The following is a 288,358-nucleotide window of genomic DNA, read 5'->3' on the forward strand; positions in this document are numbered from 1 at the left end:
ATTTTCTTTTTTGAAAAGCTACAGACACTGAATGAAAGAGGGCAGAGAACAAAGGCACCATCACTACAGGTAACAGACCTGCAAAGATATTGCTAACCTAACATGTCAAAGTGTATAGGATTCCATCAGAAGCCTGAGACTCCAGTAGTGTGCAAATTTGGTCTCTGTATATCTTTTCTCTGGTCTTTCTTTCTCTTTTACCCTTTGGAACTGGAATGCTTATTCTGTGCCATTTGATGTTATAAATATCTAGTTTATGATTTGATCTTGTAAAGTCTCACAGTTAATTTCAGCTTTGGAATAATGATAGAATTGTTTGGACTATAAGAAATTCTGGAGCTTAAATATATTTTGCACAATGAAATTATCTTGAGACACATTCAGAATATTATGGTTATAAACTGATCTCCACAGACTCATATTCCAAGTGCTGGTGCATATATTGAAAAATTGTAGAATATTTTGGGAGGAGGTGCCTGGCACAGAGCATGTCACTGGGAGGTGAGAACTGTGATTTATACTTGGCCCTGCTTCTGACCCTGTACTGTATCTTATATCTGCCGAGAAGTGAGTAATCTTTGGTAACTACTGCCTGCTGTCCCAGGAAGCATTTTACCCTCAAGCTTTCTCTACCAGGATGGGTTGTACTAAGTCGAAGTATGAGCTGAAATAAGCATATACATCCTTAAGTCTTTTTTTATCAGGGCTTTTGACAAATGGATGAAAAATTAACTAATATGGCTGGAGAGATGGCTTAGTGGTTAAGGCATTTGTCTGCAAAGCCAAAGGACACAAGTTTGATTCCCCAGTGCCCACACAAGCCAGATGTAGAAGGGAACGCATGCATGTGGAGTTCATTTGCAGTGGCTGGAGGCCCTGGCATGCCCATTCTCTCTTTCTCTTTTTGTCTCTTTCTCTCTCTCTCTCTCTCTCTCTCTCTCTCTCTCTCTCTCTCTCTCTTGGATTTTAATTGCTATAACAATAAATTGAGCAGGGCATAGACTTAATATTTTGACAATATTGCCTGACAATTATTCTAAAAAATACTTCTCCACCCAAGATTCAATTGTAATTCTTATTGAAGTCTGTTTCTTCTTGATACTTCCCCAATGTTTATGAATTTTGAATCCATAATTGAAAAAATTTCTTCATGAACCTTGAAGCTTATTTAAGTATAATTACTCAATGATCAATATTCACGCTATAATGCTAGTTCCTCTTGCCACCTTATATAAAACTTGTTCTCTTTATATTTTGTAAAATTCAGCAAACACTGTAAGTGCTACTGAAGAACAATCAAAATAAATGTGGTAGTTTAAATACTGCCTGGCCACCAGCCCATAGCCATGTGAATGAAACTGATGCTATCCCACTTTCACTGCAATAAAATCTTTTATCCTATCAAAAACACAGAGGAACTATTATTTCATCATCAACCTAGTTCAGCAACATTAAACTAATCAGATATGGGCAAATGAGGTTATAATCTCTGCTCACAATAGACAACATGTTAACATAGAACATATGTGGTGGTTTGATTCAGGTGTCCCCCATAAACGTAGGTGTTGTGAATGCTAGCTCCCCAGCTGATGGATATTTGGGAATTAATGCCTCCTGGAGGGAGTGTATTGTTGGAGGCGGGCTTAAGGGCTTTATAGCCATGTTCCTCATGCCAGTGTTTGGCACACCCTCCTGTTGCTGTAGTCCACCTTATGTTGGCCAGGGGGTGATGTCCACCCTCTGCTCATGCCATCGTTTTCCCTTGCCATCGTGGAGCTTCCCCTCAAGCCTGTAAGCCAAATAAAACTCTTTTTTCCCGGAAGCTGCTCTTGGTTGGGTGATTTCTACCAGCAATACGGACTGGACTGCAACAACATATGAGTACAAAAAGTTAAAAAAATGCACTTATGCTCTATAAATTTAGTTTAACTTTCTGCAGTGATGTTTCTTATTCGTTTTTTCATATCAACATTATTCACAATGACTAAAAACTGGCAACAATCCAAATATTCATCAACACTGAATGGATAAAAAGGGTTATAATCAAACTATGAACAGACTATGACACAGAAGTAAAAAAAAAAAAAAAAAAATGTACTGCTACAACCCACAACACAGATTTTTCCAGTAGACATTTAGACCAAAGATACTAAAAGAGTGAATACAAATATTCCACTTCATATAGTTTTAAAACAGGCAAAAATAGGTGATGGTGATAAGTGAGATCAGCAATTTTCTGTGTGTAAGAGTGGTATGATGACACCTACTATGTCACAGGATTAGTTTTGACCTTCGTCTGTGGGGTGCATTCACAGGCATCTATCAAAATCCATTCTTAAAATCCAGAAGTGCCAGAAACTGCCTCCATTGTGTGTATATGATGTTCCTTTCACATGCTTATGAATGTGCTGTGCGTTTCTGCAAATTGACTCCAGTATACATTTAAGAATTGGGTAATTTTAAACTCTGCATCAGAATTTTTATACTTTGTTAAAATCAGAGCTAAAGTTTTTAGACATTTATCTTCAGAACATCTTAAAACCAGACTTCTAATTCAACTCACATTACCAATGCTAAGCTTGTTGAAAATCAGTTATATAAAAAACATACAATGACTACCTCATTAAACCAAGTCTTTTAAGAGGTATTTTTGTTTCAGGCCCATATTTCCAAATGAGATGGAAAAAAAAAAAAGGCAACTGTCAGAAAGATTTGAATTGTGATCAATTTGGACATCCTGTAATAAACTCAATGCTCTCCCACAATCCAAAATTAGTAAATTTGAACAAAAAATCAAAGCAACTTAAAAAAAATGAATTCTTGCTTCAGTGCTGTACCACAAAGACTTATGAATCATGTCTTTCTCTCACAAGATCATCCCAGTCGTGATCCACTTAAGTTGTGGCAACCCAAAGTAGATTTTGCAGATGCTCATCCATCAGTGGCTGGCTCAAAATATGTTGATTGTGAGTCAAATATGAAAAACCCTTTTCACAGATTTGGTTACTATTAAGTAGGGATGCCACCTTGTAGATAACCACTTTGATAACTGGGTAGAATTCATCAGACAGTCCAGCAAAAATGGTCCCAAGTCTTTGTTTCTTTATTCATTCCAAAGCTCAGTGCTGACCTGAAGTTTTGTTAGCTCCACCCTCACTGACATGGGCCCATATTCAGGTTTAAAGTTAAATGGATTTCAAAAAATAATTCTAATTCCTTTTTGATGAACCTGAGGTCCTTAAAATATCTCTCAAAATCCTTTGGGAAATGAGTGAACACCACTTGATGGGGTGTAATATTTTTTGATCTTCCTTATGCAGTAGGTTGAGTTCATCAACAATTTAGCTGAAGTCCAGAAACTCCATTAGATTGACTTCCTCCATATGTCACTGAAGTACATTCAGCTTGCCCTCAAAAGCTCAAATAAGCTCTAAGCCAGCAGCAGTGAAGATTTTAATAATCTGCAAATCTTTGCTGAGTTCATGTCAAGTAATCCATGATATCCACCAAGAAGCCAAAATCACAAAGACACTGCTTGTCTGTGAAATGGACTGTTGTTGGCCCCACTGATACGAAGAATGCTTCTATATCCTTTCTGTGTACAAATATAACTTTTAGAGATTTCCTTCTCCTGAGCCAGTTGTTCAGTCATGATCCATTAACCCTCTCCCTGTGCTCTGATCCGATTTGGTGAGTAAAATTTGGAACACAGGCCACCAGATGCCTCTTGTCTTAATCATGACCACCCATTCTGAGATGGTATTTATTATCTGGTTAATATCTACTTCATAAGAACTCAACAGTTCCAGCTACGGAAACCTGGTGGATGACATTCCAGCAGTTGGGGCTGACTACTTTCTCTCTTGGAGTTCTCACCAATCATTCCCAAAGTGTGGGTCATGATCAGTCATACCATTCACTGTAAGCTGAGGCCAGCCATCTGCAGAGGCTCTAGAATGGCCAACATGAAGGCACTGACACTGAACTGATGAGTCAGGTTGATGATGGTCAGAAGATTTCCTGCACCTCAAGGTCTCAGCCCATACAATAGATGTATAGCAGGAGGTTGCTCTCATAGGCCACAAATTCCTGGTCATCCAAGGTGAGGGAATAGACTTTAAAGTCTCTGACTCAGCTATAAAGCTGACTATGTAGTTTGGTGTTGATGCTCAGGATCCTCTGCCTAGTTATCTCCAGGGAAATATGGATGCTTTCCAGGATGCTAATGTGATGGGGCATGACCTTATGGAGCAACACCTCCATGTAATGGTGAACAAAGTCTCCCTTAGCCCAGCTGTGACCCTTCAAGGTCAAGAACTGGAAGAGCCCAAGACCTGCTCACATCACCCTCTCCTACAGAGTGACAATGGAAACCAATTACTTATTATTATTATTGATGGTATTCACCTAACCATTCTTCAGCTCCTGTGATAATACCAGGCAAGATCTGTGTGGTTCTAAGGTCAGGGGTAGCTGACCTCCAGTGGGAGGGTGTGGAGGACCACAGTAGGGGATCTGTTGATTCCCACACTTGGGTAGCACACTAACCCCCTAGACACCTCAAGCAACTGTCCCAACTGCCACAGTCCAGGTCAGACTTTCTCCTGCACTACCTGTGCACTATGAAGATCTGGGCCAGGCACCTCTCACCATTCATCTGGCCTACTTGATCTCATTCCTCACTGTTGTACCTTTCCTTGCTTCTAACTCCCTTTTCCTGACACCAAGACCCTACCCTAACGTCAACCATTGGGTCCAAATCAACCCATTCCACCATCCTACTACCTTCCTCCAGTACCACACTGGCTGTCCATTCCACTATCACACCACCTGCCGCTGGGACTATGCAGTCTCCTCCCCCATCTCATCACACACCTCAGGGATTGTGCCATCCTCTCACCAAGTTTCACCACCTGCCATCTGGTCTGTGCCTTCCTATCGTCCAGTCCCACCATCCATCACCCAGTCAGCACCATCCTCTCTCCCTGCCCTGCCATGGCAGGGTATATGTGTATTCTCCCCACACTGTCACCAGGGTCTTTGTGTCTCCACCAGACAGGAATTCTTCTCACCTGGGCCTCTTCACACCTGAGCATACAAGCCCCTTCCTCCCCACTGCCATACAAACCTAATCTAGTCACACATAAAAGGAGGAAATAACTAAAGATATTTCAAAGGCAAATTCAAACCTCCTCCAAAATTAAATCAGAGCCCTACACTATATGGACAGACCACATCAAAATGAGCAACATAAAATATCAAATGGAAGAAACTCCAGCAAGGTTGCTTAGTTCCATAATTGAAATATCTAATCAAAACATAAAAGAGACAATAGGATCCAAAACCCAAAATGAAGACACAAGATATGTGACCTTGAGCAAGCAATTGACAGAGCTTGCAGAAAATCAAAAAAAGACCAACAGTTGTGTAAATGCTGTCCTTCTTAGGTTGGACCTAATGGGGAAAAAAAAAAAATGACTTCAGAAGAGAGTTAAGAAATCTGAAGGACAACCAAAAACTAGAGGGCCTAAATAATAAGCTGGATAAGTTCAATTAAGACATAAATAAATGCAAGAATGAATTCCAAGAAACAGTAAGAAAATCAGAAAATTACCTGAAAAGTGAGCTTGACAGAGGAATGAATACTATACAGATAAAAGCAATAGGAAATACAAACTGAATTGAATAAGGCCAAACCTCCCTAGAAGCCCTCAAGAACAGAGTCAGTCATGTGGAGGACAGAACCTAAGAGTTGGAAGACAGGACAGGAGAAACAGTTCATGAGTCCAAAAACTTGAATAAGTTCAAAAGTTTGTGAATAAAAATTTTTGAACAACATATGAGGAAACTGTGGGATACACTTACACAACCCAATGGTTGGGTTGGGTCATGAACTACCAGAAGAAGAAATTCAGACCAAAGGCATGGAGAATTTATCCAACAACAATTATTGATGTAAACTTCCCTACACCTTCAAAAGAGAGTCCCATCAAGATACAAGAAGCTACAGAACTTCAAACAAACTGGAACAAAGGAGAACCTATTCAAAACAAATTATCATTAAGACCCTAAACATTGATAACAAAGAGAAAGTCTTAAAAGCTGCAAGAGAGAAACAATACATTACATATAAAGGTGACCCCACCAAAATTGCCTCAGACTTCTCAGTGGAAACCCTGAAAGCCAGAAGGGCCTGGAGTGGAACACTGCAAAGTCGAAAAAACTTATGGCTTCCAACCCAAACTACTGTACCCAGCAAAAGTATCCCTCAAAAGAGATGGCAAAAGAAAATCTTTTCACAATAAATGTCAGCTTTACAACTATATGAACACAAAGCCAAACCTACAGAGAGTACCTCATGAAATTCTCCACAGAAGGGTCAAACAACGAATCTCAAGAGCCTACAAGAAGCATATCACAATAATAAAACCCAGAGAAGGCTTAAAAAACTACAAAGTTGAAGAAAACAATAAACCACATAAAGCATCACAATATGGCAGGGATTAAGTCAAACCTCACAGTTATTACCCTAAACATTAATGGCTTTAATTCAACCATCAAGAGACACAAGTTAACTGGTGGATCAGAAAAATGGACCCCTCAATTTCATGTCTTCAAGAAATCCATCCCACTAAAGATGGGCAGTTCCTCAGGGAGAAAGGGTGGGAAATGATATTTCAATTCAATGGAAATAAGAAACAAGCAAGTGTTGCTCTGCTAATATTAGATAAAATTGACTTCAATCCCAAAGTAATCAAAAAAGACAAAGAAGGGCACTTACTTGTCAAGGGTATGATCCAACACGAGGATATCACAACTATCAATCTTAATGTACCAAACACAGGTGCATCACAATTAGTAAAACAAACTTACTTGACAATAAAACAGAAATAAACACCAATACCATCATAGCTTGCAACTTTAATACTCTATTATCAATAGACAGATCATCCAAACAGAAAAACAACAGGGAAGTAAGAGAGCTCAAAACACCACAGATCAACTAGACATAACAGACAACTACAGAACATACTATCCAAAATCTTCAGAATACATATTCTTCTCAGCAGACCATGGAAACTTATCTAAAATATATCAAATACCATAATGCTTTCCTCCATATACTTAGAAAAATTGACATAATTTCCTGCATGATATCAGACCACAATGCTGTAAATCTAGAAATCAAGAAGAGAAGTACCAGGAATTCCATAAGCTCGTGGAGACTGAAACACACACATTTAAATAATAAATTGGTAGTAGAAGAAATAAAAAAGAAAATTGTAAAATTTCTAGAATTGGATGACAATGAGAACACATCATACCAGTACTTACGGGACATAATGAGGGCAGTCCTTGGGGGAAAATTCATAGCACTAAATGCCTTTATAACAAAAATAGAGAGATACTAAATCAATAACCTAACCATCCATCTAAAGACTTTGGGAAAACAAGAAGAATCCTACCCAAAAAGCTCCAGGTAAAAAGAAATAAGATCTGAGCATAAATGAGTGAATTGGAAACTAAAAAAATTAAGAAAATAAATGAAATAGGAGTTGGGTCTTTGAAAAAAATAATCAAGATAGATGAACCCCTGGTGAATTTGGTCAAGTGAAAATAAAGAGACGTTTCAACTTAACAAAATTAGAAATGGAAAAGAGAGACCAAAACAGACATAAGTGAAATTGGAAGAATCATCAGAACTTACTTCCAAAATTTGTACTCCAATAAAACTAAATAATCTGGAAGTAATGGATAAGTTCTTGGACACATACCACCTATGAAAACTAGATATAGAGCAGATTAATCTCCTAAACAAACATTCCACACATTGAGTTTGAAAAGGCAATAAAAACCTCCCTAAAAGGAAGAGTCCAAGTCCAGATAGCTTCTCAGCTGATCTGATCTTCACTTAAGAACTGAAACCAATTTTCTCAAACTGTTTTGCACACTCAGAGAATAGGGTAAGCTCCCCAACTCCTTTTATGAAGCTAGTATTACCCTCATACCAAAACCAGACAGAGATACAACAAGAAAAGAAAACCATAGACCTATATTCCCAATGAACAGATAAAAGATCCTGAACAAAATCCTCACAAACCACATTCAACAACATATCAAAAGCATTATCCATCTTGATCAAGTAAGCTTTAATCCCAGGAATTCAGGGTTGGTTCAACATATACAAATTTATGAATGTAATATACCATGTAAATAAACTTAATCACAAAAACCAAATGATCATTTCAACAGATGCAGAAAAGGCCTTCAACAAAATACAATATCCCTTCATGATCAAAATGTTGGAGAGAATATACGTGGATGGTTTATATCTCAACATAATAAAGTCTATATATAAAGCACTTAAATCACAAATAATACTTAACTGGGAAAGACTCAAGGAATTCTATTGAGATTAGGATCAAGACATGGGTGCCTACTCTCACCTCTGCTTTTCAATATTGTACTATAAATATGAGCTCAAGAAATAAGACAGGAGGAAGATATAAAGGGATACAAATTGGAAAAGAAGAAGGCAAGCTAGCTCTATATGCACACAGCATGATACTATATAAATAAGTGACCCAAGAGCCTCCATCTCAAAATTTCTAAAGGTGAATAATTCATTTAGTAAAGTAGCAAGATACAAAATAAATATAAAAAATGAATATTCTTTCTGTATGCAAAGTACAAAGATACAGAGAAAGAAGTTAGTGACACTCACCCATATTCAATAACAACAAAAAATAAACTATCTTGGAATAACACTAACCAATAATGTGAAAGACATATATAATTAAATATATAAAATCACTCAACAGGGCTGGAGAGATGGCTTAGCGGTTAAGCGCTTGCCTGTGAAGCCTAAGGACCCCGGTTCGAGGCTCAGTTCCCCAGGTCCCACGTTAGCCAGATGCACAAGGGGGCGCACGCATCTGGAGTTCGTTTGCAGAGGCTGGAAGCCCTGGCGCGCCCATTCTCTCTCTCTCCCTCTATCTGTCTTTCTCTCTGTGTCTGTCGCTCTCAAATAAATAAATAAAAAAATTTAAAAAAAAATCACTCAACAAATAAATTAGGAGGACTGGAGAAGATGGAAAAATCTCCCATCCTTCTAAATAGGCAGAACTAACATTATGAAAAGAGCATCTTCAACAAATGGTGCTGGACCATGAGAATAACCACATGCAGAAAATGAAACTAGACCCACACATATCACCAAGCACAAAAGTCGAGTCCAAGTTGATCAAAGACCTGAATGTAAAACCTGAAACTCTTCTGCTGCTGGAAGAACAAATAGGATGAACCCTTCATAATAGAGGAGTGGTAAACTTTCTGAACAAAACCTCAGTAGCTCCGGAACACTCAAACAATGGGATCTCATGAAGCTGAAAAGTTTTTTCACACCAAACATACCATAAACAGAGCCAATTGATTACACACAGAAATGAAGAAAATTTTTGCTGGCTATACAACTGACAGAGGCCCAATTTCTAGGATTTATAAATAACTCAAAAACCTAAACAATTAAATCAAACAATCAAACCACCCACTCACAAAGTAGGACAGAGGAGTTCTCAAAGGAATAAATACAGATGGCAAATGCACACTTAAAATGTTCAACATCCCTAACCATCAGAAAAATGTAAATTATAACAACTATGAGATTCCACTCTACCCCAGTAAGGACAGCAAACATAAATAAATCTAATGAAAACAAATATTGGTGAGGATATGGAGAAATAGAACCCTCATTCACTGTTGGTGGGAATGTAAGCTGGTACAACTTATATACCATACTCAGAAAACTCACATAATCATAGAAAGACAATCACTGCATGATATGACTCATGTGCTGCTCCTAACCTGGATCAGCCTGAGATGTTGAAAACCTCATAGACATCTAGAGGCCTGGACAATAGGAAGGGTAAGGCTTCAGGGGATGGAAGGGGTAGGGGTAGGGAAACATAAACCTGAACCCAAATGAAACTGGTGGCATTAAATCTTATATCGTGGAAAATGGACCAAAAGTTTAAACCCTCCACAAGACCTTAGGGAGAACATCTGAATCAAAGAGACCTTTAGAGGTTGAAATGAAGCCTAAATTTAAATTTCTCCTGTTTCTTTATTTTCCTTTCTTTCTTTTTTTTTTCTATTTTCTTCCCCCCCACCCCTTCTTTTTCCTTGGCACTGGCCTGTAACTCCCAGTACCATCATGTGGTTAACACCCACAATCAGCTTTTGATAAGATAGACCCACAAGGTTTGTCAAAACAAGACAGACTTCTATCAAAGCACAACAGAGGTTAATGGTAAGACTGTACTGCTGAAGACACATTATGCTGGCAGTATGGAACATGGAGAGAGCTGGCTGGAATCTGGAAGAGAGCTAGTCCATAGACAGCCCATCTAGTGCTAGAGGGCACTACATGAGCTACTGGGGGAAAGTGGACAAAATCTGTCCAAGCAACTCAAAGTCTAAGCTACTCAGAAGCAAACTCCCTGATGTGATGCTCACAAAAGGGCCATACTGACACACAGCCATGGTGGGTAACCAACTGCTCTTGGATTCGCTAACAGATCTGCTCAGTGGAAAGGTACCCATATCTGAAACTGAGAAAAAAGTCAGATTCATATCCAGGTAATGAATTTGCTTTCCAATATCAAACTCCCACTAATCTAGGGCTACAAAAGCATCTACACTCATTATATTTTCTCTCAACTAATAATGGGCATCCCATTTAGCCTGTGTTGACTTTATTCTACATTTGAGAACCTTCTTCTCTTTTTCAGATGGAAGTATGATCTGAGGAGAGAAACAACCCATTGCATATCACCAGGGCCCCAGCTGAAACCATAGAAGAATTGGGGAAATGTGCAAGAGTGTTGCTTTATCAGTGAACCTGATTCAGCACAAGAGTGGAGGTTATAGACACCGAGGACACCCAACACCTTCAAAACCAGAGATCCAAAGGCTCCTAAGAGCACATCACTGAAGTAGACTTAAAATATACCCAACATGGCTCAGGAAATTTCACTGAAGAGTGGGCAGAAAGATTTTGAGAGCCACAGATTGGGACATTGTGCACAGAGACATTGCCTCTTCCCCATAACAGACAGCTGCCCCTACAATACACAGCCCACAATCCCCTTGGGGATGACCTGAATCCCCAAAAAGGAGGGTCCCTTTGGTGGGGAGTCAGAGTTGAGGGAAATAATTGTTCCAAAATGTTCTGTTTACATATTAAGTATGTTAAAACTAGTAAAAATAAAATAAAATCTAGTTCACAGATTGTTCTTTCTTTTTTGTTATTAGGTAAAAATTTGTATGGGCAGATCATGTGTTGGTACACTCATTACTCTCCTTCCAGACCCCATTCCACTGAGGGACCTCCTCAGTAGTATTTCTGCCTTGAATTTGGTGGGTTAAGAATTTTGAGAGAAATAGTCAATCATCATGGTAAAGTGGGGAGGGGGAGAAGCAATGCCTTTGGTTATTCCCTTCCTCTCTGTGGCTTCTAAAATCCTCCTCTTCTTCCACAAATTTCCCTGAGCAGTGGTATGTATGCATTTTATGTACACTGCAATATATGAATAAATCCTGACTTAATCTTATGTTTTACCATTTTTAAATATGAATATGAATATAAATATTCATTATTTATATATTTATCTCTCACTACAGAACAGAGAATAAAGTGGTATTTAACTCTTAGATTATCAAAGGAAATAAAATATGACTAAATTACAATAATAATATAACAAAAAAAAACCCAGTTATTCATCTGTGCAATACTGTGATGTATATACAGGGAAGAACCAACAACTCTATTTGAGAAATAGAGTGCAGGGGGAGAATAGAATGCATCTGTATTCATAAAAAAAAAGTTACTGTACTATCTCTGGAAGGTAAAATGCAACTCTTATTAACAGCATATGTAAAGAGACACAGATAATGAAGACATGGATTCACAATTGTGTGTTGCATGCTATTGTATTTACAATGGTCAGTATACATAACAAAAATGGGACACCATGAAGAGTGAGTATAGAAACAGTTAAGAACACAAGTCAAACAGCAATGTAACAGTGTGGAAATTTGATTCATGAATCCCCCATAAATTTAGGTGTTCTAAATGCTGGGTTACCAGCTGATGGATATTTAGGAATTAAAGCCTCCTGGAGGCACATATTGTTAGGGGTGGGTTTATGGGTATTATAGCCAGTTTCCCCTTTCCAGTGTGTGGCACACTCTCCTGTCACTGTTGTTCACCTGAACTTGGTCAGGAGGTGATGTCCACCCTCTATTCATTCCATTATTTCTCACTGCCATCACTTAGCTTCCCCACAAATCTGTCAGCCAAAACTAACATTGTTTTTAAATCCCACAAGCTGTTCTTGCTTGGGTGCTTTCTGCCATCAATGTGAAACTAACTGCAACAGTAAAGTTGGTACAGAGCATGGTGTCATTGTTGCTTGAAATGTGACTGTGTGGATTTGGCCTTCTGGGGCTGGTTTTCAAGAGGAATGTGGAAGGATATGAAATATTGGTCGAAGAGTTGCCTTGAAGTGATGTAAGTGAAGCTTGATGGACTATTCTAGTCAGAGTTGAAAGACCTGAATGCATAAAGAATAATGCATAAGGAATGTGAGGTTTGGTTTATGAGGGTGAGAAAGAGCTTTGCCAGGACTGGGATAGAAGCAGTTAGGGTGAGAGTACTGCTGTTATGGCCATCTCCTGAGAACTTATACAGGGTTTCTTTGTGAAGAAATGGAATGATGTGTACAGAGGGATATGGCACAGAAATTAAATCTTTGGGCTGAAGCTTCTGCCCATTCAGCTGCAATTACATGAAAGTTTACAACCTTTGGGATTAGAGCAACAGGAAGAATGTAGACTCTTTTGAAGGGGTCTGAATGCTCAAAGAGAATCCTGTTTTTCTAAGTCTGCTTGATTTTCCCCCTCCCCAGATTAACAAATTGGTGCCCCACCTGGTATCATGTAGTTCAAGAATGCAAGAAAGAGAAGGCAATTGAATTTGCAACATGGTCTTGTGTTTTGGAAATGGCCATGTGCAGTATGAAGCAGGTTTGCTGGATTGCTTGCATAGAGACCCAGTGGAGCCATGAGGATAGACTGTGGGTTGCAGTGGAGACCCAGTGGAGATGCTGGGACCATGAGCTAAAAAGAGCTGCTGGCCCCAATAAAGTTTTCCAGGACTATGAGTAGAGTAGCTGGAGGGGTAGACTTGGAACTCCAGAGTCTTGTTGCTGATTGGAGTTATTGGACTTGGAGATTTATCACTGAGTACATTTGTTGTACTTGGAGCTTCAGAGTTTGATGTATGCCCTGTTTAAATCTTGTATTGGTTGAATATGTCTTTGCTATCCCCAGTAGCATCTTTTGTAGTGTGAATGTTTATTCTGTGCCCTTATGTTTTTGTGGGGGCGGGGGGCTTGGTCTTATGACAAGGTTAAAAGATCTCAGACTTTGGAATGTTTGAACATCATTAAGATTGGTAAAAAAACTATGGGGACTTTTAAAGTTGGATTAATGCATTGCATTATACATCATGTATAGTTATCATTTTATGAGGGCCAGGGATGGAATGTGGGGTGTGATTCAAGCATCCCCCATAAGCTTAGGTATTCTGAATGATGGATTCCCAGCTGATGGAGATTTGGGAATTAATGCCTCCTGGAGGCAGTGTATTGTTGTGTGGGGCAGACTTCTTGGTATTATACCCAGTTTCTCCTAGCCATTTTATCACATTCTCCTATCATTGCTTTCCACTTGAAGTTGGCCAGGAAGTGATACCTGACCTCTGCTCATGCCATCGTTTTCCCCTGCTATCATGGAACTTCCCCTTGGGTCTGTAAGCCAAAATAAACTTCTTTTCTTGTTCAAGTGATTTCTGCCAGCAATGTAAACCTGGCAGCAACAAACAATGAATGTCTTATAGACATTTGAAATGATATCTTGGTCCTTCCTGTATATTTCCTTTATGTGAGAATATCCTTTCTTCCCAAAATGGAACATATTCATGAGTGTCATATTTCATTTGAAACTTAAAATTAAATGTCTATGTTTTTTGGAAATCCCAAGGGAATCATGGGATTAAAAATTATGACCCATAAATGTATATCCTTCTCACTTATGAGGATTTGCTCAAAAATGAACAAACCTATAGAAAATTCTGAAGAAGTGGTCATTTGTAAACATGCTGATCAAAATGAGTATATGTATATTATTGTAAACTTTGCAATTGTAAATTTTCTTAAGACATAGGACTACATAAGGCAATGTGTGTGGCTATAATATGCAACATAAACTAAGCTATTCATGGGATAAGTTTGGAAATAGACCATAGCTAAAATGTCAAGTATTTGAAATAGTCTTCATATAAATGACTTGGTAAATACTTTGTACATTTAACTCTAAACAAAAGGCATGCTAACATAGAAGAACAGAACAGGGTCCAGCCCACTCAGAAAGATATAATCCCCTATTTCTGATTTTTTATCAACAAAAATGATTTCATGAATTACATAATTCTAAACTTGCTACTGAAATTTCTACTTGAAAATATACCAGCTTTGTAGTCTTATTTAAGAATGAGTCTATTGCTTAAACATTTTATTTTTCTGCTTGGTCATACAATTTAGGATATTTTGTGACATTATATGTCACTATCTTGTTTATGTACATATCTTGCATACTATAGCCTACATCCTTGGTACTTTTATAGTAAAAGAAAAGGGTAGCAAAAATAATTACAATTACAGTTGGTCCCCATGAAAATTTCATGTGGTGGCTAATGCTTTGAATGTTGTCTTACGTTATATGGGAAGTTTGTCAACAACAAATTGTTGCACAGATAGAAAAGAAAATAAAGAATTTATCCCCGAAGACCTCATACATGAGAAGAAATAAACAGATATAAGTTAAATTGAGAGGGGAATGCATCAAATTCAAGATTTATCCCAATAGTAACATTAGCATGAAAGAAAAATTACCTTCATCCTTATTTGTGTGCACAATTCTGACATTTTTACTTGTTGTTAAATTTTGCTGTTATATCAATAAACTTCATTAATTTAACATACATCAAAAAACTATTATTTTAAGGTTTGTGCAAGGAAAGATGACTTGTACATGAATGGGTAATGCAGAGATTAATAATAAGAAACATGCCAACAACAACAAAGAGATCACCCATCCATGTATCTATTTATTTGTGTATCTATCTGTGGTGGTTTCATTCAGGTGCCCCCCTGTAAACTTGGGTGTTCTGAATGGTAGGTTCCCAGCTGATGGTGATATGGGAATTAACACATCCTGGAGGCAGTGTATTGTAGGAGGCAGGCTTGTGGGCATTATAGTAAGTTTCTCCTCGCCAGTGTTTGGCACACTCTCCTGCTGATGTTGTTCATTTGATGTTGGCCAAGAGGTGATACCATTGTTTTCCCCTGCCATAATAGATCTTCCCTGTAGTCTGTAAGCCAAAATAAAGTCCTTTTTACCCCCACAAGCTAATCTTGGTCAGGTGATGTCTGCCAGCAATACAAACCTGACTGCAACAGTAAAGGTGGTACCAAAGAAGTGATTGCTGCTAGACACTTGACTGTGTGGCTTTGGTCTTTTGGAACTGATTTTCAAGAGGAATGTGGAAATATTTAAAACCTTTGTCTAAGAGATGCCTTGTAGTACTGTAAGTACAGATTGATGAACTATTCTTGTCAGAGTTGAAAGAAGTAGTTTTAAGAGAAACAGAATTGTAACAATGGATTTCTCTAGCGGGCTTGGTGCTCTCTGGGGTTGGCTCTGCAACTTCAGTCCTACTAAAGGTGCTTTTACTGGAAATAAGGAGGGTACCACTAATCCATGAAAGAAGTTCATGAGATATAGGTATTTGGTGATTCTGAGTCATGTCTTGTGAAGAGCAAGGAATTTAGTGACTCTGTATTTAAAATGTTTGAATATTTAAGGAAGAGCAAGACAAATTATGATGAAGGTTAGTTGTTTCTAGCATGTCTGGACAAACTACTGAGGGGACAAAAGGAGCCCAAAAAGGAAAATTCCAAGCTTAAGACCCACATACATAATCTGAAGATTTCTAAGGGTACCATGGAGGAGTCTCCTCTATATCCAGAACAGAGCTCAAATTTCAGAAAACCAAGCCCAAGCTCAACATAAACTCAAATCCCAGCTTCAACAGTCAACAGTTATCAGAAGTTAAAGTGAGGACCCTAATTGTAAAAGAGTGGGATCCTATGACTTGGGATGGTGATATGAGGGAAGACCCTGAAGAATCTGGGGACACTGAACTCTCAGATTCTAAAGAAGTTGTTTTGCATGAGAATGTGACCTCCCCTCCTTTAGCAGCATTTGCAATCCCATCCCCACACCCTGATGTGTTACCCTCCTCACCCTTGCTTGAGGCAATTAATCCTTCTTTGTCTCCAGAATCAGTAAGAGTTGCTGATGCTCCTCAGTAGCCACCCAGCTTTGCCTCTAAGCCTACATTCAAAAGTAGTGCTAGGCAGGTCCCTAAAGTAAGATAGAAAGTGTTACACAAGAAGAGTTGAGGTATACCCCTAAAGAATGTCAGGAGTTTCTAACTTGTACAGGCAAAAGGAATATGTGTGGGAGTGAGTTTTAAGGGTGTGAGACGATGGAGGAAGGAACATAAGATTAGATCAGGCTGAATTTATGGAAATAGGTCCATTGAGTGAAGATGTTATATTTAACACTGCAGTTCATGTAGTTGGAAGAGGTGCCAAGGTTTATTTGATTATTGGCTAAAGTATGGATCCAAAGATGCTCTACTGTGAATGAGCTAGAACTGCCTGATATACCTTGGCATAATGCTGATGAAGGGATTAAAATACTCAGAGAAGTTGGAATTCTGGTGAAAATTTGTAATATAAACTTGTCTTTCCCTCCACAATAGGAGCTTACAGAAGATGTGCCCTTCAGTAAGAGTATAAGAAACAGATTTGTGAGAGGAGCAACAACATACTTAAAGTATCCAATCATTGGTGTTTTATGTAAAGAAGACATTATAGTGGGAGCACAGTTGTTGCATTACATGACTTAGATGTAATGGGTCTAACTGGATCTCCAGATAACAAGGGCCAAGTGGCAGTGCTAAATTGCCAAAGGCTATATGAGTGTGTTTATCATAATAGACAGTGTAGGCAAAACAATGCACATAAAAGTATGATTCCAATGGATGTTTGGCACTGGATGATTAATCATGGTATTCCCTGAAGTCAAATAGGTAAGCAGTCCACTGAGTTCTTGTTTAATCTTTATAAATAGAAAAGTTCCAGAGCAAAGGAACAAAAGGCCATTTAGCATTATAGCAACAAAGAATCAAGGCCTCTTAATCAGTTTTCAGACTTGAACCAGATTACAAAACCTGAGACTCTTGACTGAAGGGGTGGCCTGGTCCCTTTGAGGAAGGACCCTCCTATAATCCCCAAAAGTTTTAATATTATGCTCACTCCTATCCTTCCTTAGAGAGACCTACAGACTGTTGCTAAGGCAACTGTACACTGGGGAAAGGGAAATAGTCAGACCTTTCACGGTGTATTGGACCCTTGGCTCTGAATAGACATTGATTCTAGGAGATCCCAAACAGCATCATGGCCTGACTGTTAAAGTAGGTGCTTCAGGAAGTCAGGTGATCAATGGAGTTTTGGCAAATGTTAGACAGACAGTGGGTCCAGTCTGTCCCTGAACTCACCCTGTGGTTATTTCCCCAGTCCTCAAATGCATAATTGGGATAGATATACTTAGGAATTGGCAGAACCCACACATTGGTTCCCTTACTTGTGGAATTAGGGCTAGCATGGTTGGAAAGGCCAGGTGGAAGTCACTGAGGCTCCCACCACCAAGTATCACATCCCTAGAGGGACTGCAGAAATTAATGCCACTATGAAGGACTTGAAGGATGCATGGGTTTTGGTTTCCACCACATCTCCCTTTACCTCTCCTATTTGGCCTTCTTAGAAGCCAGACAGATCCTGGAGAATGATAGTGGATTATCAGAAACTTAATCAGGTGATTACTCCAGTTGTAGATTCTGTACCAGATGTGATTTCTTTACTTGAGCAGATTAACACATCTGGTACCTGGTATGCAGCTATTGATCTTGCAAATGCTTTATTCTCCAAACGTGTCCAAAGGACCAGCAGAAGCAATTTGACTTCAGTGGCCAAGGTCAGCAGTACACCTTTACTCTTTTGCCTCAAGGTTATATTAACTCTTTGGCCCTTTTCTATAGCTTATTTTGCAGGGATCTTGATCGCCTGTCCCTTCCACAAGGTGTCACATTGGTCCACTATATTGATGACATAATTCTGATTGGCTCAAATGAACAGGAGGTAGCAACCACTTTGGAATTGATGGTACATCATATGCACATAAGGGGATAGGAAATAAATCTATCCAAAATTCAATATGTATATATATATATATATAAATCAGGCCACTCCTACCACTAAAAAAGAAGCACAACATCTAGTGGGCCTATTTGGGTTTTGGAAACAGCACATTCCTCATTTGGGTGTCTTACTTCACCCATATACCAAGTGACTTGAAAGCTACTAGTTTTCAGTGGGGCCCAGAACAAGAGAAAATTCTTCAACAGGTCCAGGCTGCTATATAGGATAATTTTCCCTTTGGGCCATATGATCCAGCAGATTCAATGGTGCTTGAGGTTTTGGTGGAAGATAAGGGTGGTGTTTGGAGCCTTTAGCAGATCCCCATAGGAGAATCACAGCTCTTGGGATTTTGGAGCAAAGCCTTGCCATCATTTGTAAACAATTTTTCTCCCTTTGAGAGAGAGCTCTTGGCCTGCTATTGGGCCTTAGTAGAAACTGAACATTTGACAATGGGACATCAAGTTACTATGTGACCTGAGCTGTACATTAAGAGCTGACTGTTATCTGAATCACCAGGCCTTAAAGCTGGACATGTACAGCAGTAGTCCATTATCAAGTGGAACTGGTATACATGTGATCAGGCTCAAGCAGTCCTTAAAGGCAAGAGTAAGTTACATGAGGAAGTTGCCCAAATGCCTATGGTTTCAACTTCTGTTACAATGCCTTCTGTCCCCAAGAATGCACCTATGGAATCATGGGGTGTACTCTATGGTGAATTGACTGAGGAGGGGATGACAAGTGCATAATTTACAGATGGTTCAGCATGTTATGCAGGCACCTCCCAGAAGTGGGCAGCTGCAACATTACAGCCCCTTTCTGGGACTACTCTGAAAGACTGTGGTGAGGGAAATCTTCACAATGGGCAGAACTTAAGGCAGTGCTCATGGTTGTGCATTTTTCTTGGAAGGAAAAGTGCCAGATGTGTGGTTATACACTGATTCATGGGCTGTGGTTAATGGTTTGGTTGGTTAGTCTGGAACTTGAAAGAAGCACAATTGGAAAATTGGTGAGAAGGACATTTAGGGAAGCTGTTTGTGGACAGAACTCTCTGAATGGGCAAAGGATATAAAGATACTTGTGTCTCATGTTGATGCTCATTGTAAGATGACCCCATCAGAGGATGACTTTAATAATCAATTAGACAAAATGACCCATTCTGTGGATAGTGGTCAATCCCTTTCCTCAGTCATCCCTGTCATTGTCCAATGGACTCATGAACCAAGTGGCTATGGTGGCAGGGATGCAGGTTATGTATGGGCCCAACAACGTGGACTTCCACTAAGGTTGACTAGGCTATGCTGCTGCTGATTGCCAACTGGCCTGAAGCAGAAACCGACTCTAAGTCCCCAATATCGTAGCATTCCTCCAGGTAACCAGCTGGCAAGCTGGTGGCAAGTTGACAACATTGGACCACTTCCAGCATGGAAAAGGCTATCTTTTGCTTATTTGGTTAAGAAGGAACTTTGTAGAGACTGGGCTAGAAGCAGTTTGTGTGAGAGGCTTGCTATTATGCTTGTGTCCTGAGAATTTGTGCAGGGTTGCATTATGTAGAAATGTTCTGATGTGAGCAGAGGGATATGGCAAAGAAATGAAATCTTGGGGCTGAAACTGTTTCTTGTTTAGCTGCAATTATATGAAAGATTACAACCATTGAGATTGGGCTAGTGGACCGGCATTGGGACAACAGAAAGCATGCAGTCTTTTGAAGGGGACTGAATGATAAAGGAGTGTTCTGTTCTTCAAAGTCTGTTTTATTCCCCCCGGATTAACAAATTGTCATCACACCTAGTAACATGGAGTATAGAAATGCAGGAGAGGGTCATTGAATTTGCAACATGGTCTTGTGTTTTGGAAATGGCCATGGGCAGTGTGAAGCAGGTTTACTGGATTGCCTGCATGGAGCCAAAAGGATGGATCATGGGTTGCAGTAGAGATCCAGTAGAGAGGCGAGGACCACAAGATGGTTGCTAAGGAGATCTACTGGCCCCAGATGAAGTTTACCAGGACTGTGAGCAGTATAGTGGGACAAAATTCAAACTTCAGAGACTTGGTGCTATTTGAATTATTGGACTTGCAATTGTCTCTAGGAATGAATAAGACCTAAACCTGTTTATATTAGTTAAGAAGTGTAGGGTGTCAGCAATTAAGAAGCAGACAGATCTCCTGTCCTACAATGGATCCTAAAGTAAATTGCTTCAAAGAATTAGATGTCAGAGATCTCACATTTGTCATTCAACTAGAGAGAAGCTTAGAAAATTGTGGTTTAGGTCTAATTGCTCAACTGGATCAGTTCTTGCAAGGAGTTCATTAAGATTCAGCAGAACTAAGGTGACTGGAATGGACAATGAAGGAATAGGAAACCTCTTACATAATATTTTATTGGTTTTTCACATATTTACAGTTTGCGGGAAGTCAGCATGTATTTCGGGCTTGAAGTGTTGCCAGCATTTTCCATGGAAAGAGGGACTAAAAGCTAAATTTAGGTCATTAAAAAAAAATTATTGAACTTGAAGATTGTCACCAACTATAGAGTTGCTGGACTTGGAGTTACAGAGTTGATGTTTGCCCTGTTATTTTTTTCCCTTATTTTTTTTTATTAACATTTTCCATGATAATAAAAAAAAATATCCCATGGTAATAAACTTCCTCCTTCTTCCTTTCCCCTTTGAAATTCCATTGTCCATAATATACTCTCCCCATCTCAATCAAACTGTATTTTATTTTGATGTCATGATCTTTTCCTCCTCTTACGATGGTCTTGTGCAGGGAGTGTTAAGCATTATGAGGTTATGGATATCCATAGTCCATTTTTAATTGGCTTGTTTGATTTCTTACTATTTAACATTTTGAGTTCTTTGTATATCCTAGATATTAACCCTCTAACAGACATATAGCTGGGAAAGATTTTTTTCCCATTCTGTAGGTTGCCTCTTTGCTTTATTCACAGTGTTCTTTGCAATACAAAGTCTTTATAATTTCATGAGGTCACAGTGGTTAATCTGCGGTTTCATAGCCTGAGCAATTGGGGTTACTCAGAAAATCTTTGCCAAGTCCAGTAAGTTGAAAGGTTTCTCCTACTTTTTCCTCTAGCACTTTTAGAGATTCTATTCCGATGTTAAGGTCTTTAATTCATTTGGAATTAATTCTTGTGCATGGAGAGAGAGAAGAATCTATTTTCATTCTTCTACAGATACATATCCAGTTTTCTCAGCACCATTCGCTGAGGAGGCTGTCTTTTCTCCAATGAGTATTTTTGGCATTTTTGTCGAATATCGGGTGGCTATAGCTACCTGGGCTTAAATCTGGGTCCTCTATTCTGTTCCACTGATCCACATGTCTGTTTTTGTGCCAGTACCACACTGTTTTTGTTACTATGGCTCTGTAGTATAACTTAAAATCAGGTATGGTGATACCACCAGCCTTATTTTTGTTGCTTAGTATTATTTTAGATATTTGAGAGTTTTGGAGATTCCAAATGAATTTTTGGATTGATTTTTCCATTTCCATGAAGAATACCATTGGAATTTTGATGGGAATTGCATTAAATGTGTTGATTGTTTTTGGTAAGATTGCCATTTTCACAATATTGTTTCTTCTAATCCAGGAACAAGGGATGTTTTTCCATTTCCTAGTGTCTTCTGCAATTTCTTGCTTGAGTGTTTTATAGTATTCATTGTAAAGATCCTTTACTTCCTTGGTTAGGTTTATTCCAAGATACTTTATTTTCTTTGATGCAATTGTGAATGGGAGTGGTTCTCTGATTTCATCCTCTGCGTGTTTGTTGTTAGCACATAGGAATGCTACTGATTTCTGTGTATTTATTTTGTATCCTGCTACATGGCTGTAGGTGTTTATCAGCTCTAATAGTTTGCTGGTAGAGTCTTTAGGGTCCTTTACATACAGAATCATGTCATCTGCAAATAATGATAACCTGATCTCTTCCTTTCCAATTGGTATCCATTTATGTGTGTCTCTTGCCTTATTGCTATGGCTAAGACTTCCAGTACTATATTAAATAAAATTGGAGACAGTGGTCACCCTTGCCTTCTTCCTAATTTTAGTGGAAAAGCTTCCAGTTTTTCCCCATTTAGTAATATATTGGCTATAGGCTTGTCATAAATAGCCTTTATTATATTGACATATGTTCCTTTTATTTTCAGTCTCTGCAGGACTTTTAACATGAAGAGATGATGGATTTTGCCTAATGCTTTCTCTGCGTCTAATGAGATGATAATGTGATTTTTGTCCTTCAATCCATTTATATAATGTATTACATTTATCAATTTGCCTATGTTGAACCATCCCTGCATCTCTGGGTTAAAGCCTACTTGGTCAGGGTGAATGATCTTTCTGATATATTCTTGTATTCTGTTTGCCAATATTTTGTTGAGAATTTTTGCATGTATGTTCATGAAGGAGATTGGTCTGTAATTTTCATTTTTTGTTCTATCTTTGCCTAGTTTTGGTATCAGGGTGATGCTGTCTTCATAGAAGGAATTTGGTAGGATTCCTTCTTTTTCTATTTTATGGAAAAATTAAGAAGCCATGGCATTAGTTCTTCCCTGAAGGTCTGGTAAAATTCAGCGGTGTATCCATCTGGGCCTGGACTTTTTTTTTTTTCATTTCGCAAGGTGTATTTGGAGCAGAACAGTTGACTTAGCATATTCAAATGGGAGAGAAGGTTTTCTTCCTTCCTTTCTTGTATTTCTGACCCGCCTGCTTCCACATTCCTAGAGCCGGATTTCAGTCATGCCCCCTCTGCATCTACTTTTTAAAAAACTTTTTTTAAACTTTATTTAATTTTTATTAACATTTTCCATGGTTATAAAAAAAATATCCCATGGTAATACTCCCCCCGCCACTTTCCCCTTTGAAATTCCATTCTCCATCATATTACCTCCCCATCTCAATCATTGTACTTACATATATAAAATAACAACCTATTTAGTGCCCTTCTACCTTCCTTTCTCTTCCCTTTATATCTCCTTTTTAACTTACTGGCCTCTGCTGCTAAGTATTTTCCTTCTCACCAGAAGCCCAATCATCTGTAGCTAGGATTCACATATGAGAAAGAACATGTGATGCTTGGCTTTCTGGGGCTGGGTTACGTCACTTAGTATAATCCTTTCCAGATCCATCCATTTTTCTGCAAATTTCATAACTTCATTTTTCTTTACCACTGAGTAGAACTCCATTGTATAAATGTACCACATCTTCATTATCCACTCATCTGTTGAGGGACATCTAGGCTGGTTCTATTTACCAGCTATTATAAATTAAGCAGCAATAAACATGGTTGAGCATGTACTTCTCAGGAAATGAGATGAGTCCTTAGGATATATGCCTAGGAGTGCTATAGCTGGATCATATGGTAGATCAATCTTTAGCTGTTTTAGGAACCTTCACATTGATTTCCACAATGGCTGGATCAGATTGCATTACCACCAGCAGTGTAGAAGGGTTCCTCTTTTTCCACATCCCCACCAACATTTATGATCATTTGTTTTCATGATGGTGGCCAATCTGACAGGGGTGAGATGGAACCTCAATGTAGTTTTAATCTGCATTTCCCTGATGACTAGTGATGTAGAACATTTTTTTAGATGCTTATATGCCTTTCATATTTCTTCCTTTGAGAATGCTCTATTGAGCTCCAAAGCCCATTTTTTGATTGGCTTGTTTGATTCCTTCTTATTTAACTTTTTGAGTTCTTTGTATATCCTAGATATTAATGCTCTATCAGATATATAGCTGGCAAAGAATTTTCCCATTCTGTAGGTTGCCTCTGCTTTTTTCACTGTGTCCTTTGCAGTGCAAAATCTTTATAATTTCATGAGGTCACAGTGGTTAATCTGTGATTCTGTTGCCTGAGCAATTGGGGTTGGATTCAGAGAGTCTTTGCCAAGACCAATACGTTGAAAGATTTCCCCTACTTTTTCCTCTGGCAGTTTCAGAGTTTCAGGTCTGATGTTAAGGTATTTAATCCATTTGGACTTAATTCTTGTGCATGGTGAGAGAGAAGAATCTATTTTCATCCTTCTACAGATATATATCCAGTTTTCCCAACACCATTTGCTGAAGAGGCTATCTTTTCTCCAATGAGTATTTTTGGCATTTTTATCGAATATCAGGTGGCTATAGCTACCTGGACTTAAATCTGGGTCCTCTATTCTGTTCTACTTATCTACATGTCTGTTTTTGTGCCAGTACCATGCTGTTTTTGTTACTATGACTCTATAGTATAAGTTAAAATCAGGTATATTGATACCACCAGCCTTATTTTTGTTGCTCAGTATTATTTTAGATATTCGAGGTTTGTTTGTGATTCCAAATGAATTTTTGGATTCTTTTTTCTATTTCCATGTAGAAAGCTTTTGGAATTTTGATAGGGATTGCATTAAATGTGTAGATTGCTTTTGATAAGATTTTCATTTTCACAATATTGATTCTTCCAATCCAGGAACAATGGTTGTTTCTCCACTTTCTAGTGTCTTCTGCAATTTCTTGCTTGAGTGTTTTAAAGTTCTCATTATACAGATTCTCTACTTCCTTGGTTAGGTTTATTCCAAGGTGCTTTATTACTATTATTTTTTTTGACGCAATTGTGAATGGGAGTGATTCTCTGATTTCATCCTCTGTGTGTGTGTTTTTAGCATATATGAAGGCTACTGATTTCTGTGTATTTATTTTGTATCTTGCTACATGGCTTAGGTTTTTATCAGCTCTAACAGTTTGCTACTATAGTCTTTAGTGTCCTTTATGTATAGAATCATGCATCTGAATATACTGATAACTTGATCTCTTCCTTTCCAATTTGTATCCCTCCTATAGGTGTCTCTTGTCTTATTGCTATGGCTAAGACTTCCAAAACTATGTTAAATAAAAGTGGGGACAGTGGACACCCTTGTCTTGTTCCTGATTTTAGTGGAAAGGCTTCCAGTTTTTCCTTATTTAGTAATATGTTGGCTATAGGCTTATCATAAATAGCTTTTATTATATTGAGATATGTTCCTTCTATTCCCAGTCTCTATAGGACTTTTATCATGAAGGGATGTTGGACTTTGTCAAATGCATTCTCTGCATCTAATGAGATGATCATGTGATTTTTGTCCTTCAACCCATTTATATAATGTATTACATTTATAGATTTGCATATATTGAACCATCCCTGCATCTCTGGGATGAAGCCTATTTGATCAGGATGAATGATCTTTCTGATGTATTCTTGTATTCTGTTTGCCAATATTTTGTTGAGAATTTTTGCATCTATGCTCATGAGGGAGATTGGTCTGTAATTTTCTTTTTTTGTTCTATCTTTGCCTGGGTTTTCTATCAGGGTGATGCTAGCCTCATAGAAGGAGTTTGGTAGTATTCCTTTTTTTTCTATTTCCTGGAAAATCTTAAGAAGCAATGGTGTTAGCTCTTCCTTAAAGGTCTGGTAAAATTCAGCAGTGAATCCATCTGGGCCTGGGCTTTTTGTAGTTGGGAGATTATTGATAACTGTTCGGATCTCCATGTTTGTTATAGGTCTTTTTAAGTGATTAATCTCCTTTTGATTTAATTTAGGTAGGTCATATAAATCAAGGAAATCAACCATTTCTTTCAGATTTTCATACTTTGTGGAGTATATGCTTTTATAGTATGTCCCTATGATTTTTTGAATTTCTCTGCCATCTGTTGTGATGTTACCTTGTTCATCTCTGATTTTATTAATTTATGTCTCTTCTCTTTTTCTTTTGGTCAGATTTGGTAAGGATTTATCAATCTTGTTTATCCTTTCAAAGAACCAAGTCTTTGTTTCATTAATCTTTAGATTTTTTTTTGTTTCTATTTAATAAATTTCTGCCCTTATCTTTATTATTTCTTCCCATCTACGGATTTTTGGTTTGCCTTGGTCTTCTTTTCCCAAGGCTTTAAGGTGAAGTTTTAGGTCATTTACCTGCGACCTTTCTAATTTCTTTTTTTTTTTTTTTTTTTGGTGTTTTGAGGTAGGGTCTCACTCTAGCCCAGGCTGACCTGGAATTCACTATGTAGTCTCAGGGTGGCCTCGAACTCATGGTGATCCTCCTACCTCTGCCTCCCAAGTGCTGGGATTAAAGGAGTGCGCCACGACGCCCAGCTTTCTAATTTCTTAATATAGGCACTTAAGGCTATAAATTTACCTCTTAGAACTGCCTTCATTGTGTCCCAGAGATTTTGGCATGTTGTATTCTCATTATTGCTTGACTATAAATTTTCAGATTTCCTTCTTGGTTTCTTCATTGACACATTCATCATTTAGTAGTGTATTGTTTAGTTTCCATGATTTTGTGTATGCGCTATAGCCTTTCTTGCTACTGATTTGTAATTTAGTTCCATTGTGGTCAGATAGAAGGCACGGAATTATTTCAATTTTTCTGAATTTGTTAAGATCTGCTTTGTATCCTAATATATGGTCTATTTTAGAGAATGTTCCATGTGCTGCTGAAAAGAATGTATTTTCTGCAGCCTTTGGATGAAATGTCCTGTATATATCTGTTAGGCCCATTCCTTGTATGACCTCATTTAGTCCATATGACTCTCTGTTTATTTTTTCCAGGATGATCTGTCAATTGATGAGAGTGGGGTGTTAAAGTCACCCACCACCACTGTGTTTGGTGTTATCTGTGACCTTAGTTCTAATAGTGTTTGTTTGATGAATTTGGGAGCCCCCATGTTAGGTGCATATATGTTTAGGATTATAATGCCCTCCTGTTGGATTGTGCCTTTAATGAATATAAAGTGATCTTCCTTATCTTTCTTGACCAACGTTGGGCCGAAATCTACCTTGTCCGATATAAGGATAGCAACCCCTGCTTGTTTTCTAGGCCCATTTGCTTGAAATACCGTTTTCCAACCCTTCACCCTAAGGTAATGTCTATCCTTTGTATATAGGTGAGTTTGTTGGAGCTAACAAATTGTAGGATCCTGCTTTTTAACCCAGTCTGCAAACCTATGTCTTTTCGTTGGGGCATTGAGGCCATTGATATTAAGAGATATTATTGAAATATGTGTATTTATGTTTCCCAGGGTTTTTTTTTTTTTTTTTTGGTGTGGTTCTTTTTCTCCCTTTGCTTTCTTGTGTTAACTAGTATTTGAGTATTGCTTTTTGTTTTTTCTAAGTTCCCTATATGTGTACTTTTCCTTTTCTTAAGCATGGAGGATCATATCATGTATTTTCTGTAGAGCTGGTTTTGTCTCCAAATACTCCTTTAACCTGCTTTTGTCATGGAATGTCCTTATTTCTCTGTCTATTTGAATGGATAGCTTTGCAGGATAAAGTAACCTGGTTGACAGTTGTTATCTCTCAGAACTTGGAACATCTCTCCAAGCCCTTCTGGCTTTTAAAGTTTGACTTAAGTAATCTGCTGTAATCCTGATGGGCTTGCCTTTGTAGGTAACTTAGTTTTTCTCTCTGTTTTCAATATTTTTTCCTTGGTTTGTGTGTTTGGTAGTTTGATTATAATATGACAAGGAGAAGTTCCTTCCAAGTTTTGATTGGCTAGGGTTCTAAAGGCTTCCTTTAGCTGATTTGGCACCTCTTTCCCCATTTGGGGGAAGTTGTCTTCTATGATTTTTTTGAAGAAGCCTACTATGCCTTTGGAGTGGATTTCTCCTACTATGCCCTGAATTCTTATATTGGATCTTTTCATAGTGTCCCGAATATCTTGAAATTCCCACTCATACTTTTCTATAAGTTTGTCTTTCTCTTTGTTGGACTGTATTAGATCTGCCACCTGGTTTTCTAGCTTAGATATTCTGTCCTCTCCTTCATCCATTCTACTGGAGAGATTTTCTACAGATTTTTTTTTTTATTTCATTAACTGTGTTCTTCATTGCTAGTAATTCTGATTGTTTTTTCTTTATTATTTCTATTTCCTTATTTATGTCTTGTATTGCCTTCTTTATTTCATTAAATTGGTGTCCTGTGTCTTCTTTGCTTTCTTTGATTTCCTCTTTGATTTCTTCTTTGATTCTTTTGATTTGTTCTTTGACCTCTTTGAACATATTTATAATCATTCTTTTGAACTCCTTCTCAGGCATTTCCTCTAGCTCATTCTCACTGGAGGATATTTCTGATGCATTAATACTTTTAGGTGGATTTATATCATCTTGCTTTTAATGTTTTTGTGTTATAAGCTATATACTTTTGCATCTTGGATTAAGTTAATGCTTGGATTTTCTAGATAACTTGGTATTCTTAGCTGTATGAATTGATTTGATGTTATATATTTTCAGGGAAGGAGCTTAAGGTGTTAGGTGTGGCTCTTAAGACTCTCAGAGTATCTACAAAGGTGCTCCTAGGGGTTGAGTTTCCCTGCTATGGGAGTATTCCTGTAGGCTGAGTGGAATAAAATACAGGTAGATTCTAAAAGTTAACTAAACACTGTACCCATTCAATCAAAAACAGCCCCAAGTATGAATGCAAGAGTAGTTATTATAACAACCAGATCCTCTATCACCATAGAGGTTAATATTTCTTGTCTGTTGAGGGATCCAAATCAGCTGTGACCAAGTGAGACCCTTCCCTGGTGCAATCCCAGTTACCTTGGATGATTTTTTTCTCAGTCAAGTTGCTGCTTGGTCGTCTGGCTGCAGTTTTGTTTTCTGGAGCTGGGCACTGGCTTTTCCTGTGGGGCAAACTGAGCCTGGCAACTGTGGCCCTGCAGATCAGCACCCCTGCTGCTGGAACTGCTGCTGCTAAAGCTGCTGCTGCTGGGTCTGTCAGCAACTGAAGCTTCTGCTGCTGGGCCCACCGCTGCTGCTGCCCCTGCTGCTGCTGCTGCTGTAGCTGCCACTTCTGGAGCCACTGCTGCTGCTTAAGCTGCTGCTGCTGGGTCCACTGGCGCTGCTGCCACTGAAGCTGCTGCTGCTGGGTCTGCCACTGATGCCACTCCTGGGTGTGTTGCTGCTGGGTCTGCCTCTGCTGCTGTTACTGGATCTGCTGCTGCTGGGGCCTCTGTTACTGGTGCCGGAGCCATTGATATAACTTCCAAACCCTGCTCCTGCTTGGGTCCCGCTGTCAGCCCAAGTTGGCATGGCCAGGTCCCGGGACTGCTGCTCTGTTCACTTCAGCTGGGCTCAGGCTGTAGGGGAGGGGAGGGAGCTGCAGCTGCTCTGGATCTCTCACTGTTCAATGTGTTCTTCTACCTTGTGGTCTGCTCCTCCGTTGCTCATTGCTGCTCTCCCTCCACATTTCCTGAGTTGCGAAGAGCACCGGTGTGAGTGGAAGCTCCCCGCACCTGGCTTTTCCTGCTGCTGGAGCTGAGCCTGGCCACTTTCTGGTGTGTCACCAACACCACTGCCATGGTTGGCAGAGCTGTCGGGGCCGCTTTTGCTGGCTTGTGTGGGCTCTGGATGCTCTGGCTCTCTTCTACTTCCCCACTGCTGCTTCAGTTTCCTATACACCTCACTTTTTAGTTGCTTGTTTGATTTATTATTTAATTTTTTGAGTTCTTTGTATATCCTAGATATTAATACTCTATCAGATGTATAGCTGGCAAAGCCTTTTTCCCATTCTATAGGTTGCCTTTTTGCTTTATTCATAGTGTCCTTTGCTGTACATGGTCTGTGTAATTTCATGAGATCCCAGTGGTTAATCTGTGGCTTTATTGCTTGAGCAATTGGGGATATATTCAGAAAGTCCTTGCCAAGACCAATATGTTGAAAGGTTTCCCCTAAGTTTTCTCTAGCAGTTTCAGAGTTTCTGGATTGATGTTAAGTTCTTTGACCCATTTGGACTTAGTTCTTTTGCATGGAGAGAAAGAAGAATCTATTTTCATCTTTCTACATAAAAATATCATGTTTACCCAGCACCATTTGCTGAAGAGGCTATCTTTTCTCCAATGAATATTTTTGGTATTTGTATTGAACACAAGGTGGCTATAACTACCTGGAATTAAATCTGGGTCCTCTATTCTGTTCCATTGATGTACTTGTCTGCTTTTGTGCCAGTACCATGCTGTTTTTGTTACTATGGCTATGTAGAATAGGTTAAAATCATGTGTGGTGATACCACCAGCCTTATTTTTGTTGTTCAATATATTTTAGATATTCGAGGGTTTTTCTGATTCCAAATAAATTTTTAGATTGTTTCTTCTATTTCCATGAAGAATGCCATTGGTATTTTGATGGTGATTGCATTAAATGTGCAGATTGCTTTTGGTAAGACTGCCATTCTCACAATATTGAGTTGCTTGGACAGATATTGGTCAATTTCCGAGTAACCCATGTAGCACCTTCTGGCACTAGACGTGCTGACTGTGTGGGGACTGACTCTCTTCCAGCTTCCAGCCGTATCTTTCCATTTTACGTGTTGACTGCATATGGTGTCTTCATCAATAGGGTCTTACCACTAGCCTTTGGTGGATCATCAAGTACTCTGACAGAAATCTGTCTTTCTTTTAGGATTTGATATTATATATCTTCAGGTTAGTAGCTTAAGGTGTTATGTTTCACTCTTAAGGCTCACAGAGTGTCTGCAAAGTGTTCCTAGGGGATGAGTTTCCCTGCTATGGGAATATTCAAGCAGGCTGAGTGGAATAAAATACAGGGGGATTCTAAAATTTAACTAAGCACTGTACACATTCAATCAAAAACAGCATTGAATATTTGTGTAAGAGTAGTTATTGTAACAACTAAATATGCCATATCTTCATTATCCATTCATCAGTTCAGGGACATCTAGGCTGATTCCATTTCACAGCTATTGTGAATTGAGCAGCAATAAACATAGTAGAGTATGTACTTTGAAGGAAATGAGATGAGTCCTTAGGATATATGCCTAGGAGTGTAATAGCTGGGTCATATGGTAGATCAATTTTAGCTCTTGCATGTTTAGTACCAATCATCTCAAAATTTGTGGTATGCTATTGGCCCTTACATGTCATCCCATCCTAAAATCCCCACCCTTATTCTCAAAGCTGTATAAGCATCTGCCTGTTACAATAAAGTGAGTACCTAGCCATCAATACTCACCCTTCTCCTCAACTTCTTGGGAAGAACCAGCGGGCCTGGTCCTTCCTCAGCACTACCTGCCAGGGAGCCCGACAGTCTGATGCCCAATGTGATGCTACAGGAACCTGGCAGACTGGTGCCCCATGTGAGGCATTCTCGTTGAGGAGGTCAATCGGTGTGTAGGTTAGTGTTTCCTCATAAGTTATGAGGCAGTCTTCATACTTAATGTGCTAAACTTTTCTTCTATAACCTGTACTTGCTTGTCAACATCTTGTCATTCCCTTTCCCTTTCCTTTCACTTTCAGTTTGCTGGCAAGCTGCATCTGTGGCTTTTGTATTTCTGAATGGGTCATATGTCCTTAGTGGACACACCATGTGGGCAGACCTGGAGGAGACTTAATGCGTATTGCCACCTCATTTGAGAGAGGGCTCCATCCCAGAAGACAAAGCAAAGCTGGGGAGACCTGCTCCCATCCGTACCATGTTTGGTATCATTGAGCTGTCCCCTAAGGACACAGACTCATCTGGCCATCAAGGATCTAAATCTCAACTTAATTCTACAGCATGTTTACCTATCTTTTGGGTCCTTGTGTTTGTGGTGTACTCGTGTGTCTGTGGGTTGCTATTTCCCTAATTTTATGGACATTTCTCTCTTGACTTTATAATATGGGACAGTCCACCTCTAAATCCAATCCTTCCTTAGAATCTCTCAGGACACTCCTGAAGAGTAGAGGGCTTGATTTGAAAATCAGGCTCAACAGACCTGGGATTGCCTTCTTAACGTGGCACCATGGCTGCTGGAAGGAAATCTCTTTGATTGGGACACTTGGGACAGGGTGGAGGCCATTGTTCATCAGGCACATGTGGAGAAGGGTCAGATACCCCCCTTAGGGATCCTCCCTACAATCTCGGCCCTTAAGGGCTGCTTCCCTCCAAGGCCAACCAAACAAAAACAAGACAGAGGATAAAGGAAAAGATAGTATACAGCCTGATCTGGCTACTCCTCCTGGAGATTTTTTCCATGATTTAAGGAGGAACAATGAACACATGATCCCCTTTGGAACCCCCCAGTGGGGACTCCCATGGATCCCAGCTATTCCTAATATATACCATCTTACTATCATTGACATTAAAGATTGCTTCATCTCTATCCCTCTCCATCCAGGAGACATGGAAAAATTTGCATTGTCTGTACCCGCTGTTAATTTCTGTGGCTCAGATAGAAGATTTGAGTGGACTGTCTTACCTGAGGGCATGGCTAATAGCCCACCCATTTGCCAATGTTACCTGTTATCCATTTTCTCCTTTCTTATCAATCTCCCCAATATTCTGTTTTATATTTATGTGGATGATATTATTCTTGGGTACCTAGATTCCTCCACACTCCATGACCTTACCCACCAATGTCTAAGTATCCTTCATACTCACAGCTTTAAAGTAGCTCCTGAGAAAGTTCAAACTGTGCTTCCCTTTAAGATCTTGGGCTCAATCCTTATCCTAGATACAATTTCACCTGTTAAACCACAACTTTACATTCAGAATTCTTACACCTTGCCTCAACTCCAGAAACTCTTGGAAGAAATTAACTGGATGAGGTCCTGGATACCTATAACCACTGAGGAATTATCCCCTGTTTGACCTTCTAAGGGGCCTTGATCTTTCATCCCCAGTAACCCTAAAGTCTGGGCAGAGACAAATCCTCCATAGAGTCCAGGAGGCCATAGATAACTTCAATCTCAAATGATTTGGCCCTGATCTCACTCTTTCCCTCTGCCTTTTCCCTGGGGAGACTGTGATAACTTCCCTGCTGGCTCAAAAGGGCAAGCCTATTCAGTAGATTCACCTCTTGATCGGTGGGGCCCCTAGGGTCTATTCTTTAAGTAACTAAGTAGCTGATTGTATCATTAAAGGAAGGAAAGCTGCCATTAGACTCTTTGGTATTGAGCCTCACTCAATCATTACCCCATATAAGATAACTGATTTCACTTGGCTCCAAAGAAATAATATGAGTCGTTATGGCACTTGAAGGGTTTCTGTGCTCCATAGACTGCCATTATGGCCCTCATAAGTGGATGAGCTCCTTCTCTAGGTTGGAGTGGAGACCCCCAAGGCTTTTCCTGCCTCAACCCAACCTTGACTTCCTCATTGCCTTTACAGATGGGGGAATCCTGAGGGCTTCCCTGGTTGTGTATCCCCCCTTTAAATTGGGGGTCAAACCTGAGACCATCAAGTCTATCTCTTAGGAAACAGAGTGATTCGCACAGTACCAAGAGCATTTTGTAGTTGTTCTGGCCAAGGATACCATTCAAGAGCCGTTCAACTTATTTTCTGACAGCCTCTATGTGGTAAATCTATTGCCCAATCTCATTGAAGCTCACATTAGACTTGATTCCAACCCTATATCCCCATTAATGATCCAGGCTTGCACCTTACTCAAACGAGTCCACCCTATCTTCATACATCATCTTCGAGGCCGTCCAAATTTACCAGGTTTCCTGTCCAAAGGAAGCACCTTGGCCAATCAATTGTCCTCTGCAGCTCACTGTCACACTGTCTCAGAGGCTATCCACTTTCATTCACTAACACACCCCAACTGGAGAGGCCTTAAACAAAGATTCCCCCAACTAGCAAATATAGATCTTTAAAAAATATTATTAGAACATGCAAGTCTTGCCAACACTTCCTCCAGGTTCCCCCTTCCAACCTTCCAGGAGTAACTCTCAAGGCATTTGCCCCAACCATCTTTGGCAAATAGATGTTACTCAATATTCCCCCTTTGGAAAACTTAAATATAGTTTCTCATCAGTTGATACTTTCTCCCATGCCTGTTGGACATCTATACATTCTGGGGAGAAATCTAAACATGCCCCTAGTCATATGCTTCAATGCTTTGCCACCGTTCGAATACCTGAACAATTTAAGACAGATAATGGGCTCTGCTTCATAAGCAAGGCCGTTATAGATTTTCTCCAGACCTGAAAAAAGTCTCACATTCCACACATCCCATACAACCCCCAGAGCCAGGCTATTGTTGAAAGATATAATCAGACTCTCAAATCTCAATTACAAAAACAAAAGAGGGAATCCTTACTCCCACACGACCAACTAAAAAAGGCATTATTTACCCTAAATATTTTAAATTTTTCTAAAGAAGATAAACACTTATTCCCTTTTCAAAAACACTGGTCCTCATCTGTTACCTACAGTTCTATGTGGGTAAGATGGAAGGACCCATTGACTGGCTCTGGAGAGGACCAGACCCGCTACTCAGATCATTAGAGGGTTTGGATGTGTCTTCCCTCAAGATGAAAAAAGACCCATTTGGTACCAGTGAGAGACCTAAAATATTTGTCCCAACAAGGGGACACTGACAATCACTTCTCCAGGGAGTGTCCCACCCCTGACGAATGTTCCTAAAATGGTCTTCACCCCACTAAACCAAACAACTCCCTCCCTCCCTTGTGGAGGATTTCTGGCTTTGCTTCTGATCTGGGCCTCCCTGGCTGCTTGCAGTAATTTGATACAACTACAGTTGCCCATACGACCCTAAAAAATTGCTCAGCCACCTTCCCCATCCCTATCCAGCTTTTCCCAATGTCTCCTTATGGAACTTGCATTTGGGCTCTGCCTTCCCCTAATAATCCCAGAACATATGTGGGATACATTCATCCTTCTTTCTGTACTTTTAACACAACTGAGCACAGTGCTCAATGCTGCCCACCTTCTGGAATGGTTTATGTTTGTGGAGGTGGCATGGCCTATGACTTTCTGCCCACCAATGGGATGGGCCTTTGTGCCCCAGCCACCTTAGTCCCAGATGTACATATCATTCCTGGAAATGAGGCTGTCCTTATGCCCTCTTTTGATTATATCAGAGGAGGACCTAAGAGAGCTGTACAAATGATATCTTTATTCTTGGGATGGGAATAACCATAGGTGTGGCCACTGGAACAGCTGGGATGGGTATGGCAGTCCATCTCCACAGAAAGCTCTGTCTCCAGTTGATCAGGGAAATAAAAGACATGCCCAACACTATCCTTGATCTCCAACAACAGCTAGATTCCCTGACTGAGGTAGTCCTACAAAACAGGAGGGGACTAGACCTATTAACAGCTGAAAAGGGAGGCATATGCTTGTTTTTACAGGAAAAATACAGTTTTTATGCCAATAGATTAGGAATTGTTCAAGACAAGATCAAAAGACTTCAAGAGGACCTGGAGAAGAGATGTCAGGACCTCCAGGACAACTCATTGTGGACAGGCCTGCATGGCTTCTTACCCTACCTCCTCCCTCTACTTGGACCTCTTCTTCACCTTTACCTTAAATTCACTGTTGGGCCTTGTGTAATTAACAAAATTACACAATTCATTCACCAGCAGCTAGAGACAATAAAACTCCATCAGGTTGAGATACATTACCCCAGGCTAGCAACTCAGGAATTAAGTTCCTCAAATGACCCACTGCCACCTCCTCTGCCCTCCATGTGACTGATGATGGGTAAGATCTCAGACTGACTGAGACAACCTAAGACAGGCCATGGATTGGGTTCTTAGCAAGCTAAACACATGGTACCCAGTGACAGGTAAGATCTCCAGAGGGGGACAACCTAAGACAGGGGCCATGGTGACTAATGCTCTTACAAAAACAAAAGGGGGAGATGTTGTGCCTTGAGAGGCCTGCACATGAGGTCTAGTGAAATTTCCTGAGCCTAGCTAAAGTTTGGCGACCTGTCTCTGGCCAGCTATGACTCAGCAGGATACCTAATGGCCTCAGGTCTGCTACTTCTGTGTAGGAAGTTGGAGTTCTCTCATGCATGCTTAGAACCAATCATCTCAAAAGTCACGGTATGCTATTGGCCCTTACATGTCACCCCATCCTAAAATCCCCACCCTCATTCTCAAAGCTGTATAAGCACCTTCCTGTTACAATCAATTGAGTTCCTGCTTCGACAAGACTCCTGGCCTGGTGGTTTGTTCCTGGCCATCAACCCTCCTCCTCAATCCCTTGGGGGGAACCAGCAGGCCTGATCCTTCCTCAGCACTACCTGCCTGGGAAGCCTGGCACAGTACTATATTAAATGAAATTGGGGACAGTGGAAACCCTTGTCTTGTTCCTGAATTTAGTGGAGAAGCTTCTAGTCTTTCCCCATTTTGTAATATGTTGGCTGTAGGCTTGTCATAAATAGCCTTTATTATGCTGAGATATGATCTTTCTATTCCTAGTCTCTGTAGGATTTTTATCATGAAGGGATGTTGGACTTTGTCAAATGCTTTTTCTGCATCTAATGAGATGATCATATGATTTTTTTCCTTCAGTCCATTTATGTAATGTATTAAAATTATCAATTTGTGTATGTTGAACCATCTCTGCATCTCTGGTCTGGGTGAACAATCTTTCTGATATATTCTTGTATTCTGTTTGCCAATATTTTGTTGAGAATTTTTGCATCTATGTTCATGAAGGAGATTTGTCTATAATTTTCTTTTGTTGTTCTATCTTTGCCTGGTTTTGCTATCAGGGTGATGCTGGCTGGCTTCATAGAAAAAGTTTGGTAGTATTCATTCTTTTATTTTTTTTATGGTATGGAAAAGCTTAAGAAGCAGTGGTGTTAGTTCATTCCTGAAGGTCTGGTAAAATTCAGCAGTGTATCCATCTGGCCTGGACTATTTTTATTAGGGAGATTGTTGATAACTGTTTGGATCTCCATACTTGTTATAGGTCTATTTACGTTATTTACCTCATCGTTATTTAATTTAGGTAAGTCATATAAATCAAGGAAATCATCCATTTCTTTCAGATTTTCATACTTAGTGGAATATATGTTTTTATAGTATGTCCCTATGATTTTTTGAATTTCTCTGGCATCTGCCTTTTTCATCTCTAATTTTATTAATTTGTGTCTCTTCTCTCTTTTTTTTTGGTAAGATTTGCTAAGGGTTTATCAATCTTGTTTATTCTTTCAAAGAACCAGTTCTTTATTTCATGGATTCTTTGGATTGTTCTTTTTTTTTTTTTTCAATATTTTCTGCCCTAATCTTTATTATTTCTTCCCATCTACTGATTTTCAGTTTGCCTTGTTTTACTTTTTCCAAGATTTTAAGATGAAGCATTAGGTCATTTACTTGTGACCTTTCTAATTTCTTAATATAGAAATTTAAAGCTATAAATTTACCTCTAACAGCTTCCTTCATTGTGTCCCATAGATTTTGGTATGTTGTGTTCTCATTATCATTTTTGGCTATGGATTTTTTGATTTCCTTCTTGATTTCTTCATTGACTCATTCATCATTTATAGTGTACTGGTTAGAATCCATGATTTTGTTTATGCTCTATAGCTTTTCTTTCTATTGATTTGTAGTTTGATTCTATTGTGGTCAGATAGAATGCAAGGAATTATTTCAATTTTCCTTTATTTTGTAAGATTTGCTTTGTGTCCTAATATATGGTCAATTTTAGAGAATGTTCCATGTGCTGCTGAAAAGAATGTATATTCTGCAGCATTTGGATGAAATGTCCTGCATATATATGTTAGGTCCATTCCTTGTATGACCTCATTTAGTCCAGATGCTTCTCTGTTTATTTTTTCCCAGAATGATGTGTCAAATGATGAGAGTAGGGTGTTGAAGTCACCCACTACCACTGTGTTTGGTGTTATCTGTGACTTTATTTCTAATAGCTTTTGTTTGATGAATTTGGGTGCCCCCATGTTAGGTGCATATATGTTTAGGATTGCAATGTTGTCATGTTGGAGTGTGCCCTTAATCAATATAAAGTGACTTTCCTTATTTTTCTTGACTAACGTTGGACTGAAGTCTACCTTGTTAGATATTCGGATAGCAACCACTGCTTGTGTTCTAGGCCCATTTGCTTGAAACATTGTTTTCCCTCCTTTTACCCTAAGATAGTATCCATCCTTTGTAGAAAGGTGAGTTTCTTGAAGACAACAAATTATAGTATCCTGTGCTGGAGAGATGGCTTAGTGGTTAAGTGCCTGCCTGTGAAGCCTAAGGACCCCGGTTCGAGGCTCGGTTCCCCAGGTCTCACGTTAGCCAGATGCACCAGGGGGCATATGCATGTGGAGTTTTTTTGCAGAGGCTGGAATCCCTGGTGCGCCCATTCTCTTTCTCCCTCTATCTGTCTTTCTCTCTGTGTCTGTTGCTCTCAAATAAATAAATTTAAAAAAAATTATAATATCCTGCTTTTTAACCCAGTCTGCAAACCTATGTCTTTTGGTTGGGGAATTGAGGTCATTAACATTAATAGATATTATGAAGGTAAATATTTATGTTTGCCTTTTTTTTTTTTTTTTTTTTGTGGTTCCGGTTCTACCTTTGCTCACTTATGTTAAGTAGTATTTGAGTATTGTTTGATTTCTCCAGGTTCCTTATATTTGTGCTTTTCCTACTTGTTGGCATGGAGGATTCTTTCAAGAATTTTCTGTAGAGCTGATTTTGTCTTCAAATACTCCTTTAGCCTACTTTTGTGAGGAAATATCCTTAATTATCTGTCTATTTGAATGGATAGCTTTGGAGGATAAAGTAACCTTGGTTGACAGTTGTTATCTTTCAGAACTTGGAATACAGCACTCCAAGACCTTCTGGCTTTTAAAGTTTGTGTTGAGTAATCTGCTGTAATCCTGATGTGCTTGCCTTTGTAGGTAACTTGACTGTTCTCTCTAACTACTTTCAAAATATTTTCCTTGGTTTGTGTGTTTGGTAGTTTGATTATAATATGGCAAGAAGAGGTTCTTTCCAGGTTTTGTCTGGCTGGGGTTCTAAAGGCTTCCTGTATCTGCATTGGCACCGCTTTCACAATTTGGGGGAAGTTTTTTTCTATCATTTTGTTGAAGATACCTACTATGCCTTTAGAGTGAAATTCTTCTCCTTCTAATATGACTTGAATTCTTTTTTTTCTCTTCACCCGTCTTTTAAAAAATAATGTTTTATTTTTATTTATTTATGAGAGAGAGGGAGAGAGAGAGAGAGAGAGAGAGAGAGAGAGAGAGAGAGAGAAAGAGAGAGAGAGAGAGAGAGAGAGAGAATTGGCTAGCCACAGCCTCCAGTCACTGAAAAAAAAACTCCAGACACATGTACCATCTTGGGCATCTGGCTGATGTGGGTCCTGGGGAATTTAACCCGGGTCCTGTGGCTTGGCATGCAAACACTTTAACTGATAAGCCATCTCTTCAGCCCCATCTACCCAGGTCTTTAGATCTCACAGAGGTGTGCAGTAATGAGAGTGAGTGGTCAAGTCACAAGTTAGTCTGTCATAGGTGGCAGTCATGTGAAGCTGGGCACTTTCAGCAGTATTTATTGTACATTTGCTGATTCAAAGCCAAGATCACATCTCTGTGTTTCCTGGGGCTGCATTTAGAGTTCCAAAGATACATAGCAACATTGCACAGAAACTTGGTAACCATCTATTCTTTTTTTTCTTTATTTTCACAATTTTTTTAAATACTTTTGTTCATTATTTATTTATTTATTTGAGAGTGACAGACACAGGGAGAAAGACAGATAGAGGGAGAGAGAGAGAATGGGCATGCCAGGGCTTCCAGCCACTGAAAACAAACTCCAGACATGTGCTCCCCCTTGTGCATCTGGCTAACGTGGGACCTGGGGAACTGAGCCTCGAACCAGTATCCTTAGGCTTCACAGGCAAGTGCTTAACCTCTAAGCCATCTCTCCAGCCCTATTTTCACAATTTTTATTAACATTTTCCATAATTATAAAAAAAAATATCCCATGGCAATACCTCCCACCCCCCCCAGCACTTTCCCCTTTGAAATTCTTGTATATATGTAAGAATGCCTTGAATTCTTATGCTCAATTTTTTCATAGTGTCCTGAATATCTTGAAATTCACATTCATACTTTTCGATTAGTTTGTCTTTCTCTTTGATGGACTGTATTAGATCTGCCACCTGATCTTCTAGCTTAGATATTCGGTCCTCTCCTTCATCCATTCTACTGGTTAGATTTTCTACAGTGTTTTTTATTTCATTAACTGTGTTCTTCATTGCTAGTAATTCTGACTGGTTGTACTTTATTGTTTCTATTTCCTTATTTATGTCTTGTATTGACGTCTTTATTTTATTACATTGTTGTCCTGTGTCTTTTTTGGTTCCTTTGATTTCCTCTTTCATTCCTTTGATTTCTTCTTTGATTTCTTTAAACCTATTTATAATCATTCATTTGAAATCTTTCTCAGGCATTTCCTCTAACTTGTTCTCACTGGAGGTCATTTCTGATGCATTCATACTTTTTGGTGGATTTATATTGTCTTGATTTTTGGTGTTTCTTGTCTTATAATGTATATAGTTTTGCATCCTGGATTATTTAATGATTGAATTTTCTACTTAGCTGGGTATTATTAGATATATCAATCAATCGGATGTTATATATCTTCAGGGTAGAAGCCTAAGATGCTAGGTGTGGCTTTCAAGACTCTCAGAGTATCTACAAAAGTGACTCCTGGTGTTGTGTTTGCTTGCTATGAAAGTATCCAACTAGGCTGAGTGGAACCAAATCAGGTAGTTTCTGAAATTTAACTAAAAAATGTACACTTTCAATGAAAAACAGCATAGAGTATTTATCAAAGAGATGGTATTATGACAACCACATCCTCTGTCTGTCCCTTAGGCTGTGTGGTGCCTCACCCACTCCCTTAATCCTGACAACAAGGCCTGATAAGATTTCTGTTCTGTAGAGCGTTCCAAGTCAGCTTGTGACCAAGTGAGACCCTTCCCTAATGTATAACAGAAGAGGAAACAAAGCCACTATAAATCAAGAAGCAACAAATAACAATCCCAAAATACAGCTTATTTAAGAAGGGTAAATCTGACCATCCATCATATTTGACATATAATTTATCCTGATATGGAAGATGCAACTAGCACTTTTGGTTCAGTCCTATATACCAGGCTTATTATGCAGTTACTGACCTGGTGTAATTCCAGTTACCTTTGGGGATGATTTTGATCTCTGCTCCTGCTTGACCTCCGTAGGTTCAAGTAGACATGGCCAGGTCCCTTGACTGATGCCCTGTTCACTGGAGCTGAGCACTGGTGGTGGGGGAGGGGAGGCTGCCAATGTTGCTCTAGTTCGCTTGCTGTTCCATGTGTTCTTCTACCTTGTGATCTCCTCCTCCGTTGTTCACTGCTGTTCTCCCTTCACATTTCTTGAGTTTTTGGAGAGCTCTGGTGTGTGCACAAAATCCCCTCCCCCCGCTTTACCTGTGGCTCAAGCTGTGCCTGGCGGCTGGCTGCTGCGCTGCTGTGGTGTTCCTGCAGACCTGCTGGAGCTGCTTCTGCTGGCATGTGTGGGCTCTGGATAGTCTTGATCTCTCCTGCTTCTCTGCTGCTGTTTCAATTTCCTATTTACCTCACTTTTTATTAAAAGTGTGTGTTTTGCTGGGATTGTTTTTGGCTCCCCCACCCCCAGGATGCTTTTGCATGGTACCATCTTAACTGGAAGCCTGCCCTGGTTGTTTTAAGTCTTGTATTGGCTGAGTATTTCTTTGCTATACCATTTGCAGGGTGAATGTTTATTCTGTGGCATTATGGGTTTTGTGGGGATTTTTTTGTATTATGGATCAGTTAAACGATCTTGGACTATGGGAATGTTTGAATATCATTAGGATCGATGAAAACTATGGGGACTTTTAAAGTTGGAATGAATGCATTGCATTTTACATCATGAATGATTATAAGTTTATGGGAGTCAGGGGCAGAATATTGTGGTTTGATTCAGGTGTCCCTCATAAAATTAGGTGTTCTGAATGCTAGGTTCCCAGCTGATGGAGATTTGGGAATTCCTTGAGGCAGTGTATTGTTGCTGGTAGGGTTATAGACATTACACTCAGTTTCCCCTTGCCAGTGTTTGGAACACTCTCCTACTGATGTTGTCAATCTGATGTTGGCCAGGAGGTGACATCCACCCTCTGGTCATGCTATTGTTTTCCCCTGCCATCATGGAGCTTACACTTGAGTCTCTAAGCCAAAATAAACTTTTTACTCCACAGGCTGCTTTTTGTTGGGTGATTTCTTGCGGGGCTCCTTCCCGCTCAGGTAGTGCCAAGAGAAGGACCAGGCCTGCTGGTTCCTCCCTAGGGGTTGAGGGGATGATGAGCATCAGATGACTCAGAAACCTCTCCTGACCACCGGAGAAAAACCATATTGAGCCGGGAGTCTTTTTGATGCAGGAACTCGCAGAAACAACTCGCTTTATTACTCTGAGCAGTTGCCTTTATCATGTTGGGGATGAAGGTGGGGATTTTAGTATGGGAGAAGAGGTAAGGGCCAATAGTAAACTTTAACTATTGAAATGGTAATTACAATTGCCACATGGAAGTGGCAGGCCAGAAGTCATTAGGCGTCTTGCTGAGTCATAGCTGGCCAGAGACAGGTCGCCAAACTTTAGCTAGGCTCAGGAAGTTCCACTAGGCCTCACGCCTAGGCCTTTTAGGGCCCCACATCTCCCCCTTTTGTTTTTGTAAGAGCATTAGTCACTGTGGCCCCTGTCTTAGGTTGCCCCCTCTGGGGATCTTACCCATCATTGAGTACCAGGTGTTTAGCTCACTGAGAAGGCACTCCATGGCCTGACTTAAGTTGTACCCCTCTGGGGACTTACCCATCATTGGTCACATGGAGGGCAGGGGAGGTGGCAGTGGGTCATCTGAGGAACTTAATTCCTGAGTTGCCAGCCTGTGATATCTTGACCTGATGAAGTTTTATTGCCTCTGGTGAATAAATTGTGTAATTTTGTTAATTATACAAGGCCCAACCGTGAGGATAAGGAGAAGGGGAAGGAGGGGGAGGGGTCCAGGTAGAGGGAGGAGGTAGGGTAAGAAGTCATGTAGGCCCATCCGCAGCAGGTTGTCCTGGGGGTCTTGTTGCCTCCTCTCCATGTCTTCCTGGAGCCTCTTAATCTTGTTCTGGATGATTCCTGATTTATTGGCATAAAAGTGGCAATTTTCCTGTAAAAACAAACATACGCCTCCCTTTTTGGCTGTTAGTAGGTCTAGTCCTCTCCTGTTTTGCAGGTCTACCTCAGCCAGGGAATGTAGCTTCCAGAAATGATATCTACATCTTGGATTAAGGTGGCTGGCACACAAAGCCTGTCCAATTGCTGGGCAGAAAGTTATAGGCCATCTCGCCTCCGCAAACGTAAACCATTCCAGAAGGCGGGCAGCATTGAGCCCTGTGCTCAGTTGTGTTAAAAGTACAGAAGGAAGGATGAATGTATCTCACATCTATACTGGAATTATTAGGGGAGGGTGGGGCCCAAATGCCCAGAGGAAACATTGGGAAAAGCTAGACTGGGATGGTGAAGGTGCCTGAGCAGTTTTTTAAGGTTGTATGGACAACTGTACTGTAATTAGCCAGAGAGGCCCAGATCGGAGGCAAAGCCAGCAATCCTCTGCAAGGGAGGGAGTTATTTAATTTAGCAAGGTAAAGGACCATTTTAGGAACAGTCATCAGGGGTGGTACAATCCATAGAGAAGTGATAGTTAGTGTCCCCTTGTTGGGACAAATATTTTAGGTCTCTCGCTGGTACCCAAATGGGTCTTTTACTTTTTACAAAGTTTTCCCATGGACAAAAAATTTATGAGCTTTACACAAGTTTCTATCAAAAAATTCCTTTCTGTTATAGAGTTTTTGTATTTTAATTACTTCTCAGTACAAAAGACTATTAAGGCCAGCCAAATGGCTTTGACTCTGAATATTCATAATCTTGCTTACATGTAGTTGCTAATGTCTTGCTGCTGGAAGGACTTTCTGACACTGAATATACATAATCTTCCTTACTGTAGGTGCTATAGTTTTTCTAAAACCTTGCTATTGTTTTGCTAAAGTGTTGCTGCGGAGAGCCCAGAGCTATGCATACAAGTCCAGCCAAAATGGCTCCCGACAATTCCCCCTTTTTTGTTTATTATTTTTAATGAACCAGGCTCCTCCAGGCCTCGGTGCAGAAAGACTGTTTCTGTCTTAGGTTGTTCTCTATGATATTGAGGCCTTACCCATCATCGGTACATGAATTCCATCATTCATGCCCTATCTTAGGTTGACCTAACTCGAGAGAATCTTATGTGTCTTTGACTACCAGCCTCTGCAGGGGCTTTAAGATAATGTCTCAGGAAGCCGGGGTCAGGTCCATAGCTGTATTCCATGTATTTCTGTACAAATATCCATAAAGGATCTTAAAAGGCATTTAATGAGTATGGGCAGCAGACACAGAATGAGCAAAAGACAAATACCTGTAGCAGTAAAGCTTCCTATCCAAGAAGTGAAAGAATTTCATCTAGGCAAGGCAGACTTAAAAGCAAATATTAAGTCATCAGTAGCTTTAGCTGCATCAAAAGTAAGATGATTATTTTGTAAAGACAAAATCTCTGAATATAACTGAATCAGATCTAAGGAAATATTATCATTGTGCCAAATATCTCTTAAATGTATTTTCCCAATGCTGTTAACTGTTATTATATTTTTTAGAAGTAACACAAATCCATTGAAAATCTACATGACACTCCAAACGAGTTTTAACTTTTAACACTAGTATATAGAGCATCAGGTATCTATGTATGTATCTATGGTAAAGATCAAGCCCAAGATCTTAAAGGGAGGTACAGTTTGAACTTTCTCAGGAACTACTTTAAACTGTGAGTATGATGGATAGGTAGACATTAAAAGTATAAACCTAAAGCCAAAAGCCACATCATACTTTAGGAACTCCTGTTAGGCACACTTTCTATATCTTTAGATTGAAATCTGAAACCCACCATCACACATTAAGATAAACAATTGAATATATTGGGGGCCATTTATTTAAATTATCATATTCTACCCCTGGAGCCCAATAGATTTATAACCATCACACATTATAAATTGTTAGAAAAAATTAAAATATTTAGGGTAAATAAGGCCCTTTATAGTTGGTCGTGTGGGGGTAAGGATTCCCCCTTTTGTCTTTGTAATTGAGACTTGAGAGTTTGATTATATCTTTTTTAAAATTATTTATTTATTTATTTGAGAGTGACAGAGGAAGAGGCAGATAGAGAGAGGGAGAGAGAATGGGTGTGTAGGGCCTTTAGCTACTGAAAAAATTCCAGACACATGTGCCCCTCATGCATCTGGCTAACTTGGGTCCTGGGGAGTCAAGCCTTGAATCTGGGTCCTTAGGCTCTACAGGCAAGCACTTAACCGCTAAGCCATCTCTCCAGCCCATGATTATATCTTTTAATAATAGCCTGGCCCCAGGGGTTATATGGGATGCCTGTGGAATGTGAGATTTTCCAGGTCTGGAGAAAATTTACAAAGGCCTTGCTTACGTTGTAGGGGCCATTATTTGTTTTAATTTGATCAGGCTGCCCAAGAGTGGTGAAACATTGAAGCATATAACTAATGACATGTTTAGATTTTTTTTTTTTTTTCGGCATGTGCCAATGCCCAGTAGGCATGGGAAAAGTCAGGGAGCCCAGTCACCACAAGATGGTGGACGTCTCCCCTGTCCCCACCTGGGTCAGTACAAGGGGCCACATGGCAGTCTCCTAGAAGGTGGATTGCCTGCCATTTCCCAGCCATTTCCCAGTAGGGGAAGGTCAGGCACAAGCTGCCAGGAGAGGGACCATCTACTTAAATTACCAAATTTTGTCCCTGGCTCCCAATAGATTTATAACTATCATATATTATAAATTGTACTCAGTTTAATTTTAAAGGTCTCCACAGTCTTGACTAATTTAAGATAGTAAGATTTGTAAAATTAAACAGGTTAAACAATTCTAGTATATAAAGGCACGGAGTAAACATTTTTAACTGGTATAAGGCATAGCAAGGAGAGACTAAAACAATGTAAACTGAACCATCATAAACTAAAATTAGTCTCAGTGCCTGTAACTTGCTTGAGGTGTTTTAGATTAAAATCATAAGTCTCAGCCAGGTGTGGTGGTGTACGCCTTTAATCCCAGCAGTTGGGGGGCAGAGGTAGGAGGATTACTATGAGTTTTAGGCCACCCTGAGGCTTCATAGGGAATTTCAGGGTAGCCTGGGTTAGAGTGAAATCCTTTCTTGAAAAACCAAAAGAAAGAAACAACAAATCTTAAAATTTTTAATCCAGTATCTCTAGCTAAGCATATCAGTCTATTACAAATTTAAATTTGATTAAACTCTTTTTAGACCTGGGCAGCAGGACATAGTCAGCCCTTATGCCAGTCTCCCAGTTCCAACGAAGTTACCTGTATGTTAAATTTCGACTTGCAGTCCCTAGCCCAATGAAACCCCTTATTGCATTTAGGGTAGCATGTGTGAGGGGCGTTGGTCATCCCCCCAGAGGGCAGGGGAGGCTTTGTCTTGTTGGGATACTCCTTTTTAAAGTGACCCATGTCCCCACACCTGAAACATGTTGAGTTTTTAGGATTTAACTGTAATGCGCAAGTCTTATCACTAAATCTCCCTGTTTATTTTCCTGAAGGGCAGCAGCCATGGCCCTAGCCTGATGGGAGATAGTGCCAACATCCTTGGTGGCTACAATCCATCTACTCATGGAGTTGTCCTTGAGACCCGCACAGGCGAGGCGGGGATCAGCCATCATCCCTTCCCAGACCAACATTTTAGTACATTGATCTTGTAATGCCCCTGGAGGAAATTTTCTTTGGAGACTTTTTTCCACCCTATCCATAAATGTGGCCAAGTCCTCAGATGACTTTTGAGTAATACTCATAAGGAGGGTTTCAGAGGTCCCTCATCAAGCCTTTTCCTTGCCACCAAGCCCAGTGCCTTGACCTGGTCCCTATACGGGTCAGGTATAGCTGCCTGTTGAGTGCCTGTAGCATATTGATCAGAGATACCAGAGAGCATCCCAAAAGTTATTGGCACAGGGGGCTGTTGATTTTGGTTTCGTTCTACCTGTGCATGGCACTCATCTTTAAATTTTTTTTTTTTGGTTTATTTTTATTTATTTATTTGAAAGTGACAGAGACAGAAAGAGGAAGAGACAGAGAGAGAGAGAATGGGCGCGCCAGGGCTTCCAGCCACTGCAAACGAACTCCAGACGCGTGCGCCCCCTTGTGCATCTGGCTAACGTGGGACCTGGGGAACCGAGCCTTGAACCGGGGTCCTTAGGCTTCACAGGCAAGCGCTTAACCGCTAAGCCATCTCTCCAGCCCGGCACTCATCTTTAAAATAGGCACACCACTTAAGGTATAGGGGACCCGACAAGACAGCCCTGACTATATTTTTCCAATCTTGGGTTGTACAAGGTTGATGGGCAAGTCCCTGTAATAGGGTCTCAGCCCAAGGAGAGTTGGGTCCATCCTCAGAGACTGCTTTTTTAAGCTCCTTAAGGTCCTGAGCTTCCCACAGATACCAAGCAGCAGGGTGATTGCCCCCAGGATTTATATTGACAGGAAATAAAAAAGTAGCTTTATTTTCTGGCAGCTTGGCAGCTGAATATGAAGGAGGAGCCGAGGGGGTCTTGGCAGCTGAATATGAAGGCGGGGCCGAGGGGGTCCAGAAAGGGCTAGTCAATGGAGGAGGTGGGGGAGGTCCCACAGAAGGCCAGGGAGCACTCTCAAAGGGATAGAGTGAGGAGTATAAAGATGTATCCTCTTTCGGAGTTTTTATAGCTGTATCTCTAGGAGGAGTAGCCGGATCAGGCTGTATATTATCTTTTCCTTCTGTCTTTTGCTTATGTTTGGTTGGTCTTGGAGGGAAGCAGTCCTTGAGGGCCGAGATTGTAGGGAGAACCCCTGAGGGGAGTATTTGACCCTTCTCCACATGTGCCTGACAAACAAGGGCCTCTACCCTATCCCACGAGTTCCAATCAAAGAGATTTCTTTCTGGCAGCCATGGCGCCAGTTTGAAAAGGCAATCCCAGGTCTGTTGAGCCTTATTATCAGTCAAATTAAGCCCTCTACTATTTAGGAGTGCCCTGAGAGATTCTAAGGCAGGATTGGATTTAGAGGTAGACAGTCCCTTATTATAAAGTTGACAGAGAGATGTCCATAAAACTAGGAAAATAGCAACCCACATACACACGAGTATAATAAAACTGCAAGGATCCAAAAGATAGGTAAACATGTTGTACAAAAGCTGCAGATGCAGCTTGTCTGCGAAATGAAAGTGAAGGGAAGGAGAAAGAGAATGAAGAGATGTTGACAAGTAAGTATAGGTTGTAGAAGCAAAGTTTAGTGCACTAAATATGAAGACTGCCTCATAACTCGTGAGGGTATGCTCACCCACACACACCGATTACCTCCTCAACAACTGCCTCTCACAGGGTGCACTAGTTTGTCAGGGTCCCAGAGCCACACATTAGGTGCCAGAAGTGGGGCTCCTTCATGCTCAGGTAGTGCCGAGGGAAGGACCAGGCCTGCTGGTTCCTCCTTAGGAGTTGAGGGGATGATGAGCGTTGGACGACTCAGTAACCTCTCCTGGCCACTGGAGCAAAATCAAACTGAGTCGGGGGTCTTTTCGATGCAGGAACTTACAGAAACAACTCGCTTTATTACTCTGAGCAGTTGCCTATATCATGTTGGGGACGAAGGCGGGGATTTTAGGATGGCAGAAGAGGTAAGGGCCAATAGTAAACTTTAACTATTGAAATGGTAATTACAATTGCCACGTGAAAGTGGCAGGCCAAAAGCCATTAGGTGTCTTGCTGAGTCCTAGCTGGCCAGAGACAGGTCACCAAACATTAGCTAGGCTCAGGAAGTTCCACTAGGCCTCATGCCAGGGCCTTTTAGGGCCCAACAATTTCTACCAGCAATACAACCTGACTGCAACATATTTATCCATCAATCTATCATCTACCTGTATGTTTGTCATTGATCTTCCTATAGAAAGATGAAGTGGAACAGTCTTCTTTTCATGTGAGCTGTTTCTCCCACATTTACTTCAACAAAGTTTTTGGATGTCACACTCCATGAGTAACAGAAGCCACATTGGAAATGCCGTGAAGTACACAAAATGATAAATTTTGCATGCATATTCTTGAGTTTGTGGTATTTTTTATATAAGGTTCCCTTGATCGATTTGTCAAAAATCCTGTGACATTGTCAAGTCATCCTGTAACTCAAAAGTTTGTGAAATCAGATTCCTCATGTGAGGATATCTATTTTTGTACTGTTTTATGGTTGATGTAAATGTTTAAAAAATAAAGTTTGGAAATTTTCATGTCATTTTAAGCATCTTATGTTAAATTTGAATTGCTTGCCTGATCATATGTGGAAGGTTATTTACTGTTAAATGGGCAAGTTTCCAGTGGCAATACCAATAATTAACTTTCCCTCTTCTACCATCAACTTTCACTAGGTAAAATGGGAGTTCTGAGTTTCATGCATGATAGGCTTGTGTTGGAAACCATAGCTATTGTGGATTCATGAGTGCAATGATCATGTCATAGACCAATCAAAGGCTTCTGCAGACCTCTTTTCCATCCTTCTACTCTTAGATTATTTTCCACTTACTTTTACTCATGGCTATTGGAGCCTCAGATGGGGTATTTTAGATGTTCTGTTTGAGGCTGAGCACAAAGTAGTCACTTTTCTTACCAATTTGACCAATTATGAATTGATCTTTACAGTAAGGAAATTTTGTGATTGAATATTTGTGCAATTTTAGTCTGTGTGAAAAAAAAATCAAGTAAACATAGTAGCAGATTGATATATTGTCCAGTTAGCATAACCATAGTTGAAGGATCTTTAGAGCATCCAACAACTCAGGTAGCTTATTTCTGGCACTGGAATTCTTGGTTAATAATTAATGCCTTCAGGGAGCAGTTTTACTCACTCATATAGGGAACCTTTGCTCTAACAATTTAAGAATCATAGTTTTGGGCTGGAGAGATAGTTTGGTGGTGAATTCTCTTGCCTGCAGAGCCTAAGTACCCATGTCTGATTCCCTAGCACTCAAGTAAAGCCAGATATGCACAATGGTGCATACATCTGGAGTTAATTTTCAGTGGCTCGAGGTCCCAGAACACCATTTCTCTCTCCTTCTCTTTTGCTATATCTCTCTCTGTCTGTCACTGTTTGCAAATAAATTAATTAATAAAAATGGAAAATCATATCTTAATTGCCTTAGCAAGAACTAGTCTTCCACATGGATAATTCACTTATCTTTTCATTAAATTCATCCTTTTATTTTAAAATTATATATATATGTATATAATACACTCATTTGCAATTGATAAAATATTATTTTTTTGCATACCCTTAGTGTTTTATGAAAAAATAATCTGCTATGGTGACATTTAATTGTCAAGATACAGGATACTGTTATATGTGAGAAAATTCTTTCTTTCTTTCTTTTGGTTTTTGAGATAGGGTCTCATTGTAGCCCAGGCTGACCTGGACTTTACTATGTAATCTCAGGGTGGTCTCAAATTTATTGCCATCTTCCTCCCTCTGCCTCCCAAGTGCTGGGATTAAAGGCATGTACCACCATGTCTGGCTCCCCCCCGCCTTTTTTTCTTTCTTTCTTTTATTTTTCTTCAAGGTAGGGTCTTACTCTAGCTCAGGATGACCTGGAATTCACTACATAGTGTCAGGGTGCCCTCACAGCGACATTCCCAAGTCCTGTAATTAAAAGGATACATTACAAGCTATGACAACACTTCTATTTCAAATTCACAAAGTAGGGCACCAGAACCAATGATCACCATCTGCCCATGTACCAATGAATTATGTTTCTGAAATCTCTTGATGTCAATTCTGCACATAGAACAACTGAATTGCCCTATATGTGCCACTCATGACAGAAGCCCTTTTTTGAGAAAATCCTTTATTTTGATCTTTCATAAATATATGTTTGCCTCCCACCATTATATTCTCCTTCTTGTACATGATTCCTAATATTCTGTGCTTATTAGTCTACAGTGGTATCATTTCAAGAACAATATAAAATGGGATCCAATATTACATGCACTTTTCAATCCATAAGTAGCTCTATTTCTCCTCTTGTATCATCAGTAATATTCAATAATAACCATGTCCCACAATGTTTATAATCATTCACATATTTTAAAGGCATGTGGATAACTGTTGCTTTCACTATTACAAATAAAGTTATTCTCAATACAATAACAATAATGGATTTCCTTTCATAGTGGCATCTAATAGGACACCAAAAGCAATAAATGACCTGACTAAAGAATTGCTTAAATGCATTTGAAAGTGCTTTTGAGTACATACCATGTTCATGTTCAAAAATGCATAAGAAAATGCAAAGGTATTTATAGCTTCAGATAGAAGTATTAGAAACTAAAAAACACACAACAAAGTTCATTTAGTTAAATTAAGGAAAACCTTCAAGATATACCATGGTGCTGATTGAAAATCAGATAAATATAAATACATAGTATAGCAAAATAAAGTTGGTTAATTGTGCTATACATTAAGACATTCCAACCTCATTTAAATATTTTAATTGAAATCCAAGACATAAATGTTTGTATTATGAAAATTTAATGTTTTAATTAAGAAAATTATATAAGCTGGTATAAGTTTGAAATGCTCTTCATATGTAAGACCATGTATAATTTCTTACCTGTTTAGGGTTTTATGAAGAATGACCAAGGAAATTAGATTTGCAGAGTAAGAATGAGAACTTCAGAGCTGGAGAGATGACTTAGTGACTAAGGCATTTCTTGTGAAGCCTAAGGAACCAGATTTAGTTCCCCAGTACCCACATAAAGCCAGATGCATTAGGTGGCACATGTAGTTGGAGTTCATTTGCAGTGGCTAGAGTCACTGACATATCCATTCTCTCTCTATCTGCCTCTCTCTCTCATAAATAAATTGATAAATATAAAAAAGAAAAGAAAACTCAATAAAACAAAGGGATAAATCATATGATTATGATGTAAAAATATGTAACTATACAAATTAGTTTAGATATTAACTTTATATACCAACTAAGTAAAAAATGATAGTAACTACATTATCCTGAATTTAAACAGATTTGTTAATGAAATTCAGATATGTGGACCATGAGAATTTTAACTTTTAAATTACCCCCTTGATTAATATATACCAAGGCTGTAGAGATGGCTTAGGAGTTGAAGGCACTTGCTTGCAAAGCCTAATCCTAGGTAAAGCCAGATCAGAAATTGACACATGCATCTGGAGAATATTTGCAGTGGCAAAAGTCCCTGACCTACTGATTCTCTCCCCTTCTCCCTTTCCCTATCTCTCTCCTTGTAAATAAATAACTTCTTCTCAAAAATACCAAAGATGATAAAGACCTTAAATTCAAACATTAATTACATAGTATTACTTTGGATATTAACTTATATACAATAATACTTTATTTTAGTGGCTGGCTATCATTGATTTATACCTCATTTAATTTGTTTTTTTAAATTTTACAATGAAAATAAATACTATGGTATATATTATTTTCTCTAAAGAAATTAAAACATGTCATTTCAATAACATAATATTGTAGATTTCACAGACACTGAAGAAGATTATCAGGTCAAGTTGGTGCAGATGATTCTCTTTTACTACCTTCTTTCATGCAGGAAGGCTTCCAATTGCTGTCACAATGGAAGTCTCTCCTTGGCTCCTCAAATACTTCTCAGAAATGTTGTGCAGAAACACAAGCAACTAACATAACTGAAAGCAAAAAAAAAGTACATAGTATTTTGCTTATAAATTATCTTTTACCACATAATAACGGATTACAAACATAAGCAGCTTAACAAACATTACTTACCTCACATTGTTTCCCAAAGGCAGGAATCTAATGCCAACTCAACTCAATTCTTTTGGTTATGAGGTTTCAGTCCATTGTTACAAAGGATTGTTGTCACTAGAAGGTTTCACTGGATTGGATGATCCCCTTGTACACTCCCACAAATGTCTGTTGGAATGTAATTTTGGAGACAAGCTTGCAAGGTGTGAATGCAAAGTGTCAGGATTCAAACAGGGTGGCCAATTAGAAACTGGCTGCTGGCAGTGTGGTTCTGACAACAGTGATGCAGAATTAGCTCAGACGTCCCAGGGTAAATAGTTCTCTCTTGAATTCTGACAGGAGCTGAAAGGTCCAGGCTTCTGGCATCTCCTACTCTTGGACCAGCCAAATGTCCATGCTCTGTGTAACAGACTTTAAGTTGGTATTGTTCTAGCTGGACTCACAGAAACCCAAAAAGACTCATACTTGTGATTAAAGTTTTATTATAAAGTGTGATAGTCAAGTCCAGCTAAATGAAGTATCATATGCTATCACAATCATGAGGCTGTCACACATGAAGCTTTCATATCCTCAGAAGGTGTCACTGTCCCAGAAAACCAAGGTATGATTGATTAAAAATAAACTCACTGATTTTAGATATGGAGAGATGGTTTATCATGTAGTCAGTTTATATCATTTCACACATGGCTAAACTCAGTTTCCAATCTCTTCTCCTTCACAGGGGTTGGAATGATGTTACTTAAAGGTTTTATCTTCTGATCACATTGTTGGCCTTCCTGGCATGCTCAGATACTATTTTATAACAGTGTACAAACTCAAGCAGCAGGAGTCAAGTCATGTGCCTAAATTATGGGTTGCCTAATCTTCTTATCAAGAAAACTCAGGATATTGAAATGAAGGGATCCCAAGGTATTATCTCCCAGTAGGCCAAGACAAAGATCTAGTAAATGAATTACAGAGAAATAATAAATTATGCCCATATTTTTCTTTTTTAAATTTTATTAACATATTCCATGATTATAAAAAAATATCCCATGGTAATTCCCTCCTTCCCCACCCCCACACTTTCCCCTTTGAAATACCATTCTCCATCATATTACCTCCCCATTACAATCATAATTACATATATACAATATCAACCTATTAAGAGTCCCCCTCCCTTCCTTTCTCTTCCCTTTATGTCTCCTTTTTAACTTACTGGCCTCTGCTACCAAGTATTTTCCTTCTCACACAGAAGCCCAATCATCTGTAGCTAGGATCCACATATGAGAGAGAACATGTGGCGCTTGGCTTTCTGGGCCTGAGTTACCTCACTTAGTATAATCCTTTCCAAGTCCATCCATTTTTCTGCAAATTTCATAACTTTATTTTTCTTTACCACTGAGTAGAACTCCATTGTATAAATGTGCCACATCTTCATTGTCCAATCATCAGTTGAGGCACATCTAGGCTGGTTCCATTTACCAGCTATTATAATTTGAGCAGCAATAAACATGGTAGAGCATGTAATTCTAAGGAAATGAGATGAGTCCTTTGGATATATTCCTAGGAGTGCTATAGCTGGATCATATGGTAGATCAATCTTTAGCTGTTTTAGGAACCATCACACTGATTTCCACAATGGCTGGATCAGATTGCATTCCCACCAGCAGTGTAGAAGGGTTCCTCTTTTTCCACATCCCCGCCAACATTTACGAACATTTGTTTTCATGATGGTGGAAAATCTGACAGGAGTGAGATGGAATCTCAATGTAGTTGTAATCAGCATTTCCCTGATGACTAGTGACATAGAACATTTTTTTAGATGCTTATATGCCATTTGTATTTCTTCCTTTGAGAATGCTCTATTGAGCTCCATAGCCCATTTTTTGATTGGCTTGTTTGATTCCTTCTTATTTAACTTTTTGAGTTCTTTGTATATCCTAGATGTTAATCCTCTATCAGATATATAGCTGGGGAAGATTTTTTCCCATTCTGTAGGTTGCCTCTTTGCTTTTTTCACTGTGTCCTTTGCAGTGCAAAATCTTTATAATTTCATGAGGTCCCAATGATTAATCTGTGGTTTTATTGCCTGAGCAAGTGGGGTTGTATTCAGAAAGTCTTTGCCAAGACCAACATTTTGAAGGCTTTCCCCTAATTTTTCCTCTAGCAGTTTCAGAGTTTTCGGTCTGATGTTAAGGTCTTTAATCCATTTGGACTTAATTCTTGTGCGTGGCGAGAGAGAAGAATCTATTTTCATCCTTCTGCAGATATATATCCAGTTTTCCCAACACCATTTGCTGAAGAGGCTGTCTCTTCTCCAATGAGTATTTTTGGCATTTTCATCAAATATCAGGTGGCTATAGCTACTTGGGCTTACATCTGGGTCCTCTATTCTGTTCCACTGATCTACATGTCTGTTTTTGTGCCAGTACCGTGCTGTTTTTGTTACTATGGCTCTGTAGTATAGGTTAAAATCAGGTTTGGTGATACCACCAGCCATATTTTTGTTGTTCAGTATTATTTGAATATTTGAGGTTTTTTTGTGATTCCAAATGAATTTTTGGATTGTTTTTTCTATTTCCATGAAGAAAGCCTTTGGAATTTTGATAAGGATTGCATTAAATGTGTAGATTGCTTTAGGTCAGATTGCCATTTTCACAATATTGATTCTTCCAATCCAGGAACAAGGGATGTTTCTCCACTTTCTAGTGTCTTCTGTAATTTCTCTCATGAATGTTTTAAAGTTCTCATTGTAGAGATTCTTTACTTCCTTGGTTAGGTTTATTCCAAGATACTTTATTTTCTTTGATGCAACTGTGAATGGGAGTGATTCTCTGATTTCATCCTCTGTGTGTTTGTGGTTAGCATATATGAAGGCTACTGATTTCTGTGTATTTATTTTGTATCCTGCTACATTGCTGTAGGTTTTGATCAGCTCTATCAGTTTGCTAGTAGAGTCTTTAGGGTCCTTTATGTATAGAATCATGTCATCTGCAAATAATGATAACTTGATCTCTTCCTTTCCAATTTGTATCCCGTTTATGTGTGTCTCTTGCCTTGTTGCTATGGCTAAGACTTCCAGAACTATAATAAATTAAAGTGGGGACAGTGGACACCCTTGTCTTGTTCCTGATTTTAGTGGAAAAGCTTCCAGTTTTTCCCCATTTAGTAATATGTTGCCTGTAGGCTTGTCATAAATACCCTTTATTATATTGAGGATTGTTCCTTCTATTCCCAGTCTCTGTAGGACTTTTATCATGAAGGGATGTTGGATTTGTCAAATGCTTTCTCTGCGTCTAATGAGATGATCATGTGATTTTTGTCCTTCAACCCGTTTATGTAATGTGTTAAATTTGTAGATTTGCGTATTTTGAGCCATCCCTGCATCTCTGGAATAAAGCCTACTTGGTCAGGGTGAATGATCTTTTTGATATACTCTTGTATTCTGTTTGCCAATATTTTGTTGAGAATTATTGCATCTATGTTCATGAGGGAGATTGGTATGTAATTTTCTTTTCTTGTTCTATCTTTTCCTGGTTTTGGTATCAGGGTGATGCTGGCCTCATAGAAGGAATTTGGTAGTATTCCTTCTTTTTCTCTTTCCTGGAAAAGTTTAAGAAGCAATAGTGTTAGCTCTTCCTTAAAGGTCTGGTAAAATTCAGCAGTGAATCCATCTGGGCCTGGGCTTTTTGTAGTTGGGAGATTATTGATAACTGTTCGGATCTCCATGTCTGTTATAGGTCTATTTAAGTGTTTAATCTCCTTCTGATTTAATTTAGGTAGGTCATATAAATCAAGGAAATCATCCATTTCTTTCAGATTTTCATACTTCGTGGAGTATATGCTTTTATAGTATGTCCCTATGATATTTTGAATTTCTCTGGAATCTGTTGTGATGTTACCTTGTTCATCTCTGAGTTTATTAATTTGTGTCTCTTCTTTCTTTTGGTCAGATTTGCTAAGGGTTTATCAATCTTGTTTATCCTTTCAAAGAACCAACTCTTTGTTTCATAAATTCTTTGGATTATTTTTAGTTTGTTTGTTTGTTTCCATTTCATTAATTTCTGCCCTCATTTTTATTATTTCTTCCCGTCTACTGATTTTTGGTTTGTCTTGTTCTTCTTTTTCCAAGGATTTAAGGTGAAGCATTATGTCATTGACTTGCGACCTTTCTAATTTCTTAATATAGGCACTTAAGGCTATAAACTTACCTCTTAGAACTGCCTTCATTGTGTCTAAGAGATTTTGGTATGTTGTGTTCTCTTTATCATTTGACTCTATACATTTTTTGATTTCCTTCTTGATTTCTTCATTGACCCATTCATCATTTAGTACTGTTTTGTTTAGTTTCCATGATTTTGTGTATGCTCTACAGCCTTTCTTGCTACTGATTTGTCATTCAATTCCATTGTGGTCTGATAGAATGCAAGGAATTATTTCAATTTTCCTGAATTTGTTAAGATTTGCTTTGTGTCCTAATATATGGTCTATTTTAGATAATGTTCCATGTGCCGCTGAAAAGAATGTATTTTCTGCAGCCTTTGGATGAAATGTCCTGTATGTATCTGTTAGGTCCATTCCTTCTATGACCTCATTTAGTCCAGATGCCTCTCTGTTTATTTTTTCCCAGGATTACCTGTCAATTGATAAGAGTGGGGTGTTAAAGCCACCCACCACCACTGTGTTTGGTGTTATCTGTGACCTTAGTTCTAATAGTGTTTGTTTGATGAATTTGGGAGCCCCCATGTTAGGTGCCTATATGTTTAGGATTGTAATGTCCTCCTGTTGGAGTGTGCCCTTAATCAATATATAGTGACCTTCCTTATCTTTCTTGAGTAACGTTGGACTAAAGTCTACCTTGTCCGATATTAGGATAGCAACCCCTGCTTGTTTTCTAGGCCCATTTGCTTGAAAGACTGTCTTCCAACCTTTCACCCTAAGATAATGTCTATCCTTTGTAGAAAGGTGAGTTTCTTGGAGACAACAAATTGTAGGATCCTGCTTTTTAACCCAGTCTGCAAACCTATGTTTTTTTGTTGGGGTATTGAGGCCATTGATATTAAGAGATATTATTGAAAGGTGTGTATTTATATTTGCCTTTTTTTTTTTGTTTGGTGGTTCCGGTTCTACCTGTGCTCTCTTGTGTTAACTAGTATTTGAGTATTGCTTGTTTTTCTAGCTTCCTTATATGTGTGCTTTTCCTTTTCTTCAGCATGGAGGATTCTATCAAGTATTTTCTGTAGAGCTGGTTTTGTCTTCAAATACTCCTTTAACCTGCTTTTGTCATGGAATGTCCTTATTTATCCGTCTATTTGAATGGATTCTTTGCACGATAAAGTAAGCTTGGTTGACAGTTGTTATCTTTCAGAACTTGGAATATATCACTCCAAGCCCTTCGGGCTTTTAAAGTTTGACTTAAGTAATCTGCTGTAATCCTGATGGGCTTGCTTTTGTAGGTAACTTGATTTTTCTCTCTAACTACTTTCAATATTTTTTCTTTGGTGTGTGTGTTTGGAAGTTTGATTATAATATGGCGAGGAGAGTTTCTTTCCAGGTTTTGTCTGGCTGGGGTTCTAAAGGCTTCCTGTATCTGCATTGGCACCTCTTTCCCAATTTGGGGGAAGTTGTCTTCTATGTTTTTGTTGAAGATGCCTACTATGCCTTTGGAATGGAATTCTTCTCCTTCTACTATGCCCTGAATTCTTATATTGGATCTTTTCATAGTGTCCCGAATAACTTGAAATTCCCACTCATACTTTTCTATAAGTTTGTCTTTCTCTTTGTTGGCCTGTATTAGATCTGCCACCTGGTCTTCTACCTTAGATATTCTGTCCTCTCCCTCATCCATCCTACTGGTGAGATTTTCTACAGAGTTTTTTATTTCATTAACTGTGTTCTTCATTGCTAGTAATTCTGACTGGTTTTTCTTTATTATTTGTATTTTCTTATTTATGTCTTTATTGCCTTCCTTATTTCATTAAATTGGTGTCCTGCATCTTCTTTGATTCCTTTGATTTCCTCTTCGATTCCTTCTTTGATTCTTTTGATTTGTTCTTTGACCTCTTTGAACATATTTATAATCATTCTTTTGAACTCTTTCTCAGGCATTTCCTCTAACTCGTTCTCACTGGAGGATATTTCTGATGCATTAATACTTTTAGGTGGATTTATATCATCTTGCTTTTTCGTGTTTCTTGTATTATAATGTATATATTTTTGCATCTTGGATTAAGTTAATGCTTCGATTTTCTAGCTAGCTGGGTATTCTTAGCTGTATCAATTGATTTGATGTTCTATATTTTCAGGGAAGGAGCTTAAGGTGTTAGCTGTGGCTCTGAAGACTCTCAAAGTATCTACAAAGATGTTCCTAGGGGTTGAGTTTCCCTGCCTGGGAGTATTTAAGCAGCCTGAGTGGAATAAAATACAGGTAGGTTCTAAAGTTTAACTAAACACTGTACACATTCAATCAAAAACAGCCCCAAGTATGTATACAAGAGTAGTTATTACAATGACCAGATCCTCTATCAACAAAGAGGTTCAGATTTCTGGTCTGTTGAGGGATCCACGTCAGCCTGCAACCAATTTGGACCCTTCCCTGGTGCAATCCCAGTTACCTTGGATGATTTTGGTCTCAGTCAAGTTGCTGCCTGGGTCGTTGGGCTGCTGTTCTGATTTCTGGAGCTGGGCACTGGCTTTTCCTGTTGTGCAAACCGAGCCTGGCAAGTGTGGCCCTGCAGATCAGCACCCCTGCTGCTGGAACTGCTGCTGCTAAAGCTGCCGATGCTGGGTTTTTGCCCGCTGCTGCTGAAGCTGCTGCTGCTGGGCCCACCACTGCTGCTGCCTCTGCTGCTGCTGTAGCTGCCACTGCTGGATCCACCACTGCTGCTGAAGCTGCTGCTGCTGTGTCCACTGCCACTGCTGCCACTAAAGCTGCTGCTGCAGAATCTGCCGTTGCTGACGCTCCTGGGTCTGCTGCTGCTGTGTCTGCCGCTGCTGCAGCTCCTGGGGCTGTTGCTGCTGCCGTGACTGGAGCTGCTACTACTGGGGCCACTGTTACTGTTGCTGGAGCCATTGATGTTGCTGCCAAACTCTGCTCCTGCTTGGGTCCCGCTGTTGGCTCAAGTTGGCTTTGCCGGGTCCAGGACCACTGCTCTGTTCGCTGGAGCTGGGCTCAGGCAGTGGGGGAGGGGAGGGAGCTGCAGCTTCTCTGGTTCTCTTGTTGTTCCACATGTTCTTCTACCTAGCAGTCTGCTCCTCCGTTGCTCACTGCCACTCTCCCTTCCCATTTCCTGAGTTGTGGTGAGCTCCAGTGTGAGGGGAAGCTCCTGCACCTGGCTTTTCCTGTGGCTGGAGCCGAGCCTGGCCGCTTTCTGTTGCGCTGCTGCCACCGCGGTTGGCAGAGCTGCCAGATGAGCTTTTGCCGGCCTGTACGGGCTCTGGATGCTCTGGATCTCTTCTACTTCTCCGCTGCTGCTTCAATTTCTTATACACCTCACTTTTTAGTAAAAGTGTGCATTTTGCTGAGTTTTTTTGGTCTTTTATTCCCCCCTAGGCTTCTTTGGCGTGGTACCTATGCTGCCATCTTAACTGGAAGAGCTTCCATATTTTTCTTGATGGTGAAAAAATAAAACTTGCTTTGGTGGAAAAATAGTAGCATAATCTATTTTATTACCTTTAATTCAGGGCTGTTCAATTTTGGTTGGCTAAGTCTAAAGTTGCATGTAATATGCTTTGACAAATATTACTGATAATCTGGCAAAACTAAAAATAATGTATTGGCTTGAGTAACTATGGAACTATTTAAATTGTCAAGTTTGTCACTGTTATACTTTCATAACTTATCCTTATACCATCTGAGGTTAGCTCATTTAGATTTTGTTCTTGATTATGATATAAGGAAATTTTACTTATCAAGGTTTATCATCATTTTCTCCATGCCACCTCTCTCTCTCCCCTAGGTACTGAATCCAAGATTTCATTTATACTTGGTAGTAGTAAAAAACTGGTTTAAACTCTATTTTGTATTTTTAATTTTATTTTGGTAATTCTTAATTAGTTTAGTAAAATTAGAGTATATGGGTTTAATTTCCATTTTCTGTCTCAAGTTTAATGTAAGTAAAATATTGAAAATTTAATATGATACTAATTAACGAATTATTGAAATTTTCTTAGAATCATTGACTTTTCTCCTCTGCTATGTGTTCTCCCTGCTCCAAATACCTGAGAATCAAATTTCTTCTGACTCTGAAACAACTCCAACAGAACCTGCTTCTTTGTTGTTTTCTTGACCAGTCAGAGATGTTTCCCAGGGCTCAACATTTCCTCTCATGCTCCTGTGATGGAAATTCAGTCCTATGTGTTTGATAGTGCATGCTGCCCTGAGTAGACATTTACAGAAGAGATGCATAATTTCTAATTGGCGTTCAACCTTGTAAGTGTGCTTTGATTTTTTTTTTCAGAGCTTAGAGAATATATAATTTAATATTTATTTACAAACTTTTTCACTTAAGATTTAAAAATTTATGCAGAAAATTAGGCCAAAAATGTATTTAATTAAAAATCCTAATATTATGCCCATATTACTTCTCTCTTAATATTACAAATTTACAGTTAACTAGCTCCATCAATTTTGGTTCTATCTTACATAAAGATTGGTTTTCCATCAGGACTTTCACAAAATAAAATACTGTCTTTATTTTAAGTATTTTAGTAAAATCCATTCAGACAAGAATCCTTATTGACTCTCCACCAGTCTACTCCGATCTTCTAGACTCACTGATAGATATTCTCAGACACAGGTTATAGATAATATGTATTTATGTGTATATATAATGGATATTACTAGTATGCCTGTGATCAGGTTATACAATTAGATGCTTATCCTTTATCCTTATCCATATTTTACATGTGAGATTCCCTCTGAAGTTACATCATAACTCTTCTTATCTTCAAGATTCCTGGGTTTATAAGTAGTATACTGCAGTGTACTAATGTCATATCTTTTCAATCAGGAAGAATTATTTTTGTGATAATGTGCACTTTGAATATGATCATTACTATCATGAAAACATATGTTTTGTGATATTTTTTCTTAACCACAATATGAAGCACACTATTCCTACCATATTTAATTACAAATTGAATTAGATGATGAATACAGATTAGCAGATGCTCTATATAGAATGATTAACAATCAGAAACTATAATATAATTGAGCCACAAATCTCATCAACTTTTCCTTTTTTTTTTTTTTTGTATGTAAAGGTAGGATCTTATCCTAATCCAGGCTCAACTGAAAATCACTATGTAGTCTCAGGTGGGCCTCAAGCTCACAGCAAGCCTCCTACCTCTGTCTCCTGAGTGCTGGGATTAAAGCTGTGCACCACCACTCCCATCTCCCAATTCATTTTTTTTAATGACTAGAATACCATTTATTCACACTTATACTTCTATAGAGCTGAACAAATATATAAATATATCCATTGTTAATTACTAGGAAATTTCATATGCTCACATTCTAGGTGGTGGGAATAGAAAAATTTTAAAAAAGTCAAAGACATGAAAAATTGAGTATTAGCTAGAGAATACGTAATCCATAGTAGAAGAAAAATAAATAACAACTGTAAAATCAGGGCATCTTTCTTCTACTCTGTTTCACTTTGAACTGCTCTCAAAAAAAAAAAAAAAAGAGCTGATCTCAGGTGGCTGAAAGTGAATTGAGAGACAGATATTGTTTATTACAGAAGCATGCATGGGGGAATTGCAAGAGAAATTTGAATTTGTGCTAAAGATTCTAGACTTTGAAATTGTGCTATTGTTTAACTAGGATAAACATCATGGAACCAAAGGGTGCGGGGTGAACAGAATTAGTTCACATTAAATCCAATACAAAAAAAGTGTTTTTTGTCCTACTTCATGCTGTACTACTATATTACTAAAAATTTTATATATATATATATATATATATATATATATATATATATATATATATATATATATATATATACATAGTCTTCTTTTCTCTCAGCTCTGGGAGATAAAAACACCAATATCAAGGTATCACCTAATCGAATATCTTATGAGTACCCCAAGTTTGTCTAGCTGTCTTCTTACTCAAACCTCCCATTACAGACAGTGCTAAGCATATCTCTGGGGTCCTTCTTATGAAAATGGTGATCCCATTTAATCACCTCAAAAGTCTTCCCCTCCTACTATGACTATTTTCTGGAATAGACTTCAACATAGGAATTTGGGAAGGACTAAAATATAGACTAATTTATTAGTTGGAATTTAGTTAATTAAGAAGAGAGCTGCCCCAACATACCTCAGAAGGGGCCCAACTGAAACTAAGGACAACTGGCGAAATAAGCAAGGGTGATGTTTTCCTGTGAACCGGATACCAGCACAAAGGGGAAGGAGACCAACACAGAGAAAAATCAACTCCTACCAAATCAGAGAGCCAGAGCCTCAGAGGCCCCCAACACCTCAGCACTGAAGCAGACCAAAAATGAACCCAACATGGCTCAGGGAAATCTTGCGGAAGAGGGGGCGGAAAGAATGTCAGAGTTACATGTTGGGTCATGATTTTCAGAGACATTTATCATACTAATAACTGGGGGCTAACTCCACAATGCACGACCCATTTTCAATAATAAGGAGGGTCTAATGGGAGGGGGTAGATCACAGATGAGCCTAAATAATGGTACCAAACTGCCTGTATTTACTGAAAAGAAAACTAATAAATTAAATTTAAAAAAAAATTGTTTTACATAACTCAGCTCATTTTTTTCCTTTTTATTTTATTTTATTTTTTCTATGCATGAATACTTGAATATTGGGGGACTAATGCCTATCAATTGTTACATATTTATAGAATGCATTCATTTAACCATAGCCATCTAAAGAAAATATACATTATGAGGCATGAGCTAAGGAAGCACAAGAATACTAACTTGACATGCCCCTGGTCATTCTCTGATGAGAAAGGCCATGTTTCAGGTATAAACCTAATGCTCTGGTATAATCAAGATGTTACATTATATCTCTAAAATCATGTTATAATCACATGCACAACTCTGGCCATCTTAGCTTCTTTTTTTAAAATTTTTTATTTATTTATTTGAGAGCGACAGACACAGACAGAAAGACAGGTAGAGGGAGAGAGAGAGAATGGGCACGCCAGGGCTTCCAGCCTCTGAAAATGAACTCCAGATGCGTGTGCCCCCTTGTGCATCTGGCTAACGTGGGACCTGGGGAACCGAGCCTCGAACTGGGGTCCTTAGGCTTCACAGGCAAGCACTTATCCGCTGCACCATCTCTCCAGCCCATCTTAACTTCTTTTTCTAAGAGTAAAAACTGAAATCATCAAAGCACCTACCAAATTTAAGTAAAACTTAATTATTTTGTTTTTCTTAGTAATATTTAGCAGCATTCCATTCATTGTCTGTATACTATTAACAACTAAAATGCACAAGACATCTTGTATATATTTATATAAAGTTTATATAAGATGATCCTGGTTGTGGTGGTTTGATTCAGGTATCCCCCATAACTTAGATGTTCTGAATGCTAGGCTCCCAGTGGATAGAGATTTGGGAATTGATGTCTCCTGGATGTAGTGTACTGTTGGGGACAGGCTTATGGATATTATATCCAGTTTCCCATTGCCAGTGTTTGTCACACTCTCCTGTTGCTGTTTTCCACCTGATGTTGGCCAGGGGTGAGGTCTGCCCTCTGCTCATATCATTGTTTCCCCCTGCCATCATGGAGCTTCTCTTCGAGACTGTAAGCCAAAGTACACTTCTTTTTTTTCCCCACAAGTTGTTCATGGTCAGGTGATTTTTCCCAACAATGCAAACCTGACTGCAACAGTATAGTTGGTACCAGAAGAGTGGGATTGCTTCTAGACACCTGACTGTGGCTTTGGCGTTTTAGAGCTGATTTTCACAAGCAAAGTGGAAGTATTTGAAATCTTGGCCTAAGAGACACCTTATAGTGCTGTAAGTACAGCTTGATGGGCTATTCTGATCATAGTTGAAAGACATGAATGCAGTAAGAACTATGGACTGTAAGGTTTGGCTTAGGAAGGTGAGATATAGCTTTACTTGGACTGGGCTAGAAGCAGTTTTTGTGTGTGGCTTGCTGTTATGCCCATGTCCTGAGAATTTGTGTAGGATTTCTTTGTGTAGAAATGGACTGGTATGAGTAGAGGCATATGGCATATAAATAAAATCTTTGGGTGGAAACTGATGCCACTTCAGTTGCAATTATATGAGGTTACAACCTTTGAGATTGGACCTGCTGACCTGCACTGGGCAACAAGAATAATGTAGAGTCTTTTGAAAGGTCCTGAGTGCTCAAGTAGTGTCCTATTGCTCAAAGTCTGCTTTGTTCCCCCATGGACTAACAAACTGGCATGCTACCTGATATTGTGGAGTAAAATAAATGCATGAAAGAGAGGGTCATAGAATGTGCAACATGGTCATGTGTTTTAGAAATATCCATGCGCAGTGTGAAACAAGTTTGCTGGATGCCTGCATGGAGACCCAGTAAAGGCAAGTGGGTGAACTGTGGATTTCAGTGGAGATGCAGGGAACATGAGCTGGCTGCTAAGGCAAGCTGCTGGCCCCAGATGAAGTTTACCAGGACTGTGAGTAGCCTGGCTGGAGGGGTAGAAGTAGAACTCTAGAGATTTATTGCTAGTTGGAATTATCAGACTTGGTGATTTGTCACTGACTAGAGTTGTTGGATTTGGAGTTACAGAGTTTGATGTTTTCCCTGGTTGTTTTAAGTCTTGTATTGTTTGAGTATTTCTTTGTTATTCCCAATGTTACCTTCTTCAATGTGAGTGTTTATTCTGTGCTTTTTTCTTTCTTTCTTTTCTTTTTTGTATTATGGCTCAGTTAAAAGGCCTTTGAATATGGGTATGTTTGGGCATCACTAGGATTCATAAACCTATGGGGACATTTAAAGTTGGACTGAATAAATTGTATTTTATATCATGTATAGTTAACAGCTTATGGGGGGTTAGGGGGGATGTGTTGGTCTGACTCAGGTGCCCACCAATTAACTTAGGTATTCTGAATGCTAGGTTCACAGCTGATAGAGTATATTTATGGGGGTGGGCTTATGGGTATTATAGCCAGTTTCCCCTTGCCAGTGTTTGGCACACTCTCCTGTTGCTGTTGTCCACCTGATGCTGGCCAGGGAGTGATGTCCACCCTTTGCACATGTCATTGATTTTCCCTGCCATCATGGAGCTTCCCCTCTAGTTTGTAAAAAAAAAAAATACTCTTTTTTTTTTCCCTCAAGCTGCTCTTGGTTGGGTGATTTCTGCCAGTAATATGAACCTGACTACAACACTGGCACAGTGGAAATAGTGCTTTAAATTCTTACCATGGTTTCTGCTTTGAGTTTTCTATTTAATGTTTATTCCCTTATCCAATGCACTTGGAATACTACTAATGTATACACACAAGGCTTAGTCAGCAGGAAAATAAGCTATGATTTTAGAAAATATAATATTTTTTGACATCTTTCCCCACAATAGTAATGCTGTGCTCAGCATGTAACCTTGTATAACATGGCAGATTTATTATGTTTAGCAGTAATAAATTAAAGGTTTATGTTCTTTATTTGAATAATTTATGTAATAAATATATGGCTGAAATCTAGATTTATGTTGAAATCTATGAGGTAGTTGCAAAGGTGTTTGGATGGGAATTTTTGCTGCAGTTCAGAATACAAAACAGAATTAAGAAATACACAAGTATGTTTCTAAACTGTATATCATTTTGGCTATGTGACAGCACATGCATGCGAGCATACACACACACACACACACACACACACACTCACACACAGAAAGAAAAACACACTAAAGAATTTATATCCTTAACCCATAATCTTTTCATTTTGACACAGGTACTCATGTGCACTTCATGACTAAGGAAAGGAGTTATTTCTTGAACTTTTCTTTGTATAGTGATCCATTTCATACAAGAATGAATTCAACTCCACAAAATAGAAACATTAATGTGCTAAAAAAGGGGAACACTAATATTCCCCAAAACTCAAGTTTGATAAGATTTATACACTTTTGTTGAAAAATATATTTTAAATAAACTTCAAATAATATATAATTTACCAAAATTTTCTCAATATTTAATAAATATCAAAAGTAAAAGTAATATTCTAATTATTTCCAGGTTTCATGAGTCCACAGAAATATCATTAGTGCTTAATTCAAGAACTAAAATAACAACTGAAAAAAAAGAAAGCAAGTATTAGTAGACGTGCCAGAAATCAGCCTGACTAATAATAGACATTTTTTGACAGCCAATTATAGCATTCCACAAGATAATTTTTTTTTCATTTATTAAAAAAGAACCAAAGTCTTGTTAATACATTTTGATGTTGCATTGTGCCCCAGCCAGAGGGAGTCAAACAAGGACTCAAGAAGCTAACCTGAATGGGGGAAGGCAAACAGACACAAGAAGGAGACCAAGCTAGGTATTTGTCAAGGTCTCAAATTTATTTTTACACATAGGTTTTTATAGGGCTTTAGGGGGAAGGAGTCATAATCAGGCCAGAGATCACAGGGTTACTGGCTAAATGCAATTTCTTTATTTCTTCATCAATTACCAGCAACACCAGGAGAGGCTATCACCCAGGTGTAATGGCTCCTTCATTTCTGGTAATAGATCATTAGATGAGGAAATAGAAACTTAACTTGCTATATGGCGGTTTCTGTCAACATGGCCCAGGTTTGGTTCATAGCTCCCAACAGCTCCTCCCTTCTTTTATACAAAAAAAGGGGGAGGCCCGCTTTGCAGCAGTGGGCATTAACCAACTGGGAGAGTAGGGACCCGACTCATCCCATGGGATGTCTTTTTCCCACAATCTTTGGCCCTTGGTACCTTTTGGGGAGAGGAGGCAGGGTCTATGTGGCCAGAGAGTGAGGCACGGCCTTAGTGATAACAGTTATGGTACCAAGCTCCACATAAGTCAGGTTTTTCTCTCAGGGAATTCAGAAGCAGTCAGAAAGGGAACTTCCCTTGAGGTGCTTTGCCTCGCACCCACGTTGGTGCCCGTATCACACTCACTTAATTGTGTGCTGATATGTATAGGTCTGAATCCTATGCAGCTCCCATAAGAGGGGTAGCTATTTTGCCATGACAGGTAGACTGCAGCAATAGCAGAGGTGTAGAGGACAGCAGTATAGTAAATGAGTACAGAATGTATATAGTATAGTAAATGAGTACAGAAAGTAAGATCAAGGGAGAGTGACAGCTGCAGGTGGTAGGTCTTCAGTGGCAACACCTCGATCCGCCAGCTCCAGTCTGTGATAATGAATCTGAAAAGGCTGCATCTTAATAGCATCAATCTGTTGATGTATAAAAGACATGATTTTATTTATAATAACAGGTCCAATTGTGAGTAGAAGGATTAAAATAAGTAGAGGTCCTGTAACTGATGGCAACCAGGAGAGGAAGGAGGAATTGGTCCAAAATTGACAGGAGGAGGGACCATATCGAGAATGCAACTCTCAACTAAGTTTTTGCAAATTTTTTATGTTTTCTTCAATGACTCCGGATTCATTGACATAAAAACAGAACTCCTCTTGGAGAGCCATATTTGTTCCTTCTTTTTCTGCTATAAGGAGGTCAAGAGCACGTCGATTCTGTAGGGTGACCTTGGCTAGGGAGGTGATCTGTCTCTGGAGGGATTCAAGACTATTAGTGGTGGAATCAATCATCTGTTGTAGTTTTTCAGAAGATTCGCTGACAGACTATAAGGAGTGCCCCAATGCTCTGCCTGCCACCCCTGAAGAAATAATTGATGTGGTCAGGCTTACATCTACCACTAGTGGAAGGAAGGCTACTCTCTTATGAGTGGTGTGGAAGAGCCAGGCAAATTCATCGGGGCTGTACATGGTGAGTTGGGGGACCACAGCTACCAGAATACAGGGTCCTGGGGTGGTGCTATTAATGTGAGTAAACAGGGTTTCATTGCACCAGAAATAAGTCAGTGGGGGGGGGGGTGATATAAGTTCCATAGTTACAGAGGTGTTTTGTGTGCAAGTTAATTCAGTATATAGTGAATCATTAGTAAGGAAGCAGCACAATGTGAAAATGTTATTTATATGGTGAGAGAGTAGTGGGACTGGGGAGATAGGAGGAGTGGTCTTATAGTAAGATTGATTAAAGGAAAGGCTGAGGGTAGAGGAGGCATTTAGGGGAGTTGCAGCAAGGATTGAACGTGAAAGGGAGCCACAAAGCAAGCAAGAAGAGGCATTTACCTGGGAGGCATTAAGTAGATTGACAGCATATTGGAGATATATTGGCCAAGAGTCCCATTTTACCTTGTCATGATTTTGGAGGGCAGAGTGGAGGTTTGGTTCATTTTCTAAAATTATTTGATTTACTTGATCCTTAGAGTCTACAGGGACTAATTGTCTGGATATATATATGTGTGTGTGTGTGTGTGTGTGTGTGTGTGTGTGTGTGTGTATGTATATGTATATTTCCCATAGGGTAGGAGGACCAGCCATCATTATAGAGTTTGCCTGTGACTCCCTTTTCCCAGTGCTCATGCCAAAAGTCAGAGATAACAAGGATGAGCTCTTTTCCTTGGAGGCAGAGAATACCCTTTTTACCATAGACTTTATGCATTCTGCAGCTCCAATATCTACAACCTCCATAGGTAGATACACAATCTAAACAACTGCCCTTATTGTCATAAGAAAAGCAGACGTAAGAACTATATGTAGCAGTAATTGTTTTGGGAGTGATTTTAAAGGTGAGGGCTGACCAGCATCCTGTAAGAGGGCAGCACCCTGAACCAATAAGGGTGGTGGAATCCTGTTTGATGGGGCCCTCCTTTACTTGAAATTCCCATTGAAAGATGGTAGCAGTAGTTAAGGGACGATGGACAACAAGGAGCAGAGGAGCAGTAGATGTTGGGGGGCTCAACTGTTTTCATCTTGAATCTTGAGTACTGGAAACCTGGAAGAGAAAAGAGGAAGTTGCCTCAGGAACAGGCTGTTCTTGGATGTGTTTTATTGAGAACTTATAGGTTTGTTGACATGTTTTGGAAGTTGTTGAAAAACCTGCAAAACAGCAAAAAGTTCAACCAATTGAGCAGAGTGGAATGGGGATTGTAGGAAAGTGGCTTGATTATTTACAGTGAAGGTTGCCACTCCATTAGAGGAGCCATCAGTGAAAACTAGGGGGACATGGGGAAGGGGTCGGGGAGAAGTTAATGTAGGAAAAACAAATGGCTGAATTCTCAGAAAGTGGAGAAGTTTGTTAGCGAGGTAGTGGTTATCAAGAGATCCCTGAAAAGAGGTGCAAGATATTGCCCATTCATCATCATTTTGTATTAACCATTGTATTTGGGAAGTGGAGTAGGGTAGAATGATTTTATCAAGGTTCTTACCAAATATTTTTCTGCTTTGATAACATCCAATTTTTATTAACTCTGCCACCCATGAGGTGTAAGGAGTAAGGATTCTGGGTGGTGAAGCGGGTAAATGGACCAAGAAGAGGGGCCCCTCCTGCCAGAATGCCCCAGTGAGTGTAAAGTCAGTGGCACAAATGACCAGGAGAAGAGGCTTTTCATAAGAGATAAAAGTGACCCTTTGGCTCAGAATTGCAGCCTCCACTATCTTCAGGGCCTCTAGGGTGGGGGCTGTCAATGAGCGGCCTGAAGCAGGATCTGGGTCTCCTTTTAGGATGTCAAACAAGGGTTTAAGCTCTCCAGTAGTTAACTTAAGACAAGGCCTGAGCCAATTGATATCTCTTATGAGTTTTTGAAAATCATTTAAAGTTTTTAGATGATTAGTTTTAAGTTGAATCTTTTGTGAAAGAATTTTGTTATGAAAGAGTTCAAAGCCTAAGAATAACTAAGGAGGTTTTAATTGAATTTTATCAGGAGCTATCTGAACACCAGCTCCGGTAAGGGCCCTAGAAAGCTCTTGAGAGCAAGTAAGGAGTTCAGTGGGATCAGGACTGACCAAGAGGATGTCATCTATATAATGAATGATATACAAAGAAGGCCATTTATGTCTAAATAGATCTATAATTTGGGCCACAAATTTTTGACACAGTGTAGATCTATTAGCCATCCCCTGGGGTAATACTTTCTATTGGAATCTTGGCATAGGGCCTCTAAAATTTACCACAGGTAAACTGAATGCAAAATGTTGATGATCTTCAGGGTGCAGGGGAATTGTGGAAAAGCAATCCTTTAGGTCAATAATGATTTTACAATATCCTGCAGGAATTGCTACTGGAGTGGGGAGGCCTGGTTGCAGGGCTCCCATAGGTACCATGGCCTTATTAATTTCTCTAAGGTCCTGGAGCAGCCTCCATTTTCCAGACTTTTTCTTTATAACAATGATAGGACTATTCCAAGGAGAGGTGGTAGGTTCAATGTGGCTTGCAGCAAGTTGTTCCTGCACTAACATTGTGGCTGCAGTTAATTTTTCAGAGGCCAGAGGCCATTGAGCAACCCATACAGGCTCTGTTGTTTTCCAAGATATTTTATCTGCATGGGGTACAGGCATGTCAATAGCCATTAGGATAAATTTTCATAGCCTATTCCAGCACGATCAGTCTTTATAGTAACTGGGATTGGATCTTTCATTCCCTGTGAGTATTTGCCCAATCCTTGTCCCAGGTGGAAGCCTTGGTTAAGCATCTGGTGAGATACCAACTCACTAGGGCTGCACATATGAGTTTCATTTGAGAGAAGATGTCTCGGCCCCAGAGATTAATGGGCAGGCCTGGGACCACATAAGGTTGAACGGTGCCTTGATTGCCCTCTTCGTCCTCCCACTGAATAACTTTGGAACTTTGTAAGGGGTTAGAGGCCTGTCCAATTCCTTTGAGATGAGTTATGGAAGCAGTGAGAGGCCAAGATGCAGGCCAATTCTTACTGGAAATAGTTGTGGCATCTGCACCAGTGTCTATAAGACCTTCAAAGGTTTTTCCTTTTAACTTTAATTTAAGAAGGGGTCTTGCTTGAGTGACCTCTTGTGCCCAGTAAATGTCTGATGACCCAAACCATGGGGGCCTCTCTTTTGTTTCTGGCAGGGTGTTTTATCATTAAGGGGCAATAATATTAACTGAGCAATCCATTGGCCAGGATGAATGGTAATAGGCCCCTGAAGGGTGGTGGCCATAAGTTTAATTTCCCCAGTATAATCATTATCAATGACTCCTGGAGAAATGGCGAGGCCTTGAATGCTTGAACTGGCACATCCCAAGATAAGGCCAAAAGTGTTTTCTGGCAAGGGACCAAAAACTCCCTTGGCCAGAACCTGAGTCCCCACCTCTGGCATTAGTATTGTTCTGGAGGTGGAACAGAGGTCCAGTCCTGCACTGCTAGTGGTTGCCTGGGAGAGGGCAGAGATGTTACATTTTGGGTAGACTGGGGGACAAACCTGATAGCCCCAGGGTTCTGTCCAGGGATCATCCTGGGACTCTGGCGTAGGCCCCGTGTTAAGTTTCCCTGCTTTTGTGGTAAGGGGATTCCCTGGCTATCTGTTTTAGAATGGCACTCAGAGGCCCAATGTTTGCCACGCTTACAACATGGACACAGGAAGGAAGGAGGTGGGGGTGTAGCCTTAAGGATGGTACATTCTCTAGAAAAATGACCTGGCATTTTACAATTAAAGCAAGTTTTATTTTTATTTCCCTGTGTGAAGCCCTTCAGGGCGGCTCCAATGGCTAGCCCAATGCTACAAGAGGTGGGTTCCACATCTGCACGTAATTGGATAAAGTCAGAATACTTTTACCATGGTGGGAGGGGCGTGGATGGCTGCCTGGCAGGCTGAATTGGCATTCTCAAAGGCTAGATGTTTTATGAATTCATTATCTGTTTCTTCCCTTCCTATAAGCTGTTCTTCAGCCTCAGTGAGCCTCCCAATGAAGTCACTGTATGGCTCGTTAGGCCCTTGCCTTACTTTGGTTAAGGAAGTCACAGCTGATTCTTTAGATGGAAGATTTTGCCAAGCCTTAAGGGCAGCATGTTGGATTTGTGAAAGTGACCCAGGGTAGAATTTTGCCTGGTCCTGATTAGTATCATAAGGAGCACTGCCCAAAAGTTTATCTAGTGTTCAGGACTTAGAAGAGGATCCAGTGGACATGTTTCAGCAGGCAGCGTCCCTACATCTCTCAGTATAATCAGCCTGCCACAGAAAGAAGTCACCTCATGTCAGGACGGCCTTTGCTAGCATTTTCCAATCATTTACTGAAAGCCAGTTATCACTAAGACCTCTAGTAGGGTCATGGTAAAGGGAGCAGTAGGTCCATAAGAGGAAACAGCACTTTTTAATTCCTTGATATGTTTAAATTTTCAATGGTAATACTGTTGGGGCTTAATAATAATACTTTTGTTCCTGTCTGGCTTGCTATCATCATCTGAATCAGTGGATTGTTTAGAGTGCTTATCTCCTTCAGAGCCTTCCTCCCCTGAATCTGTTTTTGCCCCACTCGACTCAGGTGGTGAATGGGTTAAAGAATTTGCTCCTTCTTTCACTTGGGCATGTGTTATTGGAAACACATGAACAGTCTTGGGTTGTTTGATTTTAGCTTTGATGTGCTGCAAGGTGGCAGGAGAGGGAGAGCAGATTTCTAGGTTTAAGTCATGGAGTTGTTTAAGTAAAGTGGCCTTTTCTTTTAACTGCAAGGAGAGTTTTTAATGATTGGGCTTCCTGGGAAAGTTGGCGGGTTGCCTGTCGAGTCACTGCTTCTAAATCATAATCGAGAGTTACAGGGACACAGAAGTGACATGACTTAGGTATGTAAAGATAAGGTGGAGGGTCTGCTATGGGGCTGTGGGAGGTGACCAGTCAGGGTTGTGATATCTGGCAGCCTCACCCTCTAGCTCTGATTCCTCATCTAGGGAAAGAGGGGTATTAGGGGGAGGGGTAACTGAAGAGTTGGAGAGAATAGGATAAATGGATTTAAGGGCAGGTGGGTCATCCTCAGGCATAGGAATAATGACAGAAGGGCACTTTGAAGGGGGGGTCATTTTTCTTGCCTAGTGTCTTTGCCTGGGAGCCACCGCTGTTGTGCCTGCCCAGACGGCAGGGCAGCTCGGGGGAAGGAACTGCTGCAGCAGCAGCAGTAGCTGCTCAGGGGTCCTGATGGCTGGAAGTTAGTTCATGAATGGGAGGGATTTGGCTAGGTTTAAGGTTATTTTTAAGAAAGAATTCTCCATCCCTAACAACTTTTGAAACATCTGGTTGACACCGGTGAACTTGAAGTATGTCATTTATTAAATTCCAATATGAGAAGATTTGAACCGGGACTTTTTCATGGCCAAAAGTCCTATAATAATCTTTTAAACAATCTCCCACTCTCCCCCATCTGTTTTCTTCAATGGTACCTTCCTGGGGAAGCCATGGACATAAATCTTCTAAGAAGAGGAAAAAATGAACAAGATCTTTTTTCTTAACTTTTGTTCCACGAGTCTTGAGGGAGTCTTTAAGTCCCTGGATAAAATGTTCCTGCTTACTTAGGGTCTGTCCCATGATAGAAAAGGAAAGGGGAGAAATGGCAAAACCAAAGGGCATTGTTCCAGGTTGGAGAACTGGCATGGGCGATTCCGCAGTGAACTTGGTGCAAGCCTGACCACAATTTTAAGAGCTGGCAACCGCTCTAAGAGCATTTACTGGCTGTTGCGTAGCCAGTTTTGTTGATAGGAAGAGAGGCTAGGTAGGAGGTTTTGCCAATGCTGAATGGGCTGTTGGGACTTGCACAGAGAGCTAGGGGCCTTCAGCCAATGCAAGAGGGTAGCCCTGGCCATGACGCTTCAGTTGCCCTGTCGCTATGTTGCAATTCCACACGATGGTGCCAACCGAATGTAAAAGTAGGAAAAGAAGTGCAAAAAGAAACCCTGCAATTCTTGTGTCTTGCAATTTGACTGAATAATCTTTACTTTAATTGCCTAAGCTTCATCACTTACCTCAAATGGATCAGTTTCTCAGGCAGGCTTTTTCTGTGTTGATCACAGTGCGGGTTTGTATTACAGGCGTGGACTGCCTGCAGTGACCTCTATGTGGATCTTCGTTAACCCCCCTGGTGGGGTGGTGATACAATGGTGGGGATGGCTGTCCACTCAAGTGACATTCAAGTTTTTGCTTTGTACCCCGGGCCCCACGTTGGGCACCATTTGCCCCAGCCAGCGGGGAGTCAAACAAAGACTCGAGGTGAAGCTAACCTGAATGGGGGGAGGCAAACAGACACAAGAAGGAGACCAAGCTAGGTATTTGTTAAGGTCTCAAGTTTATTTTTACACATAGGTTTTTATAGGGCTTTAGGGGGAAGGAGTCATAATCAGGCCAGAGATTACATGGTTACCGGCTAAATGCAATTTCTTTGTTTCTTCATCAAATACCAGCAGCACCAGGAGAGGCTATCACCCAGGCATAATGGCTTCTTCATTTCTGTTAATAGATCATTAGATGAGGAATTAGAAACTTAACTTGCTATATGGCGGTTTCTGTCAACATGGCCGAGTTTTGGTTCATAGCTCCCAAAAGCATTGAAGAATAAAGGAAGATATTTCATATAAATATATAAAATCATTGACAGTGCTTACTGTCACATCACATTTTCAGTATCATTTAAGAATATGGCTAAAATTTATAGGTGTTGTTACAAAAGAAAGAAAATAAATGTGCATGCAACAGTATAGTGCTACAGAATATAGCCTGTTGAGAACTATATGATTAAAATATTTATTTTTCATCCAATTAAGGCAACATTGTTTAAGAAGTAGGGAGATGTTTCAGTGGTTTAAACCATTTTCTTCCAGTGCCTACTGGCCAGAATCCAATTCCTCAGCTATCCATATAGAGTTGAACAGGCAACATTTGCTATAAAAATAGACTCAGAAATGGCATACACATACTTATGCACACAGAAGTGTAAATAAATAAATAAAATTTATTTTTAAAGTAGAGACAAGTCTATTTTAAAATAGCATTCTCTATCTCCTGTTAATGTTTGAGGAATAAGGAGTTAACAACATTCAAAGGTAATGCCTAATAAACAAATGTGTATGTGTTTATCATTACTATATGTTAAATGAACAACCCCATATTTTCTTTGTAAGTCGATTATATATTTTTCAGGAAATTCTATTACAAAAGAGGTAATAATTTCTGCCTCTACTTATTTTGAAGTTCTTGGAATTAAGGCATATTAATTTTAAATTTATGTTCTACCCACTGTAAAATGTTAACAATCAAGCTGTTTATAAGCAGTAATACAAGCCTTTATCTCATCTTAAAGATATATGAATAATATATGATTGAAGTAATTCTAGTGATGTGTGGAAATATTCACCTGTTTTGAACTATAGACTCCAATTATATAGTTTTATAATTTTAATGTAAATTTAGAGGGAACAATTCAATACCTGAAGGAGTATTCACAAATTTTCATAATGAAGTGTCCATATGAGATATTAAAAAAGAGATGACCAGTACACCTAATGAATATTGAAGGAAAATTCTCAGTCAAATACTTTTAATCCAAAAGTCCTCTGCACATTACAAAAGTAATATACCATTATCAAGGAGGATTTATCACAAGGATGCAAATAGGATTCAACATAAAGCAATAAATGTTAATACATCATCACATCCACAGAATGAAAGATGATAGGCTTATGAAAATCTCAATAGGATCAGAGAAAGCACTTGATAAATTCCAATATTCATTCATTATTAAGGGTGTCTACACTCATCACTCTAATGCAGCATAATACCAGGAGCTTTAAATAGAAATTATAAGAGAAGATACAAAAGCAATCTCTTGGAAATAGAAAGTGGATTGCTGGTCCCCAGGAACTTTGTGTAAGAAACAATGGAGAATAAGCATGGATGGCTGCTGATGTTTCTGAAGTTTCTATTTCTATTCAGTTAGAATATGTTCTGAAACTATAGAATGCTGATGAATGCCCAATGATACAAAAATCGAGTATAGCATTGCATGGAATAGTTTAAGTAATGAATGATTCCATATAGGAAATTCATGCCAAAAGTATAACTTATCATTAATTTCTAAAATTATAAACAAACACTAAACTATGGATGTTGTATTTTCAGAAGATAGGAAATCGGTTTTAAATTTTAAATATAAATGTTATAATTTTAGACATACTTTACAATGAAGTTATGAATATAATTCATAAATTAAATTAACAATATAATTTAATTTAAAATATTACTTTGAACAGACATTAGGCTCACTATCCATCAATATTTATGCTGATGCATAGGAACTCTATAACTACTAATTCATTCATAGCAGCATTTAAATGTAAAGTCCAAATCCTTCTTACTTATTAAGGAACATATTAAACCCTTCTTTTCTCTTTTGCTGTTTTATAACTTATAATAATGATATCAAAGCACATCAAAGCTGAAAATCAAAGGCTGTTGGGAGGTCAACACTGAAAGAGAATTATTACATACACCTCAAGGCTCAGGGAACATGTGGAAGATGGGGAACAAAAATAGTAAGAGGCATAGGACTGATTAGTGCATTCATGAACTAACAGTGAATTCTATAATGCCACAGATGTGGGCCCTCAGTGGAATTGGAATTTCATTAGAATATGACCATTATGCAATATGTTAAAGCAAGTAAATAATTATATAGAAACGCAGTACAAAAAAACTGCAGTATACTAGAAGGACAAAAAGATGTAAGTATAATCATAGAAGAAATTAATAAATACAAAACCAAAACCCTAGTCATACATTCAAAAATGTGTATCTACATATATAGTACTATAATATTTAATAACCTAGAAAGACACATTAAGAAAACAGAGAAGCAACAGGAATAGAATCACTTTGATTAGAATACAACAGTTTCTGCAAAGATCAAGAGGAATTTAGAAAACACTGAAAACAACTTTATGATAAAGAATTCAAATGGAAATAATATTTTTTCATGAAACATATAGAAATTTATAGGAATCATTTAAAGTAAAAATTCATATTTAAAGATAATATATAGATAATATGTATACATAAATGTTTAACATACTATGAACATATTATGTCATTTATTTCAAATTTTCAAAGATTAAATTTTATAAAAAAATTTCAAGGGATTATTGAAAGGCAATAATCTTCAAATAATACTATAAGTAACTATAAATACAAGGATAACAAAAATAACATGCATATGTCTTTTAATTTGGAGTAATATACAAAAATTAATCACATTTAATATATTATATGTAAATATTAATAAAGTATAATCATCAAGCACATGAAATCATTTGAACTAATTTTTGATAGGCACAACATGTATCACATACATAGAAATAAACCAAGTAAATTATATTTAAAATATGTTAAACTATAGCTTCTAGTAACATTATAATATGAAATACACATATCTATCAAAACACAAAACATTGACAAAAGGAGTTTGTTCTCAATGAGTAAATTTTAAAGCAGTAGCAAACCCAAACTCATATTGCTTAAGAGACTTGTACATATTTTCACATCTACATGAATAGCAAATATGGCAGTATTGAGAATCTTGTTAAGCCAGTTAAGTAGAAAAACAGTTTAATATTTTCCTTGATATAAAATTATAATAATGAAATTACTGACACATATACAATATTAGTTAAAATGTATATGTAAGTACAAAATGTATTAATTATAGATATTAGTTACATTGTCAAAGTAAATAGTACAAGGAATCCACAAATATATAAGGATACTTGAAATTCATATGTTATAGAGGAGTTATATGTGTGAAAATACTAGACTGGACAGACAAGAAATAGCACTAGAAAAATATCTTGGTGACATGGAAATACCCTTTAAAATTGCTTTTGCATAGCATCATATTCACAATAACTTATGTAGGAAGGACTGGGACATTCTGAGTAAGACTTTCTTTGGTATTCCAGAATTCACATGAAAAGGTCTCCATTGTGCTGGGTTAAGTGGTTAAATGCACTTGCTTGCAAAGGCTGTCTGCCTGGATTCCATTTCCCCAATACTCATGTGAAAGCCAAATGAAGAGTGACTCATGCTTCCCAACATGTCCCTAACAATGGAAGGCAGAGCTGGGAGAATATGAAGCTCACAGACAGCTAGAAATATCTCACAAAAAGGAGGAGCACATCCCTTTGACCCACAGGAGCACACGCGCGCACACACATACACACACACAGAGACAAACACACACACACACATACACATGCATTTACTAATTTTGTTTAAAAAAGATGTCTGTGGAGACACAAGTTTGTAACTCCAGTCTGCAAGGGGGTGGAAACTAGAGAATTTCTGGGGCTCATTGACTAAAAATTGGCACGTTCAGGCAGAGGAAGATACGTTGTCTCAAGCAACTCACAGAATAGCAAAAGAGAAGGGAACTTCCAGCTTGCCTGGCCTCTGTGCATACACACGTGCACCAGAAATGAAAAGTAGGGTAAGTATCTAAACATACATTTTACCCAAAAATCAAGGATGACAATTAGGTATATGAAATATATTAATATTTGTCATTTGGAAATTCAAAAGAAACAAGGAGAGAAACTAGGAAGATGGTAAAAATCCAAAATATTATAAGCACAAATGTTAAGATTCAAAATTTATTAGTTTTAATAAAAGAATTGTGTCATGCTAATACTTGCTTTACCATTTCAATTTTAGTATATTTGTTTCCCAGTGGGAATTCAGGTTTGCATAACCACTGTGGAAATCAATTTGAGGACTCCTCAAATAGATGAAAATACAGCTACCAATGGAGCCACCTCTACTGGGCAACTAGGCATCTGCCCTATATGTTCCACTCTTCACTGTGGAGATATTTGCTCAACCATATTCATAACTACTCAATTCACAATAGCTAAGAACTTGAATCAACCCAGCTGCCCATCATTTGACAAATGGATAATGAAAATGTGATGAAAATTTTCACAATGAAATTCTACTCAGCAGTAAGGGAAAATTACATAATAAAAGTTGAAGGAAAATGGATGGACTGGGAAGAAATTATACTAAGTGAACAAATACAAGCACAGAAAGACAAATCCTGAGTATTGTCATTCATCTATGGTTCCTAACCTGCAGGCACACCTGCCATGCAACCCAAGGGACAGATGATAGCAATAGAAGGTTTCGGGGGGAGGGGAATAGGAGGGTGAGTAAAGATACAACATACACAACAGAATCCAAAATGATTTGGTACCATAGAAAACTTTCTCCTTGATAGTGGACTAAAAGATATAATGCTCAACAGGAGTATGGAGGGATTATTTGGTAAGAAGGGCCCTGGAGAGGGTGGGATGTAGCCTAACCCTAAAATATTTGGCTCTGTCTTGTAACTTGCAGTACCAGAAATTGGTTACAACCCACATTGACCTATTTTTTTAACTGCCCCCCTTTTTTTAAAATTAGTTTTGTACTCAATGAATACAGTCAATTTGGTACTATTGTTAGCCTCCTCCCTATCCTACCCCCTTCACAGTGACCCTTCTTGTTGGGGTATATGGGTTGTGCATTGTGGAGTACACATCAGTTACGGGTAGGAGGAAATGTCTCTGGGTATCTTGACCCATCATGTGGCTCTAACATTCTTTCCACCCGCTTTTACACAAATTTCTATAAGCCATGTGGGGTTCATTTTAGGTCTGCTTCAGTGATAAGGTCTTGGGAGACTCTTTGTCTCTGGATATATGGGTTGGTAGGAGTTGATTGTTCTCTGTGTATATCTCCTTCACTCTTGTGCAGACACCAGGTTCATGGAGAAAACAGAAATCTTGCTTGTTTCCCCAATTATTCTTAGATTCAGCTGGGGCCCTTTTGAGGTATAATAGGGTGCTTGTCTCCTTAGGATCTGCATGTATCTGAAGAGGAGCAGGTTCTCTGATGGAGATTAAAATTACCACAAGATGAATGGGATAACCATTGATTTTTAGAGAGAATTTAATAGGTGTAGACCCTCTTCTAGCCCACAAATGATGGAAGCTTGATAATGGAGAGTGGGCTCATTTTTTGGACATGGTTCTGACTTGTTTCCCAGCTCCAGCTATGGGTTCCATTCCACCGAGCAGATCAGTTAGTCAAATCAAGAGCAGTTGGTTTCCCACCCTGGCTGTGTGCCAATATTGCACTTGTGTGAACAACACATCAAGTTGTTTGTTGCTAAGGTAGGTTAGATCATGAGTTACTTGGATAGATATTGGTCATTTTCCTCCGGTCACTCATAGCACCTTCTGGTAGTAGACATGCTAACTGTCTGGGAACTGACTCTCTTACAGCCTCCAACCATGTAACTTGTTGTTACGTGCCAACAGCATATGGTGTCTTCAGTGGTAGGGTCTTACCACTAACCTTTGGTAGTCATCAAGTACTCTGACAGAAATTGGTCTTCTATTGGGAAAACTTGTATGTCTTTCTGATCAAGAGCTCTTTGTGAATGAAAGCCACCTGCTGGTACTGGGAGCTGCTATTTACTGAAGGAGTTAATCACCTACAAGAGTTTTGGAATGGAGGGTCTTAGGTCTCTTATTCATAGAATCATGTTGTCTGTGAATAGGGCTAACTTATCTTCTTCCTTTCCAAATTATATCCCTTTTATTTCTTTCTTATGTCATTTTGCTTGAGCTAGGACTTCCAGGACTATATTGAAGAGCAGAAGTGAGAGGGGACACCCCTGTCTTGTTCCTGTTCTCAATGGGGATTCTGCAAATCTTTCTTCACTAACTATTATGCAGGCTTTAGGAGCTTTATATATATACTTTATTATGTTAAGGTATAAACTGACCATGCTAAGTGACTCCAATATTTTGATCATGAAGTGATGTTGTATTTTTTTTAATTTTTAAATTTAATTTATTAGTTTTCTTTTCAGTAAATACAGGCAGTTTGGTACCATTGTTTAGGCTCATCTGTGATCTACCCCCTCCCTTTGGACCTTCCTTGTTGATGAAAATGGGCCGTGCATTTTTTTGTCAAAGACCTTTTCTGCATCTGTTGATATGATCATGTGGCTTTTGTCTTTAACCTTGTTTATGTGGTGCATGACATTGACAGGTTTCCATATGTTGAACCACCCTTGCATTCCTGGGATGAACCCCACTTTATCAAGGTGGATAATGCTTTTGATGTGTTGTTGGGTTCAGTTTGCAAGGATTTTGTTCAGGATCTCTGCATCTAAGCTCATCAGGGAAATAAGCCTGTAGTTTTCTTTTCTTGTGGCATCTCTGCCTGGTTTGGGTATTAGGGTGATAATAGCTTCATGGAAGGAATTGGGGAGCATTCCCTGTTCTCCAATTATGTGGCACAGTTTGAGAAAGATTGGTTTGAGTTCTTCCATGAAGGTTTGATAGAATTCACCTGAGAAGCTGTCTGGTCCTGGACTCTTCTTTTGGGGAGTATTTGTTTTTTAATTAATTTTTCAATCACTATGGGTGTGATAGGTTTGTTTAGGAGATTAATCTGCTCTGAGTTTAGCTTTTGTAGATGGTATGTGTTCAGAAATTTATGCATTTCCTACATATTATCCAGTTTTGTGAGTAGAAGCTTTTGAAATAAGTCCTGACGATTCTCCAAATTTCACTTATGTCTGTTGTTATGTCTCCTTTTTCAATTAGAATTTTGTTAATTTGAAGTCTTTCTCTCTCTCTCTCTCTCTCTCTCTCGCTCTGTCTCTCTCTCCCTTTGTTTTTGCTTGATCAAATTGGCCAGGGGTTTGTCAATCTTGTTTAATTTTTTCAAAGTATATTAGAGAATGTTCAATGGGCTGCTGAGAAGAATATGTAGTCTGTGGATTTAGATGTCCCTTGGGTCTAAATATTTTATGGTTTTGTTGTGATATGCTCTTGATGGATTATTCTCTTGGTAAGGAAGAAGTAGCCTTCCTTTTTAATTATTTTTGGTTTGAAATATATCTTATCCAATATTAGTATAGCTACACCTGTTTGTATCTTTTTCCCATTTGCTTGGAATATCATTTTTCACCCTTTCATTCTGAGGAGGTGTCTGTCTTTAGTGATGTGGTTGCTTTCTTGAAGACAAAAGATTGAGGAGTTTCTGATCCACCCTGTTAGCTTGTGTCTATTGATTAGTGAATTAAGGCCATTAATATTTAGGGTAATTACTGTGAGGTTTTATTTGATTGCTTCCTTATTGTGTTTGTGTATGTGGTTTGGTGTTTTCCTGGACTTTGAAATTTTTTGTACCTTCTCTCAGTTTGGTAATAGTGATCTGCTTCTTGTAGTCATATGAGGTTGATTACTTGATTCCTCTCTGTGGAGAATTTCCTGAAATACTCTGTAGGTTTTATTTTGTGTTCATTTAATTGTAAAGCTGAGTTTTGTCATGGAAAATTTTTCTTTCACCATCTATTATGAGGGACACTTTTGCTGGGTAGAGTAGTTTGGGTTGGAAGCCATAGGTTCTTAGAATTTGCAGTGTTCCATTCTAAGGCCTTCTGGCTTTTACAGTTTCCATTAAGAAGTCTGAAGTAATTCTGATGGGGTTACCTTTAAAAGCGGTGTGCTATTTTTCCCTAGCTGCTTTTAAAATTTTCTCTTTGGTGTCAATTTTTAGAGTCTTAATGACAACGTCTTGGGAAGTTTCTCCTTTGGTCCAATCTGTTTGGAGTTTTCTTAGAAGCTTCTTGTATCTTGATGGACCTTTTGAGAGAGGGGGAAATGTTTTCTTCAATAATTTTGTTAAATTCATTCTCCATTCCTTTGGTCTGAATGTATTCCCCTTCTGGTATTCCCCTGTTCTGAATGTTAGGACCCTTAAGGGTATTCCATGATTCCCTCATGTTCTTTTCACAGAAAAATTTGAACTTGTTGAAACTTTTGAACTCTTGAACTGTTTCTTCTGTCTTTTCTTCCAGATATGTATTTCCATCCTCCACATGGATGACTGTATTCTTGAGAACTTCTAAAGAGTTTTGGACTTGTTCAATTAGGTTTACATTTTCTACAATTTTTCTCAATATATCATCCATCCCTGTGTCAAGTTCCCCTTTCACATCATTTTCAGATTTTCTTGATGATTCTTGGAATTCATCTTTGCATTTCTTTATGTTTTCATTTAGCGTAGTCAGCTTATTTTTGATTTCCTATTTTTTTTCATTCTCTTTCATATCCTTTACCTGTCTTTGAATGTCTTCCATCTTCTTATCTATTAGTTATAGTGTAGTGATGGCAGCATACCCACAATTAACATTATTTTGTTGCTTTTCAGCAAGTTCTACTAGTAGCTTGGTCAGAGTTACACTGCTCATAACTTTGTTTTGGGGTTCTGATCTTAATGTCTCTTTTATGTTTTGATTGGGGCATCTACTGTAGGACTGAGTGATCATATTGTATTTATTGCATTTGACTTTTAATGTTATTCTTTTTGTGCTGTGGTCTGCCCATCACAATATATGGGCAGGGAGAGTGGGATTGTGGCCTTGATGAGTGGGGAAAGTGGTGCCTCTTCAAGGGAGGAGGCCTGAGGTTGCATGCAAGTGGGTATAACAGGCTTGAGCTTGTGCGTGGGCAGGTGAGCAGAATGGGCCTCAGCTCATGTTGGTGGGTACATGGAGTTGGCCTGAACTTGCACTCTGGTGGGTGGACGGGCAGAGCAGGCCTGAGCTCACACATGGGCTCACAGAATCCTATGGAGAGCAAGAATACGTACTCCAGTGAGAAGCTTTCACTAGTCTTTGGCCATGCATGAGGCAACCTTTCCAAAATATCTCTGAATTAACAATGCTTATCCCCTTTAACCTACCTTATTTCACTGTCGATTGGAGAATCTGTTTTTCTTTTTCTTTTTTTTCTTTTTCAAAAGTCAGCAACAACTGTGGACAACCAACATCTATCAAAAAGATGAGGATTGCTGGCTCCCACTCAGCAGATGAACCACCTCTAGCAGAGCAGCTAGGGCCCAAGTGAAACTACAAAGAAATTGACAAGATGAACAAGGTTGTGATTTCCATGTCGAGCCTGACAAACTGTGCCAGGGTGATGGAGACAGACACTAAGGATACTCAAAATGCACCAAAACAGAAATCCAGAAGCTGATGAGAGCTCAACAATAAAGTAGACATATAGCACACCCTCCAAGAATCAAGGAATTTTGCTGAAGAGGGAGCAGAAATAATGTAAGTGCCAGGGAGTGGGAGGGAATAGCCAGAGACATTGCTTCAACTCATAATGACTGACTGCTGCTCCCACAACTCAACAACCACAACTTCTTGGTGAATACCAGAAAGCCCAACTAAGAAAAGCCCTCAGTGTAGTGGGAAGAGAAAGGAGGTAAATAATGGTACTGTCACATGAGGTACCCATACAAAGTTCCTAATTAATAAAAAATAAATTAAAAAGCCATCATAAAAGATAACTGTAGTTTATTCCTCCAACCTGAGCACCTGAGCACATCTTCCAGTCTGTGCTTCATCATTCCACAGGTGGCCTATTCTCTTTCAAGCAACTAAATCTGGGGACCACGCAGAGCACGTACAGAGAGGGAGAGGAAGGTGAAAATTGAGAAGGAAGGGGAAATGAGAGGAAGAGGGTGGGGGAGAGAAAGAGAATAAGATAAAGACTCCCAAATATATCTCAAAAAATCATTACACAGAATATACAAGAGGTAAATACCAGATCTATATAGCAATAAAACTTTCTCAACCTTGACAGCACCCCATCCTGACAGGAAAACTTACCTCTTCCATGAATGAACTAAATTACTAGCATATTTTATTAGTTATTAGTATTTGGTCCATGATTGTCTGATTCTCTGTTTTACCTCCATTAAGAATGATAGCCAAATAAGACTCATAACAAAATTAAGAAAGAACTAATTATATAATTATAAGATAGACAGAAAAAGGCTCATTATAGAAATCTTAAAAGAGACTGCCAACCTCAACTCACCCTGGAATTCAGGTTCTGCTCATACATCTCTCATTCACACTGTCCAGCAGGCAACCCACTCAGGTGTGAGTGGACACCTTTCCTGAGCCCAGTCAATGGTATTTCACACCCAAGAAAGGTGTACCATTCTCTTCCAGGGCCCTGACTCCAAATATATTACTTGGGCTCATGGGAGGGAATTTCCTTTCCAGCTCATGGGCTGTACACATCTCCAAGCCTCTGTCCCTATGCACTTAAAGACTATGTCCTTCCTACTCTGGCACCAGAGTGGATATATCTTTGCTACTATTTATATGGCTTTTTGGTTTCTTTGAAAGTACCTTTTTTTTTTTTTTTTTGTTCTTTCTTCCTTTTTTTTTTTTTAGAAATCCTCTTCCACTAGCTTTATTTTGTCCAGGGTCCATGTTTGTTCTAGAAAATGGGCTGTTGGAACACATGGGTGTACCCACTTTCTTTGGTTCTTGTATCCTCCCTCTCCCTTCTACCTATGGTATTTCTGTAGAAAATGTGACAGCTTATAAATCACCCCTCCCAGTATGGTTTATTGTATACTTTGATTGAAAGCAGATATGAACTCAGGGTTTGTAGTTTAAGGAATTTTTTTTCCCCTGAACTCCTAAAACCCATTACAAAATTACGTAAGAAATTAAATTTGCCCAAAATCCTCATGCCAGTAACTAACCATGGGAGATTATTGATACATTCTCTCTATGTATTTCTACCCTAAGTTTTTCCAGTCTTTTGACTATTTTTGAATCTGCAACAATCAAAATGAGGGAGAGAAATTCCTTTGCTATCTCCTGTGTAAATCATCTCCAGGTTTTTTCATGTGGAGCTTTATATATCTGTGCACTACTTCTATACCTATTGCTGGTAATGCTATAAAACATATTTCTCAATATGTAGAAAATCCAATCCCCATGAAAATTCCTGTTGCTCTAGGAGTGACCAAAATAGACATTGAAAATCAACACATCTAGAGCATAATTGAATATTTTTAAACACGGAATAGCATTACTTTAAACTAAATAAAATAGTTACATGCCCCTACTGCACTTGATTTTTACTTGGTTGTATACTAAATTATTTGAAAACTGAGTTTATTCCTCTGTGCTTTAAATAGAACTAAGAACATATGAAATTGCCATGGTATTTTCAACAAAAATGTCTTACTACTAAAATTACTCATATTAATTCATCAGAATTGTTTTAAAATGATCTCCAACACTATTCACTGAAACCACCAATCCAAATTTATTTTGTTATAAATTGTACTCCTGTGTTTTTCCTTGTTATATCTATCATAAAATAACTCAACATAGATCTAACAACTGAAAATCATACTGTCTTCCTCCTTCTGACACTTGTAGTCACTATAATAAATTCACCTTATTTGTTCCAACACACTTTTCTGATTATTTTGTAATTGACATGCAATATTGGGGATGGCCTATAAAGTCCCAGTCAATAGGCTCTCACAGACTAAGTCCCTTGATGCCTACCTCTTCTCTTCATACTCTTGCTTGTGATTCTATATGACCATACACAGTATATATGGGCAGAAAGGCAATCGAATTTTGATTTTCTTATATTGAGCTAACAACTCTGCTTAGTTTGTTATAAGAAATAAGGAAGTTTCTTATCAAATCTTTAATTTGAAATCTGAATTGTAAACTCAACCAAATTCTGCCTCGCCAATACTAGCAATCTTGGTGATCTTTTCTCATCCTTCTTACTTTATATTGTGATATTCTAAGAGGATCTATAAGTAGACTATATGAGACTCATGAATCCACTCTTGATGTGCTGACATAAACTTCTGACTTCTAAAGATTTTGTAAAAGCAAAACACTGGGGACACTTAGTATAAAGTGACCAGTCCTCTTTAATATTGTCCTGGTAGTAAAAACTACTTTTAAATTGATTTAGCCTATTTGCTGCTGGATGATGTGCAGATACCACCTATTTTGTGATAAATAATTTTAAAGTAATTTCTAGATATAAGTACTTGAAAATGCATTCAATTTACCATATGGGGACATTCTCAATCCATACATGTCTATATGTGCTGCAGACTTACTTCTTGAAGTTACAACTTATGAACTTTTTCATACAAAAGATTTGAAAGTAAAATAAAAAAATGGAAAAAAAGAAGAAACACTAAAACATAAGTCATCACACACACAAACATATATACAGATACATACATATATAAACACACACAAACATACAAACATATATATATGCATATATGTATACATATATATATATATAATATACTTCCAGTAATAATATAAATATTTGAAAAAGGAAAGTGATTGGATATGAACATAAAATATCCCTTTTCCACACCTATAATTTTCAATAATTGTACCACAATATTTGAGTATGATATGATTTTGAGTTTATACATAATTTAACTTATAATTCTTAGACCAATTTTCTTGGTGAAAAACTTATTGCTTTTGTGAAATCAACTTAAAACTACAAATATCAACATATTCAAACTAAATAACATGTCATGGAGATACTTTTCAAGTGCTTTAAAAGAGTACATTACTTCAATACTAAAATTATACCAAGTTTTATAGCAAATTTTACTTTACAAATATTTTGTAAGCTTTTCTGTTATTACATGGAGTAAATTGATATGTCATATTTGAACAAATAATACAATTTTTAGATAAAGTTAAGTCAAAACATCAATTATAAATCCTAGCTAGCTATATCATATCCTTGCTCCAAATCACTGTGTGTATATATATATATATATATATATATATATATATATATATATATATATATTCATAAACAGCAGAAGATGCAATTGCATAAGTTGGATTTAATTATTTATGTATAAACAGTCCTTGAGTAACAAGTTTGCTAACATTCTTCCACTTGAAATTGATCTACAACTTACCCATATAACCAATCTGTTTTAATTTTTAGCATACTATCCAACAAATTTCATGAGGTATTCAACAATTCACTATAGTATAGGGTTAGATTATTTTGCAATAATATAAATAGTTAAATCACGTTTAAAGTGTGAGTCTGATAGATTATATTCAGTATAGATTATGTTGTGTTCATATTGGAAACATTGTCTTACAATATTTTCTATTTGCAATATTAGTTTATATCTCCACTCTATGTCAATGTGTGTTATGGATGTATTTATCACATGTTCTAATTGTTCACACATTTGTAAAATGCTTGATATCACAACAGCTGCAATAAGCGAGTGTATATTACAAGATTCCAAAGCATTTCTCAATGAATACCACTACAGTACACATTACAACAAATGAAAAGATGAAAGTTTCCACGTTTCCAGTTACTTATAATATGTTCTTAGCCCTATTGTAATTACTAATCATATGCTTTAAAAATAATAATTTTAATATTATTATAATTTCCAGGGAGTTTAATTTGGAAAAAGAGATATTAAGGTAAAATAAAGCCAGGAAAAGATTGAGGGGTTATAGAAATATGAATTTTCATTAACTCAAATATATATTTTAATACAACTCTAAAGAAAAGACTTTATTTATTAATAGTACACATTTATATATCATTGCATTTTATTTCACTTTGCCTAATAATTATAAAATGATTGTACAAAGATGTAAAAAATTACCTTTTTTCACAATGAGAGTTGTGGATGTCTCTACAACTTTGGTCAGATGGCTACAGAATCTGAAAATCTGTCTTGGCATTGATACATAACATATTAATATTATTGGTCTCTCTCCACATATACATTATATTATATATAATAAGTTATATATATATGGAGTCATTTTAAACTTTTATCTGTGCTGACAAATTTGGAAGAAACTATCATTGTTTACAATGTTGAGTTGGCATTGTGAAGAAATTAATTGACATATTTGTCTATAAAATTTAAACTTAATGCTCTATTTCCATTTATACAGGCTTAATGTACTATATCAAATATGTAAGGATTTATCTGTAAGGGTTTGATTACAAAAGCTAAAAGAGTGTTATGTAAATATAAAAAAGAAAATTAACTTCAAAATCAGGACATATGACCATTATATCTCATTTAAAAATCTATGAAATTATAATTAAATACATATGGATAACACACTTTTTAATATGCTAAGCTAAAACATCTCAGGTCATATAAAAACTGCCCTCACATTTGCTGTGTCCTTGCAATGAGTATCCTTATTTGTTAGCTTTTCTCAACTACAAGAAAGTTTCTAACGGTTCAGGCTTGGCTTCAGGGTTGGTAGCAGCTAGAAACTTCATCCCTTTGTGGACATAGAGGAAGGTTTCTGGTGTGAAGAAAATGGGAGTAAATTTGTATCTTTGGCAGATGATCCCTATGAATCCATAGCTGTTATCCTCCATTTCTAAGTTTGGATTCTTCCCAGTATCTTATAATGAAGCCCTTTTGATCTCAATGAAATTATAAAGACTTTTGTAATTTTCTTATATTACTAATGGAATTTTGGATAATCCCTTTAATCTATGTTTTATTTATTTATTTATTTATTTATTTATTAGTTATGTACACATTGTGTATACAGTCATGTTGATACCATTATTAGCCTCCTCTCTGTCCTCCCCCCTCCACAGGGGTCCTTCAAATTGGGCAATATGGGTCATGCTTTGAGGGTTTAGCCATTGGTTATGGGTAAGAAGCAATGTCTCTGTGCATAGTGATGCAATGTGTGGTTTTAACATTCTTTCCACCCTCTCTTCTACAAATTTCCCTGAGCCATACTGGGTTCATTTTAGGTCTGCTTCAGTGATGAGGTTCTGGGTGTGTCTGTGCCACTAGATATCTGGTTTGGTAGGAGTTGAGTGTTCTCTGTGACTATCTACTTCACCCTTGTGTTGGTACCAGGTTCACAAAGAAAGCAGCACTCTTGCTCATTTCCCCAATTACTCTTAGTATCATCAGGGGCCCTGTTGAGATGTAATGGGGTCATTCTCTTCTTAGGATATGCGTCCATCTGAAAAAGAGAAGCAAATTCTCCAATGGATAGTGAACTTAACACCAGATAAATGGAATAACCATTGTTATTTTAGAGAGAATTTAATACGTATAGGCCTTCTTGTAGCCCATGATTAGTGGAAGCTTGATAAAGTAGAGTGGGCTCATTTTAGATATGGTTCTGATTTGTTTCCCAGCTCAAGCTATGGGTTTCATTCTACTGAGCAGATAAATTAGCCAAATCAAATGCAGTTGGTTTCTCACCCAGGCTGTGTGCCAGTATTGCACTTGTGTGAACATCCCATCAGGTTGTTTGCTGCTGAGTAGCTTAGACCACAAGTTGCTTGGACAGATGTTCATTTCCCCTCAGTCGCTCATGTAGCACCTTCTGACACTAGAAGAACTAGCTGTCTGGAGATTGACTCTCTTCCAGATTCTAGCCAGGTCACTCCATGTTCTGTACCAACATTTGGTGTCTTCAGCAGTAGGGTATTACCATTAAACTTTGCTAGATGGTGTGTGTCCAGGAATTTGCCTGTTTCCTCCATATTATCCAGTTTTGTAGAATAGAGGTTTTAAAATTTTTTTATTTATTTATTTATTTTTAAATTTTTTGGTTTATTTTTATTTGTTTATTTGAGAGTGACAGACAGAGAAAGAGGCAGAGAGAGAGAATGGGCACACCAGGGCTTCCAGCCACTGCAGACAATTTCCAGATGTGTGCGCCCCCTTGTGCATCTGGCTAATGTGGGTCCTGGGGAACTGAGCCTCGAATGAGGGTCCTTAGGCTTCACAGGCAAGAGCTTAACCACTAAGCAAACTCTCCAGCCTGAGTAGAAGTTTTTGAAATAAGTCCTGGTGCTTCTCCCAATTTCATTTATGTCTGTTGTGATCTCTACTTTTTCATTTCTAATTTTGTTAATTTGAGCAACTATTTTATTTTTCTTGATCAAATTGTCCAGGGTTTTATCAATCTTGGTTATTTTTTCAAAGAACCGGCTCTTTGTTTCATCAATTTTCTCAATTGTTTTCTTAGTTTCCAATTAATTAATTTCTGCTCTGATCTTAATTAATTATTTCCATCTGGAGCTTTTTGTGTTGGATTCTTCTTGCTTTTCCAGTGCCTTAAGGTGGATGGTTAGGTTATTGACTTGGGATCTCTCTTTGTTATGAAGTCATTTAATGCTATGAATTTTCCCCTGAGGACCACCTGCATTGTGTCCCATAAATTTTGGTATGATGTGTTCTCATTGTCATTTGTTTCTAGAAATTTTGAAATTTCACTTTTTATTTTGTCTTCTATTCATTTATTGTTTAAAACTGTTGTTCAATATTCAGGAGCTGATAGAATTTCTGGTGCATCTTTTTGTTGTTAATTTCTTGCAATACAGTATTGTGATCTGATATCATGCAGGAAATTATATTGATCTTCCTAAATATATGGAGGCAGGCTTTATAGCCCAGTATATGATCTATTTTAGAAAAGGTCCCAAGGGCTGCTGAGAAGAATGTTTAGTCTATGGATTTGGGGTAGAATGTTCTGCAGATGTCCATTCAGTCTAATTGTTCTATGGTTTTGTTGAGCTCTTTCATTTCCCTTTTGATTTTTTCAGTTTGGATGATCAATCTATTGCTGATGATGGAGTATTGTTGTCACCAACTATGATGGTTTTGGTGGTTAATTCTGTTTTATAAGTCAAGTAGGTTTTGTTTTACGGATTGTGGTTTCCCTGTGTTTGGTGCATAAAGATTTATGATTGTGATATCCTCTTGTTGTAGTGTTCCTTTAACAAGTAGGAATTCTTTGTCTTTTTTGGTTACTTTTGGTTTGAAGCCCATTTTTTGATTTTAGTATAGCTACACCTGCTTGTTTGTTATTCCCAATTACTTGGAATATCATTTTCCACCCTTTTACCCTGAGGAGGTTTCCATCTTTAGTGGTGAGTATGGTTTCATGAAGACAACAGATTGAGGGGTCTAATTTTCTGATCTACCCTGTTAGATTATGTCTCTTGATAGATGAATTAAAGCCATTAATATTTAGGGTAACAACTGAGATTTGATTTGATGCCTGCCAAATCATGGTGGTTTATGTGCTTTGTTGTTTTATTGGCCTTTGTAATTTTTTGTGCCTTCTCTGAGTTTGCTTATTGTGATCTTCTTGTAGGCACTTGAGGTTGATTGTTTGATTCTTATTTGTGGAGAATTCCCTGAAGTACTCTCTGAAGTTTTGGCTGTGTGTTCATATAGTTGTGAAGCTCAGTTTTATCATGGAAAGTGTTTTTTTCTCCATCTATTATGAGGGATACTTTTGCTGGGTAGTTTGGGTGGGAAGCAATACCCCTCTGGCTTTCAGGGTTTCCATTGAGAGGTCTCTAGTAATTCTGATGGGTGTACCTTTATATATAATGTGTTGTATTTCCCTACCTGCTTTTAGGACTTTCTGTTTGGTATTGATATTTAGAGTATTAAAGACAATATGTCTTGGAGAATTTCTCCTTTGGTCCAGTCTGTTGGGAGTTCTGTTAACTCCTTGTAACTTGATGGGCCTTTCTTTTAAGAGAGTGAGAACGTTATCTTTGATAAGTTTGTTGAATAACTTCTCCATGATTTTGGTCTAATTTTCTTCCCCTTCTCATAGTCCCATGATCCAAATGTTGAGATGTTTAAGGGTATCCCGCAGTTTCCTCATGTTCTGTTCACAAAAGTTTTTGAATTTATTGAAACTTTTGGACCCATGAACTCGTTTTATTGTTCTGTCTTTTAGTTCTGAGTTTCTATTCTCCACATGGCTGACTATATTCTTGAGGGTCTCTGTATAATTTTGGGCTTGTTCAATTTGATTTGCATTTCCTACTACTTTTTTATGTATAGCTTCCATCCCTATGTTGAGTTTCCTTTTCAAAACATTTTCTGATTTTCTCAGTGCCTCTTGGAATTCATCCTTGCAATTCTTGATGTCTTTATTTAGCCTAGCCAACTGGTTATTGAATTGAGATTTTTTTATTTTTATTTTTTAACTCTCCTACAGATCATTTAACTGCTTTGGAACTCTTCCAGATTCTTATCTGCTATGTCTAGGTCTAGTGAGGACAGCATTCATATGATTATCAGCCCTTTGTTGCTTTTCTCCAAGTTCTGCTATTTGCTTGGTCAAGGTTGCATAGCTTATATTTTCATTTTTGGGTTCTGATCCTAATGTCTCTTCTATGCTTTGATTAGAGACATCCATTGTGAGACTGAGTGATCTTTTTTAATTTACTTGTTTTTGATATTTTATGTTATTCCTTTTCTCTGTAGTGTGCCAATCACAGTGTTGAAGGTTTTTTATTTTTTTTATTTTTATTTTTTTTAAATTTTGGAGGAAGCTATAGTATATCCTTGAAGTGTGTTCAGTGGTTATTCCCTTTCATGTTTGCTTCCACTAGGCTTTTGATGGCAATTGAGCCAGTCTTCTCAGAGGGAAGTAGCCCATGATGCTGTTGCTAAGGAAAATTCCAGAGATCTTGTTGGATTATGTTTTGCAAGATACATAGTTTACCTCTGGGACAACTGCTAGGTCCTATCTATGGATGTACAAGAAAGGAATATGTTTTGTGTAGTTTTTGTTTGATTTTTATTTATATGTTAGAGACAGAGAGAGGGAAAGAAAGAGAGAGATTGGGAGAAGTAGAGTGACAATGGGTGTGCCATGGTCTATAGTTACTTCGAACGAACTCAAGACACATGCACATCCTTGTGCATCTGGCTTACATGGGACCTGGATAACCAAACCTGGGTCCTTAGACTTTGCAGGCAAGCGCCTTAACTGCTAAGGGTCTCTCCAGCCTGGAAGCTGTTTGTTGAATGTGGCACTGAGTAACAACAGGTTATGTCACAGTAGATCCGTGCTCAGATATATTGAAGTGTCTATGACCTGGACATATCCAGATGGATGTTTATGAGAACAGCTAGCAATTGATGTCTAGCAGCATACATTATCAGTTGAGACCACAAGATTTCCAGTTATCATATTAAAGTACATGGAGTTTTAGAATCAACATCTAGTAATTGGGAATAAAATAAAATGATCACTATGACTTTCAGCTTAAAACAATTCTGAAACCTGAAAGAATCAAAAAGTGTTGAATTATTTCAATTACATACTAACAATAATATCTACTTCCTGAAGAACCCCATAGTGAAATGGAAACTGTTTCTATATGAACATGCTACAGTGAAGGAATATAAGTGTGTGGGGAATGCATGAGCAGATAGCCTCTTTTCAAGGATGTATTTGAGAGCAACTAAGTGACTACATTTCTTAGTGAAACAAAGTACTGCACACTGAATAGTTCCCAGGAGAAAACAGAAGCATTCAGCTCACCAACAAAGTGTTTACAGATATTCTTTTCAAGATTCATGCACAGCATCCTAGCTGGAAGGCTTACATAATACTACCCATAGCAAACTGTGATTAGAAAAAGCAATGCAACTAAATCCGTTGGAACACAGTGGTGGTGCAGTTGAATAACAATGAGAATCCTGATGGATTTATGGCTAACTATGGCTGATGGCCAGAGATTTGGCTATGTGGTTAGGCACATGGGAAAGCATGAACAAGAATATTTCTGGGATTCCTACATATATTCTGAGCCTATCAATTTGCCTATTAATTTAAGGGGTTTAAGTGAATTAATATGGAATGTTAAATTTCATCAGAAGAACCGCTTATGAGAGCTGGAATGTGATTGGACCAGATCCATTGGAAATATGGATAGATATTTGGACATGAGGTTGAGAAGACATAGGAAATTGCAGCAGCAGAGCTAAGTGGAAACTATGTTTAGACCAAGTCTGGAACTAAGAATAACTGCTTTTGTCCCCAAATAACTTAGTCACCTAAATAACCAGTTTTTCTCTAATAGGATTGCAAATAACATGTGCAACATGTGTAACACTAACATTGCCAAAATGATTGATTCACATACTAAGCACTTAAAGATATACAATAGAAAAACAAACAAACAAATAAAAGAAAATCATTAAATCATTAAACCTGGCATGGTGGTGCAAACCTTTAATCCCAGCAGTTGGGAGGCAGAGGTAGGAGGATTGCCGTGAATTGGAGGGCACCCTGAGACAACATAGTAGATTCCAGGTCAGCCTGGACTAGAGTGAAACCCTACCTTGGAAAAAAAAAAAAAGACATACAATAATACTGGTATGAATTACCAAATGTATTTGGGAGATTGTCTTCAATCTTCATAGAATGTAATGTTTGGAAAATTATTGGCCTGAGGAAAAACTGAGTTTAACTAACCACTAGCTACTTGGTATATTAGTAACTGTGTGTAGGGCATTCTCAAGGTACAAACAATTATAGATAAGGAAGAGAAGCAAGTAATCAAATCAGTACCAACCATGTAAATGTATTTAGTGACTTCAGAATAGACTAACTTTGTCTTTTTATTTATTTATTTATTTATTTATTTATTTATTTATTTATTTTTGGTATATACTGACTACTCACTTGAGTTATCCATGCTGACATTTACACTCTGAAATAACTGCTACAAAAAAGCACACAGAAACCAGAAAATTAGGAGTATATTTTTATAGGACATTCTAGGGCATGGCATGGGGTGAGCTAGGAAGGAAAGGCCTATGTTAGTAGGTAGAATTATCTAAAATCTTGTATACATTTCAGGAAATTTCATACTTAGGACTGACTTTTTTTTGGTTCCTTAAAGATGAGCTGAGACCTTAGAATATTTTGATAGCTAGAAGTACTTTTATATTATTCAGACATTGGTACACATGACTCAAATTTATTTATATATTTTAGGCCATGAGTACAACCTGTTCTGAGTGCATAATTTTGCTCAGGGTCTGGAGCCTGAGTAGTTGAGATCTGCTTTGCAGGTAGAGCATATCAACATACCAATGTACAGCAAAACCTAACAACATTGCTTGGATGAGATTCTCCTAATGGGAAAGAATGAACCATTATCATGAACCACTGTGTGGAAGATCCATTTCCTTTGTGAGACTACACTGGGATTGGGCCCTGGAAAGCCAGTGTTTGGTTTCTCCTAAATTCTCCTACATGAATCTCATCCTTTTGCTAACTTTCAGGAATATGGTTCTATTATAATAAACCATAACCATGAGTATAATACATGTTCTGAACCATGAGAGTCACTCTAGTAAAGCATTAATCCCAGGTATAATCATAAGAAACACTAATCCAGTTAGAAACTGAACAATACATCACATTGCATATGAGGCTAGGTACTAAATACATTTGTTACTACAGTGAGGAGAAAGTTTAAGAATAACATTATATGTAACATATTTACTGTATCATCTAAGCCAATACAGATGCACATGTGTTTGCTAGAAAAAGTAGTTTTTAATGGTTACAACTTAACCATTTTATTTAATGCCTATTTAATGACTCAATCTACTGGGTTTATATCTGTTTGTGTTTCGGTATCTAAGTCTTTAATTACTGTTTTAGACACTAGTTATTTGCACTCTATTACTTTAAGACATTAAAATTTAAAAATTCATTGAAATCAATTTTATTTCATTTTAATCAGAAATTTTATCAAAAAAGTGGATGAAGTTAGGAAAAGTTTTATTTTTTTTTCATTTTGGTTGAAGAACTTATTTTTGGTGAATTTGCAAGAGGAATAAGGTCTGTTTTACCCTATAACATCAGTTTTTGAATGTGATAAGAATAAAGAATGTGCTTCATTTATATTGGAAAAGGGGAAGATAGAGATAATGCCTCTTCTATATGGTATAGGTATACATTGGATGATTATGAATAGTTAGTATATATTTACCATATAATTAAATAAGCCAAACATATAACCACCTATATAAAATGTGTTGTTAATTCATACCAGCATAGAATATAGGAGATTTATATAGCTTCATTCCAGTTTTAATGTGATGAATTAATGAAGATCAATTAAGTTAATTAAAAAGAATCTTGGGCTACCAAATGCCATTGGCATCCCTCAGGAATCCCTGTGGCATTCATCTGACACTCATAACTGGGGAAAAACTTCCAGGTGAACTTACAGACCAGGCACAGTTATTGATGAGGGGGTATTTATTGAAGTTTATAGTTCCAGGAGAAGTTCCATAATTGCAGAATGGCCAAGCAGAGAAAGAGAAGCCACAAGCCCCCAAACCAAAAAGCCAAAAGCCACAACCACACTGCACACTTCGGGAACTCCAGGTGGAAGTAGGCACTTTGCATATATTTAGATTGGAATTTCACACCAACAACCACACCTTAAGATCTGCCCAGTGACACCTTCCAAAGCCAGGTGACTGTAGATCCAAAGTGCAAACTAATAAAACACTGAATATATTGGGGGCCATGTTTTCAAACTTGTTTCTTCCAATAGCATCAATCATACTTCAATTAAGTGCACCTAATATTTTTCAAAACCTCTTCACATAGAATTCATAGTTATTTTTTTTTCCTTTTTCTTTTCTTTTCTTTTTGCTCGAAGTAGGAACTCAATTTATCCCAGGCTGACCTGGCATTAACTGTGAGGTCCAAGGCTAGCCCCAAACTCACAGTGACCCTACTACCTCTGCTTCTCAAGCTGGTGTTAAAGGCATGTGCTGCCAAATTTGGCAAGCTTCATAATTTGCTTTAGCATCAAAAAGTGTTGAATTTCTGGTAGCACCTCTTTTCTGGTTACAGTAATTATTTCTTAAGACTATCTTTATTCATCATATCTTCTTTTCCGATATTATAAAAAATAAAATTTTAAACAGTTTGACTTACAGTCAACACATATTCAATGACTGATTTTTAGCACACATACAAGCAATATCCCTGTACAATCTTATAACTCCTTGTATCTGCAGATGAATGTCTTGAAATATTCTACTTGTTGGATCACTAGATAGCTAATTCATCAAAAACTCATTTCCCAATAAAGGAAGAGAATTTTGTATTGACCAAGCAAGATGACTAACTGGCAATAAGCCACACCAAAACTCATGTTATGTCCTCATTCAAGTGAAAATTGGACATGGAGAGCTGGTACATGTATGTCATATGAAAATACCCATAAATCAGAAAATTTGCAAAAAAAAATACTTGTATTGAATTATCACACTTATGTGATAATTATAGGACAAATTACTCTTATGATTATCTTGACAGGAAAAATTATTTTCAGTGATGTAAAGTAAATTTAATTGATGAAAATCTAAATGATATAGTGCTGAAGAGAATGTTTAGTGGTTGCTTCACAAGCCTGTCAGAAACCAGAACCCCAGAATCGACATAAAGCCAGGTGCACTCAACTGTAAACAGATCTGTGGCAATGACAATTTCGAGAGATTCCTGAGATGCCTGGGCTATCTAGTTTTCCACAGTTACAAGGAAGACCCTGTAAAGTTCTGGAAGGCAAACACTAATACCGTGAGGCTGTTCTCTGATCTACACATGTGCTGTAGCATTTGTACATCCATACACACACATATAAACACAACATACACATAAAATAATAAGAATAAATATTTGTAAATGGATGTGCAAATAACTACTTCCTTAGTATATTGTTAATTTTCATTATTATTATTTTTATTATCATTATTCTTTCTGGAGATTAATTCTAGTGCCTTCAACATGACATATATGTTTTGATTCTCTGAGCTAAAACAGTTGCCTTTTATAGAATTAGCTAAAGATATCATACACATATATTACTGACATGGCATTTCTGTCAAACATTTCAATATCATCAAATATAATATTTTCTTATTGTGTTATTTTCATTTTGATATTTAGAACATTTCTATATATTAGTTAGGCATTTAACTTGGTGTAGACAAATATATGTATTTTATTTTATTTATTTATTTGAGAGAGAGGTTGAGAAAGAGGAAGCTGGAGAGAAACAGACTGCATGCAGGCATGCCCGACCACCTGACATTGCAAACAAATCCAGAAGCATGTGCTACTTTGTGCATGTAGTTTTAAATGATGCTGGGGAATAGAAACAGCCATCTGACTTCTTTGCAAGCAAGAACTTTTAACCTCTGAGCCATCTCTCCAACACAACATATGCCTTTTATCTTTCTAAAAGGGCTTTGACATACAGCAAAAGTAAAGGGATATTTATTTATCCTCTGGAATAAAGGGGCAAAGGACTGAAACAGTTTAATGCCTTTCTAAACAGTATCATTCTAATATTTTGGGGAATGAAACAGAAGCTTGATACTTATCACCACAGTGGGCTAATCTACATGCTGAAGGAAAATCTACTCCAAGGCAGTAATTTAAAATGGTATGCAGCAGGAGGAGAATAAATGCACTGTTGCATATTCAGTTAAGCTATCAGTGAATGGCTAGATGATAAAGGTCTACAGGATTGGTTTATATTCCAAGGAAACCCCCAATCCCTACTGACTATGTACAGAACTATTTTACATGCAGTGGAACAAACAAGGGTGAGTGAGTTACAACTATATTCTTTGTCTAAGGAAATATTTTCTTATTTTTAAAAGAAGAAAGTTGTTATGGAGGACCAATATGCTACTATATATTTAGTAGATCCCAAAAATGTAGGAGGATGGTTTTCCAAAGAGATAAATATCAGTATTCATTGAAAAAAATCTACATGTTCAAAAATACCAAATTGCTTGTTTATTTTAGCTATCTCTAAAGCAGATTGTAGAGAGGTAACTAGGGTCCTGTAGTTTCAATGTCAGTCTTGAAGATGTGTGTGTGCCCAGTTACAATCACACTATAATCATGATCTTAACCTGCTTTGCTTCATTTCCCATATTTTTAGAGACAAGTTAAATTGTGAGAGGAATTCAGTATATAGGTAGGGAATTGTTCAGGTCTAATTGGCTCATATGTATTGAATTCCATTAGGTCACACATTCATAGAAAGTGTGTGTTGAAAAATAATTAGCTGTTAGGAAATACTGAACGTGGAGAAGTGTTGCAGTCAGGTTCGCATTGCTGGTAGAAATCACCCAACTAAGAGCAGCTTCTGGGAAAAAGAGATTTATTTTGGCTACAGGCTTGAGGGGAAGCTCCACGATGGCAGGGGAAAATGATGGCATGAGCAGAGGGTGGACATCACCTCCTGGCCACCATAAAGTGAACCACAGCAACAGGAGGGTATGCCAAACACTGGCAAGGGGAAACTGGCTTAATACTCATAAGCCTGCCCCCAACAATACATTCTCTCCAGGAGGCATTAATTCCCAAATATCCATCAGCTGGGAACCTAGCATTCAGAACACCTACGTTTATGGGGACACCTGAGTCAAACCACCACATTCCACCCTTGGCCCCCATAAACTGATATCCAAACATGATGTAAAATACAATGCATTCAATCTGACTTTAAAAGTCCCCATAGTTTTTGTCAATCCCAATGATGTTCATACATCTCCATAGTCCAAGATCTTTTAACTGAGCCATAATACCAAAAAATAACCTCAAAAAACCCACAATGGCACAGAGTAAATATTCACACTGCAAAAGATGGCATTGGGCATAGCAAAGAAACATTCAACCAACACAAGATTTAAAACAACCAGGGCAAATATCAAACTCTGTAGCTTCAAGTCCAGCAACTCTAGCCAGTGACAAATCTTCAAGTCTGATAATTCTAACCAGCAAAAAGTCTCTGGCATTCCAATTCCACCCCTCCAGCTAGGCTACTCACAGTCCTGGAAAACTTCATCAGGGCCAGCAGCTCCTTGGCAGCCATCTCATGGTCCCAGCATCTCCGCTAGGTCTCCACTGCAAGCCACGGTTCATCCTCATGGCCCCATGGGGTCTCTATGCAGGCAACCAGCAAACCCATTTCACACTGCCCATGGCCATTTCCAAAACACAAGACCGTGTTGCAAACTCAATGACCCTCTTTCCAGCATTTCTTATACTCCAAGATACCAGGTAGGGTGCCAATTTGTTAATCCAGGGGGAATAAAGCAGACTTTGAAGAACAGAACACTCCTTGAGTACTCAGGCCCCTTCTAAAGAGTCGACATTCTTTCTGTTGCCCCAGCACAGGTCAGCTAGCTCAGTCTCAAAAGTTGTAATCTCTCAGTTGCAGCTGAATGGGCAAGAGTTCACCCAAAGATTTTTCTTTCTGTGCCATATCCCTCTGCTCACACCAGTTCATTTCTACGCAAGGCAACCCTGCACAACTTCTCAGGACATGGGCATAAGAGCAAGCTTCTCACACAAACTGCTAGCCCAGTTCAAGCAAAGCTTTTTCTCATCCTCTAAGCCAAACCTCACAGTCCATAGTGTTTACCACATTCAGGTCTTGCAGCTCAGACCAGAATAGTACACCAAGCTGTACTTACAGCACTGCAAGGCATCTCTTAGGCCAAGGTTTCAAATTCTCCAACATTCCTCTTGAAAATCAGCTCCAAAAGGCCAAGGCCACACAGTCAAGCATCTAGTAACAACCCCACTCCTGGTACCACTTTACTGTTGCAGTCAGGTTCGCATTGCTGGTAGAAATCACCCAACTAAGAGCAGCTTCTTGGAAAAAGAGATTTATTTTGGCTACAGGCTCGAGGGGAAACTCCACGATGGCAGGGGAAAATGATGGCATGAGCAGAGGGTGGACATCACCCCCTGGCCAACATAAAGTGGACCACAGCAACAGGAGGGTGTGCCAAACACTGACAAGGGGAAACTGGCTTTAATACCCATAAGCCCGCCCCCAACAATACACTCCCTCCTGGAGGCATTAATTCCCAAATATCCATCAGCGGGAACTTAGCATTCAGAACACCTAAGTTTATGGGGGACACCTGAATCAAACCACCACAAGAAGTATTTGTTTATTCATTTGACAATTACTTATCGAGCACTTGCCTATCATGTAGAAGGTCTGCTTCCTGATAATCTAGTCTTCACCAGTAAACAAAATCAAAAAGATTCCACCCATGTGTGTATGAATTTATTTTATAGAAGATGCAAAAAGTTAGAAACAAGTAAACATAGTATGTAAGAAAAAAAACTAATAAGGTTTAAATAAATTAAAATTTAATAAATATAAAGTTAAGGCTAAGTAAAGAGATCTAAATGCAGTGGGAAAAAGCATTGCCTAGATCTCATGCTTTTAACTCGAGCCACTGGGTGTATTTTCATTTTCTTCCAGTAAATGTAATTCAGATCAGTAGATGAGTGGGAAAGCTCTACAAATTGATGCTCATCCTCCCTCACATGTAAATGATACACAATTCAATAACCTGGAAATTATACAAATTCAGAGTTAATTAACCTTTACCCAGTCCCTACTATTTGCCATGTTCCTTTGAAAGAAATGACAAAAACTATCAAGTTGATTAAATAACAACCCTGCAAAGCAGTCATCTTTACCCAGGACGCATTGGGAGGTTACATGACTTGCTTGGGATCACATTGAAAATTGATCTAAAGAAGAAATGATAACAATGCAGCTCAAACTACAGGGCCATTTAACAAGTTGATTTGATAGACGCTCCTTAAATTGGTTCATTAATTACTTTTATTTTTGTGTCTTCAAATATAATAATATCAATGAATTATTTTTAAAATCTTAAACTTTTAAAATTTTATTTTATTTTTGTAGTTGAGACCAAATTAATACATTTCTTTTTTTAATTAGTTAGTTATTTATTTGAGAGATATAGAGAAAAGAGAGAGAGAGAGAGAGGAAGAGACAAGTAGAGAAAGAATGTGTGGGCCAGGTCCTCCAGCCACTGCAAACCAACTCCATACACATGTGTCATGTGGTACCCACTTATGTGGGTACTGAGGAATTGAACCTGGGTTGCTATATTTCACAGGCAAGCACCTTAACTACTAAGCCATCTTACCAAACCCAATTCATTCCATTTTATCATGTTTTTATTTACATTTAAGTTTATTTTTATAGTTGAGATATAGTTAGTCTGGACTCTTTATCACTTTTTAATGTTAAATATTTTTTGTTTATTTTTATTTATTTATTTATTTGATAGTGACAGACAGAGAAAGAGGCAGATATATATATATAGAAAGAGAGAGAGAAAATGGGCGCATTAAGACCTCTAGCCACTGCAAACGAACTCCAGATGCATGTGCCATCTTGTGCATTTGGCTGACGTGGGTCCTGGGGAATCAAGCCTTGAACCAGGGTCATAGGCTTCACAGGCAAGCACTTTACTGCTAATCCATCTCTCCAGCCATATATATTTTTTAATTTAAATCATTTTAAGTTCATTGTATGATGATATGTGATGTTACCTGAATTTCTTCTTTTCATTGTTTCAGAAAATAAATAAAGTTTGGTATTTAAGCCTCATAAAAATAATCATTCCAAATTCACTGACAATTGAATTGGTGTATTGGCTCTGAAAGAAGATGTGTATGTGTGTGTGTCATTGTCATAATAATAGAGTAGATGTTGGAACAATTCTTTCATGCCCCATAGTTAAAAATCTTTGATTCTAATGTATAAATTCAAGGTCACTTCACATTAAATACCAGGGAGTAACAAACAAAATAGAAATATAATTCTTTGTATAGAAATCTCCTTAGCTAAAAAATAAAATTATTCAGATATATCAGGAATATGTGCATAACTGCAGATATTTTTACTTGTTTTGACTTTACATCTCTTTGTTTCTGCAAAACAAAGGCTTCCCCTGTTTTCCAGCTTCAGATGGCATTTCCTTTAGTTTCTACAGTGGTTCATTTAATATACTAATTTGACTGGATACACAAATGCCCCAAGAGCTGTCAAAACATTGCTACTCAGTGTGGGTATGAGAGTGTTTTTGAAGAGACAAACATCTGAATACACTACATATAGCTCACCAAACCCAATTTGGAGTGGCATTATTCAACTGAAACCTTGTTGTAAATAAAAGGACCAGCGTAGATGGAACATCCATTTTATCTCTCCAAATAACCAGAACTGCTGGTTCTTTGACCTTTCAAGATGAAACAGGATGCAAACCATTTGCAATGAACCCCATGCTCCAAAAATGCTTGCCTTCTTATGCTGAAATACAACATTGGGTTTCTTGACTTCTCCACTGAGCAGGCCCACAAGTAATGCAAATTCATATTCTCTGTAATCACAAGTGAATACTTACAATAAACTGCTCATGTGGACAGAGAATACACATTAGTAAATTTCTTGTTTTGAAGGATGTGTAAATAGGTCATTTAGCATGAGGCACTGAATTGGATCCCCAGTATCCACATAAAATGCTGGGCATTGGCAATGTGTGTGTAGAGAAACCAATTTTGGATAGATGGAAGAAGGAGGCTCCCTGGTATCTGCTTGTAAGCTACATTAGCGTAATTGGTGAGCTCCAGGGAAGTGAAAGATCCTGTGTTAAGGAAGGTATATGACATCTCAAAACAAGTAGACCATAGATTGCCTTCTCATCACCACATATGCAAACACACATGAGAGGTAACACATATTCACATAGTACACATGCATACACAAGCAAAAAAGACATCTTTGAATTCTTTCCTAATTATATTTAGATAACATCTTCAAACCCATTGCTCTACTGTCTATTTGAGTGAATTCACTATTTTTCATACACTATTATTTCAATCCTCCTGTCCTTCACCTACACTTCAGGTATTTATTTCAGAAGCTACTGACACCTAGTTATCAATATTCAATCACCCTCAGGTATTTGATCACAACAAACATTTATTATCTTACAATTTCTCTATGTTATAAATCTTCCCTTGGCTTTGCAGGGTTTATTGCTGACTTAGAACTGTTGTAAATTGCACTGGGTGCCCTGAATAAAGTTGTAATTACCTGCAGCCTCCACTGAGAGGACTCTTAAATTCCTTTTTGAACATTTATATAGTATACCCTATGAGTTCACAGGAAACTAAAGCACAATTTTGTGTTTGTTACATTTATCTTCCAGAAAGTTTATAAGGCCCTCTTCTCTGAGAGTCAATGGGGTGTGCTTGGGTACAGAAAATGGGGTTCCCAATAATTTCTACTCCATTTGCTGTCCCACTCATCCAGCTGATTTGGCGTCTCAATTTCAATTCTACAGACTTCCCTTATCATTCATTATAGCAACTGGTGATCACAGAAAATGCCTTTAAATTTATTGTATTAGCAGGTAGAAGTTTCTCCATATTTTCACAGAGTTCCTAGAATTTTTAAATTGTGCTTTCTTGAAGGAAAAAATGGGTATGTATTATAGGGAAGAAATCTACTCATGTATGTGTGGATATTCTAGACTCTAAATATTGTCTCAAACCCAAAATGAGACCCAAGGCTGACTCGTTCCCTTTTATTCTTGAATAGTTATTGCATTCATGGCACAACTTATAGCACAACTCTTTTTGAAATTTAATTAAATAATTGAATTAAGATGAATTAAGGTATATTGTACATCATTCATTATCTTGTTGAAAAGCATGCGGTTTTTTGACCTTTTTTCTTATGAACGTAAATTGTGGCACACAGCCATGGTGGGTAACCAAATGCTCTTTGATTGGCTAACAGATCTGCTCCATGAAATGGAACCCATAGCTGGAACACGGAGACAAGTCAGTCTCATGTCCAAATAATGAGTACACTCTCCAATATCAAGTTCCCACCAATCTTAGCTACAAGAGGGCCTAGACCTATTGAATTCCCCCTCAAACAATAATGGTTATCCTATTTATCTGGTGCTGACTTCACTCTCCATTGGAGAATCTGTTTCCCTTTTTCAGATGGATGCAGAACCTGAGGAGAGAATCATACCATTGCACCTCACCAGGGTACTAGTTGAAACCATATAGTAACTGGGAAAATGAACAACAGTGCTGTTCTCTTGGTGAATATAGTATCAGCACAAGGGCAAAGGAGATAGATACAGAAGATACTGAACTCCTACCAAATCATCAGATGCAAAGACACAAAGGTTCCTAAGAGCCCATCACTGAAATAGACCTAAAAACAAACCCAACATGGATCACGGAAATTCACAGAAGAGGAGGAAGAAAGATTGTTAGAGCCACAAGTTGGGAAATAATTCACAGAGACATTGCCTCTTACCCATAACTGATGGCTACCCCCACAAGGCACAACCCACAATCCCCATGGGATAACTGGCATCCCCAATGAGGAAGGTCCCTTCAGAGGGTGAGGACAGGGATGAGGGTAAGGATGGTACCAACATGCACCGTTTACATACTGAGTATGTCCATAACCAACAAACAAAAAATTAGGAATAAGTAGTATTTAAATAAGTCCTTTGATATAGGTATACTGTTTAATAAAGGAAAGTACTAAGTTATTGCATACTTTTAAATGTTTTTATTATTAATATTATTATTATTAACAACATGTTTTGTATAAACACATAATGTGTCACCTCTTTTCCCTTGTTCCCACCCCCATTACATTGGGAGTTATCCTCAGTGGTGTTGCATAGTTTCAAGTGTGCAAATTAAATCAGTAGACCAACAGTCATGATCAATATATATGAATTAAATGCAAAAAAAGGCAAATGAACATTTTCTCTACCCTCCCAAAACTGGAATTCTTTTTCAAAATTTTTATTAACAACTTCCATGATTATAAAAAATACCTCATTATAATAATAATAACCTCCTTCCTCCCACTTTCCCCTTTGAAACTCTATTCTCCATCATATCCCCTCCCCATCTCAATCAGTCTCTCTTTTAATTTTGATGTCAAGACCTTTTCCTCTTCTTATGATGGTCTTGTGGAGGTAGTTTCAGGCACTGTGAGACCATTGATATCCAGGCCATTTTGTGTCTGGATGGAGCAGGTTGTATGGGCCCTTCCTTTGGCTCTTACATTCTTTCTGCCACCTCTTCCACATTAGACCCTGAGCCTTGGAAGGCGTGATAGAGATATTGCAATATTGAGCTCTGCAGTCCCTTCTTTCCAGCACCATGATACCTTTTGAGTCATCTCAAGATCACGGCCATCTGAAAAGAGAAGATTCACTGCTAAAAGTGACAGTACCATTAATATAAGGGTATGAATATTAACAGAAGTCCTTACTGGGCAGTTTGGTAAGCATACTATATACATTTAGCCAGAAAAGAGCAGAAGTTACATCCCTAGGGCTTATGACTACCCCTGTTTTAAGTTTTCAGTATCAGGGATGTATTCCCTCCAATGGAGCAGTCCTCCAGTCCAATTAGAGGGCAGTTGGTTTTCACCATGATAGACATGCCACTCTTGTAACCATTGGCTCATTTTTCCTAGCTGGCCAAATATAAGGCTCGCAGTTTCCACTGTTGAGTATCTTCACTGGTGATTTCTCTTTCTCCCATTGAACTGCATGCAGAATGGCTTCTTCCTGCTCTGTGTCAGCTGGACTACATGGAGGAGGTTATCAGCTCAGTTCTAGCAGGCCATCTCAGTGGCCTTGCAGCCCAAGTATGTGGAGTCTTCAGCAATAGTGTCTTAACATCTATTCCTGGTGGGAAACCAAGGGCCTCAGCAATGGCCTGTAATGTTTTGGGAGCATCAGGGACCTCCCTAGCCAACAATTTACTGGAAGGTGTCCCATCCCTGGCACTGAAAATTTTCCAGCAAAAATCTATGGCTCCTGAGTGTTCCATTGTCCAAAAGCATAGAATTCCATATGATTTATTTGTATCCTCTTAAATTTTGATTAGCTGTCCCTTCACCTTTCCTTTACTGAATCTCTTCTCCAGACCTCATTTTTGGTCTTTTCACCCCCCCCCATTAACCTATTCTTCTACTTACATATATACAACACCATCCTATTAAGTACCCCCATCCATTCCTTTCTCTTTCCTTTATATCTCTTCACTAGCTTACTGGCTTCTGCTACTGAGTGTTTTCCTTCTCACACAGAAGCCCAATCATCTGTAGCTAGGATCCACATATGAGGGAGAACATGTGGCACTTGGCTTTCTGGGCCTGGGTTACCTCACTTAGTATAATCCTTTCCAGATGCATCCATTTTTCTGCAAACTTCATAACTTCATTTTTCTTCACGGCTGAATAGAACTCCATTGTGTAAATGTGCCATAACTTCATTATCCACTCATCACCTGAAGGACATGTAGGCTGTTTCCACTTGTGAGCTATTGTGAATTGAGCAGCAATAAGTATGGTTGAGCAAGTATATCTAAGGTAATGAGATGAGTCCTTAGGATATATGCCTAGGAGTGCTATAGCTGGGTCATATTGTAGATCAAATTTTAGCTGTCTTGGGAACCTCCACACTGATTTCCACAATTCCTGGACCAGATTGCATTCCCACCAACGGTGTGAAAGGGTTCCTCTTTTTCCACATCCTCACCAGCATTTATGCTCATTTGTTTTCATGATGGTAGCCAATCAGATAGGAGTGAGATGGAATCTCAACGCATTTCCCTGATGACTAGGGATGTAAAACATTTATTTAGATGCTTATATGAAATCCATATTTCTTCTTTTGAGAACTATTTAGCCCATTTTTAGTTGGCTTGTTTGATTTCTTATTATTTAATTTCCTGAGCTCTTTGTATATCCTAGATATTAAACCTCTATCAGATGTATATGTGGCAAAGATTTTTTTTCCCATTTTGTAGGTTGCTTTATTCACAGTGTCCTTTGCTGTATAAAATCTTTGTAATTTCATGAGGTACCAGCAGTTAATCTGTGGTTTTATTGCCTGAGCAATTGTGGTTATATTCAGAAAGTCTTTGCCAAGAACAATATGTTGAAGGGATTCCCCTAATTTTTCCTGTAGCATTTGTAGAGTTTCAGGTCTGATGTTAAGGTCTGTAATACATTTAGAATTAATTCTTGTGCATGGACAGAGAGAAGAATCTATTTTCATCAGTTTTCCCAGCACCACTTGCTGAAGAGGCTGCCTTTTCTCCAATGAGTACTTTTGACATTTTTGTCGAATATCAGGTGGCTATAGCTACCAGGACTTGCATGTGGGACCTCTATACTGTTCCACTGATCTACATGTCTGCATTTGTGCCAATACCATGCTGTTTACTTGTGACCTTTCTAATTTCTTAATATAGACATTTAAAGCTATAAATTTACCTCTTACAGCTGCCTTCATTGTGTTCCAGAGATTTGCTGTGTTCTCATTATCATTTGCCTCTATGAATATTTTGATTTCCTTCTGGATTTCTTCATTGACCCATTCATCATTTAGTAGTGTATTATTTAGTTTTCATGACTTTGTGTATGCTCTATAGCTTTTCTTTCTTTTGATTTGTAGTTTGATTCCATTGTAGTCAGATAGAATGCCAGGAATTATTTCAGTTTTCCTGTAGTTGGTAAGTTTTTCTTTGTGTCCTAATATATGGCCAATTTTAGAAAATGCTTCATGTGCTGCTGAAAAGAATGTATATTCTGCAGCATTTAGATGAAATGTCCTGCATATATCTGTTAAGTCCATTCCTTGTATGACCTCATTTAGTCCAGATGCCTCTCTGTTTATTTTTTCCCAGGATGATGTGTCAACTGATGAGAGTGGGGTGTTGAAGTCACCCACTACCACTGTGTTTGGTGTTATCTGTGACTTTAGTTCTAATAGTTTTTGTTTGATGAATTTGGGCACCCCCATGTTAGGTGCTTATATGTTTAGGATTGCAATGTCCTCCTGTTGAAGTGTGCCCTTAATCAATATAAAGTGACCTTCCTTATCTTTCTTGACTAATGTTGGACTGAAGTCTACCTTGTTAGATATTAGGATAGCAACCCTGCTTTTTTGCTAGGTCCTTTTGCGTGAAACACCGTCTTCCAACCTTTCACCCTAAGATAATGTCTATCCTTTGTAGAAAGGTGAGTTTCTTGGAGACAACAAATTGTAGGATCCTGCTTTTTAACCCAGTCTGCAAATCTATGTCTTTTGGTTGGGGCATTGAGGCTGTTGGTATTAAGAGATATTATTGAAAGGTGTGTATTTATGTTTACCACTTTTTTGTACTTCTTCTGGTTCTACCTTTTTTTCTCATGTTAAGTAGTATTTGAGTATTGTTTGTTTTTTCCAGGTTCCTTATATGGGTGCCTTTCTTTCTCTTCCACATGGAGAATTCTTTCAAGTATTTTCTGTCAAGATGGTTTTGTCTTCAAATACTCCATTAGCTTGTTTTTGTCCTGGAATGTCCTTATTTCTCTGTCTATTTGAATGGGTAGCTTTTCAGGATAAAGTGACCTTGGTTGACAGTTGTTATCTTTCAGAACTTGCAATACATTATTTCAAGCCCTTCTGGCTTTTAAAGTTTGACTTGAGTAATCTGCTGTAATCCTGATGGGCTTAACTTTTTAGATAACTTGATTTTTCTCTCTAACTGACTTGAATAATTTTTCTTTGGTTTGTGTGTTTGGTAGTTTGATTTCAATGTGGCGAGGAGAGTTTCTTTCCTGGTTTTGTCTGATTGTTGCTCTAAAGGATTCCTGTATCTGCATTGGCACCTCTTTGCCAATTTGGGGGAAGTTTTCTTCTATGATTTTGTTGAAAATGCCTACTAAGTCTTTGGAGTCAAATTCTTCTCCTTCTACTATGCCTTGAATTCTTATGTTTTGTCTTTTCATAGTGTCCCAAATATCTTGAAATTTTCATTCATACTTTTCTATTAGTTTGTCTTTCTCTTTGTTGGACTGTATTAGATCTGCCACCTGGTCTCCTAGCTTAGATATTCTGCCCTCTCCTTCATCCATCCTACTGGTGAGATTTTCTACAGAGTTTTATATTTCATTAACTGTGTTCTTCATTGCTAGTAATTCTGACTGGATTTTCTTTATTATTTCTGTTTCCTTATTTATATCTTGTATTGGCCTCTTTATTTCATTAAATTAAATTGTTGTTGTATGTCTTCTTTGATTTCCTCTTTCATTCCTTTGATTTCCTCTTTTATTCCTTTGATTTGCTCTTTGACTTCTTTGAACATTTTTACAATCATTCTTTTGAAACCTTTCCCAGGCATTTCCTCTAACTTGTTCTCACTGGAGGTCATTTCTGATGCATAAATACTTTTTGCTGGATTTATGTTGTCTTGATTTTTGGTGTTTCTTGTGTTATATATATTTTTGCATCTTGGATTAATTTAATACTTGGATTTTCTAGTTAGCTGAGTATTATTGGATGTATCAATCATTCTGATGTTACATATCTGCAGGGTAGGAGCTTAAGGTGCTAGCTGTGGTTCTTAAGACTCTCAGAGTATCTACAATAGTGAACTTAGGTGTTGGGTTTGCCTGCCATGTGATTATTCAAGTAGGCTGAGTGGAACAAAATACAGATAGATTCTAAAATTTAACTAAACAATGTATACATTCAATGCAAAACAGCACAGAGTATTCATATAAAAGTAGGTATTATGACAACCAGATCCTCTATCAACAAGGAGGTTAAGACTTCTGGTCTGTAGAGGGTTCCAAGTCAGCTTGTGACCAGGTGAGACCCTCCCCTAATGTACAACAGAAGAGGAAACAAAGCCACTACTAATCACGAAGCAACAAATAACAAGCCTAAAATATAGCTTATTTAAGAATGGCAAATCTGACCATCCATCAGATTTAACATATAATTTATCCTGATATGGAAGGTGCAATTAGCACTTCTGGTTCAGGCCTATATGCCAGGTTTATTAAGTATATACTGACCTGGTTTAATCTCACTTAACTTTTGTTATGATTTTGGTCTCAGTTATGCTGCACTCCTGCTTGGGTCCCTCTTTGGTGCACTGTGGGTTCAAGTAGGCTGGCTGGGTCAATGGATCACTGCTCTGTTTGCTAGAGCTGGGCACTGGCTATTCTTGTGGCTCAAGCCAAGCCTGGCAGCTGTTGCTCCAGAGACCTGGTGCCGCCACTGCTAGAGGCTTCACTGCTGGAGCTGCTTCGGCCTGCCTGTGTCAGCTCTGGAGGCTCTGGATCTCTCCTAATTCTCTGTTGCCATTTTAATTTCTTATACACCTCACTTTTTAGTAAAAGTGTGTATTTTGCTGGTGGTTTTTGGTGTTGTTGTTGTTGTTTGGCTTTTTCTCCCCTAGGCTGCTTTGGCATGGTTCCTATGCCACCATCTTAACTGGAAGTTAAAACTGAAAAATTTTCAAACATTGGGAGAATAAGTAATTTCATTTAGATTTTTAAAGTATTTTTGTAAATGTCTCCAGATAGATTCAATTAATTTTTTTCTATCCTGTCTTTTGCATGTTCTCAAATATAAGGTGATTATAATTTTAGGTAAAATTTGCAATTCATTTAAAATTACCAGTATCATTTTGTTTGAAAATTAAATGACATGTCATAAGGCTTAATAGTTAAGACACTTGCCTGCAAAGGCAAAATACCCAGGTTTGATTCCCCAGGACCAACATAAGCCAGATGCACAAGGTGGCACATGCATCTGGAGTCTGCTATCAGCAGCTGGAGGCCCTGACACACCCATTCTCAATCTCTCTCTGTCTCAATTAATTAAATAAATAATAAAATATTTTTAAATTATAAAAATGAGTGTATTTGCATTCAATAAGCAGTGAATCCAAAGTATATTCCTATAGAAATAATCAGAGTTCAAGTGCTTGCCCTGATTGAACATAAAGGGTAGATTATTACTCTATATTTATTTAGATGAAATGTTTTTATAGAAGTCCAGATAATTTTCAAATATTTATTTTATCCATTTCTTTCAGATTATCCAATTTTGTGGCATACAGGTTTTAGAAGTATGTCCTGATGACTCTTCCAATTTAATTGATGTCTGTTGTGACTGCTCCTTTTTCAATTCTGATTTTGCAAAGAACAAACTATTCATTTCATCAATTTTCTTAATTGTTTTCATAGTTTCAAGCAGAGAGAGAGAGAAGCACAAGCCAAAAGCCACACCATACAGCACACTTCAGGAACTCCAGCTAGGCAATTTGCATACCTTTAGACTGAAATCTGAAACCCAAGACCACACCTTAAAATAGACCCAGTCCAATTTATAATCCAATATTACAAACAACAAAGATTATAGCTAGAGTTTAGCAAAGTGAGGCTCATGGTCTAGCTTATCAGTCTTCAAGTTTACATTAGTACTGAAATGTGTATCTCTATATACATTGTGTCTTCAATTACTGGCCACACCTTCTAATTAGGCCCTACTAAAACAACAACACATCTAGTGATGCAAAAAAGAAAAGTTTGTGGTTAGTTCTGTGCATGATGTATTCCACTATACTTTAATGAGGAATGATCAGGTAACTTGTCAAAGTTCATAGATACCACTGATAGAAATTGAATTCTTTTTCATTATTCTATAGCTTTTGGTAGAAACTAACAGGGCCCTATCTCACTCTAATCCTTTTACTCCAGATTACTAGTCTATATTTCATACTTTCAATCCCATAGGCATCTCTATTTAGTCAATATATTATATGGTTATTCTATAAATACTGCATACAAGTAATGTGTACTTAGAAGACATATCCCATGAGGCATCAGTACTGCTTTCATCTGTTTGACAATGTGCCCTTACATCCCAGCTGTGCTACTCATTAACAGAAGAAGGTGGGATAAATTATATAAATATTTATTACATCTCTTCTCATACATGTGTTTAATAGCAATAATAGCAACAATATGGCTGTTTAGATTAAATTACTATTACCTACTACTTGCATTTAGTAGACAGTATATTACTGCTACATGTATGTTATCATGCTTTGAAAATAGAAGTTTAAACAAAGTTTCTCTATGTCTTAAAATAAGGACTAATTAAGCAAGGTTAATGACTCAAGATTAATTTGTTTATGCTTATTGTTTCAATAGACATTTTTAAAATTTTAATTCATTTTAAAGTTCTTAAAGTGTTAAAATTTATGAATCGTTCAAAAATGAGTACATTTTCAAAAAGTTTCCCTGGGATAATTTCTTTATTGTTTTTTCATAATTACTTTATCTAATATGATAAAATATCATTCAAAGAATGGTGTAAGTGTTTAGTTATTTTTCCTTAGTCAGTGGAAGTATAGAGTCTGTGAAGCAAAGTTAACTTCAGCTTTCAAGTGTGGCTTTGACAATGTGACTCTTCATCCTGGTGAGACATTTGTGGTGATAGTTTGGCTAGTCCGTGGACTTTAGCTCTCATTTAACAAAATGAAATGGCTGACCCAAGGTTACTATCTCTCCAAGAAGATAATCATTAACAATTCATGGGAGAGCGGCCTCATAAGGTCAGTGGTGTGCTCATCTCATATTTCTTCACATCAGTGCACAGAATCGGAAGGTAATTGAGCAAGTTAGTACTTTCCTTTCAGCACCAAGGATTTGTTGATTGTTGGTTGATTGGGAGAGTGACATTAATGTAATACTGTGTCCTTCACATTTCTGTCCTGTGCAAGTGAAGACAGCATTTTATGTCAAATCAGGTTTATCTTACTGAAAGAATGGAGAGGAGTTGCACAGATTCAATGAAATCCTTTTGCCTTTAGAGGATGGATTACACTTTTTACGAGAATAGAGTATTAAGCTAATAGCTTTCAGGCCAGTGATGTATTTCTAAGGCCAAAAGAGCTGGTGAAGTCTCCTGTGCCTCTTTTCTTGCTTTTATTGAATATTTTATCATTCAGAATACTACCTTGAGCTTGTTACTGCTGAAGCAAGCCCTAAAATCCAACAACATAATGCAGAGCAAAGAGAATCCCATTTTTATACATCTACCAAAAAAATACAAACTCATAGCCCTACTTTCCACAGACATGCGCAAGGAGCAAAACCTAGCATTTGCTCATCATCAGGCTGAGGATTTCACATTGCTGTGGCTTCATAAGTGACGATCTGACTAAAATTTCTTATTACTGGTTTAAAAATAACTCAAGCCAGGCATGGGGCTCATATCTTTAATCCTAGCATTTGGGAAGTTGAGGCTACATAATAAGATCCAGAACAAGCGGAACTACAAGAAAATAGTTTGATGAGAGAAAATTATCTAAGATGGACTCCAGAGAAAAAATGTCAAGCAGTGTATATGGTGGACATCTGTGTATATATTTGTATGTTCATTTAACATGGATATATAGCATTGCATTTAATGTAAATATATTATATATGCCAAATATATTATATGCATATTTCCAGATGTATGTAAATATGTGTAAAACATTATATATTTTACTATATAAGTACTATAATTAAGTATAAATTTCATAATACATATTTAATACCATATAAAGGCTAAATACATTATGACTTTTTAATGTTTATATGTTATTTGACTGATATAATAAAAAATTACATACTATAATTTTGGGGAATAAATCTGATTTAAATCACTTGAATTAGGCAGTGAAAAAGTACTAGCAGATGTTTCCAATGCTAAATAAGTCCTTAATTTACATTTTCCTTTTATTAGGTTGATGTGGTTCATAATTTGTATCACATGAAGATATCCATCTTTTCTCCCACAAAGACTGTAAGATAGGAGGCACATCTTCAAAATTTACATTTTACATAGTTAATTCCCACATCCTTAACAGAGGAGTTTTCTTCGTTGCAAAACTGGCATCAGGCTATGTGATTGATATCTATTTCAAGAGGTGAAGAAATAAGGTACAATTTGTAGTTTAGGAATGAGAGCACTCCAATGAAGAAAAGGTAAAGGACTCATTGTTCTTAGAATAAGAAGCTTGTCCATTTCTTAGTGAAACTGAAGGGAAAATTTATTTTTTTATTTATTTGTTCTTCAATGATGACTATTCATATTACTTAAATTTTAATATAAAATTACTAAGTAAAATGAGCTGGACTTTGAAAGACAACTAGGATATTTCTTCCTCATACTCAGATTTTAGATTAAATACAAAATATTGGGGATGGGGAGATAGCTCAGTTAGCAAAATATTTGCCTCACAAACATGCAGGTCTGAGTAACCACATTAATGCCAGGCAGAGTGGTAAAAATATATAATCTTGGTGTTGAGGATACTGACATAAGAGAAGGCCTGAAACTCATTGTCCAACCAGTCTAGCCTAATTATTGAGCTCCCAGCTACTGAAATAGATGGAATTCTTGAGCATGGGACCTAGAGTTTTCTTTGGGTTTTCACATCTACACAATCATATGTACACACATATGTACTTGCACCTATGAACACATATATGTATGCAGGCACATGACACACACACACATACACATGCAATTACCAAACCATAACATACTAAGACTTGAAAGAAGGGAGATTAATTGGGTCTGTGACACATGAGAGGGGGAAATGCCAATAAAAAAAGGGTAATGGGAGTTGAATATGAACAAAGTATGCTCTATGCATTACACAAACATTGCGATTAAGCCCATTATTTCATGTAATAAATGAAGGCTAAAAAACATAGACAATGACCACTAATTAGTTCAAAGGATGACTATGAGAGATAAGGGATTTTTGAATAGAAGATTAGCTGATAAGGTCACATAAAGGTTAATTGTTTACAATATTCTTCTAGATTAATATTCTGTTTTGTCACTGTGACATCTCTCTCCCTGGAGACAGTACTTTGAACATTTCAAAATGAACTCCAGATGGTTCTCAACTAATGGTGGTTTGATTTATGACATATCAATTTTATAGTGGTTCACATGCAATTATTCTTTTTTCACTTTCTGGACAATGTTTAACATTTATATGAGGCATCAATTTAAAAATTGCTTTGATTAGATTGTTTTCCTACAAAAGACTAATAAAAGTGTTAAGACCACGTTAAGTTATAATGGTTTTTATGAAAAGTGTACTTCTAGTTTATAACATTATCAACTCGCTTGTTCTGACAGTGTTTCAGAAAAACATCTGTAAATACTAATTATTATTGCAAATATAAATGAAACTTCATTTATAATTTTGAAATTATTAAGAGCATGTGATACTTCTGCTTTTTTTAAATAATGGGTTGCATTATCTTAATTAATTAATGGAGGCAACTAAAATGTTCAAAAATTGAAAACTACAAGTATATAAATATAGCATTTACTTCCTAAATTCATAAACTGAGACAAAACAGCAAATAGAGTGTGTAAACAATATAGAGTTGGTAAAATCTGGCAATAATAATCTGTTTCTAAATAAGTAATAAGAAAAATCTAAGTTAAAAGAAATGCATAGTGGATTTCCGGAGTTGCTCACTCCTGCTGTGCCACAGCATTCACTGCAGCCTTGGATCTTAGCACAAAACAAGTGCACTTGAAACTGTGCATGTCATCACACCAAGAAACACCCATATTTCCTGAAAACTCTGGCTCACAATGAAAATAGCATTTCTGAATTGCATTGGTTTTACTGTACTTACAAAATTTTCTGAACTTATAGAATCATAATAATTTAATTACAGAAAGCAAATACTTTGAATTTTTTACTAAGAATATGTGACATTCTATTAAAATATCAATAGATGCCAAATTCTTTTTTTTTTTTTTTTTTTTTTTTTTTTTGAGATGGGGTTGCACTCTAGCCTAGGCTGACCTGGAATTCACTATGGAGTCTCAGGGTGGCCTCGAACTCTTGGCGATCCTCCTACCTTTGCCTCCCGAGTGCTGAGATTAAAGGCGTGCACCACTACGCCTGGCATTCCAAATTCTTAATATCTTTGGCTTAGTTTATGTTAGAATTTTGTTGTTGTTTGTTTTTGAGTGAGAGTCTCTCTCTAGCCAAGGCTAACCTTGAACTCATTATGTAGTCTTAAAATTGAATCAAACTCATGGCAATCCTCTTACCTCTGCCTCCCAAATACTGGGATTAAAGGCATGCACCACCATGTCTGGCTAGATTTCTTGATTTACAATATGTTTTTAAAGTTGTAATAGTTATTTGATTGTTGCTATGAAAAAACACCCAACAAATGCAACCTAAAGAAGAAAGAATATATATTGCTTATGGTTTAAAGTGGCACTGTCCATCATTGTGGGAAACATCTTAATTGAGAACAAGTTGCATAAATATATACTTACAGCTATCTCATCCCTTAATTATGAGTGAAAAATACTAGATTATTGGTAAAAGGCCTGTTTTGATGCTTTCATCATTTACTTTGTATGCTACTTATGAGAAAATATCTTTATAATGAACACTTATTTCTGCCCTTTACAGAATGGAATAATTTTTTTTTTTAAATTTAATTTATTAGTTTTCTTTTCAGTAAATACAGGCAGTTTGGTACCATTATTTAGGCTCATCTGTGATCTACCCCCTCCCATTAGACCCTCCTTATTATTGAAAATGGGTCGTGCATTGTGGAGTTAGCCCCCAGTTATTAGTATGATAAATGTCTCTGAAAATCATGACCCAACATGTAACTCTGACATTCTTTCCGCCCCCTCTTCCGCAAGATTTCCCTGAGCCATGTTGGGTTCATTTTTGGTCTGCTTCAGTGCTGAGGTGTTGGGGGCCTCTGAGGCTCTGGCTCTCTGTTAGAGCAAGATGTTTGTATTTATATGCTGTACAAACTTGCTGATAAAATCCTGCTCACTTATACACAGCACTCATATAATAGCAGCTATTCCCCCAAAGGTTCTCTGTAAAAGGTGAATTAGTTTCTCTGGTTGAAATTATCACTGCAAGTGGCTTAGATTATACTTGGAAGAACAGTTTAAGAGAGGGATAAGTGAGTGCCGATTTCTACTATTCGGGGGAATGATGGTACTTTTGTCTTAAGGTAATTCTTTTGTTTTTCTTTTTTCTTTATTAAGTTCACAGCCTATTAAGCCATTTAAACTTTTAAGAACATCAATTGAAAAAAATAATTAAATCTACTGCATTTAAAAATAACATTGAAGGTCTGGAGAAATGGCTTAATGGTTAAGTGCTTGCCTGTGAAGCCTGAGGACCGAAGTTCGAGGCTCTATTCCCCAGGACCCATGTAAGCCAGATGCACAAGGTGGTGCATGCATCTGGAGTTTGATTGCAGTGGGAGGCCCTGGTATGTCCATCCTCTCTCTATCTGCCTCTTTTTCTCTGTGCCTGTCTGTCACTCTCAAATAAAGAAATAAAAATAAAGAAAAAACATTAAAAACACTGAAATATTTTTCTTAAAAGTTCTGCATAATACTCACTTTTCTGCTCTCTCTCTCTCTTCCTCTCTAATAAATAAAGAAATAAATAAAAATAAAATCTTACAAAAAAACAGGAGGAGAAATTGCTTAGTGGTTAAGGTGCATGCCTGCAAAGCCTAAGTACCCCGGTTTGATTCTCCAGGTCCCACATAATCCAGATGTTTGTGGTGGCACATGAATCTAAAGTTTGTTTTCAGTGACTAGAGGCACTGGTACACCTATTCTCCCTCTTTCTATCTCTCTCTCTAATAAATAAGTAAATAAAAATAAAATCTTTAAAAAAGTTCTGCACTGATTAATTCTATTACAGCAATGACAGGTACATTTCATGCCAATGATTTTTTTTAATACTGCTCTAAATTAGATGTGAATTCATGCGCCATAACTCAGGATTTGATTGCAACTAACACGTATCTATTTCATAATAAATGAACATTTTGAAAGATAAAATTTGAAAGTGAACTATATTAATATTGACTTAGGAGGGCTCGGAAACCTCAGTAAAATTTGATGTAAATGCTCCTTCTTTTTACTTTATTTAATGTTTATCTTTTATATCTACAATATAGAAAAGGCTAATGAATTTTCTGAGAGATTTCAAATTAACTAGTTAATCAAATTAAAATTTTAAATGAAGGTTATTTTGCATGGTTAAAATGCTATTAATTTGAACAACTAATACTATGTGAAACTATCACTCTACTCCAAGATACACTTGTTATAAAAATCAGAACTTTTGGGCATGGCCCCGCCCCCACCAAGGCGTAGGGTGGAGGACGCTAAGCAGCAGTGGGAGCGTGGTTCCGGGGGGCAGAGGCTCCCTGGCTGCGGGGCGTGCGCTGGGCATCCCGCCAGCACCGAGGCGGGTCCCCATGCGCTCGTGCCATGGCGGGCCTAGGCGCCATGCGCTCCCACTACTGCGCGCTGTTGCTGGCTGCGGCGCTGGCGGTCTGCGCCTTCTACTTACCTGAGTTCGGGCCAGGAGACCTTCTCCAGCACCACCAAAAGGCTGAAGGAGGCCCGCGCCGGGCTCCCCGCCATGCCTTCGCCACCTGCGTCCGAGCTGGCCTGGGCTCCTTGGCACGGGCCCTGGTCGCAAAGGCCAAGAGCCTGGAGGGTGGCGGCATTGGACAGGTAGACTACCATCTGCTGACGAAGTTCACCAAGGCCGAGAACAACTCCGGGCTACAGACCCAGGCCCGCGTCGCGCTGAGCTCGCTGCTGCACCTCGCCAAGTTCGAGGTGTACGAGGTCCTTAACCTGCACTTCGTGAGCGAGGAGACCAGCCAAGACGTGGCCAAGGCCCTGCTGCGGGAATTCAAGTGCAGGCTTCAAGTGCAAGGTCATCTTCCACGATGTGGTGGTGCTCACAGACAAGCTCTTCCCAGTCGTGGAGGCCATGCAGAAGCACCTCAGTGCTGACCTACTGCACCGACTCCATCTTCTTCCTCCCGGTTGCCATGCATCGGATCATGCCCAAAGACATCCAGCGGATCATTCAGCTGGACCTTGACCTGAGGTTTAAGACCAACATCCATGAGTTGTTTGAGGAGTTTGACAATTTCCTGGCAGTCATTGGCATAGCTAGAGAGATGCAGCCGGTGTACAGGCACACTTTCTGGCAGTTTTGCAATGAGAACCCCAAGACCACGTTGGAGACCCTCCACCTGAGGGGCTTCCTGGCTTCAACAGTGGAGTGATGCTGTTGAACCTGGAGGCCATGCGCCAGTCCCCACTCTACAGCCACCTGCTGGAGCCCGCCCGCGTGCAGCAGCTCACTGACAAGTACCACTTTCGCGGCCACCTGGGGACCAGGACTTCTTCACCATGATTGGCATGGAGCACCCGGAGCTCTTCCACGTGCTGGACTGCACCTGGAACCGGCAGCTGTGCACCTGGTAGAGGGACCATGGCTACAGCAACGTCTTCCAGGCCTACTTCCACTGCAAGGGCCATGTCAAGATCTACCACGGGAACTGCAACGCCTCTATACCCGAGGACGACTAAGCGCGCTGGGCCCCTGCCAAGCCCTGGGGCCTCCGGGCTGAAGAAGGAGGGGACACTGCGCAGAGAGCCTCGTACCACGGGCCTCCCTGCTGGTCACTACGCAAAGCACTGCTGGTGCTCAGCCTTTTTTCCTTCAGGATGCCAGGCGGGCTTCATGAAGGTCAGACACATAGACATCTTCCTGTACACTGAGAAACAGCATTTGAAGAGAAGGAAGGAAATGGCATCCATGCCCAAAGGAATAAAAATCTTTCTAAAGAACTTGCTTTCCTTAGACCAAATATAAGTTTCATTTACATGGCCAGGTTTCTTCTGTTTTGTGAGAAAGAGCAAACAACCCCAGTTGCTGCTAGTGAGCCGAACGAGTGAGGCAGGGCTCTGCCATGCAGATCAGAGTCTAAGACTCCAAAGGAATGCCACCCTTCCACATTCTCGTCCAAGAGGTCATCCACCCCTTCCCAGGATGTTCATGTTGCTTGGTGTGGGCTTCAAGAGTGCCACCTCTCTAGAGAAGGCCTACTGGGCTGACTGGGACCCACTAAGTCTCCTTACTGTAGCACCCATAGCTGTCACCTTCTGGTTACGTCACAGCATGCTGCTTTCCCGTGTCGTCCAAGCCCACTCCAGGTGGCCTGTCCATACTAAAGAATGAAGTCCACCATCAAAGAACAGAGATTGGGGTTGGAGAGATGGCTTAGCGGTTAAGTGCTTGCCTGTAAAGCCTAAGGACCCCGGTAGGAGGCTCAATTCCCCAGGACCCACGTTAGCCAGATGCACAAGGGGGCGCAGGTGTCTGGAGTTCGTTTGCAGTGGCTGGAAGCCCTGGCGCGCCCATTCTCTCTCTATCTGTCTCTCTCTCCCTCTCTCTCACTCTCAAATAAGTAAATAAAAAAATGAACAAAAAATATTTAGAAAAAAAGAACAGAGATTGGCCATGCCAAGACATGTAAGAATTGTTCATGTTGGTAAGCTTCACTCCAAAGAGCAACCCAGAAGTTCATGAATTCTTGGAGAAGATATGGCTCCTAGCCTTATCATCATTCTAATCTGCTTTAAAAAACGTACTTTTTTATTGCAAGGTGCCAGGTCCTATACCTTCACAGAGATGAGTGTCATTTCTGTGTTTCTTCTTGTGCTGCACTCTGCTATGAGCAGGCTGCGAACATGAAGCCCCTATTGATCCATGACATAGAGTCCAGCAGACGCCTTCAGGCGAGAAATGTGGAATTTCCATTTTACTTTATTTCTATTTCATTTACTCTTTAATTTCTTTTTACGGTGAGAGAGAATAGCTAATAAATAATCTTTGTGGAAAAAAATCATAACTTTATATTTTCTTGGCATTTTATCTGATATCAACCAACAGAAGAATAGTGACTATCACTCTACTCCAAGATACACTTGTTATAAAAATCAGAACTTTATGTTTTCTTGGCATTTTATCTGATATCAACCAACAGAATAGTGATATCAGTCTTAATATTTGGTATTTTGGGGAATAATCTTCCTTAGCTTAAATGTATTGATTTTTAAATTTGTTACTTAATGTTTTATTTATCTGTCACACAGAGAGAGAAACAGGGAGGGGGGGATGAATATGGGCGTTGCAGGGCCTTCAGCCACTGTAAATGGATTCCACATGCATGTGCCGCTTTGTACATCTGGCTTATGTGGGTATTAGGGGATCAAACCTGGGTCCTTTGGCTTTTCAGGCAAGTGCCTTAACTGCTAAGTGATTTCTGCAGCTCAAATGTAGTGCTTTTTAGATCAGTGGTTTGAAATATGAATTTATATCATTTATACATGAGGTTGTTATACTGTTCAGATATTTAAAAATAGATTTAATGAATCTACTTGTGTTATATTCTCTTGGTATAGCCTAATGATATGTATATGTGCTGTGTGGTACACTGTGACATTGAATTTTTTTTTCTCTGAAATGTTTTTTGCTCTTTCATCATTGTGCTTCCAAGCTTAGATTAGATATAAAATATAAATAAAATTAGATAAAATTAGATATAATAGTTTAAAAATTTGGATTATATGCATAGAAACTTTATGTCAAACATTTTGAATATATTTTTATTATTATTTTTTCTGATGTCATAGAAGCATCCACATTTTTCTTTCAGTTACATTGTTCTGAACTAAATTAACACAAGTGAATATACAGTACTGGATTAAATGATATATAATTTTGAATATTACATGGAGTTTAATGTTCTATTTTCTATAAGAAATATATTTTACTTGTGTCTACATAAATATAACTCATAAATGAATTGATTCTGCTTTTTTGTTTGTTTTTCTCAGGCTGGGTTTCACTCTAGCCCAGGTTGATATGGAATTCACTATGTAGTTTCATAGTAGTATTGAACTCATGGCAATCTTCCTACCTCTGCCTCCCAAGTGCTGGGGTTATAGGTGTGTGTCACTATGCCAAGCTTTGATTCTGCTTTTTAAGCTGCAATAAAGCATTTAAGGTTTATTTTCCTTGCCCTACTCTGTAATATTTGGCACTGTTATTGTGCATACTTATCTTTGTGGCAGTACCATTTGTGGTAGTTTGATTCGGGTGTACCCCATAAACTTATGTGTTCTGAATGCTTAGGTTCTCAGCTGGTGGAAATTTGGAAATTAAAGCCTCCTGGAGGCAGTGCATTTGTGGGGGTGGGCTTATGGGTGTTATATTCAGCTTCCCCTTGCCAGCATTTGGCACACTCCTACAGCTGTTGTCTACCTGATGTTGGCCAGAAGGGGATATCCACCCTCTACTCATGACATCATGGAACTTTCACTCAAGTGTATAAGGCCAAAGAAGTTCTTTTCTCCCACAAGCTACCGCTAGCTGGCTGTTTGTGTAGTAACTTGAAACTAAGTGCAGTAGTATATTGGCACCTGGAGTTGGTGATGTTATTTTTAGAAATCTGACTGTGTGGCTTTTGGTCTTTTTGGACTGATTTAAGGGAGGAATATGGAATTATTTGAACCATTGTCCCAAGAGATACCTTACAGTGGTATAAGTTCAGCTTAATGAACTATTTTTGTCAGAATTGAAAGACATGACTTCAGAAGAACTATGGTCTGTATGGTTTGACTCACGAGAGGAAGAAAGAGCTTTGTCTGGACTGGAATAAAGGAAGGTTGTGTTAGATAATTGCTGTTATGCCTACACCCTGAGAACGAACTTGTGAAGGGTTGCATTGCATATAAATGGACTGGTGTGAACTGAAGGATATGGCACAGAAAGAAATGAAATATTTGGTCCAGAGCTGCTGCCCCTTCAGCTGCATTTATTTGAGAGATTACAACCATTGAGATTGGGCCAGTTGATCTGCATTGGGACAAAAGGAAGAATGCAGACTCATCTGAAGTGGTCTGAATACTAAAGGAGTGTGCTATTCTTCAAAGTCTGCTTTACTCCCCCCTTGATTAACAAGTTGGTACCCACCTGGTACTATAGAGTATAACAAATGTGGGAAAGAGAAGGCTGGGTTTCTTATGAAGCTGTCTTTGGGACCCTTTTGCTTGCCTGTAATTCTTTTGTGTCCATGATTTTTCCTCAGATTGTGCCATGCTAAGAAGGCATTCATTCACTGGATGTATGCCTTGCCTCAACTCCAACTTTCCCACCTTCATAACAATGATCAAAATAAATTGCTATTCATTACAGAGTCAGTTTACATTATTTGGTTACAATAACAAAAATTAATTAAGACAGCTTAATATAATGTTTTTCCTTGTATATGACTCAATCATTCTTTCCCTTCCTATAAGAAACAATAATTAGAAGAGAATACAGTGACATCCTGCATATTGCTTTGACTGGCATGATTATGTTTTAATTTGCTATTTTAGTTCTATTAATAGGAATTTAGAAATGTCTAATCTAGTATTTTCATTTGTGTTTGCTGTCAAACCCACTAGGTATGATGGCACATGCCTTTAATCACAACAATTCGGAAGCACAGGTAGCAGGATCACTGTGAGCTCAAGGCCACCCTGAGACTACACAGTAAATTCCAAGTCAGCCTGAGCTAAAGTAAGACCCTATCTCAAAAATAAATAAATAAGTAAATAAAACCTCCATGACAGGGACCAAATAGAAGCTCACTGCAGTTTCTCAGCTTCTTCATTGTTTCTCATTCAAAGACACCCTGGACTGGACATTACACATCACTAGCTACTTGATTATCCAGTACATTTTTGTAACATTTCTATGAAATAGTCACTTTTTAATAAGTATTGAAAATCATTATAATAATTCAACCAGTTATATCAACTCTGAAAGATCAAACATATAGTAAACCATAAGTTAAAATTAAAAATTAGAAATAATGGTAAGGCTGGAGAGATGGCTTAGTGGTTAGGCACTTGCTGGTGATGCCTAAGGACCCTAGTTTGAGGCTTGATTCCCCAGGACCCATGTAAGCCAGATGCACAAAATGGCACATGAATCTGGAGTTTGTTTGCAATGGCTACAGGCCCTGGCATTCCCGTTCTTTTTTTCTCTCTCTGCCTGTTTTTCTGTTGCTCTCAAATAAATAAATAAAAATGAACAAAAAATTAAAAAAATAATGCTTGATGGATGAAAAGTTTTTTTTTTCCTTTGTGATATTAGTACATGTTCTATGTCTTCTTTCAGTGCTTTTTATTTTATTGATATTTAAATTACTTTTTTAAAAACCAGCTTTTTGCCTTATCAATTTTCTTAATTGTTTTCTTAGTTTCCAATTCATTCATTTCTGCTCTCATCTGTTTGTAGATTTTTCTTTTTTTTTTTTCTTTTTTTTTTTTTTGTTTTTTTGAGGTAAGGTCTCACACTAGTCCAGGCTGACCTGGAATTCACTATGTAGTCTCAGGTGGCCTTGAACTCATGGCGATCCTCCTACCTCTGCCTCCTGAGTGCTGGGATTAAAGGCGTGTGCCACCACGCCCGGCTGTTTGGAGATTTTTGAGTTGAATTCTTCTTGCTTTTCCAATGTCTTTAGGTGGATGGTTAGGTTGTTGATTTAGGATTTTTCTGTCTTTGTTATGAAGGCATTTAATGCTATGAACTTTCCATTAAGGACCACCTTCATTGTGTCCCATAAGTTTTGGTGCGCTGTGTTCTCATTGTCATTCATTTCTAGAAATTTTAGGATTTGATTTTTTTATTTTGTCCACTACCCATTTACTGTTTAAGAATGCGTTGCTCAGTTTTCAGGGGCCGATAGGATTTCTGGTAGGTCTTTTGTTGTTAATTTCTAGCAATCCAGCATTGTGATTTGATATCATGCAGTAAATTATGTTGATCTTCCTAAACATATGGAGGCAGGCTTTGTGACCCAGTATATGATCTATTTTAGAGAATGTTCCATGGGCTGCTGAGAAGAATGTGTAGTCTGTGGATTTGGGATAGAATGGTCTATGGATGTCCATGAGGTCTAATTGTTTCTATGGTTTTCTTGAACTCTCACTTCCCAGTTGATTTTCTGTTTGGATGCTCTATCTGTGATGGTGTTGGTGGTTATTTCTGTTTTGTTGTCAAAGAGGTTTTCTTTTTTTGAAATTGGGTGCCACTGTGTGTGGTGCATAAAGGTTTATGATTGTGATATCCTCTTATTGGTCTTTCGTTTGATAAGTAGGACATGGTCTTCTTTGTCTTTTTTGATTACTTTTGGTTTGAAGTCTATTTTTCTGATATTGGTATAGCTATGCCTGCTTGCTTCTTATTCCCATTTGCTGGGATTATCACTTTTCCACCCTTTCAACCTGAGTAGGTTTCTGTCTTTGGTGGTGGTGAGGTGGGTTTCTTGAAGACAACAGATTGAGGGGTCTAACGTTCTGACCCACCCTGCCAGCTTATGTCTCCTGATGGGTGAATTAAGGCCATTGATATTTAGGGTAATGACTGTGAGGTTTGATTTTATCTCTGCCATATCATGGTGGTTTATGTGGTTTAGTGTTTTCTTAGACCTTACAGTGTTCCATTCCAGGCCCTTCTGGCTTTCAGGGTTTCCATTGAGAAGTATCTAGTAATTCTGATGGGATTACCTTTATATGTAATGTGTTGTTTTTCCCTAGCTGCTTTTAGAACTTTCTCTTTGGTATCAATATTTAGAGTATTAATGACAATATGTCTTGGAGAACTTCTCCTTTGGTCCAGTCCATTCAGCGTTCTGCTAGCTTCTTGTAACTTGATGGGTCTTTCTTTCAAGAGAATGAGAAAGTTTCCTTTGATAATTTTGTTGAATAAGTTTTCCATGCCTTTGGTCTGAATTTCTTCCCCTTCTGATATTCCCATGATCTGAATGTTGAACTATTTAAGGATATGCCACAATTCTCTCATGTTCTGTTCACAAAACTTTTTGAACTTATTGAAACTTTTGGACTCACAAACTGTTTCTTCTGTTTTGTCTTCCAGTTCTGAGTTTCTATCCTCCACATAGCTGACTCTATTCTTGAGAGCTTCTATAGAGTTTTGGGCTTGTTTAATTTGGTTTGCATCACTCCGTTGAGTTCCCTGTTCCCATCCTTTTCAGATATTCAAATTTAACATATACACTTGGGGTGTGTCTGTAGGATATGTATTTGTGTGTGTTCATGAGCGTAATATCATGTGAGTGTTAAAGTCAGAAGATAACTTCCAGTGTCAGTCCTCAATTTCTACCTCATTTGAGGGAGGATCACTTTTTGTTGTTGCTCAGGTTGTGTTCACCATGTTAGTTGGAAAAAGGTTTCTATGCAATTGCTTTACTTCAACTTCCCTTCTTACTAGAGGTACATGGGAATTACATACACTGCAAGACATTCTGGCTTTTACATAGGTTGTAAGGATCTGAACTGAAGTACTCTAATTTGTGGGGCAAGCAGTTTACCCATTGAGCCATGTCCCTCACCCAAATTTTAAATAATTATTTTATACTAAATTTAATCTGGCATAATTCTCAAGAAGAAAGAATGCATAATTGAGAGAAAACTATAGATATTTAAATACACATATATTTCTAGTCACATTGTATGCATGAATGTACAAATATATAGTGAATACAATGGCAAAGTAAATTGTTGATCTTTTAAAATTTTTATTATGTTTTGATCAAGTACCATTTAGTTTTTTGCTTACTACATTTATATGTTCAGTCTAATGTCTAAAATTCATATTATTATCATTATTCACATTTTGTATTAAAAGTTCTCTTTAAGAACTATTGTCTATTATGTATAAACTCTTGGAAATTTTATGTGAGTTCATTTTCTGATTCGTGATTTTTTTTTGGTGAATTTAATTTTGTAAGGGACAGCCATAAGGTCGTTTCCATTGAATGTTTTATCTCAACCAAAGCACCAGTAGTGAAATATATTTGATATTCTAGAGGCAATGTTTAAGGGAAGGCTATTCACAGAAAGATTGTATTCAAAAACAATTGGAAAGCAGCCTGAGAAATGAGTAAGTATTGAAAATAATTTTTCTTTAATGGTAACAGTTTTTGAAATTCAGTTCAGCAAAGAGATATAAAATGAGTAATATTTTTGGTTGAATAGTCATCTGTGAATATACCTTTAAATTTAGTGCATGGTAAAAAGATTGAATATATTAATATAACTATGACTAAAGCAGGATTTTTTAATAGCGGTATAAATTATAGTCTGTATGGAAATCCAGGTTGCAATATCAATTTACATAATCTAATATTAAAATAACAATCCCGATCCATGTATAATTTTCCCTTTCCTGAAAAGACATTGGTATGCAAATTATTTTCTTTTGTTGTTTTTACCTTATGAAATATTTTTTAGATTCTTATCTTAGAAGTTGCTACAGCGTAGTTCATTATCCTAGTCAGCCCTAGTCCTCCTGAGACTGCTGACTTCTACTGCTGTGTCCCCAAATGGACCGCTCTCCTAAGAAGATCTACAAAGCTCAACTTCATCTGAAAGTATTCAGTCATGTGTTCCACAGAATCCCAAATCAATGTGGAAGCATAAACAGAGTGTTTCATGTGGTGAATGTCAACACTTGACTTGGATTGTCAAAGAAACAAATATCAAAAAGGTGACATTTAAGCAATAGCCTAAAATAATCTTGCAAATACATGTGGGGAATGTTCTCCAGGTAGGGTTACAATTAAAAATTGTTGAAAATCTTTATATGTTTTTTTTAAACTTTGTTTTAATAATTTTGTTTGGGCAGCTGCACTTGCATTTCTCTGATGACACACCTGAGCCTGATGAGGTGGCTCACCCTGATTGAATGTCTGATTCCTCTAAAGGAGGCTATCAACATAGTATAGTCCTCTCTTCTCCCCAGATCTCCTACTGGCTCTCTTCTCTTCCTTGGCTAAAGTATGTTTATGCTTGCCTTCTATCTGCCTTATGTTGTGGTATAAAATCTCACTTTAATCACTTGTGTGACTTTCCTGTAAGTTCACACTCTAGATTTACTACTTGGGTATCTCCTAAACTCTAGGTCTGCTACATGTATAATTTCTCTCAACTTGGTATAACCATGGGTGGAACTCTCTTTATTACCCATTTCGCATCTGAATTTTCTAGTATCTGCTTTGGTACTCTCACTTCTGTGCTTTGTGATATTCACCTGGATACACTCTCTCTCCCCTCTTTCTTTTGCCCTGTGACCTGGCCTAAACATCCACATAAGCCTGTCCCTCCTTCCTAGCTGGCTGAGAACAACATGGCTCATGGAGGGGGGTATACTTACCTTGTTTAGAGTATTTTTCTTCTTGCCTTCTGTGTATTGCTCTGGGGATGCCCTCTCACTGTGATATTAGGTAAGATTTATCATTGATCTCTGAATCCTTCACTTTCTTAATCCTTTCTGGTTTGTTACTTAAAGTGACTTTTATGTTCACTATTGTGTGTGTGTGTGTGTATGCCTGCCCCAGCCTTTTCCTAGATACCACTTTATTCTAAATAAACCTCATGAAGTATAATTTCTCCACAAATAAACTGAGTAACTCACAGTTTAGCCTTCTCAAGTCCATTTTACCAATTATTTTTAATAGTAAAATAAGGAACAAAATTGTGGTTCACAAGTTTTGGGGGCCCCCTGGAGCTCCCCAAAATCCTGCATCCTTATTAATTTACTTTGTGATAATCAAGCATAGGTTTGCCTTGCAGATTTTGATCTCATCAGAATCCACTGTAGCTTGATGTGGCTGTTTAGGCAAGTAGTTGGCAGAAGTAAGGGCCTTTGCATCTGACAGTGAGACAGAAAGGACCAAGTACTAAGGACCTCAGAGCATAACATAGTGTCTTGGAATGACCCTGACCAAGCACTAACAATTAAATGTAAACCTTAATTTTACAAAGAAATGAATTCTGTTTGGCACCTGAAGCAGTAGGAGGCAGTTCTCACTAGTTAAGGCACTTTGTGAGAGTGCATTTGAAACCTAGCTTTCAGTTTTTCCAAGCACCTAGTTTAAGACATATCTCACATGTATCACATTACTCAACCAGATAATCTTTAAAATGTTTTGATGCTGTTTTAACAGTGAAGTCTTCAGTAATTTGCTACAGAGCATTAGTGAACTAATTTCCATACTTAAGTACTTGCTAATTCAAGGACTTGTCATTTTGTATCCCTCAATAAACATATCCCTTCTAAGTGCTCCGCATATCTTTCACTATACACATGTGTGCCTCATTTGGAAGCTTAATTTTTGGTATGTGTATGGGTATGGGTGCATGCTCACGTATGTAGGTCAGAGAACAACCTCAAGATGTTTGTGTTCTCCTTCCACCTTGTTTCCAATACAGTCTTTTGTTATTCACTTCTGTACACTCAAACTACCTGTCCTGTGAGTTTCAGAAAACCCTGATTCTACTTCCCATTGCTGTAGTCATATTTGGATTACAAGCATGTGGACTACAAGCATGCAAATTTTTGTGGTTTTCTAGGTATCAGAACTTCGATTGTCAGGTGTGAAGAGCAAGTGCTTTTAACCATAGAACCATCTCCAAATCATGTAAAATTGCTTTTTAAAATCTACTCCTTTCTGAAACTTACCATATAGAAAATGTTGATTCCTCACCACTTTTATGGTGCACATTTATAACAATGTTCTAATCTAAACTGTTTCATATTCATTGTCCAAATTGTATACATCGAAGATAGAAGCAGTTAATAGCCGTATTTACAATCAGTGCAAACACAATTATACTGTGTAATGATGAATTAATGCATGCATGAATGAATGTCTTGTACTTATTTCACTTTATTTTTATTTTATTTATTTGAGAGTGACAGACAGAGAGATAAAGGAGCAGAGAAGACAGAGAGAGAGAGAGAGTGAATGGGCACATCAGGGCCTCCAGTCACTGCAAACGAGCACCAGACGCATGTGCCACCATGTGCATCTGGCTTACATGGGTACTAGGGAACCGAGCCTCAAACCAGGATCCTTAGGTTTCATAGGCATGTGCTTAACCACTAAGCCATCTCTCCAGCCCCTTAATTTCACTTTACTTTCAAATACTGTCTACTGAGTACTTTGAATTTTGTCTTGGACTCTCACTTTACATACTATAAATATTACTTGTCATAATTTATTAAATTATGTAGTGATTAAGAAATGATTTATTTCAGTTGTGCATTCAATAGGTGTCTTTGATGAGTGTATAATAATTTCCATGCTTGTGAACAGATTATATTTATCATTTATTATTTGTATATTAGTATAGAAAAGTCTGGACAATTGACTTTAATTTAAGAATGTAACAATACTTGGCAGAATATTATTGTTAAATGACATTCTTCTTCCTTTATGGTGCCTCATCCATGACATGTCATTTGTTATGGCAAATCTATTCCACAAGAAGTGCAAAATGGAAAACATTATCAACTGCCCTTTCAAGATATGCAGTCAATTCTGTAGGGTCAGACACATATGAACTAGACCCTTTTCCTAGGCCCTCCTTCACACCTGAGAAAACCCTCCATCTTATTACTTTGATGCTAGTATTTAAATATTCTTTCTATTTCATGAACACTGGATGTATAACTTTTTCTAATATATCTGGACTTAATATCCTGACAATAAGTACTCACCAGTACAATGGTAGGACACATTCTTGGTGGGTAACCAACACCATTCTGATTGTCTAAGAGATCTGATCTGTTCAGTGGAAAGGAACCCGTATCTGGAACTTGAAACCAGGAAAGAATTCGAATGGAGACAAAGATTATCCTCTCCACTGTCAAGTTTCCACTGGTCTTTGGCTAAAAAAAGGGGCTATATCCATCATCCTAATTTAGTAGTTTATACTTCATTTTTCTAGTTAGCTGTGTTTTTTTTTTTCTTTTCATCCAGAGTTTTATCAGTCCATACATAAGTGTTCTGTTGAGAGTTTCCTAATTACTAAAATCTGTCACATAGGCTATAAGTATTTTTTTACATTTATATAACTATCATATTTTATAGCCCTTTACTTCATAAAGGGACTTATTCCTTGTCAATATCAATATCAAAGCCATTAAGACAGGGAAGCTGGAACTGAATAATACAAGTTGAAAGGTAGAAGGTCATTAAGGTTTATTTAATAATTCAGACCCTTCATTTGCATACAGATAAGGTAACAGATAAGGTCAGTACAAGAAGAAAAAAATACTTACTTGTATAAGGTCACATACTTAGTCTGAAGCAAGAAAATAAATCTTTTCTTTGAAAAATGCAGAACTTTCCCCATAGTGGCCTGCCATTTCTGTTGGTATTGGGAGAGCTTTTTGAAAGAAAAGAGACAAAATTTTCACTGGAAATCTCTAACAGAGTAATTATTACACAGCAAGGATCATAGTAGAAGTGTATTCAGAGACAAGAATGCAATAAATAGTTTTTCATGTATTGTCACGGTGGCAGTAGTGGGTGATAATTTTTATAAGAAGCCTACCATGAGCTGGAGCTTCCAGGAATTATTTTAAACAAGGAGAATAAACATACACACACCAAGGACTCTGAGGAGACATATGATGAAGGAGACCCAGAAACTTGACTCCTTACCTAGACATTTTGTTGTTATTATTGTTTCACTTTCCCATGAGCAACCAGAAAATGATGTGTCTTTAATGTTTAACTTTCATTATTAACATTTTAAGAAGATCATATTCCAGAAAGTATATAATGTACTTTGAGCACATGTCCCTTCTTACCTTCCTTTCCACCCCCTTTGGACTCCTCCCCTCTTCCTTCATCATTCTTGGTTCTCTCAGTGTAACTTCTAATCTCAGGTTATATAAATGTATGATTTCATGTACGTATCTAAATTATAAGAATCACAAATAAGTTAAAACATGGCATCTGTCTTTGTAATAATGCTTAATTTGCTTAATATTATAACCAGTTGCAACTATTTTTCTGCATAGGACACTGTTCATATATGCCTTATTTTCCTTATTCCATTCTTTTTTGCTAGGAACCTTGGCTGGTTCCATAGTTGAGCTATTGCCACTACTACTGCAATATATGTTGATGTGCTTTGCAATTCCAAAATTTACCCGTCTAGTAGAAGGCTTAAGAGGAATTGTAGATAGTGTGAATTTTAGCTCTTTACATAGGGGCAACTGCTCTTCCCTTATATCTAGTCCTAGAACAAAAAGATAGGCATGCATTAATTTAGGAATCAACACATAGCTTGTGAGTGTTAGGATGGGAATATGTTCTGACCACATGGATGTACACACAGAGGTGGGTGGCTCTTTTTGTACCCTCTCCCTTCAGATCAAGTGACTTCTGGTGATTTAAAAGGACACCATTTCAGCCTTGCCATTTTTATTTCTCTTTTCCCTCTCTTGCTAGCATGGTATAAAGTACTAGTACATTTATTTGCTACATCAACTTTATATAAAAATTATAATTTCAGAAGAAAGGACCACCTAGAAAATATCTAAGACTTAAGTTTAAAGTTCAGGCTCCTTTACAGAAAGACATCTTAGAAGAATAAAAATGAAACAATAACAAAAACAGTGATCTCCTAGCATTTATAAGACCACATTTTCTATCCTTAGTAGACAACTGGAATCACACAAAAAGTGCAAAACCAGGAAAGAAAGATGATATCAGAGTTATTGCATTATTTGATTACATTATTCACTTTCCTTCAGAAACGTAAAAGTATGTTATTTTTGTTTATTTTTATTTATTTTAGAGTGACAGACAAAGAAAGAGGGAGAGAGAGAGAGAGAGAGAGAGAGAGAGAGAGAGAGAGAGAATGGGTGTGCCAGGGTTTACAGTCACTAAAAATTAACTCCAGACGTGTGCGCCCTTTTGTGCATCTGGCTAACGTGGGTCCTGGGGAATTGATCCTCGAACCGGGGTCCTTAAGCTTCACAGGCAACTGCTTAAGTGCTAAACCATCTCTCCAGCCCAAGAGTAGGTTTTTGAATGTTGTTGAAATTAAAGGTATTGAAACTTTTTAATATGACAGGAGTTAAGCCACTGTAAATCCAAATTTAACTCTAGGATATTAAAATATTCCCCTGATATCTATAATAAAACAACCATAAAATTAACATGCCTTGCTTTAACTAAAGGGTTGTATAATTGATAATTTGTTGAACTTACAATGAGGTAAAAATACAATATATTCAAAATAAACTATATCTCGAAATTAGACTTTGAGTTTTTTCAGTCTCAACACACAGGGACTAGCACTCCTGGTAATGCTACACAGTCACAGTGAAGTGTTGCTCCTAGGAAGGGTAGCCCAAGTCTGTAGTACACTATGCTGCTAAGGCCTGAATTGTGTTAGGTTAGGTTCACAAATACATCTTCAAATTATGATGGCTTTTTTTGTACATAATCTCATTGTAAGTTTGATTCAGTAGAGAAAACAGGAAGAAATTAAGGGGACAGAGAAAGAATAGACAAAGACTCTCACCTCTACATAATAATAACCAAGACAATTTCATAAATGTGATAAACAACCATGCTTACTGTGAAAGAATCTGTTCTGACTTCCTGTTGATGACAAGGATAACTTAGATAATTTTTGCATGTGTGTGTGGTATATACATGCCTACCTATATTTTGGTTATATGTGTATTCATAATTACACAAACATATACACATTATATACAAATGTATATGTGTTTGTGCAGAGCAAAGGATAGCTACAAGCTATCCTCATGAATATTATCCACTTCTTTGTCAAAAAGCATGTGCTATTGACTTGGAGGTCATAAATTAGCCTTGACTATCTTGCCTTTCTCCCTGGTCCTGTAATTACAGGCATGTGCCGCTACACTCCACATTACCCACTATGCTATTTCTCCAGAAACAAACAACACTTTTCTATATTTTTGATTTGGTATGTTTATAGTCACAGATAGCCCAGGAGGGACTTAAGTTTTCTATGTAGCTAAGTATGACTCTGAACCCTTATCCTCCTGCCTCTACCTCTGAAGTGCTTAGAGAACAGCAGGCACCATGCTTTCATCTTATCCATTATCAAGCCTATACAAATGTATCAGGCGCTTTGCATTACTGTGAGCAATTACCTGATTAGAAGCAAAGTAAAGAAAGAAAGGGTTTGTTTTCATCTTATAGTTTTGAGGGGAGGTATCATGAAGGGAAAGTGTGCTGTAGGGATGGGAAACATGTGCCATATCAACATGCAGGAAGCAGAGAACAAAGAGGAACTACAGTCAAGTATTAAACCTCAAGTCCTGTTCCCAGTGACCCACTTCATTAAGCAAGATCCCACTTACTAAAGATTATACAAACTCCCTAAAAAACAGTAACAGCTTGGAATTAAGTGTTAAAAACAAGAGACAATAGAGGACATTTTACGTTCAAACTATAGTAATGGGCCTCAGAAGCACCATATGTTTTCATTTGCAAAAGGAAAGTTCTATAGAAAAGAATAAGATTAGTAGAGGCCTTGGAGATGGCTCAGCAGATAAACATGCTTCCAATGCCTGCCATTCTGGGTTTGATTTTTCACTTACTATATAAATCCAGACACACAAAGTGAAGCAGGCATCTGGAGTTTATTTGCATTGGCAAGACACCCTGGTGTTTGCCCATACTCTAACCCCCTTTCTCTCTCACACAACACAGAGTGATGATAGATAGTAGATGATAGATGTTAATAGATGATAGATATATAGCTAATAGGTAGATAAATAGATGATAGTTAGATAGATAGATACAGAAGTAGAGAGAGATCAAATGCTGGCATAGTTATAGAAAATTAGACATTTTGTGTGGAAAGGGAAAATATGATTTATGATGTAAATTACTACAGCTATTATCGAAAACATTGAGAAGACTCATCAATCTAAAATCACAAATACCAGCAATCCTACTACTGACATGTATCCAAAATAAATGACAGCAATAATTAAAAGAAGTGTTTGCATTTTTATGATCTTTGGCTATTCACAGTAACTAAGATAAGAATTCAAATTTAGTGCCTAGCAACAGTTAAAAGAAAAAGAAAGTGTCATGTATGTATATTATACACAAACAGAAAAACTGAGACAACATAGTTGAATCTGTCTGAAATTAAACAGGCGCAGAAATATAGTTACCTCAAGTTCTCACTCATGTGGAATCTTAGAAAGTTGATTTAAACAGGCAAGGAGCAGAATGGTATTTCCCAGGGTTGGTAAGTGCAGAAAGAAATAAACATATTAGAGAAGTTGTTTCATAAATATAAAATTAGTTTGGAGAAATAGGTTCTAGTGCTCTTTGGCATCATAAAGTTACTATAGTTAGCATATGTTTACTACTATATATTTAATAAATAGAAGATTTTGGGTTGCAAAATGACAGAGCACCTACACTGTCTGTATTGATCTAAATCTAAATGGATTAAAGATTCCAGTAAAATACATAGATTACCAGAATACATTAGAGATTTGCTCTATGGTAATGAGACACACATTTAATTTAAATATAGAAATAGGTTGAATATGAAGGGTGGGAAAAGATTTGTACAGTGGTAAGCAATAGGTAAACAAGGGTGATATAATTACACCTTACAAAAAGGCCCATAATAAATTAGGTTAAAAATAAAAAAAAATGCATATTAATAAAAAGGTTCATAGACATAGAAAATAAAACATTCATAATTTTGAAAAAATCTAATAAAACACTATTAAATATACACAAATTATGGAATTAAAAATTGCCACTATCAAGAAATTTCATATTTTTATATTTTAATTTTATAAGACAAATTTATGTATATTTTGTGTGTTATTTCTTTTGCACTCTTTAATCTCAGATAAATGAAATATGAAAGAGCCACTCCTTAGTGCCCTGATCCTACCTTGAAGGAATTGATGTTGATTGTACTCAAGGATTATACATCTATCATTGACCAATGATTAGCTAGAATGTACTCATTCTATAGGTATTTACTTAGCCTAGGATGCTAATTACCTTTGAAAATTGTTATATTTGAAAACATGTCCCTCAGCAATTAAGGTCACATATTTATAGGTAAATATTTCTCCATGTGACAATAACAAAATAGATGATATGAAGCAGTGGAAATCTCAAAAAGTTTGAATTGATGATAGCTTTTATGTATTGAGTCCTAAATGTTATGCATAAATAATAAGAATTAAAATTCCTAGTTAAGAGATGTCATGATATATATATGCATACATATTCAATAATTTTAAATAACATAGTATTGGAAATTGAAGATGAAGTGTATTAGGGAGACCAAGTGTCATAACAATACTCCAGAGATGAAACAATTAAATAAGCAATCTCATTTCAAATTCTATCTCATAAATATGCTTTAATATCTGTTACTATTTTAAGTCCCCTTTTAATGCTATAAAAATTCTAGAGTCAATTTGAACACATTTTCAAAACGGTGCTACTACAGTATAATAAGTATTTCACCTGGAAATCAAACCTCAACAGTCATCTCTAAAGAATCAATTCCTAAATGTGAAGCTAGTCTGCCTTTTATGATGCTTTCTTGGATGCTAAATAGTGGTAACTTAGCTTGGTTAGTATACTCTGTATCCTACTGTAACTCCTACAACTTTCATATCACTGGTAAAGAGTGAGAAAAAACAACAACTTTTAAGCAGGTGATTTTATAGAAGATTGTGTAAAGTGCTCATATGAGTTTATCAAATCATTTTCTACAACACTGATCTTGTATTCCATAGGCCAAAGGATACAGTCATTTATAAGTCTAATGTTATAACACAACAAAATGTATTCAGTGCTCAGATTGTTTGGCAGGCAAGACAAACTGATTAATTCAATTTGGCCAAAGGACAGGGAGTGAAAAATGCTGTGTATACACTTCTCAGCTGGCCCTTGAAAGAGAGTTAAGCATGCTTTCCATATTGTCTACAAAGTATTATCTAAATCTCAGTTATAGAGACCATCGATTTTAAACTATGTTAAGTAATGTAGTGCAGTGGAACTTGCATTGCTGAACATTTCTGTGAGGAGAAGGAAGAGTAAAGACATAATAATAAGTTAAAGTAAAGGACACATATTTTTCAATGATTACTGACAGGCTAATTAAGAGTTTTAAATATCTTCTTCAATTTATTCTGACAACTTCCTGAGATAGATATTATGACTCTCATTTTACTGATATATAGAGAAGCTACATACTCAACACAATGTGACACAATTTTAAATGACAATTTAAGTTTCACTGATAAGTATGTTTGTCTCAAAAGCCAACATATTTTTTACTATATAATGACAACCACTTTAGTTATGCATGTCACATATTCCAGATAATTAATTATGTTTTTAAAGAGCCACAGATTGAAAAGAGTAATCTGTCAGTTAATCATTAAAGTATATAATAAAGTAATTTAATATTATCAGTATAGTTACAAACAAATTATTAAAATATATGTCGCATGAAAGAGTCACACAGAAACATGGACCCCAAACATAAGTTCATGATAAGCAACACCGTATTTTTTTCATTAATTGGTTTTGTACTCAGTGAGTACAGTCAACTTGGTACCATTGTTAGGCTCATCCATGTCCTACCCCCCCCAGCCACTCCTTTGTCCCCTCAATTAGCATGTATCTATTATAGATGTAGAGAAAACTAAGTCAAAATATGTAAAGTAATTCCCAAGAAAGACATGGTAATGCCAAGGAATTATATATCTGAAAAAAATAATGAATATAAACTAATATTCCCTCTCTCTCTCACTACCTCTCCCTTCTTCTTTTCCATCTTCCTTCCTCCTATTTTTGACACTATAAAAAAGTTATATATATATATATATATATATATATATATATATATATATATATATATATATATATGGACACATATAAATACACACACACACACACACACACACACACACATATATATATATAATTTTATTTATTTGTAAGAAGAGGGAGAGAAATACACACTGAGAAAGAGAATGGGTGTGCCAGTGCTTCCTGCCACTGCAAATGAACTCTAGATGCATGCACCACTTGTGTATCTGGCTTTACTGTGGTTACTGTGGAATTGAACTCAGGTGATTAAGTTTTGCACGCAAATCCTTAACCACTGAGAAATCTGTCCAGCCCTCAAAATGAAATTTCTGATGATAAAAACTTCATATTAATGAAGTATCTTAAAATGAGTAAATGATATTGATGGCATATCCCTGTTTGGTAACACAATTATAAAATCCCGAGAAAGTCACAGGTCTGTGGTGTTTGGGAACCTCACAGTAGTGCACACATTTTACATAGCTCAGCTACAAAAGTTTTTGGTTGTAAATGTATTATTCAAACTACATCAAATGAACATAAGAGCTTGTTACACACATATATTTTATGTATTTGTTTATTTTTATTAAGAACATATTTTATATGAACATATCATGTGTGGGTACCATATTTTCCCTTCTCCCTGTCCCCATTCTGATAGGGGGATCCTCTTCAGATGGGTTGCTGGTATTCCCCATGGGGTTTTAGGTTATTCATAGTGGGAGCAGCAGTCAGTTACTGGAGGAGACAATGCATTTGGGTATCATGCCCCAATCTGTGGTTCTTACAATCTTTTTACCCTTCCTGTACAAAATTCCCTGATCCTTGATGGGTATGGTTTAAGTCTACTTCAGTGATGAGCTCTTAGGAACCTTTAGGTTTCTGCTTTGTTATGTATTAAGTGGCACACATATCTTATGACTTGTTTTTTCTCTTTGTGATTTGTAAATGTCATATAGCATTGAAGTTTGGAAAATTTAAAAGTAAAGAAGAACTCTACTCAAAAGGAATTGAAATTTTTTTCTCATTACTCAGATTTCCAATCAGGTTTATAAACATAGATGACAAGTTATAATAAATAGAAAGCAGGAAATTGGATATATCAAATTAATAACTACATTGTAAACATATTAAAATAGAATTATAGTAATTGTATAAAATAATAGCTAGTTCTGTTTTGGGAAAAGTTTGAAGGCCATCTAATCCATTTATATTCCTCTAATTGGTTATCATGAAATAACAGGTAATGGAATCTATGACAAAATGTGGAGAAATTTGTGTTATATTATAGTCTTAGAACAAGAAACTCCCATGAGATCCTGGGGAGGAATGAATACAACATACTCAAGTTTCCATTAGAGATGAAGAGTGTGTTTCTCAAAGAAATTATAAAAATATACCTCAAACAATATGTAAAATGAAAAATTTATTGCATAGCTGGGTAATTAGAAAATATATATAGTCTAAAAACAGTCTAGAGATGAAAGACACAAAGTTAAAGAAAACAATTAAAAACAATACGTGAACCGAATCATTTGTTCAAGTCTTACACACATGGTCTTTCACTACAAATATTTCAGAAGGCAGATGTGGTGGACATAAATGCCAAGGATTACCAGGTTTCATCTACATTATAAATGTAATTTAAACTATAACTTCCTGGGATGGAGGAATGGCTTAGCAGTTAAAGTGTTTGCCTGCAAAGCCAAAGGACCCAGGTTTGATTCCCCAGGACCCCAGCTAGCAAGATGCACTAGGGGATACAAGCTTCTGGAGTTTGTTTTCAGTGGCTGGAGTCCATGGTGTGTCCATTTTCTCTCTCTCTCTTTCTCTATCAAATAAATGATCTTAAACTATAATTTCAGAACATAACTAGACTGATAAGAATATTGAGAGAACAGAAAAAAATAAGAAAAATATATAAATTGTTGAAATCTGCCTGGGTTTGTGGTAATTTAGGATGTATACAAAGCAAATTCAATATCAATACACTTCAATCACACAATGTCAAAATGACACTAACTTAAGATATTCATTTGCATAAGGAAATAAAACAATAACAACTTCTTTGATATAGAATACACATTCAATGAAGAGGCCAAGGAATTCTCTGACTAAAATTTAAGGAATTTAGTACAAGCAAGCAAGTAAGAAAGCCAGTAAATGGACAAGGAAAGAGATGTGGAGAGGTGTAGCCCTGTAGGAGTGCTTGCCTACAATGCACAAGGTCCTATGCGCAGGGAAGAGAGGGAGGGAGAGCGAGCGAGTGAGAGAGAGAGAGAGAGATAGGAACACAGAGAGAAAACTGGTGACAGGGAGAGAGATGGAAAGACAAAGAAGGCAAGATAGATAGAAAGACATAGGAAAAGGGATTAAAATGCTCTAGTAATGAAGATAGTGCAATATTGACAAAAGAAAAGGCAAACAAAAAATGAGAGGGACAGGATGATCATCAACTGAAAGAAATAAAGAATGCAAACATACAGAAGTATGTTTAACTGTTAGTGGAGAAAAACAGATCAGTGGGAATCAGTCAAAAAGAGGGCCCTTAACCAGGGTACAACATGTCTCAACATAATTTTTTAAATAGATCACATGTTTCAAGGAAAAGACAGAATTATGTATGATCATACCTTACAGGATAATGAATATGATGATGATTCTCAATTACCACTCCATGCTGTGATCATGAAAATAACTGACAAGTTGCATATCCTTTAAATTCAAAACTTCTTGTCTGTTAAAAACAAAAATAAGAGGCTGAAAAGATGGCTTACTTGTTAAGGTAATTGCCTGAAAAGCCTAAGGAACCAAGATGAATTATCCAGTACCCATGCAAGCCAGATGCACAAAGTGGCACAGGTGTCTGGAGTTTGTTTGCAGTGGTGGGTGCCCTGGAATACCCATATACACTCTGCCCACCCTCAAAATAAGTAATAATTAAATAAGAAACAAAAAATAATAAAATGTGAACAAAAGTCATAAATTAGGAGAAAGTATTTCAAGTGATATACTTATGATAATATAACTATTTCTGAAACTAACAAAATGTACTTTTAAAAATAAAGAGTATGAAAATAGAATACTTGATTTTAAAGGTGACAGAAAAGCATGAAGGACTATTTCAACTAAGTATATATTCAGATTAAGTAATCACATGCAAATATGTTTAACATCAGATGTCATTAGACATTTTCAAATTATAGCAAAGTGATATTATTGAACAGGATTTGGGGCTGGAGGGATGGCTTAGCAGTTAAGGCATTTGCCTGCAAAGCTAAAGGACCCAGGTTTGATTACCCAGGACCTACATTAGCCAGATGCACAAGGGGGAACACACATCTGGAATTCGTTTGCAGTGGCTGTAGGCCCTGGTGCTCCCATTCTCTTTCTCTCTCTTCCCTCTTTCTCTGTCAAATAAATAAATAAATATGGGCTGGAGAGATGGCTTAGCGGTTAAGTGCTTGCCTGTGAAGCTTAATGACCCCGGTTCGAGGCTCGATTCCCCAGGACCCACATTAGCCAGATGCACAAGAGGGTGGATGCAACTGGAGTTCCTTTGCAGTGGCTGGTAGCCCTGACCCGCCCATTCTCTCTTCCTCTCCCACCCCCCTCTCTTTTGCTCTCCCTCTCAAATAAATAAAGATAAAATAAATAAATAAAATAAAGTATTAAAAAACTCAAGAAAAAATAGAATATGTGATTTTTCTTTTCTTTTTTTGTGGGAAAAAGAGGTTTATTTTGGCTTACAGGCTTGAAGGGAAGCTCCACAATGGCTGGGGGAAATGATGGCATGAACAGAGAGGGTGGACCTCACTTCCTGGCCATCATCAGGTGGACAACAGGAATAAGAGAGTGTGTCAAACACTAGCAAGGGGAAAGTGGCTATAACACCCATAAGGCTGCCCCCAACAACATACTGCCTCCAGGAGGCTTTAATTCCCAATTTCCATCAGCTGGGGAACCTAGCATCCAGAACACCTAAGTTTACGGGGGCCACCTGACTCAAACCACCACATTCCACCCTTGGCCCCCATAAACTGGTAACCATACATGACCTAAAATGCATTCGTCCAACTTTAAAAGTCCCCATAGTTTTTATCAATTCCAATGATGTTCATACATCCTGATAGTCCAATATCTTTTAACTGAGCCATAATACCAAAATATCCCCCCAAAACCCATAATGGTACAGAATAAACATTCACACTGCAAACGATGGCATGGGGCAAAGCAAAGAAATGCTCAAGCAATACATGATTTAAACAGGGCAAACACCAAACTCTGTAGCCCCAAGTCGAACAACTCTAGCCAGTGACAACTCTCTGGAGTTCCAATTCCACCCCTCCAGGTAGGCTACTCACAGTCCTGGAATACTTCATTCAGAGCCAGCAGATCTCCTTGGCAGCCATCTCATTGTCCCGGCATCCTTACTGGGTCTACACTGCAATCCATGGTTCCTCCTCATGTCCCCATGGGGTCTCCATGCAGGCATCCAGCAAACCTGCTTCATACTGCCCATGGCCATTTCCAAAACACAACACAATGTTGCAAACTCAATGACCCTCTTTCCTGCATTTTTTATACTCCACAATACCAGATAGGGTGCCAATTTGTTAATCCAGGCGGGGGAGGACAAAGCAGACTTTGAAGAACAGGACACTCCTTGAGCACTCAGGCCACTTCAAGAGTCTACATTGTTCCTGTTGCCCCAGTGCACGTCAGCTAGCCCAGTCTCAAAGGTTGTAATCTCTCAATTGCAGCCGAATGGGCAGCAGTCCACCCAAAGATTTTGTTTTTCTATACCATATCCCTCTGCTCACACCAGTTCATTTCTATGCAAAGCAACCCTGCACAGTTTCTCAGGACACAGGCATAACAGCAATCCTCACACTAACTGCTATCCCAGTCCAAGCAAAGCTCTTTCTCACCCTTATAAGCCAAACCTCATAGTCCATAGTTCTTACTGCATTCAGGTCTTTCAACTCTGACTAGAATAGTCCAGCAAGCTGTACTTACAGCACTGCAAGGCATCTCTTAGGCCAAGGTTTCACATAGTTCCACATTCCTCTTGAAAATCAGCTCCAAAAGGCTAAATCCACACAGTCAAGTGTCTAGCAGCAATGTCACTCCTCAGTACCACTTTACTGTTGCAATCAGGTTCGTATTGCTGGTAAAAATCACTCAACCAAGAGTAGCTTGTGGGAAAAAGGTTTATTTTGGCTTACATGCTTGAGGGAAAGCTCCACAATCGCAGGGGAGAATGACGGCATGAGCAGAGGTGGACATCACCACCTGGCCCACATAAGATCGAAAACAGGAATAGGAGAATGTGCCAAACACTAGCAAAGGGAAAGTTTCTGTAACACCCATAAGCCCCCAACATTACATTGCCTCCAGGTGGCTTTAATTTCCAATTACCATCAGCTGGGGAACCTAGCATCCAGAACACCTAGGTTTATGGGGGGGACACCTGAATCAAACCACCACACAGAGGAGTTCAAGGTCACTCTGAGACCACATAGTGAATTCCAGGTCAGGCTGGACTAGAGTGAGACTCTACCTCTGCCTTCTGAGTGCTGGTATAAAAGTCATGCACCACCATGCATGGTGTTGCAGTCCGGGTTGCATTGCTGGTAGAAATCACCCAACAAAGAGCAGCTTCTGGGAAAAAGAGATTTATTTTGGCTTAGGGGAAGCTCCACGATGGCAGGGGAACATGGTGGCATGAGCAGAGAGTGGACATCAACCCCTGGCCAACATAAGGTGGACCACAGCAACAGGAGAGTGTGCCAGAATATGTGATTTTAAAGGTGGCAGAAAAGCATGAAGGACTATTTCAACTAAGGATATATTCACAGAGTAAGTAATCACATGCAATGATGTTTAACAACAGATGTCATTAGACATTTTCAAGTCATAGCAAAGTGATATTAGTGAACAAGATTTGAATGGCCAAAATCTACAATGCAAACACCACCAGATGCCAGTATGAAGGTAGAGACCAGAAGGCATCATTCATTGCTGTCAGAAATGTGAAACAATTCTACTGATTTGAAAAATAGTTTGACAGTATTTTTTATAAAATTAACAATAAGCCGGGCGTGGTGGCGCACGCCTTTAATCCCAGCACTCGGGAGGCAGAGGTAGGAGGATCGCCGTGAGTTCGAGGCCACCCTGAGACTACATAGTGAATTCCAGGTCAGCCTGAGCCAGAGTGAGACCCTACCTTGAAAAACCAAAAAAAAAAAAAAAAAAAAAGATAAAATTAACAATAATTCTACCTACCATACAATTTGCTAATCACACTGAGTGGTACTTACACCTATTAGTTAAAAATTTGTGTCTGTGCACAAGCCTGTTGTTATATTTTGCAATGGTACTATTCATAATAGCCAGATTTAGAAACACTAGAGATATTTTACAGTTTTGAAAAATAGTTTATTTTTATTTATTTATTTTATTTGAGAGAGACACAGAGAGAGAGAGAGATATACAGAAATAAGCAGGTAGAGATAGAGAATGGGAGTGCCAGGAACTCCAGCCACTGCATAAGAACTCCAGATGCATGCCCCCCACCCCTTCTGCATTTGGCTTATGTGAGTCCTAGGGAGTTGAAACTGGGTCCCTTGGCTTTTTAGACAAACATCTTAACCCTTAAGCCATCTCTCCAGCCCATACTTTACAGTTTTTCATAAGTAATCTGTGGTATATCCAAACAACAGAAATCATTCAACTTTTAAAAAATGAATGCTCAAGGTACATAAACACAGCAAAAATGAACTATAGATGACTAATAAAAGAAGCAAATTTGGAAGCTAACAAAATGATTCAAATAACATGACTTTTTGAAAATTGCAAAAATGTGTATCAGTGATGCCAGAATTTAATTGCTATCAGGAATAGCTGTACAGAATAAAAAAACATTTTTAGGATTGTGCATCACAGTGGTATAACTGGTTATTACAAATTCATTAAAACCACTGAATCTTAACAAAAAAATAATCAAACTATGGATTTGGGGTACAATGATGTGCCAATATAAGTTTGTCACTTGTAACATGCACCACTGAAACAAAGGCTGTCAGTAGAGGATAGTTGTCATGTGTTTATAAAAGAGGCATAAAGAAGCTCTCTGGGTTTGCCTTTCCATTTTAATGTGTTCCTAAAATTGCTCTAAATGGGGATATTTCACAAAATTAGAAACACAACTTCCATAAATCACAGCTATACCACTACTGGACATATACCCAAGGATTCCAAAATATATCCAAAAAGATAATTGCAGGGGTTGGAGAGATGTCCTAGCAGTTTAGGCCCCTTCCTAAGAAGCCAAAGGACCCAGGACTCATGTAAGCCAGATGCACAAGGTGTCACATGCATCTGGAGTTCATTTGCATTTACTAGAGGACCCCTCACACCCATTCTCTCCCTCTCTCTCTCTCTCTCTCTCTCTCTCTCTCTCTCTCTCTCTCTTTCTCTCTCTCTCTTTCTGCCTTTTTTATTTCTCTAATAAACAAATAAAATATTTTAGAAAGATAATTTTGTATGCAAGTTGATTGCAACTCTATTTATAATAGCTAAGAAATGGAATTAGCCTACATGCCCAGCAATAGATGAAAGGACAATAGAAATATATATAATGGAATTTTGTTCAGCAATATAGGAAAATGAAATTATAAAACTTGCAGTAAAAAGGATAGACCTATGATGTGATTCTAATACAGAAAGATTTAACACATAAATTCTAATACAGAAAGATCCAACAAATATGTTCTTTCTGATATCTGGACCTAACATATAATATTTATTAGTCTGTGTATATTGGGCTGAAAATACTGACAAAATCTGTGAAGCTAGAATTGTAACCAAAAGAAAAAAATTACAAAATAGGAGATAATACTGAGGTGAGATATTGTGAATATGAGTAACCCAAGTAAATTATGCTCATACATATGGCTGTAAAAAGATTACAATGAGAAAAAGAACATTAGAAAGTTACATGCTAAGGGATGCCTGCATAATGAATGTGGGGTGCATAGAATCTCAGAATAATCCAATCATTGCTAAAGGAAAAGAAGGAAAGAAAGGTGAAGGTAAAATAGCAAAAGAGAGAGAGAGAAATGCAAATAAAACCAGAAAATATTTAACATAGTTTTCTGTATTACACAACTTAACAATAGTGTTCTATACCAAAGAATATATACACATATGATTGGAAAAATGCAAGTGAGTAGATTTCACATAGCTGATCATAGGAAATATCAGACCCTGTCCATCTTAATCACATTTATTTCAAAGCTAAATCTCCAAGGACAAATGGATACAGAGCTGAATTTTAAAGAGGTTTACTGTCCTCTTTAGGGAGCAACTCACAAAGAATATCCTTCTTAGATTCTGCAGATTTATAATATAGCAAGCAACTAATAGGAGAAGGACATCCTTCCTAACATGTCATTCACAGCAGAAAAATTAACAGCTGTGATCTGAAATGTGGAAGAAAGGTAAGTTTGATCTGGTGCTCATAATCACTGCTGCTCTCTGCAAAAAGAAAAAAAAACCTAATAAAATCTACAAATATTACTTCACTAATTCTATGCAAATATGGAAAAAAGATATCAGAAGAAAGAGAAAAAGGAAGGTGAATCACACTCTGGGAAGAGATAGTGCTGGGTAATCAACTAAAAGTATACTTGATACTCACTCTGGATATGTATTTGTTCAGGTCTGGTAAGGAAAATACTTTCATGTATTAATCTCTTCATATGTCTACTAATATAAATGGACCATCTAATGAAAAACATGTGGAAAAAAATAATTTTTCTTATCAATAAATCAAGTTGAGTACCTGAGTGCCTAACTTCTAAGCCTATTAACTTAAGTCAAAATAATTGAAGCTCACCTTTGCCAGTGTGATATTAATTCTTCTGGTTCTAAATTTCCTTTACATTTGTCACCTCTGTTTTAATTTAAGTGAACAATTTTGATGCAGTTTTTAGTATGTTGATATTTCAAGTGAAAATCTTATAACTTAAAAATGTTGACAATATCACCATTCATTTATGAAACACTTGAAATCCTGTCATTCCAGCATGACCATTAATACCGCTTGGGTAAATTCTTAAAAACCACATGCACAGAGTACAATTCACCCTCAACAGGAGGATCTTAGGCTTTAAAAAAGTCTTTCTGGGACTGGAGAGATTTTTCAGTCATTGAAGGTGCTGGCTTGCCAAGGTTGATGGCCTGGGTTCAATCCCATATTACCAATGTAAAACCAGATGCACAAAGTGGTGCATGTGTCTAGAAGTTGTTGGCAGTGGCAAGAGGACTTCTTGTGCCATTCTGTCACACACACTCTCTAATAACTCTCTCTTTCTCCCTTGCTCTCCTGGCTCTATCTCCTTCCTTTTAAATAACTAGCACATTAGAAAAATGTTTCTGTGTATGAGAGAGGTGGGACACACCTCTCAGAGGTGTTCCACAGAGCATAGTTGGAGATCAGAGGACAATTTTGGTTGTGAGAACTCCCCTTCCACTTTGTTTGCTTCAAGGTTTCTAGCTGTTCTCTATTGCATACCCAAACTATACTCCATAAGTGTCCAATATTCTTCACAATCTGATTCTCCCAGCTTGCTGAAGATGGCTGGGATTGCAGATGCTGACTAGTGTGTCCAGCTTGTATTTGGGTTGGAGAATCTGAACTAAGGTTTTCACCCTTGCAAAGTAAGCATGTATTATTAGAGTAAGGCAGGATAAAAATTTAATATGCTGATAAAAAGTTAAAGAGAAAGAAAAATCCCCCACATTAAACATCTGTAAGGTTGTAATTACCGCATGTTACCTAAGAAGTGACTGTTCTCTTTATGAACGACAAAAAAGGAAACAGTCCATTATGTGTATTTCCTTCAAGGCAGAGGCACTCTCTATCTTATGAACATTTACATGAGAATATTTGTACTACCATAAGAACATACAATTGTGGGGGGGGGTGTAGCTGGAGAGATGGCTTCATACTTAAGGTACTTGCCTGAAAACCCTGAAGAGCCAGGTTCAATTCTCTAGGACCCACATAAGCCAAATTCACAATATGTCACATGGGTCTGGAGTTTGTTTTCAGTACCTAGAAGCCCTGGTATGCCCATTCTCTTTCTATTTGCCCCTTCCTCTCTTTCTCTGTCTCCCTCTCTCTCACTCTGTCAAATAAAATATTTGTTAAAAGTTGGGTCATGATATGCAGAGACATTTCCTTCTACCCATAACTGTGGGATAATTCCACAATTCATGACCCATATACCTCCACAAGGAGGGGCCAGGGGGAGGGGGTGGGACATAGAGGAGGCTAACAATGGTACCAACTTGATTGTATTCACTGAGTACAAAACTAGTTAATAAAAAAAGATGCAATATGTTCTTTATTTTTTTCTTTATATATGCCTGAATATATTGTCTTCTTAATTTTTATTTAATTTTATCCCTGCAATTTGTTCTTCTGCATGATTCTGTCTGGTGATGTTGCTTTGTTTAATAATTTTCATGTAATTGTTCTTTTTTGTCCATACTAATGATTTCTCTTTGGTTCTTTCATAGCGTTTCAATTTCCAGGCTTGTATTTTTTCCATATTAATAATTCATTCACTTTGGATTCAAAGTTTAGAATATATTTCTTCATATCACCTACTTGCTCATTTGAAGCATCTACACATAAATTAATTTTTTAAATAGATCTCAAAATCTTTTTATTTCATTTCAACTATTCAGTTTTCAATTTTCAACTTCAATTACAGGGGAGTCTAGAATCTGGGAGTGTTCTGTGGTAAATTGTTGCTCCTGGTTCTTTGTGGATTTTGTTTTTGTACCTTCATTGTTCATGGGGATGGTTGTGTTTCCAGTTATATATCATACCCTCTTTACAGCTCTATTTGATTTTTCATTTTGTTTATGTGAGTCTTTCTACAGAGATTTCTTCATGAAGAAATGAGTTTCTTTCATGTTTGAGGGGAATGGAAACTGACATATTTGTTGAAGGCTCTGATTTTGCCAGCTATAAGTTATTATTTTGCATTATACTTCTGGACCCTTTAGTTGACAGTTACTGAAGCAATAGAATACTAGTTGAAGATCATATCTTTATAGATTTCCCAAAGGAAATGTAACTGTGTTTGAATGGTGATGTGAGGAAGGGAGTGGGAGAAGAAAGAGTAAATGGTATTAGGATGAAGTGATACTTACAAAGAAGAAAATGGTCAATATAATGGTATAGATAATTAAAAGCACATAAGATCTGGGGAGACTCATTCAGTACTGTTCTGAAAAGATTTCTTCAGAAGCTATTGTGACATGCATAATCATTTGAACATTTGTTTCTCTTTTCTTTATTTCCTATAATTACTACATAGAGAAAAAGTGTAATCTTTTGTATTAAATAATTATTTTCAATATCTGTAAAGGTAATTTATTTAGGTCTTTCATATTAATCTGTAATCCTTTATGCTTTATTCCTCACAAGTTCTGAAGCATCAACTTTGTGCTTCACATTGCAGTAAATATGGATGGAACAGGTATGCAATAATGAAATGTGTTTTTTATAACTGATAAACTTATGTTTGGAAATTTGAATGAATAATCATACCAATTAGAAAGGGGAATAACATGGGAGGGGAACTCTGCTATCATTAGTTAATATAAAATTTTATTTTTGCTAAATAACCATCTTTTGTTAGAGAAACATACTTCATGTCCTATATAAAAGTTTATTATTTATTGGTTTCTTGTATGTAAAAACCCTTTAAAATATTTAAAGCAACTTTTCCACCAGAAAAGACATAGTAACTGAGAAATACAACAGATAAAAAATAAGAAGAGGGCTGGAGAGATGGCATAGTGGTTAAGCGCTTGCCTGTGAAGCCTAAGGACCCCAGTTCGAGGCTCGATTCCCCAGAACCCACGTTAGCCAGATGCACAAGGGGGCGCAGGCGTCTGGAGTTTGTTTGCAGTGGCTGGAAGCCCTGGCGCGCCCATTCTCTCTCTCACTCTTTATCTGCCTCTTTCTCTCTCTGTCACTCTCAAATAAATAAATAAAAATCTTAAAAAAAAAAGAAGAAGAGAGTGAGAAACAAAGAGAGTTAGCACAGACAAAACAATATGGTTGACAACTGATGCCTAAATTTTCAGAGAGGACAGGTGATTTATCCAAGCCAAGAAATGTGGTATCATTTGAAAACTTCATTGCTTGGAAAGCATCACAGAGTATCCTCTGTAAAGAATACATGAATGTCAACCCTTGCTATTCTTTTTTGTAATATTATTTCTGATATAGACCTGTGGAAACAAAGAGAATCTTTGTCAAAATAAATTGTGTAACCACTAATCACTGCTCACAGGGAGTGTATGAGAATTCAGCAAAAATGGAAAATCTAACTCTAAGGTTAATAGAAAATGACAATAGAATGGAAATGCTTTAAAAATAGAGGACAGTTTCCCACATGTCTTGTATTAGCATTTAAACCCATCTTATCCAGATATAAAGAATACCTGACATTTGGGCTGAAGTAAGGGTATTAGGACATATACTTCCAAATCAATTTGTAAGTAAAAATGAAAGCTCTATTAGGTCATAGGCAAATACCCAATGCTATTATTCTTCCTGAAAAAATCATCCTTGTTTCCCTTCTAACTCTTTCTATTTTCTTTGCATTCTCACTCTTCCCAGATGCCAACTGCTGTGAACTCTATTTTTTGTCAATTGATAAAAATAACAGTCTTTTAGAGTGAACTTGAAATTTTCTGCAATGAAATGCTGAACTTCCATTTCTTTAGAGTTACTTCTACTCTTAGTAATTGGAATGAAACTTACTGACTCCCAGATATCCATATAGGGTCACTACCACAGTTAGAGAAAACAACAAAATGTCCAGGGTAAAACTTCTTACCTGTTCTGACAGCATCACTCTACTTGATTTACCCTATAGAATCAGAAACTGTTGATAGTATAAACCATTAATGCTTTTTCCACCAATCAATAAACATTCATCCTCCATCACAATTTTAAGCATAAAATACAGTTGAACTTTGTGATAAATACAGATTGAGCATTGATGAACAGTACTGTAAAGCATTTTCAGTGAGTAATATTTTGTTTGGAAAGTAAAATACATTTCACCTCATGTCACAGTGGATGTCTGGTCATATTAAATTTAGAAAAGGAATAAATATATAATATAAAAAATAACTTCATATTGTATTTTACCCAAGATTAATATTATAAAAGAAAAAATGGGGAAACTCCATGAACATATGAAGCATTAATTCCTTAATATTAATTCCCTTGTGTGTACATTTAGAAATACAATTTCTCTCTTTTGAAGAAAAGATCTCATTTGAAAGCTAATAATTACTTTGAACTTTATATATACAGAATTTTGCACCTTTTAACTTGGTTTAATAAGCTTTATCAACGTAACCATTGGAATATATTTATAAAAATCACCTCAAATATTCATAAACTGTATAGTAACTAGGAAGAACATAGACCATTGTTAGTACTATAGAAGGTATTTACCTTTGCACTGTAGAAGGAAGTTTTCATTTGCAAATTTCCAATTGTTATTTATTTCAAAGGAATGCCTTGAAAGATAAGGATTATGTTTATGTGCGTTTTACCCTCCTATTTATATAAACTGTTGAAGAATAATTATCTTTCAGGATCATGAATTGTATGAGAGGCATTAATGTTAGTCATTCTACAGTAATAACAAAACATATGACAAAAACTATGTAAAGAAAATAGATGAATTTCTCGCAATTTGAGAGTTCAGTCCATCATCAATGGGAAGGCATACGAGCAGGAGCATGAAGCAGCTAGTCCCATTGAATGAGTATTTGGAAAACACTAAATGCTTGTGCTCCCCTTGCTTTTTCCTGTCTCCCTTGTTTATTCTCCCATACATTCTAACCCATGTGGTAGCATCACCTTCAGTCATAATGGGTAGTTTTCCCTCATTTAAACCTTTCTAGAAATATACTCACAGACACACTCAGATAATGTGTCCCTTTGGTGATTCTACTCAAGTTAACAGTGAAAGCCATCACAAGTTTCCCCTAGTCAACTTGACACAAACTATCACTAAACCCTGTAAAGTTCATGGCCATAATGCAGATTGTGTCTTGTTTATCTCTAAGATCCCCAAATTTGATAGTTTCAATGTTGTTCAAAGCTTAAAGTTCAGTCTTTTTTGAATGTAAGGTGTAAGAAAAAATTTAACTATAACCCCTTTTAAAATCAAAACAAAAGGTACATTACATACTTCTAATATAAAATAGTACATATCAAACATTCCACTTCTAAAAGGGAGGAATAAAGGTACACTACTGAAAAATTTGACTGAACACACACAGGGAAAACACCAAACCTTGAAGCTCTGTTTTCACTCTCTGGGGCTCACAATATGATCAGCTGGGTTCTAGTAGCCTTGGATAGCCTCACCCCTCCAATACCCCTGAATGCAGCATAAGTAACCTCTAAGTTGAGACACTTTTACACTGTCTAGTTTTTCTTGACAGGAATGCTAACATTCTGAAATCTCCGTTCTCATTTGCAACTGAGGCTTCCCATGTACTGCTTTATGCAGTGGCCTGTTTGAGACCAGGAGATGAGCCCTGAACAGACCTTTGCCCTTAGATAACCTCTGCCCTGAGCAAACTTCTGTCCTGAGCAACTTCTGCCCTGAGCAACTTTTGACCTTTCCTCATCCCCCCACCCTGCCACACCTAACTAATTAACACCCTGCCTGGCAACTGCAGAGACGTGAGAACTGTACCGTGAATTCTCGGCATAACCGCAACTGTCCTAGGACAAAGGCCAAGAAGATTCTGTAACTTTCCACCACCTGCTTCCTCCAGCCCCCCCCCCCCCAAACCCTAACCCTAACCTTAACCCTTTAAAAGACTGCTCTGGCTCAATAAAATTGGATTCTTGACAAGTGTACATTTGCTTGAGTCTCTTCCTCTCTCTCGCCCATCTTATTTCAGGTTAGGGTCCTCCTCGCCTCCATGAATAACTAGGTCCCACGGGATGGGACATGTGGCGCCCAACATGGGGCTCGAGGCACGGACCCCTGCCAGATGGAGACCCCCCCAGCACATGATCTCCGGAGTGTTCCTGAATGGTTACCGCTTCTCCGCCCAAGAAGACGGCAAGACCTGGTAAGTTTTCCCTCTTCATTCCATCCCATCGAGATGGGCCATTCATTGTCTAAAGAGGCTTCTTTCATAAAAGATTTAAAAGCCTCTCTCAGAGAGCGAGGAATCCGGGTAAAGAAAAAGGATCTTATACAGTTTTTTATTTTTGTTGATAAGACATGTCCATGGTTGATGATTGATGGACCTAATATTCATCCCAAAAAGTGGCAAAGAGTAGGTAGAGAATTAAATCAGAAACTCACTGAGGAAGGCAATGACGCACTATCCCCAAATATTTCCTCTTTCTGGGGCTTAATTCGAGACATTGTCGAGGAAGCGAATAATGACTCTGGTAAACGCCACCTTCTCTCTGTGGCCGAATATTGTCTCTCGTCTTCACAGCCTGGCTCCCACTGCCCTTCGCGTCCCCCCTCTCAAGCTTCAGACTCCTTTTCTCTCATTGATGTTTCTGACTCTCATACTTCTGACCCTTCGAATCTTCCCCAACTTTACCCTCCACTACCCCCAATTGACATTTCTAACCCCCCCCCATAACCAATCGCCTCACCTAATCAATCCTGTTCTAAAGAAGCAACCTACCACTAAACCTCAGCCTCCTCCTACTGGTCCCTCATCCTCTTCCTCCCCTCCAGATGACCCTCTCGATCCTGGCTATGCAACCACCTTAGAAGATGAGGCTGCCCGTTATCACAATCCTGATTGGCCACCCCTCGCCCCCGCTGCCCCAACTCTTTCCCCCCAAGCTCTCCCCTCTGCTCCTCTTTTGACCTTGCCCTCTTTTCCGACTGTTCTGCCTAATTCCCTTTCTGAGACCAAGTTTTGCCTCTCCTTTCAAGTTCGAGATCTCACTGAAATTCTCCAACTTCAAAAACAACTTTCTCGTCTCTCTGCTCGCTGTTCTGCTGAACTCCCCCCCCCCCACCCCAGCCCCTTCACCCCTCGTCTTCTCCTTGTTTGGCTTTTCCTGTTATCTGCTCACAAACTAGACATGCTCCAGATTGGGGACATGGATCCAACCCCCTCGGGCCTTCCTCCTCTGTCCTTAATCGCGATGCCCCATCCTCTTCATGCCATCTCCCCGCAGTCTCTGTTCCCTTGCCTTCCTCTGATGAGGATGATTCTCAAAGTGAAAATGAAAATGAGGAGGAAGAAAGTCAGAGTATACCACGCCACAATATGCCCACCACAGGCCAAGATAGTCAAGTTGAGGAGACTGTTTATCGCCGATTCTGCTTTAAAAACCTAGAGAAACTTAACTCAGCAGTCAAGGACTATGGACCTAATGCCCCTTTTACCCTTTCCTTATTGGAAAGCCTTGGCAGGGGAGGTTATCTGACTCCTAATGAGTGGCTCACTGTTGTACAGTCGGTCTTAACTAGAGGACAATTCCTTTCATGGCAGGCTGATTGGGTTGATCGCTGTAGAACTCTGGCTAATAATAACGCTAAAAAACCTAGAGCTCCCTCTGCTGGCTGGACACTTGAAAAACTTACAAGACAAGGAAAATATTCCTCTAACCAACGACAACAAAACCTTCCTCTAGGCCTGTTGGCGCAGACTGCTAATGCCGCTATGGCAGCTTGGCGTGCAATTCCCTCTAAGGGATCTGTTCTCTCGCCCTTGACAAAAATCATCCAGGGCAATCATGAAGAATATAGTGACTTTGTCAGTCATCTCTTAGAGGCTGCTGAAAGGTCTCTGGGACCTGGTCAAAATGAAAATAAATTTAAACAACTTGCCTATGAAAACGCCAATTCGGCCTGCAGAGCCGCCCTCGCAGCAAATATAGAGACAAGGATCTTCATGACATGATCTGCATATGCCAAGACGTCGATCTATTTACCCATAAGGTTTCTCAGGCAATCAATCTGGCCGTTGGAGCGGTTGTTCAACCCAATGGTTGTAAACATACTTGCTTCAAATGTGGACAAACAGGCCATTTTGCACGGCAATGCCCCTAAGGAACTGTGGGACAGTCCATTGGTCAGCCACAGCTTCCTGGTCAATTTGGAGGGGCTCGCCCCCCACCTACCACAGTCTGCCCTCGCTGCCATCATGGTAAACATTGGGCTAATACTTGCCGGTCTAAAACAGACATCTCTGGCAATCCTCTCCCTCCCCTATCGGGAAACGGAATGAGGGGTCAGCCCCGGGCCCCTCAACCGATAGCCTTCCTGCTGGCCTTGGGGAACAGCCAGACAGACAACAGCCAGACCCCCAATCAACTGCCTGCCTCCACAGGGCCACTCCCAGAAGTGCAGGGGTGGACCTGTGTGCCTCCACCAACTCAATACTAAAACCTGAAGAGGGAGTCCAAATAATTCCTACAGGAGTTTTTGGCCCACCCCCGCCACAAACCTATTATCTAATTCTGGGAAGGGCATCTAGTACTTTAAAGGGCATCACCATTTTTCCATCAGTAGTTGATAATGACTATACAGGATAAATAAAAATTTTGGCCACCAGTACACGAGGGCCTCTTCCTATCATACAAGGACAACGTTTAGCACAGGCCCTCCCCCTGCCCTTAGATTCAATGGCTCCTTTGATAGGTCCCCATAAAGGAGCCTCCAGGCCTGGGTCTTCAGACACTTATTGGATTCAAAAAATGACCCAAGAACATCCTAGCCTAAAACTTAAAATCAATGGTAAAATTTTTGAGGGCATCTTAGACTTGGGCGGATTCCACCGTAATTTCACAAAATGCTTGGTCCCCTTCCTGGGCCCTCCAGCCCTCATTGACTCATCTTCAAGGTATTGGCCAATCTACTAACACCCTTCAGAGCTCCCAGCTCCTGACTTGGGAGGACCCTGAGGGAAATACTGGACATGTTCAGCCATTCGTAGTCCCTGGCCTTCCGGTCAACCTCTGGGGAAGAGACATCTTATCCCAGATGGGAGTCCTCATGTTCAGCCCTTCTGAGGCAGTTACTTAACAAATGCTTAACCAGGGTTTTATCCCAGGCAGAGGCCTTGGAAAAAACAACCAAGGAATACCAGACCCTGTCTCGGTTACTCCAAAAACAACACGGACAGGTCTTGGCTATGACTCACATTTTTCCTAAGGGCCATTGCTCCTCCTGCACACCAGGCAGATAAAATAACCTGGAAAAATAATTCCCCTGTCTGGGTAGATCAATGGCCCCTCCCTCGACATAAGTTAACAGCAGCCATACAGTTGGTGCAGGAACAATTAGTGGCTGGTCATATTGAACCCTCCACCTCCCCCTGGAATACACCCATCTTTGTTATACAAAAAAAAAAAAAAATGGGAAAAATGGAGATTACTCCAAGATCTAAGAGAAATTAACAAGACTATGGTTCCGATGGGGGCCCTTCAGCCTGGCCTCCCATCACCAGTAGCCATTCCTAAGGGCTATACTAAATTAGTCATAGATCTTAAAGATTGCTTCTTTTGCATTCCCCTCCACCCAGAGGATTGCAAACGTTTTGCCTTCAGCCTCCCTATTGTTAATTGTATCAGTCCATCGCCCCGCTTCCAATGGAAAGTTTTGCCACAGGGGATGGCCAATAGCCCTACCCTCTGTCAAAAATTTGTCACCCAAGCAGTAGATCCCTTTCGCTTAAATATCCTAATTTATATATCATTCATTACATGGATGATATTTTATTAGCAGGCCTAGAGATAACAAAATTATATGAGGTGGGACAAGAATTAATCCTTATACTCCAAAAATTCAGACTACAAATAGCCCCAGAGAATGTTCAGGTCCATCCTCCCCACCTTTTCCTTGGATTTGAATTACACTCCAATAAAATCCTATCTCAAAAATCCAGTTAAGAAAAGATTCTTTAAAAACACTTAACGATTTCCAACGGCTCTTGGGGGACATTAATTGGTTACGACCTTACTTAAAATTAACTACTGGAGAACTTAAACCCTTGTTTGATATTTTGCGAGGGGATTCTGACCCCTCCTCTGCTCGAGAGCTTACTACAGAGGCTAAAAATTCCTTACAAATTGTTAAAAAGGCCATTCAGGCACAAAAGATTGGATACTTCTCTCCCACCTCCCCGTTATGATTACTTATTCTCCCTACAACTTTTACACTCACTGGTCTTTTATGGCAAACTAAGCCTTTATATTGGATCCATTTACCTGCTACGCCCCCCCCCCCCCAAATTCTGCCCACCTACCCCTCCCTGGTTGCCCAGGTTTTAAAACTTGGGAGAGAAAGTTCTCTTAAACTTTTTGGAAAAGACCCAGACACCATTAGTGTGCCTTATAGCGCCTCCCAGGTTCAATGGCTAGTACAGTCTTCTGATGAATGGGCTGTTGATTGTGTTTCCTTCCAAGGCAAAATAGATAATCATTATCCTTCAGACAGACTAATTCAATTCCTTTATAGACAGCCCATTGTTTTCCCAAAACAGACTAAAAGCTCTCCCATTCCTGGAGCCATGTTAGTTTTTACTGATGGTTCTTCATCTGGAATTGCAGCCTTTAACATCAATGGAAAAATCACCAAAGTCCAAACTAAACTTTCTTTAGCACAGCTTGTGGAATTGGTTGCTGTTATACAGGTGTTTGAGACTCTCTCCAATCACCCATTTAACCTTTATACTGACAGCGCCTATGTAGCCAGCTCAGTCCCTTTGCTTGAGATGGTCCCTTACATCCGTCCCTCTACCAATGCTTCCCCTCTTTTTGCTAAACTTCAACAACTAATCCTGGCCAGGATTCACTCCTTTTTTGTGGGACATATTCGAGCACATTCTGGTCTCCCTGGACCCTTAAGTAAAGGAAATGACCTTGTGGATCAGGCAACTCAAAATAGTTCTGTTATCCTAACGGGAATGGTCACCCCACCTGACCCCATATCTCAGGCACAAGAGGCGCATCGGTTACACCATCTTAATGCCCAAACTCTCCGACAGATGTTTTCTATCACCCGAGAACAGGCCCGACAGATAGTCCACCAGTGCCAGGGCTGTGTAACATTTTTGCCTGAGCCACACTTGGGAGTTAATCCTTGTGGCCTTACACCAGGGTAATTATGGCAAATGGATGTTACCCATTATTCACCTCTTGGCAAATTAAAATATATTCATGTGTCTATAGATACCTTTAGTGGATTTATTTGTGCTTCCCTTCAGACGGGAGAAGCTACTAAAAATGTTATTAATCATATATTTGCTTACTCTGCCTTTATGCCATTGCCAAAAGTCATCAAAACAGACAATGGCCCTGGGTATACCAGCACTAGCTTTAAACAATTCTGTGCTCAATTAAAAATAAAACATCTTACTGGTATTCCCTATAATCCACAGGGACAAGGTATAATAGAAAGAGAACATCAAACTCTTAAAAACATGCTCTTTAAGTTGCAACATTCTGGGGGAATATTATACTGCCCATCAAGAAACCCAAAAACATTATTAAACCATGCCCTGCTTGTCTTAAATTTCTTAACTTTAGATAAAGAAGGCAAAGCTGCAGCAGATAGTTTCTGGCACCCCTCCACATCAAATAATTATGCTCAAGCTCTATGGAAGGACCCAATAACTCACAGGTGGTCTGGCCCAGATCCTGTGTTAATCTGGGGGAAAGGACATGCTTGCATATATGACTCTAAAGAACAAAATTCTAGATGGCTCCCAGAGAGGCTAATAAAATTGATTAATTTTCCCAGGGAAACCCCTGAGAAAGATTTTAATTGTGCTTAATTACAGAAAGATGCTCGGCCTTGCCATTTTCTCATTTCTAATTGCAGCCCGGCTCGTGGTAAGTGCCCCCTCCCCTTATCAAATTTATAACTACACTTGGATCATAGACAACCAGGCCGGAGATATTGTTAACTCTAGCTCTTTGGTCGGATCCCAGCCCCAATGGCCAGATCTAGAAGTGGATCTCTGCACCCTTGCCCTTGGAGCACACCCTGATTGGGGCACAGCAGAGGAACTATAGCCTCAGCCCAACAACAAGGCACCTGAATTGGCCAGATGCAGCCTTGATTCCCCCGGCTGTAGAAACACTGGCGAAAGAAGCCACCTTCATGGTGCAGCGGAAGGTGTTTATGTCTGCCCAGGAGCCCCACCAAGATAAGTCCCTTAATTACAAGTGTGGATGGGCTGGTGATTATTTTTGTGCCTCCTGGGGTTGCGAAACTACTGGGGACACCTATTGGAAGCCCTCCTCCTCCTGGGATTATATCTCGGTAAAAAGAAAGTGGGTACACCCTAAAGCAACACCCAACCACTCCCCTCAGGACTTAGTAAGACTCTGTGATCCCAACCAGTCCCCTACAGGTGGCTGGTGTAGTCCCTTATTAATCCAATTCAATTCCCGAGCAAGAGAACATGATTGGACCAGCCAAGGATTTGAATGGGGACTCCGAATCTATAGAGAAAAATAAAGACTTTGGGCTCACTTTTAAAATCAGATTACTTAAGTCTATTCCCAATAAAAATTCTACAACCATGGGACCAAACCCTGTCTTACTCAAACCAGCCAGACCCAAATTAACTATTGGGTCTACCACACCCCCTATTGTCACTCAGTTATCTCAGAAAAATAACTTGTTCCAACCCACCATCCCTGAGGGACCCCCAAGTTCGGCTGATCTCATTGTTTCTTTAGTAAACGCCTCCCTAGAAGCTATTCATAATACTAGCAATCCCGATTATCAAGAATGTTGGATCTGCTTCTCTCCTACACCTCCCTTTTATGAGGGTGTTGCGATGCTTATGGCCCCTATATTCACCAATGATACAGATGGCCTATCCTGGCATGCTGCCCCAGATGGAGGCCTTAATCTTAGTTCCATTTCAGGTATTGGACTCTGTCTTGTTGGCCCTAAAATGTTGTCCCCCCATTCACTCATATCGGTCTGTAATCAGACTGCTATTGTCAATGAAACTTCCACCTATACTAAAGCTCCTAATAACACCTACTTTGCTTGCTCCTCGGGTCTGACTCCTTTTATAGTCAATAAGGATTTTATTAATAATAAAGATTACTGCGTTGTAGTTATTGTGCTACCGTGTTTCCTTGTCCATAATCCAGAAGAATTTTTATCCACTCTGGATCAGGGTATCTCCATCAGACAAAAAAGAGAGCCTATAACTGCTATTACCCTGACTGTGCTTCTGGGGCTTAGTGCTGCAGGGGCTGGGACAGGTATTGCCTCAATGGTTACCTCCCAACAACATTTTTCACATCTCAGTGCCTTAGTGGATAGAGATCTCAGCCTCATACAGGAGGGAATACAAGATCTTAAGGATTCATTTGCTTCCCTTTCTGAGGTAGTTCTTCAAAATTGGAGAGGATTAGATTTAGTCTTCCTTAAAGAAGGGGGACTCTGTGTAGCCCTCAAGGAAGAATGCTGTTTCTACTCAGATAAGACTGGGATAGTACAAAATAGCCTTGATAAAGTTAAAAGAAATCTAGAGGCTAGAAAAAGGACTGGAGAACAACAAGAATCTTGGTATAAAAATTGGTTTTCTACATCTCCATTGCTAACCACTCTGCTTCCCAGTCTGCTAGGACCTTTTGTAGGTTTCCTTTTACTTCTCTCTTTTGGCCCCTGGGCCTTTAAACGATTAACAAGTTTTGTTAAGAGTCAGGTAGACTCTGCAATCAAGCCGGTGGAAGTCCACTACCATCGCTTCGCCACAGAAGAAACATCTGCCGCTGACCTGCCAAAAGAACAAGACAACCCCCCATCTCGACCTTTAGACTTTACCTCCCTGCAAAGATCCACCCTGGGGTGGAAATTTTGGTCGCGCCCCTCCGAATAATAACTCAGGTCTCTGCGACTCCTCATACTAATTGGCTACCAAACATATTTCCTCCAGGATCCTTATGGGACTTTGACAGGCTTGTTGAGAGCAAAATGCGTTACATTTCCACAAAGTGAGTGGTCTAGTAAGTCAGCGACGGAACGGGTGGCTAAGTCTCAACCTGCCTAAGACAGTACGACCTCGCCAAGAGGAGGCCGATCCAATGACGGGTAAGGGTCCAGCACCGCCCTTCTAACAGGCTCAGACCCTGTTTGTGCCCCTTGTTCTAGGTCAATCCAAATAACTTTGTCAAAAGCACTGGCCTATGAGTAACAGCGCTCAACTTACTCTGGGGAACGCTTGCCTCTCTAATGTCAGGTTGCTGTCAGGTTGCTCCTCTGGATCCATTTCTACTCTTAAACAAAAAAAAATCGGCCACCAAAACAAGCCCTTCTTTGGGACATCATTAAGGGGTCGCGGTAACCTCCCTATCCTGGTCCTTGTATACAGAAGAGGGGGAGATGTTGGAGACAAGGAGATGAGCCCTGAACAGACCTTTGCCCTGAGATAACCTCTGCCCTGAGCAAACTTCTGTCCTGAGCAACTTCTGCCCTGAGCAACTTTTGACCTTTCCTCATCCCCCCACCCTGCCACACCTAATTAACACCCTGCCTGGCAACTGCAGAGACGTGAGAACTGTACCGTGAATTCTCGGCATAACCTCAAACTGTCCTAGGCCAAAGGCCAAGAAGATTCTGTAACTTTCCACCACCTGCCTCCTCCAGCACCCCCCCACCCAAAACCCTAACCCTAACCCTAACCCTTTAAAAGATTGCTCTGGCTCAATAAAATTGGACTCTTGACAAGTGTATATTTGCTTGAGTCTCTTCCTCTCTCTCGCCCATCTTATTTCAGGTTAGGGTCCTCCTCGCCCCCATGAATAACTAGGTCCCGCAGGATGGGACAGTGGCCTGAAGAAGACGGGGGAAGGACGTCTGGCTCTACCACATGTTGTCAGGCTTGTGTTGCTTTCTGTAAACTTGGCACAAACCTCCATGACTTTGTAAACCTTGCATTCTGCATGGCTCCATATCATAAGGTCTGTTTAAGATATACACTCCAATTTTTACTACATCTATAGTAATTTCTATGTGCCTTGGAAATTGAGCCTGGGAAAATAGTTCCCTAGGCCATTTTGATTTTGAACATGGACCCCATTCATTGGTATACTCAGTTCATTTTCACAATATGATAGGAGTGATCTTGGCTTTGGGGCATCTTTCCTATTGTCATGCTTCAGAAATGACTAAGACCCATGAGCCACAGCCTGAATATCATACTGTCCTGAAATTTCCTCCATTGACAGCTTAGTCTACTATGTTTGCATTTAGGCTCAATAAAATATTCACAAAATAACCAATGTGATGCCACACACAAAAAAAACAGTGTTATTATTTTTTTTCCAGAATGTCGCAAATATGCCTTATAGATAAGTTCCAGATGGAATCCTTCTCCACTCAAACTTTTAGGTCATTCTCTATTGCTACCATCCTTTCTGCATACAGGTCCTTTGAACTGCCAATATAAAGGCCTGTTAAACTATGGGGATGTAGAATCAATAGGGTTTGAAAATTGTAGAATACTATACATACAGCATTAGAGGACTATAGAATAATAGAAGTACCCTAAAATGCCTCCTGTGTTCTATATGTTCAGCACTTACCCCTTCTTAAACTCCTGCAATCATTGAACTTCTTACCATCTCTCCATTGTTTTGCCTTCAACAGAAAGTAAAATATATTGAGTTATGAATGGTAGTCTCTTCTGACAATTTCCTTACCTTACCAGTATGCATGTGATCTTGATCCATATTTTGGTATGGTTTAGTCTCATTAGTTTGCCTAAATAATTGATTTCTATCATAAGAAGTAAGTTAACTGATTTATTTATTAAGTTATGAAGGAAAATCTGTTTGATTCCACTTTAATTGCATTGGTAGAACTGAGATAAGACCCATGACATAGATTATATTTAGAACAGTGCTCTATAGCTAAGGTAATTCCAAGTCTTTGATTCCATTAAGCAATTATCATTTCTCCATTGATTTTGCTTCACCTCTGTCACCAAGAGCAATTGTTTTTATTTATGGATATCTATTTCTAGGATCTTCTTTCCACTCCACTGATTTGAGGGTTTTTTTTTTTTCTTTCTTTTTTGGGGGGAGGGTGAGGTTCCAAAGCATGTATTGAATTTTGGAAATGTGATAATCTGGCTTTCTTTTATTTAGTTTTATTTATTTATTTTTGTTTGACCCAGAGAGAGAGAAAGGATGGGTGCTACAGGGCCTCTAGCCACTGCAAATGAACTCCAGACACTTGTGCCACCTTGTGCATCTGGCTTATGTGAGGCCTAAAGAATTGAACCTGGGACCTTAGGCTTCATAAGCAAACACCTTTACCATTGAGCCCTCTCTCCAGACCTAATCTGGCTTTCTTATTCAGTGATATCAGTGTTTTCTAATCTGTTGTAGATATTTTCTTTTTTGTTGTTGTTGCTGTTTATTTGTTTTTTTAAGGTAGGGTCTCCTTCTAGCTCTGGCTGACCTTGAATTCAGTCTGTAGTCTCAGGGTGGCCTCAAACTCATGGTGATCCTCCTAACTCTGCCACTTGATGCTAAAAATAAAAGCATGGGCCATTACTCCCAGCTGGTCTTTTCAATTTTTAATATATACATATCTTGTAATAATTTGGCCAATATTCATAAAGTAGCTTTGTGGCAGTTTGATTGTTATTTTATTGAATGAAGATCCACTTAAAAATTATTACAATATTCATGACTTGCCTCTGTTGCTCTAAGCAAAAAAAAAAATTAGTTGTTATTTAGGTTGCTGAAAATAAATTGAAAGCATATTTTCAAATTTATTATGGCAGTTTATATTTTTGTGTTTTGAGATAGACCTACTATATAGTTTGAAATTACAATATTGTGCTACTGCTATTGTGGAAAGTCATTAACCTTTAAATTTCTTTATAAAATATATGTGGCATAAAATTTACACTATTTAGTATTTTTAAATGTAAAATTGGGTGAAATTAAAGATATTCACAATGCTATACCTCAATCAGCATCTGTAAATCAGACTTTAAAATTCCCCAAATGGAAACATCATATTAATAAAGTGATTAATTTAATCAACTCAGTTAATGAAACAAAAATAAATTTTATATATTTTTCTTAACCATTGTACCATCTTCACAAAATAGTAGTTATACTAGATCTATCATTTTAAGGTAGAGTAAGTATTCCTTCAAATGCCAGCCTTGGGTTTCACCTCTTCTTTTTTTTAATGCTTACTATTATTATTATTATCATCATCATCATCATCAAGATGTTTCATATGGATAAATCATGTGTTGGTACCCTCTTTTCCCTCATCCCTGCCTCCATTCCACTGCGGATGCTCCTCAGTGGGGTTGCAGGTATTCATCCATGGGGTTGTGGTTTATGCACTGTAGGAACAGTAGTTAGTTATTTTTGAGGGGAGGGAATGCCTCTGGGCATGAAGTCGCAACCTGTGGCTAGTATAGTCTTTCTGTCCCCTTTTCCCCAAAACTCCTTGAACTATGGTGGGTGAGTTTTAAGCCTACATCAGTGATGGGTGAGTTTTAACTCTATATAAGCGATGAGCTCTTAGGAGCCTCTGGATCTCTGCTTTGGTCGGTGTTCAGGATCCTCAAGGTTTATCTTCTATACCCTGGCATTGCTTATCATGAACAACATGGAAGCAACACTCATGTTCATCTTTCCAATTCTTCTGTGGATTCAGCTGTGGCTTGGCTGAAGTGCGAGGGATAGTTTATCTCCTCCTGTCTCACTACATTCTGAAAAAGAACAGTTTCTCCAATGGAGATGAAGGCAGCATAGTGTGAATGGGATACACATTATTAATTTAGGAAGAATTTGATGTATGGATCACCAGTTTAAGCTAGATTAGTGAGAGATTGACACTGGAGAACATAAATTTTGTCTCCATAGGATTCTGATCTGGTTTCTTTATGCTGAATGGATCTCTTAGCCAATCAGAAAGCTACTTGTTACCCACCGAGGCTGTGTGGCACTATTGCACTGGTGTGTACATCCTGTCAAGGTGTTTCCTTCTTAGTAGCTTAGACCTCTGGTTTTTCAGACCATTCTTGGCCATTTTTCCCGAGTTACTCATATGCCACTTTCCAGCACTAGGCTGACTAACTATCTGGGGACTGGTTCTCTTCTGAATTACAGCAAAGTGTCTCTGTGTTCTGTGTCAATAGCACATGGTATATTCAATAATAAAGTCTTGTCTTTTGCCTCAGATGGGTAATCAACTGCTTTGACAGAAATCTGTCTTGATTTGGGGACCTTGTAGGTCTATCCAATCAGTGTGGGTAGCAACCAATCTCTGGTACTGGGAGTTGCAGGTCATTGACAAAAAGAAATTTTATTTCAAGCTTTGGTTTCATTAAACAAATCCTCACCAGAGCCATACTTTTCAAGTGCTCCCCGCTTACTCCTTTTGAGGGTTATATCTTTTAAGATATCTCCAAGCATAAAGGTTTTTATGGTATCTGTTCATTTTGGATTTAATTTTGTGTTTGTTTGCCAGTTGCCTCAAACCCTTCCATCCCTATTGTCAGGGCCTTGAGTAGCCTACCAAGTATGACAGCCAGTCCAGGCTAGGAACCACAGATTAGGGACACCATGTGGCATTTGTCCTTCTGTGATTATGTGAGTTCACTGAATATAATTCATTTGAAGTATGTCCATTTTTCTACAGATTTCATTGTATCATATTTTCTTACTGATGAGTAGAATTCCGTTGTGTAAATGTACCACAACTTCATTATCCATTCATCCAATGGTGGGCATCTGGGTTGAATCAAGTTCTTAGTGATAATGAATTGTGCATCTATAAGCATGGCTGAGCAAATGTCTCTGTATTGATGCATGGAGCATTTAGGATAAATGCCCAGTAAGGGTCTCATGGTAGCTCTATGTTCATCATTTTCAAGAATCTCCAAATTGATATCCATAGTGGTTGTACAAGTTTACATTCGCACCAACAGTGGATGAGGGTTCCTCTTTCCCCACACCCTCACCAACATTTGTCGTTGGTAGATTTCTTAATGATTGGCATCGTTACTAGAGTAAGGTGAAATCTCATGGTTGTTTTAATTTGCATTTTCCTAATGGTTGGGGGCATTGAACATTTTATTAAGTGTGTATTAGCCATTTGTAATTCATCCTCTGAGAACTCCCTTTTCAGTTCTCTGCCCTAGTTTTGGAGTGGGTTGTTTGATTTTTTTTTATTTTTTATTTTTTTTTTTCTTTTTTGTAGATTCTAGGTATTTAGCTTCTGTCCGTGGTATATCTGCCAAAGATTTTCTTGCATTCAATGGGTAAGATATTGGTTCTGCTTATGGTTTGTCTGTCTGTACAAAAGGTGTTTTTTTTTCTTCATAAGATCCCATTGGTTGAGTGATTGTTTAACTTCCTAGGCTACTATGGTTTTGTTCAAGAAGTCTTTCCCCACTCCTATGTCATGGGGAGTTCCACCTATTTTTTCATCCAGTAGGAGGAGTTCTTAGGACTTACTTTGAGGACTTTAATTCATTCTGACTTGATCTTTGTGCGGAAGAGGTTGAGTGGTTCTAGTTTCATTTTTGTACATGTTGTCATCTAATTTGCCCAACACTGTTTGTTGAAGATAGTGTCTTTTCACCAGTCCCCATTATTGACACCTTTGACAAAGATTAAACAACTACAGTTAATTGACCTAAGTTCTGAGACTTCAGTTCTATTCTATTGGTCTGTAATTCTGTTCTTATGCCACTACCATACTGTTTTTGTTACTATGGCTATGTAATATAGCTTCAAACCAGGTATGTTGATACCTCCAGAGGATTTTTAAAAAAAATTTTGATGATGATATGTTTAGATACCTGAGGTCTCTGCCATGTCATCAATTTTTCAATCTCTGTGAAGAATGATGCTAGTATTTTTATTGGTATTGCAATAAATCTGTATACTGCTTTTAGTAGAATTGCCATTTTCACAATATTAATTTTACCTATCCAGGTGCATGGGAGGTCTTTCCATTTTCTCGCATCCTCCTCAATTTCTTTCTTGAGTTATTTCTTTTTTTTTTATTATATACAACTTTCACACCCTTGGTTAGTGTTATTCCAAGGTTTTTAATTTTTTGTTGTTGCTATTGAAAATGGGACAGCCTTACTGACTTCTTTCTCTTTATACTTGTCCTTTCCATATAGAAAGGCTACTGACTTTTGTGTATTGATTTTGTATCCTGCTACTTTACTGAAGGAATCAATCACCCTTAAAGTTTTGAGATGTAGACTTCTGGGTCATTTGTGTATAGGATAATGCCATGTGCAAATAGGGCTAACTTGACTTCTTCCTTTCCACTTTGAATCCCTTTTATTTCTTTCCCCTGTCTTATTACTTGGGCTAATACTTATATTATTATGTTGAAGATCAGTGGTGATTTTAGGTACCCCTGTCTTGTTTCTGACCTCTATGAAAGCTCCATGTCTTTCTCCATTAAGTAATGTTTGGTCTCTAGGTACTTTATATGTTGCTTTTATTATATTGAGATATAAACACTCCATGCCCATTTTTTCCAGAATTTTTATCATGAAGTGGAGTATTTTATCAAAGGCCTTCTCTGCATCAATTGAGATGATCATGTGGTTCATATGTGGTGTATTACACTGACTGATTTCCATATGTTGAACCATGCCTGCATACCTGGGATGAAGCTTCTTTGATTAAGGTGGATAATGCTTTAGATGTGTTGTTGAAATTGGTTTGAGAGGATATTAGTGATAGAGGCCTATAATTTTCTTTCCTTGTTGTATCTCTGTGTGTTTTTGGTATTTGGGTGATTCCAGTTTCATAAAAGAATATGGAGGGTTGGGGATTCCCTGGTCTCCAATTATGCATAACAGCTTGATAGAATTTGACTGAGAAGCCATCTGGTCTTGCACTTTTTTTACTGGAGAGGTTTTTTTTTTTTTTTTTTAATATTTTTTGTTTCTTTCTTTCTTTATTTATTTAAAGTGACAGAGAGAGAGAGGGAGAGAAAGAGACAGATAGAGAGAGAATGGGCACGCCAGGGCTTCCAGCCACTGCAAACGAACTCCAGACACGTGCGCCCCCTTGTGCATCTGGCTAACGTGGGTCCTGGGGAAAGGAGCCTCGAACTGGGGTCCTTAGGCTTCACAGGCAAGCGCTTAACCACTAAGCCATCTCTCCAGCCCACTGGAGAGGTTTTGGATTACTTTTTCAATCTCCATGTATGTGATAGGTTTGTTTATGAAAGTAATCTGCTCTGAGTTTAGTTTTGGTAGGTGGTATTCTCTATATTAACCTACTTGGTGGAGTAGAGATTTTAAAAGTATGCCCTAATGATTCTTACAATTTCATTGATGTCTGTTGTGACCTCTAATTTTTCATTTCTGATTTTGTTAATTTGAGACTTGTCACTTTCTTTTGTTTGATCAAATTGGACAGGGGTTAATGAATCTTGTTTATTTTTTAAAGAGTGAATACTTTGTTTCATCAATTTTTAAAACTGATTCCTTAGTTTCCAACTCATTAATTTCTGCTCTGATATTTATTATTTCTTTCTGTCGGCTATCTTAGAGTTGGATTCCTCTTGTTTTTCCAGTACCTTTAGGTGGAGAGTTAGGTTCTGAATTTGGCGTCTCTCTATCCTTTTATGAAGGTATTTAGCACTACAGATTTTTCCCATAGGACTACCTTCATTGTGTCTCATTAGTTTTGGGAGGTTGTGTTTTCATTATCATTCAATTCTAGGAATTTTATATTTTTTAAAAAATTTAATATATTAGTTTTCTTTTCAGCAAATACAGGCAGTTTGGTACCATTGTTTAGGCTCATCCATGATCTACCCCCTCCTATTGGACCCTCCTTGTTGATGTAAATGGGTCGTGCATTGTGGAGTTAGCCCACAGTTATTGGTACGATAAATGTCTCTGCATATCATGACCCAGCATGTGACTCTGACATTCTTTCTGCCCCTCTTCTGCAAAATTTCCCTGAGCCATGTTGGGTTCATTTTTGGTCTGCTTCAGTGCTGAGGTGTTGGGGGCCTCTGAGGCTCTGGCTCTCTGATTTGGTAGGTGTTGATTTTTCTCTGTGTTGGTCTCCTTCCCCTTTGTGCTGTTATCCGGTTCATCAGGAAAACAACACCCTTACTTGTTTCACCAATTGTCCTTAGTTTCACTCGGGCCCCTTTTGAGGTATGTTGGGGCAGCTCTCTCCTTAGGATCTGCATCTATCTGAAAAAGAGAAGCAGATTCTCCAACAGAGAGTAAGTTAGCACCCAGACAATTGAGATGACAATTACTTTTTTGATAGAGAGTTTGATAGGTGTAGGCCCTCTTGTAGCCCATGATTGATGGTGGCATGATATTGGAGAGTGGGCTTATGTTTGGGTATGGTTCTGACTTGTTTTCCAGCTCCAGCTATGGGTCTCATACCACTGAGGGGATCAGATAGCCAAATCAAGAGCAGTTGGTTCCCCACCATGGCTGTGTGCCACTATTGCACTTGTGTGGGCATCACTTCACGTTATTTGTTGCTAATTAGGTTAGACAATGAGTTGCTTGGGCAGATATTGGTCATTTCCCCCAGTCGCCCATGTAGCACCTTCTGGCACTAGACATGCTGACTGTCTAGGGACTGACTCTCTCCTGGCTTCCAGCCATGCCATTCCATTTTACGTGTCAGCTGCGTATGGAGTCTTCAGCAATAGGGTCTTACCACTGGCCTTTGGTGGGTCATCAAGTACTCTGACAGAAGTCTGTCATTGTTTTGGGAAACCTTGTAGGTTTCTCTGATCAAAAGCTCATTGTGGATGGTAGGCCCAAGCTGGAAGTGGGGGTTACAGTTCAGTGTCCACTAAGAAATTGAGGAAAAACATAACTAATATAGAAGAGTTAGAGAGGAGAGAGAGAGAGGGGAGAGGGGGAGAGGGAGGGAGGGAAGATGTAGAAGATTTAGGTTAGTCTTGATCCTACCCTCTCCAGTGTCTTGTGATTCAGTTGTTTCCTGTAAGGGTCTAGTGAAGGTTCAGCCATTTGGTATGTCTTTTAGGAAGTAGAATTTTATGGTACCGTTGCCATTTGTGTCCAGATTACTGTTTTCCACCCTTCGATGCCCTCCCCACCCTCCCCATCCTTCCTATTGTCTAGTCCATGAGGTGCTTGCTGGGTATGTAAGGTATCTTGCGTAGAGTCAGGTTAGGTGTTATAGATGAGTGAGACTATGTGTCGATTTTTTTTCTGTGATTGGGTAAGTTCGCTGAGAATGATCTGTTCCAGGTTCAACCATTTTTCCTCAAATTTCTTTGTGTCATTTTTTCTTACTGCTGTATATAATTCCATTGTGTAGATATACCACATCTTTGTTATCCATTCTTCTAATGACGGACATCTTGGTTGATCCCAGCTTTTAGCTATTACGAATTGAGCCGCTACCAACATGGTTAAGAAAATCTCTCTGGCCTGTGGTTTGAAGGTTTTAGGGTAGATGCCCAGTAAGGGTATAACTGGGTCTGTTGGTATTTCTATAGTCAGCTTTTTCAGGAGTCTCCATATTGCTTTCTTTGTGTTTGGGACTTTTTGAGCATGGTCTATATTTGGTTATTGTAGTCTTCCTGTTGGCTCTTGAGATTGTTTCTTTGACTTTTTTGTGTAGAGTATTCCTGGAAGTATGATCTGTAAGTTTGGCTTTGTGTTCATATCATGACAGAGTTGATTTTTTAATGGAAAATTTCCTTTCACCCTCCACTATGAGGAATACTTTTGCTAGGCAGAGTAGTTTGGAAGCCAGCATTTTTTGGATGGAAGTGTTCCATTTCAGGACCTTCTGACTTTCAGACTTTCCAGTGGGAAATATGAAGTAACTTGGATGGGATTGCCTTTGTATGCTGTGAATTGTTTCTCTCTTACTGCTTTTAGCCCTCTCTCTCTTTATATTCATTATTGTGAGTTTTAAGTATGATGTGCTTTGGAAAGTTCCTTCTTTGGTCCTGTCTTTCGTGTTCTGTGGGCTTCTTGTATCTGGTTTGGCCTCTATTTTGAGAGCCTGGAAAAGATTACTTCAAAAACTTTGTTGAAAATTTTCTCTCTACCTGAGGCCTGGATTTCCTCTCCTTCTGGTGTAACAATGATCTGGATGCTCAGCCATATTAGGATGTCCCTCAGTTCCCTATTATTCTGTTCACTTGAATTTTCTTGAACTTAGCAAAGTTTTGACCTCCTGATCAAGTTATTCTTGTCTTGTCTTCCAGGTCAGAGTTTCTGTCTTCTACATGAGTAACTCTGTTACTGAGGGGTCTAGAGTGGCTTTTATAAGCTCTATTTGATTTTTGTTTTCTATTGTGTCCTTCTGCATCATGTTCATCTCTTTTTTTTTTTTTCAGTTAGAGTTGTAATTTTTTTTTATTGCTTCCTGGAATTAATTTTTACATTTGGTCAAGTCTACATTAAGATTAACCTGTCAGTTATTGGGTTTTACCATTTCTTGTCTCACCTTCAACTCATTCATATCTCTTTTGAGGGTTCTAATGTTTTCTGAATGAAGTTAAGCCTACTCTCAAAAGCTGAGCTGATGGAGAATGGAGTTTCAAAGGGGAAAGTATGGGGCAGGAGAGAATTAACATGGAATATTGTCTACAATTATGGAAATTGTCAATAAAAATAATTTTTAAAAGCTGAATTCTGTAATAGATTAATCTGTTCACTTTTATTGATATGATTGTTGCTTTTTTGATGGTTTGCTTCCAGTTCAGCAATTCTTTTATCAGGGTGTCACTGATGTTGTATTCATTTTGGGATTGAATTTCTGTTGAATTTAATCTGATTTAATTGGAGGCTTCCATTGGGGGACTAGGTATCCTTGATGAAGATGTCTCAGATGTCTTACTTTCATTGTCGCTTTTGCATTCTGGTCTACCTATCTTGGGGTGATACTTTATTCTCTTGAGGAGGAAGAAAGTTTTTGACCTTGTAGGATCTTCAGATGGTGTTCTGCTTTAAATGTGAACTGGATTGGTGTATTGTGGGGTTATATCCACACATCAAAGATTGTGGAGATTACAGGTACATCAAAGGCACCTGGGGAACTGGGAGCTCTGGCCTACTCACTCCACTTTCACATCCTCATCAGCACCTGGAACCAGGGAACCAGGAACCAGGAATCTGGAGAAACAGAGGCAAGAGGTCAGCTCTTTCAGTGGGCCATGCACCCTGTGATTCATGGGAATAGAGATGTTGGTATCCAGGGGCCAGTCAGGGTACCAAAGCAAAAGGCCTGCTTCCACAGCTTTCACACAGGGACCAGTCCCCCTGAAGTCAGGCACATGGTGACCTAGCAGGACCAGGGGACTGGGTGGATCAGGGAACATGGACCTTGCTACTCACATGCACTCTCTGGCATATGCTATTTGGGAATTGGGGACCCAGGGGCACTTCAATCTGGAAGATTAAACAAGGGGCCTGCTTCCAAAGGTATCTCACAGGGTCTAAGCAGTCCCAACCCCACCTCAGATGGACCTACCAGGAGGAGGAAGCTGGGAAGGAGCCAGAGATCATAGATCAGGCCTACTGTGAGTTTCACCTCTTCTATAAGCAGTCACTGTCAAGAACTCTTTATTCTCATCACTTATGATACTCTTTTCTTATATATCATGAATCCATACAAGTAGGCAGCATAATGCTAGTACTTTTTAGGCTATTATTTTTTTAAAAAAATATTTATTTATTTAAGAGACAAAGAAAGAGAGAGGGGGGAAAACAGAGAGAAAGAGAAAATCTGGGCATCCCAGGACCTATTCCACTGAAAAAAGTTCAAGATACCTGCTCAACTTCATGCATTTGGCTTTACTTGAATATTGTGGAAATGAATTCAGACCATCAGGTTTTGCAAGCAAACACCATTAATCTCTGATCCATCTCTACAGCTCTAGCAATCAAGTTATTTAGAACTTGTGATGACCTTAATATCATCATCATGAATATAATTAGGATCACCTTGGAGACTGGCTGCTAGGCATGTGTCTGAAGGAATTTCTAGATTATGTCAGTTGATATGAGAAGACACAAACTAACCAAGATTAGTTTCATCCAATGAAAGCAAGATGAGGATCCATATTTATTGGTTTCTGGTTAATGTGTCTAGTTGCCTCCTGCTCCTACTGTATTCCTTGAACTCAAAGCTAAAATGAACTTTTCCTCTTTTATTATTATTATTTTTATTAACAACTTCCATGATTGTAAACAATATCACATTGTAATGCCCTCCCTCCCTCCACTTTCCCCTTTGAAACTCCATTCTCCATCATATCCCTCCCCCTCTCAACCCAGTCTCTCTTTTATTTTGATGTCATCATCTTTTCCTCCTATTATGATGGTCTTGTGTAGATAGTGTCAGACACTGTGAGGTCATGGATATCCAGTCCATTTTGTGTTTGGGGGAGCACGTTGTAAGGAATCCTACACTTCCTTTGGATCTTACATTCTTTCCACCTCCTCTTCTACAATAGAGCCTGAGCCTTGGAAGGTGTGATAGAGATATTGCAGTGATGAGCATGCCTGTCACTTCTTTCCAGCACCATGATTACTTCTAAGTCATCCCAAGGTCACTGCCATCTGAAAAGAGAAAGTTATCTAACAGAAAAGTGAAAGTAGCATTAATATACGAGTATAAACATTAAGAGAAGTGCTTTCTGGGCAGTTTAATGAGCATAGTATATGCATTTAGCCAGAGAGCAGCAGACGTTACAACCCCAGAGCTCATGACTACCCCTGTTTTAGGTTTTCCTGGTATGAAAACAAGGCCCTCAGCAATGGCCTGTAATGTTTTGAAGCATCAGGGACCTTCCTGGACAACAACTCACTGGTAGGTATCCCATCCCTGGCACTGAAAATTTTCTAGCAACAGTGTATGACTCCTGAGTGTTCCATTGCCCAAATATGTAGGTTTCCATATGATTTATTTATATCTTCTTAGATTTTGATTAGCAGTCCCTCCAACTTTTCTTTACTCAATCTCTTTCCCTGACCTCACTGTTCTCCCCCATTAATCTATTCTTCTACTTACATATAGAACTTTACCTCTTTTAAGCAGCTTTGTGCCAGGCATTTGGTCAAAAGAATAACAAAAGTCATTAATACAACCATTGTGATTTAGAGAAATATTTCATCTTACATTTATTTATCCCTTCTTCAACCGTCCTTACTTCCCCATTACACATGAATGAGATATAATTTTCTTCCTCTTATGGCCTCATTCAAGAGTTCTACATCTTGTACTTATGTAGTATGAATATGATATGCCTCAGTGAAGTCTTTCTCTCTGTTAGGTGGTCTGGCTACATTCTGGTATCTCTTCCTAACTATTGTTCTCTGAGTTTTTGATGTCTACAAGATTGCATCTTGTTTGTCATTAGCTTGTAAAAGTCTTTTGTTCAGTGAAGACTTTCTTCTTCTCTCTTACTTCTCTTTCTGTTATTCCATGTTATGGTTTTTATATTGTTCACACTCTAAGTTTATTTTATCTTCTTATGTATGCTTTTTAAAATGTATTTATACCATAAAATAATTTATTTATTTATATTATAATTATTTTTATTAATTATGAGCTTTACTGTATGAACATAATGTGCATTGGTCATATTCTCATCAGATTATACTCATATCTCCTCTCTGGAGCTCCTATTCCATATATGGCCCTTCTCAGCAGGTTATTGGTACTGTGGGGTCATGAATATATCAGTCAGTCTTTGAGGCAGGGGGCCAATGTCTCAGTATAATCTTTATTACTGTGTGGTTCTTAGAATCTTTACACCCCTCTTCTGCAATATTCCCTGAGCTTCCATGGTTATATTGTAAGTCTCTTTTTGTGTCCAGACCTCTCTTACTTCTAAATTTTTGGTTTGATGAGTTTTAGGTTGGTTGTCAGACTAACAATGAGAATAGCTCTTATGTTTAATTTGCTTTTTCTTCAGTAATTTCTACTAGTCCCTAAAAGATTTGATAGAGGTATTCTATTGATGTCATGTATATTTCTTGTCATTATCAATGAATCTTGGTTTTCACTACTTATCACTGTCATCTGAACAACAACAGAAACAGAAAGTGAATCCTCTGATCAAGAGTGATAGCAGAATGGATTAAAGGGGATAAGCATAGTTTTGTAAGAGGAACTTTTGATGGGTATAGCCAGTCTTAATAGACAAAGATCAGTGGGGACTTCTCTGTGGAATATATTACACTAGAAATCTGATTTGATTCTCAGTACCAGGTATGAGTTTTCTCCAGTTGAGTACACTTCTTAATCAATCTAAGAATCATTGATTACCTACATAGGCTGTTTACCACTATTGCAAAGAACTTGCTATTTAGTTAAAATTTTGTCTAGTATTTTCTTTATAGTCATATCTTTCTTTTTTTTCATGTGTTTCACTTTAATTTGTATCCTTTCCAATCAAAATATTTTATAGTATCTATCCCTCCTCTGCTTATTCTGATTTTCCAGATTTCCTCTTTTTCCATTATAAATCTCAAGATGTTAATCTGACAGTTTGATATCAGTACCTTATCAATTTTGACATATTGTATAACTCAGTTTAAAATTGAAAATAGTGCAATTTGCAACAACATGAAGTAAACTAGACTGGAAGTCTTGAAATTGTTAGACTAATATAACATATCTTTTCTTAATAATAATTAGTGGTAGATACAACAGACTTCAATATTTTTTTAAGTCAGTTTATCCCTGTACTGATTTGCAGTCTCTTTACAGATTCTTTCTCAGTCATTCCTATTTTTTCTTTTTTATCTACTATTTTCTGTTACTTCACTGGTGGCCATTAAGTATGTTGTATATTATGGGGAAAAGAGTGCATTCCAAAATACTCTGTTGATATTACAAATTATATGAGAAGTAGCCTTTACATATTCTGTTTTATTCTCATCTTAAGTTTTTTTTTTTTCCTACGAGCTACTCTTTCTCTGATTTTATCATTCTTGCTTTAATTCTTTCCAGATATGTGCATTATTAATTATTTATTCATACCTTAAAATAATCAAGATGGCAGAAGAGTATTGGCTACCAGAGTTCATTTTCACAATAGATATTTACTAAGTAGTTTCACTTAGAGTCTAGGCACTTGGTATGGAGAATGCTTTGGCCAACTTCCTCCACAGTACTTTTCTCCACTTGCAGAAGCATGAGGAGAACTTTTAGCACTATATCACTATATCACTCACAATATCATTATATTGCTGTGAAGAAATATCATGAGTTTTCAAAGGATCACTAATGATACACCCATCTGATATGTCTTACTCTTATCTCTGTCACACGTAGCCTCCATTATGCTGTCAGTTAATCATTTCAAAGTTTTCCTCAGTTTATGTACCTGAATTTTCTGCTCTAGTTAATTACCTCTCAGTCTGCCTCTCACTTATGAATGCAGTTATCTCTCCACATTTTGGAGTCATGGGGAGTCCTAAAATACCATCCTTCTAATGGATCCAGCAGAAGCCTTTACATTTTAGGCTGCATTACATTTCTTGTTATAAGACTTGGGGTTATGACTGACTAGGATCTTCATATCTTGGTGCTGAAACATAATTTTTATTTTTTTTATATATGCACATGTGCTGTTTTGTGGTGCTCTGGTTGACCACTGATAAAAAATTAATAAATAAATCATTATAGGCTTTGAAAAGAAATGGCTGTTATCTACATATTAAAGACTAAGAGATTGACAAAGTTAAAAGTGTATAGATCAATATCATCAGGAGAGCTTTTAAAAAATATCAATACTTGAGCTTCTCCTCAAGATAATCTGACTTAATAGGTTTGGGATAGATACAGACATGCAGAAACCACACCTGAGGCCCAATGATGTAAAGTAACTTAACAAAGCTAACAAAAACTTAACAAAACTAACAAAAATTTAAGGTTCACCATGAAAATTTCTTCGTGAACCATTAAATAGAGCTCCCAAAATTATCCATTCATATTATTGGAAACATTTTGTCTGCTCATTGTTCAAAATTGTTTACAATAAAGAGTGTTTTAATAATAATCAAAGGTAATAAGGATTAATTATTTGACTCGGGGTAGCTACTCTGCTTAAAACATCTTCTGTGTATTGTTTCACTCACAATTGATGATGTTCTTATTGTTCTGAGGAGATCTGAACAGTTTTCAAAAGCTTATGCTGACCATAAGGCAAATATTATATATGCATACGTGAACTACCACTAAAACAGTAATGAAGCCAATTTCATTATACAGAAATATATAACAAGACCTTAATTGAAGAGGTATTATAGAAACAAAATGTTATATAAATGAAAAATAATATTTTTAGGGACATACTGAACCATTTGCAGATCATGAATAGTTATCTTGAACTAACTATAGTTTCCACAGTAGAACACCAGAGCAGAGAGCTAAGACCCTTAAAGAGAGCTCTGGAATAGCTTAGTTTCAGAATTAATGTACAGCTTCAATTGTCACAATCATGTTTCCACTTACATATTTAGGAAAGTGATCTCTGGTTCTCTGAGATCTAATATTTATGCTAAAAATAATTCTTTTTGGAGGTTAAGAAATTTCTTTTCCCTGGAACTTAAGTTTACCAATACTGTAAAATTATTGTAGAATGTAGTTAAATAGACCCCAGTGTTTTCAATCACTTCATCCCACATTTCAACCTGAAACAAGCAATGTCCATGTCTCTCACATGATTATGAAATATAAATATGATAGCTCATGACAGATGATTGGAAAACCCATAACCTACTTCTCTTTTTCTTCTCTTTAATTGATTTAGGGTTTCTACCTAGCCCAAACTCACCTGGAACTCAATCTGTATTCCAACTTTGGCCTGGAAATTACAGTTATACTCCTACCTCTACCTCCCTAGTGCTGGAATTAAAGGCATGAGCCACCACACCTGACCCATACCCTATTTCTAAGCACTGTTGCTAGAGTTTGCAAACCTGAAGATACAACTGAGAAACATCTTTCTTATGGGTGCAAGATAAAACAAAACTTTAAACTTACAAGAAGAACACAAGTCATACTACATTTTTCATTCATAGTGACCTCATCTTTTCTTGATTACATTGGGAAATTGTGTTTGACAAAGTAAAGTCACATTCATGTGTAGTTTGTAAGAGGTGTCAACATGACTTTATGTGGACAAATGAAAGAGATTAAGAAGAGTAGGGCAGGCTTATAATTGAGTATAGATAAAGTGGTAATGGTTGATCTCTATTTCAATTTAATTCGCTCTAGAATCAACTAAAATCTGTGACTGTGGACTTGTAGGTGAGGTGACTTCCAGGATGCATTAACTGAGGACAGAAGTCCCTTCCCTAGAGTGGTCAATACCTACATGTGGTAATGGTCCAGGTGTCAAGATGTCTAAGGAAAAAGTAACGGTGTTTCTTGCCTTCCTTCATATCTGTCACTGCTTGTGCTACAACCACCCTTCGCTGTCATCAGACCACAACTTCTTTGGTTCCATGTGGATTGAGGAACATCATCTGTTCAAGAATCCTCCAGGTTTTTAGCCCTGGAAGGAAGCCATTAATATACACAATTAATACATACTAGTAAGTCAAAATGCTTCTTAATGGGAAAAAAATGATTATTTTACCTAAATAAAAGTGCTGTATTCCAATTCTTCATAAGTATCAAACTTTCAATTCAAGTTAAATTTCTGAGAATGTCTGTGTCTTTTTGTTTATGTGTGTTTGTGTGTATTTGTGTGTATTTATGTATATGTATGTTCATGTATGATATGTGTGCATGGACTTGTGTACCATCTAGGAGGTGTAGAGGTCAGATTGTAAACTTGGTGTGTTGATCCTTGACTTGCAACATGTCTGAGATAGGGTTTCTCTTGCTTCTTGCTTAGTGCTTTTTCTTGATCTAAATGTTAGTCCAATAGCCCATGAGCTTTTAGACAATTGAATTATAAACAAGTGCACTATTTGTCTCTGGGTCCTGAGGGTTCTGGCCATCTAAACACCAGTCATCAAATTTATTTTTTTTATTAGTTTTTATTTATGAGAGAGAGAGAGAGAGAGAGAATGGGCATGTCAGGGCCTACAGCCATTGCAAACAAACTTCAGACACATACACTACCTTGTGTATCTGGCTTAGGTGGGTCCAGGCAAATCAAACCTGGGTCTTTTGGCTTTGCAGGCAAGTGCCTTGAACACTAAGCAATCTCTCCAGCCAAAATTTCTTTATAAAACTAAAAAATATATATATTTTAGAAATAAATGAAGAGGGGATGGGAAGATTGTTCACTTGTTAAAGTTTCTTGTTAACAAAGCCTGACAGCCTGGGTCTCATTGCTAAGACAACTACAGACACAGGAAGTGGCCCAAATATGTGATGTTCATTTGCAGCAGTAAGTGTTCCTGATGCACCTCTTCCACTTATAGACCAGAGTAAATACATAAATAACTGTTATAAATATAAAAACATAAAAATAAAATTATAAACATTCCATTTTATAATTGAGATTTAAGTTGTCTTTAATTCTTAAAATATGCAATTAACATAACTCATTATTGTTATTAATTAAAGTAATTAAATTAATTGAAGTAAAATTTAAATTTCCTATTTTCTATTTCCTATAAGTTAGTAGATATTTAAAATATCAGGAAACATGAGTATAAATTTCTGATATCATTTTGTTTTCCAGCAATCTAGAAATTCACAAGATTGTTTTTCTGACATTTTGCTGTTGTTATATTTATCTGCCTTAAAATTAAATATAGTTATCATTTTGACTTCTGGTGATGAAAGGATTTTCTTGTTACATGACTCAATTAGATTTATCATTTGACTTGCTTTTTAAACTCATGTTTATTTCTATTGTATTTTAGCATCACAGCAAAATCTACACACATTTAAAGTTTCCTGTACTTTTATAAAACAGATTACTGTGTAATATACCCTTGAGTTCTGCTTCATTCTTTCATGTGACAGCACCAGTCACAGTTGATACTACCTTTAATACAAAGAACACCTTTTCATTTGATTTTTCACTTTTGCCTCTAAAATCATTTTACTTATTGGGTCTATTTTGACTTTGAGTCATTTTTATACATAATAATGTCTACATGTTAATCATTGTATGAAGTTTATGATTAATCAATGAAAATGAGGTACAAAATCAGGTATCAGGCTATACCATGTTGCTTTTTTGAAATTTAAGAAGTTGCTGTTATATCCCCCACTTCACAGACTTTAAAAAAAAAAATCTGCCAGATAATTTTGTTAGACGCTTATAGCCACCCATGATAACACTATGAAGTGTAAGTTTTGGATGTGTACCGCTCTTACTACACATTGTTGGAAAGAGAAGGATACTTTTAAATGAAATAAAGTTATACTTTTGTTTATGAATTTCAACTTTTTATTATAATGTAAGGTAGAAAATGTTGATCTCCTATAGTCAGAAGGAAAGCCTAAATAATATAAGAACATATGCTTTTTAAAATTTCACAAAATGTTTCAATTTTTCAGTGATATCAAGTGTGTCTTTTTCTGAGGTTTAATTGAAAAGGAAATAACCTTAAAAAGTTTTAATCTTGGGTTGGAGAGATGGCTTAGTGGCTAAGAGCTTGCCTGTGAAGCCTAAGGACCCCATTTAGAGGCTCGATTTCCCAGGACCCATGTTAGCCAGATGCACAAGGGGGCGCACGCATCTGGAGTTCATTTGCAGTGGCTGGAAGCCCTGGCACGCCCATTCTCTCTCTCTCTCTCTGTCTTTCTTTCTCCCTTTTTCTGTAGCTCTCAAATTAATAAATAAAAATAAACAAAAATTTTTAAAAAGAAATTCTAATCTTCATTGAATGTCAATGACAAAAATAGCAGCATTAATTAAAAAAATAGCAACAAAACACTATTTTTCTTAAGATGAAACAACTGAAAGATTGGATTCTTTACAAGCAAGGTAGTGTAAACTCTCCTAGGTTGTTTTCAGAAGAAGTCATGCTTCTGTGCTTCCATCATCAGCACTGGGCCTAGCAAGCTGTCAAGCCTTTCGACATTGCCACATGAGGATTTCATTTACAAAGCTCATGCTTCAGAATCATACCATTAAGTTACAAAAAATTTGTTTTACAAAAATCTCTTATAAAGTTTTAGGAAACTTACTGAGTTCTACACAACTAGTAGGGTTGTGTGGAGAAGTAGGATAGGGAACATCCAGCTCATTCTTTTCCCAGCAGATGCCTGCAAGGTTGTAGAAGAAACTCTAATTATGCAATATCAATTGTAATGGCTCAATTGCAATCTTACTGTTGTCATAGAGAAAAATGATAAGCAGTGTTTCTGAATAATATTCTACGTTTAATTTTTATATTTGCAGAGATTATAGCTTCTGGGTATATGATTAAGAACAAAAACACTGGCTTTAAAAATATTAAAGCAGGAACAGTAGTGAGTGGTATTTTTGAGATTGATAGAGGCTTCTCTGCTCTCGAGTGGGCTAGGGCACTAGGCTATCAATGGAAACCAAAGGCATTCTGAATCCGAGTTTCTGTCTGGGTTGTCTCATGAACTTGAAGTATGAAATTCACAGAAAAAATAAGGCAAGATTTTAGAGATTTTACTTGCAAGTTTATTCAGGTGAAGAGAGGAAAGACAAGAATCCCAAGTGAGTGGGAAGGTGTTCAAAGGGGTTTCCACTGAATGGCTAGGAACCAGTGTTTATTAGACTTTCCTAGCAGTGCAGTAAATTGATCTTTAAAATGACTGAACTGGGATATGGAGAAACATATCTCTGGCACACTCAGGATTCCCCATGTGGTGCCTATGTGTCTCCTTTCCAAACAGGGATCTGATCATGCATCCCTGGTCTTGGTGACTAAACCGAACATTCCTGCAAATACTTCCAGAGTCCAATGGAGAAATAGGAAGACGTAAACTATTTGGTCACTTTGCCTCACACACAAGGATTTGAACAGGACAATCGGTGAAAACAGATGCAAAACTGATCTTCATGCAACTGTGATTTGCCTATGTTCCTGAGGGTATAGGTGTGTCATGGGGCCTGACTGGAATTTGTTAAGACTAGCTAAGCTATTATTCCTAGGGTCTTGCCCTTCCTCTTACCTAGTCAACTTGGCTGTCTCACACTTATTCACAAATTCTTTTGTTCTACTTCCTCTGTTACTAACTTTATTGTTTTAACATTCACTTAAAGCATAACATTCCCAAGACAGAGACAAAAGCCAAAACTGCTTATTTGCAAGATGCCTTTCCCTAATGATCAGAGAAGTTACTCTCACCAGTAGCACAAACATTAATCACAGATCTTGTGGAATAAAGACACTCTAAATGGATTTTTGTAGTGAAATTTTCATAAATTAGTATAATTTTGTCAACAAGATAAAAGAATGATTACAGAGATTTTCTCTTATTTTGCATGTGTATTTGAGTAACATATATGTATCCACATGCATATATATTCCTATTTGTATAAACAACCACATGTGTGCAAATAGCAGAGTTCTCAGGCAAGTGCCTCCTTCAGTTGTCTCATTTTATTTGTTTGGCACAGGAACTCTAAGTGAACCGAGTGCCCATTGATTCTGCAAAATTTAGCCAGCCAGTCAGCCCAAGGGACCACTTGTCTCCAACTACACTGCCCACCACCACACATATCATTTATGTGAGTTCTAAGAATTGGAACTCAGGTCCTCATGCATGCAAAGCAAGCAAGTTACTTACTGAACTATTTCCACAGCTCCTGATTAGAGGTGCTGGAATATGAAAATGTAAGATTACCAGAAATGAGGCTCTTCTTTTCACTTGGTAACCTTCTCTAACATGGTTTACCAAGAGTGAAATATAATCCAATATTTTGTCAGGCTCCATTTCTCTCTTTCAAGACAGAGTTCCGTGTGGCACTTCCACATACATTTGTTTGGTCAGGATTGTGCACCTGATTTTAAGCTTTTATTGCTCAGCCTTAACTCAACATTGTTCCTGATGTTTACAGCATGGAGAAAGGCAAAAGAAGTTTCTTTCCTATATTTTTGCTTCTATAATCATAGAAGACCAAAATACAGATTAGAGCACTTAGTAACTTTTGTTACTTTGGGGATGGAAGGAAAGAAATAATATTAAGAAAAGAAGTAAAACACATTCAGAGAAGTGTTGAAGTAACTTTCATTGTCCAATGTGGTACATTGTACTAATATATTTCATAATTTTGTCCCATTTGATACTGCTATTATATGTCCCCACAATGTGATTTCCCAACTTACCATAACCCTTCTATTAAGATGCTGCTATTTTCTATTGTTATGAATATAATTATTGAGATCATGATTGGAGTTTTCTCATTTCCCTTGTTAATATGCATAAATTTGAAAATAGCTGTCATTTAATGGATGGTAATAATGTGACCTGACATTAATCAATAGAGGGTATGACTCATCAGGATATTAAGTATCCTAACATTTTAAGTTATTTGGCATGAAATAATTATATTGTCAGAAGACCTTAACATTGCTGATTAAGTATGAATTCTATACAAGATCAAAATACCTTAACAGTGTTTGTCATCCAGCTTCATGATGGAAGTTAACATATTAACAAAAAATACAACTACGTACAATTACTTATACTTTTCTCACATAATTTCCCCTTTCTGAAAACAGTACTTTTTACCAATTTACATTTCCTGAAGTGCTTATTAATAGAAATTTTATTTCTTCACATGAGATTCAAATCTCAACTTGTGTCCATATCCCACCCAACCCCAGTCTCAGCAAACGTGATTTGCAAAGTTGACTCCCCAGTTAGCATTTTTCTCACCTTTTGCCTCAGTTTTCCTTGTGGAAATTTATGTAATAGTTAAGTTTTAAGGTACATGCATCAATAATGTTTTTGTTCATTCATGCTTTTTTTAGAGTACATGTTATTAAATAAACAGATGGCTCACCTACTACAATAAATTGTAGTTTTGTAAAATGATTTGGTCAGCAATCTTGAATTTTGAAACATTTACAACACAAGAAGTATGATTTGAAAAAGAGGCATGCCGATTTGCTAAAAGCTAATGTGGCATTCTATGGTGCCAAATTTATACCATGGGAGTATATCATGTGCAAGAAGAAGCAGACTTGACAATATCACATTTAAGGTCAATGGAGTAATATGTACTCACATGTGAGGAGGAAATAGATGAAACAATTACAAAAATTCACAAAGGGGTGTTTTCCTGATCTTTAAGTTTCTCAATTGGGAACTAGTGACAAAAGTTCACTGTGGGTGAAGAATTGCTGATAGAGTCTTTCATCATTGAATCAAAGGTTAAACAAATATTAAGCTCAGAGCAACAAGAACTCTGGAGACTTCAGGGAGGCCAGATGCCCAGACATTCTTCTCCCTCTTCTGCCTGGAAGGTGGGCAGAGGTGAAAGAGGTTAAGTGGGTAGGCAGTAGTTGTAGAACAGACAGTGACACATCATCATTTATCCTTGTAGAGTCTAACAAAAGAACAGCTTTTGCTGGGTAGCTAATTAATGATTCCTTCTACATATTTAAATCTTTGTTGGATTTGGTCCTCTAGGTTCACCTGATCCCAACACTGTTTGTAGTATTTGTGCCCACCCTATTAAACAAATACAATGTGGTTTTCAAATATAATAGAGTAACTCTTTTCATTGTTTTCAAATGTGCATGCAATTTATTGGCATGTAAACTGTTAAAATTATTGTTATAGTACTGTAAATTTATAATAATGGAAAATACCCAGAGATCTTTATTAAAATCAAAGAACCAGGAATTCTCAAGGCTTTCCCTTTTGAGAAATTTTTATGTTCCAACTGATAAGAACTCACTCAGAACATTAAAATGTCAGTAATCTGGATACTTATGATTGATGACCCCATGATTTCTGGGGATGTTATGTTGAGTATTGTCCCAGAGGAGCATCCTGGGATAATATAAAGTGGATCTTTACAATATCGTTATTTTAAAGTTATGAGGTTTTTGTCGTTTTTGAGGAAAGATTCTAAATTTGTCAATAAAATGGGTATTTTGTTCAACCTTAACATTTCCTGCATTTACAAATTAATGGACATTATTGTTTTTCAAAATTATGTGCAATATATTTCTGAATTTTGGAATCCCATTTCAAATGTCTAATTCACACACATCATGCACTCTCTGTCTCTCTCTCTCACACACACATGCACACACATACACACACATACACACACACACAAATCTTATTACTTCTTTCACCATACGTTCTTTTAAAAAACATTTTATTGACAATTTCATATATGAACATAATATACTTTGATCAATAGACCTTCCCAATATTTTCTTTGTTCCCTCTTCACACATGCATCCTTTTACTGAACTACTTTTTAAAAAAGAAATCGGTATTTTACTTATGAACAATTGTTTAATCTTCTATCCCAGAACTTTCTTTCAGCTGCCTGCAACAAAGAATACTTTCAGTCAAATGTCCAGATCTCAACTTAAATAGTACTTGGAAAACAAAGCAGAATATCAGATCATTCGAACTTCTTCTTTTCTATCTTGATAAGGTGTTTACTGTCTTCTATCATCCATGTAAAATACTAAAAGTTCAATTCTACAAATATCTTGGGAGGTAAAGACAGCTGCTCTACAATAATATTGCAATGGCCATACTGTGTCCAGAAAAGTCTTTTGGTTCTTACATTTGTTCTTCTCACTGCTTCAACAATGTTTCCAGAGCCTTGAGGTCCATGATAAAGATGGCTTATTTAACACTAAGCATTCAAAAATGCTACATCTAATGAGATGATCATGTGATGTGATTTTTATCCTTCAGTTCATTTATATAATGCATTACATTTTTCAATTTGCATATGCTGAATTATCCCTGCATCTCTGGGATAAAGCCTACTTGCTCAGGGTGAATGCTGTTTCTGATATATTCTTGTATTCTGTTTGCCAATATTTTGTTGAGAATTTTTGTATCTATGTACATTAGGGAGATTGGTCTGTAATTTTCCTTTTTTGTTCTATCTTTGGTTTTAGTATCAGGGTGATGCTGGCTTCATAGAAGGAGTTTGGTAGGATTCCTTCTTTTTCTATTTTATGGAAAAGCTTAAGAAGCAATGGTGTTAGGTCTTCTGTGAAGGTCTGGTGAAATTCAGCACTGAATCCATCTGGGTCTGGACTTTTTTAGTTGGGAGATTTTTGATAACTGCTTGGATCTCCATATTTGTTATAGGTCTATTTAAGTGATTCATCTCACCTTAATTTAACTTAGGTATGTCATATAAATCAAGAAATCATCCATTTCTTTCAGACTTTTTATACTTAATATAGTATATGTTTTTATACTATGATTATTTGAATTTCTCTGGCATCTGTTGTGATGTTGCCTTTTTTATCTCTAATTTTTTTTTTTAAATTTGTATCTCTTCTCTCTTTCTTTTGGTCATATTTGCTAAGGGCTTATCAATCTTGTTTATCCTTTCAAAGAACCAACTCTGTTTCATTGATTCTTTGGGTTGTTTTTGTGGTTTCTATTTCACTAATTTCTGCCCTAATCTTTATTATTTCTTTCCATCTACTGAATTTTAGTTTGCCTTGTTCTTCTTTTTCCAAGGCTTTAAGGTGAAGCATTAGGTCATTTACTTGAGACCTTTCTAATTTCTTAACATAGGCACTTAAAGCTATAAATTTCTCTCTTAGGACAGACTTCATTGTGTCCCAAAGGTTTTGGTATGTTATGTTCTCATTAAAAATTACTTATTCTCAGAAATTTTAGAATGTTCAAGTCTCTCCAGTAGTCACTGCCATCTGCAAAATTAGGTCCACTTATTTATGGAGATAAACCAACAAACATATTTAAAAGATAATTTTATGAACACAGAATATCCATCTATTCAAGCTACACTAGTGACTTCCTTTCTAGGCATAATGTTCTATCCAACCATAGGCTTCTGTCTAGGTGGAGTGGTTATTGGATCTAATCATAGTGTAGGTAGTTCCTCCATATATGTGATTCAATACTTACACCACTTGCCTGCCTCGTTATCCTGTGAAGCTCACTGGGATGTTCCACAGTTTGGCAAACCTATTGATAAATTTTCCTGTCCTGTTGCTTTCTTGGCACTTTGCAACATTATAGCTGGTACTCAGGATGGAGGAGATATCCATCTCAGTTCCATCTTGATTTTTCAGTTCCCTGAGACATAAGAAAGGATTGTCTTCAGCAATATAGTCTTACTAAACTAATTCTGCTTGGCTTTGGGAATAGCCATTTTGGAAGAGGGAGACTCAGAGGCTTCCAGTACCATTATTTTCTCAAACCTAGAACCAGGGTTTTCTCTAACAAACTATGATTTCTACCAGCAACATTATTCACTCCCATAGGATTAGCCCTAATTAGAGCTTTCTCTCTCTCTCTTTTGTTTCTTATTCATAGTTTTTAATTAGTTAAGAAATAACTGGGTTTTCCTATGGCCACTGAAGTCCATAAGGCTATCCTCATTGATTTGAACATTAATTCAAGCCAAAATATCTTTTCCTATATTTCTTTTCTTAAATATGTTATATATACTTGATCAGCAACTTGAACTCCCAATACACTTTAAATACATAGAAGGTTCTTCCTTAACATTTCACAATAAGCATATATTACAAGAATATTACTTCACTAGTCTCATTTCTGCCAAAATTTCATGCACAGGCATACATTTCTTTATTTATTGGCATTTAACTTCACTAGCTTCTATATGTATCGTAAAATGACTCTTAAATCTAGTTTACTTTTAGAAAATTGGTTTAGTTGGACTTTTTTAACTTTAAAAGAAGTAGAGCATCTGAAATGATGATGCATTATGAACAGCTTTGATAGTCTGTTAAAGATTTCAGAACTGTTCTTGCTTTTGTTTTGTTTATAAAGACTGGTAATTTGTGAATGCCAATGAAGTAAGAAAATAACCAGCATTTTAAAACAATACAACAATTTTCTTTCACAAATATATCAAAGCCAAATATTGATTTGGTTCCTAAGCCTAGTCAACAGAATCACCAATAAAATGTTTTTCAATAATCCATATAAATTTATTTGCATATGGAAATTCCCCTACAAGAAAATCTAGAAACAAATCAACTAGAAAGCACACTTTTCTTTTTCTTACATATATGCTATGTACCTCTCAGAATGTAAGAATCAATAAATCAAATTGAAACTAAAATAAGAGCATTAGACTCATAAAAGTAAGTTCTCAGAAGACCCCAAAACTAGTTAAACAGGCTAACCAAAAAGGCTGTTTACCTTGGATTTCCAAAACCTTTCTCTGTTATTATATGACAGGCTCCATATCCCATACATTAAACTTTCCATCATGAAGTGATGTCTAGAATATTTGGTAGTTGTCCTTCTAAAATAGTTTTCAGACTTTCCATACAATGTAACAAAACAGCATGGCTGTTTCACAAAGTATAATAGAATTTCTTTAAAATTATATACATATGTGTGTATATGTATATATATATATATATATATATATATATATATATATATATATGAGAATATATATATATATATATTCATGAATGTAATATAGTTACATGAATGTAATATAGTTAATAAAATATTAAAGTTTCTCAAAAAGTAATTCTTTCATGATATTGAAAACTTAGTCTTTTGCGTGGAGAGATAGATGATGATGATGATGATGATGATGATGATGATTATGGTGCTTGCCCATGAAGTCTAGGAACCCAGGTTCAATTCCCCAGAACCCAAGTAAGTCATATTCACAATATGGCACATGTATCTGGTGTTCATTAGCAGTGGCTGGAGGCCCCGGTGCACCTATTCTATCTGCCTTGCCTCCTCTCTCTCTCTCTCTCTCTCTCTCTCTCTCTCTCTCTATATATATATATATATATATATATATAAAATATTACATATATGTATATATATGTGTATATATATATATGTATATATATATATATATATAATATTCAAAGGGAAACAGTCCAAACCCTATAAAAGAGGAAGTCCTATGCCCTAGGAGGAAAATTACTTTTGTAGATTGGTTAAATGATTATAATATTGCCACAAAATTGACTTATAAATATTGATATTTCTGCCCATATATCAATGTTACTCTCATTTTTCTTTAGAGAAGCCACCTTTTCAGATGGTGATGACTACTGAGGAGGCTCAACATTCATAAAAGTTCTGAGACAAAGTGACAATGGAGTGTTTCGCACTAAGTGGGACATCTCTATCACATACTCCAAGTCATAGAGACCATTAGAAACAAAGTGGCAGAAAGAATGTAAGAGCCAAAGAAATGGAGGAGTGCTTCAGAATACTGTCTCCCAGATACTAACTATATTTTGCATTTATGACCTCATGCTGTCTGACAGTATCAACATACATACTCCATCATAGAAGGGAAAATAATGAATTCAAAATAGAAGAAAGACTATTTGTAAATAAGAAGGGGTTCAGTATAGAAAGAATAGTCAAGGAAGATAAAGAAAGAGAGTGGCAGGAGATTATGAATGGAGTTTCTTAATAAAATGTTAAAAATGGGGCTGAAGAGATGGCTCAGCAGTTAAAGGTTTGTATTTTCACAGTCTAATGGCCTGAGTTCTTCAGTACGCATGTGAGGCCAAATGCACAAAGTGGTTCATGCATCTGAAGTCTGTTTTCTACTGGCAAGATGCCTTAATACACCCTTTCTTACCCTTCCCTGCTTGCAAATTAATTGATTATTTAATTTTTAATGTTAAAATATAGCAAATTTTTAAAAGTTCAAAAACAAAATAAAACATACTGAAACTAGTAATACCATTATGACACAACAGTTCCACTACTTGGAATGTATACAAAGGAAATGATACCAGCATGTTCAGATATACAGATAACTCCATTCACAGTGGCTAAGAAATGAAAACAACCTAAGTGTCCCACTAATGAATGAAAATATACATAGAAAATGATTTATATGAGGATACAATATTGATATCCATAAATAGCATATTTATAAGAACTTTAGTTTATCTCAGCAATTCTCCCTTTTTTCCCTAAAAATACCCAGGATCTCATGAAGGAAAAATAAAAGTGTGTAAAGAATGGTATTAACAAATGTTTTGTTGTGTTTACATTCTTACAGTCTTTGAATAACTTTATTTTTATTTATACATTTGTTATTCATTATTTTAAGAATTTAAGTTCAATAGATTAGTTTACAACTATGCCACTTTATGAGTTTTACTATTTCCTATAAGAACATAAGGTGACACTTATTTTAAAAGGATTTGGGGTTTTACACATGTATAATTAACAAAAGTAATGGCATATGCTAAGGTATAATCTTCATATTTTGACACATGGAATTTAAAAAAAGTCCTCCTGCAATCAGGCTAATATGCATATTAATAATTTCAAATACTGATTTTTTTCTATTCCTCTCTACTGTCTTCCCTCCTTCTTCCTTTCATCCATCTTTCCTTCCCATTCATTTTCCTTTCTTCTTTAACTGTTTTCTTTAATAAGCATGGAAACTTTGTATGGATGAATCATGTGTTGGTATCATCATTTCCCTCCTCCCTACCCCCACAACATTGAGGCCCTTTTCAGTGGGATTGCATCATAGGGTTGTGTATGAGTTGTGACAGCACCAGCTAGTTATTTTAGGGCATGGGGAGTCAGCAATGCCTCTAGATATGTCCTGCCACACTGTGGTTCTTACAGTCTTCCCACCCCACACAAAATTCCCTGAGCGTTGGTGGTTGTGTTTTAAATCTACTTTAGTGGTGAGTGCTCAGCAGCTTCTCACACAGCTATTCCTCCACTGGGCATCTGCCCTAACAAATCCACTTTTTCACTTTTTATTTTTTTTTTTTGATGTTACATGAAATGACTTCTATGTGTATATGCAAAAACAGATAGAGCAAAAATGGCAGACCAAAGTGTGTGTCAAAACAAATATTGGGGCCTGGAGAGACGGCTTAGCAGTTAAGGCATTTGTCTGAAAATCTAAACGTCCTTGGTTCAATTCCTCACATAACCCAGGTGCATAAGGTGCTACATGCATCTGGAGTTCACCAGCATTGACTGGATGCCCTGGCATGCTCTCTCTCTCTCTCTCTCTCTCTCTCTCTCTGTCTGTCTCATAAGTAAATAAAAAATAAATAAAAAAATTTAAAAATATTGGTAAGCTAATGAAGTTATTGACATTACTCACAGGAATGCAGATGACTCAAAGGCAATCATATCACCTAAAAAAACCCTTCCTAACATAAATGATTATTTAGGGAACCTGCCTTACTGCACAATTTACAGGCAATGCCGCTGGTTGCAGACTCTCTCATCAAGACTTTGTTTATCCTGTACATAGGCTGTGGAGGTGTCTTGTGATCTGGTAATTTTCAGGAGCTTTATAAGACTTGTGACTAGTTAGCTTTATTTACAGTGGTTTAATGAGCTTCATACTTCTTGAGTCTTGATAAGTACCTATCCAGAATGAAATGCTTCAGTTGGGAAGAGTTTGCTATATATACAACAGTAGTACCTATGAGCAGGTTTCCTACACACAATCCTACTCTGCTGCCTGGAATTGCCTAGATATCCAAAACTCATTCATCATGTATATTTGACATATGTTACTCTTATTTCATTTCCCACCACCTCCTAACCCCAGCATCCATATATTTGTGTGAATTTTAACATTAATTCTATATGTCATATATAGAATACTATACTTATATTAAAGTGAGATGCAGTATTTTTCTTTGTGTCTGACAGATTTCCTTAGCAAATACACATAGTTAAACTTGGTGGACATCATGTTGAGTGATTTCCTGTATGTACAAAAACTAACTAAGCACTTATGATTATTATTATGCAAGCATAAAAATTTACTTATTTTATTAATATTTTAGTAAATATTGTTTCAGAAAAATCTCACTTCCATAAAGAAATCTTGGATAAGAAATGCATATATTTTGGAGTCATTAATAAGTTATTATATCAATTCAGTATTCTATTTCCTCAAAATTTCAAACATTAAAACCTGTTTTAGGGCTGGAGAGATGGCTAAGTGGTTAAGCACTTGCCTGTGAAGCCTAAGGACCCCAGTTCGAGGCTCGATTCCCCAGGACCCATGTTAGCCAGATGCACAAGGGGGCACATGCGTCTGGAGATCATTTGCAGTGGCTGGAGGCTCTGGTGTTCCCATTCTCTCTCACTTTCTCTCTCTCTGCCTCTTTCTCTCTCTGTCACTTTCAAATAAATAAATAAACATAAAACAAAAAAATTAGAAAAACTGTTTTATTTTTAACAATGAATGAATGTGGCAAAAATCATCCTATATTTGGCAAAGAACATCTTGTTTGAAAATTGTTCCTCATAATTTTATCTGGATTAAGGAATTATTGTCTCATTTCTGTATGAACTGAATTCCATGTTGCATGCTTGTATTTTAGCTGCTCAAAATACATTTTAGGAATCTATACATAGCTTGTATCTCTTAGGCAATTTCTGAAAGACTCCAGTTCTTAGGCATTTACCAGATTAATTAAATCAGAACCAGAAACTTGTCTCTTTCATCCTCCTCAGGTGATTTTAATGTTAACCTGATCTTGAGAACCATTGACACAGAATAGCACTAATCAAATTTTAACATGCATACTGATCACATGGTCATATTGTTAAATATGCAGATTTTGATGTAGTAGGTCTGAGCTTAGGCCAGAGATTCTGCTGTAGCTAACCAGTTCCCAGGTCATATTGCTACACATCAAAGAATCATATGCTACGCATCAAAAGCATAGCAAATAGATAACTAGTGAGATGAGAGTTAACTTGTTGTGTTAATGTTATATTATAAGTAAGATATAAAAGTATAACTAAGAAAATGAATGGTAACCTAGGATAAAATAAAGACAAGTAATCAGTATTAGTTACATGGATTATTTTTCACTGTAAGGGTACAGTAAAGATCTGGAGAAACAGCTCAGTTTTAAGGAACATTTTTCCCATTTGTTACATTCTAAAAGAGAAAAATAAGTAAATATGGAAGGAAAATAAATAGCAAACAGCCAGCATTAAGATGGATAGTAATTTCTCTGGTATTCCCACCCCTTTTCTCAGGATGACTTTTCTCTGGTATCACAAGGATCCTCCAGTAGGGCAGCTGGTGAGGAATGCTTGTCTGGCTCTCAGAGGAGTGAAGCAGGTGTGGAGATTAAATAGCAAAAGGTTAGCTGGCAACAAGAAGCCACAATTCTTGGCTTGCAATCAGAAGTTATTTGAGCATTTGCACTTATTCCATCAACCTGCTTTGTTGGAAATGGCTGCCACCTGCCCCTCGTCCCAGGGGTTTGTTCTCATGCTGCCTAGGCAGCTTACAGTTCACAAGGCTGCACAGGTCTGCACTGTCAGGAATCTGGAGATGTGCCCCTGTGGCCCAGATGGTGGGTTACGGACATCGGGTACATTATATTTATACTGGCAGTGCTCCCTGCTTAGCAATCAGGGCTCTGGATACTTTTGCTGCTGCACAGTTGCAGCTGCTCCAGATATAATGAGATCAGCATACCTATAAACACTTAAAATGGTTTGTGTTTAGAAATGTAAGGCTGAATTTAATTTTAAACAGAAGAACGCATTACATTTCAAGAAAAAAAATACAATAATATTTTATGATAAAAGATAAAATGATAAAATTTGAATAGACAAAATGTCATAATTGTAATAAAATGTTGCACAATTTATATTCCTTACTTCATTGTAAAGTTATCTAGCTATGTAGTCAAAGTCTCATAGATAAAAATACTTACATATCTTTTATACATATAAAACTTTATATAACTTTTTGAATTTATAATTATCTTTTCTATAATGTGTGATCTTAGTAGGTAACCCTGGATAGTCTAGCGTTAGCTATGTTTCTAGGATTAACCATTGTACTCTATTTGATTAAACATGACCACCAATCCACAGCAGAATATTTGTCAGACCCATCAAAGTGTACATTAATGGCACACACACACACACACACACACACACACACACATATATATATATATATATATATATATATATATGTCAACTAATATAGCATGATCTGCTGGTTGGCTTGATTTTAAACCTAAATATAAATCATATGAAATACTCATAGCAATCTATAGAGCAAAAAAATAACATTTTAAATTATATGTGGCAAAAGTGATTTTAACATATCTCTAGTTATTAACTACAATGCATATATTCATTAAAAGTTAATGTTTATCTTATAATATATAGAAATTACTTGAATTTTACAAGAGTATAAAAGTTGTAAGTACTGCTTAAAACATTTTGTATTTTTATTTACATGGTCTATTGGTGAATGAATGCTAATACTTTCTGTAATAAATATTGTCCTGTATATAACATGTTGCAAACATATATACTTCACATTTTCACATACTATGAAATTCTAAAAGAGGCATTTTTTTTAACAGCACATTTTTATTTTACTTTTAACTTACTTATTTTATTTGTGAGGTGTGTGTGTGTGAGAGAGAAACAGAAAGCATGAACGGCTGTGCCAGGGCCTCTTACTTCTGTAAACAATATCCATATGTACCCCAAATCTGCAGCATACACATTCTTTTCAGCAGCCTATGGAACCTTCTCCAAAACAGATCACATATTAAGCCAGAAAACATGCCTACATAAATTCAGTAAAATTGACATAAATCCCTGCATCATATCAGATCATAATGTTTTAAAGCTAAAAATTAACAAGAGACTCATCAGGAATTTCAACAGGTGCTTCAGACTGAACAACACACTTTTAAACAATGAATGGGTAGTGGAAGAAATAAAAAAAATATTGTAAAATTTCTAGAATTGAATGACAATGAGAGTACAACTTACCAAAACTTATGAGATACAATGGAGGACTAAGAGAAAAATTCAGAGCACTAAGTGCTTCTTAACAAATAAAGAGTAATCTGGACATTTATGCTAAATACCCCACAGTTCACTTTGGAGATATTTGCCAACTATATTTATACCTGCTCAATGAAATAGCTTATAACTGGAATCAACCCAGGTTCTCATCATTAGATGAATAGATAACAAAGTATTGGTGCAATTACGAAATGCAATTCTACTCAGCAGTAAGAAGAAAAGTAATACAATGAAATTTGTAGGAAAATGGACACAGTTGGAACACATAGTACTCAGTGAACACAGACATTCACAAAGACAAATGCTGCACATTATCACTCATCTGTGATTCCTAACCTGAATCAGCTGGAGTTTCTGGTATACAGGATAGGTAATCAAATCCTAGAGAATAGGAATGGAAGGGTTTGGTTGGGGGAGGAGAAGAGGATGTTGGGAGAACAAATCACAAAAATAACCCCAAATGAGCTGATATCATAGAAACTTTTATTCTTGAAGGTAAACCATAAAATTTGACCCTCAACAGGAATATAGATAGCACTCCTGAAAACAAGGGCCCTAGGAGGTCCCTGATGCCCCCAAAACATTACAGGCCATTGCTGAGGCCCTTGGTTTCCCACCAGGAATAGATGGTAGGACCCCATTACTGAAGACTCCACATACTTTGGCTGCAAGGTCACTGAGAAACCCTGTTGGAGCTGAGCTGAATACCTCCTCCATGAAGGCCAGCTGACAGAATGCTGGAAAATGCCATGCAGCATGCAGTTCAATATGAGAGAAAAATCACCAGTGAAGATACTCAACAGTGGACACTGCAAGCCTTAAATTTGGCCAGACAGGCCCAATGAGTCAATGGGTGCAATAGTGGCATATCTGTTATGAAAGAAACCAACCACCCTGTAATTGGACTGTAGGCATGCTCCATGGGAGGACACAGATCCCTGATACTGAAAACCTACAACAGGGGTAGTCATGAGCCCTAAGTGTGTAATGTCTGCTGATTTCTGGCTAAATGCATATACTATGCTCACCAAACTGCCCAGTAAGCACTTCTCTTAATGTTCATACCCATATATTAATGCTACTCTCACTTTTGGTTTGAAAACCTTCTCTTCTCAGATGACAGTGACCTTGAGATGACTCAGAAGATGCCATGGTGCTGGGAAGAGGTGACAGAGGAGTGCTAAGCACTGAAATATCTCAATCACACCTTCCATGGTTCAAGGTCCATTGTGGAAGAGGTGGCAAAAGAATGTAAAAGCCAAAGGAAGGGTAGGACTCCTTTCAACATGTTCCTCCAGACACAAAATAGCCTGGATATCCATGATCTCACAGTGCCTGACACTACCTACCCAAGACCATCATAATAGGAGGAAAAGATCATGACATCAAAATAAAAGGGACAGTGATTGAGAGGGGGAGGGAATATGATGGGGAATGGAGTTGCAAAGGGGAAAGAGGGGGAGAGAGAGAATTACCATACAGTATTGTGTACAATTATGGAAGTTGTCAATAAAAAATTTTAAAAAATGAATGGCCCTGGCTCTGGCTTGTAGTTACCATTACCAAAAATCAGTACATTGAGATATTGATTGATGAAACTTATAAGTTCCCCCAAAAGCACATAGGCTTTTCTCAAAGCACTTAATTATATCTCTAAAGTAAAAGGTAAGAAATTATTGCTGGAGAAACCATATGCTACTGACTCAGAGCAGAGACACATCTGGAAGAGAGCCAGTCCCCAGACCCTTAGCCTTTCTAGTTCTGGAAAGTACTGCATAAGCTACTGGGTTAAAGTGTCCAAAGAGGGTGTGAACAAGGAGGGGATCTAAGCTACTCAGAAGTAACACCCTGACAAGATGTACGCACAGCCTTATTGGATAACCAAAGGTTTTCTAATTGGCTAAGAGATCCACTCAGTGGAAAGTAACCCACATTTGGAACTAGGAACCAGGTCAGAATCCTATGGAGACAAAGATTATGCTCTCCAATGACAAGCTCTCCTAGTCTTTGGTGAAAGAGGTCCTACATCCTTCAAATTTACCTTAAATTAATAATGTGTATCCAATTTAAGCTATGCTGACTTCACTCTCCATTGGAGAATTTGTATTTTTTTTTTTTTCAGAAGGTAAGAAGACCTGAGAAAATAAACCACCCACTGCACTATAGCCATGGCCCAGATGACACCACAGAGGAATTGAGGAGCAATAGTGCTGCTTCCATAGTGAGCCTCACAATCTGTGCCAGGGTGAAGGAGACAGATACTGAGGATACTCAACACATTCCAAAGCCCAGATCCAGAGGCTTCTAAGCTCATCACTAAAGTAGAATTAAAACACTCCCACCAAGGCTCAGGGAATTTTGTAGAAGAGTGGGCAGAAAAGTTGTAAGAGCCACAGATTTGGATGTCATACCCAGAGGCATTGCTCCCATCCCCAAGATCTGACTGCTGTCTCACAGCACATAACTCACAACTCCATGGACAATATCAGCAACCCCAATGAGGAGGGCCTCCAGTGGGACTGGGCCAGGGAAGGGGGAAAGTTGGTACTAACACATGATGTATCCATACTAAGCATATCCATAATAATAAAAAAGAGAAGAAACATCAACTCCCTCTCTATTGACTCAAAAATACATTTTATTTTTCAAGGTAGGGTTTGACTCTAGCCCAGACTGACATGGAATTAACTGTGTAGTCTCAGGGTAGCATCAAATTCATGGCAATCCTCCTAACTCGGCCTCCCAAGTACTGTAATTAAAGGTGTGTGTCACTGTGGCCAGCTCTTAACTCAATAATTCTTGTCTTTTCTATTTACCTAAGAAAATTGGTTTGTCCTGAATATTCATAGAAGAATATTCAAGAAGAGTTTATTTTAATGCACTATGCTGTGTTCATATTTTATCATATAAAATGAATGAAATCCCAAAACAAATAGACATACAGTCTATGCTTCCACTTATATTAAATCAATTAAAAAAAAAACAAAAAAAAAACTAGACCTAAGCAAGTGAGGTCAGAAAGTCTTTGATAATCCCTTTGATTAGATGGAATTAGTAGGAAAAGAGCACAGCAGGAGTTTGAGCAGCAATAAGAAAACAGACATCTCTACATACCCCTTCCTCATTTTCCATTAGTCCTTTTGTTACTTGGCATTGTGTTGTCCCTTTTTCCTTGGCTCATTTCCTGTGTCAGTGGTGTCCAGGTGTTTAGGCAGGGTATAGGTTGGCTCACAGGGGAAGTAGCAGTCGCATATGTGCTGTAATTGTTAGCATATTAGAACATACTGTTACAATGTTTTCATAAGTGCATATTGCCCGCACAAAAGGCACTCTCACTTTAAATAGAATAAGAGTTTATTCTGGAACTAAATATGAGTAGCCACTTCCTGGAAGACAGATTTTCATTCTCCCAATTCTACGTTCTAACATACTAACAATTTCATGAAGATGTTTTTATAGTTATAGATCAAGAGAAGTTCAAAAATAAGGGAGTTTATACATACATTAGTGTAAACATCAGGTAGATGAATTAAATCAGGTAGAAGAATTACCATAAAGTGGGAAATCTGTGCTATGGACTTTAGGTGCTGCCTAATAACATTGCATTTATGGAAACTGATAGTCTTATGGTGCATTTATAACAGTTCCATCTGATCTTTTGTTAGTCTCAAAGAAGCTAGGACAAAGGCAGATATATACAAAAGATGATTACTAAGGAGCCAAGATAACTTTACTCTGATACTGCAAAATTTTCTCTCCACAATCAGAGAAATTCTATCAGTCAATGAATCTCATTCAAAATGGGTGGAACAGATTTAGGAGATTTTAGCTATATTACAGTCAAAAGTATTGAATACTTAGAAGCTGTATTGTGATGGTTAAGTTCTCATATCTTTATTGGGTTAGGAGCAAGAGAAACTCTTCTGACTGGATCTCTGGGATTGTTTTCAGAAAGGATGGACTGAAGTAAGAAGTCCTTTCTGCAGAGTGAGTAGTCCTTTTGATGGTGGACTATGTATTATCAAGCTCTGACAGAACACAGGCCTTTTTATCTGTCTGCTTGTTTACTTTATAGCGAATGTTTTTACCTGTCTTCCTTTGCTGTTCACTCCAATGTTCATGTCTCCTGTTACAACTATCCTTTGTCAACATTGGAACCAATATTTACCAGCCTTCCAAGACTGACTGAAGACCAGTGGCTCTCCTGGAATCCTTTAGGCCGCCAGTACCAGATTGGGACTACTGAGGCATCCAGCCTCATAGACTGAGCAACCACCCAGTTGCTCAATGCTCAAGCCTTCAGAAAGCTATCATTGGACTTGCAAAAACTAATCTAAAAAATCCCCTTTATGTTGTGAATTCATTAGATTGATCCTGTTCCTCTAGATCACCTTGACTAGTACATATTTTCTCCACTAAGTTGAACTTAAATTAATAGCTAATCTATTCACTTGGTCTCTGTTAAGTTTACTTTTCATAAGCAATATTTCAATTAAATTAAAAAATAAGTCATTTTCAAACTTTCTTAAAGAAAATATCCCATCATGATAACCTCTGAACTCTTTACAGATATTTTTCCTCAGGTTTAAATCAGTGAAGCCCATTGTAATTGATCCACTTTTATTTTTTAAACTATATTTAGTAGTTATAACTTATCAAGAATATAGGCCTTGATCCTTGTACAATGGTATTACTTTCATTTTTGTTGTCTCAATTTGGGTCTGCTTCCATATTCTATTGCATACAGCAGTTTTACTCATTTATTCGTGTATTATTTTCAGTCTGTGTTAATTACTATGGCTCTGCCATCGTTCTCAATACTTTATGACTCTCTGAGGAGAATTAGTTCTCTTCCTACAATTATCTTCTGCCAGCCTACACAAGGCTAAATTTAAATAACTGCACACCCCTCCAACGCCCAGCCCTGGCTACAATCCCTTCCCACTCAGAAACTACCTTCAGTTCTACTTAACATAGAACCTAATGGCTTCCACGCCTTCCACCCACAGATTAATCTGTGCAATTCATCATCCACATAGCCTTCTTTCTAGGTCTGGGGAGCAGCAGTAACTGAGGCGATGCTCTGCTGTCCTCTTCCCCATGTTGTCATGCACTTTACACCATCGTTGCCTCTCTTATCACATATAATACTCTACTGGAAAAACTTTTTCATGTTTTATTAATAAAATTAGTTTTTTTTTTCAATTTCAAAAATTGATATTTTAAACATAAAACTTAAGCATATAAATTATAACATATTATGATGTTATCTTTTCCTCCTTGGCAGTTTATTTCACAAATTTATAATTGGACTCAAAGAGTTTTCATCAGGGTTCACAGTATAAGTCACAAACAAATAAAACATAATTCTGGATAGGTCCATGATATAGATTCACATATATCTCATTGTCTTAAAACATTTTGAAAACAATGCAAGTGCTTGTTGCTTTTTTCATATAATTTATTAGGTTTTCCATGTTTCATTAATTTTACAGTAAGTTATGGTAAAATTTCAACACTATGATATTGTAGCTATTTTCAGGGACCATAATGATCTCTTGTACTTAAGGTTTTAAAGACATCATTACTGTTGCCAGCTATTTCTAAATTTCCACAGAAACACATTCAGATAAGCAGATCAATTGCTTAGCTCTACTTGTTACTCTTATAATTTTCTTATGTTTCTACTTTTTAAACCACACTTTGTATGCTGTCCAATCTTATGGTTCCTTTTCTGTCTCAGTCTCACAAATACAGAGATTTCAGGCATTCAGCATCAAAATTTTTTTAATATTTTCATTTTTACTTATATGTTTTCTGATTAATTATTCTGTCCTGGTAAATGAGAATCCTGTTGGATTCATTATCATACAGGAAAGGGGAGACATCCTTACATCTTGTATATTGTCATATAGTCAATTAAGAATATAATGTGGCTGGGTGTGGTGGCACATGCCTTTAATCCCAGCACTTGGGAGGCAGAGGTACGAGGATCGCCATGAGTTCAAGGCCACCCTGAGACTCCATAGTGAATTCCAGGTCAGCCTGGGCTAGAGTGACCCTATCTCAAAACCCCCCCCCCCCAAAAAAAGACTATAATGTGTAACTGATTTACCATTCAAATGTCTCTCCTCTATCTCCCTACTTATTTATCGCACTTTTTACATCTCTTCAAGCTTAATCACTGAGTAAAGATTTTAGTTAGTCTTTATAGCCATCCATTCCCATCTACTATAATAATTTGAACTTTACACTGCTACAAGTCCAAATCTTCTTGAAAAAAAGCAAAACAAAACCACAAACTTCTTTTGCAGTTGCAATGCAAACATACCCTCCAAATACCATCAATTGCTATGAGTAAAACTCAAACATAGATTGTAATATGCCCTCTTGTTATCTACAATTTGTAAGTGTGAATTGTGTGCATGGGCTTGTATAATCAAATATTTTGTATGGTACTAAAGTTAATGTTACAAGACCTAAAATGAAGTTTCTGGTCAATTGTTTTCTAATTATTTTTTAATATTTTATTTATTAATTAATTAGCAAGATAGAGAGATGCAGGTAGAGAGACAGTGGGCATGCCAGGGTCTCCAGCCACTGAAATCGAACTCTAGATACATGCACCACTTTGTAAATATGGCTTACTTGGGTACTGGGAAATCAATCCTGGGTCCTTAGGTTTCATAGGCAAGCACCTTAACCATTAAGCAATCTATCTAGCCCCACATTTAACATTTGCTTTATTTACTATGTTGGTTTGAATCAGATATCCCCATAATTGCATGTGATTTGAATTCCTGGTCCCCAGCTGGTAGCAATTTGGGAGGTGGAGCTTGCTGGCCAATGGGTGTTGTTGGGGATGCCAACAGCACAGCTCAATCTCATGCTGCTGTTTTCCACCTGCTGTGGAGGAGGTGATGTACAGACTCTGCTTTAGCATCTTTTCTCTCCCACCATAAAATCTTCTTTCAAAACTTTAAGTTCAACTAAACTCTATCCACCCATCAGCTGATTTTGGTAGAGTGTTTAGTCCCAGCAACATGAATGTAACTATAACAGAAATTTGGTACTTAGAGGCTTTAAATTAAAAGACAATATATGGAGCTGTGTAGAACATTAGGTGAGAGTTTGAATGAAGGAAACATGGAAATAACAGAGGACTGTGTAGGTTTGGCTTATATGGCAAAACAGATCTTTGTCCAGACAAGACTAGAGGATAGCTGCATTTTGCTGAGAACTTGAACATGGTTGAATTTGGAAGAAATGTACTGGTGTGAGAATAAGGATATGACACAAAAAAAATGAAAGTTTTTGGCCAGTGATTACAGTCTAGTTCAGCTCTAATTGGATGATTTGTCACCGTTGATGTTGGCCACCTGTTCTGCTTTGTGACAGTAGGAAGAATGCTTTGTCTTTTGAAAGGAAGGAGCATGAAGAGTGGTAAGTATTTTACCTGCTCTTCAAAGTCAGTGTGATCTCCCTACCCAAATTAACAGATTTGGTAGACCACCTGGAGGTATGGAAGTAAAATAAGATGCAGGAAAAAGAGCATCCTTAGATTTGCAACCTAGTTTTTATTAATTTTATATTTTGGTGATGGTTCCTGGGTGATGAAGAAGAGGAGCATGGTCATAGTCCTTGCATAACAGTCATGTGGGAGGAAAGGAGATGGATTCAAGCATATATTGTGATGGAGATCTCAGGATTTAGGACTTGTTGGAATTATAGAACAGCTATAAAGGAGAACTAATGGTTTAAGATAAACTTTTTGCCCAGGCTATAAGCATCCCACGTGGAGGGGCAGATGTATTTCCCCAGATTCTTCAATATAGGCTCTAGATTCCAAGGAGAGTGCTGCAGGAGTTGATGTTTATACTGCTTATTTTAGAATGGTTCAATCATCATTGCAATGCCTTCTTTCATACTGGGAATGTTTACTCAGTGCATTTATGTATATGTAAATTTTTTTAAAATTCTATAGGGTAAAAGTTAAGAGACTTTGAACTATGGGGATGTTTGAAAGGTGTTGGAAATGAACAAGAGTATGGCGACTTTTTAAGTTGGATTGGATGTATTTTCATCATGAGATGGTTATGAATCTTTGGGACCAAAGACAGAATGTAGTTTGACCCCCAGAAGCTCACATTTTAAATTCTTGGTACATACCTGAGGCAATTTTGGAGGTAGATCCTTGATGCATTGTATTGTTTTGTATTGTTGGAAGTGAGCTCCCCTTTTACAGAGCTCAGCTCATTCTCTTGTTGCTATTTTCTACCTGCTTTAGCCAAAGGTGATGTTCAGCTTTTTCTCTACCATCCTTTGCTTGCGATCATGAAGCTTCTCTTTGAGATGATAAGCCAAAATATACCATTTCTTATATCATCCTTGGTCATGTATTTGGTCTTGCCAATGAGAAGAAATACATAGGTAATATTTTCAGTATAAAGATACCTTAAACTAGTTGAATGGTTGAGTAATCTGGAATAAAACTGGAAATTCATCTAACTAATAATATTATTACATTTCAATTTTAGTAGAGGCTCTTTATAAGAAAATTCATATTTGGGATATTTTTTTAACTTACCAATCTTATAAATTCCTCGTTTCCCTTTGAAACATATGTTTGGTGGAGGGAAGCAGTGAGATGATGTTGAATGTCCAGTGTTCAATGAACACCACTTCATCTAGTCCACTTCAAACAGCTTAATGTTGTTATAGAAGATATTTTCTTTCAATATTTCATTTAAAATTTTCAGGAAGCCCTTCTCAATGATTTAATGAATCTACATTCTTTTAATACATCAAATGAAAAGGGGAAGAATAAACTAATTTCATAGTTTTCAAAAATTTTGTTAATATAATTTACCTCAAAAACAAAATAAATACAACAGTCTTTCACTTAAACTCTTTTAGTCTGCATTATGCTAAAGCTTAATGCCTCATCTTATTAGCCAAAGTCATTTTGGAATATTAACTCCCTGTTCTGTATGTTCAAAGGATGTACCTTTTACATTATTGGATGGACTAATTGACCTAAGTACTTATATTTGGAGATTTTAGAAGCACCCAATAGATGTGGAGTATCTTTATATTTTTTTCTGAAATTACTAATTATATATCATAAATGGTCTTACTTTCTAGATACTCTTCTCTTCCAAAACATAAATCATGTACAAAAGATACAATGATGATCTCATGTCCATTCTACTCTTACTTGTAATAACTCATACTTTTTAGAGAGAGAGGGAAGAAAAAATAGAAAGAAAAAAATAGAAAGAAAAAAAAATTAAAACATGAGGGAGAGAGGGAACAAGGAAAAGAGAGAATATGTATAGGCACACCAAGATTTCTTGCCATTACAAACTACTGGTGCATGTGCCACATTGCGTATCTAGCCTTATGTGGGCTCTTGAGAATGGAGCCACAGCTTTCAGGCTTTACAAGCACTTGCCTTTAACCACGCATCCATCTTTCTAGCTGTCTTTATATCCTTCCTATGCTCTAGATATTTTAATCTAAGAGAGATTGGAACAATATTTTCTATTTTACAATATATTATGGGAAATTTTCTGAAAAAATTTGTATGCTATTTGATTAATGGAAAGTATTCTCTAGTAAGGAGTCTAATTCTTGCACAACTTGATGAAGTTAAGTTTTATTATTTTCCTCAATCTGTAGGTGAAGAAGTCCTTGTACACAGAAATTGGATAATTTTTCAGAATCATGGAACTTAACAGCTGGTTGAGACTTTAAACTTTACCCCATTTAGTTTATCTAGTTATCTAGTTCTCATTATTCCTATATCTGCAAAACATGCAGTTAATGTGAATTTGTGGAGGCTTCAAGGTGATACACTTATGGGGGTGATATAAAGAAAAGGACTACAAATTTATTTAATTATAAATAGTGACTTTGGCTAAAATTAGAAAAAATACATACACATATATATGGAAGAAAAAATAATAAAAATTTTAAAATGAAAAATAAAACAATGTTTTCTAATTAGATAGTGACCATGTGATATCTTTCTTCTTTTCATAACATTTTGGTTCAGATTTTAAAATCAGCTTATTACAGGAAACATGTTTCAAGATGAATTTTTATATAGAAAATATGCTAATGGAAAGATAGTTACTGCCATTGACACTCTAGATTGATTATGTTTTTTTTTTTTCAATTGTGACAGTAATATCAGTCAAGTATCAATGGTGTAGTCAGCTCCACAATGCTGAGACAAACATCTAATCAGACACAGCTTATGGGAGGAAGGGGGTTTATTTCAAGCTTACAGAGTCCATGAGAATACCATCAGCAATAGAAGAAGCTAACTCCCTTTTGTAGATCCAAGAAGAGAGGCATAACTGCAGCAAGAAAACACCATCACTAGCAGCAAGCACTCACCTCCAGAGCTCAATCAGCTCTGAACATACCTTAGGGGTGGACTCAGATCTTCCCCCAATGGGTTGCCTCCTCTGGCAGGAAATCTGAATGCTTGAGACACAAGTAGGAAATTTAATCAAAAATGATTGAGTCAATGGGGTCAAACATTCTAACTATCACATTAAACATACCATAGCAGATTTGATATCATTTTTAGCATAATTTTGAAGCTGTAAATTGTTATAAAATAATCCAAGGGCCAGTGGTGATATATCTCTCAGTGAATGCTACAGGCTACACAACTGGCCAGCCATACAAAATGTGCAGTAGTGCAATACTGGAATGTATGTTAGAGTAGTCAATTGCTCTCTGATTGGACCTGATGGGATTGAGACTCACAAGACAGAATTCAAGCCTGGTACTGAAAATCTAATGAAGAGTCTGTGGAAGGGAAGGTCATCATCAACCTTGAGAAGGAAGGCACTACTATTTGGCTAATTTAACATATTGTTCCCATCAAAATTATTTCTATTTATGCCCATATATTAGTATTGTTCTCACTTTTGTTTAGAGAAGCTTCACTTTTCAGATAGTGCTGGCTACTGTGGAACTGAAAACTCATTAAAGTATTGAAAAAGGTGACAGTATAATGTCAATGACTAAATGAGGTGACTCTATCTTACCCTTCAGGGCTTGGATCATTGCTGGAAATATAGAAGAAAGAATATAAAACAAAGTTGGACAGCAGTTCTTTGGCATACTTTCTGGAGACTAATTTGCCATGGTATTCTTGCCCTCAAAGCAACTATTATTATCTGTACAAGACCTGCTTAATATTGGGCCCATCAGCATGTTATCATGGGTGATAGAAGAGGGCAAATTGATAATATTAAAAGAGGAGAACTACTTAGAAAGAATAAGGGGTTCAATGAATGGGGTATAGAGGAGGGGAAACAAAAAAAAAAAATTAACAGGAGGGTAGCATACATGTATGGGGCAGAAAGATTGTAAGAGACACAGAGTGGGTGGGAATGTCCTGAGGCATGGTTCTACCATTATCCCATTGGTACTGACTGGGGTCTTCATGACCTCACAGTAAATCCCATAACCCCAAGAGGAGGGTCTTGGGGAAAAAGGAACAGGGGAAGGGGATAAAAATGTATAATTGGAACTGAATATGGTGGCACATGCCTTTAATTCCAGCACTCAGGAGGTAGAGATAAGAGGATAGATATGTGAGTTTGAGGCCACCCTGATATTGCATAGTGAATTCCAGGTCAGTCTGGACTAGAGTAAAACCCTACATCAAAAACAAAACAAAACAAAATATATAATTTGTTAATAAATAAATAAAAATTAGGTATTAAAATAATAATTTGTTAATGAAAATAATTAAACCATACCATGAGTTATTGCAAAGATTACAAAATGAACATATTCTTTTACATATAATCACATTCATATTTCATAGTATTTCTTTATGATTTAACCTAACAAAAACAGGAAATATGCTACATTAACATTTACTCTTTTCACAAATTCTCTAGGTGATTATACACAAATTATTAACTCATTTATACTGTTATTTGAGTTAAATAATAGTTCCTGAATGCTCATCTGCTTTGTAGTAATGTCTTCTTAAATAAAAATTCCATCCTGGAGTGGGCTTATTAGAAACTTCAAAATTGAAAGACAGGCTCCTAAAAGCTCACAAAGTAAATACCTCACAAATATCAGAAGGCTCCTGAAACTTGCAGGATTCACAAAGCCCCTCATCAAGATTGTATGAGAAGTAAAACCCGCTTGGGAGAAAAGAATCTTTGACTCTGACTTGGAATGCTATCTGCAAGTCATGCAAAGGGTTCTAGAGATGGAGATTTTTGAGTCCCCATCTATGCCAGGGTGGGAATTTTGGTTATGTAACTGTTTTTGACTCATCCAATTTTCCCATATATAAATGCTAACTTTGCTGTCTAAATATCATCAGTGAACTCATTGGTTCACTAAACTAGATGTAGTTGAACAATTTATTTTTTGGTTGTTATTGTTCTGTTGTCTCTTTTCTGTCTGGGGAAAATAGATATTTGTTTATGTCTCCTCAGAAAAAGTTAGCAAAACATCATTACACCCCTCAGACTTCACATTGTATTGATTAATTATATTAACAACATGAATCAAACATGTTTTAGTAATATGCTGACAACATCTTATGTGAAATCTTAGTCTGTTTTATATCACCAGATGAAGGTTAAATAGTGCCTTTAGGTTTAATCATATTAAACCACATATTACAAAAAGATAAAGTAAGTTCAGAAATTATTTGCTCATTGTTCCTCTGGAATCACTTCTAGTACCAGATCAAAGAGAATTCAACCAGAGAAATAGAACCATTTCTCATAGAACATTGTTATGTCTACATTTTTGTTTATCTAACCAGTAACTTTCCTTCAATCTTCTATCTATCATCTGTCTGTCTGCCTATCTATCATCTATCTGAAGGGCTTTTATCATAATTCCTATTTTTGACATTCATTTTCATTTCCCATCAGTTGCTAGCCTCAGATACACTAGCTGCTGAAAACAGATGACAGAGATAGAAACAGAGAGTCTGAGAACATATTGTGACATTACTTTGTTATAAAAATAACTAAAATATTAAACATAATAGTTTGAATGACAAATTGTCTTTTCAGAGGTAGATATTCATGAATCCAGGTCTATGTATATTCACAATACTTATTATGAACAACTAAACACATGGAAATTTGAAAATCATTAAAGGAGCTTAATTTAAATCTCAGTGCCCTCCTCTAAATCTAATTTATCTTGCAGGGTACAGTGACAGTGTGGGTAATGTGTCTGATTATGGATCAAAAGATCCTAAATCTCATTTATCTAGTACAATGACATCATATAATTTCTGACATTCTGAAATTAAAACTTCCTTCCAAAAAATGTATTCAGCACAGATAAAAATTTCATCTCTTATTATAAAATAAACCATCAGAATGACAAAACTATTTCTAATAAGGATGATATGAGAACCTCATAAATTTTCAGAGTGAAGGAAAATGCTAGAATATGAGAGTTAAATTAAACATCAAAGTTTTTTTTTTTTGTCCCAGAGGAATAAATCCATAATACTAAGTTGGAACTTCTTTCAAAACTCATTTAAGCCTCCTGTAAAAAAAAAATATTTGCATATTTTCAGCATTTTGTAAGTTATCTACTGAGTTCAAAGAGATGAAGCTATAATCAATAAATTGTAAACTACACAGTCTTTGCTGGAAGAGTTAGTTCAAACCTTAGAAAGCATAGTAAACAAAACTCTCATGAAACTTGATGAAGTCATTATTTTTCTGGATGTAGTAGGGGTTTATTTCATTGCTGCCACCAAATATCTGGCAAGAACTAAGGGAAGAAAGGACATATTTCACTCACAGTTTAAGTGAGGCAGCATGGCAGGGAGGTCTGGTAGAAGGGACTCTAGTAACGCATGTCCTCTGACAAAATGCCACCTGCTAAAGGATTCAAGCCTTAAAATAATAAAAATAAAAAGAGATTCATGAGCACAATAGAAGCTAGCCAGAAGGATCTGACTATCATCAATATCAATTTTTAAAATTTTTGTGAAATCATTCTAATCATTCCCATAGTGGCACAATGGTTTTTTAATTCACACTAGTAGTGTGTAGAGGTAACATCTGATTGGCAGTTAAAGATGTGAACATTTTTCATGTATCTATTGGAAATTTGTAGTTCTTAATTTGAAAATTATCTGTTTGTTTTATCCTCTATTAAATGAATAGCTAACAAAGATTCTATCTTATCCTGTACAATATCTCTTCATTCTGTCAATGGTTTCTTTTATTGTGTAAAATTTTTTGAATTTCATGAAATCTCATTAATCAATTTTACTACTATTTTCTGAGTTACTGGCATCTACTCAGAAAGCATTTTCTGATTTATAGATATTGAAGTGTTTACTTTAAAATTCACTCTAGTAGCTTCAAAGTTACAATATTTCGTTTTTTGTTTTTTTTTTTTTTTCAGGTGAAAAGACCATTGGAGAATCTATTATGGACAGTCTTGTCTGAAATTTTGCAATGATAATTTCATAAATATGATTGTAGTTCAGCTTTTCCTTTATGATTAAATTTTAGATATGCTTACACTAGAGGTATCTAGTATGGAGCTAGTTTACCTAGATATGAAGTTAAATCAGGTTTCAAATAAAGAAAGAGTTAAATATTATGAAGTGTGCATTGAAATATACTGAATTTACATGAAATTTATTTATTCTATTAAGATTTCTTTAGATATGTTAAATTGCTATTTGATTTTTGAAAATGTTTATAAGTGTGATTGTAGTCTTTTCAGATTAAGAAAACATCTAAACATCTCAATGAAATACTAGGGACATTATATTCTGGAATGATTATTACCTGACTTAGAATACTGGAATGGGATTGGTGTTATACATGTAATCAAATGCAACTCTACATATCTGCATAATAGTTGAAACTGATTTTCAAGAATGCAGAGGAGGTTTCTACTGTTTCATATTTGAATTCTTCTGTGGCCCCCAACATGGTTTTCTAATATAATTAAGAGAAAAGTGTTAAACAATATAAGTTACAAAATATAGACAAATATGTAGTTCATTAATATGACCAACCTCTTGGGCTTTGCAGCTTGCAAACAACATAGGCAATATTTTAGGTCTAAGTCTTTTAGTGTTGCCACTTCTCTGAATTTCAAAATCATCATTGTTTTCGGCCCACACTAATACCTAGCTTGAACATCTCTAAGGAACACAGGAATCCCAGGCTTCTTTTTAGCAAGTATCCTGAGTCAGGAGTTTTAGAATGGTGTCAGGAATTTAATTTTTAAAAAGCTTCAGGTGCTGTTCATGCTGCTGTAATGTAGATCACACTTTTAAGAACATGGGTGTCAAAACAAATGTTAGTTAGAGATGTAAGTTTTGTGTCTGCTATGTTTACCACAGAAGGATTTGGGGGCACATCCTCCAAGGTTTTCTAGTCTGATATATACTCACTTGCTGTACAAACATGCCAATGTGAGGCTGAACTTCAACAACATCAATCATCTGTTTGTAACCAAGCAATATGTTGCTAGTCATGAAGGACAGTTTATTTTTATTCTCATCCATGTTGCTGAAATTTATTTCCAAAATACATTTACATTTTGTCTAAATGCATACATTACATTGCAAATGTACACTTTGAAATGATTCAAGCACTTATATTTGAGAGGAGTAGATGTTACAGTACTACAACACTCTCTGATGCTTCTGGTGGGATGTTTTGTCCTAGCAACAAGAAGATACATGCTAGACATGTGCTCTGAAATATGCTCAAAAGAAAGAGAGTAGTTTACGTAGCCTAGATGGTATTTTAGTACAAGGATCATGCAAAAACTGATTAAAATCCCACAGAGGAAATGCAAATGAACTTGTCATTTGTGATCACAAGCTCAGTGTCAGGCACTGTACTGAATACCCAGAGCAAGATATTTTTGTGTTAGAATACTGGGGTAACTCCACTGATGTGGTAGTTCAGCTCAAGTACTAGAATAGCGTTCTGGAAGACTGGGATAAGGACTGTGCACTTTATTCTTCTTGGGATAGAAAGTCACTTGAAGAATTTCAGCTTGATTGCAACAGAAGGAAATTAAGTATTTGCCTGGACAGTACTGAGTATATTAAAAGCATAAGGTGAATAAAGATATCTTTTGAAACAAAAAATAAAAATAATAATAATAAAACCTAGCTTGAGACAATGGTTGCTTGTTCTTTCCTTAGCATTGAACATTCCCACTTGGATAACCATGCCTTTGAAAGCATAATCAATGAAACCAGAAATGTAGAGCCATGCACTGAAAGAATTGCTTAGTGGTTAAGGCATTTACCTACAAAGTTTAAGGACTCAGGTTCATTTCCCCAGTACCACACAAGCTATATGCACAAGGTGGCAAATGCATCCGAGGTTCATTTGCAGTGGCTAGAGGCCATTTTCTCTCTTTCTATTCCTCTCTCTCACGTGTGTGTGTGTGTGTGTGTGTGTGTGTGTGTGTGTGTGTGTATATATATATATATGTATATATGATCTGTCTGTCTGCCTCTTTCTCTCTCCTTCTCAAATAAATAATAAAAAATAAAGAAATTAAGACCTATGATAAAGGAGTAAAGCAAATATATAAATGTGATGTTGTGTGACTCTTGATGGGGAAACACACAGGCATACATATTCACTCCAGATAGCAAACACAACTGGAAACCACAGAAACAATTCTGTCCAATCTAACTTGATGAATCAATGAGTTATTGTGGTTCCTGACAGGAGCATGTATGAGTAGGACAGCTGTTTCACCTGAACACTCATGTCGCCATGGGTGATGACTCAGCAAAACTTCATTCCTGGAGTCCCTAGTGAAAGATTTAGGCAGCCTCTCTGGTATAAAGACTACTATGCTTCAGTGATTATTTATAGTTTCTATGGCCTCAGAGAGATATCTTCTTAGGCTTGTAATCTTCCTGAACTATTTGAGTATTATAGCATTTGTGAGTTTCATGAGCCTCAGAAGCTTCCCTTCTTCTTTCAGGAGTAAATGTATCAGTCTCAAAAGCAGCTTAATATCAAATGAAAAGCAATAAAATAGAATGATTGAGAAATAGTAAAGATACAATATGAAAAACTGAAGAACCAAAGATTCATGGTATAAATTGTAAGATATAAACTTTATTTCAAATGTCATCATAAGACAAAACTTTAATATAAATAAAGAAATAGAAAATAATCAGTCAATAAGTGACAAAATCGGGGGCTATGATCAGTATTAAAACCTGTATGATTCTTTGACAATAATTATACATTTATAAAATCATATTAATAATTTTAAAATTTGAAACAATTCAATTTCATTATACATAGTAGATATTCTCTTTAAATGTATATTTTATTTTTTTTTAATTTTTTTGTTCATTTTTTATTTATTTATTTGAGAGCGACAGACATAGAGAGAAAGACAGATAGAGGGAGAGAGAATGGGCGCGCCAGGGCTTCCAGCCTCTGCAAATGAACTCCAGACGCTTGCGCCCCCTTGTGCATCTGGCTAACGTGGGACCTGGGGAACCGAGCCTCAAATCGGGGTCCTTAGGCTTCACAGGCAAGCGCTTAACCACTAAGCCATCTCTCCAGCCCTAAATGTATATTTTAAGAGATCTATTTATTGATAACTTGTCTTTAGTTTAAGGATTTTATCTATATATTATGATTAAAAATAACTGGAACAGCCAGGCGTGGTGGTATACACCTTTAATCCCAGCATTCCGGAGGCAGAGGTAAAAGGATTACCTTGAGTTTGAGGCCACCCTGAGGCTACAGAGTGAATCCAGGTCAGCCTGAGCTAGAATAAAACCCAACCATGAAAAACAAAAAATAAAAAAATAAAAATGACTATAACAAAGAGATCCTAAAAATATTTGGATGAAGATGAGTTAATTTTAATAGATGCATAAATGATTAGAGTTTTTTTTAATTTTAACAGAATGAAAAGATGTATGCATCTATACTATATGTGAAAATAGAATATTTCTAGAAAAAATGCATGATTTCTATTCCTCACTAAAATTTAATAAATAATAATGCAATAATAATATTGATGATGATGATATATGGAGATCCTCTAAAATGGAATTGTCTATTTACCTAGATGTATCTATAGATTCATTCAGATTGAGTAGGAGTTTCCAGTTTGGTTGTAAAAGTTTCTTACAAGTCTTTGAATGTTAAATTCCTAGGTTTTCTAAATGCCCATTAGTAAATAATATTCTCTGTACTTTATGTGAAATAAAGATATATAGCACTATCTTATTTTGTTATTACCTTATTATTTTTGGAATAAATGTTGAGGCTGGATACTTGTTCAACACTTTTCAATACTGGGAGTTAATTTAGAGGACATGTTCAGGATCTTTGATGCCACTTGTTTTTATTTTTCATATTTTTTTTATCACAGTTCTTCACATATCTCTCAAAGTCTATTGTCAACTTTATAATGCATATATCCTTTTCAGTCTCTCATTTACTTTTTCACTCCCTTGAGCTATTAATTACCAAATAAAATATCCTAGTCCTTCATTCGTTCTATTTTTGTTGTATATTTTATTTAAGGGACAAATTTTGTTTAACCTAGGTTAGATAGTATTCACTTTTTCACTTATATTTGTGGTGTATTTAAAGAGAAAAGATAATATGATTCTTATTTCTTTTCACATGAATAAATATATTTTTCCCATAATTTCCTCCCACTCTCTCTCTTTCTTTCATTCTATCTTTCAATGATATTGATAGTCAATCCCTAGACTAGGTAAGAAATCTAATGCTAAACCACAATTCCAATTCCTTACTCATGATGTTGGTAACAATTTTTAAAACATGTTTCCCAAATTTGCTCATTGTGGCATTTAAAATGTATAGAATCAGGGCCGGAGAGATGGCTTAGCAGTTAAGGCCCATGCCTTTGAAGTCTAAAAACTCAGATTCAATTTCCTAGTACCCACATAAGCCAGATGCATGTATATGGAGTTTATTTGCAGTGGCTAGAGAAACTGGGGTACCTATTCTCTTTTTCTGCCTCTTTCTCTCACTCTCTCTCACAAATAAATAAATGAATAAAAAGTATTTAAAAAATCTATAGTATTATTGACAAATTAGGTCATACCCTATGGTTGCAGAATGATTCATTATACAAAATGATTAACTGTAATTCACCCTATAAATAAACAAAGGAATAAATAACATGATCCTCTCAATAGCTGCAGAAAGGGCATTTGAATATAGCACATTTGCCTTCATGGTAGAAGGCTAGAGAAAAAAAAAATGTGTGCTATATGTGGTAGTTTGAATGCATGATCTCATTGACTCAGGTGTTTTAATTAAAAATTGACCTTATAACATGAGCCTTCAGTTGGTGGGGCACTACTGGGTTAGAGGTATGCCACTGGGGGCAAGTTTGGTATTCTATCCCTAAAGTGTGACAAGAGCATTTTGAACTCTGGATATTTTGTGTTTCTGGCTGTTAGTGGTGTTTCTTTTCTTGGATCTATGGAAGTGAGCCAGCTTCTTCCACCATTGATGGCATTCCCTTGAAATTTGTAAACCTAAAAAGCCCTTTCTTTCCATAAGCTGCTTCTGGTTGGGTGTTTGTCCCAGCAATGCAAAGCTGACTACAAAAGAATTTACCCTCTACACAAGAAAATCTATATATGAAAAATTATATTCAACATTATATGTATAGCTGGTATTATACTAAGTGAAAAACCTAAAAATGTTTCCTTGAAAATATTCAATGAGACAATGTTACTGACTAGACTATCCCTACTCACTCATTATAGTGCTGTGTCAGAACTAGAGTAACATTAAAATAAAAAGATCTAAAATGGATTAAAATAAATAAGAAAGAAATGAAATTATCTTTGTAAATCAGTGACATGGTTCTATATTTGACATACCAAATCAGAAATCAAATATAGATAATAATACTTTGAGCAAAGTTTCATGGTGCAAACTCAACATACAAAACTCAGTAGTTATTATACAATCCAATAATAAACTTACTGAAGGAGGAATTAGCAATAATATGCCATCTACAATAGTTCTCCCAAAATAGGCTACATAGCTTTCCCCAACATGACAATTAGTCAATAGGGAACATCCAGCTCAGCTTCAATCAATATCCTGTATCCTAAGTATGTTGTGTCTTCAACAATAGGGTGTTACCATCTAGTTAGGTTGGTTAACCAAGCTTGGCTAATAATTTCTAACCTTTGAATGGTAATTTTAGGTGTGTGTGTGTGTGTGTGTGTGTGTGTGTGTGTGTGTGTGTGTGTGAAAGAGAGAGAGAGAGAGAAAGCACAATAAAGTATGTCCACTAGCAAGAGCACAATAAGATTATATTTCAACTTTTAATTAGCATTACAACAACTATATTAATTTTAAAGGAAATAGAAGAATTATTACAGTGAGGTTTCCTTTCAACTAACTGGGGTGATTTGAATGCATGCCCCACATAAACTCAGGTGTTTAACTAAACCTTATAACTTGTGTCTCTAGACACTTGGCTGGAGGAGTTGCCACTGGGAGTGCTGGGGTCCAGCCCTAAATTTTGTCTGGGGATGTATCTGAGTCCTAGCCCAGAGGTATCCAGCGTATTCCGAACTATGTCAAAACAACTGTGTTTGCTGATAGTTTTGTACTTGTTGCTTTGGCTGTTTGCTGGCTGGTGTTGGTTTCTCTCTGCTTGAATGTATGGGAGCAGGCACTTCTAACACTGATGGAACTTACCCTCTGCATCAATAAGCTTGAAATAATCCCTCCAGTAAATTGTATATGGTTTAGGTTCATTACCTTATGCATGGAGAGAGATAAGGATCTATTTTCATCCTTCTACAGATACATATCCAGTTTTCCCAGCACCATTTGCTGAAGAGGCTGTCTTCTCTCCAATGAGTAGTTTTGGCATTTTTGTTGAATATCATGTGGCTATAGCTACCCAGCCTTATATGTGGGTCCTCTATTCTGTTTCATTGATCTACATATCCGTTTTTGTGCCAGTACCATTCTGATTTTGTTACTATGTCTCTGTAGTGCAGGTTAAAATCATATATGGTGATACCACCACCCTTATTTTTGTTTCTCAATATTGTTTTAGATATTTGGTGATTACTGTGCTTCCAAATTAATTTTTGGATTTTTTTTTTCTATTTCTGTGAATAATGCCATTGGAATTTTGATGGGAATTGCATTACATGTGTAGACTGCTTTTGGTAAGATAGGCATTTTCACAATATTGATTCTTCTGATCCAAGGATAAGGGATGCCTTTCCATTTCCTAGTGTCTTCTGCAATTTCTCGCTTGAGTGTTTTCAAGTTTTCATTGTAGAGCTCCTTCACTTCCTTGGTTAGGTTTATTCCAAGGTACTTTAGATTTTTTGATGCAATTGTGAATGGGAGTGATTCTCTGATTTCATTCTCTGTTTGTTTTTTGTTAGCATATAGGAAGGCTACTGATTTCCGTGTTTTCATTTCATGTCCTGCTACATAGCTACAGGTGTTTATCAGCTCTAACAGTTTGCTGGTAGAGTCTTTAAGGTCCTTTATGAATAGAATCATATCATCTGTAAATAATGATAACTTTATCTCTTCCTTTCCCATTTGTATAACTTTTATGTGTGTCTCTTACCTTATTGCTATGGCTAAGAACTCCAGTACTATATTAAATAAAAATGGGGGCAGTGGACACCTTGTCTTGTTGCTGATTTTAGTGGAAAAGCTTCAAGTGTTTCTCCATTTAATATTATATTGACTGAAAATCATAAATAGCCTTCATTATGTTGAGATATGTTCCTTCTATTTCCATTCTCTATTGGACTTTTATCATGAGGGGATGTTGTATTTTGTCAAATGTTTCTCTGCATCTAATGAGATGATTATGTGATTTTTGTCTTTCAGTCATCTATAATGTATTATAGTTATTGTTTTGCATATGTTGAACCATCCCTGCATAACTGGGATAAAGTCTACTTGGTTGGGGTGAATGAGCTTTCTGATATATATTCTTGTATTCTGTTTGCCAATATTTTGTGGAGAATTTTTGTACATATGTTCATGAGACATCTATGTTTATGGGGAGATTGGTCTGTAATTTTGTTTTTGTTGTTGTTCTATCATTGCCTGGTTTTGGTATCAGGATGAGGCTGGCTTTGTAGAAGGAGTTTGGTAGAATTCCTTCTTGTTCAATTTTATGGAAAAGCTTAGGAAGCATTGGTGTTAGTTATTCCATGAAGGTCTGGTATAATTCACCAGTGAATCCATCTGGGCCTGGACTTTTTTTAGTTGGAATATTTTTGATAACTGCTTAGGTCTCCATAGTTGTTATAGGTCTATTTAAGTGGGTAATTTCTTCTTGATATAATTTAGGTAGGTCATATAAATCAATGTAATCATCTATTTCTTCCAGATTTTCAAATTTAATGGAGTATACACTATTATAGTATATCTGTATGATTTTTTTAATTTCTCTGCTATATGTTGTGATAGCACATTTTTCCATCTCTAATTTTATTAATTTGTGTTTCTTCTTTTGGTCAGATTTGCTAAGGGTTTATCAATCTTGTTAATCCTTTCAAAGAACCAAGTCTTTGTTTTACTGATTCTTTGATTTTTTTTTTTTTTGGTTTCTCTTTTATTAATTTCTGCCATAATCTTTATTTCTTCCCGTCTACTGATTTTTGGTTTGCCTTGTTCTTCTTTTTCCAAGGTTTAAGGTGAAACATTAAGATGTTTACTTGCAACCTTTCTAATTTCTTAATATAGACACTTAAAGCTATAAATTTTCCCCCTAGGACTGCCTTCATTGTGTCCCAAAGATTTTGGTAAGTTGTGCTCTCATTATCATTTGACTCTGAATTTTTTGACTTCCTTCTTGATTTCTTCAGTGACCCATTCATCATTTAGTGGCATATTATTTAGTCTCCATGATTTTGTGTATGTTCTATGGCTTTTCTTGATATTGATTTGTAGTTTGATCCCATAGTGATCAGAAAGAGTGCAAGGGATTACTTCAGTTTTCCTGTATTTGTTAAGATTTGTTTTGTATCCTAATATATGATGTATTTTAAAGAATGTTACACGTGCTGCTGACAAGAATGTGTATTCTGCTGCAGTTTGATGAAATGTCCTGTATATATCTGTTAGGTCCATTTGTTCTATGACCTCATTTAATCCAGACACCTCTCTGTTTATTCTTTGCTGGGATGACCTATCAATTGATGAGAGTGGGTTTCTAAAGTCACCTACTACAACTGTGTTTGGTGTTATCTGTGACATTAGTTCTAATAGAATTTGTTTGATGAAGTTAGGAGCCCCTAGATTAATTGCATATATGTTTAGGATTGTAATGTCCTCCTGGGAAATGTGCCTTTAATAAATATAAAATGACCTTCCTTATCTTTCCTAGCTAATGTTGGACTGAAGTCTACCTTGTCCAATATTAGGATAGCAAGCCCTGCTTCTTTTCTAGGCCCTTTTTCTTGAAACACCATTTGCCAACCTTTCTCCCTAAGATAGTGTCTATCCTTTGTAGAAAGGTGATACCTTGGAGGCAACAAATGGAAGGATCTTGCTTTTTAACCCAGTCTGCAAACCTATGCCCTTTTGTTGGGGCATTGAGGCTGGTGATATTAACCATTGTTATCAAAAGAGGTGTGTTCATTTTTGCCATTTTTCTTTTCTTACAGTTCTTCTGGTTTTACTTTTGCTCTCTTGTATTAACTAGTATTTGAGTACAGTTTGTTTTTCTCTAGGTTCCTTATATGTGTACTTTTCTTTCTCTTCAGCATGGACTATCCTTTCAAGTATTTTCTGTAGACCTGGTTTTGTATTTAGATATTGCTTTAGCCTGCTTTTTTATGTAATGTCTTTATGTTTCCATCTATTTGAATGGATAGCTTTGCAGGATAAAGTAGCCTTGGTTGACAGTTGTTATCTTTCAGAACTTAGAATACATCATCCCAAACCCTTCTGGCTTTTGAAGTTTGTGTTGAGTAATCTGCTGTGATCCTGATGGGCTTGCCTTTGTAGGTGACTTGCTTCTTCTCTAACTGCTTTCATATATTTTCTTTGGTTTGTATGCTTGGTAGTTTAATTATAATATGGCAAGGAGAGTTCCTTTCCAGGTTTTCTCTGTTTGGTGTTCTAAAGGCTACCTGTATCTGCATTGGCATCTCTTTCCCAATTTGGGGGAAGTTTTCTTCTTCTAGAATTTTGTTGAAAATGCCTACTAGGTCTTTGGAGTGAAATCCTTCTCCTTGTACTATACCCTGAATTCTTATGTTTGATCTTTTTGTAGTGTCCCAAATATCTTGAAATTCCCATTTTTACTTTTCTATTAGTTTGTCTTTCTATTTGTTGGCCTCTATTAGATCTGCCACCTGCTCTTCTAGGTTAGATATTCTGTCCTCTTCTTCATCAATTCTACTGGTGAGATTTTCTACTGCTAGTAATTCTGACTGATTTTTCTTTATTTCCTTACTTATGTCTTGTATTGACCTTATCATTTCATTAAATTGTTTTCCTGTGTCTTTTTTGATTCCTTTGAGTTCCTTGTTCATTCCTTTGATTTCCTCTTTTTTTTTTTTGTTTTTTTTTTTGTCTTTGAACATATCATTCTTTTGAAATTTTTCTCAGGCATTTACTCTAAATCATTCTCACTGGAGGTCATTTTTGATGCATTAATACTTTTTAGTGGATTTATAATGTTATGATTTTTTGTGTTTCTTGTGTTATAATGTACATATTTTTGCACCTAGGATTAATTTAATGCTTGGATTTTCTAATTAGCTGCAGTATTATTAGATGAATTAATCAATCTCACATTATGTATCTTCAGGGAAGGGACTTAAGGTTCTAGGTGTGGCTCTTAAGACTCTCAGAATAACTACAAAACTGACCTTAGATGTTGGATTTGCCTGCTATGAGAGTATTAATATATGCTGAGTGGAACAAAACAAGTAGATTCTAAAATTTAATTAAACAAATGTACACATTTAATGAAAAGCAACACAAAGTACTTATGCAAGAGTAGGTATTATGGCAACCAGATCTTCTAACCAAGTCACAGTCCCTTAGGATGTGTGTTGCCCTACACCCTTAATCCTGTCAACTAGGAGGCTAAGATTTCTGGTCTGTTGAGGGTTCCAAGTCAGCTTATGACCAAGTGAGACCATTCAATAACACACGGCAGAAGAGGAAACAAAGGCACTATAACTCAGGAAGCAACAAATGACAAGCCCAAAATGTAGCTTATTTAAGAATGACATTCTTCAGATTTAACATAAAATTTATCCTGACATGGAAGGTGCAATTAGTACTTCCAATTGAAGCCTATATACCAGGCTTATTTGGCAGATAATGATTTTGTATAATCCCAGTTACCTTTTGGGATGGTTTTGGTCTCATCCTGTACTCCTGCTTGGGTCCCTCTTTTTTGTTCTGTGGGCTCAGGTAAGCTGGCTCTGTTGCTTGATCACTGCTCTGATTGCCTGTGCTGCTCCCTTCCCCAGTTCTCTGGTGCTTGTTGGCTCTTGCAATGACTATGGGGGAGAGGAGGCTGTGGATGGTGGCTGATGTTCTCCTGCTGGTCCTCCTGATCCTCTTCCTCACAAGCTGCCCCTCCATTCTTCACTTCCATCCTCCCTTCACATTTCTTATATTTGCAAGCAGGCTGATGTTAGTGGAAAATCCTCTCACCTGGCTTTTCCTATGGCTCAGGCTGAGCCTTATGGCTGTGACCATGAGGGCCTGGCTCTGCCACTGCTGGAGTGGCTTCTGTGGGATCTAATGCTCTAGATCCTAGATCTCTCCTACTTCAGTGCCGCAGCTGATAATTTCTTATACACCTCATTTTTTAGTAGAAGAGTGTATTTTGCTGCTCTTTTTTTTTTTTTTTTGGCTTTTTCTCCCCTAGGCTGCTTTGATGTAGTTCCTGTTCATTCCCAGTAATGTGAAGCTGTCTGCTGCACTGACACTATTTCCCTTTACTATGTAGCAATCATATTCAGTTCATTCAATAGCAAGCTTAAATTAGTTTATAAAATTTAGCTGTTTTATTAAATTTATTTCTCAATATCTGATATATCTAAGTTTACATATAAAATAGTTATAATTGATAATTGCTGTGTGTACAGAAAAGTTATGCTGATCATGAATTAAGTAAACATTTAATTTACTCCTTAAACTAATAGTATTTGTGTTGCCTTTGTGTATTTTTAAATAGTAACATCATATGTATTTGATATTTTATTTTTATTTATTCATTTGACAGAGAATGAGGGAGGGAGGAAAGAAGGGAGGGGGAGAGAGAGAAATAAAGAATGGACACACAAGGTCCTCCAGCCACTGCAAATGAACTCTAGGTGCATGCCCCCCCCCCACCTTGTGCATCTGGCTAATTTGATTCCTAGGGAATTGAACCTGAGTCTTTTGGCTTTGCAGGCAAATGCTTTCACTGCTAAGCTATCCCTCCATATGTATTTGAATAAAGACATTCTTAAGTGAAACCATATATATATATATATATATATATATATATATATATATGCAAAGTTGATATATAATAATCACTCATTTTTATATAATCCAATAAAACTTGAGACAGGTATTAGCAAAAATATGCCATCCACAATAGCTCTCCTGAGACAGGCTGCATAGCTGTTTCCAACACCATAGCAGATAGATAACAGGAACTCACATATTTCAGTTTTATCCCTGAATCATTGGCATTGTCCCAAATAAGAATGCAGGTACATGTACCCAGAAAAGAAAAGAATGGGCTACAAATAATAGCTGACAATATGTGATACACCACAGTGTAGATATACCAAAATTATTGAGCTATGATTTGCCTAACTGTGGAGAGGAATTCAACTAGAATTGCTGAATACTTTCCTATAAATGCATAAATAAAAGTAGAACTATCAAAGAGTTTGTGAGTGTTATATTTCACATATTTATCCTTAAACATAAAAGTATCATATATATATATATATATATATATATATATATATATATATATATATATATGATTTTTTTCTTTTTTTTTCTTTGGTTTTCAAGGTAGGGTCTCACTCTAGCCCAGCCTGACCTGGAATTCACTATGTAGTCTCTGGGTTTGCCCTCAAACTCATGGCAATACTCTTACCTCTGCCTCCAAAGAGCTGGGATTAAAGGCATGTGCCACCACACCAGGGTCAATAATATTTTTAATTATATTTAGAGTTCTGACACAATGGCTTAAGATGATATTTTACTGGAATTCTTTCCTCAAGGACATTACTATTTACATTAAATAAAATTACAATACATAGAAATAATGCCAAAATGAATTTTTGATGTCTTTCAAAATGTTGCTTCTGTATAATTGATATTTTAATTAAAGCTCATTCATTTTATTTACAAAATTAAGGATTTCAAATGAAAAAAACTCTTAATCTAATGTTATTAGTCATCTAATTTAACAAAATAAATTCAAAACATGGTATTAGTTAATAATTTAGTTTATAAACTAAAACAATTTATAAAAATAAATCATTCTTTGTGAACTAATTTATTTAATTAAGTCCAATTTTCCTGCTCTATTTTGTTCTTTATTCTGAGTCCATCATTCACTTTATTTTCATACAGGATTTCACTATATACACAACTTGACCTGCCATTAATTAGTTTAGTCTTGAACTCATGGAAACCCTACAGCCTCAACTTTTAAGACCTGGTAATATAGATGTGATCTACCACCCCTGACTTCAATCTTTATTATTAAATATTCACTATATTAGCTCTATGTTCATTCTCTAAAAGATGAATTCTTTGCTCCTTTCCACATTCTTTCTCTCTTTATCATAATATTCCTTATAGTGTTTTTACTCAACTATGTTGCTTATAGGTAAAGAGATGTGCATACAGATATTGAGTAAGTGCCTTTATTTTGTAAGTTCTTGTTTGTTACAATACATTGTCATAACTACTCTGGAATACAAATGCTTTTTGTTTTCTTTAAAAATATAACTATGGCTGTAGAGATGGCTTTGCAGTTAAGGCATTTGCCTGCAAAGCCAAAGAACCTCAGTTCAATTCCCCAGGACCCACATAATCCAGATGCACAAGATGGTGCATGAGTCTGAAGTTTGTTTGCAGTGGCTGGAGACCCTGGCATGCCCATTTTTTCTCTCTCTCTCCCTCTCTCTCTCTCTCTCTCTCTCTCTCTCTCTCTCTCTCACTCTTTCCCTCTTTCACTCTCTCAAATAAATAAAACAATAACTTAAAATAAAAATTAAAAAATATATCTATAATAATCTATTAATATAATATTAAACTTATTCAAATAAAATGGAAAAAATTAATAAGTTTTAGAGACATCCATGGTCTTTATATTAAGTATATGTATTTTAAAATATTTTATTTTTACTTGTTTATTTGACAGAGAAAAGGGGAGAAAGAGAAGAAATGGGCACACCAGGGCCTCCAGCCACTGCAAACTAACTCCTGATGTGTACACCCCCTGATGCATCTGGCTAATGTGGGTCCTGGGGAATCAAACCTGGGTTCTTTGGCGTTGTAAGCAAATGCCTTAACTGCTAAACCATCCCTCCAGCCCTAACTATATTTTAATAAAAATATATAATATGATAACTAGAAATTTATAAGCAATAAAAATTCCAACCCTTCAAGTATTGTTATAGCAGATAATTAGTTCTTTAACAATTAGTTATATTTAATTTAAAATAACAGAGAGGTAATAGCAATCTGATAAAAGTACAAGAAAGGACACCTAGAGATGAAAGTTTCTGTGGAAACTTACTTTATATAAAAGTCATGAGGGCTGGAGAGATGGCTTAGCAGTTAAGCGCTTGCCTGTGAAGCCTAAGGACCCCGGTTCGAGGCTCGGTTCCCCAGGTCCCACGTTAGCCAGATGCACAAGGGGGCGCACGCGTCTGGAGTTCATATGCAGAGGCTGGAAGCCCTGGCGCGCCCATTCTCTCTGTCTCCCTCTATCTGTCTGTCTCTCTGTGTCTGTCGCTCTCAAATAAATAAATAAAAAATTAAAAAAAAAAGTCATGAAGCATTAGTATTCCACAGTCCAACTTTCTATGATATTAATCACTTCTCTCTATATAAAGATGGTTGTGCCATTACCATAACATGCATATTTATATTTTCTTTTCTATCATTTCTTGCCTTTAAGCTCATTGTTTGTTTGCTCCCCCTCCTTTTTTTTTAAGGTAGGGTTTCACTCTAGTCCTGGCTGACCTGTGACCTGTAATTCACTATATAGTCTCAGGGTGCCTCAAACTCACAGTGATCCTCCTACCTCTGCCTCCCCAGTACTGGGATTAAAAGTATGCACAACCCTGCCCCTTTTATGTTTTTCATGGGTCTCATTTTATTTCTTAAAAAGAGCTCCAACTTGTCGTTTTCTCACTTGCAAGAGAGCTGAGATGATAGTCCTGAGACACTGTTTCTCAATAATGCTCTAAAATTTTGAGAAAATAAAAGAATATTTTATGCAGTCAAATTTTATTTCATGTCACAGTTTTTAATTTCCCTAGCTGCTTTCTTATGCTCTTTTCATTTCTCTTTTTTTTCTTTCAAAGGTATATGCCCATGTAAACATATATATATATATATATATATATATATATATATACACACACACATATACATATACATATACATACATACGTGTACACACACACACACACACACACACACACACACACACACATATATATATATATAGTTAAAATTACCTCTATTTTGCTTTAATTTCCTTCAGTGTTTTGGCTCTGTTTTTTTCCTAGGTAGAAATTTTGTATGACTTGGTGTCATCATTTCCTTCCTCCCTACTCCCATTCCACTGCTCGTCCTCCTTAATGGGATTGCTGGTGTTTACCATGGGGCTGTGGGTTATCAGGTGTAAGACCATAATGGGTGGTATGACTCTGAATATTCTCTCACACCCTGTGGCTCTTATTATCTTTCTGGCCCCTCTTTCATAAAATTTCCTGAAACATGGTGGGTGTTTTAAGTCAACTTTAGTGTTATGCTGCATTTTGTAAGTATATTTAGATACACACATCTCCTCCAGAAAGGCTTCTCCTCCCAAATTACACCCAGTTGGTGATGAAGTATTCAGGATTCATAAGTTTATGGGGGAAATATGATCCACATCAACACATTCCACACATGACCCCCTAATCTTATGGACATTCATGATATGATATGGCTATGAAAACCTCAACCTTTCTCACAAGAAAAATCTCATCCAGCAATACCCCACCTTTCAAATTTTCACCAGCTGGTGACAAAGAATTAAGAACACATAATTTTTTTTGAGGACATCTACTTCAAAGAACCACAGACAGGAATGCTTAACTGCTCCTTTTTCTTCTTTCTAGAATAACAGAAATTTCAAAATTAAATTAAAATATACTTTTTAGTATGTTACCTATAATAAGTCAAATTTCTTTAGAAAAGTATGTAGTAAAATGAATTTGCATTTGAAAATAAATTCTATGACAATATTTCTTACTTTGGTCTCACTTAAAATTCACATTTACTGTAGAAACTCTGAGGTTGGCAAAACTACACAGTAAGTTTTCACAAACATCACTCCAGAAAACTGGCGTAGAACAATTACATGAGGGTTGTAGTGGGCTCTGTTGTGTTTTCAGGCCATTTTCAGTTTTGTGGTTCTTCATAGGAAAGGAAAGAATTTACAAATTATATTTGATGAATGTCTGTCTTGGGTAGATAGGAAAGAAGTTACCAGATAGCATGAACATATAGTAAGAGGAGATAATACTCATCAAATCAAAGTTTTAATAGGTTAACATCAACACCATAAATGGGCTAAAACTATGCCATATCTATTTTGAAAGAGAGGCAGATGACAGAAAAAGAAATATGGGGGGAGAGAAGAGAGGGAAAGAAATAGAGAAAGGGTGCATCAGGGCCTCTAGCTACTGCAAACAAACTCCAGATGCATGCACCACCTTGTGCATCTGGCTTATGTAGGTCCTCAGGAATCAAACCTGGGTCCTTTGACTTTGCAGGCAAGCACATTAACCATTAAACCATCCTTCCAGCCCCCAAACTACATCATATTGTAAAAAATATATATAAGTTAGTAATCAAGGCAAAGTTACATTCACGATGAACTCTCTCCTAATTCTCAGGTTCTATTCACTACAGAGCAGAAGTAAAAGGGGAAACATCTTTTAAATGTGGTTCAGATTGATTAAGAATCCTGGAGAAGAGAAACAAAAGAAATGTGTAGCTTATGCCTAGAAACAAAGGCATGAGGGTTAGGCGGTGGTTCTTAGGGCTCCTGGAATGGACATTGCAGAGTATGCTGGTGGCTTTTGTGGGATCCTGACAGTTTACCTCAGGAGCCATAGCACACTTCCCAAAGTGGTTGTACTGGGCTATTTTTTCAGTCTCAATGGAAGAACTGCTCCTTTGGATATCCATAGTGACAGATAAGTAGAACTAAAGCAAAGCTAAACTTATTTCTCAGAATGTCACAAGACTTTCCCAAAATGAGATTATTAATGAAGGGAGAGAAAAAAGACAGTAAATCCATTTCTACTAGGTGATTTAAACAAAGCAAGCCAGACTGAAAACAAATGTCTTTTCTGAGTAACACAAGATTGACCAATTATAAATGAAATTGACTCTATTTTCTATTGTTCTTTCCAGGCTTTATCCTTCACTTTCAATGTGTCAAGACCTTCAGAGAGCAGAGGAAAATCTCTCCTCCTTCCTTTATCTGAAAGCTTGTACTATAAGAAAGAGAAATGTGAGATCAGCCAAAGTACACTTTCTAGTCCAATTATAAGAATTATAAGAAACAAACAATTGTTAAGTGAGCTCATTTAAAAGGTTAAATAGAACATTTCTAACAGAAATTTAACATAAGATAAAACAGAGTTTAAATATAATCATGGTAATTAATTAACAAGAGTGACTGACCAATAACCTATATTATTTTATGAAATTTTTGTTAAGAAAAACAGAAAATATTGATGATATGGAAAAGCAATTATTTTGAGGCCACCCTGAGACTACATAGTAAATTCCAGGTCAGTCTGGACTAGAGCAAAATCCTACCTCAAAAAACAAACAAAACAAAACAAACAAAAAAAAAATGATTGAATCACAAATTTAATTTTAGTGTATTTAAAAAATCTTGATAAGACTTCTGGTTAAGATGGCGGCGTAGGTACCACGCCAAAGCAGCCTAGGGGGGAAAAAGACCAAAAAAACTCAGCAAAATACACGCTTTTACTAAAAAGTGAGGTGTATAGGAAATTGAGGCGGCAGCGGAGAAGTAGAAGAGTTATAGAGCATCCAGAGCCCGCACAGGCGGGATAAGCGGCTCCAGCGGCTCAGGCAGCTCGGCCAAATGCGCCAGACCAGCTCGAGCCGCAGGAAAAGCCAGGTGCGGGATTTTCCCCTCACACCGCGCTCTCCGCAACTCGGGAAACGTGAGGGGAGAGCGGCAGCGAGCAGGGGAGGAGAAGACCGCGAAGTAGAACACGTGGAGCAGCGAGACAACCAGAGCAGCCGCGGCTCCCTCCCCTCCCCCACCGCCTGAGCCCAGCTCCAGAGAACACAGCAGCGGCCCGGGACCCAGCCACGCCAACTTGGGCTGACAGCGGGACCCAAGCAGGAGCAGAGTTCGGCAGCAACATCAGCGGCTCCAGCACCGGTACCAGCGGCCCCAGCAGCAGCGGACCCAGGAGCGGCAGCGGTGGCAGATCCTGCAGCAGCGGCTTCGGGGGGAGCAGCGGCGGTGGTCACGGCAGCGGCAGCTTCAGCAGCGGTGGTGGCTCCGGTGGTGGCAGCTATAGGAGCAGCAGAGGCAGCAGCAGTGGCTCGTTTTGCCCCGTAGGAAAAGCAAGTGCCCAGCTCCAGAAATCAGAACAGCAGCCCGACGACCCAGGCAGCAACTTGACTGAGACCAAAATCACCCAAGGTAACTGGGATTGCACCAGGGAAGGGTCTCACTTGGTCACAAGCTGACTTGGATCCCTCAACAGACCAGAAATCTAAACCTCTTTGTTGATAGAAGATCTGGTCATTATAATAACTACTCTTGCATACATACTGGGGGCTGTTTTTGAATGAATGTGTACAGTGTTTAGTTAAATTTTAGAATCTACCTGTATTTTATTCCACTCAGCCTGCTTGAATACTCCTATAGCAGGGAATCTCAACCCCTAAGAACATCTTTGTAGATACTCTGAGAGTCTTAAGAGCCACATCTAATACCTTAAGGTCCTACCCTGAAAATATATTACATCAAATCAATTGATACAGCTAAGAATACACAGCTAGCTAGAAAATCCAAACATAAACTTAATCCAAGATGCAAAAATATATACATTATAACACAAGAAACACTAAAAAGCAAGATGATATAAATCCACCTAAAAGTATTAATGCATCAGAAATGTCCTCCAGAGAGAAAGAGTTAGAGGAAATGCCTGAGAAAGAGTTCAAAAGAATAATTATAAATATGTTCAAAGAGGTCAAAGAACACATGAAAACAATCAAGGAAGAAATCAAAGAGGAAATCAAAGAGGAAATCAAAGGAATCAAAGAAGAGGCAGGACACCAATTTAATGAAATAAAGAAGGCAATACAAGACATAAATAGGGAAATAGAAATAATAAAGAAAAACCAGTCAGAATTACTAGCAATGAAGAACACAGTTAATGAAATAAAAAACTCTGTAGAAAATCTCACCAGTAGGATGGATGAGGGAGAGGACAGAATATCTAAGCTAGAAGACCAGGTGGCAGACCTAATGCAGTCCAACAAAGAGAAAGACAAACTTATAGAAAAGTATGAGTGGGAATTTCAAGATATTCGGGACACTATGAAAAGATCCAATATAAGAATTCAGGGCATAGTAGAAGGAGAAGAACTCCACTCCAGAGGCATAGTAGGCATCTTCAACAAAATCATAGAGGAAAATTTCCCCCAAATTGGGAAAGAAGTGCCAATACAGATACAGGAAGCCTTTAGAACTCCAGCCAGACAAAACCCAGAAAGAACCACCCCTCACCATATTATAATCAAATTTCCAAACACACAAACCAAAGAAAAATTATTGAAAGCAGTTAGAGAGAAAAATCAAGTTACCTACGAAAGCAAGCCCATCAGGATTACAGCAGATTATTCAACACAAACTTTTAAAGCCAGAAGGGCTTGGAGTGATATATTCCAAGTTCTGAAAGATAACAACTGTCAACCAAGGTTACTTTATCCTGCAAAGTTATCCATTCAAATAGATGGAGAAATAAAGACATTCCATGACAAAAGCAGGTTAAAGGAGTATTTGAAGACAAAACCAGCTCTACAGAAAATACTTGATAGAATCCTCCATGCTGAACAAAAGGAAGAGCACACATATAAGGAACCTAGAAAAAACAAGCTATACTCAAATACCAGTTAACAGAAGAGAGCACAGGTAGAACCACTAACACACACACACACACACAAAAATGGCAAACATAAATACACACCTTTCAATAATATCTCTTAATATCAACGGTCTCAATGCCCCAATGAAAAGACATAGATTTGCAGACTGGGTTAAAAAGCAGGATCCTACAATTTGTTGTCTCCAAGAAACTCACCTTTCTACAAAGGATAGACACTATCTTAGGGTGAAAGGTTGGAAGACGGTGTTTCAAGCAAATGGGCCTAGAAAACAAGCAGGGGTTGCTATCCTAATATCAGACAGGGTAGACTTTAGTCCGACGTTAGTCAAGAAAGATAAGGAAGGTCACTTTATATTGATTAAGGGCACACTCCAACAGGAGGACATTACAATCCTGAACATATATGCACCTAACATGGGGGCTCCCAAATTCGTCAAACAAACGCTATTAGAACTAAGGTCACAGATAACACCAAACACAGTGGTGGTGGGTGACTTTAACACCCCACTCTCATCAACTGACAGGTCATCCAGGGAAAGAATAAACAGAGAGGCATCTGGACTAAATGAGGTCATCGAAGGAATGGACCTAACAGATATATACAGGACATTTCATCCAAAGGCTGCAGAATATACATTCTTTTCAGCAGCACATGGAACATTCTCTAAAATAGACCATATATTAGGACATAAAGCAAATCTTAACAAATTCAGGAAAATTGAAATAATTCCTTGCATTCTATCTGACCGCAATGGAATTAAACTACAAATCAGTAGCAAGAAAGGCTATAGAGCATACACAAAATCATGGAAACTAAACAATACACTACTAAATGATGAGTGGGTCAATGAAGAAATCAAAAAGGAAATCAAAAAATTTATAGAGTCAAATGATAATGAGAACACAACATACCAAAATCTCTGGGACACAATGAAGGCAGTTCTAAGAGGTAAATTTATAGCCTTAAGTGCCTATATTAAGAAATTAGAAAGGTCGCAAGTAAACGACCTAATGCTTCGCCTTAAAGCCTTGGAAAAAGAAGAACAAGGCAAACCAAAAATTAGTAGACGGGAAGAAATAATAAAGATTAGGGCAGAAATTAATGAAATAGAAAAAAAAGAACAATACAAAGAATTAATGAAACAAAGAGTTGGTTCTTTGAAAGGATAAACAAGATTGATAAACCCTTAGCAAATCTGACCAAAAGAAAGAGAGAAGAGACACAAATTAATAAAATCAGAGATGAACAAGGCAACATCACAACAGATTCCAGAGAAATTCAAAAAATCATAGGGACATACTACAAAAGCATATACTCCACAAAGTATGAAAATCTGAAAGAAATGGATGATTTCCTTGATCTATATGACCTACCTAAATTAAATCAAAATGAGATTAATCATTCAAATAGACCAATAACAAACATGGAGATCCGAACAGTTATCAATAATCTCCCAACTAAAAAAAGCCCAGGCCCGGATGGATTCACTGCTGAATTTTACCAGACTTTTAAGAAGAGCTAACACCATTGCTTCTTAAGCTTTTCCAGGAAATAGAAAAAGAAGGAATTCTACCAAACTCCTTCTATGAGGCCAGCATCACCCTGATACCAAAACCAGGCAAAGATAGAACAAAAAAAGAAAATTACAGACCAATCTCCCTCATGAACATAGATGCAAAAATTCTCAACAAAATATTGGCAAACAGAATACAAGAGTATATCAAAAAGATCATTCACCCTGACCAAGTAGGCTTTATCCCAGAGATGCAGGGATGGTTCAACATACCCAAATCTATAAATGTAATACATTACATAAATGGGTTGAAGGACAAAAATCACATGATCATCTCATTAGATGCAGAGAAAGCATTTGACAAAATCCAACATCCCTTCATGATATAAGTCCTACAGAGACTGGGAATAGAAGGAACATATCTCAATATAATAAAGGCTATTTATGACAAGCCTACAGCCAACATATTACTAAATGGGGAAAAACTGGCAGCTTTTCCACTAAAATCAGGAACAAGACAAGGGTGTCCACTGTCCCCACTTTTATTTAATATAGTTTTGGAAGTCTTAGCCATAGCAATAAGGCAAGAAACACACATAAAAGGGATACAAATTGGAAAGGAAGAAATCAAGTTATCATTATTTGCAGATGACATGATTCTATACATAAAGGACCCTAGAGACTCTACTAGCAAGCTGTTAGAGCTGATCAAAACCTACAGCAATGTAGCAGGATACAAAATAAATACACAGAAATCAGTAGCCTTCATATATGCTAACAACAAACACACAGAGGATGAAATCAGAGAATCACTCCCATTCAAAATTGCATCAAAAAAAAATAAAATACCTTGGAATAAACCTAACCAAGGAAGTAAAGAATCTATATAATGAGAACTTTAAAACACTCAAGCGAGAAATTGCAGAAGACACTAGAAAGTGGAGAAACATCCGTTGTTCCTGGCTTGGAAGAATCAATATTGTGAAAATGGCAATCTTACCTAAAGCAATCTACACATTTAATGCAATCCCTATCAAAATTCCAAAGGCTTTCTTCATGGAAATAGAAAAAACAATCCAAAAATTCATTTGGAATCACAAAAAACCTCGAATAATACTGAGCAACAAAAAAGAGGCTGGTGGTATCACCATACCTGATTTTAACCTATACTACAGAGCCATAGTAACAAAAACAGCATGGTACTGGCACAAAAACAGACATGTAGATCAGTGGAACAGAATAGAGGACCCAGATGTAAGCCCAAGTAGCTATAGCCACCTGATATTCGATAAAAATGCCAAAAATACTCATTGGAGAAGAGACAGCCTCTTCAGCAAATGGTGTTTTGAAAACTGGATAAATATCTGCAGAAGGATGAAAATAGATTCTTCTCTCTCGCCATGCACAAGAATTAAGTCCAAATGGATTAAAGACCTTAACATCAGACCGGAAACTTTGAAACTGCTAGAGGAAAAAGTAGGGGAAACCCTTCAACATATTGGTCTTGGCAAAGACTTTCTGAATACAACCCCAATTGCTCAGGCAATAAAACCACAGATTAACCACTGGGACCTCATGAAATTACAAAGATTTTGCACCGCAAAGGACACAGTGAAAAAAGCAAAGAGGCAACCTACAGAATGGGAAAAAATCTTCGCCAGCTATATATCTGATAGAGGATTAATATCTAGGATATACAAAGAACTCAAAAAGTTAAATAATAAGGAATCAAACAAGCCAATCAAAAAATGGGCTATGGAGCTAAATAGAGAGTTCTCAAAGGAAGAAATACGAATGGCATATAAGCATCTAAAAAAATGTTCTACGTCACTAGTCATCAGGGAAATGCAGATTAAAACTACATTGAGATTCCATCTCACTCCTGTCAGATTGGCCACCATCATGAAAACAAATGATCATAAATGTTGGTGGGGATGTGGAAAAAAAGGAACCCTTCTTCACTGCTGGTGGGAATGCAATCTGGTCCAGCCATTGTAGAAAATAGTGTGGAGGTTCCTAAAACAGCTGGAGATTGATTTACCATATGACCCAGCTATAGCGCTCCTAGGCATATATCCAAAGGACTCATCTCATTTTCTTAGAAGTACATGCTCAACCATGTTTATTACTGCTCAATTTATAATAGCTGGGAAATGGAACCAGCCTAGATGTCCCTCAACAGATGAGTGGATAATGAAGATGTGGTACATTTATACAATGGAGTTCTACTCAGCGGTAAAGAAAAATGAAGTTATGAAATTTTCAGAAAAATGGATGGACCTGGAAAGTATTATACTAAGTCAGGTAACCCAGGCCCAGAAAGCCAGGCGCCACATGTTCTCTCTCATATGTGGATCCTAGCTACAGATGACTGGGCTTCTGCATGAGAATGAAAATCCTTAGTAGCAGAGGCCAGTAAGTTGAAAAGGAGACATAAAGGGTGGAGAAAGGAAGGGAGGAGGATACTTAATAGGTTGATATTGTATATATGTAATTACAATGATTGTAATGGGGAGGTAATATGATGGAGAATGGAATTTCAAACGGGAAAGTGTGGGGGTGGGGAGGGAGGGAATTACCATGGGATATATTTTATAATCATGAAAAATTTTAATAAAAATTAAAAAAAAAATCTTGATAAATTTTCTTATCCATGTACATATTTTCTTAGATTCCTTTTCAGGCATGTTTAACTGATGGTGGTCATGTATTTTATTTAATTAAAGGTACTCTTTAACTAAAAATGGCATGATTTAGGACATTTTATTTTACAGTTGCACAGCAGAGAGATACATTCAGGATACTCTGTGTTATGGTAGTTGATCTTTTCTTCTGACTGGTCCCATGCATTTCTCTCTCCAAATGCCAGAAAACAGCATGGATACTCAGATTCAACTCACCCTATAGACATGGATAATACAAGTACTAATGACAGGAGATGCAGTTACTAGAATAGATGTTCAATGGATTAGATATAGTATGTGCATTTCCAGTTTCTCATGTTTTAATTTATGTGATTTGTTGTGATGTAATGTATAGTAGGTAAAATAACATCTATTACAAATGTTCCAACACCATCATACATATGTATATTTGGTCCAACAAATATAGCATAATATGAAAATTCAAAAGGGTAAAGTGAAAGTAATTAAAAAAATATTTTTTAAATATTTTATTTATTTATTTGAGAGAGGAAGAGTGAGAGTACTAATAGGAAGTTCAGAGCATCTAGCCACCACAAATGAGCTCCAGACACATATGTATTTGGGTTATGTGGGTACTGGGGAATTGAACCTGGGTCCTTAGGCTTCACAGGCAAGCACCTAACTGTTAAGCAATGTGTCTAGTCCTCTTTTTTTAAATTTTATTTATTTATTTATTTATTTATTTATTTAATTATTTATTTATTTATTTATGACAGATACAGAAATAGGCAGAGAGAGAGAGAGAGAGGGAGGGGGAATGGGCATGCCAGGGCCTCCAGCCACTTCAAACAAACTCCAGATGCATGTGCCACCTTGTACATCTGGCTTACATGGGTCCTGGGGAGTCATATCTGGGTCCTTCGGCTTTGCAGGCAAATGTCTCAACCACTAAGCCATCTCACCAGCCCTCTAGTCCTATCTTAAAGTCACTATCAACTTTAATTAATCCATGTATCATCAACTTTGATTTAATCTATAATTACCTGTGATTTTCAATATCATTGCTACCTATAAAATTTTAAAGATATAGAATACTAGTTTTATCTCTTTCTATTTGAATTACTACTAATTTATTAATCTAATTTAGGTGGAATTTATGAAGATTTCACATTTGAAATAAGTAAGTTTTAAATATTTTAAACAAATAAGACAAACTTAGAAAACCCTTGCTAAATATTAGTAAAGGCAGAGCTGGCAGTAGTAATTAAGTTATAAATTAGAGTGAGGAGGAAGATGTTAACTTTGTGGTAAGTTAGGGCTTCCCCAACCCTCCCTTTGTATGACTGAGGACACAAACTATCTCACCAAGCTCAATTTCTTGAAAATATCTGGAGAGGGGCTTCTAGCTTGATTTGATGTTAAAGCCAACTGTACACTTCAAATATTCTCAACATAAATGAGAAATAAAGTGAGAAATCAATAAACCTTAATTCAAACATAATTTTCTGGGAGTAGTTAAATGAGCATTCCCCCTACACACAGTGGATCTATTTCAGTGATTGCCTTAGAAAAGTGATTCTCTTCCAGAACTAGAGATAGCCCTTCCAAATGTGCAACTTTTCATGCCAGATTTAGTACTAGTGGCAATTATGCTAAAAAATCAGCTATGAATTTTGCCAACTGTGGCTGAAAGGAGTCATCATACAACAATGATGTTGTCAGTCTCCATTTTCCCTGTTTTTGTCCAAAAATAGCTGCTCACATTGAGTAAAATTCCTTGCTGACCCACATGTGTATGAATGAGGACGATTGATATCAAAGAAGGAGGTTTATGTTGTTTTTGTTTTTGTGTAATTGGAGGGTATAGTTTTGAATTTTGTAAACATACTACATTCATTCAACTTTTAATTTAAATATTAGCAAGTACTTCATTGAGTTGCAAAGATATATATAAGGTCTTAATTATACTTCTGTCAGAATATAGAAACTAGTTGGTAATTTTAGCTGCAAAAATGAAATACAAGCTCAAATCTTTAAATAACAATTTACTAGTAAAAAATTGGTTTGTGCAGTGTGTGTGTGTGTGTGTGTGTGTGTGTGTGTGTGTGTGTATTTAAATATTCATAGAAGGGTTGTGTCTGGGCATATACATATGTAAAGAATATAGGGACATTAAATGTAAGGGACATTCACAAACCTAGTGTTTAGCGTAGTTGCCCAAAGACAAGTTCCCAGTTCACAAATTAGATTCAAAAACCATTTGCAGATCATAATCATGACTCAATGAATGGCAAAGAAAAAAATGTGGTTCTTTCATAATGGACTGTGATGAGCATTCATATTCTACTTTGCTGAGAAGCATTTCCAAGGTAGATTGCTTACATGAAACAATCACAGAACTTTCTAGGTTAGGCAAGTGACCAAAACCACAAGTATTCATTTTTATCTGTGATTGTTCTAACATTTGCTTTTAGATTTCTTAGTATATTTTATAAATACCATATGAACAAGAAAGAAATTTATATATATATATATATATAAATTGTGACCTATTTTTATTAACTATATCTAGAACAAAATGACTCAGTGTACTTTAGTTAGAAGATTTCACAGAAGAATATTATAGTCTTCATGGTCTCTTACATTAAGCACCAGGACAAAATGTTATTATTTATTATAATATACATAAACAGCAGATATAATTAAATAGAAGGTCCACTTTCTCAAAAGAAATATCCTAACTATCCATAATGTAATCTGATTTTTTTTCTTTTCCACCCCTTTTGTTTATTTTATTAGGTTATATGAAATTATGTTAGTGTTTGTCTTGGATTACATAATTAACCACTTTGGGCTTCCTGTTTTGTTTGTTTGTTTTTTCAGTAACACCCAAAATTGTTTGAAAATTGTCACAATTACATAAGACAAGAATTTTGAAGCACTTTGCATATGGCTAAGCAAAACATGTTGAAATTTATGATTTATAGAGCTCTTATTTTAAGTTTTCATAATTTCTATCAGCTTTGTCTTTCTTATTCAAATGGTATGTTAGGTTCACTAGGGGAAGTTTACAAATATGGAATCATAATCATAATTTATTCATTTTTATTTTATCCTCTTATTTATTTTATCCTCTGAGCCGTTTCTCTGACCTCTCTCCCCTATTATTCTTATGCGTCTACTGTTCTATTTCAGTGACTATAATGTTATAGGAAATATTTAAATGTGTATATATCAGTTTTAAACTCACTCTTTTTCAAGATGATTTTGGCTATTGATTCATTTTTGTATTCTGTGGTAGCTTAAATGTTGGGTCCTCCATAGAGTCAAGTGTTTTATTAAAGCTTGTCATGTGGCTTTCTAGCCTCCTGGCTGGAAGAAGTGTTACTGGGGGAAGATCCTAAGGCATATTTGTGGGTGGATCTGATGTCTAACCTACAGGTATGCAGAGAAGTTTTGAGCTCTGGCTGTGATTGCTTGTGGTGCTGGCTTTTTAGTAGTGTCTACTTGGATTCTTGAATGGGAGCCAGCTTCTTCCACCCTGTGGTGGAACTTCTCCTGGATATGTAAGTTTGAAATGAATCCCTTTCTCCCATAAACGGTGTCTAGTTTTGATGTTAGTCCCAGAAACATGGAGCTGACTACAACAGAAATTTGGTACAAAGAAGTGGGTATTTCTGTACAATGAATCTGCTCATGGGGATTTTGGACTTTTGGAACTTAGTGCTAGAAGAATGGGAAAATACTACTTGCAACTGAAGATGCCTTCCTCAATGATGAGTTAAGTTTTAGGGACTATTTTTGTGAGAGTTTGAAAATCATAAATGAAGAGAGAACTGGATTTGGAGGATTTGATGATGAACTTTGTAATGGGAAAGGGAAATCCCAGAGAACCTTGTTGTAACTGCACTACCAGCATAAAGGCTGGCTGTGATCTGCTGCCCAAACTGAAAGTGTTTGATAAAGCTTAAATTTAGACTAATGTGCTTGGCAGAAGATAAGGAACTGAGTGATGTAATACTGAAAGTTGGAAAAATTCAAGGAAGTTTAAATTTACTTGCACAGAGACAGGTTTTTAGGTGTCTCAAGCTTCTATAATTAAGAATGGCCAACTGTTTAGTAATGAAACAATGGAAAGAATGTCTGAGGTGACTCCACACAGCAAAGACTGAATGATAGATATGCAAACTTTTTCCTCAGTAAGAAACCTGCTCTTCAAGGACACATTTTATTTTTTTCCCTGGGTTAACAACATAGCTGTGCCTTGTACACTGGGTATTGGGTTCAGACAAACAAAAAATGCTATGTGGAGTCATGAAGTACATGTGGTCCCAAGAATTGTAATTGATATGCAGTGTATGAGGCAGGGTATGAAGTCCACGATAGAGAGAGGAGTGAGGCCATTTCTTGAAGTTAAATAGTAACATGTACTGAGAAGAGGATGGCAAATGGGATATTCTTGTCTTCAAGGCTGGAAACAGCAGGCCATGGAGTTGAAAATGGATTATAGTTTGCAATGAAAACAGCAAAATATTTTGGATATAACCAGACTTGCACAAGCTTCTACAGAGTGCTTCTGGCTTGGGATAGAAGTTTTCCTAGCTGCTCAGCCCACATACAGAGCAAAATTAAAAATCCAGAGAGAGACTGATATCATTAATTATGGATATTGAACTTGAACTTCATATGTTTGATGGTTGTCAAATGATTGCTGGTTTTGTATCAGTCTAACCTCTTGTTGTTATGCCTTATTACAATGAGAATGTTTATTCTGTGCCACTATGTGTTGGAAAAATAGAGTTTGGCTTGATTTTCCAAGATTCACAGGTAAGATACAGTCTTAACTCTCAGATGAGATTTGGGACTTTGAAACAGTCTTAAGGTTAACAAAGACCTTTGAAGTTCGACTGAACACAATATACAATGTGAGACTGTTATGAGGCTATTGGAGGGGGCAGGAAATGAATGTAGTAGTTTGAAATTATGTCCTCCATAAACTCAGGTGTTTTATTAGAGATTATGACTTATATTTCTAGTCACCAGACTAGAAGAGTTGTCACTGTGGTCAGATCCTGGGGTCCTTCACTAAGATATGGTTGTGGGCAGATATTATTTCCTGGCTAAATGTGCGCAGAAAGGTTTTGAGATCTGGGTATGCTTTGTTGTGATTATGGATGTTTTGTGGTGTCTCTCTGTTTAGATTTATGAATGGGAGCCAGCTTCTGCAATTTGATGAAACTTCTGGATGTGTTAGCTTAAAATAAGCCTCAGTCTTCCATAAACTGTGTCTTATTTAGATGTTCTTCAAAGCAATATGGAGCTGTATACAGCATATATAAATATAATTTTCAGAATAAAGTCTTAAATTCTTGAAATACTGGAGATTTTTGAAAGGGATACACTGAATTCATGAGTTAATTAAAAACAACTGGACCTCAGTTATATTAATTCTAATAATGAACTTGATATGACAATGCAACCCATGAAGATAACATGCCTCATTGCTTAGTGCCAATTTTCTGTATCAGTTAGAACTTCATTGCTTGGATAAAATATCAGACCAGAAATAGCTTATGGGAGAAAGTTATTTAATTCAGGTTTACAGTTCTGAGAGAAAGAACATTATGGCAGGAAAAGCATGACATGAAGAGAAAACTGTCTCACCTCTCTGGATGGAAGTAGTCTAAATGCTGGACTTGAAGTTAGAATAATAAACCTGAAGATTTGCTGCCAGGGAACCACTTCCTATAGCAAGTTTTCTCTTCCATACTCTCTACTAGATGGAGATTGAGTATGAAACTTAATCATAAACACATGAGGCTATGGGTGACACTTTACACTTACTCAAATACCATAACTATGTTAATGTATTTCTTTGATCATATAGTGTTCCTTTAGAAAATTCATCTGTTTTCATGCTAGCATTATGCTATATTTATCATTGCAGCTTTGGTGTCTATGTTGAAGTTGTATAGTGTCATGCTTCCAGTCTCAGTCTTTTGGAATAATATCATTTTGGCTATGCATGTCATTACATATGAGGTCATTTGCTTTGATTTTTACATGTTGTTAAAATATTATTTCTTAAACTACACTTATATAGAGAAACAAATTCATAACTGATCCAAATATGATATTTTATTTAAAATGAATAAACTACCACCATAATTAATGAAATAAGAATTTACTCATACTCAGAATAAACTCTTTCTTGGTTCATTACATGTAGTGAACTTTTCAAGTAGGCACTGTGATATCAAGAGGAAAATTGAAGAGATTATCTAATTTTATAAATTTAATTAGCTTAAAGAAAAATAGTTCTTTATAACTTGAATAATGTATGCATGATGACAAAAGACAATAAATTGTATTTTAGACTTTAACATTAAAATATTGACCTAATAATGTCTTTTCCTTTAGAATATTCCAGGTAGTAAATAAGGTTTATAGTATTTTGTGGAGTAGAAAATAAAAGGAGTACAAAATAAAAATGTGTTTATATGATCCATTATTCAACTTACTAAAGTAGTTGTGATTTTACTCTACCAGAAAAAACATATTTTATATTGATAAATAAACTATCAATATATATTAATTTGTCCATTCCACAAACATACATTGCTATGGACAAGTTATACAGTAATACAGAGAGCTTGTTATTGTCAATAATTGGCTTCTTTGCAAAACTCAAAATTATAAAGATCACTAGTTACATTCAGTGATAAATTATTATATTTAAAAAATTAAACCCTATTATTAAACTCTATGTAATAGAGTACATGACTTCTAAAGCACTCAGTTCCCAGACACCTAGTTGATATCCGAATTAATGACTGACAGATCTGAACACTATATAAATGAGTTTTATTCATATATGTATGTATGTGTATATATATATCATATAGGTAAATTTATAAATTTCAGACTTAAAGTGTTTAATAATATTATTTACATATATATCTAAAGAAGTTTAATAAACTATGAAGAAAGTTGCTAAACTTTACTGGAAACTTCATTTCTGGAACTTTGCATTTTTCCATTTCAAGCCATAGTTTACCATGGGTAACTTAGATTATGTAAAGTAAAACAACAAACAAAATGAGACTGTGATATTATAGATTATATTGATATTTAAAAGTAGATTATTACAATATTTTAAATCAATGCATCACAATATATTTGCTTACAAATATGAAAACATAAATTAAAAACATGCTTATTTGACTGTATTTGGATTATACACATCATTAGATCTATTTTTATTTATGTTACAAGATGACATTATATCAATCACTTTTTTTTTTTTTACATTGTTTGAAGTCTTTCTGTGCACAGACATTTGGAATTCCAGACCATGGTGACCTTGAACTTGGGATTCTGCAGCGTTTGATTATAGGCCTGCTTTATCATGCCCAGTTGTTTGCTAAATGTCTGTAGCATAAATTAAAAAAATAATTAATATGTGCATTTTATTACTTCAGCTTAATACATGAAATATCAATTATGTAATTATATTTTTATTAGTTGCTATAAATCCTAAAGTAATAACCTAAACCTGTTTCTATTATTTCTATTATTTTAAAAAATTCCATATATTATAAAAACCAGTAAGGATTCCTGCCTTGAAGTGTATAACAATACACATTACATCCCTACATCATACAAATCTTCCATTGTCTGATTGACTGAGTAGATGGATGAATGAAGAAATGAAAAATAGAGCCAGTCATTTGAATTAGGTAAAGAAAGAGCATTAACTAATAGAGAATGAGCCATGCAGATTTGGATAAAACTAAAATCCAATCACAAATGGAAATAAGTCTGACAGTGTATCTAATTAGCAAAAATTGATTTTATAAATTAAAAACACAGAACTGGATTTCAGATTAGTTGTGAATTATTTACAGTATTTCTTATATGAACACTTACACACAGAGAAACAAAAGATGAAAGAAAGAATTGAATAAGAACATTCTATTAGGAAGAAAATTCTATTAAAAGTTATTAATCTAAGTCTTTATTTGACAAATGTCTTCCTATTGTCCATCATCCTAATTCCTTCATAAACTGGGTACCTCTGGGGTTTGAAATGTTATACTACAGAATTACATAGGTGTATTGCTTCAAATATTTTTGAAACATGCACTTATGTGAGCAGACTACAAGTATATTTACATAAAACTAACTTTAATGCTTTTATTGATATGTGAGTGATATTAAGTCCTAATTTATTTATACAAAAGTTTCTCTCATTTACAAGCCTCTGATGAAACTCTTTCTTTAGGCTGTGGTTTTTACTGTGTCTGGATAACAGACAATCTGGAGAGTAAGTGAGTCAAGTATATAAGGGCTTATTTTGTTTTCAAAGGCATGTGGATAAGAAGCTTTTCTGCCTCTGGTAGGATCTGCTGAGATTTGCTAGGGTTGCCCCCATCTGTGTGTTGCTTTCAAAAATGGTTTGTGCCTTAACATTCCAAGACCCAAACTGAAAGAATATGTTCAGTGGGGAATGTAAAATGCTTGGTTCTGTGAATAGTAGCAAAAGTGAAAATAAATCAGCTTATGCAATCACAAACAAAGCCTCTGGATGTGTTCATGAGTCATGTCCCTAAAATTATCTTTGTCAAACTGACCCAGGTGATCAAGTGCAATTAACAGGTACTTCCATATAAAAACCAAAGGAAAAAAAAAGTTAACATTTTCTGAATTATAACACAATATTTGATGCTATGTAAATACAATTCCTCAGTCAGCTAAAAATCTTTGCCCATTGTTAAGACAAGAATATGAAATGAATCATGTTATTCATAAAACAAGGAAATTCTTTGGAGGAGATACATTGGCACTCTGAATTTTCCCAAACTAAAGATATTTCCCTTTAGAATTTTAATGAAAGTTAAATAGCTTTTTCATACTTTCTTTGAATTGTGTTACTTGATAACAATGAATGTAAAGCAAGTTGTAAGATATTTTAAACCATATGATGCTTTGGTCTGCTAATTAACTTTTCAGTACCAAAACGTGTTATTTATAGAGAAGCTTCCTTTCTTAGAAGTAAATCTGTTTACTATGAAATGTCCTTTGAATATATATATGTATATGTATATATATGTATATATAAAATATTTATATGATATATATATATTTTATATATATATGATTTATTTATAAATGTTTTGGGTAGATTTACAATAAGATATTTCACTCTATGGTAAAAGTCACAGAAAATTAATTTCTATTTTTTTCCACTTTGTTATGTTTGCAATTTGGCCTTGACATCTGGAGATGAGTTTTTATCACTGAAACCACTATGAAAGAGAACCCAGAAGAAAACTAATAGATATTCACTTTCTACATTTAATGAGATGTATAAATCACACATACTGGAGTGATTCAGATCACCATAAATTTATGATGGCAAATATGAGCTGAGGAATCTATCTATTCATGACTAGCTCCTTTGAATGAAATGTTTATCAATAAGAAAAGCTTAATATTTCAAGGAGCACTAGCCCTAGAACATTGCATATATCTTTATTCTATGGGCTTCATAAATATCAAATAATAATTCTTTATTAAAATAGAATGTCAAAATGTAGTCAGTATACAGATATTACAATAGAAAACCTGGCTAGCCAAGAGAGAGGGGGAAACTGGGCATGATAGTTCATGCCTGCAATTGTGCTCAATAATTTGAGGAAATAAAATCACAGTTCCAATGAAAGCCTGCTTATATGAGTTGTCAATTAACTTTCTTCATCCAAGAAGTTGGTGAGAGGCAGGTCCTATTTCTTCCTATGCCCCTCATCCATTTGTTAAAAATATTTTTATTTATTTTTTTTGCAGAGAGAGAGAGACTGGAGTGCCTGGGTTTCTAGCCTCTGCAAATGAACTCCAGATGCATGCGCACTTTGTGCATCAGGTTTTACATAGGTACTGGGGAGTCAAACCCAGTTATTAGGCTTTGCAGGCAAGTACCTTAAGCAAAGAACCATCTGTCCAGTCCCTGTCCATTTTTAAACATAAGGCTACAAGCTAATCGAAGAATCTCCCACCAGTAATTATTTAAGAATTTTCCTAGTGTTTTTCATAACATACTCATGTACATGGCTGCTGACTGTGCTTACAGTGTTTCAGTGACGCCACATACATTCTGATGGAAAGGTCAAGACATCTTACTTTCCCTTGTTGTGAGAATTACTCCTATCTAAAAATTAGACTATAAAATATTTTGGGCAGCTCTTCAATAGGATGTTTTATGCTGTGCTAAAAGTGAAAGAAAATTAATTTTTATTATCTTTTTCACCTTGTTGTGTTTGCAATTCTACCTTGATATCTGGAGATGACTTGTTCACATTGAAACAATGATGAAAGAGAAACCAGAGAAAACCTAACGTTTTCATAAGGCCACGAAAAAAATAATCAACGTGAAACTGATTAAATTTTTCAAACTACTTTTACAATACAAAATATTGGCTTCACCTAATTATTTGAGAAAAGCACAGTTGTACTTTTTAAGCTTTGATTTATTCAGTTTTCCATTCTCTGCTTAACAAATCCACTCTGACACAGTGGAGATGATTTGTAAAGAATAAATAGGAACAGGATTTTTTGGTTGATGAGTATACACATTTAAAATTTTAATTATTAATATTAAATTTCCCTCACAAAGCTGTACAAATTAACAACTATTAATTGCAAAAGAAACGTATGTTTTCCTGAAATTTAGCTATGTTAATTACCTTCACAAATATTTATTAAGTATTTAAAAATATGACTAATATAGTAGCAATGAGTATAGGAGAAGAATATAATCATCACTTTCATTTTTCCAATTATGACTTTCAGATAATTTCTTTTCTTCAAAATCTTTCAAAATTATTAAGTTAGGCTTTGAGACTTAACATTTTAAGTAACATTTAAACTTTTAATGTAAAGTACTAATAATATTTCCAACACAATTCACAATTCACTTCAATTAAAACAACAGATAATTTTAATAATCTGTAAATTTTAATTTAAACACTAATAGTTTGGTAGAGCTATGTTAATTTTCATTTTCGTGTATTTCTAAGGCATCACTTTGTCCTGAGTTTTAGTAAGCTCATCAATTAAATGTCTGTATATCATTAATTTGACTAATGAGTGCAAAAAATAAATACCTGGTCCTCTTCCAAATATTCTGAGTACTACAAACAGCTGATCCACTAAAAGTGAGCAAAAACACCCAAGCTGGTTAGTTTAAATATTGCAACCTGCTGTATAGTGTTAATTTTCCAACAAGAAAAATGAACATTTAAAAAAAATTTTTTTGTTCATTTTTATTTATGTATTTGAGAGTGAGAGAGAGAGAGAATTGGTGTGCCAGGGCCTCCAGCCACTGCAACGAACTCCAGACGCATGCACCGACTTGTGCATCTGGCTAATGTGGGTCCTAGGGAATTGAGCCTGGAACTGGGGTCCTCAGGCTTCACAGGCAAGCGCTTAACTGCTAAGCCATCTCTCCAGCCCTGAACATATTTTTTGTTAATGCATAAATTTTAAAAAAATGACTTTGCACATCTGCATCCAGAAAAGAAATACTGTCTTACATGGTAAGAAGCTACTTCCCTTGCAATCCTTTTTCAATTTTTCTATACAAGCTGATTTATATTGACACCAATCAAGAAGCATTAAAATCTCCCCATTATTCTCTGTTATGCATTTGAGTTATCATTGACAGCAAAAATGCTGTTTCCTGTTTCCATATATTCCATGAATTTGATTTTTGTACCTCTATGGCCTAAGAATTTGGTGGAAAGGATAGCAATATAACTCAGTCTTGGGTATATAGAATTGCATAAAATTCTTTTCATTCACAAGACTTCTTTCAGTTCAAACTTAGCCACAGTAAACTTTATTCAGAACATTGTGTTATAAATGTATTGGGGAATCTTAAGGCAATGTCATATTAGCAGCAAATTCTTGACAGCAAATCACAGTCAAAATAGTAACCACCTGGAAATAGAAATGGCTGATGTGACTGGAGAAGTGGCTTATTAAAGTCCTTGCTTGCAAAGCTAAAGGACTCAGTTACAATTCCTCAGGACCCACATAAGCCAGATGTATAAGGTGGTGTATGCATCTGGATTTCATTTGTAGTGGCTGGAGTCCCTAGCATGCCCATGTCTCTCTCTCACTCTCTCAGTCCTTGCCTGTCTGTCATACATAAATAAATCTAAAAATACACAAAAAAGAACCTAACAAAAAGAAATGGCTGATTGTAAAGGTGAAAAAAAAAAAAAAGATTAGCAACTACATATCAAAAGAAGTCTTTTTATCCAGAGGGTACAGTTCTGTCCTGCTTGGGATGTAGGGGTGGAGTGTGAGACGGGGCTTAGTTCATACACACACAGACAGACACATTCTCAGCACAATTATAATCATGGGACAGATATGTGCATTTACTTCAACAATTAAAATAAACACAAAACACTTCTCAATATTAAGAGCACTCATCATTGAATTAATGTCATTCAGGGAATGAATTCAAATGACACTGAGAAGTATGAACCTTATTCTCTTTTACAGAAACATTCACATTTATGTATATGTGTATATATAAATTATCATTTATTATCACTTTTCATGCTTTAAATAACAGGCTGCAAATTAAAGTAAAATAGTGGCAATTCACATTACTAGTTGCCAGTTGTAATGTAGTGATAGACATTAAGGAAATTAACACTAGGGGAAAACAGAACATCACTTTTAAAGGTAATGCCATCAGAATTATTTTAAACGTCTCAATGGAAATCCTGTAAACCAAAAGGGCCTGGATGGAACAATGCAAGCTCTAAGAACCTACAGCTTCCAACCCAAACTACTTTACCATCAAAAAATCCCTCATAGTAGATGGTGAAAGAAAAACTTTCCACGACAAAACTCAGCTTTACAATTATATGAACACAAAACCAAAACTACAGAGAGTACTTCAGGAAATTCCCCAAACAGAAGAATCAAATAATCAAGCTCAAATGCCTACAAGAAGCAGATCACAATAACCAAACTCAGAGAAGGCACAAAACCTTCAAAGTCCACAAAAACACCAAGCCACATATACAAACAAAATATGGCAGGGATCAAATAAAACCTTACAGACATTACCCTCAATAGTAATGGCCTTAAATCACCCATCAAGAGACACAGGCTAATAGGGTGGATCAGAAAATAAGAACCCTCAATCTGTTCTCTTCAAGAAACCCACTTCACCACTAAAGACAGAAACCTCCTCAAGGTGAAAGGGTAGAATACAATATTCCAAGCAAATGGTAATAAGAAACAAGCAGGTGTAGCTATACTAATATCAGATAAAATTGACTTCGGACCAAAAATAATCCAGAAAGACAAAGAAGGCCACTTCCTACTTATCAAGGGAATGATACATTGAGAAGATATCACAATCATAAATCTTTAGGCACCAAACACAAGGGCACCACAGTTCATAAAACAAAACCTACTTGACAATAAAACAGAAATAATCACCAATACCATCATAGTTGGGGACTTCAACACACCACTATCAGTAATAGATAGATCATCCAAACAGAAACTCAACAGGGATGTAAGAGAGCTCAACAAAGCCACAGATCACTTAGAACATCTACCAAACATTCCATCCCAAATCCATAGAGTATGCATTCTTCTCAGCAGCCCATAGGACATTTTCTAAAATAGATCATATACTGGGTCACAAAGCCTGCCTCCATAGATTTAGGAAGATTGACATTATTCCCTGCATGATATCATACTACAATGTTATTTTGATAGAAATGAACAACAAAAGATGGACCAAGAATCCATTCAGCTCCTGGAAACTGAATGGCACACTTTTAAATAATAAATGGGTAGTGGATGAAATAAAACCTCAAATTGAAAAATCTCTAGAAATGAATGACAATGAGAAGACATCATACCAAAACTTATGGGACACAATGAAGGCAGTCCTCAGGAGAAAATTCATAGTACTCAATGCCTTCATAAAAAAGACAGAGAGATTCCAAATCAATATCCTAGCCATCCACCTAAAGGCACCGGAAAAGCAAGAAGAATCCAACCCAAAAATCTCCAGATGGAAAGAAAAAATTAAGATCAGAGCAGAAATTAATGAATTGGGAACTAAGAAAACAATTTTACAAATCGATGAAACAAAGAGCTGATTCTTTGAAAAAAATAAATAAGATTGATGAAATTCTGCCCAATTTGATCAAGCAAAAGAAAAAAGACACTGCAAATTAACAAAATTCAAAATGAAAAAGGAGAGATCACAACAGACATAAGTAAAATTGGGAGAAGTATCAGGACTTACCTGTACTCCACAAAACTGGGTAATATGGAGGAAATGGATCAATTTCTGGACACATACCATCTACCAAAGATAAACTCCTAACCAAACCTATCACACTCAATGAGATTGAAAGGTAATAAAAAACCTCCCCAAATAGAAGAGCCCAGGACCAGAGGGCTTCTCAACTGAATTCTATCAAGCCTTCATGGAAGAATTCAAACCAATCTTTCTCAAACTGTGCTACACAAATGGAGAACAGGGAAAGCTACCCAACTCCTTTTCTGATGCTAGTATAGCCCTAGTTCTAAATCCAGCCAGAGATGCCACAAGAAAAGAAAACTAAAAGCCTACTTCCCTGATGAACTTAGATGCAAAGATCATGAACAAAATCCTCGCAAACCAAATATAACAACACATCATCAAAAGCATTATCCATCTTGATCAAGTGGAATACATTCCAGGAATGCAGGGGTGGTTCAACATATGGAAATCTGTCAATGTAATACACCGTATAAACAAGGTTAAACACAAAACCCACATGATCATTTCAATAGATGGAGAAAAGGCCTTTGACAAAATACAACATCACTTCATGATCAAAACACTGGAGAAAATTGGCATGGTCAGTTGATATCTTAACATAATAAAGGCTATATACAAAGCTCCTAAAGCCAAAATAATACTAAATGGATTGAGACTGCAGGAATTCCCATTGAGATCAGGAACAAGACAGGGGTGTCCACTCTCACCTCTGCTCTTCAATATAGTACTGGGGGGCTGGAGAGATTGCTCAGTGGTTAAGGCGCTTGCCTGCAAAGCCCAAGGAACCAGGTTCGATTCTACAGTATCCACATAAGCCAGATGCACAAGGTGGTGCATGCAAATGGAGTTCATTTGCAGTGGCTAGAGGCCCTGGTGCACCAATTCTCTCTCTGTATTTCTCTGTTTGCAAATAAATCAATAAATAAAAATTCTTTGTTAAAAAAAGGGGGGGCTGGAGAGATGGCTTAGCGGTTAAGCGCTTGCCTGTGAAGCCTAAGGACCCCGGTTCGAGGCTCGGTTCCCCAGGTCCCACGTTAGCCAGATGCACAAGGGGGCACACGCGTCTAGAGTTCATTTACAGAGGCTGGAAGCCCTGGCGCACCCATTCTCTCTCTCTCCCTCTATCTGTCTTTCTCTCTGTTTCTGTCGCTCTCAAATAAATAAATAAAAATTAAAAAATATACATAGTACTGGAAGTCCTTGCTCAAGTAATAAGACAGGAGAATGAAATAAAAGGGATACAATTTGGAAAGGAAGAAGTTAAGTTAGCTCTATTCGCTGATGACATGATTGTATGTATACATGAGAGACCAGAGAGATTCTATCCCAAAACTCCTGAAGGTGATTAACTCCTATAGCAAAGTATCAGGATATAAAATCAATGCACAAAATCAGTAGCCTTTCTATATGCAAATGACAAAGATACAGTGAAAGAAATAAGAGATGTGGTTCGATTTTCAATAGCAACAACAACAAAAAAATATGAATAAAATACCTTGGAATAACATTAACGAAGGAAGTAAAAGACCTATACAATGAAAATATAAAAACACCCAAAAACGAAATTGAGGAGGACTTCAGAAAATGGAAACACCTCCCATGTTCCTGGATAGGCAGAATTAACCATTGTAAAGATGACAATCCTACCAAAGGCAATATATAGATTTAATGCAATTCCAGTTAAAATCCCAGCAGTGTTCTTCACAGAGATAGGAAAAAATGATCTCAAAATTCATATGGCAAGACAGAAGGACTTGGATATCCAAGCATATTCTCAACAAAAGAAATACCTCTGGAGACATCATCATACCTGATCTAAAGCTATATTACAAAGCCATAGTAATAATTCTGTCCTCAGGTTCTGCACCAATCTGAAAAAGTGAAGCATATTCTCCAAAGGAGAGTGAAGTCAACACCAGATAAATGGGATAACCATTATTATTTTAGAGAGAACTTAATAGGCATAGACAATCTTGTAGCTCAAGATTGGTGGAGCTTGATATTGGAGAATGAGCTAGTTTATTAGATATGATTTTGACTTGTCTCCCAGTTCCAGCTATGGGTTCTGTTCCACGGAGCAGATCTGTTAGCCAATTCAAGAGCAGCTGGTTACCTACCATAGCTGTGTGTCACTATTGTACTTAGGTGAGTACCATGCCAGGTTGATTGCTTTTGAGTAGCTTAGACCTTGAATTGCTTGGACAGAGGTTTGTCATTTTTCCTAGTCACTCAGAATAGCACCTTCTAGCACTAGACAAGATAACTGTCTGGGGAATTACTCTCTTTCCAGATTACAGCCAGGTCTCTCCATGTTCTATGCCAACAATATATGGTGTCTTCAGCAGTAGGGTCTTATCGTCAACCTTAAGTAGGTAATAAAGTGCTCTGATAGAAATCTGTCATCTTTTGGGAAACTTTGTAGGTGTGTCTGATCCACAGCTCATTGTGGATGTTAACTGCATCCTGGTGCTGAGAGCTACAGGCCAGCACAAGGGAAAAGAAAGAAGAAAAAGATAGGTAACATACAAGAGAAAGAGAAAAGGGGGGAGAGAAAAACAAGAAAAGATTAAGGTTAGACTTCATCATACCCTCTCCAGGGCTCTTTGATTCAGGCATTCCTTCTAAAGACTTGATGAAGATTCAGTCTTTTAGTTGGTCTTTCAGAATAAAGGATTTAATGGTACCAGTTCCATTTGGGTCCAGTTTTGTGTCCCCCTCATACTCTCCTCTCCTGCCCCACCATCCCTATTGTCTGGTCCTTGATATGCCTATTATGTATGTCAGCATCTCAGACAGATTCAGGTTAGGAGCCATATATGAGTGACACCATGTGACGATGGTCTTTCTGTGATTGGGTGAGTTCAGAGAATTATCTGTTCCAAATTCCACGATTTTTCTTCAAATTTCTTTGTGGCATTTTGTTTTTTTCATTTCTTCTATGTGGAATTCCATCAAGTAGATATACCACATCTTGGTTATCCATTTGTCTAATGATGGACATCTGAATTGATTCCAGCTGTTAGCTATTATGAATTGAGCAGCTATATACATGTTTGAGCAATTCTCTCTCAACTGAGGCAGGGAACTTTTAGGGTAAATGCCCAATAAGTGAATAACTGGGTTTGTTGGTAAGCCTGTAGTCAACCTTTTTACTCATCTCCATATTGCTTTCCATAGTGGTTGTACCATGTTACATACCTGCCAACAGTGAATGAATGTTCCTATTTTGCCACATCCTCGCCAGTACTTATTTTTTTATTTTTTTAAAGTATTTTATTTTTATTTATTTATTAGAAAGAATGGACACACCAGGGCCTCCTGCAAACAAACTACACATGCATGTGCCACCATGTGTAGTTGGCTTATGTGGGATCTGGAGAATTGAACCTGTGTCCTTAGGTTTCACTGGCAAGTGCCTTAACCGCTAAGCCAGCTCTCCAGCCCCCTCGCTAGTACTTTTTATCATTTGATTTTTTTTTTTTTTAATGTTTGATATCCTTACTGGGGTAAGGTAGAATATCATATTTGTTTTAATTTGCATTCCTGTGATGGTTAGGGATGTTGAACATTTTCTTAAGTGTGTGTTTGCCTTCTATATTTCGTCCTCTTAGAATTCCCTGTTCAGTTCTCTGCTCCATTTTGTTAGTGGGTTGTTTGATTTTTTTTTTTTTATTGTTTAGATTTTGAGTTCTTTGTAGATTCTATAAATTTGGCCTCTGTCAGTGGTATAGCCAGCAAAAACTATTTGTTCCCATTCTGTGGGTAATCTATTGGTTCTCCTTACTATATGTTTGTAAAAAAAAAAAACAAAAAAAAAACAAAAAACTTGATATTCATGAGATCCCAATTGTTGAGCGATGGTTTAATTTCATGAGTTATTTCCCCAGCAGTTTTGTTATTATTTTTCCCCAGTAGTAGCAGAGTTTCCAGTCTTATATTGAGGTCTTTGATCCATTTCAACTTGATTTTTGTGCATGGCAAGATATGTGGATCTAGTTTGATTTTCATACATATAGTTACCCAGTTTGTCCAACACCATTTGTTAAAGATGTTGCCTTTTGCCCAGTGTATATTGTTAGGGCCTTTGTCAAATACTAAGTAGCTGTACTTACTTGACCTAAAGTTTGGGTCCTCTATGCTCTTTCATTGGTCTATATTTATATCTTTATGCCACTACCATGTTGTTTGTTTTACTATGGTTTTGTAATATAGCTTTAGATCAGGTATGCTGATGCCTCAAGAGGTGTTTCTTTTCCTGAAGATGTGCTTGGATATCTAAGGTCTTCTGCCATTCCTTATGAATTTGACATCATATTTTTTCTATCTCTGTGAAGAAAAAGGTTGGGATTTTTATTAGTATTGCATTAAATCTGTATATTGATTAAGGTAGGATGACCATTTTCACAATATTAATTTTGCCTATCCAAGAGCATGAGAGATTTTTCCATTTTCTCAAGTCCTCCTCAATTTCTTACTTGATGGTTTTTATGTTTTTATTACGTAAGTCTTTCACAGCCTTGGTTAATGTTATTCCAAGGTACTTTATCTTTTTGTTGCTATTGAAAATGGGCAATATCACTGATTATTGTTCTCTCTCCATCTTTGTCCTTTGCTTATAGAAAGGCTACTGAAGAAATTAATCACCTGTTAGTTTTGTGATGGAGGACCTCAGGTCTCTTATGTATAGAATCATATCATCTGCGAATAGGGCTAATTTAATTACTTCCTGTCCAATTTGTACCCTTTTATTTCTTTGTCCTGTCTTAGTGCTTAAGCTAGGACTTCCTTTACTATGTTGAAGAGCAGATGTAAGAGTGGACACCCCTGTCTTGTTCCTAATCTCAATGGAAATTCCTTGAGTCTCTCCTCATTAAGTATTATTTGGGCTTTAGTAGCTTTATATATATACCCTTTATTATGCCTATTCTCTCCAATGTCTTGATCATGAAAGGATGTTGTATTTTGTTGAAGGCCTTTTCTGCATCTATTGAAATGATCATGTGTTTATGTGTTTAAGCTTATTTATGTAGTGTATTATATTGACAGATTTCTGTACATTGAACAAATCCTGCATTCCTGTGAAAAAACCTACTTGATCAAGGCGGATAGTGCTTTTGATATGTTATTGAATTTGGTGTTTGAGGATTTTCTTCAGGATCTTTCCATCTAAGTTCATAAGGGAAATAGGCTTATAGTTTTCTTTTCTTGTGGAATTTGTGTCTGGTGTTGGTATTAGGGTGATACTAGCTTCATAAAAGGCGTTGATGGGCTTTCTCTGTTCTCCAATTATGTGGCACAGTTTGAGAAAAATTGGTTGCAGTTCTTCCATGAAGGTTGATAGAATTTAGCCAAGAAGCCATCCTGGACTTTTCTTTTTGGGGAGGTATTTGATTACCCATTTACTCTTGGTGTTTGTGATAAGTGATTTTAGGAGAACAATCGGCACTGAGTTTAGCTTCAGTAGATGTCCAGGAAATCCTCCATTTCCTCCATATCCAGTTTTGTTAAGTAGAGGTTTTTGAAATAAGTCCTGATGATTATTCTTATAACAATTATGTCTGCCATGATCTCTCCTTTATCATCTCTAATTTTGTTAATTTGAAGTGTCTCCTTTTTTTGCTTAATCAAATTATTCAGTGGCTTATCAATCTTGTTTATTTGTTTAAAGAAGCAGCTCTTCTCTTAATGGTTTTCTTAGTTTCCAATTCATTAATTTCTGATCTGATCTTAGTTGTTTCTTTCCATCTGGAGCTTTTTGGGTTGGATTCTTCTTGTTTTCCAAAAGCCTTTAAGTGGATGGTTAGGTTATTTTTTAAAATTTTATTTACTTATTTATTTGAGAAAGAAAAAAAAGAAGAGGAAAGAGAGGGAGAACAAGTGCCAGGGCCTCTAGCCACTGCAAATGCACTCCAGATGCGTGTATCCACTTGCGCATCTGGCTTCCCTGGGTACTGGAGAATCGAACTGGGATCTTTTGGCTTTGCAGGCAAACATGTTAACCACTAAGCCATTTCTCCAGCCCTAGGTTATTGATTTTGGATCTCTCTGTCTTTGTTATAAAGGCACCCAGTGCTTTGAATTTTCCCCTAAGGATTGCTTTCATTGTATTCTGTAAGTTTTTGTATGATGTCTTCTTGTTGTCATTCATTCTAGACATTTTGCAATTTTCATTTCTTTTTCATCCCACTTATTGTTTAAGTGTATGCTGTTCAGTTTACAAGAGCTGGTGGGATTCATGGCATACCTTTTGTTGCTAATTTCTAGCAATAAAGAATTGTGATGTGATATCATTCAGGGAATTATGTTGCTCTTTCTAAAAATATGATGGCAGGCTCTATTAACTAGTATATGATGTATTTTAGAGGAGGTTCCATTGACTGCTGAGAAGAATGTGTCAACTGTAGGTTTTGGGTAGAATGTTCTGTATATATACGTTAGGTCTACTTATTCTATGGTTCTGTTGAGCTCTCTTACTTCCCTGATAATTTTCTGTTTAGATGATCTATCTATTTCTGGTAGTGGAGTATTGAAGTCCCCAACTATGATGGTGTTGGTGGTTATTTCTGTTTTATTGCCAAGTAGATTTTGTTTTATGAATTGTGGTGCACCTGTGTTTGGCACATAAAGATTGATGATTGTGATACCCTCTTTGTGCATCATTCCCTTGATAAGTAAGAAGTGGCCTTCTTTGTCTTTTTTGATTACTTTTGTTTTGAAGTCTATTTTATCCAATATTAGTACACACACACACACACATTATATATATATATATATATATAATTATATATATATATATAATATATATAATTATATTATATATTATATATATTATATATATATTTTTTTTCTTCCTGCTTGTTTCTTATTTCCATTTTCTTGGAATATCATTTTCCACCCTTTCACCCTGAAGAGTTGGCTGGAGGTGGGTTTTTTGAAGACAGCAAATTGAGGAGTCTAATTTTCTGATCCAGCCTGTCAGCTATGTTTCTTGTTGGGTGAATTAAGGGCATTAATATTTAGGGTAATAGCTGTGAGGTTTGATTTAATACCTGCCATATTGTGGTGGTTTAGGTGGTTTGGTGTTTTCTTGGACTTTGTAGATTTTTGTGCTGTCCTATTGTTTGGGTATTGTGATCTGCTTCTTTTAGGGACTTGAGGTTGGTTATTGGATTCTTCTATGTGGATAATTCACTGAAGTACTCTCTGTATGTTTGACTTTGTGTTCACATAATTGTAAAGGTGACTTTTATTGTGGAAAGTTTTTCTTTAACCATCTGTTATTAGGGATACTTTTGCTGGGTAAAGTAGTTTGGGTTGAAAGTCATAGTTTCTTAGACTTTGCAGTGTTCCATTCCAGGCCTTTCTGGCTTTCATGGATTCCATTGAGAAGTCTGAAGTAATTCTGATGGGGTTACTTTATATGTAATGTGTTGCTTCTCTCTAGGTGCTTTTAGGACTTCCTCTTTGGTATCAAAGTTTAGAGTATTAATGACAATATGTCTGGGAGAATTTCTCCTTTGGTCCAGTCTGTTTGGAGTTCTGTTAGCTTTTTGTAACCTAATGAGACTTTCTTTTTAGAGAATGAGAAAGTTTTTTTTTTTTTTTTTGATAATTTTGTTGAATAAATTCTCTATGTCTTCGGTCTGCATTATTGGTGAACATTCAGCTCTTATGCTTTCTATAGAATAATCCTAATGTGTTACTTCTTTTTAGCTATGGATACTGAATCAAGGGGTTAGCATGAATTGTTCAAAATTTTAAATATCACAGGAAGAGAATTTGCTAGTGAAAATCAACTAAAAGCATTAATATTTCTGCCAGAAATGATGAAAAAACCATAAAAAGGGAAAGACAGGGGCAAAAGATGAGCTAAAAAGCAATGAGTTAATAATTAAATATTAATTAAAATAAAATGGCTAGTGATGGTTATACAAGGATCTGAAATACATTAACATGTTGAGCAGTTTAAAAATAAGGCAATATTTCCCTATCCACTCATATGAGTTCGGATTTAAATACCTGACATGAAATTCATCCTATGAGTATATATGGTACAGTATCATAGGTGCATTTTACACACAAAATATCTCTACTGCATCTAGCACATAAAGGTTTTTGAGTGGTATCACTTTAGTTCATTGAATTTTCTTATCTTTCTAATAAAATCTATCATCATTAAATCAAAATATCTAAATGATGATCCTGGCAGTTCAACTTAGATGACAGTATTCAGTATTTTACAAGATGAGTTAATAATTTTAAAGAAGAAATTAATGATAAAAACAAGTAATGAGAAATCCTTTCCCAGAAAACATGTAGCATGTACCTAAACTAATGTATGTGTATATATATATATATATATATATGGAGAGAGAGAGAGAGAGAAAGAGAGAGAGAGAGGAAAAGACACAAACACAGAGAGGGCATATTTTTCAACTACAATAATTATTCTAACTTTGAATTTTTTATTTTTAATGCATAATAGTTTCATTAATAAGTATCTATAAAGATGGAAGGATGAAGAGATATCTCAATGGATGAAATAACTTTCTGTGCAAGTATTAATGGCTGAGTCAGGTTTCCAGAATCCCCACAATAGTCAGATACAATAGAAGTTCTTATAATACTAGCATTTCTACAAGAAGGATGGCAGAGAGAAGAGAACCTCCTAGTCCAGCTAGCCTGGCAAATGCAGAAGTGAACAAGAGACCCTTTCTCAGACCAGGTGGTAGGTAGGAATCAAGGTTTTCAACTGTCTTCTCACCTTTACATATGTGCCAAGACATTCATGTGCCTGTACTCACACTCATGAAGATGCATACATACAAATACACACACATGCCCAAAAATATAATAAAAATTAAGAATTATTGATCCCCTATACACTAGACACCTGCTGTACCTAGGTCAGAAAATCACTTCATTTTAAACTTCAGTCATTAGTTTGTAGCTAAATCAAAAAGTTTTACCTATTATATATGAATTAGAGTTAGAATTGTTTTTTACTTATAAGTCTTCTATGTGCAAGAAGCTGAGTTAGGTAAGTTTACTTGGCAAGTCATAGTATGAATAAATGGATAACTTTATAAAAATTCCTAAATATTTATGCTAAATAATGAAGTTATTTCATGATTTGGAGGCCTAATACCCTCATAAAGTGATGTACTAGTCCATTGAGTGTATTGCCTTTCTACCTTCACAATAATAGGAAGATACAATATCTGCCTTTCATTGTACTTAATGTGTTTTTCATCAGCTGTTAGAATCCTGATGTGCTACGTCCACGGCGACCTCGCCTGTGTAGCAAGCAGAAATGCTTCTGCACTGGAAGAGAGCTGAGGACAGAGGGCCAGCACTCCTCGGAGGGATGCCCCCGGTGACCCCTTGGCAGTCAGTTACTGTAAAGGTTCCTGCTGCCCATGAAGTCACAACGACCTAATTTCTGGCGCCAATGCTGTTTCTTTCCTGCTTTCTTCTAGCTGTTTGTCTAAGAACAGCTAATTCAACACTTATTAGTAATCATGCACGCAATCAGAGTACAAGAAACAATCTAAGCATTGAATGTGCCCCTCCTATGATTAGGGCAATGGAGAGAATGTATAACTCTACTAGGAATAAAAAATTAACTCTAGAACAGTTTTTAGATGGTGTAAAGTAAAAACAGCTTATGATGTTTGAGAACGATACTGAGCCTGAGAATATGAAAGTAGAAATGTTGATCAGTAGTGTTCATAAGAAACATGACAGTTCTGCAGAAAAGGAGTTACAAAACTTAGGCATTCCCACCAGGAAACTTCCTGGGGGATATGTTCAGTACTTGATCAAGGGCAGATGGTGGACTCCTAGAGCTGGAATCTACTTCGTTCCATTCCCCTATGAGGGAGGATATGATGAATTCGGTAATAGATGGGTGAATTATGAAGTAAAAAGGAGGCTATGGCATTCTCTTCCATTTATGGGAACGCTTAACAAGGAAGCGTAAGCCTTGGTGTTTATACAGTCCTTGGGGTATAAGAAATAAGTAACCTGTTATTCACCTTACACCTAGTTTCTGTTTGTATAATGTTGTGGTCAATGATACAAGGCACCCTTCTTAAAAAATGGGTACAGTTCCTGCCTGATCAACATTACATGTATGCTTACAATAGAACAATACTCAAGATTGTTTAGATTAATGATTTCTGAGATCACTTGTTGGCTTGCTAAGTTTCTCTGTTCAATCTGTATAAAATCTTCATGAAACCTTCAGTAAATTGCAGCAGCATATTCAACTTGAGTGTGTCTGTCTGTCATTTCCTCGCCGAATCCCGAGTTCTCCTTGAGCCTTCGCCCTTGTTCTCCCTCGGTCCTGATCTCCCTGAGAGTCAGTCCGCGGCACTGATGCCTTAGTCTATTTTATATTACTATAACAGAAGACTTAACTGAGTAATTGTAAAAGAACAGAAATCTATCTCTTAATTTGTAGAGGCTAGTGAGTCCAGAGTTCAATGACTTATAGCTCACAAGAGTTTTCTTTGTGTATTATTTCATGGTAAATGAAACATGGATAAAAGATAGGGCAAGAAATACAGAAGGGTAAAATTTATGGAAGGCCGTGGTCCATGCATAGGGTCACACTTTATGAATTCATGAGCTCTTATAAACCTAACCTTCCACATAAATGCTTTGAAAAAATGTTTCTAACAATTCAACTTTGAGGGACTTATTGAAAACAGAGTACTCAGATATCCAAATCTCCATATTTTACTATTATCTGTCCATTTGATTTATGGAGTCCTAGACATTTGACTCATGGTTTCCCACATGTTACAGAAATGACTTACCACTGAGATCTACTGAAGTCTTAGTCAATTTTAACACATTTTTTTTTTCCTGAAATAAATAGCATTGAAGATAAATTTTATCCTGAATAGTTCAATCATAGGCACTGTTTTTTTTCTAGGGCAAGAAATTGAAACTTGATACACACATTTCTCCATGCACAACACTAATGTCCAAATGGGCCAAAGAACTCAATATAAGGCCTGAAACTCAACTACTACCAGAAGAAAATATAGGAAGAACTTTCCATGACATAGGAATGGAAAAAGACTTCCTGAACAAAACCCCAGTAGCTCACATTCTTCTTTTATTTTTTAAATTTTTATTTATTTATTTGAGAGCGACAGACACAGAGAGAAAGACAGATAGAGGGAGAGAGAGAGAGATTGGGCACGCCAGGGCTTCCAGCCTCTGCAAAAGAACTCCAGACACATGCGCCTCTTTGTGCATCTGGCTAACGTGGGACCTGGGGAACCAAGCCTCGAACCAGGGTCCTTAGGCTTCACAGGCAAGCGCTTAACCACTAAGCCATCTCTCCAGCCCTCACATTCTTAAACAGTCACTCAACCAATGGGATTACATGAAGCTGAAGATTTTCTTACAGATAAGCATACAATAAACAAAGGCAATATATTACCCTCATAATGGGAGAAAATATTTGCTGGTTATCCAACTGACAGAGACCTAATCTCTAGATTCTACAAAGAACTCAAAAACCTAAACAATTAAAAAGTCAAACTACCCACTCACAAAATGGGGCAAAGAGCTGAAGAGGCAGTTCACAGAGGAAGAAATACAAACGGTGAACACACACTTAAGAAAATCTCCATCATCCCTAATCATCAGGGAAATGCAAATTAAAACAACTATGAGCTTCTACCTTACCCCAGTAAGGATAGCAAACATCAAGAAATCAAATGAGCCGGGCATGGTGGCACACGCCTTTAATCCCAGCACTTGGGAGGCAGAGGTAGGAGGATTGCCATGAGTTCGAGGCCACCCTGAGACTCCATAGTGAATTACAGGTCAGCCTGGGCTAGAGTGAGAACCTACCTTGAAAAGAAAAAGAAAAAAAAGAAATCAAATGAAAATAAATGCTGGTAAGGATGTGGAGAATTACGAATAGTCATCTACTGTTGGTGGGAATGTAAGATGGTACAACCACTTCAGAAAGCAATATGGAGACTCCTGAAAAAGCTGACTATAGAGATACCAACAGACCCAGTTATTCCCTTACTGGGCATCTACCCTAAACCCTTTAAACCACAGGCCAGAGACATTTGCTCAACCATATTTGTAGTAGCTCAATTCATAATAGCTAAGAGCTGGAATCAACCCAGATGTCCATTATAGAAGAATGGAATAACTAAGATGTAGTATGTCTACACAATGGAATTCTATACAGCAGTAAAAAAAAAAAAAAAAAAAAAAAAAGACACAATGAAATTTGAGGAAAAATGGTTAAACCTGAAACAGATCATTCTCAGTGAACTTACCCAATCACAGAAAATCGCCATATAGTCTCACTCATCTATAGCACCTAACCTACGCAAGATGCCTTACATAGCCAGCAAGCATCTCATGGACTAGAAAATAGGATGGGAGGGGGGAGGTGAGGGAAAGGAAGGAGGTGAGAAACAAATCTAGACCCAAATGGCAATGGTGCCATAACATTCAACATACTAAAATGCAGACCTTCACTAGGCCCTTAGAGGAAACACCTGAGCCACAAGAAACTGGAGAGGGTATGATGAAGACTGACCTTAATCTTCTACAGCTTCTCTCTCTCTCTCTCTCTTCTCTCTAGCTCTTTTATATTAGTTATCTTTTTCTTCCTTTTCTTAGTGGGCATATGGCTATCATCCACAATGAGTTTTTGATCAAAGAGACCTACAAGGTTTTCTAAAAGAAAGACAGATTTCTGTCAGAGTACTTGATGACCCACCAAAGGTTAGTGGTAAAATCCTACTGCTGAAGACACCTTATGTGGTTGCCACATATAATGGAATGACATGACTTGAAGCTGGAAGAGAGTCAGTCCCCACACAGTGCCAGAAGTGCTACATGGATGACTGGGGAAATGACCAGTATCTCTCCAAGCAACTCATGGTCTAACCTACTTAGCAGCAAATAACCTGCTGTGATGCTCACACAAGTACAATAGTGGCACACAGCCATGGTGGGAGCCCAACTGCTCTTTATTTGGCTGACTGATCCCCTCATTGGTATGGGACCCACAGCTGGAGCTGGGAAACAAGTCAGAACCATATCCAAACATAAGCCTGCTCTCCATTATCAAGCTACCACCAATCATGGGCTACAAGAGGGCCTACACCTATTAAGTTCTCTGTAAAAAGTAAGGGTTATCTCATTTGTCCTGGTGCTAACTTTACTCTCCTTAGGAGAATCTGCTTCTCTTTTTCAGATAGATGTAGATCCTAAGGAGAGAGCCACCCCATCATACCTCAAAAGGGCCCCGGCTAAAACTAAGAACAACTGGTGAAACAAGCAAGGGTGCTGTTTTCTTGGAGAACCAGGTACCAGCAAAAGGGTGAAGGAGATCAACACAGAGAAAAAATCAACTCCTACCAAATCAAATATCCAGAGACCCAGAGGCCCCCAACAGCTCATCACTGAAGCAGACCAAAAATGAACCCAATATGGCTCAGGGAAATTTTGCGGAAGAATGGGCAGAAAGAATGTCAGAGCCACATGTTGGGTTATGATATGCAGAGACGTTTATCCTCCCCATAACTGTGGGCTAACTCCCGAATGCATGACCCATCTACCTCAACAAGTAGGGGCCAGGGGGAAGGGGTAGTCATGGATGAGCCTAATAATGGTACCAAATTAACTGTATTTGCTGAGTACAAAACTAATTAATTAAAAAAAATTCAATGATATTTGTATAATTAGGGGTTTTAGATAAACTTTTATGTCCTTGGGAGACAGAGAGAGTGTTTCCCTCTGGAAAAAAAAAATAGCTTGATATTCTTCTTGTTCCATATAGAGCATTTTATTCCAATATTATTTGTGCCCTGCCTTTCAATGTAAATAAATGCTTGTCCCCTTTACAGTGATTCTGGGAACTGAGATTTGGAAGTAATTACATTGAAATAATGTGTCTGGCTATTCTTTTGTGAAGGAATCATAAACAGTTACTTTATGCCATTGTCTTCTATCATCACCTATTAAACTCTGGCATGCTCTTGCCAGGTACTCTAAATCTTGCACCCCATAAAATCATGGCAGATGATAAATATAAATAATGAAATAAATTTAACTGTTGTATATTCAATAGTTAGAGCCATAAAATCAAATAATAATTTAATCCAAAGGGCACCATCTACAAGTTAAGAAATTAAGATATAGGCTGGAGAAATGGCTTAGTGGGTATGGAATTTGCCTGTAAAGCCAAAGGATCTCAGTTCAATTCTCTAGGACCCACATACGCCAGGTACACAAGAGGGCACTGCACTGACTCATTAAGTCAACACCACAAGTCATACCTGAGAATTCTTGACAAAACTCAGTAAGGGTTAGTGGAAATACACGATAGTTTTCACATGATCAATCATGTTGTAACTTGAAGACAGAAAAACAGACTGCCTCCAGACCCTACTACCTACAAAAGATGTATGAACACACAGGATAAGATGGGTATATTACCTGGGCCTTCATATAGGTCAAGATGAGCATCTTACTTGGCACTTCGCATATGCCAGGATGGGCATATTCTGTCTTCCTTCTCACAGGGCAGGATGGACATTTTACTTGGTCCTTCTCATAGGGCAAGATGGGTGTCTTCCCTGGTATTTCATATAGGGCAAGATGGGCATCTTTCCTGTTCCTTCACACAAGTGAACTTTTCTATTAATATCTTTGAGATTAAAGGCATTAATCTATCTAGCAAACTATAAAGGTGCTTGTTAATTTTAATACCTATACATAATCCTATGCACAAAGGTACATAAATATCAACAGCTATGTTTCAGAATGTTGACATAAATTATAAAAATAAAATGTATGAAAATAAATTTTATTGAAAATTTATCTTTGTTTTATTTATTTTAATAATTTATATTTAAATGGATTTACTTGATGTAATAACTTAAGGGAATTAGGTGTCATGAAACATGAGAGAATTTTTATGGACCTGTAATGTTCATATTTGTTCCATTTCCAATTTTTTTAAATTGTATGATTTTTTTTAACACCATCACATCATAGTTGTTGGGTAGAGTGTTGGTCCCTGGAAAACCAGGAAAAAAAGCAAATTTTCATCATGATAAATGCACTGCTGTCACCGACTTCTTATATTCAAGAAAAGTCTACGACATGAACTCCCTACACATCATTGAGATGATATTCCTTATCTCTGTGGAGCTATTAAATTTTGAAGGAAATCATATGGGCATTAAAACCAGTACTTAGTGTTCATATTCACAACCATATATTTGGCCATAAATTCCTAAATGAGTACTTTAAATGTGCTGGCTGGCAGAAAGAAAAAAAACTGCATGGTGTTTTCTGACCTACTTCCTATAAGAGATAAATAACTGGAACTCCACAAGAGAAATACCTGCTGTGTGCCTAATAAAAGCTGAGGGCTTGTAAAGGAACTCCAAAACTGAAGTAGCAATATTTATTTTAAGCATGCAACTAGAATATGATGTGGAATATTTATTTTGTGAGGTTATTCTCCTATAAAAGTCTACACTCGTTATTATCATATACAATGTGATATTTTCCAATGCTAAATAGAGAAAATAAAATTGATAAATATGTAATCTAAAGGCTCAGAAGTTAAATGCACTTTCTGAACAAAAATGAGGGCCTGAAAGGACCTGAGACTAACCTCAGTTCAAATCTCTAAATCCCAGATAAAAACACTAGAGCATGTATCTCCAGTTATGCAGGGGATCAGAGATTAGAGACTCTTGTACTTCAGAGCCTCACAAGTTCCCAAGTTAGCAAAAGGAAATTGGCTAAAAACAAGAGCAGCAGGAAGAGTGATAGAGCACTGTAGTCGACTTTTCACTCTGACTTCTGCAGGTGAGCTAGCCTTGCCTACTGGGAGTGTTTGTGGCACAAGGGGGCAAACATGTGCACCCTCAGCTGTGCTTAATGAATGTTTTTCAGGAGGTCCACCAGAAACAGAGGAAGCAGCTCCATTAGGCAGCCCTCTCACAATTCCGGCATATCTAAGATTCTGGAGTCTCCATTGTAATACCTGGTTCATCTTCACAGCTCCATATAATGGCCTCTAATAGCCTGTATGCAGTGACTGTGAGCCTCTGTAGAATCAATTAGAGACGACTGCTCCCACACACACACAAAAATTATGTTGCATACCCAATGACCTCTGTTTGCTCAAAATATTCTAAGTGATAATTATGTACTGATTTTCATATTTATTAATTCATTTATAAATTATAGATATTTTATACTATAATACCTACTAATCCATGTTTTGTTTGTATTTTATTATTTGTATGTTTTATTATTTTTTCAGATTTTTTTAAATGGCTTAATTTATAATATGCCTTTGTGTTTATATACTTTTTTAAAATTTGATATACATCACTTTTACATTATTTTCTCAAGTCCAATGAGATTTCCTAATTATGTACATTTTGTTTTAATTTGTTTAGAAAATTAATTACATCTCTTGATCAAATGCAATACTCACCTCTGTTCTTTTTTTGTTTCTGTTTCATTAACAAATATTAATTGTGAAAAATTTATTTATAATTTGTTTAATTTGTTGCAGCATCCATTAATTAAACAACATTTGTGTTTTTATTCTTAGTCCATTTTTGGTGTTTCTGTATGATGTGTGCATATTATGTGACTGTGTGTATCAATGTGGAGTGTGCGTGTGACAGTACACATGTGGAGGTCAGGGGAAAACACCAAGCAACGTCCTACTGTCTCCCATTGTTCATCAATGAATTAGCTAGGTTATCTAGTCTGTCAGCTTCCAATCACCTATGTTTAGTTGGGATCCATATGTGTATGAGAGACTGTAATTTATTTGAAATGATTTTATACTTATAACTATTTACTCTGACTTTGAGAATCCTGAAACACACACACGTGTGTTGTGTATGTGTGTGTGTTCACTAAAGTTTAATTTTATATAAGCTTGATTCTTGTGTATCAGTATTTAAGTTTGAACCTTTATTTCTCTGTTTTTATTTTAACATTTAGACATTCTCATTATTTCATTCAGGCTGTTTCAAAATCATGATCCTACTGCCCCCACCTCATACATTCAGGAATTATAATCAGGCACTATCTTGGCACCCAAGAGTGGGATTGTTAACAGGTTAGGCTACATATGTGAAATAATTAGATCCCTGTCATATGAACTTCAGACATTACCCTATTGCTCTTGTCTGGTGAATTAGGTCTTAATAAGTAAGAGTGTTTCCTTCTCAGTTCTGGCTTCTTGTTTCACTATATGATCATTATTCCTCATATAATCTTCTATCATAGTATCACCTGCCATGATGACAGCCACAGGAGGCCTCACTAGAAGTCAAAAAGAAACAAAGCCACCTGATCTTGGACTTTCAGACTCTAAAACAGGGAGCTAAAGAAATCAATTCACTTATGAAGTGTACTTAGATACTTTGTTGCAGTAACCAAAATGCTGTTCATCTACTTTCTATAATGTTTTCCAATACAATTAAACTTATTTGCTCATTGGTTGCACCATTGCTAATGACTACCACTGTGGACCAAAAGCTTACTAATCACATGAAGGCTCTTCTATGCTATCACTTTGTGGTAGATTCATGACCAGTAGTTCTGTAGCCATCTAAGGTTACTTAAAACACTTATTTTTTGCCTATCCATTTTGAAAAGGTATTAACATTTCCAGTATGCATTCTACTTTCATTGATGATAGATAGTGTTCGATTTCTACAACCCCAAATACACTGTTTAATTTTTCTATATTATACACAACAAAGATCACTCTTTTAATGCTCACATCTGTTGGCTTGGACAAATGCAAAGTGATATACTAAATAGCAAAATGTCATCAATCCAAAATATAACTGAATAACTAACTCCACAATTCCCAACACAGTATAGTCCAGTTGTATAACATAAAACTAGCTGTATACAATCCTTTCCTTGCAAATAATCCTTTCTTCCCCAGCTACTGACAAATATTGATCTTTCCTTTATATCTATAACTTATTTATCACAATGTTATATAAATGAAATTAAGTAGTATGTAGATATTTGAATCTATTTGCTTTTGCTAAATAAAAACTGTGAAGTATCAGTGTGATGGTAAATGATCAATAGATTTTTTTTTTTGTTTTGTTTTGTTTTTCGAGGTAAGGTTGTCATTCTAGCCCAGACTGACCTGGAATTCGCCATGAAGTCCCAGGATGGCCTTGAACTCATGGCAGTCCTCCTACCTCTGCCGCCCAAGTGCTGGGATTAAAGCTATGCATCACCACACCCGGCAATAGATTTCTTTCATTGCAATAAATATGTGTACTACCTATTCCTGGTGGGAAAGCAAGGGCCTTGGCAATGGCCTGTAATGTTTTGGGGATATTAGGGACCTCCCTGGCCAACAGCTCACTGGTAGATATCCCATAAAATTTTCTAGTAACAGTCTATGGCTCCTGAATATTCCATTGTCCAAAGAAGTAGGTTTCTGTATGATTTATAGCTTGGATTTCATCCTCTTAGATGCTGATTAGCCCTCCCTCCACCTTTCCTTTACTCAATCTCTACCCCAGACCTCATTTAGGCTTTTTCAGCACCATAAGTTGTTCTTCTACTTACATATATACAATATGATCCTAGTAAGTCTTCCCTCCCTCCCTTTCTATTCCCTTTATAGCTTCTTTGTAGCTTACTGGCTTCTGTTACTGAGTTTTATTCCTTCCCACATTGAAGTACAATCATTTGTAGCTAGGATCCACATATGAGAAAACATGTGATGTTTGGCTTTCTGGGCTTGGGTTACCACACTAAGTATAATACTTTCCAGATCCATCATATTTCATAAATTTATTTTTCTTTACCACTGAGTAGAACTCCATTGTGTAAATATGATACATCTTTATTATCCACTCAGCATATAGCAGTAACCTTGGGATGACTCAGAAGTCACCATGGTGCTGAGAAGTGACAGAGGAGTGCTCAGCACTTATATATCTCTATCACAACTTCCAAGGCTCAGGGTCCATTGCAGAAAAGGTGGCAGAAAGAATGTAAGAGTCAAAGGAAGGGTGGGACTCCTTACAACATGCTCCCTCCAGACATAAAATGGCCTGGATATCCATGACATCATAGTGTCTGACACTACCTACATAAGACCATCATAAGAGGAGGAAAAGATCACAGCATCAAAACAAAAGAGAGACTGATTGAGATGGGGAGGGGATATGATGGATATTCATGACCTCACAGTGCCTGACACTACCTACACAAGAGTATCATAATAGGAGGAAAAGATCATGACATCAAAATAAAAGAGAGACTGACAGCTGGGTGTGGTGGTGCACACCTTTATTCCCAGCACACTAGAGGCAGAGGTAGAAAGATCACCGTAAGTTTGAAGCCACCCTGAGGCTACATAGTGAATTCCAGGTCAGCCTGGGCTACAGCAAGACCCTATCTTGGAAAAAAAAAAAAAAAAAGAGGGTGCGGTGGAGGAAGAGAGAGAGATAGATTGATTGTTGAAAGGGGGAGGGGATATGATGGAGAGTGGAGTTTCAAAGGGGAAAGTGGGAAGGAGGGAGGGAATTACCATGGCATAGTGTTTACAATTGTGGAAATTGTCAATAGAAAATAACAGTTCATTCACTTGTTCAAGTACATCTTTTGCTATTCAGGTATTTGGTATGTTATAAAGTTTAAATTTTACAAGAGCAGAAGTTAATAGTGTTTTTAGACAATATATATTAAGAATTATGAGTCACATAGTGAATATATATATACCTTTAGGAAAATGACAAACTGCTTAACAATGCTCTTTATGTTGACTTTGTGTCCTATAAATTTGAAAATTAATTCTCTAGATTGAGTGTATATTTGTGGATTTTTTTGTGGCTTCTATATATGATATTATATCATGTCAAGGTCTATGGAGAGTAGAAATTGGTCATCATCTGCTGAATACAGATACACATTGGTTGTTTATCTGTCTTATTTGTTAGCCCTAAATTTTCTATCACTACATTGTATAAAAACATTGAAAGTAGATATCCTAGCCGCATTCATGATATCAGACAGAAATATTTACACATTCCCCATTTAATACTGTTACACATAGGGTTATTATTCAAAGCATACAGCATGGGGAGATGTGTTCCTTCTATAGATTACTTGTTTATCACTTTTGTCATGTAGAGATGCTGAATTTGATTGTGATGTTTCTTTTTCAAAGATGATATCATATGGCTTGAGTTCTCCATTATGTTGTTGTAATGTGTCCTGGATGTAAATATACATATATTGTCTTTCCCTATCACTTGAATTGTTCTAGAATCCCTGTCCACAGACATGTATGGAGAGAGAAACTTCTTAAATATTTTTTTAATTTTTTATTTATTTGAAAGAGAGAAAGAGGGAGAGAAAGTGTGTGTGTATGGGTGTGCCAGGGCCTCCAGCTACTGCAAACTAACTCCAGACACATGTGCATATGTCTAACGTGGGTCCTGGGGAATCTAACCTGGGTCCTTTTACTTTTCAGGCAAAATCCCTAACTGCTAAGCCATCCCTCCAGCCCAGGAGGGATACTTTCAACATCAACTGTTATTTATAACCAGCCTCTCACTATATTCTGGAGCCAAATCTTCTCTATTCTATCCCATCTTGGCCTAAGTGGATGGGATCTTGAGCCATACTGCTTCCTGACCTTGGAAGCTTGAAGACTTTCATGAAAGCAATGTTTTGCCACCTATACTGATTCTAAAGTAGCTTGTACCTGTCACAGATATTGACATGCAAGGGGCAATGCATATCACATGAAGCAATAATAGAGCCATTCCTGTGTGCCCCATACTGGTGGCAGTTGTTTTCACTCAGGTTGAGAGATAAATATTAGAGAGAGTCATTAAAGTTGGCCCTAGGCTTAATTAACACTGTCTCACACTTGTGTGGCTTCATACTATTCTGAGGAGGGCAGGAGTAAGTTGAGCCCAATACAAAGATAGATCTGATATAGCTGAAACTCAGGTCTGTTACACCAGTGCACAGGTTTCTAATTTGTATCAGAGACATTGTAGAGGCTCTTTTTGTGATCACTGAGTATAAATCTGTATATCTTATCAAGTTCTAGGTCTTACTTTGGCAGTGCTATTACTGTGGCCTAAGGCAAAGCCCAATGCTTTCACTTGTTCCTCGAAGGATATTGTACTGTTCCCTCTCACTCACAGTTGGAAAAAGGGATTCAGCAGTAACCTGTCCTAATGCATTTCTAGCATCTTCAACAATGAGGTTTGGGATTGGTGACAGGAATTTTCCTCAGCATTTATTTTCAAGGTCTGGCAATGGATTTCATGTCAGAGGATAAGGACTCCTTTCCCTGGAGAAGTTACTTCATTCTATGTGTTGAGTTCCTTGGCATTGAGAGAAATAGGATGTGGGATTTGTTTCACTTCTTGGCCCCTTTTTTCATCACATTATTTTTTTTATTTTGATACATTAAGAATGTGAACTATGGTCTTTCACCTGATTTCCTTAACTCTTGTGAAAAGTGCCTGATTGAAGAAATTTTCAACTTGCCTGAGGGAGTTATCATTCGAGAATCTTATTCAGCTACAAGTTTAGTGAGTGGCAATGAAAACTAGGGAGATTTTGGGTGTATTTTGATGTTCACTGACCGTGTGAACAAAGAAAAGAAAGGCAAGTGAGGAGAACCTGTATGCTTTTTCCTTGACTTTTTGTACAAGTAATATTCTGAGTCAAATTGCAAAGGGATAAAGAACTAGAAAGTTTTTGGCTTGGAAGACTCATAAACATGAACTATTAGATTTCAAAGAGGTGATATGGAAATTAGGAAAAGTATGCAAAATGCTTGATATAAAACTAATAAGTAAGTAACCAGTTGTAGTGGGCTTTAAATATTGATAGATTTAATGAAACCCGATATTATAATAATTTAGAAAATTCAGCAATAATCAAAATACTGCCAGTATAACAACATGAGTAGAAATAATTGAGTCTGATCACATAATATTTCTGTGTATTATTTCTATATTGATTGTAATAAAATAAGCTTAGCAAATCAAATATATATTGCCTATATAACAATAAATTAAAATAAAAAGAATATCTCCTTAAATAGCTATGACATGGTAAGATGGCTTACTGAATTGAACACATTCTACCAAAGCCTGAGTACCTGAGATCAATTCCAAAACTCCAGTCAAAACTCAGAAGCTGTGGCAGATTTTGTAATTACAGAAGGCCAGATGGGAGGCAAAAGCAGAATTTTTTTAAAATTTTTTTTAATTTTTATTTATTTGAGAGCAACAGAGAGAGAAAGAGGCAGATAGAGGGAGGGAGAATGGGTGCGCCAGGGCCTCCAGCCACTGCAAACTAACTCCAGACGCATGCGCCCCCTTGTGCATCTGGCTAACGTGGGTCCTGGGGAATGGAGCTTTGAACCAGGGTCCTTAGGCTTCACAGGCAAGCGCTTAACCGCTAAGCCATCTCTCCAGCCCGAGCAGGAGAATTTTTAATAAGCTTGGACTCTGCTGACAAGAATGTAGCAGTCAACAATGATAGTAATATCATAAGACAGAAATTGTGTGTGTGTGTGTGTGTGTGTGTGTATGTATGTTTAGAGAGTTGAGAGAGAGCCTCAAACAAATTGGAAGAACAAGAACTAAAATTTCAAAATTGTGCTTTGACCTACACATTCATATTCCCACACTGACACATGGACACATACACACCCACCCACACATGCACACACACACACTCATACAAAACAAAAAAAAACAAACTTTCTAGATACATACTATAATCCAAAAGTGCTTACTCATATTTGAAAATTTTTATCAAATAAAATATATACAATTTATATGATGAAGACAAAATAATGCACTTTCACAATATGAAACTTTAAATTACATGCTTTACTCTAGCTAATTGTATTCAAGTATTTTTTTTTTTTTACATGAGAGTCAAATTACTACCAAGGAGTTCTTGCTACTGTAATGCCTCTGCCAATATTTTCTTTTTAAAATAAATATATGTCAACTTCATTCATACTTAAAATTGGTAAGGAAAATCACTAAATAAATCATGTATTTTCATATTCTAAAACATTTTATCTTAACCTATAAAAACTTTAAGGTTGGGCTGGAGAGATGGCTTAGTGGTTAAGACGTTTGCCTGTGAAGCCAAAGGACCCAGGTTCGATTTCTCTTGGCACATGTCAGCCAGATGCACAAAAGGGCACACACATCTGGAGTTCAATTGCAGTGGCCAGAGGCCCTGGCATGCCCATTCTCTATCTGTCCCTCTTCTCTCTATCTCTCTCTGCTTGCAAATAAATAAAAAAAAAATAAAATAAACTTTAAGGTTGACTTTCCAACTTTACACATTTCCACAAAAACATAAAAATTACCCAGACAATGTAAAATTTGAATATCTCTATGCATTTTGACAATGTAGCTTTATATTACCCTTAAGTGGAAGATATAATATGCCATATTTAAGTTGTGTATCCCTCCTGACCAAATGAAAATTGGAAGTGAAAAATGAATGGAAGAAAGCTAGCATTGCAAAATGTGGAACAGGATTCACAGTGAGATCAATCAACAGTACTAAATATCCACATCTTTCATCAACATCATTCTATTTTGTTTTACAACAGCCATACCAAATTTCTGCTATCTCTCACTGGGTACTAGTTAGTGAATCTTTTTCAGTCATGGGATACATGAGTCCCTAAAATTATCTGTTTCTATTATATAAAACATTTCTGATTGCATAAAGATATTCCATTATAACTAGAATTTAAAATGTTTCTTAATTATTTTGTTACATCCTTTGTCACTTTACAAGCATCACAAGGCTAGATTTAATGAAGAAAGCCAGTATGGCAAATATGGCACCTCATTTCTACATTTTTTGAGGCAGGTTCTCACTCTAGCCCAAGCTGAACTGTAATTTACTATGTACTCTTAGGCTGGCTTCAAACTCATGGCAATCCTCCTACCTCTGTTCCTGAGTGCTGTGTTTAAAGGCATGTGCCACCACACCCTGCTTCATTTCTACATTTTAAAAGCAGTAATTCATCTTCATAATTCTATAAGCCTGGCAGATTCAAAATATTTTATTATTAGGCACCATTTTATTTTATTATAAAATCAATCTACTATGCACATGTGCTTAAGTGTCATGCATAAGGATTCACATATATGATTAATGAATTATTCCCAAATATGATAAGTCAATAAAGCATCCATGCACTACATTCCTCCAATAAATTTACAGTATCAGGCCTTCCAGACATTTTGAATTGATTCTTTTTAAAATATGAAAAAAGGGCTGACTTTTATCTTTATCATTGGGATAGTTCTTAAAATATATTTTATTTGTTTGCAAACACAGAAATACAGAGAGAGAATGTGCACACCAAAACCTCCAGCCACTGGAAGTGAACTCCACAAGGATGCACTGCTCTGTGCATCTAAAGTATATGGGTACTAGGAAATTAAACTTGGGTTGTTAGGCTTGATAGATAAGCACTTAACCACTGAGCAGTATGTCCCTCCCAGGATACAGTTTTTTTCTCAAGGCACCAGCTCAGGCCATTATCAGTGCCTGAGGCATATGACCCAATGGGAAGTTTTTGTGCCTGTTCCTATTATTATGCATGTTCTGTGTTTCTGTTAATACCAATAAATTCTTGCACTTTTTCAAAGAAAATATGTCATCTGAAATCAAAAAAAGTTCTAAAACCAAAACCAGGAGTGTGGTTAGGACAACTACAGTATAAAACCATACAGTGCAGCATGTGCTCACACCATTGCTTCAACACAGTTATTCTCAGACCCTGTGTGGAAGAGAAATGAATCATGTGTTTAGTTTTGTATTGGAATCCAAATATATCATTATTCATATATAAATATTTCATGAAACAAAATCAATTTGAAATTCAAAGCATTTATAAAGGGAGACAGTGAATTATATATTCTATGTCTACACTCTGTAGAATATTTTGAAAAGGCATTTATAGATTTTTTAAAGTAATGTAACATATATTATTTACAATGTCCTTTGCAGTGCAAAATCATCGTAATTTCATGAGATCCCAGTGGTTAATCTGTGGTTCTATTGCCTGAGAAATTGGGGTTGCATTCAGAAAGTCTTTGCCAAGACCAGTATGCTGAAAGGTTGCCACTACTTTTTCCTCTAGCAGTTTTAGAGTTTTCGGTCTGAAGTTAAGGTCTTTAATCCATTTTGGAGTTAATTCTTGTGCATGGAGAGAGAGAGGAAATGTTTTCATCCTTCTACAGATACATATCCAATTTTCCCAACACCATTTGCTAAAGAGGCTGTCTTTTCTCCAATGAGTATTTTTGGCATTTTTTATTGAATATCAGGTGGCTGTAACTACCTGGACTTCTATCTGGGTCCTCTATTCTGTTCCATTGACCTCCATATCTGGTTTTCTGCCAGTACAATGCTGTTTTTGTTACTATGGCTCTGTAATATAGGTTAAAAACAGGCATGGTGATACCACAAGCCTTATTTTTGGTGCTCAATATTATTTTAGATATTTGAGGTTTTGTGTGATTCCAAATGAATTTTTGGATTGTTCTATTTCCATGAAGAATGCCTTTGGAATTTTGATGGGGATTGCATTAAATGTGTAGATTGTGTTTGGTAAGATTACCATTTTCACAATATTGATTCTTCCAATTCAGAAACAAGGGATGTTTTTCCACTTCCTAGTGGCTTCTGTGATTTCTTGTTTGAGTGTTTTAAAGTTTACATTGTAGAGATCCTTTATTTTCTTGGTTAGGTTTATTCCAAGGTACTTTATTTTCTTTGATGCAATTGTGAATGGGAGTAATTCTCTGATTTCATCCTCTGTGTGTTTGTTGTTAGCATATATGAAGGCTACTGATTTCTGTGTATTTATTTTGTATACTTCTACATGGCTGTAGGTTTTTATCAGATCTAGCAGTTTGCTGGTACTCTTTGGCATCCTTTATATATAGAATCATGTCATCTGTAAATAATGATAAGTTGATCTCTTCCTTTCCAATTTGTATCCCTTTTATGTGTGTCTCTTGCCTTACTGCTATTGCTAAGACTTCCAAAACTATAATAAACAAAAGTGGGGACAGTGGACACCTTTGTCTTGTTCCTGATTTTAGTGGAAAAGCTTCCAGTTTTTCCCCATTTGGTAATATGTTGGCTGTAGACTTGTCATAAATAGTTTTTATTAAATTGAGATATGTTCCTTCTATTTCCAGTCTCTGTAGGACTTTTATCATATTGGATTTTGTCAAATGCTGTCTCTGCAGCTAATGAGATGATCATGTGATTTTTCTCCTTCAATAAATTTATATAATGTATTATATTTATTGATTTGTATATGTTGAACCACCCTTACATCTCTGGGATAAAGCCTACTTGTTCAGGGTGAATGATCTGTCTGATATATTCTTGTATTCTGTTTACCAATATTTTGTTGAGAATTTCTGTATCTATGTTCATGAGGGAGATTGTTCTGTAATTTTCTTTTTTTGTTCTATCTTTGCCTGGTTTTGGTATCAGGGTGATGCTGGCCTCATAGAAAGAGTTTGGTACAATTCTTTCTTTTTCTATTTCCTGGAATAGCTTAAGAAGCAATGGTGTTAGCTCTTCCTTGAAGGTCTGGTAAAATTCAGCAGTGAATCCATCTGGGCCTGGGCTGTTTTTAGTTAGGAGATTATTGATAACTGTTCGGATCCCCATGCTTGTTATAGGTCTATTTAAGTGATTAATTTCATTTTGATTTAATTTGGTTAGGTCATATAAATCAAATAAATCATCCATTTCTTTCAGATTTTCATACTTTGTGGAGTATATGCTTTTATAGTATGTCCCTATGATTTTTTGAATTTCTCTGCCATCTGTTGTGATGTTACCTGTTTCATCTCTAATTTTATTAATTTGTGTCTCTTCTCTCTTTCTTTTGGTCAGATTTGCTAAGGGTTTATCAATCTTGTTTATCCTTTCAAAAAACCAACTCTTTGTTTCAATGATTCTTTAGATTGTTTTTTTGTTTCTATTTCATTAATTTCTGCCCTAATCTTTATTATTTCTTCCCATCTGCTGATTTTGGGTTTGCCTTGTTCTTCTTTTTCTAAGGCTTTAAGGTGAAGCAGCAGGTCATTTACTTGCAAACTTTCTAATTTCTTAATATAGGCACTTAAAGCTATTAATTTACCTCTTAGGACTGCCTTCATTGTGTCCCAGAGAATTTGGTATGCTTTGTTCTCATTATCATTTGACTCTATAAATTTTTTGATTTCTTTCTTGATTTCTACATTGACCCATTCATTATTTAGTAAAGTGTTGTTTAATTTCCATGACTTTGTGTATGCTCTAAAGCCTTTCTTGCTATTGATTTGTAGTTTGATTCCATTGTGGTCATACAGAATGCAAGGAATAATTTCAATTTTCCTGTAGTTGTTAAGATTTGCTTTGTGTCTTAATATATGGTCTATTGTAGAGAATGTTACATGTGCTGCTGGAAAGAATGTATATTCTGCAGCATTTGGAAGAAATGTCCTGCATATATCTGTTAGGTCCATTCTTTCTATGACCTCACTTAGTCTAGGTGCCTCTCTGTTTACTTTTTCCTGGAATGACCTGTCAATTGATGAGAGTGAGGTGATGAAATCACCCACTACCACTGTGTTTGGTGTTATCTGTGTCCTTAGTTCTAATAGCTTTTATTTGATGAATTTGGGGGCCCCCATGTTAGGTGCATATTTTTAGGATTGTAATGTCCTCCTGTTGGAGGGAGACTTTAATCAGTATAAAGTTGCCTTCCTTATCTTTCTTAACTAATGTTGGACTGAAGTCTACCTTGTCAGATATTAGGATAGCAACCTCTGCTCGTTTTCTAGGTCCATTTGCTTGAAATACTGTTTTCCAACCTTTCACCCTAAGATAGTGCCTATCCTTTGTAGAAAGGTAGGTTTCTTGGAGGCAACAAATTGAAGGATCCTGCTTTTCAGCCCAGTCTGCAAACTGTTTGTCTTTGGGTTGGGGCATTGAGGCCATTGATATTAAGAGATATTCTTGAAAGGTGTGTATTCATTTTTGCCATTTTTTGTAGTTCTTCTGGTTTTACCTTTGTTCTCTTGTGTTAACTAGTATTTGAGTATTGTTTGTTTTTTCCAGGTTCCTTATATGTCTGCTTTTATTTCTCTTCAGCATGGAGGATTCTTTCAAGTATTTTCTATAGAGCTGGTTTTGTCTTTAAATAGTCATTTAGCCTGCTTTTGTCATGGAATGTCTTTATTTCTCCATCTATTTGAATGGATAGCTTCGCATGATAACATAACCTTTGTTTACTGTTGCTCTCTGTCAGAACTTGGAATACAACACTCCATGCCCTTCTGTCTTTTAAAGTTTTGTTGAGTAATCTGCTGTAATCCTGATAGGCTTGCCTTTGTAAGTAACTTGATTTTTCTCTCTGATTGCTTTCAATATTTTTTCTTTGGTTTGTATGTTTGGTAGTTTGATTATAATATGGCGAGGAGAGGCTCTTCCAATGTTTTGTCTGGCTGGTGTTCTAAAGGATTCCTGTATCTGCATTGGCACCTCTTTCACAATTTTGGGGAAGTTTTCTTCTATGATCCTCTTGAAGACGCCAACTATGCCTTTGGAGTGAAATTCTGCTCCTTCTACCATGCCCTGAATTCTTATGTTTGATCTTTTCATAGTGTCCGGAATATTTTAAATTCCCACTCATACTTTTCTATAAGTTTATCTTTCTCTTTGTTGGACTGTATTAGATCTGTCAACTGGTCTTCTAGCTTAGATATTGTGTCCTCACCTTCATCCATTCTACTGGTGAGATTTTTCTACAGAATTTTTAATTTCATTAACTGTGTTCTTTGTTGCTAGTAATTCTAACTAGTTTTTCTTTATCATTTCTATTTCCTTATTTATGTCTAGTATTGACCTCTTTATTTCATTAAATTGGAGTGCTTTGTCTTCTTTGCTTCCTTTGATTTCTTCTTTGAGTTCTTTGAACATATTTATAATCATTCTTTTGAAGTCTTTCTCAGGCATTTCCTCTAACTCATTCTCATGGGGGTCATTTCTGATGCATAAGTACTTTTTGGTGGATTTATATTGTCTTGAGTTTTGGTGTTTCTTGTGTTATAATGCATATATTTTTTCATCTTGGATTATTTAATGATTGGACTTTCCAGTTAGCTGGGTATTATGAGATGTATCAATTAATCTGATGTTATATATCTTCAAGGTAGTAGCTTAAGGTGCTAGGTGTGGCTCTCAAGATTCTCATAGTATCTACAAAAGTGATTCTTGGTGTTGGGTGTGCCTGCTATGAGAGTATTCAAGTAGGCTAAATGGAACAAAATATAGGCAGATTCTAAAATTTAACTAAACAGTGTACACTTTCAATGAAAAGCAGCACCATATTTATCCAAGAGTAGGTATTATGACAACCAGATCCTCTGTCTGTCCCTTAGGCTGTGTGGTGCCTCACCCACTCCCTTAATCCTGACAATAAGATGGTTAAGATTTCTGGTCTTTCGAGGGTTCCAAGTCAGCCTGTGACCAGGTGAGACCCTTCCCTAATGTATAACAGAAGAGGAAACAAAGCCACTATAATTCAAGAAGCAATAAATAAAAAGCCCAAAATAAAGATTATTTAAGAATAGCAAATTTGACCATCCATCTGCTTTAACATATAATTTGTCCTGATATGGAAGGTGCACTTCTGGTTCAGGCCTATATACCAGGTTTATTAGGTGGTTATTGATCTGGTGTAATCCCAGTTACCTTTTGGGATGATTTTGGTCTCAGCTGCACTCTTGATTGGGTCCCTCTTTGGTGCTCTGTCAGTTCAAGTAGGCATGGCCATGTCCCTGGACTTCTGTGCTATTCCCTGGAGCTGGGCACGGGTGGTGGGGAAGGGGAGGGAGGCGATGCTGCTCTAGTTTGCCTGATGTTCCACTTGTTCTTCTACCTTGTGATCTGTTCCTCCATTGTTCACTGCCGTTCTCCCTTCACATTTCTTGAGTTTGCCCAGAGAGCTCTGGTGTGAGTGGACAATCCCCTCGCCTGGCTTTTCCTGTGGCTCAAGCCGAGCCTGGCAAGCGTGCTGCCACCACGGTCTCATGCGTTGACCTGCCCGCCAGAGCCACTTCTGCTGGCCCATGAGGGCTCTGGATGCTCTGAATCTCTCCTACTTCCCCGCTGCTGTTTCAATTTCCTAGACACTTCACTTTTAGCAAAAGTGTGTATTTTCCTGTTTTTTTTTTTTTTTTTTTTTTTGCTTTATCCCCTAGGCTGCTTTGGTGTGGTACCTATACCGCCATCTTAACTGGAAGTCCCTGCCAAGCTTTCCTATTTTAAATGTGTATTTTGAAGACCAAAGATTTGATCATGTAATTTCTACTTATCACTTTTCACTTGTGCTTTCAGAGTCCTATCTAAGAAACTATTGCCAGTTGAAGAAGTGTCTGTGTAGATTTTGTTCTTATACTTTGGACTCTGTCAATTGTACATCTTATACTTTTGTGATTCTTCTTATATAACTGTCCAGCACTAATTGTGGCACAATTGAACTCTCAGGCACTAATCTCAAATGCAATGATTACGGCTTTTCCATGAAGTCTTTGTGCTAAATGATTTTTCATGACATACTAATTATGGTAACTTAATTCTAAAAATTACTCATAATCAATGATTATAATCAGTAATTGATGTGAGTATAAAACATTTGATTTGGTCCTTGGTTCTACACTGAATTTAATTGGCACTTGTTCCTGCAGGCATTTCTTAAATTCAAAATTTGGGAATACAGATAATGGGGTTCCATGTTTCTGAGTTTCCAAAAGGTGAAGTTTTTCTTGTTACTGTTTCAAGATTAGCCAATCCTCTAGGAGCTTATTATTTCTTGAATTACTTTGTATTACTTTGCTAAATATAGTCAACAATTCCACTTGAATTATATTCCTGAATCCCTAGTGCTATAGGTATTGTGATTACATAGCTGATGTCTTTCCCCAGTTTTCATAGACACATATTAATCTGGCAATATATCATTTGATGACATAATGAACTTTCCAATACACTAGGACAACTTCCTTGCATACCCTTCTCAATCACCAAATCTATACTTTTTATGTGATATAACTACAGCTATAAATAATTTCTAATTAAACAGGATAAAATTACATTTAAGTAATGACAAATAGAAGCCATTGTTTTATAATCACCAAAGTCCTTCTCATACCACACAGTATTTATGTTCCACTTGGTCCAGTCCCTATGCTTTAGGTCAGGACCCAAGCATCAAATATCTCCTTAAATATCTCTAGTCATGTTTTGAAAAGCTTAATGGTTTAACCAAAAGACAATAAGTCAAATAAAAGAAAATATATATATCTCAAGCTGGAGAGATGTCTTAGTGGTTAAGACACTTATCTGCAAAACCAAAGGACCCAGATTTGATTCACCAGGTCACACATAAACTAGATGAACAAGATGATACTTGTGTCTGGAGGTCATTTGCAGAAGCTGGAGGCCCTGGTGTGCTCATCCTCTCTATATACTTAATTCTGTCTCTCAAATTAAAAAAAAATAAAAATAAAAGGTTTAAAAATACATCAACAAACAAAATTAGCAGAGTTAACAAAATTCTCATCATTTTTTGTTATGTTTTTCTGCTTTGAGATCTTTATTTTACAAATACTTAGAAATTGTAGCATTTACCTTCTCGCTACTGGGATAATGTAGCCAACCAGAAGTAGCTTATGAAAAGAAAGAATTTTCTTGGGCTCAAAGTTTCAAGAGGAAGCTTCAACATGACAAAGGAAGCATGGTATGAGCAGAAAGCTGTCCCACATTGTCACATATTAGCAGCATGGAGGAAGCAACAAGAGTGAGGTTAACTACTAACACCCAGAAGCTCTGTATTAATCAACCTTAAGGCCCGCCCTGGTGACATACTTCTTCATGCAAAGTTCACCACCCAAAAGCCACCAGCATGGTTAAGTATGGGACTTAATCAAAACACTTGAGGCTGTAGGAAAAATTTTGCATTTTAAACTCCCACAGAAGCCTTAATGATTTTTCATGTATTAAAATCTCATTTTTCTTCTATGCTAAGTAAGATTTCTACATGCCCTCCAAGACTCAAGGCACATTGCCTAAGAGGGGATGGAGAGGAAGTAACAGCAACAGGCTGCATAGGAGTACTGTGGGACACTGCCCTCCCAACATGAATTAACTGTTACATGCATAACCTTGAGATGGTTACTGACACCCCCAAGAGACCAGCAACATTCTGAACCCATTAACATTGTGACATGGAGGATGGAGAAGGACAAAAAGAATGATATAAAAGGACAAAAGAGATACTATTTGAAAGAGGAGGGTCCTCAGGAGATGCCAGGCCAGATTGAGGGAACCAAACAGAAGAAAGTGAAGGGAGCAAAAACAAATTACTGCATGTTCATAAGTTGAAGTTTTCAATTACAAAAATAAAAAAGTCTCATTTTTATCACTTGTGATAATTAGCTTACCTGTAAAGTCTTACTGGAATTTTGATTACCAGGATCACCACGTCATGGAGTTCAGTGGGCTAAGACACACAGTCATTTGGAATTCCAGGAGCTTTGTGTTTGATAACCTCTTACTTTTGATTTTGCTTCAGCCTCTTTACAAATGCAAAATAAACCACTTTCACTTACAAACTGTGTGAAGCACTAATTTCAGAGTAAGAAAGTGTGCCAAATGCAAATTTCATTAAATTACTCTCATACATCTAAAATGAGTTATCAGAACTTTAAACTCAACAGTTCTGACAAGTTTTGTTTTATTTTGGTTGCTATTTATTTATTTATTTATTGTTGGCTGTTTGATATAGGGTCACACTCGAGCCTAGGGTGACCTGGAATTGACTTTGTATTCCCAGTCCTTCTACCTTTACTTCCTGAGTACTGGGATTAAAGGCATACACCACTATTCCTGGCAAATTTATCAAGTTTTTTGTTCAATGGAAACATTTAACTAACTTTATATGACTTCTTAATTCTGTCAAAGCTTGAGCATATTATGAGTATAGTTTTAAAAATAAAGGGGATTAATTACCATGCCATAAATGAGATTTAAAATATGTATATTGTAAGTCAAAATATAAACTATATGATAGATCTTAACATTTGACAGCTTGATATTACATTAAACAGTACCTAACTTAAAAAAAATATTGATCTGATTAGAAAAGAGTTGCTACCAAAAAGGTAGATATGGCACTTAAATGTCTAATTATATGAAAAATATCTGGTAGCAAGAGGAAAGTATGAGAGGGCATTTAATAGGTTAATAACATAACAACAATTACAATAATTTGAGGTGCCCATAGAGAAAGTAAAGCAAAGGGGCAGGGGGACTGTCCAGCTGATGGTACATCTGCCTGATCATAACGAATGCTGGCATTCAGGAGTTTTGTGGAAGACTACTCCTGGAAGGTGGCATCGCAGTTTAGTTCTTTTCACAGTAGCACGTTGTATTTTATTGTATTTGTATTTTAACAAATAGTAAACTTCATTTGAACTTGGTGGTGTGTAATCACAGTTTCAATATAGTTACAATATAATTACTCTGTAAGAAGAGAATGGGTTAATGGGTAATATTTAAAAAATATTTTCAGATATAATTGCTTTTGAAAATCAGAAATAAAAGAGTACAGTGATGTAGGGGTATATATTTAGTTAGCATTTATAATTATGTACATCATTATTTTAATGTCAAATCTTTGTTTCTTCATAATGATTTGAACTGCTGCCTATGACTTTATTTCATAGGAGAGAATAAACTTCAGTCATTTTATTAGCTATGAAATTTCCTAACCTTTATCTTATGGTTTATTTATTTATTTGAGAGATAGAGAGGAGAGAGAGGAAGAGGCATATATAGAGGGAATAGACAAACCAGGGCTTGCAGCCATTGCAATAGAACTCCAAATACATGTGCCATTTTGTGCATCTGGCTTATGTGGGTACTGGACAATGGAATCTGGGTCCTTAGGTTTTTCAGGTAAGTGTCTTAACTACTAAGCCATCTATCCAGTCCCTTTTCAACCTTTAATTAAAGTGTCTATATTGTCCTCACTTGGGAAGTGTGCTCTACTGGATATAGAACTCCTGTCTCATAGGTGTTTATTTGGATGACAGTTTTACTAGCCACAATCACTAAGTTATATAGATCTGAAATACTTACTAAATACGTTAACTCATTATGCCAGTGGAACACCTCATGTTTTCTTTCCTCTGAGTTGTGACAACAGCGAATGTACTCAATGAATATGTCCAGTCTCTCAAAGGTCTGTCCTCTGCTCTGTTCCTTGTCAGGGGGAAGTTCTAGATCTTATCACATCATCCTGACCCACAAGGAACTTTACCTCCTTAACATCTTGTGCTTCTTTGGCTTTCAAGAGTTTGACTATGTCAGGCAAGGTGGTACATGCCTTTAATCCCAGCACTCGGGAGGCAGACGTAGGAGGATCACCATGAGTTTAAGGCCACCCTGAGACTACATAGTGAATTCCAGGTCAGCCTGGGCTAGAGTGAGACCCTACGTCAAAAAAAAGAGTTTTACTCAATGGATGACGTGTTTACCACATGGATTATAAGAGTAGTGTATTTCATTAAATGCAAACTGGTTGGGATTAGTATTGTTTTTTTTATAATTTCTATTTTTTGATATTAAAGTATAACAATCATATTTTCTTATTTTAAAATCTTCTAAATAATTTGAATAATTAATTTCTTATGATTATTATACTTTAATAAATATATTATTTTTATTCATTTATTTAAGAGAGAGAGAAAGAGGAAAAGAGAGAGCGAAAGAATGAATGTGCTAGGTCTTCAAGCCCCTGCAAACAAACCACCTTGTGCATCTCACTTATGTGGGTCCTGGGAACCCAACCAAGATCATTTGGCTTTGCAGTCAAGTGCCTTAGCCACTAAGCCATCTCTCCAGCATTGGTTATTATATTTTGATATTCATGATTGAATTTAGAATTGATACAATTAAACTCTTTTTTGATTTCCCCTTTATTTCTTCTTCCTCCGCTCATTGCCTGTCTTAATTCCTTCCCTTCTTCCTTCCTTCCTTCTTTTCTTCCTCCTTACTTCTCTCTCTTCCTCCCTCCCTTAACTTCCCTCCTTCCTTAATTGTATCATTTCTTCCCATTGACCTCTAACTCCCTATGTAGCTCACACTGATATAAAACTTGTGACCCCCTGCCTCAATATCCTAATTGTTGGGATTAAAGATGTGTTCCATTTATACTCAGCTGTTTATTTATATTAAAATATGTCATCCTTTACTTCGTAAAATATACTTGTGATATTTTATTTGAAATCTTTGCTTTGTTTATTATTTCTGTCACTGAGAAATGTTTCTTTTTCATCTTTGTCATCCAGTATTTGAATCTCCATTTCCTGTACCTTTGCATTTTTCTCTGTATTTTTAAACTTTACTACTGTAGATAACTCATATAAGTAGGAGCATATAAGATGTACTTCTTTATAAAATTTCTCCTAGAATAATCTCCTCTAGGTACAATCATGTTATCATGAATGGCAAGAGTTCTTGCTTATTAAAGGTTGGACATTTTTTATTTCATCTTTTGGTTGTGTAGTTATTAGTTTCTCCATCTCTAAATTGTTTGTGGTGATAGCCTCATTGTTTAAACAAAATATTGCAGATAGAAGTCTGGGAAAGTCTAGGACTTCTATCTTCATGGAAAATGTTAATATTCCAAAATTAAGAAATGTGTTGACTACTCATATGATAAATTGTAGAGTTGGTAGTTACATTACTTCAATGGGTGGAAGAAACGTAGGTTAATCCAAGACTCTTGAATCTTCAATGTGTTGATGTTCTGACACACTTATGGAAATCCTATATGCTTTCTTGTAACGTCAAATGAGCTAATGATATAATTATAGCATTAGAGACCAGGAAAGTCTGGATCCAAATGAAGAAAAGCTTTTCATTTTGAAAATTCACTCTGTGGGTTTGATTTTGATTTACCAAACTTGCAGTCAAAATGTGAAAAATGTTGTTATCTATGGCTATGACCTGGGAGAAGGAGAGTCACTCCAAAAAGTCAAACACTTGTGTTAAAATGATAACCGTTGAAGAATCTAGTCCATTCTTGAGTTGGTTGTTAGTACCAATGATGTGAAGGTCATAGTTAAAGTATAAAGATCAAAAATCTTTCTGATTTGGAAGTTAATTGCCTTCTGCTATATGTAATCATGATTATGTGTTGAACTGAGACATTCTAGTGCATTAATTTATAAATTTAAATTTTGCTAAATATTTTTATTCATACATTATTTTAGAAAAATTGTCTCAGATTCTTTTTCTTACTCTCACCCTCTTCTCTCTCTCTCTCTCTTTCTCTCTCTCTCCTTCTCTCTCTCTCCAGCTATTTTAGCAATTGTTATGGCTTTCTTGAAGAGGGACTTGTAATCTTCTAAGTTTTACTAGCTTCCTGACACTTGTAACTTTTGATTACTTCCTGAAACATGTTTCCTCTATTTCCTCTTTATAAGCCTCCCTCCAGTAAATAATATTTAAATTAATAATAAATAGCTTCACAATATTAGTGTATTAGTTGGCTTTTAATTCTATGCAAACACAAATTTAGCAATGATGTATATATTATGGCTCAGTGTTTTCAGAGTTCTTCATCTATAAACATTGATGTTGCAGAAGGCGTTTGCATAGCTTTGTGGTAATAGAAGCATGATTTAGTGACTATTCCCCTCCCTCATAATACATCACGAACAAAAGAAGGAGGGGCCACAGAACCACAAATAATGTTTATTTTTTATATAAATTTCCTCATGCTAGGCTATACTTCCTGAACTTTCCACCCTGTCCCAAAAAGCACCATCAGCTGGGATCCTGCCATTCTTAAACTTGTGTGAGACAATATTTAAATTATAGATATCAGCACACCTTAAAGCAATTCATCTTGACCTCCCTTGTTCTTATTTCTTTTAAACACATTCTCAGTTCTATCCTTATGAATTGGTTATTCTATGTACCTCATGAAAATGAAATTGTACATTATTTACAGTTTGGTCTGTTACCAACCTTGTGTTTCATCTATATATCACTACTAACCATTCTTTATTTTCAATCCTTTCAGTAGCAACTAATGTATCATCTGTCTCCCAAATTGACCTTGGTCAGGACAGCAACTCAAAAAAAAACTTACTCTTTACTAAGCGAGAAATTGATAGCCTTCAAATCTCAATTAAGAGTTAATAGAATAATTTGAATAATTTTCAACTGATAAATCCTTTCAGGAGGACCAATTACACAAACTGTTAGTCATGCATCATTTTAAAGGGAAGACACTCAGTTTATCTGACCCACAGAAGGGTGGAGGTAGCTTTCATTTAAACAGGCAATGAGAGAGGGGTCCAACTCATGACATAAATTGACATATTTTTCATATAAAATTTTATTAATATGTTCCTGTTTTTTGCAGGACAGGTAGACAAAGGTAAATACAATAGGCAATATAATAAATGGGCTGGAATAAGGTTATTTGTACCTTGTGAGTAATTATATGACAGCTAACTTTCTCTTCATTTTATATTCTCCTTTCTGATATTTGGCATTGCATTACAATTTCTGAAGAATTATTTATGTAACACTGTACCTTAGGATAAATTTATAAGGAAATTTGGTAGTAAACAACACAGAGGGAACCCTTTTTTCAAGTCTCATTATGTTACCTTAAGCAGAAGTTTTTGAGCTCTCCTGTGTAGAACCATGTTAAGAGAACAAATGAGTAATTCTGTTGCTATGGAAGATTTGTACCATATTATATTCTGTTATTTACTTAAGACATATATTTTTTGCATTAGCTATATATACTGCCTCCTAACCTTACACTCTCTATATTAAAATAAAGTCTGGAGTATTAGTGATAAATAAACCC

General features: G+C 37.0%; 2 non-coding genes and 1 pseudogene across 2 annotated transcripts; 1 reads left to right on the forward strand and 2 right to left on the reverse strand.

Moving 5' to 3' along the window:
* The first annotated feature begins 4,203 nt into the window (after positions 1-4,203).
* On the forward strand, positions 4,204-122,055 carry LOC101596656 (annotated as a pseudogene).
* Positions 51,055-51,188, reverse strand: LOC123462650. The gene has a single exon (XR_006638434.1). It is a non-coding gene; the product is annotated as a U11 spliceosomal RNA (small nuclear RNA).
* An 80,767-nt stretch (positions 122,056-202,822) lies between the features above and the next one.
* On the reverse strand, positions 202,823-202,951 carry LOC123462646. The gene has a single exon (XR_006638430.1). It is a non-coding gene; the product is annotated as a small nucleolar RNA SNORA33 (small nucleolar RNA).
* Between the last annotated feature and the right edge of the window lie 85,407 nt (positions 202,952-288,358).

This window comes from Jaculus jaculus, chromosome 7 (genome assembly GCF_020740685.1).
Source record: "Jaculus jaculus isolate mJacJac1 chromosome 7, mJacJac1.mat.Y.cur, whole genome shotgun sequence".
In the NCBI taxonomy this organism is placed as follows: Eukaryota; Metazoa; Chordata; class Mammalia; order Rodentia; family Dipodidae; genus Jaculus; species Jaculus jaculus.